Raw genomic sequence first — 288,358 nt, forward strand, 5'->3', positions numbered from 1 at the left:
GAGAAAATGTTAAACTAATTGCAAAATTTAACGAAGATGAGGTTAAGCGAATTAAAGCAAAGGCTACAGATAATTTATCCGCCGTAATGCTAGAAAATTTAAATCAAAAAGATAACATTTTAAAACCAGCATATGCCACCATAGGTAATGAAACTTATATAAAATGGATGTATCGCGTGCGTTACAACAAGCCACGAGTCAAGAGTGATGAGTATAATAAATTGATAAGGGATATGAAAGAACTTGTTGATTCTGCATCACGACCGCCACCACCTCCCTATTCACCGCCTGAGGAAGAGTCTTCATCGCCGCAACTAACAAAATCACAACCTCAGTCGGAACCTCAGTCCAAAACCACTGCAGGACTATCATTATTCCATGTAGAAATGTTTACTGAAGATGCTCTTAAAACTTTTAATGACCAGGATGAATTATTCGATATTGCTGTACGTGGTTATAAATCTGGAAAAAAATATCTGACCCCTGAATACTCTGAAACTGCTATATCACCTGCAGGTTGGATTTCTTCATTATATTTTGCCTCTAAAAATTTGCGTGTTAATCTAAAGGATCCGGGGTATTTGATTTTTAGAGACGGGTTGAGGCATTTAAAAAGTCTCTAAAAAAAAACACCCGGCGCTACTGGCAATGGTTTAGGAAGTGGTTTCATTGACTGTCCTAACAATATCATCAATGATGCGCAGCGGCTAGAAGTTCTCATAGGAGGAAAGCGAGCTGGGAATAACTCACCAGAAATAATTAATGAAGCAGCTGATATCTGTCAGCGATTATTTCAAGGTGGTATCATGGATATCGATATATATCGAGAGTTTATTAATGAGCTCGTTGATGACTATCACAGTGACTAGTTGTTAGATAAATAAATAATTATATAAAATGATCATACACGATTCTCATCGTAAGCCAGTTAGGGTCACGGTGGTAAATTCACGATTGCCAGTATACAAAATAACTTAGGGAGATGGATTTGGTGATGTTGTTCAAGGCTTATTTGCGGGAATGGCTCCTAAAGCAATACCGATCGCAAAACAATTATCAGTGAAAGCTATTGACGTTATTCGTGATAAAGCTCCTGGTGTTGTTGGTAACGTTGCCAGTAAAGCATTCTTGGCAATCAAGGATAGACTAGCATGATTAATACGCAGACCAAAACCACCGGTGAAATTACCAAGCACCGAAGTGATGCCTGCAGATGTTAGTAAAGTAATAAATCAAGCTGCAAATCAAAAACTAGCAGCGTTAATAAATCAAGGGGCTGAACAAATAAATACAAGTCTGGTGTCGGGAAGTGGGCTTCGTTTTAGAAGATAACAAATTATAATAAAATGTTTTAACGTCAATCTGACCCAGCGTTCGACATGGATGCACCAGTACTCAAGGACGAATCGGTGCGCGATTTTCAGTATTATTCTTATGACGCACGAGAACCAGATAAACGAGGACGAATTGAATTGCAAGTTCAAGACACAAGTAGATATTTCTTGCCCGCTGAAGCGTTTATCGAAGTAGAAGGTGAAATTATAAAAACAGATGATACAGTATACGGAAATGAGGTTAAAATTGGTTTTGTCAATAACGGAATTATGGCCTTGTTTGAAAGCGCTGCGTATCTCATTGACGGAAAAAAAATGAGTCAATTGAGAACAGTGTTGATGTGGCTACAACAATAATAGGTTTAGCAAGATATTCTGATGATTATACAAAATCAGCTGGCCCATCAATGATCTTTGCCAAGAACACTTCTGATTTTCCTAACAGTGATCAGTACAAAAGTAGACGACCAAGAAACTTTGCCAACAACCCCGACGCTGATGTGTATCCGGTGGTTCACGGTGCTAATACAGAATTTAATTTAGGTTTTCATGCGCGTAGACAAATGTTAAGCGCTGGTCGTAGAAATTTTTCGTGTGCCATTCCACTGTCGCATATATTTGGATTTTGTAGAGATATCAAAAAGGTAATTTTTGGAGCAAAACATACGGTTGCGTTGTTTAGAAAAAATGATGATAATGATGCTTTATGGCGACCCATAGGTGACGCTGGTAAAGTAATGCTGAAAAAACTTTCGTTGTGGATGCCGGTAATAACTCCGGCAATTGCTGAAGAACAGCGACTGCTTTCTTTTATGGATCAAGGTGGTAAATCGTTGTTATCATGGCTTACAGTAACTACAGATAGTGTTCAAAGTACCAATAACGGTTTGTTTACATGGCATGTAGCATCACAGCAGGGGGTTTCAGCACCGCAACATATTTTCATTGCTCTTCAAGATATTACACGAAGAAACTCACAATTACGGAGTCATATGATATTTGATCAACTTGGTGTTACTGACGTTTCTTTAAGAATAAACGGGCATCAAGAACCATCTGAAAATATACAGTTAAATTTTGCTAATTATCATGTTACACGTGTATATCATCGCTTGATGAAATATCTAGCGCGTGATCTAAATATCGATACTGGTTTGCAAATATCACAATTGGATTTTATGACATATTATCCAATCTATTACTTTTCACTAGAGCATTTTGATTTAACTAGACAGTCTGTCGTTGATGTGCATTTCAGAGCTAAAGTGGCAAGAGGGGGTATAGCTGAATACAGAGCAATTGCTGTTATACTCAGCGATAAGACAATGTTACTTGAGGGTGCTGGTGGCCGAATGAGGGTTGTTGATGCACCAATAGAAAACATGTAGTTTTCAAAAACATGTAGACAATTAGATCAATCGCGTTAATTATAAAATGTCATATAGTCACGTTAATGTCACTTTGACTTCCGGTCAGGTAAAGAAGTTACAATCAAAGAACGCGAGTGTATGTGGGGCAACGATAACACTAAAAAACGATCAAATTGTTAATGGTGGTCCAAACAAGTTATCGCTGACTAAAACTCAACTAAAACATTTCAATAAAGCGAAGCAAGCAAAAACCGGAGTTCAACTTGATTTCGCTCCAAAAGCCATCAAGGATATGGTTAAAACCGGTGGTATATTTCCACTTCTCTCAGCAATACCAGCGGTGATAGCTGCTGATGCCCCAGCTGTCGCAAAAGCAGCCGCGTTAGGAGCTGTTGGAACAGCTGCTGTGATGGCATTAAAGAAAGCAACTGGAAAAGGATACAAAAAAGGACGGGGTCTAAGACTTCCAAGAACTCCGCCTTCATGGTACCCAAAACGGTTTTGACACAATACGAAGTATTGCACACACCGATGTCAAATTTTGATTTGCTCAATGCTGCTAAACAATTTAAAATAAAAAATTTCAGAGGCGTCTTTATGCGAGATCAATTACCACAACAACCGAATAATCCAGAAACTGGAATTATTAATCTCGATAACAGTGATGGTCCAGGAACTCACTGGGTTGCTTACGCGATACATCCACGTGGAATTATCTATTTCAATTCGTATGGGTTAGCACCGCCAGTCGAATTCCTCAAATACGCACAAAGTACTCCAATTCCCATTCCAATCTGGTATTCAACGCTACCAACACAAACACTAACCGATCCACCTATATGTGGTCGTGAAGTATTAAATGTGCTTGACGCGATATCAAAATCAGCCAAACCGCCTCACAAAGTCGTGCACGAGTATACCGCGGGTCGATTTAACATTTGAAACAATCCTCAAGAGAATAATGGTAGATATTTACGGAAGATCTCTCATCGAAGCAAAGATAAAAAAACGCGGTGATGTAGATTTATCAAAATATGCGACCAAAGATGAAATTGACAATCTTTTAACGTTATCCGGGATAGACCCAGATGAGGTTGTTATTTTTCAGGACCGATACGGAAAACTAAAAACCAGTAATATCAAATGGAATGACATAGTTCGCAGGGTTCTTGGAGCTACCCCGGATAACAGCCTGTGTTTACTGATAGCGGAAAAATCAGAGACTCATATATATCGTTTACAACCATCAGAGATCAAATCGCAGCAAGTGTGACTAACGCTTAAAAAATACCGGTGACACAATGACAGGTGAACTCAACATGAACGAAAACAAAATACTGGTGTTAGCGGATCCAACATCCGACAAAGATGCTGCAAACAAACTATATGTTGACAACGTAGACAATAAATTATCCACGCTGCGGGCCGAGTATGACGTTCACGTAAACGCGTTTTCAAATCTTCGTAGAAACTTTAGAAAAATTAATGAAACCGCAGAAGAATTGTTTGGTGATCGGCTCACCGTTGACATAAAACTTGCTGTTATCAAAACCAACACTGACACGATCAAACAAACACAGCAACATATCGTAAGTGGGATTCCTGAAATTGTTAACAAAACCAGTTTGATTAAAATCTCACCTGGAGTTACTCCTGGGCATTTTATCAACATAGTATACACGGTATCATCTGGATTTGCAACATGGTCTAAACAAAATAAAACTATCAAATATACCGCAACAGTTACTGGTGTGTATAGACTGTCTGTGTTCAGTGCTGCAAAATTTGAGATTTTCACAACATATCCGGGGTTGTTACTATCATATTAAACAAGGGAACCGAAGAGGAATTTATACTGGAAGCAGCCGATAAGACATTAAACGCAACATCTTACTGGTGGTGTTTGGAATTCGTAGCTGAAACACCTCAATTGGATACTGCGTAAGATAACACTGGTCAACAGTGAAATCATTACTGACTTGAAAAGGCCCTAATCTGTAGTATTTTAGTGTGCCGAACACGAATATAACCGTGAAAAATTTGTATTGGCTCTCGTTTTGAAGATATTCATATACCTCATTTTCTATGTTTCACTGTGTAAATTTCTCCAGTAGGACTGCAGCAACATCCGGAATAATGATGTAACATTGCATAATACCATCATGCTCACATCATCCACAGTTGATTGCATCATTTTCTGATGCAATGCAATACTAATGCCATGCGGCTGCTGAAGTAAGTTGACGTCAGCAGTGTACTATACATGTGTAGGCCTATTATACTAATGCCAGGCGGCTGCTGAAGCTGACGTAAGCAGTGTACTATATAAAGCCCAATCAGATAGGTTCAGCATTTAAAATATTTTAGACGTTGTGCGAGACAGTTCAAGCTACTGTTACATAAAGCTTATTATTTTATCCATTTACGTACAATAAAGAACAGTAATGCCTCGAAAGTGTGTTAATACTGCGGACAATTTTTGCTATATTTGTGGGGAAGTGACATTTGCCAACCAGAAGAAAAGTATCAATTCTCAAGTGAAGAAGGCATATCATCTTTACTTCGGATGCAAGGTTGGTGACCAAGACAAGCCTTGGGCTCCGCATATATGCTGTGCTACATGTACAACACAGCTTTCACAGTGGTTGAATTGCAAAAGGTCATCAATGCCGTTTGCAGTCCCAATGGTGTGGAGAGAGCCAAGCAACCACCTAAATGACTGTTATTTCTGCTTGGTTCCTCCTCTTTCCGGCGGAATAACGAAGCGAAAGAAGTCGAGAATAGTCTACCCAAACATTCCGTCTGCATTGAGACCAGTTCCACATGGTGAGGGACTTCCTATTCCAGAACCTCCAGCAGAATATTCTCTTGATTCATCTGACGAAGACAAAGGTGAGTCGACCTGTTCTTCTCCTGGTCCATCAGCATGCAGTGATCCAGATTTTCACTGTGGTGCATCATCAACCCCACACAGAATAACACAGGAAGAACTAAATGACCTGATTCGTGATTTGGACTTATCAAAGAACAAGGCAGAATTGCTAGGATCAAGACTCCAACAATGGAATCTTCTAGAAGAAGATGTCACAATTACTGCATATCGAAAGCGCCACCAGCAATTGGAGCCTTTCTTCAGAAAGGAAAGTAATCTGATATTCTGTTCCGATATTGAGGGCCTCATGAATGCTTTAAAAATCACTCATGACACACAAGAATGGAGACTATTTGTGGACTCTTCGAAACTGAGTCTCAAGGCTGTGCTTTTGCACAATGGAAACATTCTTCCATCTATTACAGTAGCGTATGCTGTCCACATGAAAGAGACATACGATAACTTAAGGCAGCTACTGAATTCCATTGAGTATAACAAGTACAGCTGGCACCTCTGTGGTGATTTGAAGGTAGTTGCCCTTTTAATGGGACTGCAGCAAGGATATACAAAATACATGTGTTTCTTATGCGAGTGGGATAGCCGAGCAAGGGAAATGCACTACATGAGGAAGGAATGGACTCACAGGCAGAATGTAGCCATTGGAGAGAAGAATATCCAACACCCAGCTCTGGTTGAGGCTCAGAAAATCTTGCTACCACCCCTTCACATCAAACTAGGTTTGATGAAGAACTTCGTGAAAGCCATTGACCGGACTTTGCCAGCATTCCGATACCTGCATGAAAAATTCCCTCGACTCAGCGAAGCAAAGATTAAAGAGGGAGTTTTTGTGGGTCCTCAGATTCGAGAGCTTTTCAAAGATGACCGGTTCAACAACTTGCTGGAAGGTGACGCGAAACAAGCATGGAATGCTTTTCGCCTAGTTTCTACAAACTTCCTCGGAAATGTTAGGGCAGAAAACTATAAGGAACTAGTAGAAGACATGTTGATGAAGTATAAGAAACTTGGCTGCAATATGTCTCTAAAGATTCACTTCCTTCATTCCCATTTGGATTTCTTTCCTAGCAACTGTGGTATTGTTAGTGATGAACACGGCGAACGTTTTCATCAAGATATCGCAACAATGGAACAAAGATACCAGGGAAAATGGTCCACTACAATGCTGGCTGACTACTGCTGGACACTCCTCAGAGATGCTCCCGAACAGCTGTACAAGAGACAGGCGAAGAAATCTAAGATGTAGTCAATGACTTGATTTTTTATAGGTAGGCTATTACAGTTGATCTTTTACTATTGGAATGCATTTCGTTATGTAAACATTAATTTCTTGCAGATTACAAAAAAACTAGAGCCAATTTTGCAATTTGACTGTCATATTCGTGTTCAGCACATAAAAATTGATAAGAATTGACTAATTTTATTTCAGTAACATGACTTTTGTAAAAATTTGTTGTCCAGTGTAATAAATGACTCCCCTGACGAAGTCAACAACAACAGCATCAACGACAACATTAGATGCGCAACAATACAGATATGATCAAGTACGCAAATGGCAATCAGAGTTAAAAACCCTCATCGACAAATACAACCTAAAGGTAAAAAAATATAAACGACGAGCAGTCATCCTGGATACGTTAGTATACTCATTATCCGCGTTAGTTGCATCCACCGGAGTAGTATTATCAGCGCTAACACCAGTAACAATCGCAGTAACGATATGCGTTTCTTCGTCAACTGCAATCGCAGGGGTTTTTAATATAATCGCTAAAAAAATATCCTCGTGCACGAGCACAAAATTGCACGATTATGTCATACAACTAAACACAGCAACAGCCGCATACTCAAAATTATCGTCATTGATATCATCAAGCATCGACGATACAACAATATCAGTTCCGAATTCGTGTTAATGGTTAAGATATATGAAGACTGCACCCGCCATTTAAAAACAACAAAGATAGATAATGACAGAATTACTTCAACAGATAGTCGAAAATACAAGCCCCAAGAGAATTTCAATGATAACGGTAAGTTCGACTAACCCTGAATTTAGTATTAATTTTCCAACTGCAATTCCCGTGAAAGAAATCGCACTAGCACAATTACGAGTATATCACAGTTGGCCCAATATCAGATCAAAATCATTTGGTGGATTACCAGCGAATAATTCGTTTGTGTTTGCAAATAAAAACCGACCCGATGGTACACCCGACTGGAACGTCATTGGGATACCAACCGGGTCTTATCAAATCGAAGAAGTCGATGAGGAATTACAACGTCGAATAAAAAATATCACAGGAAAAGAATCCAAGATAAAAATACCTGTTCATGAACCAACCCTGTCTTCTGCAATCGAAATAACCACCCCCGACTAAGCCGTAGATATATATCAGAGTTCGATCAGAACAGTGTTAGGATGGCCTGAAATTCCACCTGAAGCACCACCAATACCACCAGAACCGAAAAAGTCTGATTTTACCTCTGACGACAGATCGTATCATAGTTATATTCCAAAATATGAAAATAATTCGTTATGGAAAGGTGTAAATATTAAACCGGATAATAGCAGATTTCATATTACTTCGGGTGGTACTCAAGGTTGGGGGTGGTATTATGGATCGCCGCAGCGACCGTATCTCGAGCAAGATATCAAAATTACTCTCGAGGATATTAGCCGCGAGTATGAGACGCAACAAAAAAAATTACGTCAATTATTTACCGAGTATCTCCTTGACACGTCGTCGACAAAAAATGAAATTATTAAGCAAATTGAAATATTAAATCAGCTTGTATTCGACATGGAAACCGTTCATTAAGCTATTATACAAACAGCAGTGGGATGGAATAAACAACAGTTTTTAACTATATATAAAATAACAGAAGCAGATCTGCCGAATTTTAAATTTCCTGGGTATAACGCAGACGAACTAAAAAAATCAGTCAATGATCTTATTGATGAGTTCTTTCCTGACATACTCGCACAGTACAAAAAAAAAAAAAAAACATTACCGCCGGCAACTATTCTCCGGCACACAATGACCAAGAAGGGACAGGCCGACATGTGTCCCCGGAAATTGTAAATATAACTAATGTGGTCGCGGTCAATCTTGTGTGTGATGTAATCGATGGCAGCTACAGCACAGACACAACAGTATCAAATCAAGCCCAGCAAGGATTTGTTCTTTATTCGTTCACCCCGAAAGACCCACCTGGATATCTGATTGTGCAATAGCCGATCAATCAGGTTTATTTGCAGTGTTATAATCCACTGTTATCAAAAATAAATTTCAAACTAACAGACCAATCTGGCCACCTTCTGGATTTAAGAAATGAAACGTTACATATTAATCTACTTGTAAAATCCTAAGGATTTCTATATTAAAAATCTCATTTAAAAAAAAATTCTCCTGACAGTCAGCGTGGATATTTATTTTTACTGTCGCTCAGAATTATAAGAAATTTATTTTTTTACTGAAAAACTGTCAAATTTCTCAATTCGGAAGGGTAATATGCCTGACAAAATCATGAAAATCGACCGATTTGCTAATTCTGAAGGGTACTTAGCTAGTCAAAATCATAAAAATCGATTGAAATTCACAAGCAAGTATAATAATTTTATTTTTTGTGCACGAGCAACAGTAAAAATATTTTATTTATATATATTTTGTACACATCGTCCGATTTGTTAATTCTGAAGGGTAATATGCCTGTCAAAATCATGAAAATCGTCCGATTTGCTAATTCTGAAGGGTAATATGCCTGACAAAATCATGAAAATCGACCGATTTGCTAATTCTGAATGGTACTTAGCTAGTCAAAATCATAAAAATCGACTGAAATTCACAAGCAAGTATAATAATTTTATTTTTTGTGCACGAGCAACAGTAAAAATATTTTATTTATATATATTTTGTACACATCGTCCGATTTGTTAATTCTGAAGGGTAATATGCCTGCCAAAATCATGAAAATCGTCCGATTTGCTAATTCTGAAAGGTAATATGCCTGTCAAAATCATGAAAATCGTCCGATTTGCTAATTCTGACGGGTAATATGTCTGACAGAATCATGAAAATCGACGGATTTTGCTAATTCTGATGGGGTTTACTAGTCAAAATCATGCGAATTCAGTATAAAAAAATATATATATCTGCAAAGAATTTTATTTTTTCCTGACAGACCCTGATTTCCAATTAATCAAACGAGTATTATATATGTACCAGCACGTGAAAGTTTTTATACACGACAAACAAGCACGTGAAAACTACATCAAGGAGGTGTTTATGCAGTCCCCGGTCAGCACAGTTGATTTAGTTATTGATGTATTCGGTAATGAAGACTTTTTATTAACGCAGGGACAGTTAGATGAACTGCGGCAAAAACGTATTTGTGTGATCACATGTGACAGAGACCAGACTTTAAATTACGCGCATTCCTGCATTAAATTTGATCGGCTTAAAGAAATATTATTTAACTCTGCAGGTCAGATTGATACAAGTGAAAATAACTCATCAGATGCAGATCATATTGATACAAGTGAAAATAACTCATCAGATTGATGCAGGTCAGATTGATGTAGGTCAGATTGATGTAGGTAAAAGTAAAATCAGATTGATGAAGGTAAAAAAAAAAATATTTTTTTTACTGTCAGTGCAACGAGACTGACACTCTACTTTCAATTTCATTTCCACGTACCTGACTTCATTTCCCAGTAATCACCTTGATTTCATCAAGGGGGTTTAACTCACGATCTGATATAATTTTTCTCAACTGTCTTGCACGAGTATGAATTACCTTCCTGGCTTCGTATTCTTCAGATAATGCTGATCTAATTTTTTCGATCGCACGGCAGAGAGGGACAAATTCATCCAGTTGCTGTTCTTCTATTGTAGCTAGTGATTTATATAACTCTGTCTGGATTTTCTTTATAAATTTATACTGAGCAGGCAAAATATACCTCCCTTCCAATTTAGCCTCATATAGTGTTTCAAAATCAGACATGATTTTTTTAGGATTTAATTCATCAGATATATTAATTCCGTTCTCTTCTAATTTTTTAATAGCAGAAATTACTTCAAGGAAAAGAAAAAAATAAAAAGTAACCTTGATGAGCGGTTATCAATCATGGGTCTTGCACTGGCCTATGTGTACTCCACGAGGTCCTTTCAGACCTTTTGTCCCAAGATTTTATCTCGGAGACTTTTGTCTTTTCTTGTAGATTCTAGGCAATCCTCGTGACCGTTTCTTTTTGGCCGCATTCTTTCTGAATTTTGTGGGACCCATGTGATGTAGAGCTTTATGCATCCAAGGTTACTGTTTATTTTGGGGAGCACATTCACAAATATACCTCCAGCGAATTCTCTAAGCGAAATGTTAGAGTATTCAGAAGGCTGTCTGTGTACTTTTCATGTACATACCCCCCCCCCCCACATATTAAATCCCAGGGGTGAAAAGCGTCATCCCCACGATTTGACGTGGGAGAGATATGTAAATGAACGGCTTCGGCTGCCGCTCCTCAATTATAAAAGCCATATTTATTGGCACCGTGGACAGTATGTCCGTTACGAGATTCGATCCGTTGGCATTGACAAAGTCGGGGACGAGAGTCAGCCGATCTAAGCACTGCACCACGGTCTTATCTGATGATATAGGATTTAAAAATTATCATATAGGTAACTATTGACAGTCTGCAGCTCTGAACTAGATTCTAAACTGCTGAATTTAAGTTCTGAACTAGATTCTAAACTGCTGAATTTAAGTTCTGAACTAGATTTTAAATATTACTGTGAAAATAACATTTACCTGTACTGACAATTGTTGATTTGATCAAACGCGGAAGTGTTAATGCGAAAATAGACTGCGGTGCAGTGTGTATACAATAAGACGGTTACAATTGGTTGTAAAATAACACTGTATACAGTTCTGGCCGCCGCTGGATAATATATTACCGTTACAGGTAATGACCTTGACGAGTCAAGGGGGGATAATTGCATCTTTGACTTTTGCACAGCCGCTGCAGAGTTATCTCCGTTATCTGTATCTACATAACGAAATAAAATCCAGCTATTAAATTTGTATGAAAACGATGATTTGGATATTTTATCTGCAACAAATTGGACTAATCTCGGGTGAATACCGAAATACTTGCCAGCCGCGTACATTGACTTAAATATTTTCTCTTCACGGGTACTTATGTTGAAAGATCTGACAACTTTCCTTGTAACGTTCTTAAATTTACCAGCACCACCTCATGAGAATTTTCGCTCTGTGTGATGGCTTGTAAATTTTGAGGAGAGTTATTAAGTTTATTTTCGTCAACGTGATCGATCACAAGACCGTCTTCGATCTCTCCATAAAAAACCTCGAATACAAATCGATGATTATAATAGGTTTTATTCCCAGCTCTGAACTTTAGATAACCAGTATTATTAACAACACCAACTGATTTTTTCAATCTGCAATGCCTAATTGTGCCATCACGTGACGCTTCGTAATTATTGATGATAGGGTGTCGGACAAATTCCTGATTCATTTTATATAATAATGTTATTTGTCTAATTTATATTTGTCTGAGAACTTAGTTATATAATCGTGCTCACAATTTGGCGCATCATTATTATTTTTTTTTTGTTATAATATCTTTTAAGTTCACGATATCTTTTCCCCCCGCCACTTGCGCATAACTGTTTTACCCCTGACTCCAATACCACATTGCAGACACGGTATTGGTCCTAAACCTCCTTTCCGAATGCTTTGCAAATGTTCTCCACAGAATTCTTTTCTGCAGGATTTGTTACAAAAAGTTACAGATCCCAATTTAAGCTACTTGCACTGATTGGTTTGAGGCGTCATATGTATATTTCTTATTTAAATGTTTGTCTTAAATATAATATGGAAGAGTTTGAGAGATTATCCAAAATCAAGCCCCGGAAAGCTTCCAGATTTGATCTTGACAGACTAAACCCTGATTCGCGGAGGCAAGCCCTGACTGGTCTGTTTGATATTATCAGAGATGCCAAAGAAGAATTTCGTAATGATGGAGCATCTCACTTGTGGTCTACATTCAAAATTATACACCACGACGATGTCAAGGACGCTACAGTGAGTGATGCACGAGCGAAAACAATTATCGATTACCTCAATCAAAAACATTTTTTCAGAGTAAAGTTTATTATGCGCTCGGATGATGACAGGTGGATTATCCGTGACAAACGTGACCCTGTCCTTGCTAATGGAAAAACTGCTATGTTAAGTAAAGATTCCAAACCAGGAGCGCTGACTGGGATTGATAAACCATATTGCGCTCGAGCGTATCCTGTAACCGCGGTCATTTACGGAATTTATCCGACAAAAAAAACCAGCATTAATGATCTTGCCCCAATGAAATTTTCAAAGATGAATTGTGTAGCTGAACGAGTAACAGAACATTTTACAAATGCGGTGCGCGGAAACGGTCTAACGGCGTTAGGATGTGAAAAAATAAACAAATGGGCTGAATCGGTTAAGGATACAGGAGCTACAATAAAGGATGTTGACAAGTTAGAAAAAGCATTAAGATTCCCCATAACCGTAGCAACGATAACAGGGGAAGTATTATACAAATCAAAATATAATCGGAACGGAGCTCCAATAAATATCATTGATCATAACGCTCACGCTTGGACCAATGCAGTCACAATATTTCCACGAAATCGAACTGTGAGATTTTACCCGTCTTCGGAAAATTCCGAAGGAAGGAACACTGAGAGAGTCATGTTTGATTTTATTAAACAGATAAGTGAAAACGATCCTGTGTCAGTGTGGTTATTTTCGAGTTCAGATAATGAAATATATGATCAGTTTGTACGCGTTAACGGTGAAATATACCGTAAAGAATTTCTACATGAAGCAATGAGAAAACTTGCTCAGAGATATTCAAAAGATACTGACCGATTAATAACTAATTGTTTCACTGTTCCATCAGTTGTAGCCCATGCTGCCAGAGAAAAAAAATCCTGGAAGCCAACCCGAAGTGAGCTTATTGAAGATGTACAATTAAGTTGTTGTGAATACGGACACGGCGGATTGTGGAATACCAAGTATAATTACAAGGAAATGATATCAGCTGATATGGTTGCGTGTTATCCAGGAAGCTTTCTTGGGATGGGAGAATGTTCTGGATACTTTAAAAGATTTGGACACCCCACAAACCCGATGACGCGGGTGGCCATTAATGGACCATTACCCGATTTTGACCTAACAGGATTCTCTCGTGTAGTGTCATTCGAAATGGCATTGGGTTTTCATGTTATTTGTTGTGTTTGGTTTGGTCGGCATTTTATTGAAAAGCGCTGGGCACCAATAGTGTTGTTACGATATATGCTTCACTGTAAAATACTGATATCGCTGACGATCAGTGAGGCAATTATATCATATCAGGCACAAACTGAAGTTTGGTTACCAACACCTGAACTGGTTGATTGCGAAAGTGATGATTACGATACATTAATCGCCAACCTCGAAGAGAAAAGAAACGCGAAAGATCTCGGTAGAAGAATAATTGGTAAATTTACTCAGGGTGGTGCATATGATCATAAACGACATTATGCAAGACTGATTATGGATGCCGCCGAGTATAAATTTGTGGTCGTTGATGAAACTGCGAGAGGTGTATTTGTAAGTCGAGAAAAAGCTTATTTATCTGATGAAACTCGGCTGGGTACGATTGTAAGTTATACTGATGGCGAGTCACCTCAGTATACTCATTTAAGATCTTCGATGCTAGCTTATGTTTCTATAAATTTGCTATCGATGATAAATAGATTCCCTGACACTGCAGTTAGAGTTGCAACGGTATATGAGTATTGTGAGTCCGCAGATGTTGAGATTAAAGATAGTTATTATAAATCAGAATTATCAGAAATGTCGAGTGCACCATCTGTGTACGATCCCGTGTCCAGACACAAGACTGTTTATCTCAATGGGCCCTTTGGTCTGGTAAGACGACTCGAGCGATTGAATTATTTCGGAATTCAGATATGATCGTGTTAACACCTACACACAGACTCGCGCGAGAGATGAAACAACGAGGGGTTAACTCATGCACTTATCAAAGCTTTTTCAGATACAAGGGCGACACATGGACCCCTGATCGAATGGGAGAGAAATATATTCCGAGGATTATAATTTGGGATGAAATATGTACGGTACCGTTAGAAACATTAAAAATATTTCTCGATTGGTTATTAACAAAAAATACAGCTGTGATAATGTGCGGCGATCACGGTCAGCCACCACCTTTTGTTGGACCATCTCCACATTTGTGGTTAAAAGATTTTGTTGATTATTACGAGGAGATAACTGATGATTATAGAGCGCTTGATGCAGAATTAAACGAGTTTAAGAAATTAATCAGACTACAACGGAATAAAATTCAATGTGAAATAATGCGCAAGGTGATTTCAGAAACTTCAATGAGCGACTTTTGGAAAACGTGGAGACCAAACGATTTGATAGTGGCAAGTAGAAAGATAGTCAGAGACACACTTCAACAGCAGTTATTTCAATTACACAAGAAAAAAATTTCCAACACTGTCAGTGCCATTGTGTTATAGACCAGCTGACACGCGGTTCAGAATATCGACGTTGATATACCAGGACAGTCAGGGAAACAAAATCTCGTATTAAATGATGTTGTTGCAGTTGATGTCAATGTTGTTAAAGATGCACTGCGCGCTGATAAATTCCCGTGGACGCTAGGATACGCAATGACGATACATTCATCTCAAGGACTGACTATCTCTGATACAGTTGTTTGGATTATTGATCGTATCGAGTGGTCAAACTTGGTTTACTTGGCTGTGTCCAGAGTCAGAAGAATATCTCAACTGCGAAGGATTGTCTTGGATGAGTCAATGGCTGATGAAATTAATAATGAAAACAACAGTGATATAATAAGAAGAAAAAAATTAACTGGTTACAAACAGAGTGACAAAAAAAATAATCGAGAATTTGATCTTGATGTTGAATTTATCATGACACTGAAGCAACAGCGGAATAATCACTGTGCAAGCTGTAATTGTGTAATGTTGTGGCAGTATTCGAGTAATAATCCAAGATAATTCACCGTAGATAGAAAAAATAACAACCGTGGTCATACACGCGAGAATGTGATGCTGACCTGTCTCGAGTGTAATCGACGTCGAGGTACTAGTTAAGTGATCTGGGCGGTAATTGTGTGTCCTCGGGAATTACTTGTAGTTGTTCACGTGTAAACCCACGTTGAGGAGCAGTTGAATCCAGTCTGTAGATTGCTGGTCTACCAGTAGTTCTAGTTATGTTAGATATCTTATGTGTAGTGATGCTCCAGATAGGATCAGTCGCTCTTTTTTTTACCCTTTTCAAGTTCACCTGGTTCATATAAATATCTCACAGTGACATCACCCAGTATTGGTTGTGCTGAAAAATCACGTCGTTGTGGTATATGTTTTTTGGATATTGCGTTAATAGGTTTCATGTTGGTTGTTCGAGTAATCTCGTTATTTAATGCAGCTATCACATTTGGTAATCTTGCAACCCATTCGCGTGATCTCTTGTCCTGAATGAATTCCTTCGCGTATTGATATCCAAATAACCGCTCAGCAAATGTTCGATTAAATCGCTCAACAATTGCCTGATCACGGTGAATTTCAGTATGTCCTCGTCTGATGGTGACATTATGTTGCTTCATCAGCGATGATACTGCACCCTGAAATTCTTTGCCAGGATCAACTTGTAAGAGATGTGGCCATCGTAGACCACCTCGTTGATAAATTCGTTCAAAAGCAGAAGCAACCTCAGATGCTGTTTTAGTCGTTAACGGTTCCGCATCTTTGTATCTACTTGCAACATCAACTACAGTTAACGCGTATTTATATGTTATTTGACGTCTTCGGATTTTAATAGTATCATGTGGCAGAAATAATATATCAGCTTGGTGAACTTCATTAGGAACACTAACCTCAAGATGTGCAAAGTGAATTTGTTTAGGCGGTGGTTGGTAAATTTGCCATATTGCCTGTTTGGATAACCAATTTTTAGCAGTAACGCGCGTAACTTTTGCTGCTTCAGCGAGTTTACTAATTGCTGTGCTACCCCTCCAGTATCCTTTTGGGGAATAATAAATCGACTCCATTTATAATTAATTACCAGCACCTAACGCTAATTTACCTTTCGTTGCGGATTTTATTAACCAACTAGCTAATTTTTCCTTGAGAGATTTATCAGTGATGGAATTTAACGCGTGAATTAATTTCACATCTGCGAGATGTCTATCTTGTAGATTTTTACTTTTATAAGCTACATCATGAGCATGACACGCCTTATCAATAGCGTTTATCGGATACTCACCTGGTTTTGGTTGATCTTGGTCATCAAGTCTGATATCAAGTCTGGTTCCAGGGCCGCAGTAATTATATCCTGGAAGATGTTTTTCTCCTGGGTATTTAGCCCACGGAGTCCCAGGTAGTTTTGTTAATTTTGCTGCGATGTCACCCCCGTGATGCTCTTTTTTTTTTTACTTGACTTTGGCTTTGGCTTTGATTTTGGTTTTGATTTTGGTTTTGATTTTGGCTTTGACTTTGGCTTTGGTTTTGGTTTTGGTTTTTCACCTGACTTGTCAGTGGAAATAAATTTAAATTTCTTTGTACCGCATCGCTCACACTTGCCCGTAACCGCAGATCTATTATTTTTTGTTGTAATAGTTGTTAGATCACTTGTTGGTGTGCGCGCCCTGCATTTCACACAATATAAATCCATATTTCTTTTATATTATTCTAATGGAGATCACTGATTTTTCTGCTACAAAACGACGAGAACCAGTTAAGCATCACGCAGCGCTACCAAATTCTGTTCGTATGATTATTATAGGTCCATCTGGAAGTGGTAAGACGCAGTTGTTACTTAATTTAATAATGAAGTGGATGAAGTGGGATAAATTATATTTGGTAGCTCCATCTGTAGACGATCAACGATGCTACGAAGTGTTAAAAGATTTTAATGAAAGTGCAAAATCGTTAAGCGGAGACGATGTTGTTGAATTTATAACTGACATCAATCAAGCGCCAAGTATTGATGATATTGATGGGTCAATTAACAATTTAGTTGTTTACGATGATGTGATGTTGGATAAACAATCAAATCCTGCCAGGATATTTTCCAGAGGTAGACACAAAAACACAGATGTAATTTATGTAACCCAGCGGTATACACAAATTCCTAAAGTGATCAGGGATAACTGTAATATTCTTACTGTCTTTAACGGAGTTGATACTCACACGTTACGAAATATTCATCAGACCTGGTGTAGCGGCGATATGGCAATAAATAAATTTAAAAATTTCTTTAGTCATGCTAAAATAACCCCACATGGGTTTATAACAATAAACTTACACGATTCTAGAACACGGTATCGAATTGGTCTTGATAACATTTTTTAATTCATAGCAGCAGGGAGGGCGACGACAACGAATTGGTTCGTTTGGTAAATCGAAGCGCCATTAATGGGTTTTTCAACCAGAAACCATATTTGGACTAACTCAGGAGCACCTCCCAAGGAGGTTTCTCCCTCCGAGAATTCCTCTTGAAACGTAGTCGACGTTATTTCCGGTTGAAACCTTTTTTTTTTTTTTGGAGGGTTTATTTTGACATTTGGAACCTTATAAATTTTGTAGGATTCGCCCTCCCTGCTGCTCGTTTTCCCCTATTTTGGAGGAAGACGGCGTCTGGGGAACCCTCCCAGCGAAAGCTATTCCGCAAAATACGAACAGTTGCTCCTTAAAAACCATGAAATTATACATCTAAATTATCAGGCCATGTTAGTGTAAATGTTCGCACATAACAAGCAACGCTCGAGGCGACAGAAAAGTCTCTACGTATGAAGAGAAGCATGTTGGAAAGGAAAATATAGTGCGACTCTTTATATAGGACATAGCTTAATCACCCTCGAATACCTACGCGGAAAAATGAAAAACGCTCTACAGATGTATTCACACACATAAAACAGGATTTTGATTTATTTTTGCAGTGTTTTTGTCGTTTCTCATCAAAAGAACCCCATAGGTAGAAATCCAAAAGAAAGAAATTTATAAAAGAAAAACCAATTAATAACTTTTTCTTTATTTTTAAATAATAATATTTTATAGATAGTGGAGTGTTTGACTTTAACCCATAGTCTTTACAATGCTTACATCGATATCTATAGCAAACGCACAATATACTATAGCATACACATATAGCATACACAGGACTTAGGACATTGGTCTCAAATTCAAACCACCCTGAGGCCGCTCCACCTTTGTTATCTCTCATGACACCTTGTGACGCCAATCATTTTGCAAGCCACAGGATACGGCTTGGCGGGCCGCATGCAGCCCGCAGGCTGCGTGTTTCAGATCCTGACTTAGGAGATCCCTGGCAAGGATCACAAAATTTGGAAGGAAGTAACTCCGACGTAGGCAAAGGTCTATGTTCAGATAAGCAACCTTCGTAGGAGGAACCAGTCTGGGTTCCTTCGCATTAGGAATTTCCCCGGACAAAAAGGAGTTATTTCTTTCTAAATAAATTTTTGTTTCTCGAAATTATGATAACATATATAGCACAATACCGCAGACCTTAAGGGGTTACGAAACACGTGAAAACCTTTTATTTTTTTCGGCAAATCGGGGCGGGGTTCGGGTCTGTCTGCTGCCCCCACTCCCGCAAAAAAAAGATGACCATAGGCAATTTTTAATTTTGCAAAGCGTGTGTTTTACTTAGTTCAGAAAGACTTACAAAAATGGTACTAACAGCTGTCTCGCTAGGCGCTCAGCATTAAGAAGTTAGCGTTAGGACCGGTCGGCCTGGTGTCAGGATAATGTGGCTGGGTGGGACATCATGCTACATGTCTGCGGCATGATGCCCCAATGCTAGACATCTCTTTAAGCTGCCACACTGCATACATCGTAGCAATGTTATTGAAAAATTGTTAAAGCTACGTTAAAAATCTTATTCACACACACACACACACTTAGTTCAGATTCAAGGGCGGCCCGTCCACAAAGGCGTACTAGGCGGTTGCCTGTGGCGCCAAGCTGCGCCAAATTTGAGGAGAAAGTAGCCCGGAACTCTGTATTAACGCGGTGTTTAATGTTCTTATCGGTACATATTAAAACTATTTTGCTATTGCTGCTTAGGGGCCCCGAGTGGTCTAAAGCTCTCTCCGTTACTGATCACTGCCGTCTCACTTCTGTCTGCGTGGGTTCGAGTCTTGGATTTGGCCAATGATGGTATGTGAGAAAGCTTGCCAGTAGCTTCTCGTGGGTCGGTGGTTCTTTCTGGGGTTTTGCCGGGTTCTTCCTCCACCATTAATACTGGCCGCAACGTAAAGCCTATCGTGTGCTGAAAAATGGCGTTAAATCCCACAAAAACAATAAGAACATCAAGAACAACAACTATTGATGCTTACTTATAATTTGTAAAATTTCAATGACTTAACCTCTTTCTATTCCTATTAAAAAAATCTTTGTCAATCGAAGCTCCTAAATGTAAAAAAAACGCATATTGTGGCTGACCAGATGGGGTAACAATTCTATAGTATGGTGGTATTTGCCTACTTAACGTACGGTATAGCACGTAGGTATTATAATAAACATAAAATAAAACTTACCTATGAGAAGAAATGTCCACGCTTGTATTGGCATTATATTTCCAAAATAAACGAAAGGACCCAATGATAAAATCGAACATAAAAACGCAATTCAAGTGCAAATTAAAAGCAATTATTATTTAACTTTATATGAAAAGTTTAAATGCAATGTGGGCACAGAAATATAATTATTTAACAACTATTATTAATATTATTATTGAATATTACTGATTTCAAGAAAGTTTAGCTGTTATTATATTCTTATTTACGTACGTGAAGTATGATGATAAACAACATTTTGTAAATTTTGATCCGTATTGGCTACCATGAAATAAAACTGCAACCATAACATTGTAAGGACATGTATGTCACCATCAGTATATGACCTATGATCATCAAACATCAGGTGATACACTGAATCTATTTCGTAATCAAAGCCAACGCAGGTATACCACGTTTCTATTTCATTGTAAACTTATAAAAAATGCCGACATGTGTTTGGACGGGTGGGTCTATTGTCAGGATAATGTGACTGGGTGGGACATGGTGTTACATGTATGCGGCACAATGCCCCAGTGCTAAATATCACTATATATAAACTGACTCACTGCTGACGTGAAAGATGTCGTGGCGATGACTAAAAAAATTTTTTAAGCTCCGTTAAAAATCCAAATATCACATACATCTCTCTCTCTCTCTCTCTCTCTCTCTCATGACCGGTCGCCGTGCGGATTATCTTTTCTATTGTGATCACCAAAAGTTAGTACATAGCGGCATTGCGAATAAACACTTCCTAAATGTTTATTGACGTCAGATGTCTAAAAGATCATGTTATTAAAACAACTGGAGTTGCTAAGGAGCCAGTCGCAATTTGATTGCGTCCATTTCGTAGGTTGCAAGATTTAGCGATCATATGACCAAGAAATCCTGCATCGGAAAGTACAGTTGGTTCAAAAATACTAAATAATCGGCTATATTGGCATATTACAGTTACAAATAATGTTTTTATAATTATTTCTGGGAAGTCTTTAGTCCGATAAATCAATCCACTCCACCCAAATCTTTGTGGATACTGATGTACGATTTGTAGATCTGATGTCTCCTGTTATAAAATGTGCAATTTACCTGCATGCAAATCTTTTCGGAACACACATGCGCACACTTTAGACACTGACACGTGTTTGGTAACAGCCATATCTAGCGCCAAATTCCAAATGGCCTCATGACAGAAGGTTATGCTATTCCATGTGGATTTACAAGTCGCCAGACGTCGGATTTGCTCCCGAAATATAATGTATATGACAAATAATTAACATTTTTATATGAACATAAATTTTGACTCTTCTGATTGCGATTACTCCATTTATTAATAAATAATAAATGAAAAGTTGTTTGTTTAAATATTAAGTAAACAATATTCGCATCAATAACCGATGGGCGAATCCAAACGCATGAAAAATCATATCTGTCTGATAAGGTTTTAATATTACAACCCTTATTTGTAATAAAAAGGGTATCTTCCTAATTCCCACGTATATTACCATATTGTCAGTGGATGACTTCAAATTATATATATATATATATATATATTGCCTTCAAAATATTAGGTGCTTTAAGATCTTTACCAGCTAATTAATGCTTCTGTTTCATCGAAAAATTACCAAGTACAGGCATATCATCAGTAAATAGCATGAATAAAAATGTAATAGTATCTATCGTTATGCCAGAATTAATGTTGTCTCGCAGAAAACTTTCTAGGTCATTAGGTCATCCAGGAAGAGAACAAAAAGGACCGAAGATAAAACCTTCCCTTGCTTTAAACCAGTCGCATAATCCCCGCCACCACCACAAAAAAAAAAATCACAGTAGGAGTAACGTCCCTTTGCCCATAACACTCTAATGACACAAAACGTCTTGCTAGTCATACCAAGTGTGCACAGCTTATATCAAAGGTTTAGGACCATTACTGTAAATGCTATCAAAACTTCTTTTCAGATCAATAAATGCACAATAAAAACGTCCATCGTTACCAACATATTTTTGAGCTATCTAATTTAATACGAAGATAGCAACTAATACCAAACGATCTTTCCTAAAACCTAATTGAGCATCTCTTAATCAGACATTATAATCAATCCATGAATTCGTTCGTTTAAGACACAACTAAATATTTCTGATAGTTATTGGCATCTCGGGCTCGGCCAACATGGGTAATGCCAGAAGCACCCCGTGAGCTGGTGGTTCTTCTCGGTGTTTTCCAGGGTTCTTCCTCCGCCAAATAAAATGGACACCATATACAGCCTATCATGTGCTGAAAAATGGCATTAAGTTCACAACAACAACAACAACTTGGACACACATCTTGACAATAGATGCTTCCCGATGAGGTCACTGGCAGACTTTTTTCTGCCCATTTTACCTGGACGATGGGCAAACAGGAGGTTTCTTCTATATGCGATCATCAAAACTGGCTATTTTAAACAAAGCACAATGAGACAGTCAGCTTATAAATCACAAATATAGATACTAACAGAAAGCCTGATTTGCGTTCTGTTTATGTGTGTATATTTTATAACTGCTTCTTCTGATTCAAAATTTTTTATTTCAACTTCCAAACACCATATCAAATCAATAGTAATTCTACCAGCATGCCACAAATATGTTAATGAACTTACATCATTTTTTAAAGTATAAATATACTCATTCATCCTTATTTCAGTGCCGATGAATGTACCATTTTATTTTATTAGGAATATATGGAGTTATGCTTTTAAAAAATGCTAAATACTATTAACATCAGGGTTTCTTCTCAGAAATTGGTCTGACAGAATCATTATAAAAAGGGGTCAACTAATCAGGTAGAAAACTTTGGAGGCATCACTCTGGTGTTATAGGTACCGAATATACTAGCTTATACGTCGAAACAAACTACAAACCAACAAAGATCCTGGTTTGCCGTAACATAATGTTTCTGCAGATCAGGTCTATGTTTTTTGTTCTACTGATTACTCCTAACAAATTGCACAGACCCAGATCTGTGGGCGCATTAGTTGCCGGCAGATCTGTGCAGTTAGCAGTTGGTCTCATCTTATAATCGAGTACAGACGATAAACGTTTCACACGTATTTGTGGAGTGGACTGATAAATATCAGGTTTCTACTGAATTTGATGATAGTTTCAGAGAAAAATATGACAACAATAGATAACATTTTTATATTGCATGGCTTAATCATCTACTGTCTAAATTTAGGCAGAAAACTGTATTATACAAAAGCCTTTCTTTATGTTGTAAGACATACTACGGTACAAACTACTGAAATGAGAGAGCAGAAGAATAATATTTAACATTATACATTCTCTTTATGAAAATGTTAAAAATAATGTTAGATACATTAATAATTGTATGAAAAAATGATGTGTGTAACTGGAATAGTAAATAGTAAATGTTAATTGCCGTTTTAATCCGCTATGTTTATTTATGATTTCGAAAAGGAATTTCACAAACGTAGGTTGCAGGCAGAGGTTTAATTACGTTGAAATTGTTTTTGGATTGTTTATGCAGATGATACAGTAATGTTTTCCGAGATAAAAAAGGATATCCAAGAGGGTTTTGATACTCTTGGCAACTACTTTAATAAATGGCATTTAAAAGTAAATGTACCCCCCCCCCCCAGGTTATAATGTATTTCGCAATTTCGAAGAGGTAGAAGAATTCCAGAAATTCTTTGATAAGGGTTTGGAATTAGTCAATGCCAATATTTTTCTTCTTCTTGGCATTGCGTTTACTGCAAGGAGTGCGTTAAACTAAACACAACAAACACTTGTTCGACAGAACTGTAAAGCTACTTGTTCTATTCACAGATTCTTGTATAAACTTGGTGACATATTTCTCAAAGTGGTATGTAAATTTTGTATATTCTAGTTTTCTCAATTTTATGGTGCCAAAGTGCAGGGATTTATCCCTGCAAATACTGTCGTGATCGAGAGAGAGAGAGAGAGGGGAGGAGGAGGAAGAGAAGGGAGGGTTTGTACACTTAACAAAAAATATTTAAATTTAGGAAATGTAGCAAAATGATTTCATTCATGGTGAATTGGACAAAATGTTCATACGGAAAGATAGATGCTTGCAGTATTTTCAAGTACTGTACCAAAGTTACTTGTGTTAATACTCTGAAATATATTTATACTGTATACAGTTCAATGTCAAATGATCTGGAAAATTATCCAGTGAAGACAAGTCATGCAGGTTTGTTAATTTAAACAAGGAAATGGTCTAGGCCTAGGGCTTAGTGAATATTGGAGAAAAACAATCAGTGGGAAATACCCATGTACTTGTATTAGTTGGCGAACAACGCGTTGCTGACCAGTTTGTTCAAAATTGGTATTCAAGGATAGAGAAATTAGTATGTAGATTGGTCTCTGGACTGTGTCCTTCTTGTGTGCGAAGATGAGTATCACTTTTGTTCTTGATTGTGAAGGTCATTCTCTGCATCGAATTAATACGTAGATCGTCAATTTTTTATTGGTCCAGGTGTGTAAAATGTCTTTGAATTATTAAATTGTCAGAATAATTATGTTTCAGAAATCTAAGTAATTTTATATACAGAGCATTTATCTTATGGACTGATTTAATGAACATTAGGCATTATGGCTGCTTCTATGTTGTTACTTTATATTGGATTTTTAACTATATACATTGTATATAAAACTAATGTGGGTGAGGGGCGAGTGGTCTAAAGCGCTCACCGTTACGGATCATTGCCTTCTCCTCTCTGCGTGGGTTTGGCTCTCACGCTCGGCTAACGTGGTTACGTGAGAAAGCTTGACGGTAGCTTCTCGTGGGTCGGTGGTTCTTCCAGGGGTTTTCCAGGGTTCTTCCTCCACCAGTTATGCTGGCTGCCATATATATCCTATCTTGCGCTGAAAAATGGCGTTAAACCCTACAAAAACAACAACAATAAAAATAATCGTTTGGCTAAATGCATATTGCAGCTAAGGTCTTCACTCTACTGAATAATACAGATGTAGATTTATAACAATACTGATGTGTCTTGTATCTATGTATTTCTACATTTCCAGATATGTGTATCAACCTCGAAATTTATACATATTGTAAAATTCACTATGGCATGGCTAATCCGCGTTATGTTAACAACTTCACATATCATAATCTGTTTTATATCTCGCTCTCCTCCTTCCTGTCTCCTAATCACATGTATTCTTACTTTCAAAAGATCATTTCGTTAATCTTTCTTGCATTGTTATTATAATTTGATGCCATTATATTCCATTGTGTTTCCCTCTGATTTCCGTTATAATGTTTGATGTTGGCCTCGTAATCGCCACATTTGTATCATTTATAGAAGAAAATAATTACTTTGTAATTAGTAAATTCTCTGTGGGCTTGGTATTAGTCTGTGTGAGCGATTAATCCGGATAATCGACGATTTCGGAATAATGGACGTTATACCCAATGCCAACTGGTTCATTCTCTCTCTCTCTCTCTCTCTCTCTCTCTCTCTCTCTCTCTCTCTCTCTCTCACGACTACATAGATTAACAAGGGTCACGAGAAGTATACAGTGTACTTTCACGTGACACGGTTAAATACGATAGAATAGCGCTGTAGTTATGTTTTTTAATTAAACATATTTCTTATAATAAAATACATAATTGAAACTTTTAAAATTATTTGCCTGGACAATAGTTTTGATATATATATCGTGATTGACCATATAAAACATTTATCATCAATTATGTACGTGTAAGTCTTATTAGGCATGTGACAGCCACCGTAATATATATATATATATATATATATATATATATATATATATATATATATATATATATATATATATATATATATATATATATATATATATATATATATATATATATATATGAACCATCGAGTGGTATGTTTTCATTTGCTGATATTTAGGTGTTGATGAAATCTATCGAATGACTCCATTCTAGCTCTTTTTGTAAAGAAACGTATTTTACAATCTCGCTCATGTACTAGCCAATCTCCATCTCACTGCCTTCATATGCGTTTGTAACGTCCATTATCCTCAGCATTTTGCTTCATTAGTTCCTTTGAGTTTTGTTTTGTTTTATTTTCTATTTATCCGATACCTTTTCACCTATGACGAGTTGTCTTAGTCCCTCAAATTATCCGCGCTCCCCCCCCCCCCGCGAATCTGTATTGATACTGATGGAAGATATGTTGGTATGATGTCACCTGTTTATTAAAATGTTTAATTTTGCTCCATGCAGAATCTTTCTGGAACACACCTGCATACAGTTTAGACACTTACTAGTATTTGATAAGATCCATATCTTGCTCGACATTCAAAATGGCCACAGGACAGAGGTCTGTATTATTCCATGTGGATTTACAAGCGGTCAAACATAGGATTTGATCCGGAATTAGTATGTACATATCGCTAAAAATAAACTTCAGCTGACCGTAACTCAACAGCCACGAGAAGTAGCGGTAAGTGTATAAAATATACACCAATGTGTGCAGAAAATGATAGTAGCATATTTTCGAAGGTTTTAATGATTATGCGATATCAGCCCCTAAATCGCGAGTCAATATTATTTTAGGTTTGGGGATAATTTATTGGCCTGGATCTGTCTCTCCAGGGCAACATTAGTCATCTTATTTCTATAAGGGTACCTAAATGGAGATAGTATTCCAGTACTCTTGGTACATGTGCTATGTTTAATAGGTGTCCGACGTTTCTTTCGATTCTTGTCTATTTCTACGAAGATGTTCAAAATGTGTGATAGTTTATAATTTTCCTTGATATTTCTCATATTTATGACTGAAGACACCAGTTCCATATAAATGATTGACATAAATAATATTTATTTCTGGGACATTTAAAACTAAATGTATTGATTTACAATTTGAATTGACTGTTTTAATGCATCATATTAAACGTAAAAAAGTGTTGTTTTTTTCTCGACCAAAAATCCTTTTTAACCTTTAAGAAATATCATAGCTTTCTTGTCCATTGTTGTTTTGTATATATCGCGATGATATGACCTGATCAGATTCATTTCCTTGTAATATTCCTCTTGATTATATTAAAACAAATCCTCGTACATACCGAAATTTCCAAGTTCAATTATGTCTGATCACGCATATTTGTTTTGTTTTTTTACTTCAAATGCGTTCCTTATTTCTTTCGTGCTCAGTCCTAAGTAAATATAGTTCTAACATTAAATCGCAAAACTCTTTAATCGGTATGTCGGTTAGATCATTATTAGAAACTCCTGTTTTTTTTTTTTTTGTTTTTTTTTTTCTTTTCTTTGTTGTGATGGTGGTGGTTGGGGTTTATTGAACAGGTCGGCATTAGAGTAATCAGAGGTGAAATTAAGTTTATTTTTACGTTCATGCTGATATCAAAATTCTGTTTAAACTTACATACACAGGTAATCTGTATCAGTCATAAGTAGTTCCACATTTCCGTCTTACGGCATTTTTTCAAAATTGTTGCGGTAGAATTTGTACATCAGAAATCTGGATACTTCACAATTTTGAAGGGAAAGTAAATAGGTTTCGTTAGTCTTATCATTTTGTTTGTTATGGTTGCAAAACCAACTTGTCATCAGTAATTGTTCTCCAGGAAAAGAAAACTTTTTGCCATTTTGAAAATGTATTTTCGTTCGAACTTATTTTAACATTTTTCGTTCCTGCAGGTTTACGTTTGGTATCCGATTTTAAAGTAATTATTGGGTTCTTTTTGTCTCAAAGTTGTCTTGAGTTCGCAGTACAATTCTAACCACGGTTGTTGTTAGATAGGACAACTCTTAAATTTTTTTTTCAGTTTTGATCCCAAAGGCGTGTGCAACTTAAGATTCGGAAGTTAATGACATATTTCTTTATAACTTTTTTTCATCGGTGAAAAACCAACTATTTTTTCATTATCATCCGCGCAATGCTCATAGTGAACTTCGGCATGTCCATCTGCTATCATAGATACTAATTTCTCCTGTTTTTCTACCATGCATCAGTTAACAGTTACAATTCAACATTGGCGCACTTCAAAGTAGTGTCATGAGCTAGACCAGCAACTCAGAGTTAGACTGTTTTGTTTCGTACAAACTTTTCTAAACTCAAGAAGCATATCGCATAACATTGCCTTACCCTTCATTTCATAGTAATGGTGATGAACACTCAATGGCTTTATTTTCAAAAGTGACCAGCAGAACTTTTCTATCCGTGGTAAAACGGTTTCGTTCGAATCTGTCAAAGATATACATATATTGGTAAGAGTAAATGTCTTTCTCGAATATTTAAGTTGCATATGTTGATAATATGGATTCTGTAAACTGTTGGCTCAGATTCTTGGCCAACTGCTCATACGATAACACCCCCACCCCCACCCCCCGAATCGGAACCTACCAACAAACCCGATCGTCCTGTTAACATTTATCCGCCTTCATTCACAAATCTCTTGACCCTGAATTTCTTGATTAATGAAATATCATGTTTACCTCTTTATCAGAATATTGTATAACTAACTTATTGATAAACAAATGACTGTCACAATATGACAAACCACCAGGGCCGGATCAGGTCAAATGTTGGGGGAAGGGGTTTCCCAACATTTCAAAAGGGTTCTGACTTTCTTCGAAAGGGCACCTGATGCAAAGTCTGTGTGTCTTTTTACTCAAACTGTGCACAATACCTAATAAACGTGCGCAAGAATAAAAGGATGTTCAGATTTCATTTGACAAGTGAATGTAGGTTTGTGTTTGTTGTTTGGGGGTGGGGGTGGCCGGGGTGGGTGGGTCCTTTCTGGCCCTAAACCACGAATAAATAGTGGAATTAATTTTGAATATTTGAAATTTAAATTACATGATTTATGAACAGGGCGTCTGTTTTTACACATTCGCTGATATAAAAATTAATCTCCAAATGTGTCTACATCCTCAATTTTCACAGTACGTATACAATAAAAGACTTTATCTGTCTAAATTGTATTGTTCTGGCCTTTGCATATCATTATCAACTATATTTAAAATTGATTCAATAACATAATAAATGCATTTGTTGTTATTATTTTCAACATTATCTATAGTCTTTGTGTGATTTTAACCTAAAAAAAGTTTTCTTTTCCTAACAGGATAAAATGATATAAGAGATTTCTTTGAGAGCTTCTTTTTTTATAGGTGTCCATAATTAGGTGTTTGAACCTGTCTTATATAGATTTTATGTTATCTTTAATCTTTTGATCAAACGATGCTTGACTTTCATGTAATATATAATTTTATACCGAATCATCTCGAATTAGTTCATGATAAACTTGAAGTTTGCTGAATATAAAAATGTATTTCTTCTAGTCAAATACCCGTATTTTCGTATTTTGCTAAGAACTGTTGTCTCAATCTGAACAAGACGAACGTGTACGGATTATTTTTTTTTTTTTTTAATTTCCTGAAAATAACTGTCTTCAAGTTTGGTTCAGCGTGGTTAAAGAACATAAAGAGGGCTGGGTCATTGTTAAGGGAAATTTATATTTATTATTTCTGTTCCAAAATGATAAGTCACTTAAAGTCGTAATAGGAATTCCTCCAAATGTTTCTTGTTTACTTTTCTGCGTCTGAACTTGTCTGCACAGAATCAACACTTATATAAACAAGATCTGAAGTCATCGGTGCGTCAGAAGAAATTGATTTATAAAGTAAACGAAATATTTAAATATTTGTGCTTTTGAATTCTTTCATTTATATATACTAACATTTGTTTAAATATAGGTGCATTTGAAGTCGTACAATTAATTATTCAACTGGGAAAACTCCACTGATTTATCTGGCTCAAATGTCGTCAGTATCCGTCATTTTGAAATCGACAAACATTCCACAGTATTATCCATATCTTTAAAATTCCTTTATTTAAATAGCATAAATTTCTTCAATATCGGCGCATTATAAAACGTCATAATTTCGCTGCTATTGTCCATTTGTGTTAAATCCATTGATTAATAAAGCGATATTTTTTTCCCCCTCAATATTTCAACGAAATAATTCATGAGCAAGTCAGATATGAAGTCCAAGTGTTTCCAGCATGAGATATATGTTTTAATTTAAGTCTTTGGCTTTCTTTGACATTAATTTAATTGTGTATCTTTGATATCAAGTGAATTCTCGTCTATGAATTATTACTATTCTTTCACATTTGCATAGAATATTTATTCTTTTTGAAAGTCGTATGTCCCTTTTATTTCATTTAGCCTTCATTTTGCTTGTATGTTTTCTACATTTCAGTCGTCCATCTTGCCTTTTCTCGAATTCATGTGGACGTTTATGTTCATTGCACTTTCTCCACGTGCACAGTGTAAATGCTAAGATTGTTCTATATACATTAAATTTCAAGCTGTTTTTATGTACCTTTTATCTATGTGGTCTTTTCTGATAATAATTTCTACGTTTTATGCTTCGCAAAAAATATACAATGTATTTCATTTCGTGTTTGCACTATTCCGGTGTATGAATTTCATTCTCTCGGTTTGGGGAATAGATAAAGTTGCTTTAATGCCACTTGAAATAAATGTAAATTTGTCCAAATTTATGTAGATTACATAAATTGTCTCATGAAAGCTAAATTTGATTGTAATTTATTATATTTTTTTAGGTACAATTATATACGTATTTTCATGCACTTTGAAATTATTTTATTACATTATTGTTCTTGCTATTTTTAATAAATAGTTCGAAGTTTGAGATAACTCTGTTGGAAAATGTCGAAGATGAATTAGAATTAAGCATGCAACAGGTTGAAAGGATTAATTAATTCTATCAGACATTGTTGAAAATGAAACGAATCATTTAACAATAATACAGACAAAGGAGCCAACTGACAATAAAAACATCCAATGCTGATTGGTTACATGATAGAATACAAGAACAATCACAGATAAGTATTAAATAGATTACAGTTTTATTTATGCTTAATATTCTACCTTTCAGTCTACACATTTGTAAAGAACGTGTATATCGTATCTTTTAACTGAGCCATTTATGTACTGTCGATTCCTTGTAGTATAAACCGTGCGAATTTCTGGTACGCTGGAGCTTTTATCTTTAAAACGTGCTAAAATTAATTTTAAAGGTGGAAACGACTGATATGTAAATATCTTGGAAATAAATTTTAAAAAAATGGAGAAGAAAAAGAAAACAACGAGAAGAAAAAAAAAACCCAAAAACATCCACCCCTCCAAAGTGTGACTCGTCATGGTGGATGCACAGTTACTATTAAACTTGACAAGTATGTCCAAATCATTGCCAACATAATATTAATTCATTTTTTTTAAACATCAATATAAATGTGTATTGCTGTAATTATCATACAATCTCTAAGTTGTCCAGCAAGTTTTCCGCAGTCATTGTTTTTCCTTTGTTTTAATTTCACTCCTGCATTAGAAATATATCTTTTTAACATATAGCAATATTATTTAGATAAAGACAGATTGGACGAGTTCAAAGACCCTTCTCTACCAGCTTAGCATTTTCATCAGCAAATAAAAACAAAACTATCAAGATCGTATTTAGCAGGAAACAAAAACAAATAGAAAAGTCCGCCTAATTGTACTACATATATATATATATATATATATATATATATATATATATATATATATATATATATATATATATATATATATATATATATATATATTTCAATCGCAATGATTTTGCAGATGTGATTAAATTAATTAATCAATCAGTCCACCACTCAGCGCTCTGTGTAAGCTTACTTGTCATTAGACTTTAATGGGGGAGAGGTACAAGGTGTTCTTCAAATTTTTTCATCCTATCTTGCGTGTTTGTTTGTTGTTTTTTTTTTTACGATTTTTCCCCAACCTATGCAGTCCAAAGGTTAGGCCATGTGCGTGCATTGTTTGCCTAAAAATAAATTCATCTCGGAAATTTAATTTGGATTAAAGACAAAAATAGATTTGAATTAATATTTCATTACCTGGTGATGACTCATTTAATTTCTCGACTGATTTCGGAGGATTTCGTTTCCAACATGAGCGATGTTACATATGTATATAAAGGAATGCAAGGAATCTAGCGAGTCTTGTCCGCTTGTCCAATCAAATACCGACGTAAGGCCATGTGACTGTCAAGACCCACCTTCTCCGGAAATAGAAGTGTCAGAATTTGGCAGACTTGAAAACTAGTTCCAAAGTTTCGAAAGTTTCAATATCTTCATAGAATTTTGCTGTAAGTATATTCAGTGACGTATTTTCATTCTTTCATGGCCATCTCTGATGCGGTGGGTTATTTCAAACTTGTTGTCGCTGCATGATCTAACATTTGTAGAGCAGACTTGATCCTGCAGTAGCACAAAGATGCCTGCAGTGGGGCTCTTATGGGGTTATTGGAAGCTGTGCTGCATACAATGGCACACAGGCTATATCTTTCAGCGGTGGGTTACATCTTTAAATCTCAATTAAAGGCATTATCTTATTATTTTGTACGTCTATTATTTTTTAAAATTTGAATTATGTTTCATCCGCGAGACTTACGATAGACCGTTATCTTTCACGAGCGTTTGTAATAGAATGGTCAAGACATTTTGGCGCGTACAGAATAAACATTGATTAGAGGTGTGTGCATGTCTGCTGAATAATCTGTTGCATACAGCTAAAAACTATCGTTGAGCCCACGATTGTGGGAAGTGAGACTTAAGAAGCTTGAAGTTAGAAAGTGTTTACTGTTTTTCCTGGATCGTACCTTCTAAGGAAAAAGTAATAGCCAACGTCAAACTTAGACGAGAGAGGGTATATAAAGTCGGGTTTGTATTTAGATAATAACAAACATTAGCTCCTAGGAGCTGTTTTACCGACTACAACTATCGTCAAAAGAAATAAACACTATCAAACGATGAAATCCAGCGGTTGTGACCTAGGAGTCTTTTTGTTTTATGTTGGCTGTATCGACATGCTCGTTTGCTTCTTTGACCTTGAGGTTGGGGTCACAATCGTCAAAACCCCAAAACATAAAAAAAAGAAACAAATTTCATGGTGATATAGGTTAAAGCTTCTTTGTTTATATTTTCAAAACACAATGATTAGTTTTCAGCATGCTTTGAATGAAACTTTAGGACCCTAAGACTGTTCTTTTGGTTTCATGCACTCTTGCCCCTTAGGCATTGTGATCAAGGTCAAAGTCACATAGAATTTGTGTTAATGTGGACATAGAAAAGTTGCATTATGATTTAACTTAAATATTTTTGGTTTGCAGTTTCCCTGAACCCTTGATAGACTGTATTATACTTTACATAAATCATTATGAAGCTAGGACAATTCATTCTGTAACATGCACTTGTGCCCATTTGATCTATAGGTCAAGGTCATACTTTCATTTGCTTATATTTCCAAAAACTTTTGATTAGTTTTGTTTATAAATTGGATGAATCATCATGACCTTAAGATAATTATGGAAAATGCGTGCTCAAATGTTTTGACTTTGGGATCAAGATCACATGTTTTGTAGTATTGCTTTGATCATAGGATCAACAAGCATGTGTTGATATTGTTTTTTAAACCTAATGACATTCACCTGGCTACAGACAGGGATAGAAACTATGGCATTGTATTCGTCAATATTTTCACAGTATAAAAGTAGCTGAGAAAAATTCTTAGGCACCCTAACAACTTTTGTGGTTCTTGGGGTCACTAGAATCCACATATAAGTAAGTGTATTTTTAATGTTGGATATATGACAATTCCAACAGCTGAGTCCTTGGTGCTCAAGCTTTTTTGTGTGAACTTTTTTTTTTTAAATCTGTTTTTTTACAGCGCACTCGTGATGTGTCTGGTTTATCAAATGGAAATTGGATTGTGAAGAGGCATATGCCAGGTCTCAGTAGATAAAGAAAGTAAGAGACCAGTTAATTGATTGTTGGTGCCTTAACACTTTGGTCTTAAGCAGGGCTCTCAAACACGTGGGCTGCATGTGGCCTGCCAAGCCGTATCCTGTTGCCTGCAATGTGATTGGCATCACAAGGTGTCATGAGATATAATATAGGTGGTATGGCCCTTGGGCCATCAAAAATGCCCAAATGTTGCCCTCGGGGTGGTTTGAGTTTGAGACCCCTGGTCTTAAGACTAATTACAAGTACACATGCATTGACTTGTCACTTTAATATTAGCTTCATTCAATACACCTTAAGCCATTGAATTTTAAATCCGTTCAGGGTGTTTCAAACACTTCAATTATATTTTATACCATATTTAGAAAAATAGTATCAAGAGCTTTGGATTTCTTTGAGAATTCTTCCCGTGAATGAAAATGATTCATTTTGTTTTTAAGAGAAATAAGAATTCCCATTTTATTAGTCATAAAATCATGTGCACATAGACTTTTGGTGTTTAGCAATTATCAGATGTATGCTTTTCTTATTGGAACTTCACATTTTTTTCTTTGGTGCCAAGTGAAAGACTGCAGATGAGCCAGATACATGCCAGACTGGCTGACAGAAAGTAGATAATATATCAAATTCTGATAAACAAAACAAAACACTTATGTGACAGATTCATAGAATAAATAATTAACTGCTGTAGTTCAAAGCTAAAAAATGGAGGATGACTTCGTCCAGTTCATGGTAGCCTGAAAATCTCTTGTAGGGATGAGTCTGCATGATACATTCTTGAAAGTATGCAACAGGTATTCAGACTTTGCTGTTTGCTGCAGTGTTGCTGGCTTCACAGATAACATTAGTGGCTTGTGAGTAAGTATTTTCATCACAATCATGTCATGACAAAAGACCATGGATATTTAAGACAAGAAATGGGGATGAAATTAATGATGGATGGTCATGAACATGAGGATTTTAATCCTTAACTTTCAGTGTGGAAGTTAAAGTTTGAGAAAAAGTAATAGCAGTATTCTTTGTTGGTTAAAGTTGAAGAAAAAAAAGGAATATAACATTGTCAGTTGTTTCTTCGAAAGCATCTTGGTAAATTTATTTATTTGAAATTAAATTAAGCTAATTAAATAAACGAATATAGAGAAGAAATGTATTTTAATCGCAGCAGTAAGTTGTCCATCACTATTGTGTAGCTTTACATTATTGTCCAGAAAAACCACAATCCATTTGATGTGAATACATGCATATCCTCCTACAGAGTGGAGAATTGTCAGTAGGATGCGATCCACTTGTGCATCTCTTATGGTCTATGTGCAGAACAGCCATCTGTTTCAAACATGCGATGCTGTATGGAAATTATGCCTGTATCTTCACCAGATAAAATTCCTTTTAGCAAGTGTTTACAACATTTGCAGTCTCCTTTCAACAGTTAATTCAAATCTCAGTGTTACACTATCCATTTTGTAACTTAATTTCTATCTCACTAGACTTCGTATCTTTAGGGGACCTATTACCTTGAGTATTCCACCCTTTAGAGGTTTGGTACACTTGCCTACTTTTCAGTATACAACCACAGTATGGGTAAGACCTTGTCTTAAAGGAATAGCAATAGAACCTGACTAACATAGAGGCCAGTGTATTTCTCTATCTGAAGACTAGATTGACATTACTACAATAAAGATCGGTGAATTTTTGTTGTTTCTTTCAATATATTGTATACAAATCACTTTCAGAACTCGTGCCTTGCATTGTTATTGCATGTGTGTCTGTGTCTTTCCTCAATAAAAGGTTCCAGGTGAGAAAAAAAGACAGGTAAATTTTATCCTTTTGTTCGTTTATTCTCACTTGGAATACTTTAGGGAAATAAATCCAAAAAGCAGTCCCAAGTGTCTTAATGCTTGAATGAATGATACCACGGTATAAACTGTTCAGTATCAATTATCACCAATTCCACATTCTTCAGCAAGTAGGGATCAACACCTCTGTTGAAATTGGAGTCCAGGCATTTTTAACTTCATTCATTTGTTTACCTCATGCATACTCAGAGGTGTACTTAGTACACACTGCATGTAACCAGATGAGTTCATGCATGACACTAAAATATGACATCATTATTTTCTTATGCTGCTTAGATATCTTATATGGCTGCCATGTTGTCCATTTTGAAAATCTTGTTATCACTATTCTGCCTGCCTGAATGGTCATATCAACATGTGGTTTTCACTAAAAGACTTCCTGTGATGCTAGTTGGTCTGAAATTAAAATTGGTCTGATTTGATACTCACAGTATGCACATCACAGCAGCCATCTTTAAAATGGGGTTTTCAGCAGAAGGCTTATGATGTCTGGTTGGTCCTAAATGAAAATGGTGCCAGTTTGTTATCAAACATGTTAACAGTGGCCATCTTGAAAATCTTTTTATTGGTACTCCTCCAGAATAAATGATCATATTTCATGGGGTTTTCACTAAAAGACTTCTTATGATGCCTGGTTGGTCCTAAATCAAAATAGTGCCAAACAGACAACCAATATGGCTGCCATATCAGCCATCTTGGAATTTTTTTAATCAATACTCTTCCTGAAGAAAAAGTTACATTGGCATGGGGTTTTACCAAGAATGTCTTATTATGTCTAGTTAGTAATCTAGAAAATGTATTTATTGCCACTTATCCAGAACAGAAAGTCATTGACTTGGGATTTTCACTGAAATACTTATAATGTCCAGTTGATCCTAAATGAAAATGGTAATGATCAAACATTAAATGTGGTTGCCAAGTGAACCATCTTTGAAATTTGTTAATTTTGCTACTCCTTATTGGAAAGTCATATTGACATGGGGTGTTTACTGGTTGCCTAGGAGGTTAGAGTGGCTACCTTGGATGTGGGAGGTCACACATTCGAACCCCTGCCAAGTTTTACCAAGGATTTGCAGCCTCGCTTGGTGCTCAGCATTAAGAGATTAGTTTTGGGATTGGTCAGCTTGATGTCAGGATATTGTGACTGGGTGGGACATGATGCTACATGTCTGCAGCATATTGTTCCCAGTGCTAGACATCACTATAAACTGCCACACTGCAGACATCATAGCGATATGACTGAAAAATTGTTAAAGTTCCATTAAAACTTCAAATCACACACACATATTAGATGTTTAGTTGGTCCTGAATGAAAATGGTTCTTCTCAAACATCCAGTATGGCTGCCACTAAGATCAGTTTTTTAAAAATCTTATCACTGCCTCTCCCCATTGCATGGATGGTCACATCAGAATCAGTTTTCACTAACAGATTTATCATATCTGCTTGGCCTAAATATCAACATGTTCCTGGTCCTGAATAAAAACGGAGTTGATCTGATGTCCAGTATGGCTGCCACAGTGACCATGTTGAAAATCTTGTTATTGATGCTCCTCCTGAATGGATGGCCATATCAGCATAAATTTGTAACAAAAATACTTCTTATGATGCCTATTTGGTCCTAAATGCCACAGTGACCATCTGATTATCACTACCCTTTTTGAACAGACAGTCATATTATTATTCGGTTTTCGCTAGAAGGCTTCTTATGGTGTCTGCTTGTTTCTTAAGGCCAAAAAAGAAATTATGTATGTTTCCTACTGCACTGGTTTTAAAATTAGGGTAGGTAGGTATTTTTTAAACAAAACATTTTATAATGATTAGTATGTATAATGTACTAAGTGCTTGAAGTTCTAGGCAAAATCAGCTCAATTAGATGCACAAATCAATTGCAGGAATTGATTTTAATTTTTTTATAAAATCCTGGTGGAAAAGTGTTCGAGTGAGTAACGAAAAACGGATGGTCGGCCAACTGGAAGTGCACATTTTTTTTAACCTATTGAAAATGGTACCAAGCTGATATCCAGTATGGCATCCACCTTGACCATCTTGAAAATCTTGTTATTTTTACTTCTTAGTTGATCATCGGATCAACATGGGTTTTCACTGAAAGACTTGTTATGATTTCTAGTTAATTTAAATAAAAATGGTGCTATTCTGATATCCAATATGGCCACTGCATTTGCCATCTTGAAAACCATGATATTGCTAATCCTTTTAAATGAAAAGTAATATTGAACCAAGATATTTTATTTTGTTTTAACTCTAGCAATTTTTTTTGTAAATAATGTCATTGATATAATGAGGTGTTATTTTGTTCTAAATTAGGCAAGATTTTTTGCAGCTGTTGGTGAGTCAGAATTGAGAACAAAAGAATTGTAGGCCCCTAGGCACAGAAAATTAAATTGTTGGTACCTTATTTGATAGTATGTTCAGAAATACAACAGTATATAGGTGGTACAAATTTGTTTGTGGTACCCAGTTCTAACATTGATGTAAGAATTGCTTTCAGATATAATTTCATTTTCATTCTTCCAAGTTTCATTTATTGCATCGGGTAACTACTGTGGTACAGTCATTGTCAGTACTACAATATGGTTAGTAGCAGAAGTTATTATACTACTGTTGACTGTTATCATACATTTGGCATTATCAGTTCCACTAAAACTGGTATTTGTGTTGTTAAAAAAAATGCCTTACAGATTAAAAATGAAATGATTACCAGGAGCAATACAAAGATGTGCATGGATAAGATTCTTTTATAAGATCATAAGTCATATCTGCTAAATTTTTATGTTAAATTCTGAATTAAATTCCAAGTTTGATCGGAGAAGCATATTGACAGTTGTATATTTGGCTGAAATTTTGGCAAACATGATGTGCTGGTGTGCTGTTTTTAAGAGAATAAATCAACAAATTGCTCTGTTCCCGTTCCGTATGTTTACAAAGGTATGATTGGTGTTGACTGTATTATATGGACATAACTAAATGATAATCTGTAGATGTATGGTGCAGGGTTATGTTCAGAGTGTCCCTTACAGATATGGTTCAAGCTGTATTTACTTTCAGCCTGAATTTAGGGTTTTGGAAAAGATGTACTGGTAGATTGAAGATCAGTTGGGAAGGTCATTTTTTTAAATCAGTGGATTACTGTTTAAGTGGTGTTGAACTAGGGAGTTTTATTCAACTGGGATTGTCATGAGATTCAGCCCTACCCCCCATGTGCTCATTTGATCCATATGGTTTGTGGGGACCCCTCTTACCAGGAAGTGAGTTTTTCCACCTGTCATGACATGATGGCTAGACTTCAAAGGGTAGGACGGATGTGTTAGGGCAAGAGGAATAGCCTAGTGGGCAGCTTGTCCAGGCAGGACCATGTGCTCCTTGTGGAATGGTCTCTGCACTTACCATAGTCACATTTCCAACTATGGGGGAGATCTTTAGTGGACTAGTTCATTATGAGACTAGCCATCAAGTTCCATCATTATCTCTCTCCAGTAGCAGATCAGACAGCCTGGATGCTTTTAATCTGAATCCTGATCATGTGTATGTGTATACCTTCCCACCTTTAAAAATAATTCTGCGGGTGCTCCATCAAGTCAGAATCTTCACTTCTCTGTTCATCTTCATAGCCCATTTATGGCCACAATAGTCATAGTTTGACCTGTTGTCACTGTTGCGCACTAAATATTACCATTGGGGAGGGATCTTCTGTTGCAGAACAGGTGGTCTCTCCTTAAGAGCCTACAAATTCTCCACTTTTATGCTTGGCTTATCTCAAGCAGTTGATATACCAGGACCAGTTTTCAAGCAGAATTGCCAGCTGCATTATCCAGGCTAGTAGGCAATCTACTTTCAAGGTTTATGATGCACAGTGGAGAATCTTCTGTAATTGGTGTTGTAGCAAACACTTTGTTCTGTGTCCACTATTAAAGGCTATAGGGCAGCCCTTTCTGACACTCACAAATTCTCTATGGGTTGTGCCATAGGGTCATACCTGATCTGTTTGATCTAATAAGGTACTTTGAACTTCAGAGACCAGTATCTCACTCACTAATATCTAGATAGAATCATTAATGTGTTCATTGGTGGAACTGTCAAAATGTCCTTATTACTCTTTCAGTGAAGCTTCCATCAAGAACATCTGAAGGCTGTGTTTTTGTTCTCATTAATGCCAGCAAGAAGAAGGAGTGAGATTCATGCCTTGTCAGCTTGTCAGTGCAAAAAAAAAGAGGTTGTTTATAGTTCAGCAGTAACTATAATTCAGTTTCTCTGTTTGCCAACCTGTATTTCTGGCTAAGAATCAACTACCATCAGTAGCTCCACTTCCTTTTGAGATCCCCAGTCTCAGTTACATCTGTGCTACTGGGATAATTAGGATGGGCTCCTGTGACCAATTGTGGCTTTAGGGTTATATTTGGCTTCTTTTAAAGGGAGAAGGAATGGTTGGAATTTCTTCCTCTGAGGGGTTCTTCTGATATTAGTGGCCACTATTTCCAGGTGGATTGTCCTCATCAAAAAAGCTTATCAGTATCTGACTGAGAAGGACCTTTTTATAAGAAATAAATCCCATGAAGTCAGGGCTAATGCTTCATCTTGTGCTTACTTGAATGTCTCTTTTGATGATGTTATGAGAGCTGCTGCCTTGCAGTCTCACACTACCCTCTCTTCCTTTTACCTTCCATCTTGGGTGCATCAGTTTTTGTTGGGTCCTACAGTGACAGGTCAGCAAGTGGTCCAGCCTTCTACCAGCCTACAGTTGTCACAACTTCTGCTGTGGGTTAAGTGCAGTTGTTTTCTATACCAGTTTTATCAAGGCTTTAAGCCACCCTCCTAACTGGTAAATTCAGCAGTGCTGTAGTAGAGGTGATGTATCACTGGTACAATATCAGAATGTTTTGTGGAGGGTGTGGAATAGTTTTAATCATGTAATACTTATCTGGTTAACATTTCTGAAATTTAAAAAAAAATGTTATTACATGTATGTACATTTAATATATTAAAATGCCAAGTATGCCATTTGCTGAAACTTATATTTTGCATTTTTAACTTTTAAGTAAAAAAGAAACCAAAATGAAACTAATATGCATGAAAGGACACATGCATATTGTTGTTTTTTACCAAATATATAATGTGGCAACTTAGTACTGTAAATGTTTCTTTCCATTCTAGGTTCAAAACTTGTATGAATTTGCTTTCAGAAGCCAACATATGTCTTTTGCATTTGGGAGTCATATCAGGCCCCATGGGCTTCTTGCTGATAAATTAGAAAAGATTTTTTTTTTTAAATTGTAAATGGCTATGGGCAACCCAGAACAAATTTAAGAAATGTCATCAGTACCATTTGGTTAACTTTTCCCCCATCCTCATATGGGGATCCTATAGTCCTATAGTCCTTTCCTCATGCCATGATTTTTTTTTATGAACTATACCCCATCCCCACTCCTCTCACAGTTTTTAAGTTGTTCCTTTTCTGGCTCAAAATGTTGACATTGATAGAAAACTTGGATTTTAAAGGTAACCTGAGAGAATAAATATTTCATGCAAAACAAAAGTGGCATTGTCACTATCACCCTATGGTCATAGTTTTAAAACTTTTGCAAAGACTTGGCCCCATATTCACTTGACTTACCTGGGTGCAGTTTTATATTTACTAGGAAGGTAATTCTTAAGGTGTGTTACACTGGTCCACTATTGAATTTCAGGAACAACAAGGTTAGGGACTTGGCCTGTGAAATACATATATTTAAGGACATTATTGAGGGTTTATTGGTATATGCCAGCCTTCTAGATTAAAATCACATTTTTTTTATATCTGTAATAAGTTGGTGCTATACGTGTCATATTGTTATTATATTTGTGACATATATTAGATTTTCATATTGCTAGAGTTAAAAGATGTTAATAGATCAGTAATTTGACAATATTACATACAAGTTGGTGTAAGAATTAATCACATTGTATATCTTAGATGAAATAAGGGTCCTAATTTTTCAATCATATTATCATTGCACTGTTGGTTTTTCTCAGGTGACAACATCTGTTCATGCCATCATGTAAATTTGAGTGAAACTAAATGGCAATGTTCTTTTGTCATTTTATACACCCACTGCATACAGCAGGGGCATCTTCATGTAGGCATGTGACGTAGGGTATATCATGGGAATCTTGTTGGCAAGGTTTTACAAAACCAGTTGACTCACAGAATCTCTAGATGATTTGCAGTGTAATTTGATTTTCAGGCCATTGTGGCAATTTTTCATTTTTTTCTTCTTGCATATTTGTGGACTTTTTATGGCTTGGACTGTTTTGACAACAAATTTGTTAGCACCACTAAACAAGAACAAGGTAGACAAATAAAATTTGGTAATCATAAGTGTGTTGCTATGTCACTGACCTGGTTAGGTCTACAGGCCATTGTAGCAAAAAAAAATTATAGACATTTTATATATTTTTGGACTTGTTCATTTTATGATAAAACCCTATTAGGACAATTAACTGAAAACACTTGAGATAGATGAATTATATTTGGTAGGTATGATTGTATGATATTTAGAAGACTTGATTAGATTTTCATGCCATTCTACAAACAAAAATCTAGGTTATTTGGAGTTCTTTATTATACTTGATCTAGCTATTTCAGGATGAATCTGTCTTTCCAGATATACATGGCAAAAGATGTTGATATTGTCAGGAAGCATACAAATTCAAATTCAGGCACAATTTCAGTTTAAGGTTGTCAACTTTAGAGGTTTCAGCTTTCAGAGATTTACTAGTCACATTTTGCATAAGCAATAACCTGTTGTGATGAAAATTTTCAGATGGCAATTCAGGTAGATAGATAAAAGCATGTTTGATTGAAAAATATGGGGCATATGCTGTTGTGTATAGATTTTCACCTTAAAGTAACTGACAGCAGCTACTGTAACATATTTTCTACGTTGTATAAATGATGCAAGGGACAGAATAAATAAATCAGGCTTGTATTAGTTGAAAAGAAAAATTAAGGAGTCAGTGGAATGATGAAAGACAATAGTAATTAATAATAGACGATGACTAATGCTAAACGAGTCAGATCAGGAACAAAAACTTGGATAGTTCTCAGATAGTTTTACACATCAGTACCTTGCTCTCCAGTGCCTATATGGAATCTTTCTTGTGTCTTGTGGTCACTAAAAAAAAAATCTACGTTATAAAATTTTGGGTCAGGCTTCCTTTGAGAATGTTACCCATAAGTCAGTTTCCTTGCTCACCATAGCATCTGCGAAGTGAGACAAAGGAGTAAGCTTCATGCCCTATCCATAGAGCAGGACAGTATCAGGTTCTGGGGGAAATTATGGGTTAGTTTTTTTCCCTTTGCTTTTAATTTACAATTGTGTGATTTTTGCACATTGATTTTTCTGTTTGAGTTTTAATTTTTTTTTTTGTAAATTCAAGAATCACATGTCCTATAAAAAATCCTATATAAACATCCCAAGAATAATTCAATTACAGCAAAAAGGGGAAAAAGTTGTATGTTAAATATATTAGATGTAGCAAAAGCTTGAAAGGGCAGCAAAAACTTTCAAGTAAATTTTGTGATACAATTTCAGAATGATAAAATGTTTTTGGATTTTAGCAGTTAAACTTTACAATTTTTTAAATTCTAATAACTAGTTGAATGCAAGATCACCTGCATTTAGCCAGTCATAATCTCAGCACATTTTGTTATGCGTGGGTGACAATTACTTTATTTATGGAAATTTAATGATGCTAACATATTTTGATTTTACAGTACTAGCTTAATGGATGGTGCTGGTGTCTGGCAAATGTGCCTTTGCAGAGAAAGTTTTAGTTTTGGATGTACAGTTATGATGAACTTTGGCAGAAAAGAGAGGAATAGCAGATATACTGGCATCCTTTTCACTCATTAGAATGATACTGCAGCAGTAATGTCACTTTGCATTAACCGAATTTGTGGTTACTGCTTCAGGAAATTTTTTTATACTGTTTTTTATCTCATCATGAGAAACAGCTGAAAAATACCATCCAACTTTATGCATCAGGTGGAAATCTGAAAATGCCAGCTACCTTTATGCATTAGGTTGAAATCTATCTGAGCGCAGTAAAGTCTGACATCAGACTAGAGGCTATATTGCTGTTCCTGTTTCCATGCATGAAGTAATGAAGTTTGACACATCGATAAGGGGGGTGGGTGGACATTACTTGAGCCCCAAGGTCTAGAATATAGAAAGAACAAACCTTAAATTAACAGCTTATCATGAATAAAATGACTTAAGATTTACAAAAATATAGTTTTTAAGAACTTATATTTCATTTGTTGTGACTACTTTTTATTGCAGAATATATGAAATTTAGCTGAGCTGGTCATAGACGAGAAGAACTTACTGGTATGTGGTGGTCATTCATCTATTTTCCATCAGTTGTCCAAATTACCAAAAGTTTGTTATAGTTACTCATAAAGTATGGTGAGGATAGTCACAACTTTAAACTCACATTGGGGGCCACATGTGTTTGAGTGGTCTAAATTGCGAGCCTTTACTGATCACTGCCATCTCACCTCAGTCTGCTTGGGCTCGAGTCTCAGGCTTGGCCAATGTGGGTCAATGGTTCTTACCAGTTTTCCTGGGTTCTTCATCTGCCAGTTATACTGGTCAGCATGTATATTCTATATTGCAGTGAGCAATAACATTAAACCCCCAAAATATTAACAAACAAGCATGCAGATTCATCCCAAGGTCAAGTGGGTGCAAAAAAATTAAAATGTTGCCTCTCAGACATCCAGTATGGCAATATGGCAGCCATTTTGACTGCTTATGATATCTAGTTCTAAATGAAAATAATAATGATCTGACATACAGCTATTGACCATTTTAGTGCATGGAGGGTGTGATAGATCTGTTATGGTACTTTGGTTTTTGTTATCTAGGAGATGATTGACCACAGTGTTATTGCCCCAGTCATAAAAGATTTGATATAATTGCTTGCAAACCATTAACTTCAGAACTCATTGAAAATTGATGCATGAATTTAAAAGGAATAAATTCAACAACTAATAACAAACTTGCATCAGTGAACATATTGTATACGATTGAGACAATACCTTGTGATTTTCTGGGACTCTCTCCTTTTGCTGTGAAGCTAGTTCTCTCTAATGTTCCAAGTCTCTCAAATTCTTCCAGACCCCAGTCCCTTGGATGATTTATTTAACAAGAAAAATTATGTACTGACTTCCTCATTGTCCTTCAGACTTCCCTTTTGGCAAATAAACTGGGACTGTTGAAATTTTCAATGGAGATTACTTGAAACCTTGGATTTCATCTGGGAACATGCAGTTTGCTCATTTAGCTTAGCCACTCAGGATTAACTATCTCAAACCAGCAAAAGTTTAACACTCCCTTCAAGTCAGAATAATTCTATCTATATAGTACGCTTTTATGAAATAACTATTCTGGAAAATATCATTTTTTTTACACTTATTTCAAGCGGCCCAAGATTTTCCAAAATTTGTTGATGGCTTATCTCTACTTTGTCATTTCTTCCACTTGACCCTACGTTAACATATCTGTTGGACCTTGCGGGTTCTAATTAAAGTTCAATCATTCCTCCAAACAAGAAACTTCACTTTTGCTTTGTCATCTACAAGAAGCTGCAGTAGGATTAATGGATTTTCTGTTGATACTGTTTACAGTTTAATGGAATTACGACTCCCTTTCAGCCAGGATTTTTAGATAAAAATTAGTTACCATCCATAGCTCCACTGCCTATAGAGATTCCCAGTCTCAGTCAGATCTGTGCTGGAGTTGATTAAGATGGACTTTTATGCCCAGTTATGGAACTGCGTTTCTAACTTAATGTCTGGAATATGAAAATGAAGGGTAGGATAAGTTGATTTGTTTTCCTTCCTTAGAGCTCCATTGGTTTCAGCTTCCACTATACCTTGATGGATTGTCACCACAATCAAAAGAGTTTATGAGTTCCTTATTGATACAACCTTTCTTGTATGAAGCTAAAAGCTCATGATGTTTGAGCCATCACTGCCTTATGGGCCTGTATAGATCATTCTTTGAAGGAATTCTTGAAGGCAACCTTTGGTGATCCCATAGTACAATCTCCTTCTACCTGCCTTTTGTTTGCACAACAAAACAAAGGCATTTTTTCACTGGGACCCATTGTTGTTGCACAAAATGTGGCCCAGAGGGACACCAACAATTGTTAAGTGGATCGCTCCCTATAATGGTGACTATATTCCTTTTTTTGTGTGTTTTTGATTAGTTTAACACATCAGCCTACCTACCTAATAGACAAATTCATCAATGCAAAAGTGACAGCTAGGTTATTGTTGTTAATAAAAATGCAGCCCTTGTAATTACAAAGGCTTCAGCAGTACAGTGATGATATCATTGATGTATAATGTTGCTTTGCTCATCAATTTTCCACACCTGCTTTAACATACTTTTGGCATGCCCTGTTAATCAAGCTGGCCGCTTGGCTGATGCATCACTTGTCCATTTATAACCAGTGTTCCATTTACAATCACAGTTCAACCTGGCTACTACTTTCATGGCCAGCCCATACAACTTGTCCCAAGTTAGATACATATAGTTTATATGCAACCAGTGGACTTGGTATGTCTGTCCCTTATTTTATAATTATTAGTAATGAACTGGCCAGTGTTTTTGAACATTTTAAAGTAGAAGTACCACATGTTTACAAAACTGACAAATTTAATTTTTATGACAGTAAACTGTATAAAATGTCATAAGGTAGTTTTTACACAAGTTAAACATGACTGTTTCAACAGGTTACTGGAATACATCATGGTGTCAGGAAAGGTCTGTCCATTGTTTAAAACTAAGATTACTGAAAATTGTGTTTATTGGTTTAGGAGTAAAAGATGGTGTTTTATGTACAACATGTCATATTGTGGCAATTATGTGTTGTGTCAGCCAGGTGATTGATCTTTATTTCTGTCAAGTACTTTTGTCACAGAATGATATTGTCATGTTGGTCATTGTCTATATTATGATGCACAATTGCAGGATTGATGCTGATTTGTTTTTTAAATCTCTACTGGTCTTGGTGTGCTATCCATCTGTCCATTAGTACAAATATATTATTGCCCACTTGTAAACTATTTGGAGGATTGCCATGAAATTTTACACAAACATTCATCCTTTTTTTCAAGTTGGCCTTAATGAAAATTGTGCCACTTGAAGATACAATGTGGTTGCCACAGTTGCCATCTTTAAAATATTGTTATGCTACTTCTTCTGAATGGATGGTGTATGTGTGGGTGTGTGATTTGGATTTTTAACATAGCTTTAACAATGTTTCAGTCATATCGCTACGATGTCTGCATTGTGACAGTTTATAATGGTGTCTAGCACTGGGACATCATGCCGCAGTCATGTAGCATCATGTCCCACCCAGTCGCATTATGTTGACACAAGGCCGACCAGTCCTAACACTAACCTCTTAATGCTGAGCACCAAGCGAGGCAGCAGTTAGTACCATTTTTGTAAGTCTTTGGTATGGCTTGGCTGGGGATTGAACCCATGACCTTCCGCATCCGAGGTGGACACTTTAACCACTAGGCCACCGGAGCGGTCCCTGAATGGATGGTCATATCAGCACTGGGTTTTGACTGCAAGATAAAATAAGATGACTAGCTGGTTGTAAATATCAGTGGGGCCCATCTGATGTCCAATATAGCTGCAACAGTGGTTATTTTGAAAATCTTGTTATTGCAACTGCTCCTGAATGGTTGGTCGTATGAATAATTGGTTTTTACTGAAAGATTTCTTATGATGTCTAGTTGGTCGAAATTAAAATGATGCTAATCATATGTCCAGTATGGCCACCACAGTTGCCATCTTGAGAACCTCTTTATACCTATTCCCTCTGAAAAGAAAGGCACATTGCCATACAATTTTCACTATAAAACTAATAAGTTTGTACAGTTGGTCCTAAATGGAAATCTTGTTATTGTTACTCCTAAATATTTGCAGGATTGCCATGCAACTTTACACACATTCATCCCTTGGTCTAGTTGGTTCTAAATCAAATTAATACTGTTTGGACATCCAATATGGCTGGTGATGGCTATCTTGAAGATCTTCATATTGCTACTCCTGAAGGGATGGTCAAATCAACATTTTCACTAAAAAACTTCTTATGATGTCTAGTTGGTCCTAAATAAAAATGGTGCTGATCTGATGTCCAAAATAGCCATGCTGAAAATCATTATAGCCTCTCCTCCAGAACAAAAATTAATATTGCCATGGGGTTTTCATCAAATGACTTATGATGTCTAATTGTTCCTAAATGAAAATTGTGCTGATTAGATGTCCATTATGGCTTCCAAAGTGGCCTTAATGAAAATCATGATATTGCTATTCCTTCTGAATGAATAGTAATATTGCCTTGGGATTTTCACAGGAATGATGTTTAATAGTTGGTCGAAAATGAAAATAGAGTATATGTCACATATCCAATATGGCTACCACAGCAGTCATCTTGAAAATCTTGTTATGGCTACTCGTCCTAAATGGATGGTCATATCAACATGGAGTTTTCACTTGAAGGATTCTTATGATGTCTACTTGGTCCTAAACGAAACTGGTGCTGATTGATTTCCAATATAACCACCAGAGTCGCCAATTTGAAATATTGCTATTGCTACTCGTACATGGATGGCCATATGAACACAGGATTTTCTTATGTCTCATTGGTCCAAAAAAAAAATGGTTAAATATGGCCACCATGACAGCCATCTTGAAATATTCTTATTGCAACTCCTGAACAAAAAGTTAAATTGACATGGGTCTTTACCAAAATGATGTCTGCTTGGTCATAAATCTTGTTATGGCAACTTCTGCATGGATGGCCATATCAGCATGGGGTATTCACTAAAAGACTTCTCATGATATCTGCTTGGTCATAAATAAAAATGGTGTTGATCTGACATGTAATATTATTGCCATGGCAGCCATCTAGAAAATCTTTTCATCACTACTCTGAACAGAATGTCATTTTTACATTGGGTTTTAACCTGAAGACTTCTTACGATGTCTACTTGGTCAAAAATGAAAATGGTGCTGATCAAAGGTCTAATATGGCGGCCACAGTGACCAGCTTGAAATTTTTGCTGTCACAACTTCCCCTCAATGAATCGTCATATCATGTGGTTATTCTAAAAGACATCTTATAAGGTGAGGTTGATCATCAGTTAAATTGGTGTTGATCTTACGTTCAAAAATGGACATCTTGAAAATCTTGTTTTCGCTACTCTTAAATGAAAAATGGTGTTGGCATACATTCATTATGGCTGTCACAACCATTGTCGTAAAAAAATTTGTTGTTTATACTTCCCCTCAATAGATGATCATTAACAATAAAAATAATTAATAAAATATAACTGATTTAAATTAGTACTTTTATGTTCAGAATTGAGAGAGACAGAAGGAAAGAATCTATATCACAAAGCCAGAGTTGCTGATTGTCTTTACGAAGTAGTAATTGGTTTACTATTCATAATATGCAAAAGTTACAACTGAGCAAGTTAATTTCTTTTAAAAATGTATAAGCAGAATCCAAAAATAATTATGGGCCTAAACACCCCAATTACCTTGAACCCCCTTAATCCAGGCTATGAGTAGCTGAGTGGTCTAAGGTACTAGCTCTTACAGGTCACATATATCTCACCTCTGTCTGCATGGGTTTGAGTCTTGGACTGGGCCAATATGGGTATATATGAGAAAGTTTGCCAGTAGTCCAACCCATGGTTTTCGTAGGTTCTTCCTCCTCCAGATATACTGGCCTATCATGTACTGAAAAATGGCATGACACCAACAACAATCACCCAAACTGAAATAAAGTTTGATGTATTGTTGGGTTTTAGAAGATAATTGGCCTGTGCACACATGCATGCACACACACACACACACACACACACACACACACACACACACACACATATACACATATACACATACATACATGCATATATGGTACCCTACATAGCATTGGTGTGCTCCCTACATAGCATTGGTGTGCTTCCAAGTGAAGCAGCCTTGGCATTATATGGCATTATGTATCTCCTCTCACTACATATGTGACACTCCCCAGATGGGGCCAACATTGCATGTATTACCACCAAGAAGCAGAAACTCTGCCAACAGATCAAATGTTTGACCTTTGATATGGAAAATCAACTGGGTGTCTAACCTTTGATTCATGTTTTGTTTGTAATTGACACCTCTTGATTCACAGGTGGTGTCATTCGTCATTCTAGATGGAGAGGTATACAGCAGGGTTACCTGAGGTTTCATTCACAATTGTACACTGATGTAGTACTGCTTTTCCAAGTCTAGTTCAACTTGGGATAATTGTAAGGTAAGGTAGGTTACTTTAGTGCTTTAATGACAGTTGTTATGGAAGTGTGGAATTAAAATGGTGAAAGGTACTTTTACTAGGAGGGCTTGCAAGGGATTACATAAATAATTAGATTTTTTTATATCATATTTCAGCAGTCTTCAATTTTGTAAGATATATTTTTCAAAATACATTCTTTAAACAGTAAAGCATCTGTTTATATCCATCAAACCATTCTCATGTCTGCCTATCTACATGCGTCAAACTTACTGATCTCATTGCATTTAGATGAACTGTTTGTTTTTGTACTTGTTATCAACATCCATACTTGCATATACAGTTATGTTTAAGGGACATAATTTGTTAAATTTATCCAATTGTTTTCTATAAAGAAAAGACTGATGGAAGTTATTATATAAGTTTCCAGCGAGCTAGTACTTTGTATGTTTTTAAAAAAAATAATTAATGTAGCTTTAACCATCTGAGTCATACTGCTGCAGTTAAAACTAGTCACTTAATGCTGAGCGCCAAGCGAAGCAGCTGCTTGTACCATTTTTATAAGTCTTTGGTATGACTTGACTAAGGTGCGAACCCGTGACCTCCTGTGTCGGAAGCAGATGCTTTAACCACTTAGACCACCAGAGCAGACACGAGCTAGTATTTTGCATTCAGTCTTGAGTTAAACATTAGCTGTTCATGTTACAAAAAAGAGTATAAAATCGTGAATGATACTCCATTCAGGATTTTTTGAAGCAACAGTATAACTGAAATCTTTTTGTATATGTGAGTGCATATTTCTCAGAGAAGCAAATATGATTTATAAAAGATCTAACAAGAATTAGCACCTGTGTATTTGAATTATCTTTTTAATAGACCAGAGCTGGGCAATACTTGAGCTCCTAATTTGAAATCGGCAGTGTCAAAAATATACAAACTGCCAAACAAAACAAACAAGCACCACCCCACCACCCTTTTCAGGCGTACTTCTGTGGTATACTAAAGAAAATTAAACATGGTCAACCTGCACAGACCGTTCAAGAAAGAATGATTGCTTGGATGAAAGATAACAGTTAAATATTCAATACCCACCACTTCCAAGTTGAGCATTTCCGAGTTAATTTGAACATACACCATCACATGCTTTCTTTATACATGTACATGTATATTGTTTTATTATCAAGTCAGGTTCATAAACACCGGTGCATATGTGTGTTGTGCATGTGTTTTATTGTGAATGTGCAGTGTTTAGGTGTAAACATTGCATTTATATACATATATTTTAAGAGGTAAATATCATACATAATTAGGAGCTTTGAAGTAGATTAGTTCTTTGGAAGTAATTGAGACATTCTTAAATAATGATATTATTGAATGGAATTGAAAAAAATCATGGGTTTATTGGAACATGTTAAGTGTATAATCTACATTATTGCTATGTAATTACATGTATATATATTTTATGTAGCGTACATTCCATTAGGTAGAATAAGTGATTTACGTGCTTGAGTGAAGCTTTTATGTGTCATATATCCATTTGGAAGCAATTAAATGACACATGATACAAGCATGGGAGATCAGTTTGGATATTTAGAAAGATTAATTTATCATAATTTTGTTACATTTTGCACAGTTTGCTTGAAAAAGGACACAAGACAGGGCAAGTCCAATTGTACATGTATTACTTGCTACCTCACTATTGAAAAACCAAAGTGACATTTTCATATTTTGTTTGTGATCCGTCAGTATAGCATAAACTGGTCAGAGTTTCCTATGACATTTTCAACCCCATGTTAGGTATTTAGACTACCTGATATGTTGGGATGGGAGTGCATAGCACATGCTGTATTGAACTGTTTGAGTTTCCCAAAACTGCATATCATAGTTGCTTTATGCACTTTTATAATTAAGCAACCTTTCTTCAAAACCTAGATACCTGAAATCAGTATATATTATACATGTATTTAAACCCCAATTTGCTGGCTCATATATTAAATGGCAGATCTGTGTCTACACCACTTACATTAGAATGTACACTACACAAACAAATAAGGTTGATGGTGATCCTATTTCATTACTAGCTGACTGAACTTGAGCCATACACATAACAATGGCACCCACATTTCTTGTTGTTTTTCAAGCAAGCTTGATTGTAAATAAAGATTTTTGCCTTGCTATTCAGATACTGTAAATTCAGTAACCCAAGTCTTGCTAGGTGTGTTTATCTGATCAGACTTGAAAGTGAACTATTTATTCATCAAAAATGTATGCCACTTGGATCTGTCCGATGCCTTCATTAGACTAGTTGAACTTATAAGAAAACAGTGTTGCTTGTTTGAAGTCTTATTTAAAGTTATGTGTGTCAGGTGTCAGCTTTTGTCATTTTTTATTTAAAGCAGAAAATTATATTGTAAAATGCCAAAATGGATAACGGACAAATAGAAGTGTAAAAAGAAATAACGAATGCTATAACAGCTTGTACTGTGGCACCTGCATTGAATAAAATCATTGCATGGTATATTCCATGAGCAAAACCTTGTGCTCTGTTGCTCTGAGATCTCCTTTGCAATTATGGGGGCCATGATTTAACAGATAAACCTTTTGTATCTTTATGTTATTTACTATTTAGTCCACACACACAAAAAAAAGTGAAATTGGGACCCAATTAATGAATGACCAAGCTATGTCTCTCTACCATGATCCATCATTGTTTTTTTTCTTCAAATTTGAAATTCCAGTAGATTACTTATTACCGATCTTAAGAGCCAGGACTTGTATAAATCATTATGCAATGATACGTATAGTGTTAAGTTTGTCACACTCTGAACCCTGAGACCATAGAGAAAGAAAGAAAGAACAAAAGAAAGAAAGAAATATATAGGTATACAGATTGCATTGATTGGTGTGGGTATTTCATGGTACAGTAACACATTAAGGTTATATTGTGTCGAGGAATGCAGAGTAAAGTGCTTTGCCCAAGGACAAACCATAATAGCTGATCAGTGCTGATTCCAATGGTGAGAATTGAACCCAAACACTTCTGATCACAAGTCCAGTGCTTTAAGTACAGATCCACAATGGTTCCTTCATGTTGGTTTGTGAATGTTTAGAAATCAGTAAGCAACAACAGCCCCCTCAAGTAGGTCTACAGATGTTTAACAAATGAAAAGATAAGTTATTGCTTTGATATCATGTTTTATGAACACTTGAAAGTTATATTGTGTCAAGGGAAGCAGAGTAAAGTGCTTTGCCCAAGGACAAATCATGACAATCCATAGCTGACCTGCTAGTGGGAATCAAACCTTCACCCTTCTTTTCTACGAGTCCAACACCTTAACCAATGGGACCGCTTCAGTGACCTAAGTCGCTAGAGTGTCTGCCTCAAATGTGGGAGGTTGCAGGTTTGAACCCCAGCGAAATCATACCAAATACTTATATTAAAAAAATGGTACTAGTAGCTGCCTCACTTGGTGCTCAGCATTAAGTGGTTAGTGTTAGGACTGGTTGGCCTGTTGTCAGGATAGGATAACTGGGTGGGACAAGATTCCCCAGTAATAAACGTCACCATAAACTAACATACTGCAGACATCATAGTCCTACGACTCAAATTGTCAGAACTACATTAAAAATTCAAAAACACAAATGATATCTTAACCAATGAGTCACTGCATCTCCTGCAAATGAGCCTGTGGATGTTTAGTAATTCCCAGACATTTCGGTATTTTTTTACTGTTCCTTAATGTCCATGGACAGAAGGTGCAGAAAATCAAACAAGGAATATATGCTTATATTATCAAAATCTCAGAGAAGTTCTGTAATAAGCGAGATCTATGCATATTAATGAGTTATCTTCCATCTGATTTGCTGAGCTTGTTACCTGATGCACAAGTTCATAATTCTTATATGATTTTGATCAAACTTGGAACAGACACTTGAAGATCTCAGACAAGGCTGATACTGAGTGACTTAAATGCATATTAATGATCTCATGTTGCATCGGTTTGGTTGATCTTGTTACTGTCATGGAAGCCATATTCCTAAATTGATTTTAATCAGATTTGAAATCTAAGGACTTTTATGATAAGACACTTGGATAGTTTGATCATAAGTGAGATCCACAAATATCAATCATGTGATCTTACATCTGATTGGCTCAGCTTGTACTAGAGACTGTTTCTTTGATTGATAATGAGTAAATTTGGTAAACATAATTAAGTGAGATGTCAAATTAGTTTATTATGAAAGAGTTCTGTGCACATTAAAGAAAATTCAGTGCAGATAGAAATAGGTCTTTTGTCTTAAGCATTGTAATCAGATTTTAGCATACCTGGCTTTTTATCACTATGGAACCCCATAATTTTGGCTGGATTTCAATCAAACTTGGAATATAGGCTTATATCATTAAAACTTTGGACCAGTTTGACAATGAGTGAGATCCACACATAATCATGCGGTGATCTTGTATCTGATTGGCTGAGCTTGTTATTACGCAAGATGCCATACTTCTGATTAGATTTTCATCAAACTTGGAATATTTGCTTTTGTCATTAGGAACTTGAACAGTTTTTATAATGTGTGAGATCCAGGTATACTAATTAGGTGATGTTGCATGATGGTCTCCTGACAAGACAGCGGTGGTGTATATCAAGAGACAAGGAGGCACAAATGCATTTTCTCTTTGCATGGATATTGGAAGCATCTTTGCTGGATATTGAGTTTGCCACATTCCAAGGAGAAAGAGGTCCTCTTGGCAAAGAGTCTGTCAAGGAAAGGGAAGATAGTCCCCATGGAATGACCACTTTCCAATAAGTATCCTACTCCTTGTTTCAACTTTGGGAAACCCCCTTGGTGGATTTGTTTACCACCAAAATGAACAAGTTCCCATTTTTCATTTCCACAGTCCCTAGCCAGAGGGTCTGGGCAGTAGATGCTTTCAGCCTAAAGTGAGATTGTCTACTTGCTTATGCCTTCCCACATTTCAGGATGATTCCATGTGTCCAACACAATGTCAGGCACTTCACAGTTAACACATTAACCCCTGGAGGTTTTTGTCATTTTCGCCTGAAAATCAAGTAGGAAACACATTTTGAAAGCTATTTCTGAATAGATCCGAAAGCACCAGATCCCAGGTGATCTTTCAATAACACACTGCCTAGTTGTGTTAGAAACATCGTTTTTCATTGGTTATTTGGCTGCGCATGAGCAGAAGGGTAAAAGTTGGAGTTCTTTTTTTTTCTTTTTCTTTTTGGTGCTAAATGAGCCATTATTTTTGTACTGAGACCACTCTTTATTCCAAATGCCCATCTTGTCCTACTTTTTGCAAAGGTTCATCTGTCTGTTTGCAGTTCATACCGGTTTGCCTTAGATCTGAGACCAAAAAGTCTCAATCACAGACACAAAATTGGATTCTGACCACAGGCGAATTTTAGGTAGAAAAAATCAGGTCCCAAAAATGATTTTTTAAAATCTGTGTTTTGTAGTGCCATTAGATATTCCAGATTATTTGGTATCATTGTAGAGCTACATCTGTCTACCTTTCTATAATACCACTCACTTTAGTGTATCATGCATCACCATGACGCTACAGAGCTCGGCAGTAGGCTACTACCTCCTGCCATGTTAACTTGTCACTAGGGGTTATTGTGTTAAGCTCATCATTGCCCCTCTGTGGCCAAAGTGATTGTGGTTCTTCTTCTTGATCTACTGGTGGACCATCCCAGGACCTTACCCCAGTGTAAGGATCTCCTTTCATAGCACAGGGGCTGTCTCTTGCACAACAGCCCACAGATTCCCCACCCTCATGTGTGGCTCAACTCATATGATCTCTCAGCAAAGAAAAGTTTTTGATCAAAGTTGCCATGTGCATCGTTCAGTCCAGGAGAAGATGGAATCTAAGGTGTATGCTGCCAAATGGAGAATCTTTTGTAATTGGTGTAGTTGAAAACATATCAATCTTAGCTGTTCCTCTGTGAGCACAGTTGCCAATTTTCTTTTCATCCTTTTCAAAGAGAAACAATGCTCAGTTGCTACTATTAAGGGCTATCAAGCAGCCTTTTCCAATACTCTCAATGTTTCAAAAGGCCCTGCCATTGGGACAACTCTTCTTTTTGCAGACCTGATCATGTATTTCGAATTGCAAACAACAGTGTATTGCTCTCTGATGCCTAAAGCTGTCATTGCATAACCCAGGTACTAGGGAACCTGCCCGTTGATAATAACAAGGTAATAAAATGGCCAACCAGGTACCAGTAAAAATATTTTTTTAAAAACAGATCTTCATGTTCTGATCAAACACATCAGGAGAAAGCGAGACAATAATGACTACAGTTAGAGGCTCGTGTCATGTGACTATTGGCAGCTGTTCATTTATCCATCATTAGACCTCATATAATTTCCTTATTTTCTATTTATAGTAACTGTACGTGAAACAGTTACAAGAAAACAGATGGGTTTCTTGAATTTGAAATGTGTCACAGATTCATTATATTTTGATACATTAAAAAAAAAGATGATGTCAGATATATGTATTAAAGAAATGGGCTTTATTGATGTGACTCATAGATGTTGTATGACTGAAAAATGTTAGAGGAGATGGCTTTTGTTAAACTTAAAACTATTGCATCAGGAAAAGGACAATCAATAGCACTTTAAAAAATTTGAAAGAAGAATTTGACATTGATGTAATACAGTGTTTATTATTGTGGACTTCATGACCATTCAGCGAAAGTTAGACATGTGGACTAGTTAAAGTGAGTGTCATGCATAAATAATTTGTCAGTTTGTTTTATGTCTTTACTCTCATACTAACTTAACTAATCCACATGGATTTAGTAGAATTTGACAAGAATTTTAACCTCAGATCCAGGTAAATAGCAAAAGTAAATATTCATTTTCATATAGTTTTATGTAATTATGGCATGTAATATATAGATTGCTCTTTTTATGCTTATATTACACTTTTTGCCACTAACATTAGTAATAATTATGCTTACAACTGTTTGGGGAGTTGGCATGTATGAACATAGAACAAAGCAGTTCAGGTTCACAATTAATACAATTTCCCTTTGATTGGGTAACTGATTGTTAGGATTGACAGGTACCCAATAGAAGTTTTCTAAAATTTTGACAGCTTTACTGATGCCTTAATTCAGTATCACTTGTACCTTGCCTCTAAATAAACCTACTGTGAACATTCAGGTGAAGTTGCAGTGAGTGTTTTACTCTTAAGACTTGGGGTGAAATGAGACACCTGTGTTGCATATCTATATGATTCATGATAAACAACCTGCAGTATGATACATATCAATACACATATGAACTTGATGGTTTTTCCATCTTTGGAAGGTGGGTGCTGCCCTTTTTTGTGTGTTGACATACTGGTTGTATTTCTAGTATGTAGATTACCGATAGACATAGTTGTCATATAATTCAATTCTCATCAATGGCATAATAACAAAAATACCTTCAAACAAGATTCCTGGTGGTTATCAGTGAGTTTTATTCAACATTTTAGGCCATTTAATGGTGGCTCCATTTAAATTAGTTTGGCCACCAGGCCCTTTATTTTGCATGGCATGAATGCTTTGAAAACATCTTACTACCAATTTCATGTCTCACTTAAACTTGGAAGACATTACGATGTTATCTTCAAAACAGAAGAAATAATGTAATTTCCTTGTGCAAAGAAAATCTCATCTTTGTTGTTGTTGTTGTTGTTGAGTTTAGTTATAGTGGCGTGCGCACAATTGTGCATGTGCCACTTTTTCTGACTGCACCGCAGCCTGCAAGTTGTTCCTGGGGAAGGGAATGGTGCCACCTCCCCCACGCTTTTATGGGTTCAGTGAACCCTGATAGTTTGGCCTCAATCTGTAGGTCCATAAAGGTCCCTTACAGTTGAATGGTTGGCTGTCATTATTTGGAAGGAGAGCTTGGGAACGGTCCTGGTTGCTTCACATCGCTGGTTTCTTGTTGCATTTGCCTGGTGTTTCTTGTTTTTGTTTGTTTGTTTTTTGTTTTTTTTCTTCAATATGTTCTAAAAAGGGGGGGGAGATGTGTTCTATGCTGTTTATAGAGGTTGTTAGTAGAAATCATGTATGAAGAGAGTTTTCAAGGTTATTATGATATTACTAGTCGAGGTGTTTTAAGGGTGTGCATCCTATGTTATGTTATTTGTAAGTTTTTAGATATTGCCTCTTTAAGTTATTTATTTATTAATGTTTTTAGAGATTGAATGTTTTTTATACTTTATTTAGCAAGAGACCGGAGTCCTAGCTGATTACACGGTTCGTTAAGGACATCTAGGACCAGAGTCCTAGCTGATTACTTGGTTCATTAAGGACATCTAGGACATCCGATTTTGCAGTTTCCTTAGTTTTTGCTGGGTGCTTCATAAGTGAATTATTTATTAATAATTTTATAAAATTGAATGATTCGTTATGGGTTTTTATGTGGGGGGTTCTGTATTTTTTGTTTAGCTAGTTACTGGGTCTTTTGGTTTTGTGGGGATAGTAATTATATTTTGTTCCTAAGTCCTGCTGAGTCGATGAATTTATTTATATTTTTATATGCTGATTGTTTATTTTTATTAGAGTCCATAAGTAACTCTGGGTATGTGTGTGGTGATCCAATCTCTCTTTGGTTTTTGATAAATATTTTCTTGCGGGTTGATATTTTGGGCATATATTGAATACGTGGTGTAGAGCTTTGGTGGTGTAGCAGTTAAAGCAGTTAATGGTTGCTGGTTTGGGTCCTATAAACCTTCGAAAACTGCTTGCTAGTTTAGTTTTTCCAGTTATTATGCTGTTTATGGTTTTCTGTTCAAAATAGGTACCCTTAGGTAGCTGTATGTTCCTATCTAAGGTTTTTTGGGTTTCATGGTGCTTTTTATCTTTTGTGGAGGAGTTCCAAAAATCTTGGCATTTTTGGTGTATATATGTTTGTGCAAAGCTTAGCGATTCTGTAGAGGTATAGTTAAGCTTGATAGATCTCCTAGTTTGGTTTGTGCAATTTTGTCTGCTGTTTCATTGCCAGAGATTCCAATGTGCGATGGTATCCACATGAGCTTGACTAATTGATGTGCTGTGGTGATATTGTTGATTAATTGGCATGCTCTGTTGAGGAATTGTTCCCTAGAGTGTGTATTGCGATTTTGGATTGATTTGAAAACACTTAGGGAATCGCTTATAATGACTGCTTTAGGTATTTGGTTGTCTTTGATCCATTGTAGTGATTATAGCCCAGAATTCAGTGGTGTAAATGGAGCAATAGTCAGGTAATCTGGATCCCCATTTGTATATTGAATTCAGGGATGACTATAAATCTCATCTAGAACAAATCCTGGCATGGGAATAAGGATGAATACCAACAAAATTTATCACATTTTACTTCTTGCAGATGCAAAAGACTACTGTGACAACAGGTACATGAATTGGTTAGTGTGTTTTGTGTGTGATTTGGATTTTTAACGTAGCTTTAACAATTTTTCAGTCATATCGCTACGATGTCTGTAGTGCGACAGTTTATAGTTATGTCTAGCACTGGGGCATCATGCCGCAGGTATTTAGCATGATGTCCCATCCAGTAGATATTTAGCATGATGTCCCACCCAGTCACATTATCCTGATACCAGGCCGACCAGTCCTAACACTAACCTCGTAATGCTGAGCGCCAAGCGAGGCAGCCGTTAGTGCCATTTTTTGTAAGTCTTTGGTATGACTTGGCCTGGGATCGAACCCATAACCACCCGCATCTGTGGCAGGTGCTCTAACCACTTGGCCACAGGAGCAGTCATTTGTTAGTGAAGAAGGAAAACTACTGAAAACAATGAGTCTTATTCAATAATTTTTTTTTTTAAAAGGTTTGAGATCTGCCTGCTCACAGATTCTGTGCTAATTTTATTATTCCATTGGCACCTTCATTCACTGGTTAAATATCTCTGCATAAAAAGAGAAATTCCAAATTTGATCCCAATATAGAATTTAAAAAGAGATGTTGCCAGGATTTGATCTTAAGGGGGACCTCACCCACTGTCACCGAAATAAGGGGGGAGGAGGAAACAGCCATAGTTCAGTATTTACATAACACTTCAATATCTGTCTCTCTTTCTTCCTGCTCCTCTTTCTTAGAGCTCTGTTGAAATCAAAATCTTGGAAAGATGTCACCTCTAATTGTAGAAGCATTAATCTGTTAATTATTTCTGATCATACTCTGTTCCTTCTCTATGTATGAATATTGTTATGTGCTTCATACTGAATATACATGGCTAGCTTTGTCAGCTTGAAGATGTTGAGAAACTGATCTTCATGGCTGTTATGTACAGTTTTCCAGAGCTGACAGATATTATCTTTTAGATACATATGCTCCAAATTAGGATTTTTCACTAACATAAACTTAATTTCTTGAATCAATTGTTTACTGACTTCAGTGCCAGATTTCTTATCTGTTCCATAATCTTGTATTAGGATTTTTAGTCCATCAGTGCCATAAGTCTGCTTGTGCAGACAGAGGTATTAAAATAAATATCTTTATTTCTTAATTTCCTTTTTTTGCATCTATTTATTCAATTTATCTTAATCCTGATATGGATATATGGTTTTGTAGTATATGATATGCAGGGCTAAATTGATTGATCAAAAAAATGAAACTTGCACTCTGCTGTTAAATTGTCTGTATTTTAATTTCTAAAGCTCAGTGTTCTGCCTTTCTACATTTAATTACAAAATACTGCTGATAGGGAGATTGACCCTCATGCCATCTAGTTTTATCCATCCAGTACATACACCTGACTCATATTTAACATCGTTATCAGGCTCAAAATCACTCACTGGTATCTCCATTAACACTTTCCCAGCACCAATAATAGGACATACTTCATAACTTTGAAAAATTATTGTCATCATCACTATCATCAGCTAGTATTTGCCAAACAAAATGTAATGAACCATGCCAAGAATCAGACATTTTGGTTTTTCTAGATAGCCAGTATTTAAACAAGTATTTGTAAAACTTCCTTGATGGAATGTTCAAATTACACCATAATGCTTATTCCAGGGCACACTGTGCCAATCAGGTTTAGTTTAACAACCATTCATGTCATGCTTGAAGAACTCAGATGTGTAAACAGTTGCCTATCAGAAAAACAGATGTCGTGACAAGAACAGTTAAATAGAAAATTCAATACTTACCAGGCAGTTGAGCACATTTTCTTTGCGGGACGTTCAACTAATTTGCAGGAGTTTTTATGCATTGTTCTTAAAGTGTGCGAATTTGCACCAATTTTACATGATTCACAATCGCACAACCTAACAGTATCTCTGTTTAAGTACTTTACATATCAATTATGCACACTTTCACTGTTGCTTTGCCGATACTTCCTGTTTGTCGTGTAGTGAATAAGCTACATTAATTTCTGGTTGGTGGTTATTGTTTAACTTGGACTGGAACAAGCAGAAACTGTCAGTGAGAGTTCAGAGTTCAGTGCAACATTTTACCATGTGACAGACTGGTAGTGTAGCTTTCAAGTTAACCAAAGTAGACAAGATAAAATTCAGTGTAGAAACTTCACCTAGAAGAGGTTATTAAATGATGAGTAAAATACTTCATTATACATGTGCAACACTTTTGCAATGTATCCTATATGCAGAACATGCTGCTGGGTTAAGATTATGAGCATGGACATGGGGGGGGGGCAGGTTATGAATCATAGCACTTTGTGTTAATTTGTAGATTGTGAGCTTGTATTCTCAATAGTTTCTTTCATTTTCACTAATAAAAATGAGTGCCTTTGACTGCACATGCTTTTTCAGATGAATTCTTAATTTAAAGAATAACAAGGCAAACTAATAATAATTATTTGTGACTGCTTATGACTGCCTTTGACTGCACATGCTTTTTCAGATGAATTCTTAATTTAAAGAATAACAAGGCAAACTAATAATAATTATTTGTGACTGCTTATGACTAAAATAACTCACATGAGGTAAGTATTGTTTTGTATCGATTCTCCATCTCTTGCATTGCTGTGTATAGCATTACAGCAAAATTATCAATCATAGATATATCAATGAATTGTTTCATCCATACTTAAGACAGTTGTCTTACTGTGACTTTAGAGTCTGCAAAACAACCCGGCTGTACATTTTCCGAGGTTTCCTAGGAAACCTTGGACAAATGTTCCTAGGAAAAACCTCGGAGTATTGGTTACTGTCCGAGGTAAAAGTCCACTGACAAAAACTGTTTGATACCTGAGGTCCAAGGATTTTATACTTGGATGTCCGAGCTTGTCCTAGGAATAGTGTCCGAGGTGACCTTGGACGTACTGTCCGAGGTGTCCTTGGACGTACTGTCCGAGGTGTCCTCGGGCATAGTCCGAGGTTTCCTAGGACACCCACTAGCATAAAGAACCAGCAGGTCAACAATTCATATCATGAAGCAAATGATTACATTAATATATTTTAAATTTTGTTCATCACAAATGAAATGTTCAAAAATATCCAGAATGCCCATTATGTTTTTAAAATGCTAAATTTTACATTTTAGTTTTTGAAATATTCATCCATTTCCATACTTACTAACCCCCAAGAGGTATAATTACTTATTGCTATTATAAATGGCAAAAAAAGTATAAGCAATATATTAAATGCCAGAATTACAGCTCAGAGTGCTGTATATCATAACTCTCATATTCTATTTAAGTTTGTAATGCAGTGTTGATTTGTCTTTTCTCCTGATTAGACATGTTTTTAAGTTGGAAAAGATCCATTTGCTGTAATATAACATCCACAACTCAAACCATAAAGTGTTTCTCTCTCTTTTCTTTAAAAATATAGACTGGTTTTCAAATTGACTAGCTCATGAATAAAATGAATCAGTGCTTAAGGCAAAGTTCACTTAGGAAATAAGCCATGTTTTCTTGGAAATGGGTTGTAGACAGTTGCTAATAGCTAATAAGGAAGGTACTCTTGTGCTATTATTATGCAGCAGTCACCTTTTGAAGAATATTCTCAATTTTTAAAATGGAATTTAAGAGATGATAATAAAAATGACCAAATTTTTTTATTGCTTTATGTTAAGTTTATTTTTTAATTTAGCAAAAAAAGCGTAATCCATAAGAGTCTAGCAGTAAACATAATTTGCTGGAAAAAAGCATAATGGTTGGCATCTATGTATTTCAATACCGGTTTCTTGAAGGCTTCAGTACTTCGCTGATTTTATTGTTAATCATTGCATCCTTTACACATGGCCATTTCTTTTGGATCAATTCTGTAAATAAAAAAATAAATATATATAATGTCAATTGATAAAACAATTAGTACACATATAGCATTATTGTAACTGTTGTAGCCTTTAATTTATAAATCATGTTAGGAATCTTTTAGTTTTGAATTTAATTTTTTTAAAAAGAAAATAAGGTATTAACCCTTAAAACACTTTTGTTAAAAAGTCTACTTTTGGCATTTGGGAAAATCATTTGAAATTGTTAATACAAAATATACTCAAGGTTATATTCTGTACCTGACTAAATGCCTTACAAGTTCATCTCAAAATTACAAATACTTACCATAAATAACCTGGAGTTTTGTTTGATCCTCTGACCTAGCAAGTGATGTTCTGTTTGCTGTAGATCCTGTCAAACTCCTTCCTTTGATTTCCTCCACAGTATACAATTTTCGGAAAAGGAGTTTGGCTACTTTCCCAAAGTCATCTGCAGCCTCAACATAGCTCCAGAGTTGATCCTAAAAAAGTAGCTTAACTTAACAGAAATGGAAATTTTTCAACAAAAAAATACTTCATCAGTTACAAATATCTACATATTTTTTAAGTCTTGGGGATATTCATACTTCATGAAATTTAAATGTACCTTTGTAACACTGTGGTTATGCAGGATGTTACAATATGGTATCTAAACCAACAATTATTTTTTGCATGTGAGTGAAAATACAGGTCTAACCTACTAAAACTGATCTCAAATCAGGTAACTGACGACATCAATCAGGTGGCTAGTACAGGCCTAATCTACCATAGCTTACCACTTATTAAGTGACATACAGAAGTGACATATAGAACTTAAGGAAAGTAACTGGTGCAGGTCACATTTAAATTTCATATGAAGGGAAATTTTGAAAACTTACTAATACTTGGATGACCACTAACACAGGCTAGTGTTCAGACAAAAGCACATCAGCGCGCGCACGCATAAATAAAACCTTGTTATACTTTCTACAAGCATCACTTGTAATTACCATGCTAGAACAAATACTGGAATGACTGCATACTTGACTATTTGAAAACTGGGATCGGTGGGCCTAAGTACAAAATAGGGGGATAATTATGTTCAAATCAAGAAATTGCGAAGCATGTGCAATTGTCATGATGTCTAATGATGGGGAAAACTTGTGTAAAGTATCCTTCATTTACGTACCAATTACCAAAAAAATTTCTCATGCTGCATTCCAAATATCATCTCATTACTTTTTTCTTTAAATATTGAAACAGTTAATTACTCAAAACCTGTTAACAAAAATCTTACTAAAATGCATACTTTCGATCGTTTTTAATGATTGCAAAATAGATCTAGATCAAAATAATAGCTCTATAATTTAAAAAAAAAATTGCGTATTAAAATGCACTTTCTTTTTCACGCACGTTAGGATGGTAGACAATATATGAAAGCCAATAAAAGTACATGTCTTTTTCTAATTTAATGTAATACAATAAAACGGAAATGAACTTACCCCCAATCTTTCCAATGATCCCTTCCGTTATTCCAAAACTCGGCAACTTCGCAGACACCAAATCCCCGACTTTGTATTCTTCTATTGCTTTTCTCGGCTCAACAATACTTTGAAGGCTGAGTACATTTCCGGTAATCGGATTGTCATTTTTCCATATGAATAACCCAAACAACTTCATGGTAAATCTACTTTTCAACGCAAATTATAACTCATATGCTTTAAATGAATTGCTTTCAAATTTATATGAAGGCGCGAATGAGATTTATGATTCGGTGAATCGGCTGCTGCGATTGGATAGTTCCAGCCCCTGCAACCAATCGAAGACTGTGAAAGAAATATTTCCAGGAACTTTCCACAACTTCGGTAAGATTTCCTATTAATATTTTAAAAATTTAAAACCAGTAAGTAGATAAGAACCTGCTGTGAGTATTAAGTGGGGTCCTCATAATAATCTCAATATTAATAATTTAAAATTATCTCGCAGCTTCCGATCGTTGCAGACCGGAAGTGCCATATCAAGAGCACGTAAACAAAGGAGACCTTTAACTGAGTACAGACATTTTACGTGTTTTAAAATATATTTACCACAATGCAGTGTTTTGGCGAACGCTACTAACTTAACTACAAATAAGGAAATAAATTAGGAAATCATGTAAGTAAATAAGTAAAGCTGATAAATATGAACTTTACTCCAAACTAAGGGATTGGAATGAAACTTGATTAGTTAAACTTGAAGTATGTTATTGCTTTTGAACTTCATCCAAGAAACCCGATATTGATAGTGACACAAATTAGTTTTCTCAAACCATCCATTTCTGGGAGCATTCATCATTTCTACTGTCATATTCTAGCTTTCAGACTCAAAAAATGTCATTTACAGCACATTATTTGTCTACATTTGATGAATACCTAAGTTTTATTAGAATTTAATGAATTAATTGTAAATAAAAAATCTTATACAGGTTTAAACTCTAAGTGAAAACAGTCGTTGTTCAAATTTATGTTGTCAATAACATTGAAGGTCATTTTTCATTTTATTTAAGCATCAAAAAAGCAGTAACATCATTGAAATGTTTACTATTCTTAAACTCCCAAATGTATTTTATGTTTTTCAGAGATGGAATCAGTGTTGTACCAGCAGAGTACTTAAAAGAACCCCTTTTTGTTGTCAGAAAACAGGATCAGGTGTTTGGTGCATTCTTCCCAAATCATTTTGAAAGGGATTAAATTTCACTGTAACTGTGCATATTATCAGCTGTCATATGAGAAATGACTATTAAAAATGGTGTCATGCCAATTCCATGCAATTTTATGTATTTTTCATTATTTTTCTGAAAACTAATGTGTCAGATAAACAGTGACATACCCTAATTTATTATCTATTTCCACTAGTATTTTCAATTATCCCTGATGTAACTAACATACAAATTCAAATTGTCAGATAAATGACATATGTACTTTTAAGCACTGAAGACTTTACTTTAGATTCAGTTGCTAGAAAATATATTTTTACAATCGTCCAGTGTGGTTACAGGGCATTGGAATTGGAACCACTGTGTTATACTAACATAACTGTTAGTGAAGTGATTAAGTCTATGAATGGGTTGAATTTATCTAACTTTGGGATTCCAGCATGTGTGTACGATTTGGTTCTGTATCTGATATTGTTATCTCAATGTAAATTGTAAATAAGATGTGAAAGCAAAATCTGTATTCCTGTTTGGCGCCATATTGCCTGATCTGAGATGGTGAACTCTTATTTCTAAAATAAATCGATTGTCAATAATTCATATTGATTTTATAATTCAAATTGTAGACTCATTAGTTTTTGGGATGACAAACATCATTCATTTTAATAAACTGTAAACAAAATTCTGAATTAATATTCAGAAATCTCTAAGTACACAGTTAAAACACACCAAGTCCATGTCCGAGCTGAAAAATTTCTAAGTCCACACTTCTGAGCTATGTCTGAGATAAAAAATGACTAAGTTCTTATTTCCTAGGTTTTTCCAAGCTAAAAATATACTATGTTCTCATGTCCAAGGTTTTGTCCAAGGTATTTCCTAGGTGTATTTATAATGTACGAGATCATGTCCAAGGTTGTTTATAAAACCTTGGACAAAATATCAGCAAAACCTTGGACGTCCGAGGTTTTTCCAAGGTCTTCCTAGGAAAACCTTGGAAAAACCTTGGACGTCCGAGGTTTTTTTGGTTACATTTTCAAGTAAACCTCGGAAAATGTACAGCCGGGAATGGAGCAAATTTTAGCGCAATCCATTGAGAAGGCCATATCCAGTTCAGTTGGAATTAACAGTTGGTTTCTCTGCTTTGCCATCAAGTTTTGTTGTAAGCAAAAAACCAGCCTCACCCCTGATTGAAATCCCCAGTCTGAGTCCAATCTGTGCTGGGGATGACCAAGATAGACTTTTATGTCCAGTTTGGGCTCTTGGCCTCTATATTTTACTTGGCATCAGCTAAAGAGGACAGGAAAGGTTACTAGGAGCATCTTTTCCTCCCTACTAAAGTTTCAGCTGATATTTCATTTTCCACCATTTCTAGGTGGATTGCATGAACTAATTAAGAGAGCTTACAGGTGTGATATAAACCTGTCTTTTATGAAAATTAAAGTCAATGAAGTTCGAGCCATTGCTCATGGACATATCTAACTCATTCATCTTAAGAGGATGTGATGAAAGCTGCCTTTTGGCATTGTCACACTACTTTCACCTTTTACCTTTTGCTTGTTAGCCCATCAAAGCAAAGGCATTTTATCACTGGGCCACTTAGAAAGTGGACTGTTTGGATTAGTGCATTAGTCTCCTACTCTTCTGTGAAGCTGAGGATTCCTTTTGTTTATTTTTTATTTACCATTTGTGGAATCATCAGCCTCCTAACTAAAAGACCAATTCAGCTTATGCAATGGCAAAATGATTGTATTACTAATATTAAAATATATTTTTTTGGAGGGGATTAAAACTAATTATATTGATGTATTACATTCTTTTGCTTTTGCCAGATTTCTTCCTTCTACCCTTTACTGGTGTCAGGCAAAGTTAGGCTGCTTCCTCAAAATAATGAAGAGTGCTAGCATGCATGCTCAATATGTGTGGGGTTTTCCTGCAGGGGTGATCCTGTGTGCTGGAAGCTTCTGTTTCACCCAAAAGAGAGGTCAAAATTATCATCATTCAGTCATGTTATTGTCATGACAAAGAAATAAATAGCTATGCAGTAGTAACAGGCAAGTATCACACCAATCAGATTTGTTTTTAACCCTCCCCCCACCTCCATTTTATGTTTTCTATTTCCTTCAGTTCAGAGACCTTCTAAAGTCCGTACAGAGGGTGACAGTTTCAATATTGACTTGATAGGCCATTGTGAGGATACTTTGAAGGCGTTGCAACATTATATTTTTTTATTTGTTTTTTTTTCTGTTTCAAAATTGGCACAAGCATATGAAAATTAATTAGCCCAATAGTTATTCTTGGTTGGCTGGTTGGAGATATTCCTCTGGCCAAAATATGAGCCTTGAGCATTATGTTAAATAAAAGTTATTAGAATGTGGCATTTAATTTTAATGAATATAACAAGGTTCTTGGTTTTTTTAAAAATCAGAACAGTATTAGCCCATGTATTTGATGACACTGGGGTTCAAACATGAAACCTGAAAGAATAACACTCATTGAGAATAACAGTATATTTATGCTCAAGAAAATAAATATTTATATTTTATCACCTTTTTTCATTAATTTTTTGCAAAGACTAAATATAAAGACTCGAGGAGAAAATCTTGTATAGTGTATTTTAAAACTCGTATACAGATGCACGGTGATATACAAATATGGACAAGGATTTTAGTTTTTGTTATTGTTTCTCATAAGTATAGATTTCATGAAATATTTGAAATAAAAGAAGCTGAATTTCACTTCATGTATCAGTCATTCTGTGTCCTGTCTCTTTCATTTAAATACTATATGCAGTTATAGTATTGTCTCTATGCCTCTGCATAATATATATATATATATATATATATATATATATATATATATATATATATATATATATATATATATGTAGTATCTCATTTCTCTCTGTCATTCATTGGATTATTTAATGTCGTGCTTTTCTGCATGTGCATAATAAATTAAAACTACCACTTCCATCATCTATTTACATGTACACCAGTTGTTGGTGTGTGTGTGTGTGTGTGTGCATTTGTACAGTATGTATGGTTTGTATTAATTTCTCTAGCATACACTAATCTCTCTTTTTCATTTAAATGGAATTTTCAATTTGTATTAGTTTGTGTCATCTATATACAGATGTTTTGTATGTGGGTTTTAGCTTTACTTTCATAGACCAGAAGGGCTTACGGAATCGTCTTTTGTCTGTTGTCCATCATTTTGCACCAGTTTATTATCACTACTCTTCCTAAACTATTTGGAAGATTGCCATGAAGCATTAGATGCACATTCATCTCATGTTCTAGTTTGTTGTAAATGAAAATGTATTTCTTGGACATCCAAGATGGCTACTGGCTTGAAAATCTTGTAATCACTACTCCACCTGAATGGATGATAATGTCAGCATGGGGTTTCACTGAAAGACATTTTATGATGTCTAGATGGTCTTGAATGAAAATGGTGCCAGTCTGATGTCCAATATGACCTTGAAGACAGCCATCTTAAAAATCTTGATACTGCCATCTTAAAATCCTCCTTTATGAATGGTGAGATAAAAATGGGTTTTCACTAAAAGACTTCCTGTGAAGTCTAGTTGGTCCTAAATAAAAATGGGGCTGATGTGACATTCAATATGAGCACGCCATAGTAGCCATCTTTAAACTTTTATGGCTACTCCTGAATGGATGGTCAAATCAACATCAGTATTTGACTCAAACACTTCTTATTACATGTAGTTGGTCCTAAATGAAAATGGTGTTGATCTGACAGCTGGTATGGCCACCACATTGCCCATCTTAAATATCTTATTTTTATCTAAACTTGACCTAAATGGATGGTCTTAACAACATAAGGTTTTCACAAAAAGTATTTTTTTATGGTATCCAAATGGTCCTTTGTGAAAATGGTGCTGATCTGACATCCAGCCTTCGTGAAAATGGTGCTGGTGTGGCAGCCAGTACTTCTGCCACAGCTGCCATCTTGAAAAAACTTGTTAGCACTATACTTCCTGAATGGAATGTAATGATGTCTGGTTGAAATTGATGATGATTTGATGTTCAGTATGGCTGCAAAAGTTGCCAGCTTCAAAATCTTGTCACTATTTCTCCTGAATGAATGTTGTAAATGAAAATGGTGCCAGTCATACATTATATATGGCTGTCACACTGGCTGTCGTGAAAATATTGTCACTACTCCCCCTGAATGAATGGATGATCATGATGACATGAGGTTTTACCAAGTGATGTCTAATGTGGTCTCAGTGAAAATGGTACCAATCTGTCCTCCAGTATGTCTACCACAGCAGCTACATGTAATTAGAAAATCTTGTTGTCCATGAAAAATAGATGGTTTCAGCACTCGTCATTTAAAAGTTAGAAATGGTCTTAAACTGATTTCCTGGAAATTGTCTTCACCCAGTAGAGCATCAGTTTCTTAAAGTACTTTTGTTATTTGTTTATTAGGTCATTAAGTCCATTGAGATTATGGTATAACCATGTGTCTGTTGTTCATCATACATCAACCCTTCAACAATGTTTGTTACAACTCTGGTGTCCATATTTCTGATCCAGGATATAGGTTTGTATGATAAAAATCTTGAATGGAGTTTGATAATGTGTGAGATTCTTGCATAATAGTGAGTTTCTGATTAGTTAATTTTGTTACAAAAGTTCTGATCTGATAGTGATCAAACTCAAATACATGCTTTTATTGTTAAGGTCTCTGATGAGTTCATTCATAAGTGAGCTTCATGCTTTTATTGGGGTGATGATGTATCTATGGCTGAGCATGTCACTACTCTGGAGGCCACATAGCTAGTCAATTTTGATAAAACTTGATATATATGTTGATGTCATTAAGATCTCAGATGAGTTTGACAATGAGTGATGTCCATGCATGATAAGTAAGTGATCTTGAATTTGATTGGCTGAGCTTGCTGTGCCTCAGGAAGCCATATTTTGGTTCTGACTTGATTTTAATTAAACTTGAAATATGGGTTTTACATCATTAAGATCTTGAATGAATTCAGTAATGAGCTAGATCCATGACGTATGAATTGATATTACAGTTAGTTGATTGGCTGAGCTTCTTATGAATCAGGAGACCACATTTCTGATCTGATTTTTGATCAATCTTGGATTATGTTTATATCATGAAAATCTCGTAAAAGTTTGACAAGTTGATGAGTTGATCTTGCATCTGATTGAGTTTGATGCCTCTCTGGAAGAAATATTTCTGTTCACAGTTTGATCAAACTTGAAATTTGGGGTTGTATCATCAAGATCTTGGATAGAATTGGTAAAGAGCATTATCCACACATATTAATGATGTAATCTTGGATTTGATTAACTGCACTTGTTAATACTATGAAAATAACTTTTATGAAATGACTTGGAGAAAACACCATCTTGGAATGTATGCTCATATACACTAATCAGTATCTTAGACTGTCAATAATTTGTTACATCCATGGTTGTGCATGTGATTGGCTTAACCAAATTTAATCAGAATTGGAATATAGGCTTATATGATCAAGATCATCGGCAATTTTTAAAATAAGCAGGATCCATGCATATTAATGAGGTGATATAGCATCTGCTTGACTGACTTTGTTACCACAATATTAAAGCCATGTTTGTGTTCAGTGGGTTTATTACCAGCAGCATATGTATGATTTTAATTATCAGCAATTATTTAATTATGTGCATATTCATTAGGACAATCTTTAGAAATATATCTTATCAGGATATAGTAAAATAGGTAAAATCAACATGATAGCAGGTTTTTAGGGCCAGTGTTTTGGTGATAGTTTACATACATGTAGGATGTGCTCTTACAATACCACATAAGCTTACTCACTGAAATGCTTATCTGTTAAGTTATGAAAGCCAGGTATGCATTAGCAGACACTTAGACCTCTTGTTGATATTTTTTCTTTAGCATGAGCAACTGTGTCTCACTCTTTGGTATTCACTAACGAACACACATTTTGCTTAATTGTTTAAATACATATGCTTTTTCAAATGATAGCACAATTTGACTCTGTTTTTGTTCCTGATTTATTGTTACTTCATGAAAATGAAAATATTATGAAGTGTGATCAATCTATGTTGAATCTCTGATGATCTTATTATTTGCATGTCATTTCAACAGTACATTATTGGGTTATTCCAACAATTCATCACCATGATGACTGAAAATATGTTGATCTCCTTAAATCTCATTTGGACTGCTCTAGTGGCCTTAGTGGTTATAGCATTCAGTTCGGATGTGATAGGCAGCAGGTTTGAACCCCAGCTGAGTCATATCAGAGACTTATAAAAATGTTTAGCAGTTGCCTTGCTTGGCGCTCAACATTAAGTGGTTAGTGTTAGGACTGGTTTGCCTGGTGTCAGGATAGTGGGACATGATGTTACATGTCTGTGGCATGATGCCTCAGTGGTAGAGATCACTATCAGCAGCAACACTTCAGACATTATAGCAATATAACTATAATTGTTAAAGCTATGTAAAAAATTAAAACACACACACACACCACATGAATCTTACTAATTTCCTCTGAAAGTATATGACTTTTTGTCAGTACACTGAATTGACACTGGTATACAAACATAGAACCAATATTAAACTTCTTCCTTTCCATGTTAGACATGGTTATTTTGACTTTAAGAAATAGATTTTCCAAGGGAGATAATTTTCCCTGCCAAGATCCATATGACACTGGCTACTGTGTCCCGTCATATATCCATGGTGACCATGCTGTTGTAAGGTTGTGCGAAAACCATTTATCAGTACAGCATCAGACCATGTAGTTGATGACATTGGGTATAAACCATGGAACATTAGTTGCGTGTGTATGTTTGTGTGTGATTTGAATTTTTAACTTAGCTTTAACAATTTTTCAGTCATATCACTCCGATGCTGTAGTTTGGCAGTTTTATAGTGATGTCTAGCACTGGGGCATCATGCTGCAGACATGTAGCATGATGTCCCACCCAGTCACATTATCCTGACACCAGGCCAACCAGTCCTAACACTAACCTCTTAATGCTGAGCGCCAAGTGAGGCAGATGTTAGTACCATTTTTTGTAAGTCTTTGGTATGACTCGACCGGGGATCGAACCCATGACCTCCTGCATCCAAGATGGACGCTCTAATCACTAGGCCACTGGAGCAGTCGGAACATTAGTTGCAGAGTAATTTATGCACAGTTATGATAAAAAGAAGACAACATAATTTTCCATGACGTGGAAAACAGTACATGTATTTGAACAGTTGCAAGCCAAAGTGACCATATCAGTGAACTTGCATTATAATATACCATTTAAAATATTTGCTGTATTTATGATTTTTATAATCATTTTAGACTGTTCCTTTAAGTGCTTTTATTATTATTTTTCTGCACAAAGACATTTATTCAGAATTTTTATGATTACACTATGTTTTATATTATCATCTGTTTTCGTACTTCTTGAGTCCTGCAGTTAGACTGTTGGCTTCTGGATGGTTCATGGATGTATAACAGTATGGTCAGGTCTTGCTCTGTTGATCATGATTGAATCACATGGGTCACATGGGTCTTGACCTGTTACCTCATCTGCATGAATCACTTAAACATCAAGTACTTGTATATCAACTAATTTACTTTAATAAATCAGATATCACTGACATTAAGGACATTTTTTCTCAGCAGGGACCATTATGATCCAGTTTATAGTACACTCAAGGTAAATAATATTTTTGTTTCCTTTAGTTTGGTGTTTTACATCACAGCAACACAGATAGATTATCTAGTGCCAAGACAATTAAGATGCCTTGCCCAAGGGCACATTTTGGCAGCTCAACTGGGCTGCTCTGATAGTATGATTTTAACCTACACCCTTGTTTTTGGCATGCTAAACACTGATCCACCATGGCTCTTAGGGACATTTGTTGCATAAGGTTATTTCCCCATAGATGCTTCAGAAATTAAATGTTTGTAACTTTTAAGCTGATCTACCAAACCCCCCCCCCTTTTGTGTAGGAATGCAGGAAACTCCACTAAAACCAATGAAACCTGGATAATCTATTATGAATACTGTTTTAAATGTTGCTTTAGAAAGGAAGAGTAAAACCTGCTCAAAATGATGCTTGGCTCATGCCTGTAATTAGTGAAGTCAAATAGAAAAATTCTTTTTTCAGAAGTTAAAAATTGGCAAAACTACAATCTCTGGTGCAACAGACCTACATAAGCATTTATTCGGTATGCAGAAAATATATTTTTTTAAACAAGTTGAAAATGCAAAATGAACGAAATTTGGAAAATTTTGAAATACATGTGCATGTTAATCAAAATAGAAAAGAAAGATCCCATATCAGATCATCATTTTATCTGACAACATAATCTCTTTTTGACCCAATCAGTCAAACAATTACTAAGAGAATATTGCCATCTCAACTGAAAGTAGCCAGTGGTCTGGTAATTAAAACAGATTAATATCAATGCCAGGCAGTTCATGTCCATTTACAAACCTTGGTGATAAATGTGCACAGTAGACTTATAATACCTGCTTATTCCTAAATGAAAATGTTGCCATTTGTGCATCTGATGTGGCTGCCACAATGTTTTTAAAGTTGTTGTCACTACTCCCCCAGAATGACTGATCATCATGTTGAAGGGTGTTCACTAAAAGGCTTCTAAGGATGTCAGCTTTGTTCGAAAGTGTCAACTTGACATCCAATATATGTACCACAGCAGCAAATTTTAAAATCTTCTTGTCACAGAAGAATTTCATTAAAAGGAAGAAATGGTCTTGAAATCATGGCAGTTTTCACTTAGTAGTACCTTTGTAGGGACTTTTGTTGAAATTATCTAACCTCTGACAATTTGGAAACTAAGCCAGATTTTGTTTTAGACCAGTTCAGGAATTTAAACATGAAATGCATTTTTAAAAAAATGCTACTATAGGTCTGAAGACCGAACCAACTGCATCCAAAATGAGGTTATCAAGGGAAAATCTGTCATTGAAATAAACTGAGATGGCAAGAACTTGTGTATTGGAGAAGTTGACCGTGTTGTTCAGGGAATTAATGGTCATGAGTTGTGGAGTGTGCCAGCTGTTACTATTGATGCCCACCATTGTCTCCTTTAGTCACCGTCAATCCAAGCAAAAAGTAAGGCAATCAGACTAGTTTCATGGTTGATTATCATCAATTCACTCATTTGTTTTGAATGTTGGGTCAAACATTCCTTAGTTCATGTTCTAACTTGAAATTTTCTTCCTTTTTTTGGACTGAAAATAATGTACTTACTATTATTACTTCAAGTTGCCTATTCAAAAGCACACAAGGATTTTTATGCCTATGCAAAGTTTGTACTGTTAACATATTAACCCCTGGAACTTTTTGTCATTTTCGCCTGAAAATCGAGTAGGAAACACATTTTGAAAGCTATTTCTGAATAGACTCGAAAACGCCCAATCCTCGGTGATCTTTCAATAACATACTGCCTAAGTTGTGTTAGAAACGTCATTTTTCATTGGCTATTTGACTTGTGCATGAGCAGAAGGGTAAAAGTTGGATTTTATTTTTGCTAAACGGAGCCATTATTTTTGTATGGAGACCACTCTTTATTCCAAATGCACATCTTATCCTACTTTTTGCAAAGGCTCATCTGTCTGTTTGCAGTTATACCAGTTTACCTTAGATCTGAGACCAAAAAGACTAAAATCAGGACACAAAATCTGATTCCAACCACGGGCGAATTTTGGGTTAAAAACAGTCGGGTCCAAAAAATGAGTTTTTGTAATCTGTAATTTGTAGTGCAACTAGATATTCCAGATTATTTGGTATCATTGTAGAGCTACATCTGTCTACCTTTCTATAATACCACCCACTTTAGTGTATCTTGCATGACCGTGACGCTACAGAGCTCAGCAGTAGGCTACTACCTCTTGCCCCGTTAAGTCGTCGCTAGGGGTTAATGTGTTAAATTAGGACTAATGACAGTGTTGTGATAAAAACTTTGATAACTGAATTTAATAATGTCCAGTGATTTGTGATCTTAACTTGTTAGATGTATTCTTTTTTCTTTTTCATGCAAAGTTTAGGAAGTTTGATTAATATGATTATTTATCTATTTCACCATCCAGCCATCCATACAGTGAGGTATTACAGACAGACAGACAGCTGGGTTTTATAAAAGTAAACATGTTCTTAGAGTCTGTAGGGGTAATTTTCCTTGAACAATAGCATCTATGACAAACATCAAATTAATTGTATGCAATTAGTTATCTAATAATGCAGTTCACTTAATTCTGACCCAGATAGTATCTGTACTGGGTATGGAGGCCTGCTTTATTATGATCAAAGCAAAATACAATGGCTGCATAGATTGTACTTGCCCAGCAGTACTGGAATTTTGGCATATTGAGTTCATTAATAGGGGAGTCATAGAAATACAATTCCAGATGTGACTGATGTGCCTTCTTCTGTAGAATTCCATACTGAATCCTTTAGCTGACCTGTCTCTCACTTTGTACCTTTTCCTCATGTAGAATATGTATTAAAACACAATACTCAGCCAACGAACAGTTAACTATTCAAGACAGGTGGACTAACAAACAAAACGATATGTGCATTTAGTATGTTGTATTAATTGACGGGTAATCTTACAGAAAAGATTTAAAGAGAGTTTCTCTTTGCTAAAATGAAGACCTTCCACCCAGTTATTCTATTTTTGCTATGTGGGCAAGCTCAAAATTCAGCGAATTTGCTCCCCCTTCTTATTGACAGCCATTTCTATTTTGTGACCAGGGGAGATTATCAGATGGCCTTTTGTCTGTTGTCCATTGTCAATTCCTCCATTAGCACAGTTTGTTACCAGTAGTCCCCAAAAATTGTTCTAGGGTTGATGCCATTTTTCAGCACAATATAGGCTATACATGGCGGCCAGTATAACTGGTGGAGGAAGAACCCTGGAAAACCCAGGGAAGAACCACCGACCCACGAGAAGTTACTGGCAGGCTTTCCCACGTACCCACTCTAGCCGAGCCTTGGACTCGAACTCGCGCAGACAGAGGTGAGATGGCAGTGATCCGGAACGGTGAGCGCTTTAGACCACTCGGCCACTCGTGGCCCTCCCCAAAAGTCTTGTTAGGTATATTTCGTTTATATTGTGTAGTTTTGACCTGCCAGAACTTTGTCATTTTTGTAAGTTATAAATAAGTTATTTACTGATATTGGACCACTCCAGTGGTCTAGTGGCCAGAGCGTCCACCTTGGATGCAGGAGGTTGTGGGTTCAATCCCCGGCCGAGTCATACCAGAGACTTACAAAAATGGTACTAACAGCTGCCTCACATGGCGCTCAGCATTAAGAGGTTAGTGTTAGGACTGGTTGGCCTGGTATCAGGATAATGTGACTGGGTGGGACATCATGCTACATGTCTGCGGCATGATGCTCCAGTGCTAGACATCACTATGAAACTGCCACACTGCAGACATCGTAGCGATATGACTGAAAAATTGTTGAAGCTACATTAAAAAAATCCAAATCACACGCACACATAATGATATCGGAGTTCAAATTCTAACTTATTTTCAAACTAAGAATTTTCTGGAAGTGATCTTGTGACCCACATCCTGGTCATTTTGTTGTGTCTTAGGTTTTTATATAAGCCTTTGGTAAACAGAATTACTCATTCCCATATTAAGTTCAGTCTGGAATCAATTTCTGCTGTGTTCAGATATAATTTTAGAGGAATCATTTATTTTAATTATTTATGGAAACTTCACACTGTTCATAGGCTTTTTAGACTAAAAACTCTTCTTTGGGATTATTTTGAATTCCTTTAACACATTAACCCCTGGAGGTATTTGTTGTTTTTGTTTGAAATTTGAGTAGGAAACACATTTTGAAAGCTATTTCTGAATACATCCTAAAACATCAATTTCCAGGTGATCTTCCAGTAACATAATGCCTAGTTGTGTTACAAACATACTTTCCATTGGCTATTTGGCTCGTACATGAACAGAAGGGTAAAAGTTGGAGTTCTTTTTTTTTTTCATGCTTAACGGACCCATTATTTTCATATCGAGACCACTCTTTATTCCAAATGCCCATCTTATCGTACTCTTTGCAAAGGTTCATCTGTCTGTTTGCAGTTCATACCGGTCTGCCTTAGATCTGAGGCCAAAAAGTCTAAAATCCGAACACAAAATCAGATTCCAACCATGGGCGAAATTTGGGTAGAAAAAATTCGAGTCCAAAAGGTTAGGTGTTTCCCTCTGTATTTTGTAGTGCAACTAGAAATTCAAGATTATTTGGTATCATTGTAGAGCTTCATCTGTCTACCTTTCTATAATATCACCCACTTTAGTGTATCTTACATGACCTTGACGCTACAGTGCTTGGCAGTAGGCTACTACCTCCTGCCACGTAAACTTGTCACCAGGGGTTAATGTGTTAACAAGGATTTTTGAAGTTTTTACAAATCATCAAGGAATTGCTAAATTTGTAATTTATGTGTAGTGTCAATGTACAAGTGATTAAATACGCAAGGAATATTCAAATTTGGTGACATCATCAAAATGCACCCATTAACACATTAACCCCTGGAGGTTTTTGTCATTTTTGTCTGAAATTTGAGTAGGAAACACATTTTGAAAGCTATTTCTGAATACATCCTAAAACATCAACTTCCAGGTGATCCTCCAATAACATAATGCCTAGTTGTGTTAAAACATCGTTTTCCATTGGCTATTTGGCTCGCATTTGAGAAGAATGGTAAAAGTTGGAGCCCTTTTCTTTTTTTTCATTCTTAACGGACCCATTATTTTCATATCGAGACCACACTTTATTCCAAATGACCATCTTATCCTACCTTTTGCAAAGGTTCATCTGTATGTTTGCAGTTCATACCGGTCTGCCTTAGATCTGAGACAAAAAGTCTAAAATCCATACACAAAATCGGATTCCGACCACAGGCAAATTTTGGGTAGACAAAAATCGGGTCCAAAAAATGAGTTTTTTCCCTCTGTATTTTGTAGTGCAGCTAGAAATTCCAGATTATTTGGTATCATTGTAGAGCTTCATCTGTCTACCTTTCTATAATACCACCCACTTTAGTGTATCTTATATGACCTTGACGCTACGGAGCTCGGCAGTAGGCTACTACCTCCTGCCATGTAAAATCGTCACCAGTGGTTGATGTGTTAAAGACTTTATGGATTTTTTCATTGTTATACATAAAGTCTATTACTCATCAGCTCATTCAGGACTATTGATACATCAGCACATTAAAGATTATTGGAATTCATTTGGACAAGTCTTTACTTTTGGACTGTGATTGAACATTTAGGATTATTTGGGTTTCAATACAATTAGTACTATAACTTTATTTTAAATTTTCACTTTGAATGTTAAAGAAACAAATTTATTTGTTGATTTCACTAAACTTGTTGGTTTCACTTCTTTCTTTTACATAGTTTTAGACCATATGGAGGACTGACATGAAAGTTTAGACACAATTTCATCCCATTATCGCCCCATTGGTGCTAAATAAAAATGGTGCTGGTCAGATTTTAATATTGAAACCACAGCAGCCACCCTGAAAATCTCACTTTCACTACACCTTCTGAATGGATGATCACATCAATGTTGTTGTGGTGTTGCCTTTAAAAGACTGCTTTATGATGATGTATGGTTGGTTCTAAATGAAATTGGTTCTAATGTGACATCCAATCTGGCCATCACAAAAGCATACATGTGAACCTCCCACATGTGAGGGTTTTTCTCCCAAGTTGAGAGGTGCCTTTGACCCCTCCAGTCACTCACTGAAATCTCCTGCATACACAAAATTGTATTTGAAATATTTATTTTATTTTCATATTCTCTTTTCAGTGTAGTATATTTACAGTAATAATACCAGTGATCATGTGATTCAGCTTGCTTAAGACTTAAGTTAAGTAGGGCAAGACAATGTATCTGCTAATTTTACCCTTTGATCCTCAGCTGGCTTCCTTGTTTAAAGTTTGTTCAGGTGGATTGTACTATGTATGAGCAGCATTAATTCTGAAAGGATTAAATAAGTTAATTGATTATAGTTGGGTTACTCAAAGAGTCCAGTAAGCTTGAAACAACAAACATTACTTTGAATCTGTCCACAAGGTATATTCTGCTTCAGTGCTTAAAGTTGTCAAGATGGATTAGAGCAGGGTGGGCAACTTGTTCCAGTTTCAGACTGAATGAGTGATTTTGATAGTAACATCCAATGATTTAAATTAAACAATTTAACTAGACTATTTTTCCCACCCCTGGATTAGAGTCTATACTATGTATGATCCAAAGTTATTTGGACAGGATTAAAGATGTTAATTGATTATGTTTGGATTACACAAGAGCTCAAGTGTCTTAAAATGTGCCAATTTGACTGTTTAAAATTTGTCAAGATGGTTGGTTGATGTTGTTGTAGGGTTTAATGCCATTTTTCAGCACAAGATAAGTAATACATGGTGGCCAGTATAAATGACTGAGGAAGAACACATGGAAAATCCCAGAAAGAACCACCAAGAAGCTACTGGCAAGCTCTCTCATGTACCCACATTGGCAGAATCTGAGTCCAAGACTCGAACCCATTCAGACAGAGGTGAGATGGCAGTGATCCATAACAGTGAGCGTTTTAAACCACTCAGCCCACCCCCACCCCCATCGAGATGGTTGGAAACTGGAATTTGATTGTTTGCAATCAAATTCAAAGGGACATGAATAAGCATTATGCAATTCCTGTAAGCTGATTTTAATATCAGTGTAACAATAGCAAGAATGACATCACGCTTCATGCAGAATCCCAGCCTTATAAAAGTTTGTAACCATGACAACAAATATGCCATCACTGAAGTGCATATTTATGAAATTTGCATTAAATATGGATGAAGTTTGATGTTCTGAGACACTTTTTGCCTGCTTTATAGCCAAACATAATCTCTCTCGAGGTGCCATATGTAGATCACGACCAGTGATCATGATTTTTAAGCAAAATATGCATTGACACTACTATGAATTACCACATCACAGAAACATATAAACACTACTGACTTAGACTGAATCCTTGTAAACATGAATGTAAACCAGACTAAAGTACATGGCACTAACTGCCCTTGTAATCCCTAATGCCTTGGCTGAATGGGGTATTTGTCTCAGTTTATAATGCTAGGAAATGATAATAGTTTTCAGGATTTGATTGTCAGTATCAAATAGTGGTGATAGGGATGACAACGATTACAACATAAGTGACTGCAAATTAGGCTTAAAATCACAAAGGGTGTGATGGCATAATGTATGTTTGTGCTTCATGTGAAGAATCTTACTGACATTAAAACAATATTAGGATTAGACCCAGATGGTGCCAGTCTTGAGCAGTTTTGGCAGATAGTAATCAATCTGAATTTGCCCACAGGCTGGAAATGATTTAAACTTCTTGGTGGAATCAGTTGAGTTATACTGACATGGCCACATTCCAATGCAGATAGTAAAGGACACTTTCCTTTATGAGGAAGATTCAGGTTGACTCTGGCTGAAACCTGGATCCAATAACAGTATTTCTTTTCCTAAATGTTAAGATCAACATTTTAATATTTGAAAAGTGTATATTTATTCAGTAGTTTTTATTTGTGTCCATTTGCATGCTATTATTCGGTTGATAAAAATCCTTCCTCTTTTGAGGTCAAAACTCATGACCAAATTTTTTAAATCTCTTGATCTATTCATGCTTAACCTGTCACATGTATGCAGCAGCCATCAGTTTATTGTTACTCATCCTGACTGGATGGTGATATTAACATATAGACTTAGATATTTAGTTGGTCCTTATTGAAAATGGTGCTGCTTGCACAGCTAATATGGCTGCCACAGTGCCATCTTGCAAATTCATGGTCATATCAACATGGTGTTTTGACTACAAGACATATTAATGATGTCTAATTAGTCCTAAATGAAAATGGCACTGCTCTGATCTCCAATTTTACCACCATTGCAGCCATCTTGAAAATCTTGTTATTGCAACTACTTCTGAATGTCAAGTCATATTGACGTGGGCTTTTCACCAGAAGACTTCTTATGTTTAGTTGGTCCTAAATGAAAGTAGTGTTGCATGGACATTGAATGTGGCCACCATAGTGGCAGCTTGATAATCTTTTTACTGCTTCTCTGCATGAATAAAGACCTTTTAGGATGTTAAGTGGGTCCTAAATGAAAATGGCGCTAATCTGATAGCCATTATGGCTAACACAGCAGCCATTTTCAAAATCATATCACTGCTTCTGGAACAGGAATGACATTTCAGCATTGGTTTTCACTGGGAGGCTTTTTATGGTGTCTAAATGATCTTAAATAAAAACTGCTGATCTGATACCCAGTATGGCTGCCACAATGACCATCTTGTAAATCATATTGTACTCCTTCATTGATTTATAAATGGTACTGAATGTTAATGTTGCTGATTGGACATTCATTATGACCACCATGGAAGCAATCTTAAAAATCTTGTTTCTACTCCTTCTAAATAGAAAATTATATTGACATAGGGGTTTCCAACAGAATAATTCTGAGATCTAGTTTGTTAGAATGAAAACTGTGCTGTGTATTTGACCTGGGTAAGCTTATGAATTCTATAGAGTGTTCATTTTAGCTCCACTAGTCATAGACCAGGGGAGCTTATGGGATGGTTTGTTGTCCATCCGTTAACAAATGTTTGTTATTGTTACTGCCCCTAAACTACATGGAGGATTGTCATAAAACATTACACACACATTCATTCGATGCTTTAGTTGGTTCTAAATTAAAATATTGCTCAGACATCCCCAGGTGTGGCCACCATAGTGGCCATCATGAAAATCTTGTTATTGCTACTTATGAATGGCCATATGAACACGGAGTTTTCACTCACAGACTACTGAACAGCCTAAATGAAAATGGTGCCAATCTAACGTCCAAATGGCTGCCACATCATCCATCTTGATATGGGTTTTTCACTAGAAGACTTCTTTTAATATCTAGTTTTTTAGAAATAAAAAAGGTTCCACTCATTCACAGCTAATATGGCCACAACGGTGGCAGTGTTGAAAATCTAGCATTAATACTCCTAATTGGATTGTTATGTCAGCATGAAGTATTTGTTGAAAGACTGTTTATTATGTCCAGTTGGTCGTAAATGATAATGGTTCTGATCTAATGTTCAGTATGGCCACCACAGTAGCCATCTTGAAAATCTTGTTATTGCACTCATCCTGAATGTAAAGTCATTGACATCTAGTTTTAACCAGAATATCTTGGGGGCCCCGAGTGGCCGAGTGGTCTAAAGCGCTCTCCATTATGGATCACTGCCATCTCACCTCTAACTGCGTAGGTTCGAGTCTCGGATTCGGCCAATGTGGGTATGTGAGAAAGCTTGCCAGTAGCTTCTCGTGTGTTGGTGGTTCTTTCCAGGATTTTCCCTAGTTCTTCCTCCACCATTAATACTGGCCGCCATGTATAGCCTATCGTGTGCTGAAAAATGGCGTTAATCCCTACAACAACAACAACAGCCAGAAGATCTTGTGATGTCTAGTTGGTTCTCAAATGAAAAACCTGCTTCTCACACACAACCAATATTGCCACCTCAGTGGCTGTCTTGAAAATCTATCACTACTTCTCCTATATGATACTCATATCAAGATAATGTTTTTCCAGAAAGACTTCTTATTATGTCAGGTTGGTCCTAAATGATAATGATGCTGATCATATGTCCAATATGGCCAACACATCAGCCGTAACAGCTTTCAATGGAATCACCAGAGTCTGTCACATACTAGGCAAGAAAAATATTTTAGCTGATAGCCTGTCCAGGCAAGGACATGCTGTCTTCACAAAATGATCTCTTGACCAATCAGTAATGGATAGTCTCCATTGAATAGGGGAATTCTAGTGGTAGATTAGTTTGCAGTAAGGCTTACAACAAACAATCTCTTTATGTTACTCGATTGCCAGACCAGAATGCAGAAAATCTTGATTTCAACATCATGCCATATTTTGATAGCCCCAATTTACCCACTGTGGCATCAATATCAACCATGTTATAATGAAGAGCCTTATACTGAGGGAGTGCTGTATCACCAGTGTCTACTAGATAGCTATAAATTATCTTCACATGGGTGTCTTCCAGTCCAAGGCACCTGCCTTATTACTCCATTTGCCTTTTAGGCCAATGTATGGCAGGTGATCGATTTCCTGCCCACATGGGCATCTTATTTGCTGTGAATCACTTGAAAAGTAAGGAGAGCAATATGTGTGATTCAGTGATATGCAAAGAATTGATGCCACAGGAAGTGTCGCAAAAAACATTGTAGTATTAAAACTGTACTATACAAGTTACTGTGTCAGCCTATCAGTTGCTAACATCAGGTGTTTCTAAGTTGTGCTGATGTCAAAAATAGAAACATTTATTTAAAAAAAAACCATATAAATGTTTTTGCCCCCATGGGGTAACTGGTAGACTTGGCATTAAGTTCAGTATGTTTAATTCAGTGCTTGAAGAAGCAGCTAGAGCCCTATAATAATCATTTCTGACTACTGTCCATTTGCCCATCCATGCATGTTGGTTTGTGATATCTTTACTTTGTATTTTGTTTTTAACTAAAATTTGGAATGTACCTTTTTATTGATGAGAACTTGACAGAGTTAAATTTCCAGCCATTGCTTCACAATTTAGGTGTTATGGCCCCTGATTACATATTACCCATAACTTAGTTTCTACAGCTTAACTCTATCAGCAGTTGTTCGATTTAAACCAAATTTGACATGCAGCTCTGTGCTGATTAGACTTTGAATGAATTTGATTTGCAGCCTTCCACATCATAATTTTCATGTATTATGCTCTCTCCACCCTACCCCCATTGCCTGTCTTCCTGATTTTTGTTTCCACAACATAGTAGTAAGTAATTTGAATTAAAGACGCTTGCACCCACGAAGGACATGCGCGTCTGGTTAATACCCAAATACAGGCTATTTAATTAATTAATCGCGGTGGACGGAATGGTGCCACGTCCCTCATGCATTACTATGTTCTAAGGAGCACTATTTAATTAAGCCAGCAGGTCTGGGATACCCTAGCAACCTGTATGAAGGGCTAAGTGCACGAGTGGGACTAGAACCCAACACACACTCATGCATTAAAATATTTAAATCTGCACTGCAGGAAGGTAAAGCAGGTGTAAATCAATGCAGAATGTAACGCCAGTTGCGATTGGTCGGCAACTAGGATGTCACATCGGGACACCTGTGTTTAGGCAGGTGGAAATTGTTCCACATCTCCGCCACTGTATGTTGTCTGAACGAGGCAGGTAGGAAAGGGACTCAGTAGACCAGCCATGGATGTTGTGCATGCCCAAAAAACGCCAGCCTGTACGTGATCAAATTCAATCCAGTTTTACTGATGGGCATTTTTTTATAAAAACAACCAATATTGTGTTAGCCACCTATGCAATTGACCCAATGTTATAAGTCATATAATTTTCCTAATATAATTAGTAATAGTTGGAATTTTGTGTACAATGTGTACATACAGTAGTCTAAAATTTACCAATCAGTAAAGTCAAAATGACTTATTTGATATAGATAATCTTTGACGGTGGGTTCAAAACAGGTCAGATTAGGATTTCAAGATAGAGATATTATCAAAAGAGGTTCCCTAGCCAGATGAGAACCAAAAGACACCTCTTAATAAGAGATTATGTTAGAAGCCCTTAAAAAGGGGCTTTGGCAGAAGTTCGCCATTTTCTTCTGCCATTTGTAAATTTTGAAAAGATATTCTGTGCTGTTTTTCTTGAGGTAGGTGACCGCTTAGTGGTTATCTAGTAAGAGTGTTTAATTTATGTCATGTGTATGAGTCAGATTGTTTGAGTTTGCCACCTTGTGTAGCCAGTCCTGATGGTCCTGGTATTTAAGACAACCTTATATATTATAAGATTTGGGGTCAGAGTTAAAGTTCTAGATATTTAGTTGCCGCCTTGCATTGTGCAGCCGGGCCTGATGGTCTTGGGCTTTTAGATCACCTTACAATTAGATTGAGTTTGGGGTCATATCAGATTCCTTAGTTATTTAGGTGCTGCGCTGTGTGGCCTGGCCTGATGGTCTTGGGTTTTTAGACCACCTCATAATAGTTTTGGGCCATATTTAATGTAATGACTTGATTATGTGTTGCTTAGTGTGACTGTGTGTTGAATGACGTGTAGCTGTTTAACTATTGATAATCTGCGATCACTGTTGTGATAAGATAATAGATGTTAGTATCCAAAATATCTTTTATTAATCTAAGTGTGATGTTCTTAGGTTGATGTCTGGTGGTTACTGTATGTTTTTATATACAAGTTAGAAGGAGAACAAAAAGATTTTTTTAATATATTTTTCAAAATAAAAATAATTATTTGAAGAAAAAAACAACTAGATTTAAAAGGGTATTTGGGGGTAGTTTAGATCTAATGGTGTGTTGTTTTAATTTAGCCCTATGAGATTTGAATAATTGTTTAAGATTGAGAGGACGGGTTTCTCTGCTGATTATTCAGGTCTCTTACGATGAGTCAGAGGCGCCCGTTAGAATTGAAAGGGTATTGAGGGGGCGGGTTTAGATCTAGTGGTGTGTTGTTTAATTTAGCCCTATGAGGTTTAGATTATTGTTTAGGATTGAGAGGACGGGTTTCTCTGCTGCAGCATAGTATTACATGTACCAAGTTTTATTGGATTTAACCAGATTTGGATTGCAGAGACCTTGCCTGTGTTCGGCTTTAAGGATTTTATATTTACAAGAGTTATGCCTCCATATTGCCTGTCTTCTTAATTTTGTTTCCCGCATCATAACTTTACCAAGGCATGTTGTATTTGAACCAAGTTTTGGATGGGGCTTTATATAGATAAGGCCTTGAATGAGTTCTGTTTTCAGTATTGTACAATATCATTTGCATCACCTTCCTCTCTTGACCGTATATCAACGTCTCCTAGTTCACCTTCCTAGGCTCTATGCTTTGCCCCTTCATGGACTTCCTGGTCCTTATATTCTGATCTCATCCTTCCTTTCTTTGGACTCTATCTTAAGACTGTCCTGTCTTTCTCCCAGAAAGCTGTTCCTTAAAGGACAAAATTGCCCTAAATTTGTGTATACCCCACTCTCTGGACAATACATATTATTCCCTCAACGTTACTCAGTGCATGTTGGCTATCCACACACTGCGTAAATTCTGACTTGGTACAGTAGGACATTGACCTTGCTTCCAGCGACAGGTCTTAAATTATTACGTGAGTGTCTATTGAATATTACTGTATTCTTTTACATACATGTTTGATTACTATTGCATGAAATTTCATAAATTGTAACTCACAGCAATCCTTAACCTACAAAATTATTCAAACATTGCAAAATCAGATATAATTAGGTAAGTATTGTTAACTCACAATAATCTGTATCGTCCTAACAAACAAAAGAAGTTATTTCATATAACCTTATGAAATTATACACATATGATCGTTTGGATCTTATGCAATCAATTCTACCAAAGAACTAATAACTGAAAAATTGAAAGGTAAATTGCATAACAATTCTAGCATCAACACTTTCCATGAAATGGAATAAAAATAAATTGCATAACAACTCTAGCATCAACACATTTCCATGAAATTGAATAAAAGATGCATAATATGGAAACCTAGTCATAGCGAACACATTTGCATAAAACAAACAGTCACATAATAGAATATTATGTGAAACTAAAATTGCATGCCTTATTGCTGTTCTCTTTCAGAACTTGTGCTTCCTAGCACTAAAACCTGTCTTTCTTTTTACAAGACAGCCACCAGGTCCCTTTCTTGTTTAACGAGGAAAGCACTATTCTCTTTAGGCTTCCCATGGAGTCAAGGCTCTCTTCCTCTTTCAGGAGATTTTCTGACTAAAGTATTTCGACTAAGGTCGTCACTTTAAGGTCTGATTGCTTCTAAAGTGTACACCTTAATTTATTCTGCCCAATTGTAGGCAGTGGTCTCTAATTTTCCCCAAAGAAATAATTCCTTTCATCAGGTTTAGACACCTTGGAATCGGTGAACAACTTGCGTAACAACTTCCCTTTGAAAAAATGATAATTTGACATGTGTTCCTACCAAGCGGTTAGGGTTGGTCGCTCAAATGTTTACTTTCAGTGGACTGTGTTAAGATACCCTGGTCAATTTCACTGAGTTGAAATGCTGCCCTTTTGAAGTTTACACTGACATGGGGAGAAATGAACGAAGTAAGGTCGAATCGACACTTCACAAAGACTTTTCTGGCTTAAATGCGATAAAATTGTAATGCTCAATGCATTCAACTTTAAAGTTCACTGCAATTCAAAATTTGACACTTCACATCACCTTGACCAAACAAACACTGCCTTATATATTATTATATAAGCGGCATCATTCAAGTATATAACATTAATCATGAAGTGAGTATTCAGTCATTTTAATCCCAACCCTTCACATTCACATTACACTGTTAAACTCTGGTCTGCAATCACTTTCTTAACATGTCATTGGTACTTTGGTAACTCTTTTCCTCACTATACTGAAGTCTGTTTTTGGACCATATTGTGCATGAGTTATTGAGGGAGAGGTATATTCCTTGTTTGCATATATGTACTAGGCATGAAAAGTCAAATTCAATTATGCCAGTCATATTGTTGCTTTGGTCTGTCGTACATACTTCAGATAAACCCAGCCCCATGCCCCATAGGGATTTACTTAAGGCATTAACTTCGAAACTGTCAAGATCCTCATCTTATGTTATACAGTTGTATGTATATATTTGCTAAATGTGAAAAGAAAAAAAATGCAGCTTACATTAGCCCCAGAGTCCATCCTTTTTTGAGGGGTACTTAAACAAGGGATAATGGTCAAATGGCCAAGTGATGGGACATTGGTTTTTCAACACAAGTGTATTAGAGAGATAAGTATTATAGATACATGTACATGTACTCAGATTTAAAAAAAAACAACTTAATACAGAAAGGGTTCAAATGCACAAGTTTTATTTTTTTCTGATTTAATTTCTTTGGATTGTTTCCAGCTTTATTTTGGATGAAATCTCAGTTGTGATTTTTCAAAGTAATTTTTTTAACATGTTTACCTGTTTGTTTATTATGGTATTGGAAGCCTGTGATGTGCAGTGCAATCTGCATCTACTGTCTCAATGGAAACCCAGCAATTGATATAAACAGAATTTCCACAAATTCCATTCTAATTTGCCCTTCTTTGCACCTCCTTAAAATAGTATTCTGACTACTGGCAGATTTCATGCACCATCTATATGTGTATGTGTGGTTACCATATGTACATGTATGACACTATCCAATATTACAGAATGCATAGACCACATTTCTGTCTTTTTCAGTAGATGAAATGATGAGAATAGCCAATATGGTTGATTTTATTGCATGTGAGGCACAGAATGTCCAAATAATCAAGATCCATACTGATGCAGAAATCTGCCTTATTAAGTTCTCTTGCCAGGCACATGTGGTTGGCCCTCCTCATACTCCCTGCTGTGTGTAACTGTGCCTAGTAGCCAGGCTGCAGAAGGGATGGGAGCTCCTGTAATCATATAGAATTCTAGATCAGATTCAGTATACATTAACACCAGTCTCAGTCTCTCTGTAATCTCTCCCTCTCTAGTTAGTGGCTGCCATTAGAAAAGGTTTCACCAGTATACCTTGTCTTTGAACTGCTAAACAGCTTGTTTATCTGTCTGTGTCTTTGGATAAAGGTATCTTGAAGTTGGATTGGCTGGAGAAAAGAAAGTTAGGTCAATCATTGTAGAACTTTGGTTTGGATTTCAGATCCAAATAGAGTAGTGGAGCCAGCTTGTGAAGACCAAGGTGATTTTGAACATTTCTGGAATCTGTACTCCAGGAACCTAACCAGGTAGGTTTTGATGCAATAGCTGTGAGTGATTTCTTCATTTGTACATGCAACAAAATAGTAATGAAAGTATTTTTTTTGTCTTAAGTTATTTTCCTCATTTTTTTAAGCAATTTGAACACATGGTATTTCTTTATGGTACAGCAAGATAGGAGGGCATTGCACCAATTGGTTTGCATTGAGTAACATAATGGGAACTTGTGCTTTTAAAACTGGCATAACAACAACATAATGAGGTGTCATATAAAACAATCTTTAAAGCTCCAAAGCCTGAGAGATGATGAATCCTTATTATGCGTGATTGTTCCAAACTATAATTTCAAGAAATTTGTTTTAGTTTTCAGTCCTTTCTTATGGTTTGCAACAACATACTTTACAAATAGTTTTGGTACTTGACAAAACCATTGGCATTGGAAATGAATCACAGTTATTGATAAGAATATTAATACCCCAGAGTGGAAACAATAGCGTAACATTTATGTAGTCTTTGCCAGATCTTTTTTTATTCTTAGTTGATAGACTATTACTACAATTTGACATAATGATTGGGAATACTTTACTGAAAGGTGTTCTAAGTCAGAATGATTTATCAGATGTTTTTTTTACTGCGTTCGTGTCAAATGACAAAATTAGAATGCATTTATCTCCAGGCTGATACAGATCTATGAATTGTATTGTTTTAACAAAATCTTAAAGTTAAAACCAGCTTTGGTTATATTTTAAAAACAGATTCATTCTCCCTTTTTCATGACATATGTGTGTGTGTGTGTGTGTAACCAACTGCAGTAGTTTTCATAAAACTTTTTCTTCATTGTTAAACATAATGTTTTGTTTGAGAAGGGAGTGGTTTAAAACTTTACACCTTGTTTTCAGCAACTTAAGTCTTAGTATAAGTCAGTACCCAAATTATACAGAATATTTCATTCACAGAAGGATATACAACTGTGTTGAAGCAGCCTGAGGAATCTACTACTATGAGTCACTAATTTTTATTGTTGGGAGATGGTAATGACCTAATCTTTGGTTTGTCAATTATGTGAAATATCATCTTGCTCCCATCAGCATAGGAACACTTTGGATAACAACTGTAAGATCATTAATGCAGAACTGAATGATAATGCAGATGAAATAGTATAGTAGGTGCTTCTGATCCTGGTGAACTTAAGTTCTATTATGGATGCTACACTTTTTTGTACAGAAAGCAAAGATTGAATGTCACCTTGTACAAGTCTTAAACTGGTAAACAACAAAGTCATTGGAGAAGAACTTATTCACATTAAACATACAAAATGCAAATATTTAAATGGTACAATTATCCTGAAACCCAAAACTGTCCAAAGGTAAATATGTAAATGTAAAGTGTATATTTCACACATGCTAATCAGTTGAATGTATGTAAATCGTTTTGCATGCTTGGTACTTGATATAGATTTTACATATGTGAGGCTGCGTGTTTAACATTCGATCTCACATTGTATATTCTGATAGACATCTGTCTTTTGTGTTCAGGACTAATGATTAAACAGTATTCACTCGCCGATATGATGACCCTTATTCAGAAGGGTTCATGTGAGATCTGAATACTTATGAAGGTCTACATTTAAGAATGACACACAAATGCCATTTGTTTGCGATATTTGAATTTTGAACTTTATTTTTGTTTTTCAATTCATTTTACAAAACAATTTTTGTCTCTCTAATTCTCAAACAACATTACTCCTTATATTTGACATATGTTGAGTTTAATATATATTGAACACATGACTTAAAGTATGTTAGACATGTGCCCTTCCATCGGTTAATCATTATGTATATTAAACATAAGAAATGCAAACATTTGAACTGTACCATTATCCTGAAATCCAAACATTTTTAAAGGTAAATATGTAAATGTAAAGCGTATGTTTCACAAATGTTAAACAGTTTACCCTATGTAACTTCTCTGTTTTGCATACATGGTACCTGATAATGGTTTCACATATCAGTGTATCCCCTAGGGGTGCAAGACTGAGTCAAAAATCTTCTTGGTGTCAGAACTAGGGTCAGACTAAGTAAAAAACAAACTTTGGTATCAAAACTGGGGCTCAAATTAAAAATTTGGGGGTCTCTGAAATGCAAATGAGGGTAAAGGGAAACACTGCATATGTAAAGTCTGTGTTTTGCATACATGGTATTTGATAATGGTTTCACATATGTAACTTCTGTGTTTTGCATGTATAGTACTTGATAATGGTTTCACATATAAAATTATTTGCAAAAATAATATATATGACTTACAAGTTATAAATATTGATCACTTAAAACAGGCTTATAAGTTGGCCATAAGAGACTATTCACTTATAGGTTGCTTTTAAGTGACATATTGGTGAATGATTAAAATTTGACATGCAAATTTAGGCATTTCATTATAAAAAAGTATTCCTCACTTGTATTATTTGTAAATTTGTTAACTTGTCAATCTTATAAGTGATATAAGTGCAATACAAGTCATTTACTTACTACTTGATGCATGCTACAACTGAATTCTCAATAAATTTAATGAATTTGGGTTTTACAAAAGCCTCTGCCCCTCCAAGCCATTTAAATGATGGTGAAATGATTCCTAGGCTGTTGCTTCAAATCCTGACATTGGATATGGCATGCTTAATACAATTTTTTGCTGAGATAAATCATACAACAAAAGAACAAGTAATGATCTTAATATAATTTATTCCCTTAGTAATGAACAGTTTTTCATTCAAACATATGTACTGAGATGAATCCATCATCACCAAGTACAATGAATTTGAAAGTTTTTGACTTGCCCATCAGTGTGTGACCTTGGCGTGTAAATGAATGGTGTGTCAAAAAATTAGTATGGATGTATACATTCTTTGATATTTGTGTATATAGCATGATTCTTGACAATAAACAAAGAACAAAACACAACCACAGGGAACAAGTCAGCATACTCCAGTTACATCTGCAAAATGCAGTGGCTCAAATTCCAGAAATAGGAGAGTAGTGTGACTAAGCTTAAATATGAGTGTTTGCCATGGAAATCTTCACTTCTGAATTTGGCCATTGGAATGTTTTCAGTTTTGGATAATTTTTTGCATCCAGCGATAAATTATTTTCTATGATTTCAAACAGTTGAACCACTATCAACCTGACCTTCATAGTCAATAATCTGGTGAAATCATGTGTGATGCAAAATTTGACAACTGCACAATAACTGTGAAATCACATATATGGGTCTTCTGCGGTCTGTAGGTGGAAAAATTCATGTTAGTGATAGTTTTCATAGTGAAAATGAGTGACTATTGTTTCGTGAAACCGTGGTATCCATGTGCATATCTGCAGAAGACAGTGTAATTCAGTTTATCATTTAAGATGAAGTTCATATGTTTTGTATTTCAGTTATAGATTATAACAAAAATATCATTGTCATGTTAATTTGGTATTCAGATTTTCAGATGCTGACAACTCAGTGTGATTTAGTACTCAAAATCACATTACACGCAGTATCACAGTATCATGATTTTGATTACTAGGTCATGCTGAGTTGTTGCATGAAAAAATTTGGATCAGTACTAAATGCAAAGCGTGGAGTCATGATCTGGATTTTTTTATGCTGACAAAACATGATCCAGCATTCAAAATTGCATTACTGTGATAATGATATTTTGTTTTATACCTTTCAGTTTTGAGATAATGTTATATTTACAATTTCAAATTCATTACGAGGGAAACTCACCAACATTATCAATTAAGAACTTCCTTAACACATTAACCCCTGGTGACAAGTTTTAGTGGCAGCAGGTAGTAGCCTACTGCCGAGCTCAGTAGCGTCAAGGTCATGTATGATACACTAAAATGGATGGTATTATAGAAAGGTAGACAGATGTAGCTCTACAATGATACCAAAAGATCTGGAATTTCTAGTTGGACTACAAAATACAGAGGGAAAAACTTCATTTTTTGGACCCGATTTGTTTCTACCAGTATTGGTGGCCAAAATGGTCAATATGTGCAAAACTGGTATACCATATTATTTTTATCATAATTTCTGTCATGGGAAAATTTGTTTGCAGATGACTGCCAGTAATCAAATTAAGCACCTGCCTGCATTTCCTGGGTTGTGTCAGCAAAAAATGAAAATAACTGGTCCTTGTGACAAGCTGTTGCAAGCTTATGTAAAGCAAATCTGGCAGATCAAGAACTTTCTTAAAGTTGCTGCTTCTTCAGGCCAGAGAGAGGAAACACTGATGACTGCTTTATCAATGTTTAGCTCACCTTGTAGTAAGACCAAGTGATCTTTTGGTGTCACCCTTTGTCAGTCATGCGTCATCTGCCCCATGTCTGTCAGCTGTTGCTACTTTCAACTTCATCTCAAACTGACTGACCAATTTCAACTAAATTTGACAGAGCATATTGGCCTAATAGCCTTTAAATTTGTACAAATGATTTCCACTCCACTGTTAAATATGGTTACCATTTTAGTACTTTAAATGACTTACAGAATCTGCTAAATGGAATTTTATCAGACCTCATAGAATGCATCACTTTATTAAAACCTGTCACATTTATACAAATGATGCTGGTCTGCCACTTTTACTACAGATATGAAAATCTTGATACAAGTACCACTGAACATAATTTGAGCTAAATTGACAAAATATATCCTGGCATAGGACCTTTAACATTTGTACGAATAATGCCACTCTGTCATCAAATATAGAAACAGCTTTATACTACTTCACAGAAACTGCTCAGTAAAATGTTACCAAATTTGACAGTAGTCTGGTATGAAGAGCTTTCACTTTAGTCATAAATTATGTTGATTCACAATCAGATAATGGTAATTCTTACTAAAAATACAGACCCCCAAATTTAAAAAAAAATGAACTCTTCTAAACGATTCAACAGAATTTGACCAAATTTTGCAGAAACATTCTGGTTTGAAGGGCTTTTAATTTTGTACCGTAAATGCCAATCTGCCATGAAATATGGCTTTTGTTTAAAACAATTTTTAAAACAACTTCTTATAAAGAACTGCCAGAATTTGACTAAATTTGACAGTTTTTTCTCACTTGAAGAACTTTATGATTCTTACCAATGATGCCATTCCACCATTAGATATGGCTCATGTTAATCAGTAGTCGGAAAACCAGGTCCTTCCATTAGATATAAAGTTGGAGGGTGAATTGCCAAGGTAGGCAGGGTGTTTGGGGGACCTCCAACAACATGGATGCAAGTTTATTTTCTTTTTTGAAGTAGCTGGGTGTAGCTGGGTGTAAAATAAAAGTAACCAGGTAAATCACCCAGCTACCAGCTGATAAGGAAAGTCCTGAAAAAACTGACACAACAATAAACAAAAACAACCACAAAAAAATCTGAACAGATTTTGACCAACTTGATACAAAGTGTCCTGGCATAGATCTACTTTCAATATTGCTAATGTATGATTAAATATGGCTAAGATGCAAATGCTAGAGGAACCTTGAATAACATGTGGAATCAATAGTTTCAACAAACAGCATCATACTGACCCAGATTTCTTTGCCAGTTGCTCATGCATTTGTTTGTTAAGCAGATGTCAGCCAGGTGAGCCATCTCACACACACACTTAGGCCTCTTGTTACAGGATAACACTCTGGTATGTATTTCAGTCAGCATATTATGCATTGTTGTGCAAATTTTCATCAGATTTTTGTACTGTCTGGCTGCAGTGCACATTCTTTTGATACTCGGTCATGCCATTGAAGATTTTCGTTTTTTTTCAGATTTGAAGTCCAGTTAGTAGTATTAGATGAAACTGATTGCAATAGACCTGGGAATCAGCCATTATTTTATCACCATTATTTTTACAATGAAGCTGATGGTGTAACAGATACTATTAAAAGTAGCTAGAGTCTTTCACCTCCAGTAATGTTCACAAAGGCACTTGTCAGCATAGATTAAAATAATTATGCACATTAAACATGTGAAATGAAGATTCTTTTGGCATCTAGGTTGGGAAACATAAGGTAGATTATAGCTCAGAGAAAGACATTTTTTTTGTAAATTACTTTCAACGTTAACACAGATGACTTAAGTACATACATGTATATTGTAATAGGATTAATAATTTGATACTAGAAACTAGTGTTGCAATGATATACCAGTACAACGGTATATTGTGGTTTGCTGTTCTGGCAATATATACCTCAAAATGATTTATTTGTACGATAATTTTTTCCACAGTTTTGCTTTTATCTCATACAGCGGTGTATTCCTAACAGTTTATCCAATTTAATTCAAGAATCATATTTTGTTTTTCTCCTGGATACATGCTTTCCACTTGATTGCAAGAGAATGTAAAACATGAAACACAGTACACCATTATTTGGTTTTCAAGCAATGTTTAATTGAGGGAGGGAGGTGGCATGTCGAGATCAGGGGATATTTTTCCAGTTAAAAATAATAATTTGTAAACTTCACTTTGCCTCATATGTTTATGCCCTGTTCGTAATGAACAGTACTCAGTGGCGCTCGTACTGACTTCTACTTTTTGCTAAAAAATAGACCATGACGTCACTGTGCCCAGCTGTCGCCATATTGTTTTTGGACAAAGCAGAGAGAGACACTTAGTAATTTGTAGTAACTCACGATATATAGGCAAAAAGAAAGTTATTTTTATTTGCACTTCCCTCACTATGTAATGTTTTGATATATTCTACTATAACACATGAGTATGTACAGTAATAATTTTGTACATTTTATTTCTTTGTCATCCTTTTGTATTGTTTTCAAATCTACATTGAGTAAAGCGCTTGCATGTACACATTTAAGGTATATATATATGTGTGTGTATCCCCAATGAATGTGTTGAAACCAATAGTATTTATATCTACTTTGTTTCCTTTTCAGTTAGTTTTTGTGTGTAAAATGTGTGTCATTTTAAGGGTGGCTGTCGTCATCAGGGACAGCAGTTTTTGTATTGCTATTTCCATCAGTACACCATACATGCATAGAATTATACTTCCCAACAAAATATAATAATATATATCTTTTAATTAAGGAAATGTAATATCCATGTAGTATGAATATAATCAACCAGTGCTGCTCTTTACAACACCATAACTCTAATGTACATAATGCAATCTTATATATTCTAAACTGTCATTCAAAATTATGATTTGTTTGTAAAACATTGAAATATAATACATAAAAATGTTCTCTCCTCTTAGCTTAACTTTGTTACTGATTAACACATCAGAATCAGAAAAGATTAATAAAATCACTAATGAATAATACAGAAAAGACATTGTAACTGTACGGAGGGCTGCTTTTAGTTCAAACATTATCAGTATTAATTTTTGCTCAAAAAAATTTTGCAGTGACTTATTCAGCATCTTGCTAAAAAATTTAAAAGGATAGTTCAGATGTGCTGAGACATTCAAAACAATGCTCCTGTGAAGTTTTGATTTAATACACCGACAGACTAGAAATGGCAGTGCATTATTTATTTGCTGATTATTTTACTGCTTCAGGTGTTTGTACCCTTGTTTCATTTTCATGTTAATTTTGTATGTGTTCCATTGACTACAATTTAAAGTCTTAAATAGCACATGTTTTAGTGATTAGTTGATTGTTTTTATTAAGTGTAACTGTATTGCAATATATGTTACAATATGAGTTTGTTAATATCACAATATATTGTAATGTAGTTTTGGGTGTAATCATTGCACCCCTTCTAGAAATGGTTTGAATTATCTTCTGAGCCTGTTGCATATGTCAAAAATAAGTATAAATGTTGATAATTGTATTAGCAGTTTTCATAAGCATATATAACTTTTGCTTTTGCTAACTTTTCAGACAGATTATTGTATTATTGAGAGGGGGACCCCGAGTGGCCGAGTGGTCTAAAGCGCTCTCCTTTACGAATCACTGCCATCTCACCTCTGTCTGCGTGGGTTTGAGTCTCAGATTTGGCCAATGTGGGTATGTGAGAAAGCTTGTCAGTAGCTTTTCGAGGGCCGGTGGTCTTTCCGGGGTTTTCCCAGGTTCTTCCTCCACCATTAATACTGGCCGCCATGTATAGCCTATCGTGTGCTGAAAAATGGCGTTAAACCCTACAACAAGAACAACATTATTGAGACGTCTGTGCCAGGGAGTAAACCAATTGTCTGGTGAAAATCACTGACCCTTTTCCATTTTACCTTGACAAATTGAGCTCGAAACCTCAGAGACAAAGGAAGTTGTTTACCAATGTGCAATGGATGTCCAAAGTTTTGTATGTCTATGTAGCATTGCATTGGCAAGTTTGGTGTAGGTATTATCACCATGTACAGCTAACAAATGGAATCATGCAGATAATGAAAGTTGTCAAATTATTTGAAGAAACGGGGATATTTTGCTACCACAAATGATATTTCCTGTGCAACCCGAATTGTAGAGTGCTTCCAAAAACTGTTTTGTTCAAATTAGGCTGTAGCTTCATGCCCTTAATGCGAGCTTGTTCTCGATTTAGTATACAATGGTAAATAAATGCTGGTTAATGATCCTTCTGCACTGAGTGCTGGAGACTTATTTCAGCATGGTTTCTGCAAGACATGTTTGATGAATTTTATTCAGAGCCAGCACGGCATCACACTGGAAATTATTTATGAATCATTAGCATTCTTGCTGTTTTTTGTTGGGATGTTTTTGTCATGGCTGGAACGCATAATGGGTCTTAGCATTTATCTAGTGATCAGGGTGATGTATTCTTGGATTATTCTTAGATTAGATGGGTTTTGCATGTAGACACTTATGACTCTACCGCATAAGAAAACTAAATAGGACATAAAATCTGTGTTTTTGAGTCATACCATTTTGCCAACATTGTTTCAAACATCTGCAAATGAATACAAGGAACTTCAAAAGAGTTGTAACAACCCCAAAACGGTGGTTTGAAGTTTAAATTATTTTTACTTTTTGGCTTGGAAATATTTATCCCTCTTGAGCCTAAGGCATGCTGCCTACTGTCTTTTACTAAGAAAACACTATCTATTTTTATTTTATTTTTCATATTTATCATTATTGACCCTTGACCTGGAGAAGCACATGAAGAAGAAAAGGGATGTTACTCAAAGTTAAATCCTAAAAGGAATTTATTAGATTCATAGTTATTACCTCCCTTGATATAATTTGACAGGTTCTTTGTAGGACACATAGTACTAATTATATGGAAAAATAGGAACCAGCCTAGAAATGGGTGAACATAAAATAGAGTATATATGGGTTTGGCTGATCAGGATTGGTTAATAATGTAAGTTATGTTTTAGGAAAAAGAATCTTTTGAGAGCTTGTCCTGGTTTTAAGTGAAAAAAATAGAGATATTGTTTTATTGATGGAATTTCAGTCCTTTAACAGTCTAGAGTTCGGAACACTCATTAGTAAAATTAGCACCTTACTCTCTGGTGTGGAATTCAAAGCAGTGTTTCAAACACATGCAGGTCCAGAAAATGCCGTGGCTCATATCCTTTCCTCTGCACAGAAGCTGACATCCAGGTTTAATCTATACTGATAAATATAGGTTTGATCATTAGCACTCAAAATTTTTTAAATTATTGAATTTTTAATATCATGGTGTTTGCAAAAACAATTTAATCATTTAGATATTTTACTCCCTAATTAGAAACTGTAGTCAGCATTTTTTTAAATTAGATAAGACACTTTGTCAACTCTGCAAAACACAATTGTTATTATGGAACTATGTCTTAAATCAAGATGTAAGTCATGCCTTTTTAATGCATGAAATGGCTTAATGGCCAAGAATAGTTTCCTGTGCATTTGGTAATATGGCACCATTTGAGCGAGGGTTCTCACATAGATCAAGTACTATAATTCCAGTTCCACAAGGAACATTTGGAATTTTAATCTTTGGCTCATGTTGAATCATGGACAATATGTCAAAATATGGACTAAATAACTAATATTAAATGGCTTGTCTAATTTTGTGTACATTTCAACAGTTATGCAGTTTTAGTAGAATTGTTCGAATAAAATTTGCTGTAGGGCACTGAAAACATCTAAAATTCATATCAGATGTGTAGAGAACGATACTGGTATTGGTTGTGTTCATATAAATCAAGATGCTCATTAGTATATTTGACAGTTTATGTTCATCCTTTTGATACTATTTAATGTGCTGTTTTGTGTTGACCATGCATCAGTATTCTCAGTACTTTGATTTGAGGTTGCTTGCATTAAAAGGGTCCAAGCTGGGATTTGGAATAAAGTCATTGAAGTGAATGAGAGTATTTAAGTGATTACTTTTTTAGTTTTTCTGTATTTGACAAAAATAAGAGATATTTAACAATTTAGTGACAGTAAAGGATTGTTTTCCCTGCCATTTATTTTCAAACTAATGTAGGACCTTTGAATGGTTTATTCATGTTTGTGACAAAGTGGTAACTTTGCCCACTTTTCACAGTGAAGGACTTAATGGTTTCTTCTGATCTTAATGTAGGTGGGATTTGTCTGTGACTAAGAAAGAGATCTCACATCAGAACTTGATGAATATTCATGAAGCTCATATGGTCATATATTTATAGTATACGGATACATGGCTCATGACTCACAAGTTCTTCCACTTCCTTGCAAGAATTTTGAGCTTAGACTTTCTCACTGCACTTTATGATAAAGCTTGTCATAATAAATTGAATATAATCCAAATACAATCTCTCCAGACTTGACCTAGACTGCGCATCTGTCATTCAGATTTTCTGCTAGTCCCAACAAGTGAGACAATGAGACTGGTATTTGGCTATGGTTCAGAGATGTGGAGGAATCAAGATAATCATTTGTAAAGAAAATATTGGGAACATTTTTATTATTTGTTGACTTTGCTGGGTTCAGTGGGTTGGGCTTGCATTTCTCTGATATTGTTCACGTATCATTTGCAGCTGTAAAATTATGTGTTCTAACAAGGTGGTGGATACATATTAAACAAAATTTTTATATTCCTGTCAAAAGCAGATCATATAGCGTTTACTGTTCTGACATACATAAATCCATTTATTTATCCTGCAATCTGTTGCCTTTATTTCTACCATTACCAATCTTTGTGGATGGTTTGTACTTTAGTTAAGGAAGAAGCAGATAGATTTGGGGGTTACACTGTTTGAGGTCAAGGTCATTGTAATATAAAGAAGAAATACGGTTGTCTATACAGTAGCCTTAATGGTACACCACAGATCTAGATCTGACTTTGTGGATAGCTTTATTCTGGGGTAAAGAAGTCTTTTTTGGCAGGTTATAAGGTCAAAGGTAAGGGTCACTAGTTGAAAGAATAAACCAGTTTCCATAGAATAACTTTACTTCTAACTACCTGATGGGGATGTGGATGGCTTGCATTTGGGACAAGACAGACACCTATTGATTTTGGCATTAATAGGTAAAATATCAAGGTTACCATGGTCAAAAAATTAAAAAATGGTTTCAGCAAAAAATGTATCAACAACAAACCACTGTGACTGAAAGATGAAAAAATATTTTTTGAATAATAACTTTAGTTGTAGACCACATGCCCAGTCAAATTTGTGAAGGGATTATACAAAATATAAGGAAGAGGCTCATTGTTTGGGGTCAAGGTCATTGCAATTTTAAACAAAGAAAAATGGGTTTTACAGAATAACTTTTGTTCTTTAGTAAATTCCTCGATAAATGTTCTTTGATCTATGTACAGTTTAGTTAAATTATGTTTCACATTGGAGGACTCAGTGCCTTTTTTTGAGTATGAAGTAGGATTGATACACAAAAGTTTTAATCAGAGATACTATTTTCATTCTTTTTTGAGGATCTGAAGACATCATTACAATTTATTGCAGATGTATCTATAGAGTTAGATGAGTTGTCTTTATTTTTGTTACTGTTTTTTACTGTTGATTTAGTTTAATTTTCAGAAAACATTGAGAGTTTACTAAAAGCACATGAATAATTTCCACAACTACTGTAAGAAATGAAATCTAAATATTAAACTTGATGGTCCATTAAGGCAAAGTATGGAATATAGGCAGAATTAATATTTATGTGGTTAAAAATTGAAATTACCTTGGTCGTGCTTTCATGAGTACTGGAAAATTCAATAAAGCTCAACAAACTTTGACCTTTAAACAATTAAGGCAATGAATATACTTATTTGTGATTTGAAAAAATCTGAACTTAAATTACAATGAATGTTTGAAACTTTTAGATATTTATTTTGTCCCAGTTTTGAATTATGCATGAAAGCTATGGGGTTTTCACCAGGCTGATGACAATGAACATGTACATAGTTTCTAAAATATTTGTTAAATGCAAAATATCTACATTTGCTGTTGATGTATACAGTGATTTTTAAGACTCCTCCTCAGATACCTTAGACTGGTTAAGTCACTGAAATAATATTTTAGAATTAAAATTATGATACTAAGTACTGCATGTAGGCAGTTATTTATTGAAAGTGCATCAAATAATAGTATTAACTGAGTTACACTGCTCAAAGATACTTAAAACAGATTTGGGTAAAGTAAAGTGTGGATATTTCCAAAATTCTATAAATTGATTCAAGTTTATTCCAATTTCTGAACAAAGGGTTACAGATGGTTTCCTATTAGACTGGAATAATAAATTAAAAAATTCATACCATCTCTCTCAATTTTAAGTTATCAGGACTGATTTCGGACTTGAATATTATTTCAGATGTGACCAGTTTTGTCAAAACTCAAGAGTGATTTCAATTTTTTAGAATTAAAATTGATAGATATAGAAGTAACATAATCAGTGGAAGTGAACAGGGGTATTCTGTGACAACCATGATATTTAAGATAAATAATTTTTTCTTTTAATGTGTCTAGTATATACTAATTTGTGTGTAAACTTAATTAAAAATATTTCAGGAATAAACCATTCATTGCATAAATACCAGTATGTTCAATTGCTAACTTGTCATAATAAGAAAACAGCATGTTGACTGGATACATTTATTTATGAAGCATATAAAATAAGAGATATACTATAATTTTTATGGTAATTTGTTATTAATCTTAATATTTGTCCATTCTCTCCTTTCCAGCTATTGATTACTTTTGTTTAAATTTCTGCTTAAAGTTTTGTGTATATTGTTTTATGTATGCATCATTTCTAATATGTACGCTATGAACACATTCATGATTTTGAGAATAAACTATTGAATTAATCAACTTTATAGTTGGCTTGCACATAATATAAGAAAGAAGCCTAATGATTTGGGGTTATCAAGATCGTGTTAAATCTCATAAGAAAATTATGGTTTCTGCACAGTAAGTTTAGTTGAAGCCTGCATACCTGGACCAGAAATCCCAGTGACTGAGACCCATTGGTTGATAATCTCTAGTCAACCATATGTCTTACTAATGCCTATATAGAAGACTATTAGACACAGGCTGTCATGTAAAAAAACATTCATGGCACTTTGGTCCAGATTTTGCTTCATCTCCCTCATCTCCTCTTCTTCTATATCTCTTGTCTCTGTGAAATAGTCAGTTAGCTACCCCAATTACAACTATCTGGTTCAAGCCCCGCTGATACCCTTAACATTGAAGAACCAAAAATATTGTACATTTGTTTGCCATTACAGCAAGTACACATTGTTAGGATTATTTCATTGTTAGACCCTAATCTCACCTGCAAAATCTTTTTGAAAGTTTAACTTGCATAGGGATAAGTGAATTTTGTAGTTTTTGCCCTTTTAAATTTTCACTTCCCATCCTTAGCACATCACAGCTAGTACAGTGAAACTTCCTTGTTAACCAGGCACTGTTTGGACCATAAATTGTGTCCGTCTGGAAGATAATGGGCAGTTTTAGAGGTTTACTTTTATATACAAGGTTAAAATATGGATCTACAGTGAAACTTGTTTATAAAAGCATCAATATACAATTAGATTTCATCTTCTGTTATGAAGGGAGAATTTTGTTGAGTTAATATTACTGGGATATTTCCTTGCTTCATGTGAAAATTAACAAATACCCCAGAATATAGAAATTGACATTTTGCAGGCCTGATGTGCATAAGCCGAGTCACTAATGGATCATGAAAATTCAATAATTATATATAAAGCTGTTTACTATTAATATTTTGAAAGAATAAGGATCCACAGTTGTATATTTTCTTGGTCCAACAGTTGTTTTGCCCTTAGCTCAAGAGATACCAGAATGTTGCATCTGGGCAGCCATATACTGAAGTCTGTTAGTTCATTGAGATCCTATTATGATATAAATTTTTCCTGTATTTAAATACTTTACAAAGGATGCTAATTATTAATGACATATAAGAACATAGAATGATAGTTTTGAAACTGTGTTTCATACTAGGTGCCTCTGACTTCTTTGGGCAACTAAATTTTAACAGGGCTACCAGGTTCTTCTCATGATAGCCTGCTGTGCTTCCAACTAATTTTGAAATTTGTCCAGCACTGACTTTGCTTCAGATTATTGCTCAAATCAAGGCAAATATTGTTTAAATTTTTCACCTGTATCAAATTCATTTCAAAGTCTAGATAATGAAAGAAATACAGTAATTAAAGTAGATCTCCAAAGATTTTATTCCCTACAAAAGTACTGTAATATTCTTAAAGACTTGAGTACAGCATATGGTACACAACAAAAATGAACTTGTGTAGCAACCACTAAGCGAAGTGTTCAAGAATTTGTGTGTACTTTTGAAAAATATTACCAACTGATAGTTTTGCTACAATTACCACACATTCAGCATGCTATATAGATTTTAAACTCAGTTTGTTAGAGGAGAGAAATTTAAAGATATTTTACCTTGAATCCTGCAAAATATGGCAGTCTTTCTGCATGTAAGCATCCATTTTGGATTACAATCATTCATTACATCCCCCTGATGATGTACATGTAGCCATAAAAAAAAGATGCCTTGGCTTGATGTGTTAAAATTCTTGCCAGGGAGTAAACATTGGCTATAAATAATGTAAGAAATGGGAAACTGGGGGAGTCATAATATGAGCAAGGGAACAAGTATGTAGTTATGAGATGTTGTAATTTTCATAATATTGTACCACACATTCATACCTGGTACTGACAATGCACTGAAAGTTTCATGTGAATAATGCAAGTCTGGCTCATCATGCATCAGGACGTTGATAAGTGACACACACACACACACACACACAGGGAATTAATTTTTGCAGTCAGCACCAGATCATGTGGACCGCTCCAGTGGCCTAGTGGTTAGAGCATCCGCCTCAGATGCAGGAGTTTGTGGGTTCGATCCCCGGTCGAGTCATACCAAAGACTTAGAAAAATGGTACTAACAGCTGCCTCACTTGGCAGTCAGCATTAAGAGGTTAGTGTTAGGACTGGTCAGCCTGGTGTCAGGATAATGTGACTGGGTGGGACATCATGCTACATGTCTGTGGCATGATGCCCACTGCTAGACATCACTATAAACTGTCACACTGCAGACGTCATAGTGATATAACTGAAACATTGTTAAAGCTATGTTAAAAATCCAAATCACACACACACACACAAACACAAACACACACATATAGACACACACACACACCAGATCATGGGTTTGACAATATCCTCACCCTACCCATCCAAGGGGCTCTGCACTTTGGGCCATAACTTTGAAATAGGTTAAATTCACACCCTATAAGTTTAATTAAATACTTTCTCTCTAAGCATGATAAGGCCAAGTCATTTATACTGCTAGCATTGTTGTCAATTTCTCTCCCTGCTCATTGGGGGCTGGACTCTGGCTGGAAACTTGGAAAGTATTGATAGTTCCAGTTTTGCTAACCAAGATTCCAATGTGTTAACCCTGTCTACACTTTGGTGGATTGTGCATATATCTCTGAGCTTTCTCCTGGTGAAATCTATTGGATTTCTTGAGTTGTCTCTTAGTATACCAACTAACCAATAGCATGTAACAGCGATGCACTGTATGTCTGCTGAAAATGGTGGAGGCAGTTGACTTCCAAAGGATACTTTGTATTTTTAACATCGAAAGTATGACTATATACCATAGAGAAGACATTACATGTGTATTTGAAGGAAAGGATTTATTGATACAACAAATTCCAGCAGTGTGTGCCACCTGTCATGATCTAGTTGGAACAGTGTTCAAATTTGAACAGCTTGATTTTGATTAGATGTGGCAGTTTTTCCACCTCATCGAATGAAATTCACAGACCTGAAGTACAGAAATATCTGAACGATCAGCCAAGGTGTAGACAGGGTTAACACATCAGAACCATGGTTATTGCAAATGTGATAGTTCTACCTTAAAGGTATATAATGGTTTTGCACATTTGGTAGAGCGTTTATTAGTAATCCAAGGGTCAGAGGTTTGATACCCACTCATTGTATTACTAATAACAGTAATAAACTTCATGATTCAATTAGAACTACAAAATATATTACCACAGGCCATTCAGATCAGTTTTATGTCAAAGGAAGCAACTGAAATTTAGGTTCATGTTTAGACCTGGTAGTAATTATCTCCCTTGGAATTACGTAAAATATTAGAAAATGCTTTAGAAAGGAAATCAGTTATGTTTTGAGAGGTTAATATAAATTCTCTTTTGTCATAAGAATTGTTTTTGGAAAATATCAAGATTATTTAGGGCATTATCTAGACAGTAGCAAAAAGACCATGACTAGCAATTACTCTGGAGTTATGTTCTTCCATCTGATCTTCATCTGATCACTGCCATCTCACCTCTGTCTGCGTGGGTTCGAGTCCAAGGCTCGGCTAGCGTGGATACGTGGGAAAGCCTGCCAGTAGCTTCTCATGGGTCAGTGGTTCTTCCCTGAGTTGTCCAGGGTTCTTCCTCCACCAGTTATACTGGCCGCCATGTATAGCCTATCTTGTGCTGAAAAATGGCGTTAGACCCTAGAACAACAACAACAACCATCTGATCTTATGTAAAATTATTATTGAAGACATTTTGTTTATGTTGTTGTATTTGAATGGATAGAAAACTTGTCATGATGTTAACTACTTGAGATTATTTGTCTGCTATTTTTCTTTTGGAAGAAATCAGCATTTTTGTCCAGTAGATATAACCAGCATCTTTAAAGCAGATCTTCATCACGTCACTTCTGTTTTTATACAAAGGAAACAATTTACAATGAGTTGAGACAAGCTGACAACAATTTAAAGTTTGTGTCATTGATTATTAGAGTCCATAATTTAATTACTTGTACAATTCTTATTGTGAACAGTTTGTGTTCTCTCGCTTAAGTGTCATATCATGCAGTTAAGTGTATGTATATATATGTATGCAGACAGCATATTATTACATGCAACCATTATATGTCCAGTACTATAGTAAAGACTCTTTTGTCTGTTGTCCTTTTGTTATTGCAACTCCTCCTAATCTACGTAGAGGATTGCCTTAAAACTTTACATAAGCATTCATGCCATGGTCAGGTTCTGGCATGTGCAACCAATAGCTCATGACCTGGTTAAATTACTTGCTTATTTACATCACATGGTGTGACTTTAAAAATAGCTTATGTGGCCCTTGCCCTGAAAGAAGTTGCACATACCTGGTCTAGTTGACCCTAGATGAAAATGGTGCTTGTTGGATGACCAATATGGCTGCCATCTTGAAAATCTTGTTATTGCTATTCTTCCTGAATGGATGGTCATACCAACATGGGATTCTCGCTACAAGACTTATGTCCTTTTGGACCTAAATAAAAATGGTGCCTATCTGATATCCATTATGGCCACCTAGACAACCATCTTGAATTTTTTTTATTGCTACTCCAGAATGGATGGTAGTATCAACATGGTTTTCTTTAAAAACGTCTTAGGACATCTAGCTGGTCCTAAATAAAATGCTGCCGATCTGAAATCCAATATGGCCACCATGGCAGTCATCTTAAATATCTTATAAATCTGATCAGAAGGTTTTACTGACATGGGTTTTCATCAAAAGACTTGTTATGATCTCCAATTGGTCTTAAAATGAAAATGGTGACAATGCGACAACCAATGGCTATGTAAATACATGTACATCTCATCAAAAAGTAATTTAGCCCTATCAAAACAAACAAAATCAGTGACATAACCTTCACATTTGCATGACTTAAGTATTTTTGGCCATTCATCTGTTTCATCCTCAGTATATTAGATCCTCTTTTAAAATGCAACCTGCACCAAAAATTCAGGACCCACAAAATGGCCATGTTATCTGTATTTGTGCCATAACAAAGTGTGTTATGGTTAGATTCCCATGTAAAGTGTATATGTAGAATATAATGAATTTTCAATCTTTTTATGCTGTACATTTGAGCTTTGATGATTCATACATCAATCACTTCAGTACTCGGCATCACATGAAGGACTAAGATTTTGTTTCTTTGTTAAGCCTTTTATTGCCTGCTGCTGTAATATTGTACAACAGTAGAAAGCAGGAACAAAAAATTTCTGCCTAAAGTTTTTGAGTTTTCTTTGTTTTCACTCATATTAATTTCTTGAGTCATAACAATCTCTGAACAAAACAACTGTCTGGCTCAAACCTGAAATGTTTTGTGCCTAGATGGGTATTGAACCTGCAACCATGGATCACGAGTCCAGTTTTCAGCAGAGTTACCATAGCTCCCCTATATTCACTATGGAAACCTTGATATTTGTATCACTTTCTTAATATAATCAATCTTGCTTATGCTACAAAGTATAAAGCAAGGATTTATGTGTAATCTCATTGTAGGAGATCTGCTCATGTTAGTGGAAATTACTCCACCATATATAGGTGCCTAACTATTACATAGAACCTCAACTGACATGACAGTCGACTTGGGTTTGTTTTCAGTTGCACACTCAATATGTTACTATTAATAGGATATAGTAGCGGCAATGCTGTTAAATCACATACATGAATGTTGTTTACTTCAGCTTGCATGTTGGCTTCAAAATATTTAGTCACAATGTTTTCCGTACTTAGTTGTGGGCTTCACTTGTACGCCGTAGGGGATAGAGTGTACTGCTTTTGAGAAGTAGTCTTAATGCACAAATGAAATGGCATTTGTTTATTTAAACATTTGCTGCATCATGCCAAAAGGGAGATAACTCAATTCTGTTTGATTCATCTCAGTATCTACTCCAAAAACTTCAAAATGTTCAAAACACAGCTGCTCGGATCATACTTAGAGTACCACGATCAGAGCACACCTCCCCGCTGCTCTGTACCCTACACTGGCTATCCATTCAATCCAGAATCAAACACAAAATTTGTTCTCTGTGCTACGTTTCACTGTCGGACTCTAGTCCAACATACCTATCTGATCTCACCCATGTGTACACACCAGCAAGATACTTACACTCCTCTTCTGACAATCGTGTAATCATTATTCCCACTATGAAAACAAAGTCATATGGACAGCGTTCTTTTGCATACCAGGGCCCAGCAACATGGAATGAATTGCCCACTGAAAATAGACACAAAGAGACAGTGATCACATTCAAGAGTGCTCTCAAAACTCACTTATTTCGACTGCAAGAACAAACTTAAAGACCTAATAATGTTTCCTACCTGAAATATTCTCAGCATTTTTTTTTTATATTTTTTAATATTTTTCTAATTTCATGGTGTTTGTTTTTGTAATAATATTATTATATGTTTTTTATCATATAGGTGTTGTCTAATGTTGTAAAGTGCTTCGAGCTTCTAAAGATTAGGCGCTATACAAAGTCCTCATCATTATTATTATTATTTTAAACTTGCGCCAGTGTGACAATATTTGTGTGATAGGCCTGGTATAGCTGGTACAGATGCCTAGCATATTGACTTTGTGCCGATGGTGAGTTTGGGTGCCTATTGCCTTTTAGAGAATACAGTAGTGGACCATCTTAGGATACAGTATGGGTGAATGATCCACCTGTGGCACATATAAATACATATTACAATACAAAACCTATGACATGATGCACTATCAATACTCGTATCAGCTTGAAGGTCTTGCCATTTTTAGAAGGAATATCAGTGGTGGGGTGGTGCTATTTTATGATGCAGTAGATTGGTCATGTTTCCAGTATTCAGGTTACAGACAGACCTATACTTGCCATTCTTGTAATGTACAGTAGAACAAAAAAATCTTCTGAACTGACTGTTGGCTAGTCGTCAGTGGTTCTAATTCAACATTTTTACCCATTTTTAGGTAAGTATTGTTTTGTATTTATTCTTCATCTCTTGTATTGATATGTGTATCAATGTAGCAAAATAATTTATTTTGATTCCTCAGTATAATGAAGAACCCTTAGAATATAGTAATGGTTGATTAGAAGTGAAAATTGATGCCCAGCTTGAATGAAATGATAATACAAGTCTTTAAGCTGGTGAAAACTGTAAATTATACTGATATTTTTTAGTTACTTTTGTAATGAGATCAGTGGTGTGATTTATGTCCATAATTAGCCATAATGAAGGGCACTGAAATAAAGGAGAGCTGTATGCACTTAAAAGTGTGAAAGAGTTGCAGGAATAATTTGTCTTCACTGTACTCACCAAGAATAGATGCATTCCATTTTTTATTCCTGTAACTTGTAATTTCATTATTTCTGAATTATAACTTTTGTTAATCGCAAAAGTAGTGAAAAAATTATCTATGAATTATTACATTTTTGAGTAGTTGTAGCTTAGTATTGAAGAAATAATATACAGTATTGGCCTTCAGAGGTTTCATTATGAAATCAACTGCAGTTCTGTATCTTTTAGGATATATCTGGTAGTCAGAGTGTGCCTCCTGGCAAGCACAATGATATAGGAAGGCTGTTATTCTATCACCACAGCTGCTGCTGTTGGTGATAGTGTTGAGGATAGTACCTGACTGGCCTTATATAGTAAACAGGCAAGCTTTGTGTATGCTTCCAATTTTCTACTCTAATAAAATGTATTGTGCCATTTGTTTCTAATCACTAGCCAAAGAAGAGGGTCATGATGGTTATTGGATGGTGTAGTGTAATGCCATTGCCTGTTTTTTTAACACATGTCTGCTCATGTACAAAGTGTTAATATTGTCTTCAGATCTTGCATATTACACTGGTGCAAAACTGTAGTTCATTACTTATGCTAATTAAAGAGATTGTGTAAAGCTTCATCAATACACATGCATAACATACAGTAATGTACATATTGTTTGAAGGTGCTAAAGCAACATGAAGGATATATTTCAAGCTTGAGTACACAAAGGGTAGTTCATCCACGTTATAAAAACAAAATCTCATCATAGGTAAAATATTGAATAAGTTAATACCTCATCCACATGACACAGAACTTAATCTTGAAAAGGTCTGGTTTGATTTATCAGCTATGTATGGTAACAATTAACTGTTTCAGGTTAATAAATGAATCGGGTCCAAAGTTAGTTCAGGCTACTAGAAAGTTTACCTCATCCATATAAATTACAGAATGGATAAATTCTTTTATTACAAAGCATGGTGAGGTATGCAAAGGGAAGATGTCTGCATTTGGCAATAAACTTAATGGATAAAATAGTCACATACTACATCAGTTAAGGATATATATTTGAAACTGGACAATAGAAGGAAATTACTGATATATGGAGATTTTGTTTATCTTGTTTACAGCTTCTCTCACAATTACTTAATGAATCTGTTTATTAAAAATTGTTACAGAACAAGTTCACAGTTGTATTAGGGCAAAAGCTCAGTGTATCACACTGCAGTGAAGTTGCATTATGGTGGCTGTGGTCTCAAATCAGATTGTTGTTACTTTTTATGGGTATATTCCAGTGATGTTAATGCCAATTTTTATAAATTGTCATGATCATCTTTACAGGTTTTATTTGAAAAATCAGTTTTCTAACATTTACATGATTGGTCCAAAGATAGAAACAAAGTTTCTGGCTATGCTTTTTTTTTTTTTTTTTTTTTTAAAGCCTATAGTTTTAGATTTGAAAAAAAAAATCACATAGGCCAAGAAACATCATTATGGTTTTCTGTTTTAACAAGGAATGTATAGGCTTCATTTTGACACTCACTGCGAACTCAGTTTTGGAGCCATTACATGGCAATAATTTTAAGTTGGAAATGATGGTTTATTTGTTCTTATGTTGGTTGTTTTAAGTGCATATATTCCTATTTTTAATTGCATATGACTTCTTAATTATTGCATATATCAAATTCTGATTGATAGCACATTCTGGGAATTTTTCTTGGGTGATTCGCAATAGGGCATGTGTCCATCATTTTGGACTTCTGCATGGCTTTGAAATGTTTTACATTAAGACATGTACAGTTACTTTAGGATTTTGGTCCATTTTCAACACTGAAGGATGTTTTGGAAAAACCCAACAGAACAACAACCTATATTTGACCAATGTAAAAATTTCAGATAATTTCATCCCAAGATTTCCTATTAAAAGTAGAATCAAAACAGTACCAGTACAAATTGCATTGTTAATGACTTTAAGACTAATCATGAAGGCACAATTTTGATATATAGAATTAAGCATCAAATCAGATACACGACTTTGTCCCTGTTAAACATGATATAAAGGATGGATGTACATGTATTAGGGTATTGCTTATGTCATGCAGTTGGACATGAACTTTTGAAATATGGGTTTAATTTAATTTTTGTTTGAGAGGTTACATATTTCACATGCAATTTTTTGTTCAATATGAGTTGGCTTTGGATAAATCCACTATTCTTCTGTACGCCTAGTCTAATTTATTTTCTCAAAAATATGCAGTGGAGATTCTGCAGAGCTTAATTTTGATTCTAAAGAATTTAATCCCACACCACTTTAGAAGTGAGTTTATATCGGATTTCTTATGTCCATTTATACTTTCATCCTTAACACAAGCTTGTGAATCTAATTAGATCAGCAGCATTTAATGAATTGCCATGAAACTTATTAAATATCATGGCCAGTTGTTTTTTTTTATAAGAAGTTATTGCTACTTTTGACTTGATATTTGATGATATTTGATGTTGTATTCAACAGAATCTTGTATATACAAAAACTCTTGCATATTTTTAGCAGATTTGCTTTCAAAACTTAGTACATGTACATATTATGATGATGATCATCATCATCATCATCTGTGCATATTGACGAGTCATTGAACTTGCACAGATTTTGGAGGAGTTACTGCATTTATTTGTTGTTGAAGTACGAGCTAGATGCATGCAGTATGGGACTGAATCTTTCGAACTTTGCTAGTCTTGCAGTTTATGATGGTTTTCAGTGAATTTTGCAGTATATCATGGTCATTACATAAAGATGTACATATTGATGAATCATTGTACTATCGACTTACTGCCCTTTCTTACTTGCAGCAGGAGGCAACTAGTCTCACAGATGAAGTCTAGACTGATCTCGATAATGGGGTTTAAAAGTGGGATGCTGATGAGGCAGGAGTAATTTTTCATGAGTAAATTGTTCAACATACATCTAGTTACACCTTAGCAACCAGATTTACAAGTGATTATTACACAGCACTGCCTAGACTAAATGTACAGATTACATATGTTAATAATAATAATAATAATAATAATAATAATAATAATAATAATAATAAAGACTTTATTTGGAGAAGGTAACTCAATTAGTTACAGAACTAATCTACCTTGATGCCTTCTATCTGTTATGTACAATATATACGGTATATACAACATGATGTGAAGAATCTGGCTTGACACTTGATAATTATGTGATTTTAAAAATCAAAGTAGAATCTGTGAACACATAAACATATATAAAATATAAAATATCAACCTGCATTGAAAAAGTCTTGTTATATGATGGCTTCCAAGATCTTTTTCCTATAAAGTAATAAACCCAAAACTTTATCAGTATGGAACACACACCCTCCCCAGTTTCTTAGATTTTGTATGTTTTACTTACTATATTTACTACTAGGAAGTTTTTTGAAAAGCTTTACAGCAAATGTAGTATTTTTAGCTCTGCTGGCCATAGACCAGAAAAGCCTTATGGTATGGTCTCTTGCCAGTAGTCCATCATCTGTTTGTCCATTAGCACAAGTTTGTTGTTACTAAGGAAAGTTCAGTCTTCTATTGGCTTAAAGCCATAATGGTATTTATTGCTTAGTGAAGTTACTGATAAGACAGCCTGCTGTGTATATAATTGGTTCAGTGATCTAGTTTTGCATACTTGTTGTGACTATTAAAAGCAAGGCTTAATATAAATCTCCCTCCCCAATGTACCATGGAAATCTTCAGGACTATAGATGTACAAGTAAATTATTAATTGATAAGTTGTATTAGGCTTCTTTGAAAAATCTTGTTAATATGCAAAAAATCTTTGGTTGTTATGATGAGGGACATTAGAACCCCTATGAACCTTAAAGTTCACCTAGTACAAAATGCAGCACAACAAATATCACTGAAGTCATCTGTGAATAGTTGTGCTAGAATTTATTTTAGAAATTAATGAGTGTTAGGAATATTTAATGAGCATCCAATTTATTTTTGGACTGTGACCACCATTTTCAAATTATTGTTAAATTATTTTGTAAGAACTGTTCCCCAGCTTCATTTGTACATCAAAGACTCCAAAATTTTAATCGGATTCCCAAATTCTGACATCAAGGGAATTTTTTTTTACTCTTATACTTGCACCTCCAGGGGAAATGCTGGTTTTGAAATTGTCATATGAAGGAGCAAGCAGAAACGTACCACATTTGGTTTCAGTCCATTAAGTGAAAACTGATTTCATGACATGACCTGGTGAATAAACATGGTTAACACTGTATGCTCCAATCCAGAAATATTTTACATTAAGAAGATGCAGGTCAGGTTTGATATAGGGTTATGTCACTTCTTTCATGTTGATCTTTACAATTCCATTTCTGCTCAGGAACTTTGAAGGACTTGGGGATTGAACCAAAATTTGGTCGAGGCTTTACATTAAGAATTCCTAGGTCAGGTTTGATCTTCCATTTCTGATAGAATTTTAAATAGTTATGACCACTGTTTGAATCTGACCTTTGTCCTTCAGTGGCCTCGTCTTAGTGGGGGCATATGTGTTGCATGGACACATTTCTAGTTTTTACTTTAGTTGAAGCTGGATGCTGTTCATGTCAGAATTGTGTTACTCAACTATTCTTGAAGCGATTGATGGTGTTCTGCGATAATTGGTAAATATATCATGGTCATATGAAATTTGCATGCTGACCATTCATTTCATGCTTTGGATCCATTGCTTAGGTTGTGGGACAAGATAAAAAGACTAAGAGATCATAATGGAAAAGAAAATAGAGGGAAAATTTGCACTAATATTAGATAGCATTAATTAAGACAAGTTTTAATTTTTTGCAGTTGGTAGCTATCTTAGTGACGAAAAGAAAATGATGGGAAATAACTCATTTAATCATAGCAGCCTTTCTGAAGTTAAAACACCGATTTGTTGCCATTTATGAGGCAGACATTTTTCAGGGTTTAAAAATTGATGAAGGCATGTAATAATTGCTTTTAGTTTCTGGATGTAGATCTTATTTCCAGAAGTATAGTTCCTCAGAAGTCTTCTTAGAAAACCTACTGGTATGTTTACTTATATATATTGTACAGGTAATGAGGGGAAAAAGTCAAACAGAATGGAAAAACCAAACATTATGCGATGTTACAAGGGTTGCACACCATTGTACCTGCTGAGACATGCATTTGTTAAGCTTGACAAAAAAGTACATTGATATGGACCATTAGGCAACAAACTGCTTTTTCATCAGAATGATGAAATGTCATTACTGTCTTGAAAGTTCTGCAGTTTAGGTTATGGGTTTACATACATGTATGAGTTTCTTAGCTTCATACAGTGTTTACAAATTAGTATACACTGTATCACTTTTGTTGTCAGTTGGTCTAGTACTTGAAAACCATTAACAGCTACATTACTGTGTTGGCTGTGGAACTAAGAATTGAACTAGAAACACTATTCCATGACCTCTGCATGATGCTTCAGCAACATAAAGTCGGTCAGAGATAGTAGTAGCTGTTTGACTGACAGTTTTCATAAATATTAAACCATATAAAGAATTGATAATGTATGTTAATACAGGTTATATTTCAACTTCTCAATTATATTTTAATCATAATATTTTTATGTATCTGGGATTCACCAATTTTTGGGTTGTAACCTACTTGGTGACTCTCAACAATGGGCTTGTCAAATATAAGTCACGAGGTTCCTTTGAGAGGTATTTTACCTGGATTATTTTGTTCAAAGCATGATCAATGTACCAAAAATGTAGTGCCTACAAACAGTGTTTATGATCTTGGTTTATATGATAAATTATTGGACACTGATACTTACTAATTGGCAAAGAATTAAATAGTGGAAAAAAGTGTTTTCAATATCTAAAGTTGGCTTGTTAAATATTTTGAAGCACGTTGCCAATTTCAAGGTGACTAGATGCTAATAGTTAAGTAAATGGATAAAATAAAACAAATTCAGTTGTGAGTATGGGATATTATATTTGGAGCAAGCTCAGATTTCCCAATGGCAGTGAACTTCACAGTCAGTTTGCCTTGGACAAGCTAACTTTTATACAGTTTGTAAATTCCTGGTTTATCAATGAATATATTGTTTATGCATGACTGATACATACTACATGCTTTCAGTTTCCTGCTGTGTAATCTAAGTTCTTCCAGTCTTTGTTCAAAGTTGCACACATAAGTATGACCATCTTTGCTAGCCATGGTTTTGATATGCTAACTCTGTCTACACCCTGGTTGATCGATAAAATATTTCTGTGCTTTGGGTCTCTGAATTTCATTGGATGCAGTGCTAAGCCACCAAATTCAATCAAAATCAAGTTGTTCAGATTTGAACACTGTCACTACATGATTGAGACAAGGGGAGCACAGAACTAGAATGGACTCATAAATAAGTAGTTTTCCACTGTCAGTCCGTGTTTGCACAAAAAATACATCATTTCCCTCAAATACACCTGTTATGGTTTCTCTCTGGTAAATAGTCATACGTTCGATGTTAAACTTACAAAGTATCCATTTGCAGTCAATTGCCTCCACCATATTTGTCCTATTTACAATTCATTAATGTTACATGCTAAAGGAGGCAAATCATGAAATGTATCAGATGTCACTAGGACAAAGCATTTGAAATAGCTAATCGATCTGCCTAGGTTTACATAGGGCTAACATATCGGAACCTTAGCTAGCAAAGATGGAGCATGACAGATGACAATCTTTGTTCCCTTTAACATAAGTAATAATAAATAAACTCCTCAAAGAATTTTTTTTTTCTCAAGCCTTTATCTTCACTTAGGAGCTATCCATTGATGAACCCATTATATCAAAAGTGCATGGAGACCCAGAAGTGGAAATCTCTTCCAAACTGAGCATATCAAACTCAAACCCCATCCCCTCCCACACCAAAATGACCACATAACAGTTGATGATGACCTTTTGAATTTTTATGACAATGAAGCGAACAAAACAAAAATCCCAACCCAATAAAGAAAGCACACTCTTCCAAAGTCCTCCAGGAATTTAATTGAAGAAAAACAGGTGAATCTTTCAGAAATTAAAATCAGACTAACTGTTACAAGGCATGTAAAATTTATGAGGTTTTACAGTTTATCTTTTTGTTGAGCCCCACACCCTCACCCCATTCTTTATAACTCCTCCTCCTCCCAGTCTCAGATTTGCATGAAAGATAGATATGAATTTGAGGCAAGCTTTCATGATTGGGAATTTAGGAAGGGAGTGGATGGCCAAAATAAAATCATTATTTCCAAGAATCAAGTTTTATAGACTTCAGAACTTACCCTCCAACTGTCTGATTTACTATGACAGTAACCAATTTATTGTTTAGCTCACTAATCATTTCTCATGTAACCCTACCTGTGTCAATATGATGATAGCCATGGCAGCCATTGTCAGTGAAGTATTTATATATTATATAACTGAAGTCAGAGCTCCAGCATGGTGTTGCTTTGACTTCATTTGCTGCTACTGAGCAATTGATACCATTTGTTTGATTGGTTGATTATGGTGTGATATTAAGTGCAGTCTTCAGTGGCACTGGTAAAAAAAAACAAAAGTACTCAAAAAAGTGAAGCCATGCTTGCTCACTTTCACGATACTAATGAATCTAGCGAGAATGGAAAGGTTTGTTCATATGCATTATACAAGTTAGTGTACATACAGATGGTCAGAGCTAAGGGATAAGTAAACATCTATTTCTGAAGCAGTACAAGAAAATTACCATTTACTTTAACTAATAATGCCTTATTGTATTTTAACCTTTTCTGTTCCAAATTACTTGAAAAAAATTCAGGGGCCATGTATATACAGAAATATATTGGATATCGCATTTCAGAGAACAATCCAAAGTGTATAAGGTACACACAGTACCTCTCAATGATGCTGTTGGACTTGTTCACTGCCTGTAGTTTTCATCATTCAACATTCTTTCCAATCTCCTTTCAAAACATTTTGGTTATGCAATCAGAGTGCAGAAGATTGTGGGAAGCCATTTGGCAATAGGCCAGGTGTATTCCATAGATCATTGTCTGACTCCAGGGATGGAGAATGTCAAAAAGATTGGAATACAGGGCTAAAACAGAAAGAGAGGGCCAATATAGGAAACAAGTCGTAAATTTTCAAATCTGAGGCCAAGATCAGACCTAAAACTTGAAATGTAATTATTTTATAAGGACATTAAGAGTGCTATATGAAATTTTCATTTGGACCAGAATATGTTGTGCTGCACCAATTCAAATGATTTCAGAACAACTTACACAAACACAGCAAATTTAGCGGGTGGTTGGGCATAAGTCTTAACTTGACCACTTTATGTAGGTTGTAGGTTAGTACTTATATGTCCACCAAATGCATAATGTATTATATTATCATGTATGTTCATCCATCTGCCTGTTTGCAACCATCTGATGTTACTAATGTTTGTGGATGACTTGCTCTTTGGGTAAGGAAAATACCTATTGATTTTGGGTTCAAAAGGTCACAGTATGAAAGAAGCATGGTTTCCAGACAATAATATTAGTTCTAAATCATCTGCCCAGACCACATTTAATGGATGGCTTACATATGTGGGAAAGGAAAAATCATATTGATTTTGTGGTTAAATGTCAAGGTCACTGACTGGAAGAAGAAAAGAAAAAAACCACCTGCAAATGGCATTTCTTTTGTAAAATGTCTGAAATAGTTGTTGTTTTAATGTTATCACAATCTAATGACTTATTTTATGGTATTTCATATATTCATTGTTTTAGTCACAACATTATTTTACATTTATATTTGGCATTTTTGGCCATTAATAATAAAAGAAAGAGAAAATAATATGAAATATGTTTTGATTATGAACAGCTTCCACGTTTTATTGCCTTTATTAATCCAAGTATGCAGACTGATTTCTGTTCATTAAACATAATTTAAAAGAAGCAAAAAGCAATCCTGACAAATTCTAGATTTTCTGAATGCCAGGTAGCATTTAATTTCATTCATAGGTAACAGTATTAGAAATTACACTCATTACAGTGTTAGAAATTACACTCATTAAGATGTTTACTGTTTCATTCACTACATGTTTATATAGCTTCTACTGTACATAAACTAGAAAGATGATTGAATAATATCTACCTTTGTTTTCTGTTTGCTAATTGTGGTCAGTTCAGATATAAGGCAAATTATATTTAAAAGATGCAAATTATTTCATTAGTTATTCAGAGAATGTACATGTCAGTATCATTAAATACTGTTGAGCAATACTAACAAGATCTTTTCTCAAAAAACCAGAAACACATATTTTATAAGACACTGGCAGCTTCACTACCTGTGTGAATTTGCTTCCACCTGTTTACATTTGTCATTTACCAAGGTAAAGCATCTATCAGGTCCACTTGGACCTCATGTTGTTTCACATGTTTAAAAGATCATTTCACCTAAATGATCGCTGTTTTGCAGTGTCAGCCATCGACAAAGTAGCACTATCCCTATAGAGTAATCTGTTTAATCATTTTGGGTAGTCAGTATAATTATGGCAATTTCATCAAAATGTTCTCCATTATGAATTTGTGATTGATTTGGATTTTTAATGTACCAGTAGTTTTAACAATTTTTCAGTCTTATCACTACAATGCCCGCAGTGTGGTAGTTTTAGTAATGTTTAGCATGGGGGCATCATGCCGCAGACACGCAGCATCATGTCCCACCCAGTCAAATTATCCTGACACCAGGCCGACCAGTCCTAACACTTACCTCTTAGTGCTGAACACCAAGCTAGGCAGCTGCTAGTACCATTTTTATAAGTCTTTGGTATGACTCAGCTGGTGTTTTAAACTGTGACCTCCCACATTCGATTGAGGCAGATGCTCTAAACACTTAGGCCACTGGAGTGGTTCTCCATTATGATAGTGTGTTTTTTAACTATAACTGCATGAAAAACATGGGCTTACTCTTTGCATAATTCTAGCTGTTCTGCGATTCCAACTCTTCTATAAACTTCTGTATAGTTACCATTGCTCAGAATATTTAGGTTCCAAGTTCTTAATCTTGCATACTGGTATATGTGTTGCACAATCTGAATTATATGAGGTATTTTCACAATGTTAGGAAAATACCAAGGATTCAGAACAGTAAGTCTTGATCACGATCACCTATGAACTGCGCCTTGATGTATCATCTCAAAAATGAAATTTGCAATGGATAAAAATAAATGGTTTGGTTTGGTGCTTTATGGCACAACAACACTGGTATGTTATCATGCTGAAGCAAGTGGAGTAAAGTGCCTTGCTGAAGGACACACCTCATTAGCCTACCTGGGCAGTTCTGATGGTAAGATTCAACCTGAACCATTGAGGTCTTTAGTCCAGCATGTTAAATACTGTGTCACTGAATTAATGGTGGGAATGTCTAGAATCTTAACATTGTCACCAATGCCGTTACCAACTTGTGAGATCAGGGTGTCAATCTCATGTGAATGAAACCTGCATTGTATGTACATGAATTCTGGTACAAATATAAAGAAAATTACATGGGAGAAATCAGTGGGGAGAGGTAGACAGTCACAGAGACAGACAGACATGATTCAGGATACAGAACAACATAAATCAAGATAATATAGACAAGGGATGGATAGTTGTTTTGATGGGTAAGAATAAGTTAAGCCATCATATCCAGTTTACATTTCACTGACCAGACGTTTGGTACAGGAAGTCATGTATAATTAGCTATGTTTATCTGAAAGTAAAAAAGTTTCTTAGAGTGAGTGATTTTACATTTTTTGTGTCTGGTAAATATCAGTAAGATGAAATAATTCAAAGGTTTCTTTAAAAAAAAATTCCCAAGCTTTATTGTTTTCATTAAAGAATCAATAATCATTTTTTATTACTTGCTTCAGATTCTCCAATTTTCGTGTACGGGTAAAAGGACCAACTTCACACATTCACAATGAGCACACTTGAAGAAAGACGAGAGGCCCGCCGTAGGAGGCGACAACAAGAAGAGTAAGTGTGGGATAATTAGATTATTAGACTCCATATGCCCATTAACACATCCTCTTCACTCACCAACGTTTTTCTTACAGCCATCATTAGTTCTTTTATATTAGATTGATATGATTGTAATAATTGTGAGTTCCATGGATGACCAGATGGCTTAAGTAATCACATTTACAGATCACTAATATCCCAACTCTGGGTTCCAGTCTTGTCTTTGCCAGCATGGTTATACAAGACAGCTTGCAAGTAGTGTCCCTTGGGATGGTGGTTCCTTCCAGGGTCTTCATCCACCAGATATTCTGCCTGCCATGTACTATAAAAAAATGGCATTAAACCCATAAAACCAAACCATAAATAATAGTGTGACCTTTTGTTTCCTAGGGTTGATCCATTTGTAGTCATTTTTTTAAACAAATCCTGCACAAAGACATTTAATTGCATTCTAACGGTGATGTTCGAGTGACTTACTTTGGACAGTGGATACTGAGTCTGTGTTATCAGTTTAGAAGCTTATATATGGAGCAAAATAATAAGGGAATACTCACTGTATGGGAACATGCTAATCAACAGATCATTTTGTATTTTGTGGGCAAATTGTTTTTTTTTAGAGGGACAAGAGACTGAAATGTAAACCACAGAATTGTCAGTTTTTTTTTTGTACCTATTTACAGCAGTATCTTATAAAATTTACATAAAAGTGGGCAGAACAGACATTACATCAGTAATATTTATGGTCTTTTGAAATATGATATGTGAATAAGTAATGGTGACAATAAAACTTTTGTAAGTTTCAGTTTTACATCTACTGAAAAATTAAATAATATGCATGAAAACATATGAATGAAAAAATAACAGGCATCAGAATGTAAAAGGTAATATGTAGTGCTTGCTTATCAAAATTTTCAAGCTATGGTGTTTGTTTAATCTATTTTGGCAGAAGCTTGACATCATAAACAATCATTTTTGCATGCATGGCCATAATACTTAGATTAAAGTCAGGTTAAAGTTGTTTATGTTACTCTCAGTGTTAATGTTTTTAACTTTTTAGCTAGATTAAAAAAGGATTATGATTAAATAGCTCTAAAAAATAAATGCACAGAAGTCACACGTTTTCAAGCCCCACCTTTATTTCTTTGCTAAATATCTCCTGTATTTAGAAAAATCCCCAATTTTTAGCTCTGCTGGTCATAGACCATTACTGCTTATGGGATGATGTTGTCTGTCAGTCCGTTAGCACAAGTTTGTTATCAGCAAGCAGAGCATCAGTCCCTTCAAGCGATTCTTGTTTCAGTTTTCAGTTATAGAATAGGACCCGACATCACACACACAATGAAATAAAGACAGTCTATAAGTATGAACAGTTATGTAAGGTATGGCACAGGTGGCTTCTTCAGAAATTATAAAATAGCAACAAAACATCTATGAATGACACCAAAGACATCCTTGGAGCTTACTTTCACTGCAGAGTGTTTGATTGACTGATATTTAAGTGATAGTTTTGAATCCTAAATCCATATTTAGTAAATGCCCCAAAGAAGTTGCATTTCTCACTGTTTATCTTTTTGTAAATATTTCCCTTGGTCTGCAAATATGCTCAATGAAATCTGGGTAATTTGCAATAATTTATTAAAGCATTCAACTCACTTAGTACCCCTGTGGGCTATAAAAGGACAGGATTTTTAAAAGATTCAAACATATGTATTACATACATACATACATACATACATACATACCGTGAGACCTTAAAATCGGAGTAGCTGTAACCTGGAATGCACATATTAATATCATCCCTTTTTTTCTCCCAGTTAATCGAAACCCATCTACTCTGAAAACCGAAACAAATATTGAACCAAACATATTAATTTTACATTAAGGAGAAACCCAATAAAACTGAAAATGCTTAAAACATGGAAATGTAATTTAGCCACTAAATTCCTGATGCACATTCTAGCAGATTTTTTATGGTCAGCAAATATTGAAGTAGGCTTGCTCATGAGAAAATGTCCCAAGGGCACATGAGGTGAAGTTAAAACAATACTTGACATGCACACCGACAGATTAGGGGTGACATTAGGCTTATCCAAATTATTTGCAGATAAATTAAGAAAGAGCCAGCTTTAAGGTAAATTTTTTAAAATAAAAAATTAAATACCTGGTTTTTTCTAATAATGGCCAAAGCTGGATTTGCTCAATGGACTTTTAAAGGAGACAAATCATTACATTCACATATTTAAGTAGCCATCACTGACATTTGTTTTAATGTGCATGTCAAGGTGTCAGAATGATCAGCAATGTGTCATAGGATTGAACTGTCCTCAGAGGATAAAATTAGATCAGAGAGTGATCTGGTACCAAAACTTGTTCGGTCATAATTACATTCTCTTTTAGGTTGCATAAGTATTTATTAAAAAGACATTTTTTTTCATCTGATCTGCCAAACCGTAAATAAACTTAAAGCCTAACAAAAATAAGTTAAATTTGGTTTCAAGTAGTTTAGGTTTTTCGGGGTTTCACAGCATGTATATAAACTTGAATTTCCATTGTTTTTGACATATGTATTAATCTTCCCTTCAAAAGTCCTTGGAGAAAGTGTGACATAAAGATCACTTTGGTATCCATGTGCATGTCTTTCTACACCCAGGATCAATCTCAGTGTTCAAGCATTTTTCTTAGTTACATGAAATGGTAGGCTGACAGATAGGAGTCTTTTCTTGACTTACATTTAATTCTTTTGCCATATTTGATGGAGTGGACATTATCCATGTCCATCTGTCCTGTCCTGTCCCATCAAGTCTTTAAGGTCATCACAAATTAAGGTTTTATTTTGATCTTTTGTTGACAGAATATGACTAAGTTTGACATTGAACTTCGCCTTTGCAGAGATGAATTGAAATATCTTCAGTTCTGCTGTATTTATTTTAGGGGAAGGGATAGGACAAAGTTGTGGAAACCTCAAGACAGATTTTTAATATGCCACACAATGTATAATGCTATGATGTCCATTTTTCACTCCATTTTGGCTTCAGAACAGTGATATTTGTTACAAATCATTGACCTTGACCAAAGTTTGTGGATGGCTTGAGTCTATTGATTTTAGGGTCAGGTGGTAAAAGTCATCAAACAACCAAGCTTGAAGGCTTCTGAATTCACAGTTTGAATAGGAAAGAAAGAAATATTTGTAAAAAAATTAAGTGGCAGGTAGTAGGACAAGTACATGTAGATAGGTAATGTATACAGGGCAGGAAAATTGTAATTGTTGAGCAGAGGTTGGATTCTGATCAGATTTAGTAATACTTTTTTTTGCTGCCAAGAGGATGAGAGAGTGACATATTTTTCACAGTTTAGTGACCATAGGTACATGGTCAGACTTGGTTGCCTACCCATGCTAAACAGGTTAGTAGTATTGCAAGTTACCTCCCTTACATATCTATTGAACATGTACTGGTATATCTGATTGAAGTAAATTCTACATGCCTAATGACTTGTAATTAAAGTTGTTGCCAAAATTCCCTGTGAATTTAATTGCACAAACAATCATGTTCTATAAAACTTTTTTAAATAATTGTTTATTGCAACATAAATTTGCATTTAAAATTTCTTATTGCAACATAGATAGTCATCACATGGACTAATACATATGTATGGAAGTATAGAAGCCTTACTGGTGTGTAAAGAAATTTAGGTGTAAAATTTTTATTTTCATCTGGCCTGCAATTTACAGCCTTTGGAACCAAATGAAATTGCTGTAACACAAACCCAGCATTCCCCACTGACTTTGATATGAAACAGCGATTTACTGTTGCACCTGTTTGTCACTTTGCATATTTGGACAATCACGTTTTCTTGTATGGATTTCAGGTACATTTGACTGAAATATTTTCTGAAATAATGTACTCCATGCCTTGACAGGGAGCATGAAGAACACTTTGCTTTCCACACATTGGGCTAAGCTCTAGACCACATGCATTGACCAAACTTTGTGGACATGGCCATCCATAAGATTGTTTTCATGGGGAGGGGGGTATCTTGCACTTGAGGTAAAAATACAAATATTCATTTTGGGATTAAACATCTATGTTGCTGTAGAGTCAGTTTTATCTAACAAGTGCTTCAAACAGAACTGTTAAATTAAGGCATATAAAGTGCCATTTATGGTACTCTTGAAATCCTCAATTTGATGATTAAAGATGTGAAGGAATGATGGTAAATTGTTCTTAGAGGGACTTTGAGGACATTAAAAAAGATTTTCTATCAGAATTGTTATAATACTATGTGGGGATTAGTTGTTCCTTTTGTAGGTTTAGGGATAACATTTCTCCAATTACTGTAAGGGGGAAAAAAAATCAGCAAAACTACCTGTTATCTCAGAGCAGATCAAATAATTTTTTTCCCCAATTTCAAATAGAAAGTCGATATAGAAGTATGTTAAACTTCATTATGTAGTGAAGATTAAGAGCAGATATGAACAGTATAGCCAATTGTAGTAGCGGCATGTGAAATAGATGTTATAGGAGACAGTAGGACCAGTTCCATTTCAGAGTCATATTCCATGAATATTCTGCATGATTGTAAAATTCACACTAATTTCTACAAACTTATTTTTTTTTTACCCATGCATTATTTCTTCCATATATCCCTCTAATATTTAGAAACTGTATTACAGATAGGTTTAATGTACACTTAAGTTTTCAGCTAAAGAACAGGGCTGGCAAAGTATTTAGGAAAATTACATTTTTCTGCAAAACCACAAAAATTGTGATGTCTATAAAAATAAATGACTTTGTACTGTACCTGAATTAAATGGGAAGAAAACTTGTGCAGGATGAGTAAAACTTCGAAGTTGTTTTTTTGTGGGAGAAGTTTGTTTTGCATGAAATTGATAATGATGACATTATTGCATGTAATTTTTTGTAGATCCTTTTTTATTTTTTTGTACACAATTCATCATAGGTAAAAATGGTATTTACAGTGTTATAAAGTATAAAGTTTGCAAAATTGTAATAAGGTTAACAGAATTTGTTATACAGAAAATTGAAGGATGAAGTAAATTTAATGGTGTATTCAAATATTGGAGACCACCAGGGAGAAGACCTACAAATTGCTTGAAACAAAATTCTCTTTCTCTGATTTGTGGAAACAACAATAGTTCTATTCATCATAATAGTTGAAGAGAAAAAGTTTTCATGGTTGGAAAGAAAATCCCATCCCATCCCCCCCCCTTCTCCCCATGATGTGTTCAGTACATTACATGTTGAGGCTGTGAAAAATTACAAACACTGGACATGCAGCTTGGAGTTCCAATCTCCATTAATGGATATGGGCTCAGGTTGCACCTGGCATACCCAGGTGCAGTTTTCATATAATGCCTTTACTTTGAGTAGAAACCCAGGTCAAAATTTGCATTTAGATTTTTTTTGTAGACATTAATTGGCAAATTGCATTAGACCTACATTTTGAGACAAGATGGTTTTTTAGGGCATAATATATCCTGAGTTTTAAATTTGACTGGATAATTTTTGTTTAGTAGGTATTCAGGTTGATAAGTTCTATGAAAGCAGGGCCAGGTCATGCAGGCCAAAAAAGTATATGAGCTAGTAAATCTGGCATGATTAAGTGTAAACAAGTGAAGCAAAGTGTAAACATTTCAAGTTCAGCAATATACCCAAGTACAACTTGTAGGGCAGCTGCTATGTTAGTGAGTGGGTGTCTGAACTGATTCACATTGCATAGGGTTTTCTTTGACTTTGTACAGTAATTCTAAGATATTAAGAATACTACACCACAGAATTTTAGCATAATGATCATGACATATGTAGCTGTTCAAAGATTTAGGGTTGGTGGCCTCCAAGATACATCCAATCAGAACAGATATGACATCTGCCTCATGGCTATGTCTAATAGATATGCTGTTTACATTTGCTTTTACACAAGGGTGCTACCTGTAATAGGCAAGAGAGAGATGCTGTGGCTAAGGATTAGGTTTCCATAGTGTAGTACATGTGTAACTCTGCCATCAAGTTGAGAGGGATGAGGTGCCATATGGGGTAGAGAGAAGATAATAAATATTCTCAGAAAAACAAGCAAACAAACCAACAAACTAGAATTAAGTTTGAAATAAAATTGAAGAACAGTTTCCATTTCCACACACTGCTACTTCTGCTTCATTCTGTGTAGCTGGACATTGGTATACAGTTAAATGAGCAAATCCTGATTATAGACAAGTATGAGCGATCGAACTTGAACTGTGAAATTCAAGCACTGTTACCAGAGGTAATGGGAATAAGTTTTAGGAGAAGATTTAATGATAAATTTTATCTTAAATATCATGTAACTGATTTGAGACCAGGGGTGACAGTGGATGAGTGGAGGAAGATAATAGACTGGCCCCTCAGTTTCTGGCACAACAAATAAATGTGCGTATGTCATGTTCCAAAGAATCCTTATACTGTTAAAAATACATGCAAAAATTATCCTTTGATGAACCCTTGGCAACTGCACCAGGAAATATGCCTGTCATTATAGCTTTTATATTATGTGGCACTGGAAACTGTCCAGTGCTCCAATGCATAGTCAGAACTTCCTCTGGTAAGGAGGTGTCCTCTCCATTTTTTTCGGATTTTATATTAGCAGTTGAGGTAAGTTTTAGATGGCATATAATTGATTCAGAATTTTACTTTATTTACAAAATTCAGAGGTGAAGATTCTGTTTTTATTTTGCTCAAGCAATTATTTTTTTTAAAAATCTGAAATGTAAAACTAATGACAAGTTTTTAATGAACTAATTAAGATGCTTAGATTCTTTGATTGATATTTCTCCATAAATAACTCAGATTAATCAGTTTTATATCCTAAAGCAATCAAGGTCCAAATATTCTAATTCTCAGTACATAAAGTTATTTGTTTCACATCTTAGGTTCTAAAACATGAGTGAAAATTTCCATTACCCTTCAAGAGACATTGATCATTACTTGCAGTTATTACGGAATTTAATTGGGTCTGTTAACAGCTTGTTATATTAGCCTAATAAATGGGCATTTAGAGGTATACACAATTTGCGCAGTACATAATGCAGTGTTTAAAGCTCCTGTTGCACATTTGCTGTTGCACTATATGAACAGATTAGAAACAGATGTTACTGATGCAAACAGTAGATTATAAAGTATGCATCCACCTTCCTTTCTTTTATTAATGATACAAAGATAAATAGTTTTGGCATGGTATTGTAAAGATATGTTGAGAAACTGAACAGCGAAATGGCACTTTTTTCTTGCTGGTTTGCAGTTTTATTATAGTTTTTATGATTGCCTATTACACCTATCACTGTTTTAGTACATTTTTTAAATGTGGTTTTGTGATAGGTTTACATTTGTTTGTGATCTGTTAACAGTGAAAGCGATAGAGTTTGTTTAGAATAAGCACAACTTCTCAGAAGGAGCATCTTAATACAGCATATACTTACATCACTAATAAATACTGGCTGCCATGCATAGCCTATCGTGTGCTGAAAAATGGCGTTAAACCCCACAACAACAACAACAACAATCACTAATTAGATTCTTAAAAATTTGGAACATGGTATAAAGTTTGTGAGCTAGTTCACCATGTGTATTTACAAACAACAGAAGCCTGCTATGTGAAATAATCAAATGTTAGGGTATGTAAACCAGGTAAGCAATGTCATACCCACTTGAACCCCATGTTTAACAAAATAATCAGAATTAAAATTTCCTAAGTTAAACTTCTATTTAGATGGGACCTGATGGAGAAATTAGCATGTTTTGGATGTGAGAAAGAAATTAAATAAATAATGCCTATATACGAGTACCAAATGTCATTGGGCAGAATGTTGGCTTAATAAAACTTCTTTAAAATTTTTTCTTTAAAATTTCTCTTTAGAGAACACCCTATCCTGGCAACAAAATATGGTCTTTCATTAAAGGTAGTTACTCGCAAGGTTGTTACATTATACATTAAAAATATATGATCTTTCATGACAGGTGGTCTTCCAAAATAGTTGTCTTTCAAGTTCAGTTTTAATAGTTAGTATTTAAAGAATGATAACCTAAAGGTTGCTCAAAATTTTTCAAGAGCAGCGTTTAAGGGGTGACTCTTTCAGTACTGTCTGTTGTTTTACATTTACATAACTCCAGGCATATTAGGTTGATTTAATTCTGCTCTTGGAAATTAAATCTACTGATGGTTAGAATCCATGTGATAGACATCATGAAAAAATAGTTGTAAAACATTATCATTAATGTTCACAATACATACATACTATGCTTGATAAAAGCAAATTCCTCTTTCTCAGATATACATTCCAGAATGTTAAATACATCCTGAATTATTATAAAATAAAACGAAATCCGGCCCATAATACAATGTTTTATTTATGATATGCACATTTGGAATGCCTTTTTCTTTAATACAAATGAAATAAAAATTCTTCATTTACTTCTACACTTATTTCTAAACTTATTCCAAATAGTAATATTTTCACATGATTTTATTTAGATCAAGATAAAAGAGCCTCTCTCCTAGCAAATGATCTGTATGTGTGATAAATTATACAGCATCATTACATCACTGCTAGCCATAAGCAAGAAATTTTTCAATGCTTGGTTCTACATAATATACAAATTAAATACATGTAACATATGGCACAGTAATACTCATAAGATTATATTATGCCCAGCCAAATGAAGAGCCTTGCCCAAGGACACAATGAAGCAGCTGATCAGGATGATCCAAAGGTGGCGATCAAATTCACACTCGTCTAGTCATGAGTATTGTGCAATGACCACTGAGCCACCATGGCTCATCTATGACAGGACCTATATAATTTTTAGCTGAACTGATTATAGTCCACAAGAGTGATTGATATGGTTTGTTGTTGTGTATCCGTTTGCACGAGATTGTTATTGCTATTCTAACTAAGGATTGCCAAACATTCATCCAATGGTCTAGTTGGTTCCAAATGTAAATGGTGCCTCAGATGGCTAATTTGGTTGCTATCGTGAAGAGCTTTTTAAATATTGTTGTTGCTACTCCATCCGAAAGTCATATTGACATAGGGTATTCACTACAAGACTCTCTTTGATATCTATCTGGTCCTACACAAGAATGGTACCATTATAGACATTTGAGCTACTGGTAGCCATCTCAGTGGTCATCTTTAAAAATGTTTGTTATTGCAACTTGTGATGATGTCTAGTTGATATTACTTGAAAATGGTACCATTTGGAAAACCATTATGGCAGCCAGAGTGGTCATCTTGACTTTGGATATCCTATTTGGCTACCAGAGTGGTCATCTTGACTTTCGGTATCCAGCATTGCTGAAAGTGTGGTCATTTTGACAGTTTTGTTAATGGCATTTTTCCAAGATGGATGGTCATATCAGCATAGGGTTTTCATTAAAAGAGTTTTTTTGATGTCTTGTTGGTCCTAAATGAAAATGGTGCTGATATGACCTTAAAAATGGCAACAGTGCTGGCCATCTTGAAAGTCTTGTTATCACAATTCCTTCTAAGTCGCTGTTCATAGTGACATTGGGTTTTCATCAAAAGATTTCTAAAGACGTCTGGTTAGTACTAAATGAAATTGCTGACCATTTGTCATTCAAGAATACCATCTTAGCAGCAGTCTTTTTAGATATTGCTACTCCTTCTAAATGGAAACACATTCACGTGGTGTCTTCACCAGAAGACTTTTTTTTATTATGTCTGATTGGTCATAAACTAAATTGTTCTGGATCTAACATACAATATGGCCACCATGGTAGCCATTTTGAAAACATTGCTGCTTTCTGAATGGACGACTATCTCAGCATAACTTTTGACCATAATACTTCTTATGATGTCAGGTTGGTCTTAATTGAAAATTGTGCTAATCTTGCATCCAGTGTGACTGCCTTGATGGCCATCTTTGAATCTCATTATCGCTACTCCTTCTGGTGTTCAGCAAAAAACTTTTAATGATGTTTGATTTTTTTATAAATGAACATTGTTTTGATCATTATCCAATTTCAGAATCTTGTTATAACTGAAGAATATCATAGATAATTTCAGTAATTAGAGCTGTAGCATTTAAAAGGAAGAAACTGTCCCATCTTGGATTACTGGAGATTCTTTTCACCCATTAGAGCATGAGTCCCTTTGAGGATTTCATGTCTAATTTTTAATTCCTTCATCCAGCTTGCAATAGTTTCAAATGCCAGAGACATTAAAAAAATTAATGATTAAGCAGTAGATTCAGAAATTAAAAAGAAACATTCAGTGTATGAAAGCAATTGTTTAATCCATGCTTGTGAAAATATCTGCAGTTGTGCAATAACCATTTATATGTCTACAACTGTTGCCCAAAACATTTTACAATGCAGAAAAATCCAAAAATGTCTGAAATTTCTGGTTTGTTTGAGCTAAATTTAAAATTCCCTGAAGGTTTATATTTTGCGTTAGCGGAATGTGTTTGTGCTTTTTAGTCATCCTAGGAATTTAGATCAGTGAGTATCTAGTTTATGCAACTTGATTCCTCACCATGTCATTACTGTTTTGTTTCCTTTATAGGCAGTTATAATGACAGCCCATTATCCAGGGCCAATTTTAATCTTATATTGCCTTGTCTTCCCCTGAGAGCAACTTGTTCAAAGGGCATGATGGATAAAAAAACCTTTCTAGGCTAAATAGACTTTTACACTGGACAGTTGATTCTTCTGAGCTGTTTATGCACTTGGTCTTTGTGTGGGTAAATTTCTTGAGCACTGTTTGAATACAAGTTACATGCAAGTACTTTAATCTCCCAATCCAGGTTGAAAAAAAGAACGGAAAATAAATCACAAATCTATTTGAAAAGCTGTGAAAAGTAAGTACAAGATTTGTCCACTGTTTGGTTCAGGTCAGAAATGTTTTCCTACTCCTTTCAAAACTGTCATACAAACATTCTGCTGAACTACACAAATGCCTGGTTCAGGGATGTATAGAAGGCCAGATGCACCTTTATGTATAAGAGATGACTAGTGGTAGTAGCCAGGTTGCTGTGAGTTGCATCCTGTGGTGGTGTTCCAACTGGTCCTTTTAAAAGGTTGCAGTATATATAAAAGTGAACTTTTATGTGAAGGATTCTGCCCTTTTTTGCCTTTGCTTGTTTGGATGCCTATTTACAGGGATTTGCAACATCTTTAGTTTGTATCTTTTATCTCATGGTGGAAATTTACTTTGATTGGAGAGGTTTGTGTTCTTTGTGTTATTTTTGGCATGGGGCTTCAACTTAACAATTTTGCTTACTTGTTTTTCTCAGCACTATATAGCCAGGATGGGTATGATGTGCCATTTTATACATACATATATATGTCCATCCATTCATCCACACATACATACATGCATGCATATAGACAAACAGACAGATCTTCTCCACATGGAACATAAAATTCTTGTGGGCATCCAAGAATAACCAAAGCTCCTGTCCTTACCTCTGTAGGCAAATTCTGAACCTCAAGGTGAATCTGCAGGACTGTATTTATGGACCATCTCCTGCATGAGGCCTTATGCACTTATACTTGGTGAATCTTAGGATACAGGTATCTGAAGTTTTCTCCAAAGTTTTCTTATGCATGGAATAAAACCTTTGAATGAAACAAGTGACTAGCTCTGAGCAGTCCGGGGGGGGGGGGGGGGGGGGGGGGGGGAGGAGGAGAGAAATTCAGAACTTATACAAGAAAAAGATAAAAAAAAATGTTTTAATGAGCTTTAAAACTCCCAGAACTTGAATTTTGAAAGATTTATTTTGAGGTTATTCACATGTAAGACCCTTGTCCAAGTTGTTTTCTGGTCCTTCACACCCTATTTTGCATATTTTGACATTTATGTTGGGGTGCGGGGTCTGAGCCAATTACCTATTGAACAGTTGGAATTTGCCACCACTGTTTAAGCTTGCTAGGCCCGCTAGTAAGTGGCTATCCTATGCCAGCACTGCATGGTGGCAGCAAATTCCATCTTTTCTCCAGGCAATTGGTCCAACCCCACACCCTAGCACAAATGTCAAAATATCTAAAATTGGCATGGGAAGGGTCAGAGTACCAGTAATCTCAGACTAGTAGCAACCATAAGTATAGCCCAAGAACTCTCAGTTATAAATCTGATAAACTATGTACAAGTGTACCAGTCTATCTTGTATAAATTCTTCTTTCATATGTAAAAATATATTTTAAAAAATTAAATTATAGTGATTTGATCAGACTTGGACTATGGCCTTATATTATCAAGATCTCAGATAATTTTAACAGTGAGCAAGATTCATGCTAATGATGAGGTGATTTGCACCTGATTAGCTCAGCTTGGTATCTTTGGATGCCTTAATTTTGATGTCCTTTTGAATGGACTTGGAATATAGCCTTTTACAGGGTTGGATTTAGACATGGTGAGGCCCAAAGCTATGGGAAGCTGTAGAGGCCCTATTTGGTAAGTGTTAACAGAGAATAAAGCTGTGTAACAACTGAACTTGGGCAATTTTGTGCCAATTTACAATGTAAATTTTGTAATTTATATAAAATATATTGGATAGATAATATTAGTGAACATATGCATAGTTTGTTTAGCTTACGCCTAAATCCAGCTCTGGCCTTTTATCACTGTGATCTAAGCTCATGGATGAATGCAGTTGGGATTGGGATCTGTTAGTATGCATATGAATAATATGAGCTTGTATATGATTGACTGTGATTGTCAACTTTTTTGCAGTTCTATTTCTTTTCAGATTGTTTTCAGATTTTGTGAATAGGCATCTGTTATCAAGATACTGAATGAAGTTTATGATGAACAAGAGCCAAGTATCTGATTAGATGAAATTCTTAACTACTCAAGAATGGGTATTCACTACTCGATTTTAATGAAGACTTGGTAACTAGGCTGTTATCAAGGTGTTGGATGAATTGAGCATTATTTATTACATCATTTTTATCAGTAGTAAACCTTGATTATCTTCGCTGTTGACTTTTGAGTTCCATATAAATATCATGGATACTTTGATCTTTTTTCTTGAGTCATCATGGAAAAGAGTCTAGAATACAGTATGGTACCAAAATTTTTAGATTCCTCTTGTATTTATAATTTATGACATGAAAGGCTTAATAAGGACTCCAGCTGTCATAAGTGATTTGGTTCAGTGGTTTTTGAGTTACAGATTTTGGCTTTCAGTTTAGGAAATTTAAAACTCTTAAAATCATTGTCGTCAGAATCTACTTTTATGTTCAATGATGTAGGTCAGTTGGCCACTTTAAACAGGTAGCTACATGATAATGCATTTCTGTAATGAGTAGGTTTAGACCAGTTAAAAATAATTTTATAATTGGTGGGATGCACAGTGCACATTGTCTAACTCTCATGCTGATAAAATTTGGGTGCTTACTGAATACTCAAGCTTGTTTCCTGTGATTAGTTTAAAGACATGAAAAAACCACTTTCACAAAGCATAAGTACATGTTTTTATTGAGATAATATTGTTCCTAAGATGGAGATCAAGCAGTCAGTCATTATTTTTGTTTCAATTAATTTACATAATAATTAATTATATGAGTGAAGGTCAATTATGATGACAGTTATATCTTGCCATTGGAACTACTATTTCTCAAAATGGGCCCAAAAAAATCCAGTTCCCATAAGGATGGATAATTCTTAAATTTCTGGGTTTCTTGGATGTACCAGAAGAAGTTTGTTGGTAAAAAGGCAGTTTTTCTGACAGTGCGTGAATTGTTTTTAGAGGAAATACATCCATATTAGTACATGCAAAAGCCATTGCTTCATGCATTTAGTTAGCTCCTCATTTTTCAAGTTCCACCAAACTTGAAATATTATACCCCATTTTTATTCACAGGAGTACAAGAATTTTTGGAAAATATATGGCCAGAAATAGAAAATTAACTCTTTAGCGTTATGTCATTCCAGAAAAAATACGATGAACTCTTATTTTTGAGGCTATCAGTTTTTGTGGTTTTGGAATCAAATTACATCAGTACTTTAATTTGTTTTGCTGAGCCTTTAAATGCATGGTTCGCAGCAACTAAATGAAGAAAATTCATAACCTATGAATAATGGTAAATTCATGGGTTTCTTTCATATTACTAATTTGCATGTCACAGTTACCTGTTTGAGATAATTGTGATTTATAATGGCCATTTCACAATAATAAATGTTTGCATGAATTTCCATCTTTGTTAAGTATGATTTCTTTCTTGTGTGTGATCTAAATGATATGAGCTTAAATTGTTATTCACAACACAATATTTGCATGAATGTTAATATTTGTCACTAGAATAGATTTACATTGAATCTTTTGTTTTTGTTTTTGTTTTTTTGCATGGCCTGTTTGCATGTGCAGAAATGACATGAATGGTTTGAAATCCCCAACAAATTATGGTGAGGACTTCGAGGATATGCCTGTAAAAAGACGACTGGAAAGGGAACAGAAGTTCAGTGAAATGTAGGCTCACTCTTTATTCTTTATTTCCCTTATTGAACAAATATTGAATTTTATTTGTGATTATTTTAAGTGTTTTTTTTTAAAACTGTTCTGCTAATTGATCCCAGGGTCAAGACAGTGACAGACTATCTTAAATGACAATTGTACTGATCAGGTAATCTTGACAATCTTTTTTTTGCTATTTCATCAGAAGAGATGGCTGTATCAACATGGGTTTTAACTAAAAGACTCCTTATGATATTTTCATGGTATTAGTGAAAATGGTGCTGATCAGGCCCTGTTTTCAAAAAATTCATTGACTTCATTGCTGACACAAACTCGATATTACCTTTGTCATAGTTGTTCTGTTTGAAGAATTTTTAAAATAAATTATGCATATTTAATGAAGAATTTTTAAAATAAATTATGCATATTTAATGAACATCTGTATCTTAAATGTATTGCTACTTTGTCTCATGTATTTTAGTTCGTTTATTTATTGTAAGTTATCAGAATTTCAGTTTGTGTATGATCTCAAGTTTCGGACTTTAGTGAATACAGGGCCAGATTACCAAATGGCTGTCATGTTGGCCATCTTGGAAATTTAGTCATTGCTGATTTGACCATCAACATAGCTGCCATGATGACTGTCTTAAAAATCTTCTTGTTCCTTCTCTTTCTGAACAAATGGTTGTATCGACATGGGATTTTCACCAAAAGACTTGTGATGGTTGGTCCTAAATCATATTGGGTCAGATCTGTTATTGATATTCTTAAAGAATGAATGGTTATGTCATTTATAACTTTCATGAAGACTTCTTATGAGTTTGGCTTTTTGAAAGAGTTTTAAAGTTAGTCTTCATTGACTGTGGCATCAAGTCAAAGGTCATTGCTTGCCTTTTGTACTTCATTGTGTTTATGAAAAACATTGACTTTTACATGTGCAAATGAATTTTGACCAGGTGTTATATTTGGTTTCATTTCAGTAAACAGGTTGATAGTCAGTACTATGACATTGAATGTAAGGTCAAAGGTCTTGACTTGGGTTTTTTAGCTGTATCATTTGGTTGGTTGGTTTTTAATAACACATTCAAAATATTGGTTATATCATGCTGAGGAAATGGAAGCAAAATTTTTTCCCAAGAACACACTGAGACATCTGACCCTGGCTGGTTAGGGCGGTTATTGAACCTGCAACCAATGGATTATGAGTCAGACACTCTTCCTGTTGACTTAAACCCTCTCTCGGCAACTGTAGTGTATTGTCAGCATGATAGCATAAACAATTATGAGTGGACTTTTATCAAACCCAATTTGTCCATATATCTGAAGAATAGCTTGTATGATGCCAAATCAATAACTTTATTTGTTTTATTTTTAAAAAAAAAGTAATTATGTGCCTAACCAAATGTAGCATGTGGGTATATCTTCACCTTGTCTGAGAGAACTTCATTGACCATATCTCGTTCAGGTTCAAAGACCATAACAAAGAAAAATTTACTGCATTTACAGGTAACTTGTAAAGATGTTACTTCATACAGAGGGGCCCCGAGTGGCCGAGTGGTCTAAAGTGCTCTCCATTACGGATCACTGCCATCTCACCTCTGTCTGCGTGGGTTCGAGTCTCGGATTCGGCCAGTGTGAGTATGTGAGAAAGTTTGCCAGTAGCTTCTCGATGGTTGATGGTTCTTTCTGGGGTTTTCCCGGATTCTTCCTTCACCATTAATACTGACCGCCATGTATAGCCTATCGTGTGCTGAAAAATGGCGTTAAACCCCACAACAACAACATCCTCATACAGAAAAGCAAACTTGTTTACAAAATTAGTATTTTGGAGTTTCTAAAGAATATCTTAGATGGTTTCACTGCACAGCAATTAAAAGAATAAAAGGACAAAATAAACAGATTTTTCATAGATTCCTGGAAATTTTTGTTTAGGACTGTGGAGTGTCAGTAGGGAGTCTTTGTTTAGTCAGAGACTGTTGGAAGTACAAGAAGCTATCTGACTTGTATTTGCAACTTTTTGCCATTTATATAATTTCCTAAATGTATTCTAGTATGTATGAACATTTTTGACTCTTATTATCCATGCTTTGCCTAAATTTTGTTATAATGAAGAAATAGCAACAGAAGATAAGTTAACTATTGAAGTGCATTCATAAAGCATGAAGTTAATTCATCTCTTAGAGGATTGAGAGTGTGCTTATAGTTTGTAAATGGTTGTGAGCTTTAAATGTTATACATGTTTGCTATCAAATTGTTCTTGGATAATTAACAATTCTCAATATTCTTTTCTTTTGTTTGCATTTTGGACATGTTTGCAAGTTTCTTATGCAACCATGTGGTCTAAACTAGTTGCATATTTTTGAGAATAATCAGCATGGAAGAATGCAACTAATAAACAGATCTGACAGAAATATTTACTGCTCAACAGCAATGCAAGTTGAACTGGCACTGAAAGTTAGTAAATAAAATCAATATGATGACAAGCTGACATAGTTATGGGCCCTGGCCAGACTGCCTTGGAAACTGTTCAAAACTGTTATGGTACTACAAAAGCCAAGATGTTGGAAATGAAAGGGGATTGAGAGAAACAACACGACTTTAAACAGCTCACAGAAATGCAGGGACCTAAAAATAGAACAGCTATGTCAGAAATAGAGATATGCTGAAGGGAAATTAAATCTTCTTTTAGATCAAAGTAAAGTGGCTTTTAGAGTGATCTTCATTTCAGAAACATCCTGTCAGGATTTGAATTGATAGATTCAGCTTGTGCTACCCAGCTTAAAATACATGATAGTGAGGGTGTTATCAGGGATATACTGATGTTAATGGACTTTCATTGATGCAACAACCTATATATGTATCTATTGTTCCACACAATTGCCACACTGTGAAAAGAATATCCCAGAAGTCTTGAGGCTATTGTAGCATGATTGCTAAAGAACTTGGGGTGCAAAATAATGCTTATTCTTGTAAAGATAATAAAAAAGTTCTCACTAGTGTGAGAAACCTTTTAAATATCATTAGTAAATAAGCAGAGGGAAAAAAGGTATTAATTCTTTCACACACAAATTTACATGGTCATGTGACTCATCATTCCGATCTGAACTTGTGTGGCAGGATTACATAGAGTTTGTTTAAACTGATCAAAATAAAAAGTAATTTCAGATTCTCCAGACGACTGGCATAATGCAAAAATATTCCTATTTGACAACATGATAAAAAGAAATATGAAAATTTGCTTAGTTTTGGAATTAATGAGTTTAATTCATGACAGCCATTCATAGTTCCCATATGCAAAGCTACAGACTGCATGCATATCAGTGTATTTTATGGATATATACAGGTTATACCAAAACTTGCCAAGCACGCATTTCTTTTCAGTATGTAAAGACTGGTTGTATTTTTTCATATTATTTGATCATCAGTGCAGGAGGTGATAGTTCACAGTAGATTTAATTATATATTGCACAGGATCATCATTAAGACACTTGCGCAAACATTTTTGTCTGACAATTTTTTTTAATCACAAAGCTGATGACTCTACTTTGCATGTATTCATAATAATTCTTTTGACTGGATTCTTATAAGCCGGTAAGAATATCATTTTTCAAAGTGATAGTTCTTAGTTGTTTTCTAGATTGAGAATTCCACATCTAAATAATATAAATCTTTCTGAATACTCTTCCCTTGGCTCCTTAAACAAACAGAATAATCAGACATATTTTTGACGACAGCCTGAATTGAAATTTATTCAGTAAATTGTATCAAGTACTTAGCTGGAAATACCATTTTTCTGTGTCAGCTTTGTTGTGAAGATAGATTTGACAGGCAAGTACTGCTGAGTCCAAACATATCAAATGATCTCTTATCTTAGAATAGTATAGTTTTCTTGACAGTAGGGACATAAAGATACAATAGAGTTGCAAGATGATACGTAACACAATATATGTGTTCTGATATGATTCATTGCATATTTTTTTCTGTACTTCAGAGAACTGTGAGAAGAAAATAAACACGATTAACATTGACAATTTTTTTCCCAAAGAACTTGAATGATCGATGACTTTTAGTTAGAAGTTTGTTTGACACATGCATTTGTTGAATGTCATGAAGCCCTAATCCCTAATAATGTATTATCTCCAATATGCCATAGTTATATTGCTATTTTGATGAATAAATATATTGAAAAATAATATAGTTTTCAGATGATTGTTAAGAGCATATTTTTCACATTTGAAATAAAAATAGTGTTCTTGGTACAGAATATTAAAAGACAAAAATTCTTGGATTATTAGAGATTGATGTAGGAAAAATTAAGTGCAAACTTAGACAATATAAAGCTTGAGTACAAGTCAGATTCTTGTAAAATGTGTTCAATGCATGGATATCATTAAATGACTCGCTTTAGTTCTGTCATTGCTAATTATTTCTTTTACTTTATTTCATTTTTCAGCTGATGAGAAAAATATGGTTTCACTTCATGATATACCTTTTTGTGTCTTTATTTAAATCATACCCCATTTTCCTGTCCTTTCCATCTTGTAAGTTTCCAGCCATTTGAAATCAATGGATGAAAGTATATTTGTGCGTCATTGTTAGAATATCTATAACAAACCACATTGGGGGTTATCTTTTCATGGTCAGGATCACTGGTTAATATTTGAAATGTTCCATTTCACTTTCCTTTATCCACTCAGATGTTCTAGCTTACAAGATGTTTTGTTTACACCATTGGAGTTATATTTTCATTGTCAAGGTCACAGCTTAATGTTTCTATGTTTTGGTCTATAACTTAAAAGCAGTTCGAGATTTAGGGATAAAACTTTCAGGATCAAGGTCGCTGGTCATTATTTTAGGTTTACATTCATTCATATTAGCTGTAAACTTTGAGAGCCCTTTCAGGTTCGGGGATAAAATTTGGTATACTTATTTCATTGAAATTAGAAAGTATCTCACTTATCTTTAACTTTTCTGCTGTTTGAGAGAAATGACTGAGGTTTGTTTCACTTGTATTATTTATTATCACTAGAAGATTTGCATTCCGCAGTTGGGTCCTGTAACTTTCATGATCATGATCATGATCATGGGTATATATAGATTGAATGGTTGCTTTTGTTTTGGCTTGATATCATAGCAGCTGTTTGATCTTCAATGGTAAACCATGGTACAGTTACATTACTAATTTTGATGGCATATCAAATGTCACATTCAAAGTTTTATTGTTGAAGTCACTGATCAATTTCTTCCACTTTTATGCACTTTTGCTCTAATATCCTTTGAGACAGAGACATGAAATTTGGTTACATTCTTGGACCACCTTGTATCTTGACAGTGGCGACAAGGTTCGCAAGAAGATTATGTCATTGTATACATTGATTATATCACCATGGTTGATTTGGGACAGAATTCACTGAATTTGCTTTGTGCATTGGTATTGTGGTCTTGCAATATGACATCAGTAAAACTACAGAAACGTGTGCTGTATGTGGGATTGTAAAAATATTGGTACTGAAAATATTGGTATTTATTTTTGATCTCAATGCATGTAATATGGAGGTGAATAGGGTCATACATCTCTTTCTTTGTCTCTCTGTTTGTTGGCCATCTGTAAAATGGTCATTTGCTGGATTACAATTCACAGTCTGTTCAAAATATTTCAATGAAACTTGGTACACTTGCAAAACAAGTTGTTCAGAGGTGTATTTTGATACTTAGAATTTTCTTTGGTTGAACATTTTTATCTCACCTGACCTAATGTAAGCTTATATAATGGCCATGAATCCGTTATCCAGCATTTCCATTTTTCAACTTCTTCTCAAAGACTGCTGGGTCAGTTTTGCATCATGTTTGGCAAAACATTTCCCAAGGACATGCTTTACTAAAATTATGTTCAGGGTGCTTATTGTTTATGTTACCATAGAAACTAAGCATGGCATAAGTAACATAAAAAATGAGGGCAATCAGCCATAGAGTACTGTCAAACATTTTCATTTCAGAGTATGACTCACAAACTGAACAGGGTATTTCAGCCAAACTAGATGCACATGACATACAAGTTGGGTAGAAGTGCCTTTTGAAACATGAAATTTTTTGCATTCACTATTTTTTGTTTTACATTATTTTACATTTGAAATAAAGACAGTAGTTTTCTCATGCAGATCAAAATCTAGGCCAATTTAAATGTACATGAAGAATGTAAACAGCAGCTATACATCCTTGTGCTATTGGTAACATTGAATATCATAGTAAATTATTTAGTAATGTGTTTACTGACAATGGAATATAGATCAAAGGGGGACTACCATTTTGTATTCGTTGTTTGTGTTTTCTAACATGATGTGACTGATACATGAATTTTCTAACATTTGACCTATACTCAGATTGATGGATTTTTCATATACATGTATGGTACTTAATGCATTATACATCACTCTACACAAATGTAAGTAGTCATCTGTCAGTTTACAAGTGTATATCAAATTGTCTTTATTAAATCAAAATTTCCCATAGTGTTAGAAAACATACTTTTTTTGTTTAAAGGCAGCACATCATCATATGAGCTAACAGTAATCTTGTTATGGCTGGGATAGGGGTGGCAAATTTATCTTCTCATGTTTGTTTTCAGACACCAAATTAAGGAATTTAAAATGTTTTTGGACAAAAAAAAGTATTATTTTTGCCACCCAGAGTATTTACATAAGCAGAGGACCTGAGATGTATATCATCTCTAAGTGATTTCTTTTTAGCTTGTTATCATGGCAAAGAATGGCCTAAATTGTCTGTTCACCTACACATGACCAAAGAAGTGTATGAAAAATGATGTGAATGGTGGTTTATTAATTGTTCAAAGTTGATGAAACTTTGGATTTCTAGCAGTGATAAAGAAAATTATGCAAAACTTGTAGATAAATGAGACATTATATAATGCATGTGTAATTATGGATAATTAAATTACCTTTAACATTGATTCAGCAGGGAACCATATATCATATGGCATATTGTGGAATAATTGGTGGCATTACCCTTAATAGCCATTGCATGGATTCCCCAACTTCTTTAGAGCTTTAGTTCCATACCATGAAAACAAAAGTACTAAATTTCGCATGATGATCCTTTATGATTTAAAAAAATTCTGTGATGCTTTCCAAGTGTGTGCTTCTAACTTGTGTGACTTTTGTTGATATTATCGCAGAGCGGCAGGGTTATCACAGTTTAATGGGGAAGATGAGCTGGAACGTCGTCGACGGGAGAGACGGGAAGCCAGGATAAGGCAAGAGGAACAATATATTCAAGCAGAGGCTGCTGTTTTTGTACATGTTACATACAAGTCTTTGGGGAAATTGTTTTCTCCTTCACTGATCTCATAGCTTGTAAGAATAAGTGATCTTGTAGAAGCAACTCAAAATATAGTAATACAATTGTGCATCTTTATATAAAAAGTGGGCAAGAAAAAAAATAAAGAAAGAAACCTGTGTCATAAAGCATAACAAGATGAAGATGGAACACTGATGCAAGATAATGTTAAAGGGCCTGTTTACATATTTTTAATGAATTTGAATTCCAAGTTCAATGAAAACTATGTTACACTTGCTTAGGTCTGATCATTTATGTATTTTTCTGGTTATTGCACATTTCTAAAGTGTATAATAAGAAAGATCTGGTATTGAGAAGATTTGAAAAATGTGCTTATTAACACATTAACCTCTGGAGGTTTTTGTCGTTTTCGTCTGAAATTCGAGTAGGAAACACATTTTGAAAGCTATTTCTGAATACATCCAAATACATCAACTTCCACGTGATCTTCCAGTAACATAATGCCTAGTTTTGTTAGAAACATCACTTTTCATTGGCTATTTGGCTTGCGTATGAGCAGTAGGGTAAAAGTTGGAGTTCTATTTTTTTAATATTTTTTTGTGCTTATTGGACCCATTATTTTCATATGGAGACCACTCTTTATTCCAAATGCCCATCTTATCCTACTTTTTGCAAAGGTTCATCTGTCTGTTTGTAGTTCATACTGGTCTGCCTTAGATCTGAGACCAAAAAGTCTAAAATACAGACACAGAATTGGATTCCGACCACAGGCGAATTTTGGGTAGGAAAAAATCAGGTCCAAAAAATGAGGTTTTTCCCTTTGTGTTTTTTAGTGCAACTAGAAATTCCAGATTATTTGATATCATTGTAGAGCTACATCTGTCTACCTTTCTATAATACCACCCACTTTAGTTTATCATACATGACCTTGATGCTACAGAGCTCAGCAGTAGGCTATTAACTCCTGCCACATAAACTCATCACCAGGGGTTAATGTGTTAAGACTGAAAAAGTAACCTACATTTGTCTTTGTTGTTTGGTGAATGTAAATATTGATCTGTGCATATTAGCATCTGGGCCACTGGTAAAGTCATGATTTGGACTGAAATATGTCATGTATAGCCTTAAGAACAGTTGGTTTGAGCATTTACCTGTAGAATACATGTGATCTGTATATTTTCTTCACTATCAGGAAAGCAAATGTACATGATTTTTTTCTGTACGCCCATAATTTTGTTTCCATTTAAATTCCATCTCTTCCTGATAAACCGTTCATATGGTTCTTAAGGTAAACACTAATATTGTTTGTTCCTTTACAGTTGCACCCATTGGGTTAAATTTGTCATATCCTCATGAAACTAAAACATAGCTACAACTAATTTAACAATTGTAATTAGCAAAAAGCACCTAACTGTTTATGATTATTGAAGGTAGGTGGTTTTGTATACATTTTTCTATGTCCAAATTCAATACAAATATGTCAACAGCCCCTTCGAGTCACAGTGTGGCATCAAACCATTGGATGACACAGAGATTTTTATGGTTTTAATTGTTGAATAGTTTGAACTATGCCATCAACTGAAATTCTTACAGTACATTTTCCTGATAGAAGTTTCGTTTTAGAGACCCAACAAAAAGACAGTTCTGTATTTTTTTGTTTTTAAAAAAAATACTACTTTCATTTTGCATTTGATCAAAAGGTCCTAATGGCTGCAGTTTAAAAGTATTGCAGGACACAATTTGTTGTTCCTCTTGGTAGATAAATTGCAGGAGCACTTATTCAGACAAACTGCTTTCACAAGGTAATGTAATGGTCTTCATATCTTCATTTCTGTCACTTTCAACCTCTAATCATACAATTTTATCATTTACTTATGATGTCTTTCTTTCATTTTCATATTTTCTGTTAAATTCCTTGGCATTACTTAATTTCTTTTGGCCATGCATACCATAAATTTAGAGTGATGCTTGAATCTCTATTATTTTATAACTATTCAAATGTCATATTTGCATGGGTTTTCAACCCAGTTTAATTCTAATAAATAGGTTTAACCTTGATAACATTCCTTTTTGAACTTATTTTTTATTAGACATGTTGGAATGAATAAAAGTGTTAATTGATAAACAAAGTTATCAGTTTGCATGTCTAATTGAAATTGAAGTCAACAATAATTCAGTAAGCAGCTTCATACAGATCCAGTAACATTCTTCAGACCTATGTGTGTCCAAATTTAAAGCTGTTGATTGTTATATTAAATCAGAATATAATATTCAAAATAAAAAGCATTGCATGAAGTGAAGACAGAAAGAAATGGGTGTGTTTTCTTTTGATTCCATTTGCTTCTGGCCATTAATATAGAGAAATGCATGGAATCTGCAGTGAAATTTAATCATCATATCCAGTGTGAAAATAACCAGTTTCATTTGTCTCCTTCCCTTTCATTTTCATGCCATCTAGGGGTATGGGTAGAAAATAATAAAAGATTTGAGCAGGTGTGAATTTTTTGGAGTCATTTAGTGTTGATAAGGCAATGAGAATATGAACTTGTGTAAGAATAGCAACTAATGCCATGACCTTTTTTGATTACAGATCTGGTGAGGTAGAATCTGCTCCAGCGGAGGAGGAAAGTTCTTTCACTAGTCGTCGCAGTCGTCGACAACAGCAAGAGGAAGATTCTTACGAGGTAGAGTGTCATTTGAAATAAAGTATAGTATTGAATTGTATGATGAAAAGGGTTTCTTTCTGAAGACCTATAATGAAAAACTTGATTTTGTGAATTTTCGTTGTCGTTAAATAGATAATGCAGTAATTAAATGCATTAATAGATACAGAATTTAATGGAATTATTTTCACCTTTGACTCCTGCATTAAAGTGTTTCTGAGAGAGTTCCTCAGTTCTTTTACATGTTGATACTGGTGGTTAAATATGATTTATTTTCCAAATGAAAATGGTTTGCTACTAATACACTTTTGACATATCACTTGACCTTAATGATCATTATGACTTGCTTTCACTAATAACCATCTTGTTATTGCTACACCTCCAGAATGGATAGCTATATCATCATGGAGTTTGCACTTTATTTTGCTGTCTAGTTGGTCCTAAATGAGTGGTGCTAATTTGACATCCATTATGGCCACCATCTTGAATATCATGTTTCTGGAACAACTAAATTTGACATAGGGCTTTCACTAAAAGACTTTTTATGGTGTCCATTTGGTCCTGAATGAAAATACTGCTGTTACAACATCCAATATGGCCACTGTGGCAGCCATCTCAAAAATATTATCACAACTCTTCCTGAACAGAAAGTCATATCAGTGTGCATTTTTCACACTGAAGACTTCTTCAGATGTACAGTTGGTCCTACAAGAAAATAGTGCTGATTTGAAATCCAATATGGACACCACACAGCAGCCGCCTTGAAAATCCTGTTATCACTACTCTTCCTGAATGGTTGGTTATATCAACATGAAGTTTTACTAAAAGACTTATTATGTCCATTTGATCCTAAATGAAAATGGTGCTGATCTGAGATCCAGTATGGCCACCAAAATGGCTATCTTGAAAATCTTGTTTTCACCACTCCTCAAAAATGGAAAGTCATTTTGATATGGTGTCTAGTTGGTCCTAAATAACTTACACTCAACATGGCCAGTGTGGTGACTCTATGGAAAATATTGTTATATCTTTTTCAAAATGGATGGGTATATCAACATGGGGTTTTCACCAGGAGTCTTAATATGATGCCTAGTTGGTCCTAAATGAAAATCATGCCAGTTGTACATACAAAATGGTTGGTTTGAAAATCTAGTCGCTACTCCCCCTGAATGGATGATTAATAAAATGGAGTTTTCACCAAATAACTTCTAATGATGTTTTTTGTTGTTGTCTTAAATGAATATTATGTCAATCTGACACATAATATGCTTACGACAGCAGCTAATTTGACAATCTTGTTATCACTAAAAAATATCAGAAATGAGTTCAGCACTCATCAGTCAAAAAGAAATGGTCTTTTCTCGAATTCCTGGAATTCTTTTCACCCAGTAAAGCAACAATCACTTCATGGGACTATTGTTTAACACTTTCAGTAGTAGTTAGGATCAGTTCTTGAAAACTTAATGCATTTCAGAAAGAAATTACATTGGGCATATAGCACTCATGTGGGCAGCCTGTGAAACAGGTGAAATACTGATATCACTTTCCTGGCAGTGGTGTTGGTGTCAGTATCAGCAATTTCAAGATTTTGTGTGAACACTGAGCATTAACATTTTCACATTAACCTCCATTATCTCAAATGCCGATGCATTGACATTCATGAAACTGCATGGATGTATTCAACTTCAAAATTACCCTTTACAGAGATGAATGACTATTCAAAGTGAAATAAATTCAAGTTCTAGAGACTACCTTGAGGCAAGTCATCAACAGGGTAGGCAAGGCACAGTGCTCCACTTAATTTTGACATATTATAATGGTATATCAGATAACAAAGTCCCTTTTAATAAGGCAGGTAAATAATAGTAATACTGTTTATAATTAACTTTGTATAAGGCGACCTTGCCTATTTCAAGGTAAACTTTTATGGCTCTTTTGAGCAGTGTTATAGTAACACACCACTATGTCATTTGTATATTGATGTAATACAAGTACAGTTGGATCATTCACAAGCTTAGTGTAGGGTTAGACAGGTTTGTTATCAGATTGATTTTGTTTGGAGCACATCAATATAAGTGGGTTATTTAGTGCAGGGGTAGTAAGAGTTAAGTGCCTTGCCCAAGGACACACAGTGTAAGCTAATCCATGCTGATTTGAACCCATACCTTTATTGCAAGTTCAGTTTGCTAACTACCATGCCACAGCAGCTCCTATCTCCATTAGTTGCCTCTTACAGTGTATAGGATGGCACACCAGGCTAATTTACGAATCCCAAGTTTGCAGGGGGATTGTTATCAAAAGATAAAATTTGATGTTTAAATCTGTTCTGGAAAATGCATCTGTTAGGAGTTTGTCTATGATAACTGCTTAACTACAAATGTGCTGCTGTATGGATTTAATGTTGAATTTAATTAAAGAATGTTGTTTTAAAGAATACTAAAATGATTAACAGTAGTTTTTATTAAGCAAGCAAACATCACCTTTATATCTAGAATGTCAGTAACTAATATAATACGAATGACCACTATGCATAAAAAATAATAAACAGTAATGCAGTATGTTTAATTTTTTGATGATTTAAATACATGTATGATGTGTGCTTATATTTGAAGCCCTTACATACATGTTATTGCATGATGAAGGTAGTTTAACGGCTAGTTCATGAAGTAACAGGTTTTGGCATTTGGAATGTGTTGTGAAGGTTGTGTTTTTCACGTGCTCTGGTTACATGGTTACAGGACACTTCCTCATCTCGACCACGAAGGCGGAGAGGCTATGACGAGGAGGTAACATCAAAAATATAAATGCTCCATATATATGTTAGCCATGCATCTAACCCACCTGTCATCAGTGCTTTGATGCTGCATATGCATTCCATATATGTATATATCTATGTATTACCTATATTTCAACATATGTATCTATCATTCCAAACCATTTTAGAAAGCATTTTAACATTGAACATATGAAAATAACAATTAAAGGACCTTGAAAGGATTTTAATAGTCTATACAAAACTACTTGGAATACATAATCATACTCTTTATGCAGAGATTGGGTCCTTTAAAATTTTTATTTTTGGCCTGTATTCCTTTCAGTGTTAATTGCTGACTCAAACTCAACCTAGATCCAGTCTGCTGATAACGTACAAGGAGTGCATCTTTGTTATTGACAAAAGTTTTAGACAGTACTTTAAGTTTAATGGTTCTAATGTTCTTCTGAACAAAATTAGAGAAATGTCAAACTGTTTTAGTTAAAAAAGTTTTGTAAATGTAGGATTCTTTTCTGAAACATAACAAGATTTTTTTATTCAGAAATATTGTTTTTGTACAGTATACAAAAGGTTTTCATTGTTGTAAATAGCATTGAAGTAAAATAGTTGCATGTTTAAAATATACAGGCTACCATTAGCTACCAAACCAAACTTTCTGTTGGTCCAGTTTATGAACTAATTTCAGGATTTGATATATATATATATATATATATATATATATATATATATATATATATATATATATATATATATATATATATATATATGATACCAGTCTTACATTAGAATTGAACTCTTTTCTAACTTTTCCCTTCTGGTGATAGAATAAATAATGTGATGCTTTTCAGCAGTGACTGATTTTGATCTTTTGAAAGATCTTATGCCATAGGATTTGAAATAATCATAGGAAGGTTTAAAGAGAAGAGATTAAAAGTTTTAGGCCTACAGTACAGAGTCTAAAGTTAGCTACTGCAATAAAACCATAACAGAAAGTTTGGATGTTTCCTTAGTTTATGTAGCTACAGTTCATTAAAAAGTCACAGTATCATTATCGCACCACACATGTATCAGTATTTTGTTATAGCACATATAGTGTTCATATTTAGTCTGTACAGCCTTACACTCCAATTCTTTTCATTTGCCTGCCATCATACCTGATCCCAAACTGTCCTTGTTTGAACAAGTTCTCTTTCTTTCTGCACTAGTTACTGTTCTTATCTCCTATGCACCATTGCTTTGTCTATCATTTTAACTCACTTAAGTCATAAAGTCAAGTATCGAGTGAGTTTATTGTATGGCACTGTGTCAGACATGCCTGTCTGTTGTGCTTCATCTCTCATCTGTTGTCCTCAACATTTGCTATTTTTAACTTTTTTACAAATACAAAATTAAATTTTTTTAAAATAATGGAGCATGTTTTAGCCAAATTTGTACATAATGTATCCTGGCATTTAGGGTTTTCAGGTTTGTACAAATAATGCTGACCCACAAACAAAATATGATCATTGTTACAAAAGAAAGAAGAAAACAAAGTTAAATGATGACTTCTCAAAATCACTGAACAGAATTTGACCAAATCTGACAGCACCATGGCAAAAAGAGCTTTTGGCTTCATATAGATGATGCCAGTCTACCATCAGTTATGGCCTGTATAAGTAAAAGCAGGAAAAACCTTGTAACAACTTCATAAAGGATTGCAGACAGAATTTGACCAAAAGTTTCCTCGCATGAAATTCTATTTGATTTGTGCAATTGACAATCTGTGGTTACCATTGCTAAAAATAGAAAGACCTTTACTTCCCAAAAAGCCATGAAACCGAATTTAATCAAATTTGTCAGACGGCATCTGACATAAAGGGCTTACAGATTTATAGAAATGCTAATTTGCCAGCAAATTTGTTTGCAAATTACTATGAATAAACTATTCTTTCAGTGGCATCTTATCACAAGCCACTTGTCAGAATATCACCAAATTTGATAGAAATCATTCTGGCTTGAAAGGTTTTTAGATTTGTGCAGATCATTCCAATACACCATCAGATATGACAGCCACTACAAGACGTAACAAATCTTTAGCAGCTTTTGTAAAACTTCTAAGCAAAATTTGACCAAATTTGACAAAATGTTTTTGAGCTTAAAGGCCTTTGAAATTTATACAAATAGTGAGGATCTGTTCTGTGATTTTAAATAACATCACCACAAAAAATACTTAAAACACTTAACAGAAGTTTACCAACTTTGACTGAAACATAATGCATTCTGGCATTGGTCAGTATATTGGACAGGGAGGATGATGCTAAAATACAGAAACCTTGATAAAGTTGTTTATATCATATGCAACCAACAGCATTTGAAGAACATTATATTTTCATAGTAGATTCATTGTGCCAGTTCAGGTTCATTAGCAGACCGTATCCTTGTTTCCATGTGAACATTCCAGATTTCATGCACCAATCAGAGTGTCGAGTTCTCTGTCCTGAACCTTGCTTTAAGAAACAGTATTTACCAATCTTTAATTTCCTTATGTCTTTGAAACCAGTATTTGTACCAATAACCAGCATTTTGCATGACAACTCTTAGTGCACAACCACATAAAGCAGATTTGATGAAAACATTTGATCATTTTGACATAATTTATCCAAGTACCCTAGTGACTGATTTACATTATCGAGAAAAAATTGACACTTTCCTAACTTTCCTTTTTGGCTCTGGTCATTGGAGACCCCCCCCCCTTTTAATTTCTCTATAATTCTCAATTGCACAATTTTGTGATGATGATTTTAATGTCCATAATCCAGAAATTGTATTTGTTAATTAAATATTGCCATACGTGTTGATTTACTATTTCAGAAGTGAGCACATACAATAGCAGGTATCTTAAAATATGTCGAGTGGATGGTTGTAAGGGCACAATCATCCGTTTGCATAAGGTATTTTCACTTAAGTGAAATATTTTACATAGCAGAAGTTGTAGATTACAACACAGGTCATAACAGTTTTCAATAATTGTCATATCATGTTACCACCATCTTTTATTTCTTCAATACTTCCACTTCCCAATGTCTCAGTATCAGAATTTTATATGGATAGGTGTTAAACACAGAGACGGTGCATTTTCATTTATTGTACTTTTTTATTTGATAGAAGTATCAGCTATTACTTATAAACTGTATATTTGTTTATTTCAAATAAGGGGATGGTGTGCACATATATATTGAAACTTGTCTTAGTGGACATGTCCAGATAAATGAGACTTCCTCATAAAGGGCAACATTTACAAATTACCTTTCTCTTAATTTATGATAAACTTCCACTTTTATTTAAAGGACTTATGTTCACAAAGGACAATCTTTTTTTATCACTTGTTATCCTCTTCAGACAGGATTTATCATACTTCAGTGCAGTTTTTAGTTTAATGTATTCATATGTGTATGCAATTTTCATATCACATGTTTTGTAAAGCATGAAATGAAACCCAGTGGCTAATGCTGTTAATCTTATCAATTGCTGCCATATTAGGCCTAAGTGTTTGGCCTTTCTCTTGTCAAGTATTTTGACAATGCAGCTGCCATGCTTCAGTCACTGTTGCTGTTTGATAGCTCAACATCTTGCGGAAGACTTAATGCTTTACATTTTCATTTTCTTGTTATGTAATTATTTTCTGAAGCATTTATCTTGTTTTGTTTTTTTTCTGTATGAAAATATTCAACCTTATACCTGATCCAGTATTGTCCATTAGTTTGACTGGCAAGATACAAATTTCATATGTTCTCAAACGACATTCATCAAAATTAAATTGTAGCATTATTGTTGATGTTTTCATTACATGGTTGCAAAATAACAGTTTCCATTCCTTCAAAAATAATTTCAGAGGCTATAGTAAGGGTCAGCAACCTATTTTACATAGCATGCCACTTTTTCCAGATTAAGTACAAGGTGAACGAGCGCGTGCCACCTGAGTAAGAGAATAACACTGTTAACACATTAACCCCTGAGCCAAACAGCTAGGCAGTCCCCTGAAGCATACTTGCAGAGATCACCTAGAGCAGTGTTAGCCTTTCCAGTGCCTGTATCCCTGTGACTAGCTGACAGCAATTGGCTTGCAGATTTTTATTGAGGGGGTTACTTGCAATAAAATTGTTATTATTTTATTTGTATTCATTTAATTCAGCTGATTTTTGGCTGCCCTTTGCATGCCACATAGAACCTCTTGATGTGCCACAGGATGTGACATGTCTTCTGTAGGATACCAACCTCTGGGCTATAAGCTATTTAACATGTGTATGATATTTACTGAAAAATAAAAACATTGAAGGTCAAAATAAACAAAAACACAGTTGTCAATGATCTGTATTTTTGGTTAAAGATATGAATCTTGAGGATTTTCCTACATTTACTATCACCTAATTGAAATTCATCACTAAATTTGCAAGAAATGGAATAAATTGATTTTATTACATGATTCCTTTGAGAGATTATTACTGATTTGTTAGCATGTCTTGTGATTTATAATCATTATGCTCAGCTTGTGGTACATGTATGTCATTGAATTTACATGACATCAGAATGAATTCAATTGTATCATTGAGCCGAAATGGAGTGTTCACTATTCCAAAATCCAGTGATAAATCATATTATAAGACAATTCTAGACGTTTATTTTGTGAATATGTATTTTATTAACCAGTAAACCTATCACATGGACCTCTATTTCAGTTAGTTTGAACTTTACTAGTTCATAAAATTTCATCTCATCAAATCAGAGGTACATAATTGTATAGTGTACTATTGAGCAAATTCTTTGTCCAAGATACTGTATTTGAAGAAATTTCCACATGGTTTGCACTTTGGCAGACCAGTAGAAACTGAAAATCATGTCTTGCAGAAAGTTAGGAGTTAAACATTTAGTTGTTGGTTGAAAGTAGAAAGAATTCTGGCAGATAGGTTTTTCAGCATGATGATATTATATTGTTCCATTGAATTTGGACGAAGGTACAGAAGATGGTGAAACCTTGAAACAGTTGTTTTCTTAACATATCAATCAACAACATTGGAAGAAATTTTATCATCAAGTATCTGATTGACTCAGATTTCTTTCCTAACAGCTGTTGCATTTGACAGTCAGCCAGATGAGTAATTGAAGGCACACTTACATCTAATTGTTTATAAATACTAGATATATGGATGGGCAAATTGATGGATTGCTAGAATATGTTGATAGATGGAGATGGATGGATGAATGGCTTGATAGGTAAGAAAGAAACATGGATAGAAAGATGAATACTGGTAAGTAGAAAAAAGATTGAGATGGTAAGATTTGCATAGAAAAAGTTAGATAAATTTAAACCATTTACCCTAATACAATTAAAGCTGAAATATCTAGAGCCTGACTGACCCGTTGGCACAATAACCTGGCTGGTTATTTTGCAGAAGAAAACTCGGCATTGTTCCCAAGAAGCTCATGCATTTCACGGTACATCCCCACCTAATGAGACCCAAATCACATAGTCTGTACAGATGATTTTGTTCACCAAAATAATCTGCATTATGGATTTTATTATATGTCTCCTTAAGTTGTATTTTTTTGTGAAAAAACAAAACACTTTCAGATTTTATGAAAGTTTGTGTGAGAAGAATAAATATTCATTGAGAGTTGTAACTTTGAAGGACATTATGGATTGTGATAAAATTAACATGAGGTTTTACATTAAATGGATCTATGTCAAGTATAATTTTCACCTTTTCCCCAGCAAAATTATATGGGGTTATTATCCCAGTTTCATGTAGACTTTCATACTTGTTTCATTTTCACTCAGTACCCATTCAAAGATCTTATCCATTGTAAACAAATTTGGTATTAACATTTACTTTAAGAAAACCAAAGTGAAATTCAATTTTCAGTATTTTCTGGCAGAAGTTTAGAAGGTAATGGCCCCAGTTTGTCTTAAAATTTTGTCTGTTAATTTTGTTTCTGCTTATTAATTATAGTGAGGATTTCTTAAATTGTAATAAACAAAAATGTTTTTCATAATTGTAAAAAAAACCCAAGTCTATTAATTTTGGGGTCAGATAGTTAAAGGGTTTGTTTTATTTCAGTAGTTCTGATTTTCAGTGAACACAAATATTTAGCCTCAGCCACTATTTATAATGAATATGTCAGTGAAATTATCCACCTGGAATGATGTCATTTGTAGTTTACTTATTAATTGAAAAATGACACAAAGCATCAGAAGAGCTTTTTCTGTGTTTCTTTAAAGGTTAAAATAGTTAAGCAGTCAAGTTTGTTTTATTTCAGGATTCCACTCCAGTATCTGCACCTGCACCTGTACCAGCACCAGTAGAACAGGTTTGTTCATTTCTTTTCTAAGCAGTCTAATGTTCATCTGGACAAGTCTGTTGCATAAAATTTCTTTGGGTTGATCTGACTATTAACCCTTTACCTCATGCAAGCATCTTTGGACGCTTCTACTCCATTCGCATGGAAGTGCCTTTTGACGCCTCTACTCCATTCGCATGGAAGCGCCTTTTGACGCTGGCTGTAAACATCAGCCATTTTGAGCTGGTTTTCGTAGCACCACCTTCGGGGAAAACCCCCATAAAAGATACTACATTCATTTCTGCAAATGACAATTACATCAGATCACATGGTTGCTGTTTATGCACTGGTCGATATCGGCTCTTTAAAGTAAATGGGTCATAATCTCCACTCTCCAAAATGGTGTTCGCAGATTTCGTTCAGTACGTACGAAGTTTTCACGATTAGAATCACAACCATGAAAGATTCAATAACTTAGGTAAAGGCTCTGATATTGATGTAGGCAGCAATTAGTTTTTATAAATTATCAAATTCAGATGACTTAGTGATGTAGACGCAGACAAAAAACTTGTAAATTTCGAGTATGAGAAATGGCAGCTACGGTTGGTCACTGACATGATGGTGAGTGAGTTCTCTCTTGATTTTAAAGCACATAAAAAATTCTTCCGTGAAAAATAATTAAACAGCTTTAACATTCGGACTTTACTCTTAAATTTTTCCACATATAATAGATGTGTACCAGAAATGTAAAATGGTTAAAATTGCTGTTAAACGTAACATACACTACATTGCTTAACAGTTCACAGGCACGCCTATGCGTATGGGGTCGTATAGTGTAACAGGTGTTCTATTTATAGCGCACTGCACTTTGTAACTATGCTCTATGAGGTTAAGGGTTAAATAAACCAAAGTAACTTTAGATTTTAAAATGTATATTCATCAGAGAAATGTGCAATTGCCTTGCAATTGCCTATGATTATTAAAGTATTTGGACCTGTTCATCACTCTAATGATTTCTTGGGGTACATACCTGTCTATTGTTTTTCATTATAGCAAGACATAACACAGGGGTAGAAATACCTTGAGAATTTATGGTTGTACGTGGGCAACCAGCTTTGAAAATATGGTTGCCTGGCTCTTACTACTGCTTCTACATGGATGGTCACATCAACATGGGGTTTTCACTAAGATCAGTGAAAATGGTGCTGATCTGATATCCAATATGGCTTTCATGGCAGTCATCATGAAAATCTTCTTATCAATATTCCTCTTGAATAGAAGGTTGTATCAACATGAGGTTTTCACTCAAGGGCTTCTTATTCTGTCTAGATGGTCCAAAATAAAATGGTACTGATCTATGTCCAGTATGCACACCATGGCAGCCATCTTAAAAATCTTATCACAACTCAGCTTGAAAAAAAAAGTCATATTTACAGTTTTCACCAGCAAACTTATAATGATGTCCAGTTTGCTCGAGTGAATGGTACCAAACTGACATACAGTATGGCCACCACAACAGTCATCTTGACAAATGTGTTATTACTTCTTCTGAATGGAAAGTCATATTTTGAAAATTTTATTATTTCTATGTTACATATATATTCGAGTTAATTTATATTTGATTTAATTTGTGTTTGATTTGATTTGATTGTTTGTGGGTTTTGGAGTCTTTTTATTTTCTTTACATGTCGATGTAATGTAATTTTGTTTACTAAGAATTTGATATTTTCCTGAAAATTCAGTTTGTCCTGATATTTTCCTTAGATACCTAATAATAGAAACACTTGTTTCTATTTTTGACTTAGTTCCTGGCCTTGATTGAGGGTCAAGTAAACAACTTTTAACTTTTTCTCGGAGTAAAGTGATTGGTTTTTATCAAGGACATACAAGAGCTATGTGACTTTTACATTAAACATGATCACGTGATCCTCTATTTCACAATTAGGCATTTCCGAAATTGCAAAATACTTGGTATTAATAGTGATGTTTAGAGATAGAGATCTCAGAGTCTGGGCTTTTAAACACTTGATATCAAGTTGTTTTCTTCTGTTGTGACCAGTATTGAAGATTAATGACCTCTTTCTTGAATAAAACCCACCAAACTCGTCAAATTTAGACCCTTTTGAGGGGAATGTTTCTGCTCCTAGTACTTTGGATTACCATGAGAATGTTATTGTCTACAACATAAAACCAACATGTAATCACTCCACCAAATGTTAGAATATGCTTACGTATAGTTAGTCTTTAATTCTAAAACGTCATTTATAAATATCAACTTTATCACAGCTTGGGAATTCATGTAAAAATTATATTGTCATATGGATAAACACTAATACATATATATATTTATTATAAATGCATTCTCAGTACTATGCAAACTGTGATCCCATTGCTTGACAAAATGCATTTTTTTAATTATTACGACTCGGCGGTCTCAAGCTAAGTAACAGAAAAGAGTGAAAACCAACAAGTTTTGTAAAATTCAACAAATAGTTTATATCATTAAAATACAAAGTGAAAATTTAAAAAGAAATTACAGTATTGTGAATTAAATCCCAAACAGTCCTAAATGTTTTTGAGTTATATGTTAATTTTTCTTAAGATTATTTGGACACTGAAAGATTAATTCATTTCTCTGGAAATATTATTGTATTCATATGTAACTATTGAACAAGGACATTTCTTGAAAATTTTATATGGCTTTCCAGGACCGGAGGAATAATTATTGTGTTACTACAAGGAACTGTAGACTTCAACACAGTATAGGCTACAGCATATGTCATTGCCTTCCATCTTGGATTCTTTGTCATGACTCGAACTTGGAATCATTAAAATATTTTAATATTAGGACTTTAAAAAAATTTATCTGTGGATTATTCTTGGATTATTTTTGGATTTGATATTGGAAACTGTATGTTCATATATTTTCATTCAACAGAATTTTTCCAAGGAAATAAATTATTTGTTATATTTTTCAAATCTTGTTGTTTTCACTCTTTCTTGTTACTGTTTATTTGAGCCTAAAAACGTAACATAAGATCTACTCTTCTCCAAATGGATGGCTATACCAACACAAGGTTTTCACCAAAAGACTTCTTATTATACTGAGTAGTTGGTCCTGAATTAAAATGGTGCCAGACATACATCCAATAGAGCAGCCACACTGACTGAATTAAAAATCTTTTCACTCGAGCCCTTACATTGATGATCATTATAATTGGGATTTTGCCCAAGTCCTTGCTTAAAATGGTGCCAGTTGTACAGCCAAAAATGGCCAGCAAGATGACTGGAATGGATGATCATTACGACATGGGTTTATCACCAAAAGACTTCTAATGTCTGCTATGTCCTAAATAAAATTGTGCCAAGCTGACATCCAATATGTGTACCACAGCAAATAATTTGACAATATTGCTATTGCTGAAGAATATCAGAGATGGTTTCAACACAAACAGTTAAAAGGATAAAATTGTCTTATCATGAATTCCTCAAAATTCTATTTTCAGTAGAGCATCAGTCCCTTCATGAGACTTGTATTTTGGTTGCTAGGTAAATTACTGCTGATGCCACCTTGATTTGCTGTATGCATGTATGCGTGAGAGAGAGAGAGAGAGAGAGAGAGAGAGAGAGAGAGAGATATGGTAAAATATATGATTTATTGCAAGACCATCTCATCCTTCAAGAATAAATCTTCCATGTTTTATACAATGAGCAACAATGACAATCTCCTTTTGTGGAAACCTATTGACGTTGAGGTCAAAAGGTCAAAGTCATTGATGTAAAGAAGGAAATGGTTTCTGCATAGTAACAGTAGTTCTGCATTACATATCTAGAAGAAACAAATGGCATACAATTAGAGTAAGGAAGAATATGAATTTTGGCTTCAAAATATCACAGGTCAACAGTCAGAGCCACTAAGACCAAAAGAAGAGAAATGATTTATGCAAGAAAAACAGCTTGCTTGTAATGTATGGAAGAAGCCTATTGATTTTAGGGGATCAAAAGGTCAATGGTCAGAGTTATTGTGGCTGAACATAAAAAATGGGTTTTTGCAGGATAATTTTGTTCAAGAGTAAGTTTGTTGACTAAACTTTGTGGATGGCTTGCACCTTAGTAATAAAGAGACTAAAGATTCTGCGGTCTAAGGGTCAGGTCATTATCATGGTAAGTCTAGTCCAAAAATAATGATTTCTGCACAAAAGGGTTAGTTCAAGACTTCTTACCTTGACCCAAGATCCAGGTCAATGAGACCTGTTAGCCAATAATCTCCAGTGTCATCCATGCCATGCTAGCACAGATACTGAGGACTGTTAAACATGGGGTGGGTGTATTATGTGCTATTCACAGTACTCTTGACTGTATTTGCATTCCCAGTATGCATGTGTGTCTGTTCACCTGTTTGTGTATCTTTCTACATGTGTATGTATGACTATACAAGCCTTTGACAGAAGAGAAAACCTAAAGTAGAAAAATGCATTAAAAGTCTATGCAACAATTGATTTGTGAGCATCTTAATTGTGTACAATGCAGGTGCTGATTTAATCACAGGCTCTCAGGTCCACTGTCAGTTAAATTTTCCAGTTTTGATTAAATTAATTCTTTTAATTTGACATTTTTTTATGCATTGCATTCTCCATTGATTTGTTAAAATTGTTTTCAGAATACTGTAGTTGAACACATATATGAAATTATTTTTATTTGATTAGGAGGGTGGGTCGATTTTTCCAGTTGATTTCCATGTGAGCAGGCCTTACTGGCCAAAGAAAAAAAAGTCAACCCCTGCAGAGCTTTCAACACAGCATCAGTCATGCTAATGAAAGTGTTACACAAGTCTTCAAACTTGTTTAATCTATTTGAGATCAGCAAATTAAAGATAATCAGTTTCTTTTTTTTATGGTATCTTTTTATCTGTCAGCTTTCCAGAAGTTGGACCATACCTACTGGAAATTAGACAACATTTTATGTTTATCTGAGTTGATGTTATTATTAAATCTAATACTGTTTATCCTATATATAAACTGTTAGACTACTGTAAACTTTCAATATGAGAGTCTTGTTTATACAGTAGCCTTTACTCCACAAGCTAATATAGCATAAAATAACAATAATGATGGATTTGTTTCTCTTTAAACTTGCCATATTACTTTAGTTATAGTCAGCCAGCAAAGACAACTATCACATTCTCTACAGTGATATGCCATTTCTTCAACAGACCAATGTGAAAGTGTAATTCTAGATCATATACATTTAGTATTTCAGGCCAAAGATGAAAGAACCGCCATTTTTCAGAATGTTGACAAAAGGCATATATGACATGTTTTCTTTTGGGATTCACCCAGGGATGTTGGTAGTATTAACTGCAATTATTTAATCAGATGATGAATAACCAGTACCTGTGGATTAGTGTGGTCTCCTACCATTACCAATAACCAACAAATTAGACCCTGTACTGAGATAATTCAGCAGAATGCTGTAGGAAATCAGAGGGTACATTTAATGACCATATGTTTGTTAATGGAAAAATTTCATTATAATGTTTTACATTTGTTTTTCTTTGTCAGTTGCCCAACCATTCTTTCTCATTGGGAAAAATGATGGCTGAGCACTGATATTTTGTTGGCTCAAAGTTAACTATGTATTTACTATATTTTAGTTTAGTCACTGCTATGGGAACATTTCCCATGTATCCTTCATTATGTAACCTGATGCATTTACTCACACCAGGCGTAAACTGATAGTCCTCCCATAGCTATGGGTAATTAGATAAATCGGTGCTAAGCATGGTTGATTCACATGTTGCTAAGGTCTATTGCTCATGTGCATTGGTTGTATTGTAATAAAACCTGACAAGCTTCTTTAAAAAAATTTTGCTTTTTAAATGATGCATCAATCAAATCTTGTATAATCCTAGCCCCCTCCCTGTTTTTTTCAAAGAAAAAATGATATGTCCCATTGTTTTGTCCTTTGAAATATTTCACTTGTTGAATGCATAATTTTAAAGATTCTTTGACTTTGTTCAGTTGTTTTAGAATGTGTTGCACTCTTTGACCATAACATTTGGATTGACTGAGGAATGCAGATGTAAAAAACATTCATGCTACCTGCTGCTATTTCCTAGATGGAATTTTGCTTCTTTTGTCAAAATATGGCAACTGTCACATCTAATTGTAGGAAGATACTTCTGCTGAGGACACAAGAAGACAAAAAGAGGAAGAAGAAAGGAAACGCTTGGAAAAGGAAAGGAGGCGCCAGGAGGAAGAAGAGGAGGCCCAACGTCAGGCTGAGGCAGAGGAAGAACGTCGCAAGCAGGAGGAGGAAGCAAGACGTCGACGCCAGGAAGAAGAACGCAAGAGAACAGAAGAAGAGAGACGTAGACGAGTAAGATTTTCACCTTAATTTGTGTGATCCCTTTTTCTAATCTAACTCTTATGACAATATGAGTTGTACGTACATGTATATGTATAGGATTTAATAGCACATCACCACAGTTCCTGCTGTATAGTGCTCACGATGTTTAGGTATCCCTGAAAAAGACATTCAAAGGATAAAATCCTTAAAATACAAAGTCAAATATTTTTTATATAAACTATGGCCTTTTTACAATATAATATGTGTAATTTTACCAAATTGCATTTTGTTTGCATTTCATTAGTGTCTCATTTACACTTGGAATTCATTTCATATGTCATCTCTCAACATTCATGTGCATCACATCCATTCATGTTTGCATTTCATCATCTCATCATTTTTCATGTGTGCCTCTACCAGGAACAATATCACAGGTTGTAAGGGGTGAAAGAATCTGATATTGTTCTATCATTTGAAAGGCATTTCAAATGTGGAAATTTAATGGCAGCTTGAAAATTTATTTTCATTTTATGAAATGCATTCATATTTTGTTCCTTTTCATTATCATTTTACAATATGCATTTTTTATATTCGCACCTTCTATTTTCATCAGAATGCATTGACATTTTGTATGTGTTCATTCTGCATTCCATTTCATTTATGATGATTCCTCATTCTTTTGTTTCACTGGTAAAATTATCCATATTAGTGTCTGAAAAGTCCAAGACCTTTTCATCTTTAGCATTATCATTGGAATCACAAGTTTTGTCATTGATTTTCTTGTCTTTTCACAAAAATGAATGCCTGCATGATATTTTGCTTCTAAATTATCAGAAGTTCTCACCCAATAAATACAATTTTGTTTGCTTTTTTCTGTGCTTTGTACCTGTTTGAATTAATGATTAGCTCTCGCTGCTTTTTTTCTTTTCCCTCCCAGTTTGTAATTCATTGGGTGGGAAGATAGGTATAACTATGTCTGTCCAGTCTGTCTGTCTGTTTGTCAGTTTTTGTATGAATCATTGTCAGATCATTACTCTCAAACCATTCCAAGTATTTCAGCAACACTTGGTACATATAGCAGATTCATAATTTTCTGCATTCATTTGTTAGTACACCTAGTTGTAAAGCTCACAAGCGAGCTTAGGTTATAGCCTTGTGTCCATTATGCATCATCCATTGGTCAACAGTTTCTCTGGATCAAATATTTCTTAGCCAGTTTCATTTGAACTTGGAATATGGGTTTATGTCATCAGAATCTAGGGTGAGTTTAGTAGTGAATGAGATGTATGCATATTAATGAGATGATGTTGAATCTTATCGGCCAGCTTGTTACCATGTTTCAGCCATAAATCTTATAAAACTTATATGTACAGTGTGACCCCACTATAACACAGTAAATGGGAGTCATAGAACCCGACCATGTTATAGGCTGAACCGTGTTACAAGCAGCCAGGTCATTTAGCTGAAGAAAAGGATGCATGTACCCCAAAAAATGTGCGTGGGGGTGGGGTGGGGGGTGTGGGTGATAAATGTGGGCGGTGAAATATGTGCTTCATCGGCACAGTTACCATATTAAATTGATGCATATTAAATGAGAAATACACCTGTAGTTAAAACAGAGAAGGCATATATAACAGTTTAGTTTATTTAGAGAATCACAAATTGGTGCATATACATGAATACTGTTTATATATGCACATCTAATGTATAGCATGAATAGAGTATCAATACCATGTACTCACCCATGAATACATATACATTGAATCCACAATACAAGTGATTCCATAAAAAATATGCACACACAGAGATTTAAAATATTCAATAATTTTGTCACAGGTCATATTGGTCTGAATTCTGTGGAAAAACATAGCACAATCACGCAACGAATGACGAAGCACGTTTACTTTTCAGTACGTCCCAAGTCGGTAAAAGTTAGAGTTTTAGCCGCTGTTGGTAGCGTTTTTAAACAGAAACTTTTTCCCTGCAAAAAGGAAACTTTCATCGCATAGTTAACATGTTCCAGTCACATTGGAAAATGCAAAAATCCATCAGATTCCAATACTTTTATTTAAGTTTGGTACCGACTTCCTTTGAAGAAAAGTTCCTTGTTTTTATTGAAGATTGTAGTTGGCTTTCTTTGATGAAAGTTGCATGCATTATTGAAGTCACCACTAAAGGACAGCTTTGGAGAACCAAACAAATGCCCATTTCTTATTGTGGCAGCAACATCAAATAATTGTATTGCTGATTGAGACTGATTTTTTTCTCCATTTGCTGAGTATGTTTACATAACAATCGGTGCTTCAAAGGTAATCTGTTTCCTTTGGAATTTCAACAAACTATTTTGTCTGGGTACATTTTTAAAAAGGAATTGGCCGTTTTTGGTCTATTCTAGTTACTCTTCCTCACTGCCAATTGGATAAACCAATAAGTAAGATGTGTTTTTTTTTATATTTTACATTTATGGTAGCATCATGATGCTGCCTTCTTCGCATGCATCAGAAATTTTACAAAGGGTCAACGGATGATAGAGACACAGGTGTTCTGGTCTGATGACAGGGATTATTACAGAAAATGTTAGTGTTCTGAAGGATTTAATTCTGAGTGAATAGAAGAGGAATTTTACTTACCATCCACATACAAATGTCAGTCTATGTAAATATATTAATTACTAGCGAGCAGCTGAAAATCCGATGAAAGATAGATTACAAGATAATGCCTCGTCCGGTTGATCTTCATTACCGGAAATGTCAACAACAAAATTAAGTGCTTATCTCACAACTTACAGTACTCATGCTAGATGTCAAGATAAGCAGACTATGAAATAACAATGCACTGTTTAGATGGTTTGTCAATATGGACAAAAAATTTGTTTATGTAACAATAGATACATTTCAGTGCATTTTATATCCAGTTTGCAGCTTCCTTTCATGGGGCCTCAGAATTTCTCCACTCCAAAACTAATGGTTGTATATACAAGTTTAAACAGTCAACAATGTCGCCAATAAAAAAAAATCACCAGATGGTATATTTTCCAGCCAATAAGGAAAAAAATTCAAGTTTGCGACATTGGCGAAGCCCTATGCGATCCCAGAATAATCTTTTTACATGTTATTTTTCATACTTTTAAGAAGAAAAAACTACTTTTTGGTGTACGAGAAAAATACATATAAAATTTCAGGAGCCATGCCATGATCATCTTGTATTATTTGTATGCGATCTCTTCCCCAAAATGATAATAAAATTTTTACGTTTTTTTTCATACTTTACGAAAGACTTTGGTTTCTTGTACGAGAAAAATACATGTATATGAAATTTCAGGAGCCACACCACGACTGTGTTAATCTGAATTCATGTTATAATGGGGCCTGCAATAGCAGGGTCACACTGTACTTATATCATCAAAATCTCAGATGAGCTCAAGAACAAGTTAGGCTAACATACATTAATGAGTTGATTTTGCATCCAATTGACTGACCTTATTGCCACTGAGTCTTTATTTCTGCCCCCCATTGATCAAACTTGGAACATACGCTTCAATCATCAAGATCTCAGACAAGTTTGATAATGAGCAAGATACACACAAATTAATGATGTGATCCTGAGTCTGATTTGTTGAGTTTGTTACACTTTGGAAGCCATATTTCATTTCTGATTTAGATCAAATTTATAATATTAGCTTATATCATCAGGATCTTGAGTGAGTTTTATTATGCACATGGTATTAATGTGGTGATCATGAATCTGATTGTATGTGCCTGTTACCATTCATAAAGCCATTATCATACTTGGAATATGTACTATTATCAAGGTCTCAAGTGATTTTGATAATGATTGAGATCCACATGTTACCTTTCTGAGGTCTTAATTCTGATCCAACATTGATCCAACTTGGAATGTATAATTATGATCATAAATGATGTGATCAGGCATTTTATTGGCTGTGTTTATTACCACTCTGGAGGCCAGATTTCTGATCTGATTTAATTTGGAATATAGGCTTATATGATCAAGATCTGATCATATTCATAAGTTCATCTAGAATTTGATTGGCCAAGTTTGCTACCACTCTAGAAAGTGTATTTCTGATTTGATTTAGAGTAAACTTTGATGAGCCACAGCAGTTCACTGGCCATTGTATCTGACTCATGACCAGACAGGTGCATATTCAAATCCTACCATCGGATCAGCCCAGGTTGACAATATTGGTGGTTCCATGGGCTAGGCACTATACTTGGTTACCTCTTCACTTAATGGCCTACCTGTGTTGATGTGCAGTAAAACTCCAAACCAAATTAGAATAGACTTAGTCATCAGAATTAAATAATGATGATCTTCGGTACAGTTTTGAGCAAGATCAACCCATATTAAAGAGGAGATCTTGCATCTTATTGGCTGAGCTTGTGAACACTTGTCACTAATTAGCAACCATAGTTTGTTCTCTTTTAGAACTTTTTTTTAATGCACAGCAAGGGAACTTACCTATGATACTGACTATTGAGAATTGCATGTTTAGTGTTACACAGTGCTCTCCCCATGCAGAAATATGAAATCAGATTGAAAATAATTAGTGTAGAATATAAGATGCAGTTAAAAAAATAATGCACCATTGAGATTAAAATAAATACTTTGCAATTTAAAATAATTGGTTGTACAATTAGTTTGCAATGTAATTAAAATAAATGGCAGTTGCAATGAATCATTGCAATTTTAAGACACTGCTAATGATGTATTATGAGTGGTAAATGAAGAGAACTTGGGAAACATTTGGTTAGATACATTGATGTCAGACACAATGTACAATTACAGATGTACATAAATTATGCACAATGTTGTAATAAAGGTTTGGAAATTATTTATACAATATATATATACATTTTTAAGTAATTGCATTTATTTTTTAAAATTTATTTTGCTCCAATATGAGTGTCAAAGTTTATAAATTTATTTGCAGATTATTATTTCAGAAGAACTTTACCATATTTGAAATTATTAATTGTTTTGAAGCAGGTAGAGTTTGACAATTGCTATTATTGCCACGGTTAAGTACCTGAAACTTTTGTCATTGTTATCACATGTATTATGCATTATTTTTGGGCACTTTCTCAGTGCTATCACATGCAAATTATTTGAAATTTGTATTTTGTCTTAAGAAAAGAAAATGCTCCAATATACTTTTCTCCTGAAACACTTTTAGATTCAATTACTGAAAACTGACAAAGACATATGTCCTAAAAAAACAAACAACTGCCAATTTTAATTTCAGTTCATATGAAAGGCCATGTGACAATGTAGGCCAAACATTAAATCAATGTCTGTAAACTTTTAAAGCTCTAGGATGATTTCAGTTATGAGTAGGAGACAATGCATATTAATTAATGCTTTATCTTCAAAAATAATATTTATCTTACTATTGCATAGTGAAATGGGTAATGATTAAGTTATTGAAGCCAGGTGTGTGGTATCAGGTCAACTTGGGTCTTTGTTTTTTTGTTACCTGGGAAACCTAATGTAGAATAAGTAGTATAGTACTCTATCATTATAACATGGTCGATGGGAGCCATAAAGTATGCTGCCATATACACTGTTCATGTTACTTTACTACCATGTACTGAAGTGGGACTATGCTTGCCTTGTAGCTATGTTATAATGAAGTACCTTGTTGTGAGTAAGCACTGTATACAAAATTGACAGTGCTGGACTATAGGGTAGTTTTAGTAGTTGTCTTTGCATTGGCTTTGGAATATGTTATCTCTAGATGACTCATGTTCTGAGTTTAAAAATTACAAGCAAATGGTCTAAATGTTTGTTCCTTGATTTCTTTTTAAGATATTTCATCTATCTTTGTAGTGACATTGGCATGCATTACACAGTAGACAGTGTGCTTGAATTTACCGTTATGATTGCCCTTGTTGATGTGATTTCTCAAATACCATATGATGACTGAATTTAGATCCAGAACTGTTGTGTGTGTGTATGTGTGCTGTTCATTTTGATCACAATGCATGGTAGTGCATGTTCTTGTTTTTATTCTCTTGCATGCAGAGCGATACACCACAATTTGAAAATGTAGGAAAATTGTCTAATGGAGATTCAACATGTGATAGAATAAGTCCAGGTCCAGAGGTGCACAGATTATCACCAGAAAAATTCAAAATTTGGAGTGAAGGGAATGATGGAAAAGGAGAAGGAGGAAAACAAATATATGTGGAACGAGGGCAAGAAACACAAGTAAAGGTTAAGGAGAAGTTGGACAAATTTGAACAAATTAAAAATGAACCAGTTGAGGTTATGCGAACTGTTGACCAGCCTGTCCTGCAGGGTCAGCTGAGAGACAGACTTAAGAAGTTTGAGCGAGATGTAGAACATTGGATTGGTGAGATGGAGGAATCCTCACAAAAGAATTATTTCAGAAGAGTGAGTATAAATATATTTTTTTAGCAGCTCTACTGGTAATACTGGAAGAGCTTATGGGATGGTGTGTTGTCCATATTTGGTCTATGTATTTGCACAAGTTTTTTTATCGCTACTCCTCTTAAAGTACTGCCATGTAACTTTGCATACACATTCATCTCATGGCCTACTTTATATCAAATGAAAATTTTGCTGCTTGTACATCCAGTATGGTTGCAATGGGAGCCATATTGAATATCTCATTATTGGAGTGCTGGTTATTGTTAAAGCTCAAGGTTTATCCATACATTCAATTTCATTTCATGAAGACAGGTTCAGCTATGTTAACAGGGTCCAGTACAGTTTAAATGGTAGCAAGTACATAAATATATGGTACTGCAGATTTACTTCTGACCCATTTGGCAATTCCTCCAAAGTCACATTGCATTAGTAACAGTTGTAATGAAATTCAAATCAGACCTTAGAATTGTAGTCAGTTTTTGCTAAGTATCTAGTACCAACACAATGTTTTACATAATTGTTGAAAACTTATAATAAATATTGTCTTGAAAATTCTTTTATTCTTGTTGCAGTTATTATAACATGCTGCTTACAAACAAATTATCTAATTTGTTACAGTCATCTACTTCAGCAACTGAAAATACACCCACCCCTGGCAGAACAAAATTACAAAGCAGACTTCAGCAGTTTGAAAATCAGAGTAAGACTTGGGCTACACCACAACAGGTAAAAAAACATTCCAAACTTTCCCTTTTCTTCACAAATCTGCTTGCTAAACCTATAAAATAATAACTGTAATTATTTCCTACAGTATTTGCCTTTCCAACAGTTTGTACTACTCACTTCCTACTGATTGTAAAAATGAAAGGCATCAAGGATTTTTTTTTAATGCACAAAACTAAGTCATTTCATGCATTCCTTGATCATTTTTAACCTGTTTGTTGCCAGGGGGTCCCCTAACACTGTCATATTTTTTAGTGTTTTAAGTCAAACAGAAGTTTTTATTGTGAGCAACCAACCTGCTCACTGGCCTTTTGTGGTTCTTGAAAAAGTCTTTTTTCATTGAAGGGGTCAGATTCCTTGGATTACTTGTATATAGAATGTAAAAACTCATCTGCATCCAATATTTGCAAAATCTAGTTTTAATAATTTTCCAAAAAATGAATGAAAAAAGGGGGCAAGTGGTGTAACTTTTATGTACCAGTACATGGTTTTTAGGTACAGTGATGCAACTCCCAAAGTTACCCAAATTAACAGAATGATTTAAAGCTTTTTGAAGATGGTGAACTACATCACTCCTGTTGTCTGAAAATATAGACTTGCCCAAGCAAACATCACATCAATGTTACAGGGTTCTTACAGTCTTTGAAGGTCTTTGACAGTTTGCGAAAAATGAGGTAGCATTTTCAAGGCCTTGAAAGTTTGGGAAAATTCAGCAGATTACCCTGAGGTCTTTAAAAGTCTTTGAAAATTGAAATAAACCCAAACATTTTTTAAAACAGCAACTATAATAATGCATTTAAAGCAGTGCTGATGTCTGTTAAGAGCACACTTTATTTTGTATTAAATCTGATGCATTAGTTACATATTTCTGAAATAACAATGAATGTTAACCTATCTTCCAGATCATTATAAAGCAATTTTAGGAAATTAATTATAGTTTGAATTTCATCATTAAACGGTATTGTAATATTTTGCATTCGTTGTTTTCTCATATAACCTGTATCAAAATGTTAGCGAAAATAGGTCTTGGAATTCAATGCATGTGGTCTTTGAAAGTTTGGGAAAAGTCTTTGAATTTATCATTCAGAATTCTGTATGAACCCTGTAACAGTTAGGAAGGAAAAGCTCATTTGGTTTGAAACAAGAACAAGATGACAGTGTTAAAAACCCTCTGGTGACAATCAGATTAGAAATCATAAATTGATGAGTAAAATGACAAAGTTTTGTGCATTTTTTATATCTGTGATGCTTTTTGTTTCTAAACTAACTAGCAGATTACAAACTGCTGAGAGTATAAGTAAATGCTATAGTTGGTATCTAAATAGGCAAAATACATGGAATTATCTGGTTGGAAAAGACTCAATAGCTGTTTAACTTTTTTCTCAACAAAATGCTATGAAATCCCATTATCAGTATGTCTAATAATTTAGATAATTGCATTGGAAGACTCAAGTACAGTCTAATGGAATTATGTTCAGTAAGTATTGTTAAAGTAATATGTACCATGTTTTTAATGATTTTCTAATGTAATATAAAAACTGTCCATACACAGTGTTCTGTCTATCACAAAATTCTCTCTGATCTGAATAGCCAGTAACTTTAAAGAGTTCCTGGTCCTCCAGACTTTCTTTTTCATAAGCTTGTAACATTGTGAGCTAGTCACATGTAGCAGCTGCATCAGACTTTGCTTACCTAACTACAATGCTATTGGTGGCAGGCAGGCTCTTATTTAGAAAGCTGTGCATATATACATATTTTTGGTCACATTGAAAAAGTATTGAACTTGTACTATTTTGTCCCAAACCTCTTTGAAAAAATGTAGGGGACATAGTATCCATGTTTCTTTTTCAGATACATTGGAACATGGCCACTACCTCAAAAATCCAGTCCCCTCAATTCAATATGTTTTTGGTAACTACAATACTGAAAGTCACCTTGTGGGGGGTGGGGGTCAGACCAAAGTGATCTTCTCTTGGATGAAGGGATTGGCATCAAATTCCATATATACCCCAGTCTATAGTTCCAGTTGTGCTTGGAAGCATGCTTATGTTCAAGACTTTGAAAAAAACATTTTCCACTTGTGCCTTTTAACATTTGGCACAATTCTGAGGAGTTTTCTCACACGTGGAACTAAACTACGTCATCAGTTCTGTCTAATTCTTACTTTTATCCAGTATGAAGAATTCACCCTTTATTGGTCTCTCTTCATCTGACTATATAGTATCATTCCATAATTGTTATCTGCCCTTGGTATAGAGTATGTCAGTTTGTATCCTAGTATTTGATCTGATATATGAATTCTATCAATAATTGTATAGTACCGTATTAACCGTATGTTTTCGGACTGCAACAAATAATTACTTTTTTTGTCGTCCGAATACATATCAAATTCTTTAATTAGGTGTCCGAAAACATACATTTGAAGATAAAACAAGTATTTTGTCAAGCACCACGGAAAGGATAATGAATGAAAAACAGGCATTACTTGTCTATTTTGTCTATGTGATACATGTCCATCCACCAGAAAACACAGCCATACATGTATTAGAACCACAATTGTGTGCGTATTTTCCAAAAGAACCGCCATATTACTATATAATCTTGCAATCCACAGTTTAACCCTCTGCTAATCGGTGATCATTAAAATCTACATTACCAACGCGCGCAAGCTTAATTTCTGTGTAATTATTATATTAATGCAAACTAAATAAAAAGATTTTGGAATTATAATTTTTAAGATATTTATGACAGAAACATTAGTATCGAGAGTAGAAATACCGGTACATGTATGATGGCTAATCTTAGAGCACCAAAGGTGAGAGGCTCCATATGGGGTGAGTGTTGTATGCACGCATCGGAAGGGTAAAAATAACAAGCAAGTTACAATATGCAAGTCGGCATGTTTAATATGTTCGTATTTTTAAAAAAAATAAAGGTGGTCAATATGTTGTGGTTCTCTCTTATTTTTCTCCCCACCTAGCCGAGGGTAGCTTCAAAATGAGTAGAGCTTGCTGACTCGAAACAATCAACTGCTCAAAGATTGTTTGATGCACCGGTATGTTGGAGATTTCAAGGTGTCTAGGTGATAATTGTTAATAATAAAACTTGTGGGATTTCGTTGACTTTTGTGTTCGGAAATAAAATGCAGCCATCTGGATTTCATTAAAAGAGCACACGATGTACCGAACATTTAGCACCCACAATCAATATTTATCGTCTACAAAGAGGTTTACTACCAATAGAATAATAACTATGTTTAAACCTTGGTATATAATGCCTCAAGGATAAGGGGTTTGTTTTGTTGCACCATGCCAATGAATTTTACTAATCCATACCGACTCTCCGATGTATTGTTTAATGATATAAAGCAGGGGTCATGGTTTCTAATCAAAGCCATAACTGTCACACCTGTTTGATGTGGTTTCATGTGTAGCAACGTCTACACCCACAACCAATTATATTCTTTTAGCCGAATCAAGCTATTAAAATATAAAGTATAAATAAAATACCCACCACTATCAAAAGTTTATATACTGGATAGCTGTCGTTGTGAAACATAATATTGTTAGTACTGTAATAATTTTGATGGATAAGTTTATCATACGTTATGCAACAAGCGAGGAGGCACTGCCTAGTTCATGGAGGGACTCTCCCTTGCCAAAATCATCTCCAAAGAGGCCAGTAGGCCGTCCACAGAAGCAACTTCGAATTAATGATTCTGAGGATGCATCACAAAAAGAACCGCCTACGAAGAAAGCTGCTCTAGATGACGAGTCTGATTATCTTGAACCCGAGAGTGCTCCACCCGGTTCTGCACGTGGTCACTATAAACATTATACATTAAGGCAAAAGCAGGATATCGTTAACAATGCAAAATGTCTGGGAATTAGACCTACAGCAGACAAATTCAAGATTCCGAAATCCACGGTGAGTACCTGGATGAAAATTGACTTTTCTGCCAATCTGAACTTGAACGGACATTTGCCTAAGTGTGGACGACCCATTTCTTATGGACAAGCTATGGATGATAAGATAGCTCAATGGGTGCTCGCTCAATGTGACTTACAAATTCCAGTCAGTGTTGAGGGAATATGTATATATGCCAAGGAGCTTGTCTCAACAGAATTTCCGGAGAGCAAATTCCATGCCAGTCGTTCATGGGGAGAGAGTTTCATGAAAAGACATGACTTTGTGCTCAGAAGCAGGACCTCTCTTGCCCAACATTTACCAAAGGATTTGGAAGAAAAGATTGCTTCGTTCCACAAGTTTGTGATGGATAGACGTGAGGAGGACGAGTTTGACAATAAGTTTATTATTAACATGGACGAGACACCGATGTACTTTGATCTTGTGCCAGGGAAAACGGGGGACAAAGAAGGAACGAAAAGCGTTCTGATTCGTACAACTGGCGCGGAGAAGAGACACATTACTGTTGTTCTAGCCATTGCAGGTTCTGGCAACGTATTACCTCCAATGATTATTTTCAAGGGAAAGAGACAGCTAGATCTGAAGGCTCCAAAAGGGTGGATTATCGCAGTTCAAGAGAAAGCATGGATGGAAGAAATGCTAATGCTGCGATGGATTGAAGAAATTTATTTGCCATTCACCAGAAGAGAGCGATCACTATTAGTGTTGGACTTGTTCCGTGCTCACATCACTGATGACGTGAAGAAACAGTTGTGGCGCGGAAACGTTGTGCCAGCAATAATACCTGGAGGCTGTACATCCAGATTGCAACCTCTTGATGTGAGCATCAATAAACCTGTTAAGAGCTACCTCCGCCGCAGCTGGACGGAATACATCAGGGATGCTACTAATGCATTAATATCTTATAATGAAAGCAGCAATGGATGGATCAAGACAGCCAGCAAACAGACTGTATTGGACTGGGTTGTAAATGCCATGGACACATTGAAGGAAAAGCGCACAATGACAATTAAATCTTTCAAGGTGTGCGACATCAGTGTCAGTCTGAGCAGAAGTGAAAACGCGCTGATCAGAAATGACAAACAATTAAACAATATGGATGATGATAGTTATACAGAATTTGAGGGCTTTTTGCCCGAGGACCTGCAAAAGGCTATGGACAAGCTACTTGATATTGAATAATATATTTAAATATATTACAGCATTAAATCATATTTCTTTTCATTCTTTGATATTGCTACTTATTGTGAATGGCTTAATATAACAATGTTTATCTATCTATCTGCATACATACATACGTAAATATATACATACGATTAAAAATTTTAAATTAGTTCATGGAAGTTCATGATCACAATAAATAATTATCTACCAAATGTAGCGAATTTTGTATCAGTTCAGTTAACGGTAAACACGCTGTGAATTTTACAACAAAACGAGGCAGCAGATCTTCCTAGATTATGTCGGAAAACATAAATTGTAGAAAAAATTATAGCAGAGCAATGTCCGAAAACTTACAAGGCATTTAAATATTATATTTTCAACAAAAAAAAAACGGTGTCCGAAAACAAACGGTGTCCGAAAACATACGGTAAATACGGTATTACATACCATAAGGTCATTGATGTAATGTTTGTTTAATATTTGTGTTTGTCATCATCCCAGGATTATAGGGCCACCACCAGCATTGAAAAGCAATTGGCCTCTTTCCAGTGTTGGCCTCCCAGTGCCTTGATGGACCCTTTTCAGCTAGGTGCCTACACAGACCTGTATTGTCCCACATGTCAGCTCTGGCACCATCATGATCCATTACAGCGTGCCAGTTTGGTACCAGCTGTGTTGATTGTATAGTCCTCAATGCCCAATACCATCCTGGACCATTGATCTTGAGACAGTACAGATTCTGTCTGGTACCTGGCTGAGAAGGGTCCATTATCCTGCATTGCTAGTTTGACCCAGTATCTTAATGCACTATTGCCAGAGTAAATATCGAGTTTCATTGATGCATCATGCATCTATGATATCTTACAAGCTTTAACTCCCACTTGGGTCAACCAGTCATAGATTTATTTGCAACAGGGTGAAATACAAAGCTACTAACTATCCAGTTTCAGATCAACAGGCTTGGGCATTTGGTGCTCTTTCCAGGAACTGGAACTGTTTGGATGCAATACACACTCCCTTCAACCCTGCAGATCCCAGAAGTCTTGCAAAAAAGTAAAGAAATCAGTGCTGTCGGGTCCTGTTTGCTTTTCCACAAATATGAACATTCTGGATAATCAAATATTGAACTTAGTAGTGAAAACTAACAGGAAAATCTTTGTCTAACCTCACCTGCTCAAGCAGCTGAAAATGCAGGACCATCTGAACCTGGAAATTATTTAGCCAGTTCAGGTTCACATAAAGCAAGCTCCTTGGGAGCAAACAGTTCTCAAAATATACTTTGTCTGCAATGGGATCTGCCATGGCTGAATAAATAACTGAAATCAATGTTATAGAGTCTCAATGACTCATCCTTCATATAAACTGCTTGATTGTCATTCTAGATACAGTAGGCAGAATCAGATGGATACATGGCTTCATTTTCATGGTGACGGTTTCATTTGAGTTATGGACACTTCTGCTTTTATTGTTAAAGCAGGCATTCGCTCATGGAGAAGAAGTCCTGAATTGTGAAACCTCTTTCCTTGGTGGATCTTTTTTTGCCTTAAAGGCATGTGCAGGACACTTATTGGGTTTGAAATAGAACATATGCGAAGCAAGGTAATGTGAAGAGGGAGATCTCATTTATCTGTACCATAGCAGAAAAAAAAGACAGTATCTCAGTTCAGGCTCTGTCAACCTGGATACAATGGGATTTGATCTGTGTATAGGGACTAACCCAAGACCAGTTAGTTTCTTGCACAAATTATCTCACGAGATTAGGGCTATACCACTAGCATAGCAATCGAGCATAGGTTCTCATTAATTGATAGCATTAGAACAACAGACTCCTTTGTCTATTTGTTCAGCAGCCTTTACAATGACAAGGCCACTTGACTTCACTGGATAAGGGTCAGGTTGGGGGAGAGTATTTTTTCCCTAAAAGCTGCATTTAGTTGTATTGAGATCCAAATTCTAGCCTGTATCTTGCACAGGATTTTAAGCTGTTTGATGTCCATTTAGGGATTGGAGATTGGACCTTCTCATGGATACAGGGAGGTAACTCCTTACACCTCTTGCTAATTCTTGTAATGAATTATAATTAGATAGTGTATTTGAAGAAAAATTAAAGTTTTGATATAAAATATGTTTGTTTGATACTACTTGGCTGATCATAATATGGGTGCACCCTCACAGACTGCACATTTATGTTTCTAACCTGACTTCTGGCATATCCACTGTAGTAGTAACTAACTGGAATATGGACAAGATCTAGCTCAGTTCATCTGACCAAGGGAAAATCACTTTTTTCTAATTGCCATCTAAGTGGGCAGATATCTTTTAGCAATTTTGTTGCTACAAACATGCATGCAATGGATGAATTAATGTGGTAGTGGTCATACTCCATAGGTATTTCGAATGTGTAGCTTATATTAAACTCGATATTCATTTCAATCCATCCTTCACACTTTTGTTTTCATGACATTTGATATTACAGGAGGAAATGTGGCTTACTCATGCATCATAATACCTCAGAAGTCCTGTATTCAGAGCAGAATATTATACATTTTCTGTCATGATTTCCTTTCCAATCAAACTTTCAAGCCATTTGAGATTAAGGAATAAAACTTAGTATACTTGTAAATTACAATTAGCAGCTAAGTGACATACCATATGGAGCATCCTATATTCAAGGACAAGGATCAATATTTGAAGTTCATGCATTCTTTTCCATTCTATAACAGAGGTTTTTTAATGTACCACATTAGGGGGTCCAGTCTTCAAGGTCAAGGTTACAAAGCAATAATTTAGGTTTCGGTATCAGTTTTTCTTCTGCTGTGTAACTGCAATTAAAAAAACCTAGGTCAAGGTCATTTTTCACCATTTTCCAGCAAAATCTTTCTAGATTTATGGCCCCTGTTTGACTTCCACTGTCAAAGAACTTAGTGGATTGAAGAGACTTTATAATAAGATAATCTAGAATCACATTTATTTTTCACCATTTGCTAGCAAAGTTTTATGGTGTTATGGTCCCTGTTTGTCCTTCAGTTTCATTTTCACTCGATGACTTTTGAAGAATATCTTGAGTTAAAATCAGATTTTTCAGTTCAAGGTTTTTCATTAAACAGATGTTATGTTAAGTTCACGTTTTCCCCATTTTCTGGCAGAACTTTATGGAGTTGGAGCTCTGACTTTGATTTCTGCCCTTCTGTTTTGTTCCTGTTCAGTAACTTTTGGAGGACTAAATGAATTGGAATCAATTTGATCTGAAGCTTCACATAAAAATGACCTAGATCAAGTTTGATTTTCACCTTTTCAGCAAAATATAACAGTTTTGTCCCCAGTTAACTTTGAACTTTGCTCTTTCATTTTTGCTTAACAAATTTTGAAGGGCTTCACTGGCTTGTGGGCTTTATATCAAGAAGACCTACATCAGTTTGATTTTTACTGGGGTTTTTTTTCTTTCTTTCTTCAAATATGCAAAATATGGCCCATGTTTCACTTCAAACTTTGCTCTTTAATTGAGTCATATTAATGGGGACATGTATGTAGTATTGACACATTTCTGTATGGGACAGATATGGGAATATTCTAAATTTGCCCCCCCCCCATTTTTCATTGAAAAGAAGAGCAATAATTAAGATAATAGTTCAAGCACTTTTTGTTTCATGTTTATTTCATATGTTGCATTTACACTTTTTAGTATTAAGATGGTGCATATGATGTTTTTATTATTATTATTATTATTATTATTATCATTATTATTATTATCAGAGGTTTTAACTAGCTTTGGTCAAGTGCCATTTGCTTTCACAGTTTAATTCCTGCATGTTATCCTCTCCCAAAAACAATACCTGTATGCATGCCCACAGAACTTCACTTGCTTCTATCCTGTTTTGAAATACTGTCTATACTCGATCATGAGTCATACTGCAAACAACAAAGATCCTGATCTGCTGTATCATAATGCACCTGCAGATCAGGGTCTATATTGTTTGTTCTACTGATTACTCCTAACAAATTGCACATACCTAGATCTGCTGACACAATATGTGATGGCAGATCTGAGTCTGTACAATTTGCAGTTGGACTCAAATTATAAGTGAGTATATATTGTAGTCTAGACTCTTATTTTACAATTACACTTTCAGTGTTTTCTCCAGGACACACAGTGGTGCAAATCACCCCCACTTTCATCTTACTGTGACCATAATGAAACATATAACTATCATTAATATTTACAATGTTCAGTCAGAATATGTAAACACTTCTGTCAGTTGTCATAATCAAGCTCCTACTTGATGAATTTGCAATTGAGCACTGACATGTTTCCATTGAATATCAAGGTGTGAAGATCATTGTACTAAATCACTTGGTAAGGTTGCACATTTGTAAACATGCAGTTTTTTGGGATTTGTTGGTAATGTCTCTGCTGTTACATGGATAGAACACATGGTGCCATAGTAAGAAAAACACATGATCACAGATACTGTGAAGATAAACAACCAAGTTTTGTCTTTATTCAGTAAAAGTTATTTACTCCATAGAAATTTATCGAAATATAGTACAAGGGGTTTATTAATGAATACATGTACTGTTATCGTAGAAAAATAGTTTCCCTTAAAAATTGACCCCATTCCCACCCTACCCTGAAAATGCCAGATGGAGGGTCCTGGAGAAATCACTGCACATTTTGTCTGCTTGATCTTTTCCATTATATTAACAGAGCATTTTATATGAGTGTCCAGCCAGTATAAAATTTAGGAAATGTTTTGAATAATGATATATACCATGATGTGTGTGCTATTAGTGGCATATTATACTACTCAGAGCTTTATAAATTAAAGTAATGTAAATTTTTGAATTTGCAATCACATAACTGCACAGATTTGCCATAGCCTGATGGCATTAGTATGGTATATAATTAAAACAAACATATATATATGTATATCACCAATCCTGAAATCACTGTATTTTCTGGGCATGTTTGGCAGATCAGAGGTTTTAACTGGCATATTCTTTGAGCAAACAGACATCAGTTATACGATATGTAATTAAAGCAGCAGCAAATCTGGAATATAAAATGACAATTTCTGGTACATAAAATAATTAGATACATTGAAATCTTCTTTTTTATCACAACTTGTTATATCTCATTCAAATATTTTCATATTACATTTCACAGATATGACTGCAACATTAAATTTGGGGAAAAAACGTTTTTCAGTAAACTGAAAAACGTTTTTCAGTAAACTGACAACAAAGAGTTGAAAACCATGTTTTAACTACCTTGCACTTTTGTTTCATGGAGTCTTTGTCAAAGGCAAACACAAAACAAAGACAAGGCAATTAGTAAGCACAAAAAGTGTTAAAATTTCAAATGTTTACAGTGCTGTGTCTAATAGAAATAAATTTTGAAAATGTTTGTTGTTTCATCTGGTTGGCATCAAGTTGACTGCTGATATTGTAAGCTAGTTTGTATTGACCTTCAGATGGAGGAGCATTAGCCCAATTAGTTTTTATTGTGAGGTTGTTTAACTGCAAATTCATTCTTTCTGTAATGGAAGTAATGACCATAGCAATAATAGCACCAAGACAAATTACAAAAGATAGTAGTAAGTTTAGGTGGGTGAGTGAGTAATGAGCAAAATGAATGAGTTATTTAATTGAAAATGTGGCTGTAAACACAAGATTTTATTTGATTGTGGTTGTCCTTTTTCTTGACTTCATGGTTTAAGCTGCTTGGTTTCAGTGTTCAGAGATAGTGTATCCAAGAACTCATTAACCCCTGGCACCACTTTTATGTGGCAGGAGGTAGTAGCTTACTGCTGAGCTCTGTAACATCAAGGTCATGTACGATACACTAAAGTGGGTGGTATTATAGAAAAGTAGACAGATGTAGCTCTACAATGATACCAAATAATCTGGAAGTACTAGTTGCACTACAAAATACAGAAGGAAAAACCTCATTTTTGGACCCGATTTTTTTCCACCCAAAATTCACCCATGGTTGGAATCTGATTTTGTGTTCGGATTTGAGACTTTTTGGTCTCAGATCTAAGGCAGACTGGTCTGAACTGCACACAGACAGATGAACCTTTGCAAAAAGTAGCATAAGATGGGCATTTGGAATAAAGAGTGGTCTCGATACAAAAATGATGGGTCTGTTAATTAAAAAAAAATATAAAAAATAGCTCCAACTTTTACCCTTCTGCTCATGTGCAAGCGAATCAGCCAATGAAAACCAATGTTTCGTACACAACTAGGAATTAGGTTAATGGAAAATTACTTGGAAGTTGATGTATTAGGATGTATTCAGAATAGCCCACAAAATGTGTTTTCTACTCGCATTTCAGGCGAAAACGACAAAAACCTCCAGGAGTTAATGAGTTCAGATTACTTTTCTTTCCTGATAATTTCTGAACAAATCAGCATTTTTTTGGTTGGCTCCTAGTCTTTACAGCCTGGATATGATTTCAAATATGAGAAACAAAAACATGAAACTATTTACATTTCTTGAGAAAGTGCGAGAAAGAAGTAATCTTTGTTGATTTTTATTTGGTTTTGTGGGTTTTCACAGCACTTTCAACATATTATTGGCTATACCAGGCAGAGGGAATGTGAGCTAAGTGCATTTCGCAAGGACACACTGAGGTAATTGACTTGGACTAGCCTGAGCAGGTATTGAACCATGACTGTTGGATTAGGAGTCCAGTACTCAACCCACTGAGCTGCCATGGCTCCCAGTCATAATTGCTATCATTTGAGGAAAGCAAGGTTGATCACAGTGTCAAACTGGTTGGAAAGAAACTAATGCACAGTTGGTTAATATGAACTATATATCTTGAAAAGTAAAATGATACAAATTGATTAAAATATCTCTGATGATAAGTCTCATATGCAGTGGGGGCGGGGGTCAGTTTTCATCTTCTTTGAGGAGTAATATAATTTAAATGCAGGAAGTATACATTTCATCGAGATTCCCGAAAGAGAGATTTTACAATGGTTTATATAAATGTAAAAGAGTATGGACTTTTTAAAAGTTTAATACATTTGGCATATTGCAAATTGCAGCCTGTTAGTCTTCGTCAGAGAATACCAGAGGCCAAAAGCTTGATGCCTGGATGGAAAATAAAACACATACAACAGAAAGTAAGAATAGTTTCTTGTGTATGTATGATTTTTTTTATTGTTTTATGTAGAGTGGATATGGTAAGTAATTTGCTTTCAGAACATTAATAAAAGGAGAGATATTTTGTACTTTGCATATTAAATGTTCTTAAATATTAAAGTATCTGCATGCATGCAATATTGCTTACTTCATCAAAGCCTTGCTGAAAATTACTTTTTAACCAGCTATCTATACCAGATATTAATCCAGTCTTTATGCTTTGAAATCTTTCCTTCCTCTTTCTTCATGCACCCTTCTCCCCCTCTCCATACCGTCTTGCGTATGTTAGTACCTAGCAAAGTATAGGTTCCACTTTCCACTAGCAGTGGTAGAAGATGAACGTTATATCAATTATTGCCCTAGTTTTGAGTTTATATACCAAATAATCCGCCCATATGTTATTCAAGAGCTCCATTGTTGTATCTTGAGTGTTTTGGTGTAATTATTGCATTTGTGACAGCCAAATACAAAATCTTATATCCTATGGGCCATTTGTGGCATAAAATATCTGTAGTTGGCTCATGCATTAATTGCTAATGTGTCATTTATCTTCCATATAATTGATAACTAATGTACTTGAAAAGACTTATCTTTTTGGAAATTCCTGAGCTCGAAATAGCATTTTGCAGAAGTCATGGTCATAGTCTGCTAAGAGGCAAACCTAGATGCAATGCTGGAGCTCTGCCTCAGGGTAACATGACATATTTTAGGCAGACAGTTCATCATGTTTTTTTTAAAAAAGTGGGCAATAATTGTTTTTTTATACAGAAGAAAAATGAGCAAAAATGGCAAAATCTCTGAGGTACGAAACATTTTCTTGAACTGCTAGTAGTTTATCATTTGCATGGTACATGTAATAAGATTATAATATATGGTAAGGGTAATAGAACATAACATGTAGGGACAATATAAATTAACCTTGAGGGTAATATAAAGACATCTGAAGAAGCAAAACTTTGGATGGATAAAACATTAAATGTAATGTGTTTGAAATTCAGCTAGTGACCAGTAGAATTATAAAACCGATGAGTAATAAAAATATTTTGCAGTTACATACAGAGAGAAATATATAAATATCTTGGCCTAATTCACAGGTGAGACATTGCTTTTAATCTTGTGTAAGGTTCCCCACTGCATTATAAAGGTTTCAAGTCAATTTTCTTGCATTTAAGTGTTGTTCATACCAAAATAAAATGCAAAACCACTTTTATTAAAGTTGTCGATTACATCAGATACTACCTATTATATCAGATCCCCCAGCTGACATTTATTCCAATCACTAATGAGTAAATTTCTTCTCTCCAGTTCAGTGGGCCATCATTCAATGAAGGAAAGAGTCATGAGCAACGCAAGAACAAGTTAGGACAATGGAGCGTCAGTGAAACCCGTATCAATGTAAGTTTGTAGGCACTTGATTTTTTTGTCGAGCCTGTATATAAGTTATATTTAATATTGCCAGGCTTTTCAAACTTGACAGTAAATAAGGAGCTTGTATCCCATTTGAAACATGGTATATATATTTTCTTGCTGTTATCAAAAGTTAATGGTCTATGAAGTTAGTGTTCTAGAAGAATTTGCAAGGGTTTCCCTTCAGAACAGTTTATTTTTAAAGGAATCAAATACACTGCGAAATGAACTTTTATTTATTAAAAAAAAAAAAACGAAATTGTTGCCAGTAATAGATATTCATTTCACCACAAGCATCCATTCTCTTGCATGTACATGTTAATTTTTTAGCTCATCAGTCCATTAGGCCAGTGAACTTGTGGTATGACCATGTGCCCATCTTCTGTGTATCTGTCAATAACTTAACAATTCCAGTGTACTAGTTTCAACCATGTTTAGCAAAAAGCATTTCAATTATACTGATCAACCTTTAAATATGGCTGCCATTCCAGAAAGCAAAAACATTTAAACTGCTTCTAAATAAGTGTTGAACAAAATTTTACCATATTTAACAAAAGACCTTTAATATATATATATATATATATATATATATATATATATATATATATATATATATATATATATATAAATGATGCAGAGCTGCCATGAGATATATATAGCCTCTGTTAATATTTTTTGGTAGAAAAGACATTCAAACAACTTTATTTCAAACAGAATGTAACTGAATTTGTCAGAACGCCTCATGGCATGAAGAACTTTCAGTTTGCTAGTGTTGTTCACCATCAAATGTGTCATTACTAAAATATGAAAAATATTACATTATTTAGTCTCAAAAACTGCTGAACAGAATTTATATCAAATTGGACAGAGAACATCTTGGCATGAAGGCCTTTAAAAGTATTTCAGATGATGACAGTTCACCATCAAATATGTTTGCAGTTAGTATATGTAGAAAAATCTTTAAACTGCAATATAGAGTAGAACTGGTGAACATTTTAGAAAACAGCCTTGCATCAAGGCCTTTCAAATTCATACAGATGATGCTAAACTATCATTAAATATGTCTGATATTACTAAAAAAAAGGAAAACCTCTGTGCATGATTAAATCAAATTAGACTCAGTGCATCCTGTTATTTATTTCATTTAAAATTTTGTACAAATGATGCTTTTCTGCATTAAATTAGGCAACTGCTGCTAAAGATACAAAACCGTCAGATAATTTAAAAAATATAAAAACAGTAACAACTTTGCTTTAATATCTCCTCTATAAAATTTGACCAAATTTGCCAGAAAACATTTAGTCATGAAGGCCTTTCACATTTGTATGAACGATTGGTTATCAAATATTGCTGTCATTACAGTACTAAAATTAGGAAAATCTCAAAATAACTTTAGCTGAAACACCACTAAACAGAACCAAATTTGCCAGAATGCATTCAGTCTTGAAGGCCTTTCAAATTTGTATGAATGATTGGTACTCAGATATAGCTGTCATTACTGAATATAGGAAAATCTCTAAATATCTTCATCTTAAACACTGCTCAACCGAATTATACTAGATTACCATTACCATTATTAACAGCCACTGTTGCTAAAAATAGAAAGAAACTTTAAATGACTTCTGATTAATGGGACTCCAAGTGGCCAATTGGTCTAAAGTGCTCTCCGTTATGGATCATTGCCATCTGACCTCAGTCTGCGTGGGTTCGAGTCTAGGATTCGGCCAATGTGGGAATGTAAGAAAGCTTGCCAGCAGCTTCTCGTGGATCGGTGGTTCTTCCCGGGTTCTTCCTCCACCGTTAATACTGGCCGCCATGCATAGCCTATCGTGTGCTGAAAAATGGCGTTAAACCCCACAACAACAACTTCTGATTCAAGACCACTCAACAGAATTTTACTACATTTTACATGTTTAGGCTCGAATAAACAGTAACACAGAAAGAGTGAAAACAACAAGCTTTTTAATATTTAACAAATAATTTATTTTCCTGGAAAAATGCTTAAAAATGAAAAAAGGAGAAGAACTTAAGGTTTCAAGAATCAAATCCAAAAATAATCTAAGAATAATCCACAAATTATTTTGCAAAAGTCCTAGTAACAAATGTTATAATCATTTCAAGTTCGAATCCTAATGGAAAATCCAAGATGGATGACAATGATGTATGCTGTAGTCAGTACTGTGCTTATCTACAGTTCGTTGTAGAAATACAAAAATAATGGTACTCCAGTGTTAGAAATCCAAATTAAACATGTAAGCAATGTCTTTCCAGAATTTCTGTGTGAGCACTTCTCAAAATATTTCCAGAGAAAAAGGAATGAATCCTTTTGAAATCCAACTGATCTGAAGAAAATTAGAACTATGAATCTGGCTACAACAAAATAACTTGACATCAGTATAAAAAGCCCAAAACTGAGAAATCTCTCTCAAAGCATCTCTATTAAAACTAACAAATGCGTGTAATGGAAAAACCAGAATTGTGAAATTGAAAAGGGGGGATCACATGATCATGTTTACACTGAAAATGACCTTGACGACAACCAATCATTTTACTCCAAGAAATAAAAAATAAACAAAATTGTTTATATCTTGGAAACAACCAATCATTTTAAAATAAAGTAGAACTTCTTTACGAAGGTAGCTACAAGTTCTGAAACAAGGTCAGAATTTAGATCAACACCTGATGTTTATAAACTAACAGTCAAGGTCAAACAATTTTCTGAAAAAGTATCATCTCTAGTGAATAAATTTACATTATAATAGCGTATAATAGAATAAAAAATTTAAACCTGACAAACAATTAAATCAAAATACATATGAATTTAATCAGATATATGTAACACACATTTAACAGATGGAATATAGAGGTGAAGGTCTTTTATGTTTATACAACTGATAATAATCAGATTTGATTGCTGTTACTAGAAAAGAGAAGAAAAAAAACTTCACAGAAACCACTCAACAGCATTTTCCTGTATTGTATTTGGCAAAATGCATCTTAGTTTCAAGGCCTTAGCTTTATACAAAGATGCCATTCTCATTAGATATAGTGATCATTACAAAAAGTAGGAAGACATTTAAAAAACTGTTGTAACTTTTAAAGAACTTTCATAACTTAAAATGTCACAAAGAAGAAAATTTGACCAATTTGAACAGAAAGTATACTGACAGAAAGGACCTTAAGTACTGGATATATGATGATGACATGCCATCAAATATGGATAAGATTTTTATTACTAAAAAGAAACCATAAAGCTAATTGTTTTCTTAATATGGCAATCAAAAGTGTTGGAGGTAAATTCTGCACGAAGCTTCCAATTGACCCAGATCTTTTGGCCAACTACTCTTGCGTTTGGCTCTGTGGCATACATGAGCCAGGTGAGCACATTAGGCCTAATGTTTGGAAAGACTGATTGTTATTATTGCCATGCTTTTCAGAGAAAAGGACAGATTATACAGTCCTACCCATCTGTGTGTGCATGTGTTTGTAGTGTTTCACAAATCCTCCATCATGGTTCAAGAGAGAGACTTCAAACTATGAGATAGAATTGCCAGTTATCATTGAAAGTGCACAACAATTACAAAATTTTAATACACCCCATGGACATGTCACAAGTTAGCGTTTTTGTATATATTTAAAATAACTCCCAACTTATGAGACCAACATGTCTGTAAATTGGTGTGTGTGTGTGTGTGTGTTAAATGAGGCCCCCAGGTTGTGACACAGCAGGCATCAGGTTGTGTTTGTTGGGTCGTAACTTATTGGCTGTTGAGATCTACATTCTGTAAACAGATAGATAGAGATATATATATATATATATATATATATATATATATATATATATATATATATATATATATATATATATATATATATATATATATATATATATATTAATTGAGCATAAAAAGACATTTATGCATGCAGCTGATGTTGGCTTAGGGTCCATCCCAACCAATGAAGACTTCAGCCATTGAAATTCACACCATGCAAATGAGGAGACTGATTGACAGATGTAACTAAAAGTGGCATCCTCACATGCTTTTACCCCAAGGGACTTACTCTAGGGGCCAAGATTTATAAAGGTTTTTGGTATGGTGAGGAGGTATGCAGGAATATAGGGTTTACAAACACTTTGCCTATATTTAAGATTCTTACAATTATTATTTTTTTCTTGTTAACTTTATAATTACTCCCCTACTTTATACATTTTTTTCTTTCCCACCTAAATTCTGCTTTAATAAATTTTGCAGGTTACTGGTCAAACAAGAGGGGTGTCTAAAAACAGTGTCCTAGATAGATGGAAAATTGCTGTTAATTCACAAAAGGTATATCATTTTCATATTGAGTGAGCAACCATTTCCACTTTATATTATGTCAGTGGGATGGGGAATTTCCATATTTTTAATTTGGTCTCACTAAAGTCAACTGAACCAAAACCAAGAATCCAGGTATAAATTGGTAGATATATTGGGTCAGCAGTATCACATTTAGTATGATGTATATTTTAACTTTATGTCAATAAAACACCCCACTTTGATCTATACAGATCTGTGCTTTAAAGGGAAAAATCCAGCCTTCAGTTTGTTATCACTCTATTAATCCATATTAAATTCTAATCTATGGCACCAACTCTTGGGATGCACAATAAAGTTACAAAACTCACTAGGCAAAGAAAGTGGCTTTACATTCGAGCAGAACTCATGCAAAACCCACAATGCTGGTTATTGTATCATCAAAAAAGAAATAAAGTTGTTAGTGAAATATGTGAATCTAAATACTTCCACAATCAGTGGTTCGCTGACAAAATTAAAATAATTTCAGGTAATTCTAAGGAGTGGTGGAAACTTGTTAAAGACATTTAGAGAAAGTCCAAGGAACAATTATCTTGACTAATTGATTATTAATGGGGCTGATTTAACAATTAATGGAGAGAAAGTTAAAATATTTAACAATTTTGTTTGTGAACAGTCTAGAATACAGACTGATCATATGACACAATGTCGGCTTGCTGAGCTTGATGTACATCAATTGCTGTACCCTGCTATATCTTGCATCAACATTAGTGAAGATGACATATACAGCGTTTTTATTGGCTTAAATCAATCCAAGGCATGTGGTCAAGATTTATTGCATCCCAAGTTACTTTAAAGAATTGCATGTTCAATTATATATGAACTGTATCAAATCTTTAACTCAAGATTTCCAGATTCTTGGAAATAATTAAATGTGATCCCAGCATATAACAAATGTTGCAGAACAAATATTTCAAACTATTAACCGATTTGGCCCTGATCCCGTCTGTAGGCGTGATGAGGCTGTACCCTACTTCCAAGCTCTGCAGGATCATGGTCATTTAAGATACACCAACGTGGATGGTATTAAAATAAAGCAGACAGATATAGCTCTAAAATGATATCAAATAATCTGGAAGTTCTAGTTGCACTACAAAATACAGAGAGAAAAACCTCATTTTTTGGACCCCGTTTTTTTTCACCCACAATTCGCTCGAGATCGGGATGCGATTTTGTGTCTGGATTTTAGACCTTTTGGCCTCAGATCTAAGGCATACCGGTCTTAACTGCACACAGACAGGTGAACCTTTGCAAAAACTAGGATAAGGTGGGCATTTGGAATAAATTGCGGTCTCCATATGAAAATGATGGGTCTATTAAGCAAAAAAAAAAAACTCCAACTTTTACCCTTCTGCTCATGCGCAAGCAAAATAACCAATGGAAAATGATGTTTCTAATACAACTAAGCATTAGTTTCATGGAAAATCTGTTGAAAACTGATGTATTACGATGTATTCAGAAATAGCCCCCCAAATGTCTTTCCTACGCACATTTCAGGCAAAAACGACAAAAACCTCTGGGGCCAAATGAGTTAACCATTATCATTCCTTAGTATTTGGTCCAAGGTGTTTGAAAAATGTGTCAACAAATATTTGCATAATCATATTGTTCAGCATAATTTGATGGTACATAATCAATCAGGTTTTACACCTGGTGAAGAAGTTAGAACTATTTACTGTGCCATAAATTTAGTGTTTGATTGTGTTGGGCATTCCAAATTACTTATTAGACTTAAGAAGATTGGTGTTTGAGGTCGTTTACTGTTATGGTTAGAACATTGTCATTAAGAAAACAGAGGCATCCTGAATTCCTGACCTTTGGATTTTCAGTCTATAAATGCAGGAGTCCCTAAATGGTTTAATCCTAGGACCATTATTATTTTTAGTATATATAAATGATATTGTAAATGATATACAACCATCACTAAGATTATTCGATGATGATACTACACTATATATAATCATAGAAAATCTAAATGAGGCTGGCCAAATGCTAAATTAGGACATTCAGAACCTTCAGGACTGGTCCTGTCTTTTGCTAGTGACATTTAACCCAGACAAAACAGTCAGTGCTCATACACAAAAGCAAAATCATATAACCATCCTAAACTGCAGATGTCTAGTAAAGATATTCAAGAAGTATTCCAACATAAGCACTTAGGTATTATATTCATTTGTGATGCCTCATGGCAAGCTTATGACAAGCATTTGTCTTAAAAGACTTGGGGGAACGTTAATGTTTTGAAAAATTTGCAATATGGATTGGATCTCTTGTCCTTGGAAAGAATGTCTTTTATACCTCCCATGTTTGACTATGCTGATTGTATCTGGGATAATTGTAAAATGTAAGAAAAAAAATCACTGGAAAAAAAACTAAATTTGGAGTCTATGAGAATAGTAAGAGGTGCTACCAAGAGTGCAGCTCAGGCATTATTATATGAGGAAACTTAGTGGGATAGCCAGAATCATTGAGCTATAAGCCTAAATTAATTCAGTTGTTTAAAATGCACCATGGGTTTGCGCCAGATGAATTGAAAGATATAATTCAACCTCTTGTTAACAATGATACCCTCACTAATAGACCTCCTTTGTGCTGAACAATGCTTCATCAAAAATCATTTCTGCCTTCCACAATTAAAGTGTAAAACATGTTACCAATTGAAAAATTTGGTAACCCATCTATTCAGAATTTTTAAACTTAAAATGGAACAAATATAAAATTCCTCCATATTACTGTTTTGGTGTTCGGGGGAATCAAGTTCAGCATACACAATTGAGAACCAAATGGATTGGCATAAATAATGATTTATTCCTTAATCATGTTTCTAACAATAGGTACTGCTGATGTGGATAAGTAGAAAAAGCTGAACAGTTTATTAGAATGTCAAAAATATACAGTTCTGAGACATTCAAAAACTGTTGTTTTATTAAAAATTTTAAAGTTATTTTGAATGTATCAATGCAAATTTTGAAGAGTAATTCACAAAGTTAGCCAGAGCAAATCTTATGTAAGGTGTGTAATTTCAACAACAAATATATGTTACTGTAATGTCTGCAATTTCAATGTATTTTAATTGGATGAGACAGTCCATTTAATTATCATGTGTCATCATACTAAAGTACAGTTAACAGTTGTCAAAATAAATCCAGCTAAGCTGCTGAGCAATAACTCAGTTAGGTTCTCATGGAAGCACTCATTTGTATTGCCATGACAGTTGATGGACTCTTTTTCACTAAAAGTGGTAATTTCTCATTTGTGATGCTTACATTAAAATTGAATTAAAATGTTACAAATTTCCATGACATGATATTATTAATTGATGGGGATTTTCATGTGTGATGTCACCAGTAGGCATTTCCCAACATTTTACATGACCCATATTTTATTATCTATTGTTTTATTTATTGAGAAAATATATTTGTAAAGAAAATATATTTGTAAAGAAAGTTCTACAGGAGGTATTGTTTCTTATTTGAATTTGTGAATTTCAGTATCTTGATTCCAAAATTATAATTTTTTAAAATACCACAAGTTTTTCAGTGATATTTTGAGTTTTTATTGACAAATTTAATATTTTGTATAATGTTAGGAAGTAGGAGAAGAATTTTTTTTGTTTTCATTTAAAATAAACGGGATGCACAACAGCTTCTATGGTATAAGTGGGTTTACATGTTATCAGACTTCACTAAAATGATGAAAGGCATATACAAGTTTGTTTATAAATGAAAAATGTGCAGGAGGAATTCCATTATTACAATGAAGCCAAATATCTTTCTTGAATTTTGATTTGAAGTTATTTTCAGGTAATCACTACTAGTTTGTAATACTTTCATCATAACCAGGTTTGTAATGTAATGAAATGCTTAACAAGGGAGAGCTGAAGATTGTTACACAATTCCACATTTAGTAAATATTGAAGTGGGCTCAAAAATGTTCTAATGATGACAGTTTTGACACAGATATTGTCTTCTGTGTGTTTTAAACAACATTCCATGCCTTGCTCAATAATAATAATTAACAATATTAATAATAATATCCTAAGTTTATCCAGGATGACATAATTAGCTAACAGCTGGTTTACATTATGGTCCTTCAATTATAACAAGTAAAGACATATTTAATTAGTAAAACATCTACAAGGTTAACATTTATGGTGGCATAAACTAATACAAAGTATACATGGTAAACATAATGTTCACATAGGTATATCACAGCTACCACACACAAATGTTACTTGGTCAAAAGATAGGATTGCTTATTAAACTAGTTTAGAGGTATAATTTTTGAAAAGCTGGAACATCAGGTGCTTGTCTAATAACATGCTTCAAAGTACACCTCTTCCTTGATAAACTCGTACATAGCAGTATCTAAAATCACAGACTGTTGTAAAAGCAAGAGTGCAAGTTGCCGAGGGACCTCCGACAAATTAAGAATAGGATGCCATACTGGCTGGACATTGACAATGAAAAGACTGGGGGGGGGAGGTAGAGAACTGTTTAACAATTTCATGCTTGTTTAAGGATCTCTTTGGGAATATTTGTCAATAAAATGCTTTTTCTAATGCAGTTATATATAAATTACCAAGATAAACAACATCTGAAACATTAAAAACATTACTCCAAGAGATGTCAACATGAGTACTAGTGAAAATGTTGCATGTGAATGTGGATGTATTCAAGTGTTATCAATTCATAACAAATCAAGATTACTTTTTTCAGAAACTTGAGACCATTAAAGTCAAAACTTGATTTTAAAAGAATTATTCTAATAATAAAATTTTCATGCAACTGTTTCATTGCAAGTAATAGTGAAATTTCTGTTCATCCTTAAACAAACCTCAGAGTGATTATATTAGATACTTTAATTACATTACCTACATAATAACATATATAACAGCATATAAATGGTCAATTGAAAATGAGTTCACCTGACACACTGCCATGCTGCTAGTTCTTGTACAGCTTGGATTTGTATGCCTTTTAACTGTTTTAAAATTCCATCTGCTTTGTTTGATTTTATGAAAAAGATCTTTTTACATGATAATTCAAAATGGGTCTACTTTTAACTGATCGTAACAATGCAGAAAAAGCTTCCACAAATCAAAGATCAAAACACAGCATTTGAGAGGATTTAACAGAAATGCTTGTGGACATGGCTGTGCCAGTAGATTGACACTTAAACATTGGAATACATAAACTGCAGTATTTATTGATTAAGGTGTTGCCACCATTAGGCATTACTGATATTTTCATGGATCGAATTTCATCATATATTGTTAGCTTTACTGGTCTATTGTCCATGCATTAGCACAAGTTTGTTATCACTGCTCCTCCTAAATTTCTTGGAGGGTTACCTGGAAACTTTGCACACACATTCACCATATGGTCAACTTGGTTCTAAAAACAATGTTGTGCTAATTTCACTTCCAGTATGGCCAGCATGGCAGCCATCTTGAAAATTTTTTTATTGTTACTTTTGCTGAATGGTCATATCAACATATGGTTTTCACCAAAAGACTAATTATGATGTCTGGTTGGTCCTAAATGAAAATGGTGATGATCTGATATCCAAAATTGCCACCATGGCCATTATTTCCAAAAGACTTATAATGATGTCTTCTTTGTCCTAAATGAAAATGCTTCCAAGCTGACAGCTAATTTGAAAATCTTATTATCACTGAAAAATATCAAAGTGACTCAACATTATTGGCAGGTTTGTGAGTTGACCGAGCATGAGCTATTGTGGGAGAGGTACTCAGTCCTTTTGGTATACATAAATCATTGTTTCCAATGCATACCTTGTACTAATGTTCCTTACAAACTTAAAAACAAGATAGTCTGAAGCAAACTTATTTAAGATCTTGAAGGTAAGAACAGCTTTGTAAAAAATAATAAATTCCCTAATTGCTATCCATCTAAAAGTGATTTTATGTTGATGTGAAAATATCGTTGACAATAAATATCACCATGGCTGCACTGTTCTTTAAGCTGTTTATTCTCTGCATGTTAGAAACATTATGGAGTTCTCTCTAAATAGTTGAGCAGTAGATAAAACAAGGAAAAACAGCTATTGTACACTTTTCAAAACAACTGATCTGACATAAAACCTCTTACCCTTTTAATAATTCTTATTTTCTTGGCTACTTTTATATATCAGTTGTAATTTTATGCTTACTTTGTTCTGGGGCACATACAACATGTGTTAAGTTTTTGTCATTTTTAGTTCTACTGGTCATAGGCCAGAACAGCTTATAAGTTGGCCTATCGTCCTTTGTCCAGTGTCCATATTCTGTCTGTCCATTAGCACAGGTTTTTATTACTAATCCTCCTGAACTACTGGGTAGACTGCCATGAAATTTTACACATACATTCATCCCAAAGTCTTGGTTGTCCTAAATGAAAATGGTGCAGGGACATTCAGTATGGCCACATTGGCCATCATGAAATTCTTATTGCTACTGCTCCTCTGAATTGACTGTCATATCAACGTTTTGTTTTAACCAGAAGACTTGTTATGATGTCTGGTTGGTTCTAAATAAAACTGGTATGGATCTGACATCTTCTAGGGTTTTCACCAGAAGACTAGTTATGATATTTAGTTGGTCCTAAATGAAATGGTACCGATCTGACCTCAGATATGGCCATCTTGAAAATATCCTTGTGGCTACTTCTTATAAGTGCAAAGTCATATTGACAAGGGGTTTTCATAAAAAGACTTTTATTGTATCTAGTTGGTCCTAATTGAAAATATGCCCTTCAGATATCTAATATGGCTGCCACAATAAACATATTGAAAATATTGTAAATATTTCTCTTGAATAGATTGCTATATTGGCATGCGGTTTTCACAAAATGTCTTCTATTGGTGTCTAGTTTGACATTTAAAAAAATAGTTTCAATCTTGCATCCATTATCGTCACCAGAGCAGTTAATTTGAATTTTGTTTTATTGTTTAAGAGTTTCAACACTCCGTAAATTAAAAAGAAGAAATAGTCTTGTGTTCCTGGAAATTGTTTTTAAAAGTGAAAAGTCAGCCCCTTCAAGGGTACTCTGCTTTCCAAAATCATTGTCTTGTTTAATTTTCATTTTTGCAGCAAAGTAATTCTAATTCACCTGGCAGACTGGTACCAGATGAAACACTTGGCTTGGCTAGACTTAGTGGGAACACAGAATTCAGAGCTTCCAAGTTGTTAGAAAAAGTGAGACGAACATCATCAGAAATTTCCCCACAACCTGAAACGCCAACCAATGGTATCAATAATTTTTTTTACGGTGAAAGACCAAGATCTTCACAGTCCTCTGATGCAACATCAGATTATTCTGAAGTGGGATCAGCTAGTTATTCAAGCCAAGATTTGTCGAAGATGAGCAATAGAAGATGGTCACAACAATCACCAAGCCAGCAAAAAGAACCAGCCTTGTGGCAAAAGTTTTCACCAGCAGCCTCACATAGTCAGACCTCGAGTTATGATAATGTGAGAACATTACATTAAACCTAAACTATTTAATAATATCTATTTCACTGTCTGAATTACAAAAAAAATCTAGAAATATAAATTTTTATTTACCACCACAAAAGTGATAGGTACATATAGTGTTATGTTTTTCTGGCCATACATCCACTGTGCTTTGCATTGATGTTGATTCAGGTAGCCTGGTCAGGCATCATTGTTCTGTGAACACATTTCATGTTTTTTTATATAATTAATATCCATTTTTACAGATTATTCAGTGGAAGATTTGTATAGAAAGTCATATTACTATAATTCTTTTCAGTCAAAGACATGACTGTTTTCTTTTTTTTTTATTAAAAAAAAATGAATAAAAACCCCAGTAGTATGTAAATTTGCAGTATTCTTTCATTAAACTTATTTAAGATAATATAAACATGAATTTTGGAGTTTTTATGCTTCAGTACGGTTAGTTTAATTAAGACATTCTTGAACACTCAAAAATCCATAAAAGTACTCACAATGATAAGTTACAGATGTTTAGTGACTGGAGCTGGCACAGTCAGTTATAAAATTTGGTGATCAATATTGATGCCAGACATTAGATGATACTGGTGAATTGTTGTGTTTATTATGTCAGAATCGGAATATTTATAATTAAGGATCACAGCAATCTCAAAACCACAGTAAATGTAGAGTTTGATGTGTAGTTTCTTACCCTACACCTAGTTTCATTGTATGTCAATATATTATGGTGAATACAGTAGAAAAATAGAGGAAACAGTGCCCGGACTCAAATTGTAAATAAAATAGTAGCTGGTTCTGAAATTTAAACATTTATTAATGTCCAAGTTCAAGAGGAAGGTTTACAGCAGTTTATAAATCCTTATGACTTCTACTTATAAATCATTTTCTTTCAAAGCAGTTTTTGATGCTATTAAACTGTATAAACATGTTTATTTGTTATGCCATAAGAGACAGAAGTTGCAAATCACATCACCTTGTGCCCAGTTTCTTCCAAAGTTCATTGACCTATTACACAGAGGTAGCAAATAATGTCTTATCAATGACTTAATGATGTAATGATCACATCATTTCAAGCTGTGCAAGAAATGTTGAATTTGCAAGAGTTAATCCTAAATGACTTGAAATCATGCACAGCACATTTAGTCCAATGCTGTGTGATAGAGAATTGTACCAGTTTCCAATGAAATAATGCCTATTTATTTCTTAGTTTTTATATGTGCCATTCTATACAAAATACGTATGCACATCTGATCTTTTTCTCTTGTTAGTTATGAGAGATATATGCAAATTGTTGAAACAGTCATTGGTTTAGGTTGGAATGTACACCAATTCAGATGTTCAATTTGTGGCTTTTACCTTGTTTTACAATATTTTAGACAAGTTTTTACAAGAAATTCATTTGCATATAAAAACACTGTACATATACTTTTTTCTCATTTTCAGGTTGTTGTAGATTGGTAAAAACAATAATTTCAGAATTGTTACAATTAAACACCTCGTGTCAGCATGCAATAGCATTTTTAGATGAATGCATGAATTTGAATAATATCAGAAGAATTTAGTGTGAGAAATGGTAATTGAACTGTAATATCACTGATTATGAAAGACTGACATACAGGCAGGCAGACTAAACACTAAATTAAAAACATCTGCACCATCAAATGTAATATGTTTTATGTGCATCATTTGATTAAAAGCTTGCACATTTGCCTAGTCGGTTGTTTTGTTGAATAACACTATATGATTTGGAAATGCATGGATGTTTAACTAGCACATTGCATGCAGTTTATTAGGATGCATAAGTTCATCAAAGCTATCACCTTCATCATGAATACAAGTCTGGTATCATTTGATAGATAGGTTTCTTAATATGTTAAATGCTTTCTTATTTACTTAGAATAACTGACCACCATCTTTTGAGTCATCTTTAAATAAGATGTTTATGTAAGAAAGAGATCCTGTGAAAATCAAAAATATCATTTTATAAGTGTAAAACTAGTTATGTGCATGTGTATTTCCAGGTCTGTTCTAGAACTGAAAGTTTAGGGATGAATGCATCTCTTCATCTGAAAAACAGGAGAGGGTTGGGGGAGGTTTATATTAATTTCATGCCATTCTGGAGAAGTTCAACATATTGTTGGTCATGATAAGCTTCATTCAAATTCATGCAGGCTGGGATTTTAGATGAGTCTGTTTTACAAAAGGAATAAGCTACACAATTTGTTCATTGGTCACACAAGATTATTTTGATATAGTGTTAAACTGTGCACTGCTGCTGTACAATTTTATTAATTCATCCAAAAATAGAAGTATGCAAATATTTCACTCTGATCAACAAACATCTAAAGTCACTGGGATTTAGATGACGCCTAATTGACATGACAAAAGTCTATCACTTTAGGTCAGAAATAATACAGTGGTCATGGCACTGTATATGTAATGTTAGTTTGAAAATGTAAAATATTTAAAAGAATTTGAATTTTTATAAACCAGTTTTTACCAGCATTGTAATTTGATTTAGTCAGATCTGCATTCAAATAATAATTGATGGCCCATGTTAATTTCTCATATGAATCACTAATTGCATAACAAATTATTATACAGACTGTCAGTAATGATACTAAAAACAGTTAACAGAAGAGACTGGATGCTGATGTCCATGGGAGGTAAACTAGACTGGAATTGATTTGTATCTGTTAAACATCTGTACCTATCACAATCACAAGTCTGATTTGAGACCTATATTAGAACATTGTTTCAGTATACATGAAACAGTTCAAAATATTGCTGAATCACAAGTTGATATTTAAATTAGTAGTTGTACTATATTTTATCAATGTTCTTATTTTCAGTTTCCATCAGACTAAAATTATAATTCCTGTATAGTGTGCAGAAGATGCTTAATAACAATACAATACAATATATATATATATATATATATATATATATATATATATATATATATATATATATATATATATATATATATATATATATTTTTATACCAGTATTTTAATGGTTTTTAAAATTATATTGTATACAAGTAAGATGCACACATGCACCTTTGCCCTTGACATTAATAGATGTCATGTAAAGTGAATGAAAATTGCAATTCTTGATAATAGTATGACTTGCAGCTATTGTTGTCTTTGCAGGAGGAAGAGGAGAGATTAGAGAAAGAGAGACAGGAAAGGGAACACCAAGAAGCAGAAGAGGTTAGTTTTATTTACAATATGCATTGTAAACTGTCTCAGGCAAGCACCCTGTGAAGTAGGAAGTAAAAATAAATTGCTCTGTTGAAACAGATGACCATGCATTAAGAGTTTTTAGACCCTTTATATATATATATATCAGCATTATGGTATCCTTTTTTCAGCCTATCCTTCCATCTGTTAACTTTGTAAATATTTTGGTCATCATCTGGAGATACACCTATTGACCAATCACTTTTTGCACTCACAATATCTTGTGAAAATAACAGGTTCTACAGTTTTAAGTGGCTCACTTGAAACTTGGTCATCATAATGTTTTAGTCGTCATCCAAAGATGTGCATATGGACAAATCACTTTGATTTCGCAAGTTATATAAGAGTTATTGCCATTCTTGTCGTGCAACAGAATGCAGTGTATGACAGAATATTGTAAATAGTGCTAGACTCAGTTTTTTATGATGGATTGAAACATGGGCATCATTTAAAGATGAACATGTAAAAAAAACACTGTGCTCTTGTAATTTTTGAAAGAGTTATTGCCCTTTTGACTTGCAGCTTGATTCTCTGGTCTTAAACTAAGTAGTAGAAAGAAGCAAAACAACAAGTTAGCAAAATTAACAAATAATTTAAGTTACAAAGTGTAACTTTAAAGAGGAACTTACAATACTGTGAATTAAATTCCAAATAATCCTAAATGTTCAGGCACAAGTCCAGAAGTATAGAGCATTCCAAATAAATTCCAGTTTTCAGCGTGTATCCATAATCTTAAATAGGTTGATGACCCAACAGTCTTGATGTATCGCAGTTATGTAATCCAGAATATTTTTTTAATGCATTCACACTGATCTCAAAATAGTGTTTTAGTCCAAATAGTCAATGAGCACTTTGTAATTCCAATGAATAATTTATGTAAATGATTCCTTTCAAGTTATATCTGAACACAACAGTAAATGATTTTCACACTGAACTTAAAATGGGAATGAAAAATAATTATAGGTTACTGCATTTGTATGGGAAAATATGAACGAGTTTTGGGATGGAATACTGCACGAACTTGTGAGTGCAGTATATCCTTCTGACAAAACGAGTTCATATTTTCCCATACAAATGCAGTAACCTTTTTATTATATGCTCATTTTTTTATTCTACCTAAGGTTTAATTATATAAATAAAATACACTACAAGAAACAACATAAATGAATGAATGCCATATTCCAAACTAAATACACAAGCGCAGATTTGTCATTACACAATGACATCATTATTAATGCGCACATAACTCTGCCCAGATAAATTTGAACTTAGTCGCGTGCTCGACATAACTTTCGAAAGAAAATGGCTTGTCTAGTTAAAATTGAAATTTGCAGTCATATTGTGAATGAATGCGCATTGCAACAACTTTTCCATTTCATCTGGAATGAATATATTTTGGTATTTTGTTTTGATTTGACGAAAGTTTGTGATTTTGTACTGGATTCATCTGTGCAAATTATACATGAAATATGTCCGATTGAAGTGCCGCAGGAGATGCGTGTTTACGTCTGCAAATGTGTTTCTGTTTCTGTCATTGAATGTTTGAAATCATAACGTGGGAAAAATATGAAGTCTTTCAATTGCAGTTATCAAAAAGACGATATGGAACTTAATGCTTATTTCATTTTGAGTGCAGTAAGGAGGATGCAATTGCACTTATCATTGAAATTACAGCACAATTTCGAAATGTGTAATCCAGATTGAAAACCTATGACATGGCTCATGTAATTTGGATTGCAGAATTAAGAAAAAACATTTTGAGGAAATTCAGGATGTAAAACTGTTAAGTATATTTTATTTTGCCATTCTTATCACCAGATAACAAAGACAGTATATGCCTTGTCACTTGTATATTATTTGTAAGGACCTAATCTTCCGTCTTTTATATAATGTAGCTAGCCTAAATCTGTAACATTGTATCAATGAGGAATGTGCCAAAACAGCTGAGGTTTTTTGCAGTCCACGAAACATCTTTAAGTTCATTCAGAAACAAATTTAAACAACCACAACGTAAAGAGTCTCTTATGTAGTGTATATGATTTGTTTACAAATCAAAAGTGCTGGTGTCTTCGTCATTGTTTGTTTACAATAGAAAGTAGTTCCTTTATTCACGTGAATGCTATATGTGTGCATGCGTTCAGTATTGGGGAATATTTAACGATTCTGACAATGTAAAGTTAACGGGGAAAAAAATGAGCATATAATAATTTTGTTTACTGCAACCTTATATAAAAACATAAGATACAATAAAATGACCAGGATGTGGGTCACAAGTTTGCTTCCAGAACATTTTAAGTTTATAACTAAGGCTGCACCTTGAACTCAGATATCAGTAAACAACTTATTTACAACTTACAAACATGAAAAAAAAATCAGGTACACACAAAACCTATCCTCAGTCATGGACAAATATCAAGCACAGATTATAAATTAAACTTACATAACAGGTTTATGACAGAATCTTTCAACACAGCTAGTCTCACAGATTCAGTAGATCACTATGAAATTTAGGAAGTGTTATCATCATTTGCAAAATGTTCCTAACAATATATCACTATGCTTTTGCAATTTTTGCTTGAGTTATTGCTCTGTTTGACATTGACCTGTATACAGTGTATGACAGTGCTGTCCAACCTGCGTTTTAAATGGCCTGCCAGAGCTCTAGCAATTTGTTTGCATTCATTTAAAAAATAGTCAGTGGCCTACTTTCATAGTATATCTTCTTAACCAGGTAAACAATTGTGAACAGTTTTTATAGTCATTGCTTTTAAGTTTTCTGCTGCAGCCCTCGGCTTCAAGAAAAATTTGTCAGTGGCCTATGGTTTCAAAAAGGTTGGACAGTACTGGTGGATGACAGCAGTTTCAGTTTTCAAAATGTTGCGTCAAATCCTTGTACTTCTGCAATTATTGTAGAGTTAATGCCCATTTTGTCCTGCTGCTGAATGCATTGTAATACAGAATCTTAAGAACATAACTTGGAGTTTTTGGTGGATTACAGTGAAACTTGGTAATATTATTATGTTAAGATGCATTTATAAACAAATCCTTTTGTTCCTGCCCATTTTGTAAGCATTGTTGCCCTTTTTCACTTGGTTAGATCAGCTGTTTGACAGAATTTTGTGAATGCAACTATTTCAGTTGATTGCTATGAAACTTGGTAAATATTCTGGTCATCATCAGAAAATATGCATGTTGAAAAATCATTTTGCTCACATTACTATCAGGAGTGTTATTGTACATTTCATTTTTTACTTTAAACTCAGTTTTATCATGGAGATAAAGTTGGGATGCAGGAGAAGCTGGGGTATATGTACTTGAGCTAATTGCTTATCATGCCTATTCATTACTGCAGTAATATGGTTTAGAAAATCTTGTAAATGGTTGCTTCAATCTGGTGATTGTTTCATAGAGGTTGTTTCATAGATGTCTCCTTTTAGGCAGGTTTGACTGTACTTTTGTAAATTTACTATTTTTATAGAGTACTAAATTTGATTTGCTTTGTGATTGTGAAACAAAAAAACATTGAAAGATTCAATGGAGAGCCATCTGTGGAAACTACAAGACTCCCTCCCTAATCCACAGATACACTTTCCAATAAAAATGAAATGTTGCAAAATCATGATAATTGATATCCAAAAAGTAAATTTGCTGTATTTCATGCTACCCAAGTTGGATACTTTATAATGGACTTGCTCAGAATCATAATTCATATTTTTATGGCATGAAATATATGGTAGTGAAAAAGTTAACACAACAATATGAATGAAAACTATTTTAAAAAATTACAAGCAGTACAGATTATTATAAATTTAATCCTTAGGGTCAATCCAGCTTATATATCGATGATTGTCCATCATCTATGATGCAGTTTAGCATCAGTGTCATCAGTACCTGACTTGTCACTTGTAGAATGGTAATGTATTTTGACATGTACAGTATTGCAACTCTGAAGTCTTAAATAAAGTAATAGAAAAGAGGAAGACAAACACTTTTTGTAAAATTCATCAAATAATTTATTTACTTATAAGAGGCCCTGATTGGGCAAATGGTCTAAAGCGCTCTCCGTTACGGATCACTGCCATCTCACCTCTGTCTGCGTGGGTTCGAGTCTCGGATTCAGCCAATGTGGGTATGTGAGAAAGCTTGCCAGTAGCTTCTTGTCGGTCGGTGGTTCTTTCCGGGGTTTTCCAGATTTCTTCCTCCACCATTAATACTGGCCGCCATGTATAGCCTATCGTGTGCTGAAAAATGGCATTAAACCCTACAACAACAACAACAACAATTTACTTATAATACAAAGTGAAAAATTAAAAAAGAACTTAAAAGTATTGTATTGAGAATTAAATCTCAGATAGTCCAAAAAGTTATATCACTAGTCTTGATGAATAAAGATCTAATTAAATTCCAGAGGGTGCTTGAATACAGATCCAGCACAGAAAGCATCCATGTGCTGGAATTTTTTAATGTACTTATTAATGTACCAGTGCCTTGAAGTGTGTTGTTGTGATAACAGTGTTCCAATTAATCACAGTAATATAATCTAAGATGTCCTTGTGTGAATTCACTATAATTCCAAATTAATTTTTCTGTTCAAGAATAGTATTTAAGAGCACTGTATATCCAGTGAATATATTGCAGGAATGAGTAATTTCGCAAGTTAACAAGATAACATAAGAAAACTAAGACACAAAAGATGATCCAGGATGTAGGACAAAAGTTGATTTCTTGGACAGTCTAAGTTATAATTAGACAAAGGTCAGTTGCAAAAAATATAATAATGAAGATGGTAAACATAATGACCTTCACTCAGATTTAGATAATGATCCTAATTAAACCCACACTCATAGGGAAATAGTAACTGTGTATTATTATATCCTGATTTTTTCTCCATTAACTTGACATTGTCAGAATTGTGCAGTATTACCCGATACTGAACTCACGCACAAATACGCATATTGCTTTCATGTGCATAAAGGAACTACTTTCTATTGTAAACAAACAATGGACGCAGATGCCAGCACTTTTGATTTGTAAACAAATCATGTACACTTGCATAGTAGGCGTTTTACATTGTGGTTGTTTAAATTTGTTTGTGAATGAAGTAATGTGGATGTTTCGTGGACTGCCACATACCAGCTGTTTTGGCACATTCCACGTTAACTTTTTTGATACAATGTTTCGGATTTAGGCTAGCTATACAACAGACACAAGAAAGGGTCCTTACAAATAACATACTAGTGACAGGGCATAAACTGTCTTCTTTAGCTGGTGATAAGAATGGCAAATAAATATACTTACAGTGTTACATCCTGAATTTCCTCAAAATGTACTTTCTTAGTTCTGCAAATCCAAATTACATGAGCCATGTCATAGGTTCTCACTCTTGATTACACATTTCAAAATTGTACTGTAATTTCGAATATAAGTGCAGTTACATCCTCCTTACTGAACTCAAAATGAAATAAGCATTAAATTCCATTGCGTCTTTTTGATAATTGCAATTGAAAGACTTCATATTTTTTCCACATTATGATTTCAAACATTCAATGACAGAAACAGAAACACATTTGCAGATGTCAACACGCTTCTCCCTCATTTCTTCAATCCGATGTATTTCATGTGGAATTGTCACATATTAATCCAGCCCATAATCACAAAATTTTGTAGAATTGAGAATAAAAATCAAAATTTATTAATTCCAGATCAAATGGAAAAGTTGTTGCAATGTGCATTCATTCACAATATGACTCCAAATTTCAATTTTAACTAGACATGCCATTTTCTTTTGAAAGTAATGTCAAGCCCGCAACTAAGTTCAAATTTATCTGGGCACAGTAATAATGTTGTGTAATGATGAATCTGCACTTGTGTATTTAGTTTGGAATACGGCATACATTCATTTACATTGTTTCTTGTAGTGTATTTTGTTTATATAATTAAGCCTTAGGTAGAATAAGAAAATGAGCATATAATAAAAAGGTTACTGCATTTGTAGGGGAAAATATGAACTGGTTTTGTTGGATGGATATACTGCACTCCCAAGGTCATGCAGTGTTCCATCCAAAAAACTTGTTCATATTTTCCTATACAGATGCAGTAACCTATAATTATTTGTTTACCAAAATAAAAACAGCATCATTGTCTCAAGTCAGGAAAAATATAAGCTTGATTTTGGACAAGGTCAAGTCCAAAATACAATTATACATAGCATATAATGATTTTTTTTTTTAAAGCACTAGCAAACAATACAAATATAATATAAGTAACAACAGATTCACACAAGATCTGTTTGTGCCTTTATGAAAATCGTGACCAGCTGGTAGACAGTATGACTAACCCTGTAAGTGTCTTAGAAATTTTGTTATGCAAAGTACCAGTGTTCCATCTGAAAAGTGAAGGGCACAAGTCACCCAGAAAAGGATCACAAAACACAAACGAAATGCATATAAAGGGCACTTAATTTTGAATCATTGTGATGGATACAATACATCCACCAACAAAAACTTAATCATTTGGAAATATATCATTCACCTGCTTTTAGTTGACTTTAAAAAACTTGACACTAAAATAATAATTTTATAAACTTTCAATTGATGTCACTGGATTTAAATGAATTTGACTATTTCAAAAATTGTAACATGAGTAAGCAACATATTTGATCCCTTTTAGACCTTGAATAATCCCAATAACATGTGCAATTCTCTGATAGGAGTGTTTTTAAGACATTCAGGCTGCATTAAAATCTTGTCCAGATTTGACCTTAATTTTAACATTTAAAACAAAAAAGATTTTTGAAGATTGAGTTTCTTGACATATTTCCCATTGACATGAAACCATCTGATTGCCCATCTTGTCTGCTGCAATCAACACACCATAATCATACACATTAAAAGTTGATCTGGCTGGAGAGGGCACTGTACCAGATAAAAAGATGAAGTGTTGGTCTCAGGGTCCATGCAATGGGGCAGTTCGGCTGAAATAGTCACTCTCAAGTCTGTCATTTAGTCTTCAAATGCCTATAAATGAAATTCACATTACCTTGTCTGATGTCACTCCAACTTCCCTCTCCCACTTTTATGTTTTAGTGCATATAAAAGTCAAAGTAAAATGTCAACTTTTGTGTTGGTTTTCCTTTTAGATAGGAAGGCGGAAAGTTAGAACAAAAAGTTTTATGCCCTGTGCTTGGTTTCGGTACTTATTGTATATTCATAAATGTGAAAAATTGCATTGCCATAAACAGATCTTTGCAAAAAAGAACAGGAAAATGGCTTTCTTTTTGTGTTTTTGCTAGTAATTTGTGTGTTAATCTTATTTCATTTTGACTTGTTGAAAGTTGTAATATTTGGCAAAGTTATACAGTACCAGCTATCAGCTTGCACACCACACTGGTAAATTTATTACCACTGAGGCTTAAAATTGCCTTCTAGTGACCTTAGAGGAAAGGCTGTGTTTGATATAACATGGTCATTTCTTCTTAGTTTAAAATAAATATAACTGTCTTTGAAAAGCATGCAGATCCCAACCATTTCAAATTCCTTTAACTCAACAGTACTGCTAATCACGGAGGCCTTGAATGATTACGGCAATTACCTATTTTGGTTTACACAGGAAATGTTTCATCATGCAAGTTAATTTAGGCTGCTTTTTTATAGGCAGCAAGAATGGCAGCAGAGGCAGAAAAGAAAAAGAAGAAGGGAAAGAGGAAGGGATTGGGTGGTCTTTCCCCAGAAAAGAAGAAGATCCTTAAGGTAACATGGTAGTTGGTTAAATCTATCCCATAACTTTAAAATCAGGATGATATAATAGTACACAAAAATACGTGTCCAGAAAATTGATACACACCATCTGGTATTTTAATTGCAAAAATAAGTTCATATATGTGTTTAAAAGAGGGATAAAACCAGTCTTGAACAAAATATTTGCTCTTCTCTTAGTTGTTCTGTTTCTCATTATTTGATTAGTGGAAATATTTTCTGTCTACTTATGATTTAGCCTTTGAACTTTTGCCCTTTTCTTAATTAATCGTCTTTACATAAGGTTCTGATAAGTACGATTAATATAAATTTGGGGTAATCATTATGCTTTTTTCCACTAAATTATGCCTTAAGCGTAAACATATTCGGATTATGCGTTTTTGGTATACCCCTCTAAAAAAATAATTAATAATTTGTTTTCTCATATTTATTAACATCCCATTAATTCCACAGACTGTATTCTAGACAAGATGGCTTCTATGTAACTATGACATAAGAGTACACTTGTCTGTAGACTTGCATACACTTTCCTAACAGTATTATGTTCTATTTATAGCAGCTGCCCTATTTCCAAGAAACATGCTGGTTTCTACTTTCAAACTTTTGACCTCGGTTTCCATTTATAGCAGCTATATGGCTTAGTTAGGATAGAACAGACTGGTATTCTAATTTTTAATCTTTGCTCGCAGATTTTTTGTTCTAATTCATATCTGGTACAGAACCAGTCTGTAGGTTTTTGGCACTAAAAGTCAAGTCCAATTTATTCTAATTGATGCGTGTGATAGAGCAAAAATGTTTTGCAAATAATTTCACAGAAGGATTAGAAAAAGATGAAAAACTGATTCAAAGATGAACACATGAATTGCATAATACAGCATTCCATTCTAGGGCAGCTATGCGCCCATTGCAGGCATAGTGGAAAGGATTTTAATATTAGTCATGGTGGTAAAACAAATAAACCTTGAATTAGCTCATTTTACTAATTGCAGTACTAAGGTAACTTCTTTTTTTACAGCAGAACTCAACTGTAGACATTAATTTTATAAATCCAGATGCGTTCTTAATAGAACATGGACTACCCCTAGCAGTAGAAGATTACGTTGGTCCTTTGTTCAAAAGGCTGTTTCTGGATACCAAAATTGGAGAAAATATGCATGTGCAAGAACAAAATCATCTAATATTGCTGGTGTTTAGCAGAAAATACTTCACTTAAAAATTGCAGAAGTCATGAAAATTGGTTTGTTTATTATTGTAACAGACAGGAGTAGTGATTATGACAAAAATGTGTATGTTAGAGACTACGACAACAAAAAGAGCAAAGTCATAGTGCTCTTTTTTCATTACCAGAATAAACAGTAGATTCCACTAGAGAAAACAATTTTTGATTTGCTTGATAATGCTTTGAATAAACATAAGTTGGCAGAACTGTATGGGGTTTTCAGCTGATAATGCATCAGTGATGACTGGAATTCATAAAGGAGTTGCATTCTGTATTTTGGAAAATGTCTCCATCAGTGTAGATCTCAGGTTGTCCCTGTCATTTGATGCACCTTGCTGCAGGAAAGGCTTCTGCTAAATTAGAACAACTCCTGAAGTATCAAGTTGGCATTCTGCCAGACAATATACTTCATGCAGACAGAGTTCATGTGCAATGGCACCTTATTTCCCATTTAAAAGACCCAATAACTGGAAGATATAAATTCCTGTTCTTTGTCAGGTTATGAAAGGAATATTGATTCTTTACCATTCTAATGCTGTGAGAATTTTCACTATTGTTAACAAACAAAACTGAATTCAGATCCAGGCTCAGTAACCCGGCACTAAGCGCTCTACTGGTATGCAAAACATTTATAGTCTTAGCTGGTACAAAGTGTTTTGAAATGCAGTATGAGAGTCTGTTGCTTTTTAAAGCTAAAAGTGCTAGATATGAAAACTTGAAGCAGTAATTGATGTTAAAAGACCAGAGGGGTAAATAAATCATTTGGTACATATGCTTCTTGAATTTTATCATGTTATATGAGGATTACTCTTTTTCTGCTTGGATTACTTTTTTTGTCCACTTGGATCACAGTTTTTCCTTGTCAGGGGTCGGCATGTATGCACTGGATATCATAAAGAGTCTTCTGGTAATAACCCCATGTTGGTTCAGCTTTATGACTTTCCATTTAGGAGGAGAAAATAACAAGATTTTCAAAATGGCTGCCATACTATATTGTTATATCAGCACCATTTTCATTTAGTACCAGTTAGACATCATAAGAATTCTTATGTTGAAAACACAATGCTGATATGACTACCAGTTTAGGAGGAGTAACATTGTGGCCATATTGGATATTGGATGTCTGAATGAAACCATTTTCACTGAAGTCCCACTAGACATCACAAGAAGTCTTCTGGAGAAACCCCCATGTCAGTAAGACTTTCCATTTGGAAAAGTGATTAAAATATTTTCAAGAGCAGTACCATTTTCATTTAAGACCAACTATATCTTGGAATGAGTGTGAGTGTCAAGTTTCATGGTAAACTTCAAAGTAGTTTAGGAGGAGTAGCAGTAAGAAACATGTGCTAACTGATGGATGTTGACTGATGGATGACAGATGGGCCATTCCTTAAGCTCTTCTGACCTATGTCCAGTACAACTTATAATGCCACTCTGACATCCAATATAGCCAGCATGGTGGCCATGTTAAAAGTCTTGTTTTCACAGTTTCCTACAGAATTGATGATCATATTGACAGGGTTTTCACCAAAAGACTTCTTTTGATATCCTGTTGCTTCTAAATGAAAATGGTACCAATCTTACATCCATTATGATTGTCACAGTGGCTTATTTGAAAATGTTATTGTTCAAGGCTATCAGATATGGGTAAGCACTCGGCAGTTAAAAAAAAAAGTCTTGTCTTGAATTCCTTGAAATTCTTTTTTGACAGTAAATCATCAGGGACTCTTGTTATTATTAAAGTTAAAGTCAGTTTATAGGAACTCTGGGAGCTTTGTAACTTTACTTTTATTTTATGTACAATATCCATGTATATTCTATCATCTTAGCAACATGAAAAAGAAAATGTACTTTAAGGACACACGGTACTAATTGTATGGAAAAATGGGAACCAGCCTGGAAATGGGTGAATATAAAATAGAGTATATATGGGATTTGCTGACCAGGATTGGTTATGTAAGTTATGTTTTAGGAGCTTATCCTAGTTATAAGTGAAAAAAAAATTAGAGACATTGTTTTATTGAAGGAATTTCAGGCCTTTAACAGTCTTGAGTTTGGAACACTCATTACTAAAATTAGCACCCAATTCTTTGGTGCGGAATTGAAAGCACATGTTTCAAACACATGCAGGTCCAGAAAATGCTGCGGTTCATATCCTTTCCTCTATACAGAAGCTGACATCCAGGTTTCATCTATACTGATAAATATAGGATTGATCATGAGCACTCAGAAATTTTAAGTTATTGAATTTTTAATATCATGGTGTTTGCATAGGTTTACCATGGGAACTGAATTAGTACCGTGAGTCCTTAAATTGATGAAAACTGCTATATCATTCTTAAGCATTAAGGAAAGTTACATTTCTATCTAAAATAAAAATCCTTCAAAAGCTGAAGAGATTCATTATTTTATTATGATCCAGATCATTACATTATTGAATGTTATAGTAATGAAGTTATCAGTTAAAAATGCAATAAATGTTCATATTGTCTTTTTGTCTCAGAGAATGTCACATTTTTCAGTGATAAAGAAAATTATTCGACAATGTTTAAACTGTTCTTTTTTTGCAGAGATAAAACCACATAGAGATTTTCCCATGCATGATATTGTTTGAGAAATAGGCTGTACTTGCTACTTTTCAAAACTTATGGGATACCAGTCTGTTATCTAAACAGTTGTTGTGTGCATTAATTCATTTGCATCATCACCTTGTTGGTGTACCTGCTTCATTTTATATTAACAGCATGTCTTGACCTTTGACCTTTAACTTGCATGTATATGTAGGATAGTGAAAGCTCCGATGAAGATGTTTTTGATGACGCTTATGAATTCTCTGAGAAGGAACTTGCAGAGAAAGAACGAATCCTTTCCAGACGAATTCAGCCATTGCCTGAAGACTTTGATCGCATGACTTCAGGTATTATACGATATTTATATGTATATAGGGTATTCACAACTCTGGGCAGCATAGAAGCAGACCTGCCATTGAACAATGAACTAGACTGTCAGGGTCTTTGCTTTTAACTTGAAATCTCATCTGTTACCAAGATTGTGGACCCTGACCTGTTGGTGCACAATTTGCATGTTTTCCTTAGTCGAGTTTGAGTTTATGATGTTAAGTAAATGAAATCATATTAACATATGATAATCCTGAAGGTTTTTAACAATTTTAACTTCAGTTTGAACATACTTTAAATGTGTTTCACTATTCAGCCATTGTAATCAGATCAGGTTTTTCTAGCCATGAGCTCTGTAGAAGTTACATACATGATCAATTGGTATTCAAATTTGTTACATAATAAAATTGTATCAGTTTGTAGCCCTAGTTTGACACTGTATCCATATAAGTGCATTCAGCTCACTACTGTTTTAGTAAGCAGTAGATTATGAACATTTTCATTTTTGTGGTATTATAAATTTGATAACAGACTGCACCATCATGCTTATTTGATCAATTGTTTTCTAAAAATTAATCGGCACATTATCATATACTTTCAAGGTCATTAGTTGCTTAGTTAAGATCATTAGTACAAAAATACTTTTATGTTCTCGTAGGTGATGACCCGATTTAGTCACAAAGAAAATTCATGCAACTTAATCATCATAATTTTATTAAATATTGAAGCCAATCATGCAAAATTCAAGGCACAATTTCCATCTCATTTGAAACTTAAAGGACATTTTCTGTTCAAACTCCTAGAAGATACCTGTTTCCACACACCTTCACCACTCAGTTCACAATGCAGTGAAATAAACAATAGTCATTTATTATTTTATGTAAAATCTGAATTTTTTTTAACAATGTTGCAGAGGTTTAAAAGCACGTACTAACTTAACAGTTCTGATTGGCTAATTTAAATAGAAGCAATGGAATTCCTATGATGTAAATGTGGTGTGGTTGAGAGTAACCATGCATCTAGAAAACCCTAACCACATAATTTTGTTTGGCTGGATATGACAAACTTAGGATGAAGCCAGTTAGAAAAGAAGTAAATCAGAACCATTGGGCATCAAGTCACTCACTGATCAATACTGATTTTGTGAGATCATAAAGTTTCAACTTGGCAGGTTTAGTAACTCCTTGATTTTGCTAAACCAGTGTTTATCTGTGACATTTAACATCTCATAGGTATGATTTAGTTATTAACTTTTCTAATTTTTATTAGTCCAGTGGAACATGAATATAGATTGACAACAGTATTACGTATTGTACTGTGAACAAGAATTATTCTGAATTAATATTGAGTCCTGAGTAATTTTATGCTTGTAATGCCTACATTTTTCTCAAGAAGTTTAAAAACAAAAGAATAATTAACATTTAATGTTAATGCAGGTATACCAGACCTGTTTACAGCTACATTCTGGCCATAGTTTGTATGAAAAATAGGAATAAAATACAAACTGTTCATCAGGACTGCAATTCGAATCCCCCCCCCAAAAAAAAAATAAAAAATAAACATGGCTTGTTTACATGTTGATGACAGATTTAATTCCATGTTCCAGTGTGCAGGTTTAACTAATGTTAAGCCATACAGAAGATAATTGAATATCCATTTGTGTATTTTCTGTATGGAACTGATGGTGAAGTATATGAAGAGTTGAATGCAAGTCTAAGCCTGTGAAGTCAAGCTACAGTCCAGCAAAGAAATCTTGGTTGATACTTAAAACTTTATATCTGATGACTTGGAAATGCCTTGATCCTTCAAAAAATGGGGAAACCTTTGTGCAACTCAGATTTATGTGCACACATATAAGGTACTTAAGCTGTAAACGCCACATCTAATATTAATAACAAATTGAATTTCAAACCACAGCAGTTCAGTCATTATTACAAATTTCTTTGGAGATGTTTAGTTGGTTGATAAAAGATTTTCCTCATTACTGATAGTTATTTGAAATATCCGATTTCTTACATAAGTAAATCTGTTTAAAATGTTCTTAGGTTGTTGTTTCAGTTGACATTGTGTTTTTAATACAATTTTGTTCTTGCAGTTTGCTTCTCAGGGATGCAAAACCTACTTTGAGCCAAGAAATTTTCCTAGAAATAATTTATACATTTTTATAGAAACAGGTCTGGTAAACTGATTTGTTTGCATTTATTTTGTATGTCATACCTTTCTAACAACTGTGTGCATTCTTCACCTTTTAATTTGATTACAAATTAGACCAATAATGTTTTGACTGAAGAAGCTCTGATAGCTTAAAATATATATGCATGTTTCAGACAAAAATCATGGCCATGTTATTGAATATGAAAAACGTGTGAAAACTGCATGATTTTCAGTTTCAAAGTATGTTTCACTAGTACTTGTCTCTAGTGGTTACTGCATGGTTCTCAATCTCAAAGTAAGCTAGACTGGTATCCTATCCCTTGTTTAGAGCAGTTTCTCAGTTTTTTGTGGTTCTTGTAGAAATTGATCATGCAAAAAGCTGCTGAGGACCTTAAAAGTGAAGCACTAGCCAAGGCATTGGAGAAGGAGCAGTACATCAATGAGCGTGTTGAGCCCTTGACACTTGATGGGCTTGATGGCGGTAAAATTTATTTTACCAAATGCATCTCCAATGGTTTTCACCTGCATTGTGCTTGTCTTGCCCAGTGACCTTTTTGATTGATGTAGTCGATGTATCAATTGTCATTTTTAGCTTTTATTTAATTATTCAGATACAGTAAATTCTGTTCTAAACATTTTTGTGTTTTTGCACACATTTTGCTTTTAATACCCACTTTTTACAGGCCTTGTTTTGCTATTTTATTTTGGAAAATAAACTTGCAAGCAACTCCTGCAATTGTACCTGCATTTTTTCCTTTACATCTGCACTTTCCCCTTTTGTTTAAATATATTGCTTCAGAAGTATAGTGGTTGATGCAGTTATCTTGTATATCATTTTTCCTTTGTCTCTGTTTTGTCATTTTTCAGTTATTTAGTTTTTAACCTTTGCCAATAAATCCTTCATATAATCTGTTCTTTGATTCTTGGCTTCTAGTTCAAATTTTGCGAATGCTTTTTCAGAACTTTTCTTCCCACCCCAATATGTCTTTGTTCTTATGTATTAGGTCTGTTCCTGTCAGATCTACAATAAATTATTTGGTATCATTATTTTTGACATTTATGCAAATAACAACAAACATAATGTGGAGCTGCTGCAGTATTGTGTGAAATGAGTGAATAAATACTGTGAGAAATTATAGTTTATCACATAGCTACTATGGTATTTATGTTAACAAATAATTTTTTATTTTAATGTATTACGATTTTCTGTATATAACATTTTAAAACATATACTAACATCTCATGACATTATAAATGATGTTATGATGTCATTTAATGTAAAGTGGTAATGGCAGGTATCCTAATATCATTGAAATTCATTTAAACACATTATTCTTTGTTTGCATGAAATAAACCAAAAATTTTTGTCGTGTGATAAATAGAATCTTATATTTGTACTTATTTCAAAGTGAAAGGACAACGTAGGATAGAACCCAGTTTTGTCCCCTTATCTGATTGAAATAAAATTTGTGTAAATAAAAGAGGCCCCACTCTCTTCCCAAAATTTGTATTTAATTGTTATTCAGGACAGCTTTCACTAAAGGAAAATATCCATTAAAAAAAGCCAAGATTTGAACAGCCATTATAAAACCAGTGCTTTTCTCCTCTGTTCTGGCACCCTTTTCTCAGTGATTATAGATATGGTGGCTAACAAGCTCTTCTGAGTTTATTACCATAAAAAGGTACATATTAATTTGAGCATTTTAAGACAACATGAATTATAGTAAATAATACAACTTGTATAACTTGATTTTTGTTTTACGAACATTGTTTACATTTTCATCAACTTAAGTTGATTACCTCTGACACCTATTTTGGTTTTCATTCAAAATGTTTTATTTATGTATAGCACTGACCAGCGATCACACTCTTGCCATAAAGGACAGTGCATGTATTTCTAATAATTTTCTTCATAAAATTGCTGTGTACATTCATAATAGCCAAATGTTGCTACAGGGTCTTGTGAAAAATGAAAAATGCTTAGAAAGTTAGTGAACAAAGCAGTTTTGTGTATGTTTTGGCAGGGGAAAAAGCTTGCTTTGTTTTACTAATAATTTGATAAAATTATTCCTTATGATTGATCCTGAAATTTTAGTATTTTATAAAGTATTTGAAGAGAGAGGGAGAGAGTACAGTATCTGTAAAGTTTATGGCATGTGAGACACTTGTGCAGTATGTATTGCATGGTTTTATTCCTTTACTAATTGAGCCTATCAGTTTTTATATCTTCAAGACAATGAATGGACTGGTACCAATTTTCTTAATTTATAAGACAATGAATGGACTAGCACCAATTTTCTTAATTTATATCAAATGGATCTCCAGACTATAGAAATGAAGAAAAAAAATAAAAGCAACAGCAAGACAGATTAATATGAATGTATATGTTCCAGGCATGCAGCCCCCTCAGCCCCTACCTAATTTTGTCAGTTACATCCTCATTCTGACATAACCAGTTAGAAATCGACATTATCTCATTAAATTTTGTATTTTACGAGAAAAAGGTATTTATCCCTTGAGCATGTATTTGGGGAAAAATTTTGTGCCATATTTCTACATTTACTTCCCATGATTTTTTAACTTTATACTATAAGACTTGGAAATCAAGGATAGTGCTTCAAAAATTTCCAGATGTTCAGCAAGTTTTCTCTTCGTAGCCCTTAGTTTATGCTCCCATACCCATGTACTTCAAATAAGCAAGGTCGAAGTCATATAGATAGCATGTGGCCTTGTGTAGTTCCTTGGGTACCATATATACACGCATATAAGCTGAATAAATTAGAAAAGAATAAAGGCCTGGAAGAAGAGGGGTCAGCTTATCAATGGGCCAGTGTGTAAACTTGACAGTTTTTAGGTCTTTTTGTTGACTACTACTGTAATAGCTGTAAATCTTGAGACACAAAAATACAGGCCTTCTATTCCTAAAACAAAATTACGTTGGTCAACAACACTTCAGGCTTTTAAGTTTTCTTTCTGCTTGGAAGATTCTTGTATGCAAGTCAAAGCTTGAGGCTATAGCCCAGTTTGATAACATGATTTACCTCCCTTAAAGAATAACGACAGAGTTATCATTCTTGCAATGAGCGTACATTAGTTACTTCAGGGGAGCATTGTAACAATACATTTAAACCAAGGAAAAGACGATCCATCAAATTTAAACATTACAAGTACATAACATAAACGTTCTGAAAAATACCATTCCTTAATTGAATCGTAAAATGTTGACTGATTTAAAACCTCTGGTGCTTTTGAAATTGTCTTTCAGCAGGAAATAAATTGTAAAATGTTTCATTTGCTCGTACTTTAAGATTTATAAGTGAGTCAATTGCAATGAAACAATAATTTATTACTATCAAACTGGATCACGTTCAAACAATTTGGACTTCACACTAAATAACATGAGTCTTTGAACTAGATTTAAAGTGTATTTTAGTAGAATTATATGTGTAGTTTGTTTGCTTACATAAATGTTTACCCTAGTTTTGTTTCAAATGATGGGAAGTTTGCATAAACTTGAGGGGCCGTAAATTTTAAATATGCGGGAGAAATAGAGAAACAAATGTCATTTATAAATTTGCCAAAGCACTTATCCTTTCATTTTTGGTAATGAAAAACTAAATCTTGAAAATACAAATTACCCATAACAACAACAACAATAACATTGCAAGCTTGTGAAGAAATATGGGGTTAGAATTTATGTGAGTGCATCGAAGAAAACTAATATATATTAAGATTGAAATAAAATATATATGAACCTGTTGGGGAAGCACCAAACTTCGACTGGTTTTTGCCATATTGGCAACAACTATATAGATGAAATTGCACACAGTCAATAAGATACAGGCAAATGAGATAATGACTTTAATATTTGCACTTTGAGAAGTTATGCAACTTAGAAGGACGTTCAGTAGAACATATTATTTTTACAGTGAATTTTGGGAAAGTATAGTCACCATGTTGAATGAGTTTTACCTCCATGCAGTCGTCCCTGAAATTTTTACTAGACATATTAAACGTGGGAAAGACTTAAAACCATTATACCTCAAACACCCCAGTGCTGTTCTTGTTGAAGTCACTATAAAAATAAAAAAAAACACTTATATGTTTATTTTATGTGTAACCAGCCCAGATCTGGTACTAGGTCACAATATTTGCCATCATCTTTCCATCATTTAATGATCATTAGGATATCTTAGGATATTTCAACATGAGTAACAAAACGTGGGAATTAATTTAATGTTTCAAGATGCAAAACCTCATCTTTTATATACCACACAAAAATGTTGCATGATGTTTAGCCATATCTGTCTGTGCATTATGTAGGAAAAAATATTGTGCACATGCATTCATTGTTTTGTACAAATAATTTACCCTTTTTTTTTAAATCGTAAGAATACACAGAGTGCATGGATTCTGAATTTCTTAAGTTGGCCTAAATCTTGTTTAAGTTGCAAGCTTTTGTCTTGCCTGGCACTAAAGTTAAGTGAGCTTATGATATTTTTAGTGCACTTATACATCTTGTATCTGTCAAAATTATTATTTCCAGTTCTTACTAAAATGCTGTACCAATTTCAGCTAAACTTGACAGCATTTTGGCATGAAGGTTTTCCAGATTTATATAAATGGTACAATTCTGCTATCCAATATGGTTGTTGTAACTAAAAACCAAATAAACATATCAATGGCACCATCTCAAAACCATTGAATAAAATTTACCAAATTTGGCAGGGAAGCTTCCTCGCAAGAAGGCCATTCAATTTTATACAGACGATGCTCATCTACCATCAAATATTGCCACCATTACTAAAAACAGAAAAACAATCAAATGACTCCTTACAAAACACTTAACATCATTTGAGAAATTTGACAGAAAATTGAATGAAAGTCTTGTGAATAGAAACAAATGATGCTAAAATGTAACAAATATTTCCACCATTACAAAAAGTAGAAAATCCTTTAAAAAACTTTTTCACAAAGGTCACTGAACAGAATTTGACTAAATTTAATCAAAGCTTCCTTGAATGAGGGCCTGTAAAGTGGCCACCATTACTAAAAATTAAACAAGTACTCAAAAACTGCCAAAAAGAATTTCACCAGAAAGATAGAAAAGTGTTCTAGCTCAGAGGACTTTAACATTTATCCAAGTGATGCTAAACCAAACTTCAGATATTACCATCATTACTAAAAATATAATAATCTTAACAGGTTCTCAAAACTACTGATCTTCCACAAATGTCTGAAAGTATCCTAGTTTAAAGTCCTTTCAGATTTGTACAGATGATGCTGATCTGCCACCAGATTTGGCAACCAAAATTTAAAATTAAACCTGGTAATGAACTTTCTGAAACTAAACTGGTGAACAGATATTGACCAACATTGCAGTAAAAAATTCAGATATAACACCTTTCAGTATAGGAAAATAATGCTGATGTACTGTCAAATATTAGTGAAGATACAAAAAGAAATATGAGATGCCTTGTAACAATTGCTTTGATTACCAATGCACTGAAATTATCCTTACCAATATTTTTTGGAAAACTAATTTAGCATTTGTCTGTTAGGCAGATGTCTGACGAGGAGTGATCTTAGACCCACTTTGGTCTCTTGTTTTCACTTTTATTTTATAGAAGAGTTTTCTTGTGTTTCAGTAGATATGATTATAAAGATGAACAATATATTTTGTGCCACAAGCTGCTTACAGTGCAACACTTACTCCATGATGTTGCTCTATAATTTGTCATGGTGTTTTGATTTAATAACTTATAAAGCATGTCAATGTCATTTATATCAATCTAAGAAAGTTCTTAATTACAAGAATATCAGCAAAGAACCTTTTCTTAATTATTGCCATTGTTACTGCCATTTATTGTATTTTGAAATGTTTTTTTTGGTGCTATTCTAATAAGAGTTTGAATGGTACTGACTTAAAGATTAATCTTTTGCTCTTGATGTTTTAGCTGGTTGATATTTGTATTTACATGCTCATGTATATTTTGCACAGTTTTTGTTTTCAAGGATTTCTGAAATTCATGAAATAATTAAATGTTCTATGTCTAAGTCTTGTATCATGTAATACGATGACATATATTTATTCATAATGAAGTTGTACAGGAATTCAGAAAAGGCTTGTACATGTAATATCTTCTTGCAGATGGTCTTAAAAAATTATGCAAAGCTCTGCATGCCAAAGTTGCTCAACTGGAGGAGGAAGTTTATGATTGGGAATTTAAAATCCGCAGACAAGAGACAGAGGTCAGTTTAATTAAAATATCTTGTTCCCTTTGAATGATCTGTTTTTAGCTCAGTTTCAACCAAACTCTGCAGAGAGCATTCTGGCATGAAGGCATTTCAAGTTTGTATCAATGAAACCAATCTGCCATTCAATATAGTCATGTTACAGAAATTGGAACAACCTTGAAATGGTATCTTACCAAAACTACTGAACAAAATTTGACAGAAAGCATTCTGGCATAAGGCCTTTAAAATTGTACAATTGATGCTCATCCATCATCAAATATGGCCGGAAAATCAAAACTATTAAAACTCTTAATTGACTTTTTCTATTTAAAAAAAAGACAATAGAGTATAACCATATTTAATGTAAAGCATCCAGACAAGAAGGCCTTCAATATTGTTTACAGATGATGCTGGTCTGCAGTCGGATATGGCTGCCATTATAAAAAAAATAGAAAAACCTTTAAATTCATTTTTAAAGAAAATAATTTTACCAGCTTTGGCAGAAAGTATACTGGCATGAAGACCTTTTTGTTTTGTACCAATGATTCCGATCTGCCATCAGATATGGTCATCACTACTAAGAAAATTTAATGGCTTGTCCTAAATTATCCAAGAGTAGCATTTGTGTATGGAGGCCTTTAATATTTTTTACAAAGGATGCTGATTCACCATCAGAGCTTTTGACATTTCTAAAAGTACAAAAAAGCTTCAAATGACTTTTTAGAATTTACCAGACAGAATTTGACCAAGATTTAGAGAAAGCATCTTTGCAATAAAAGTTTTCATTAGTGTACAAAATCTTGCTGTCAGATATAGGTGCTGTTACAACTGATAAGTAACATACAAATTAATTTTGTTCATTTATTCAAAGTTGATTTTGGGCACATGGGTTTTGCCTACACAAAATGCTATATGAAAAAAGGGAAAAGTCTGTAGTATGCATAGAATATTCTGTTACATTCAGTTGAGGAATCTGTTATGTCAGAATTCAGCTAAATGCATGAGCTTTAGAAATTTTACCATTATTGCTGGGAGACAATTTTTGAGAAGCCAAAAGTTTAAAATTGCTAAATTACCTTTGTGTATATCAGGGCTGTTCCATTTAAACATACATGGTACCCAGAGAAGGCAGTTTTTTAAAAATATACACCAGGGTACTTTGATTCACATAGTTCATACTAAAATGAAAAGAAAATTCTAAATTGGATCTATGGGTGAGTACTCCATATTGAAAGTGCCTTCCCTGGGTCCCAGGTATGTTTTACTGGAACAGCCCTCGTGTATTAGTTGCCAATAATGTATATAATGAAGATTTTGGCACAGAGGATGCTGTTTTTTAGTGTCTGCATTCTAGGGTATATGCACAAATAAGTTAGTGAAATTTCTAATCTTGAAATGCCTTTTTCTTTTCTTTACAGATAAATGAATTAACATTGAAAGTAAATGACTCTAGGGGAAAATTGTAAGTATCCTTTGTACTGTACGATCATGATGCTGTTAGTTTGGTAAAATATCAATAAGAACTTTACACAGAAATGATTTGTATGCTCCACCTATGACAGATGCAGTCTATAATGTTTACAATCACCGTGGAGGAGCGTGGTTGCAGTTTTGGTTTCTGGTGGTAGACAGATTTCATTGCAACTTGTTATATCTGCTTCCCTGAATCCCAGGAAGAATCCTATCATTAGGACATAATTAGTTCCAAATTCATTGTCACTGTTGTTAAAATAAAATTGGTGCTGATGTAAAATATAAATTTTGCTTATGCAGTCATTTCTAGACGATAGCTTAAATTCTAGTAAACATTTAAATGTGCAACGTGGATATATATTTCTCTTAGCACAAGAAAGAATCCTATTTGTTTTGCTGCCACTGTTACTAAAAATAAATATTGCCAATGCTTTTCATTTCTGGATATAATCTTAAGTTGTAGTGAATGGATTTAAGTGCATCTTTGTCCATGTATTTTCCTTAGCCCAAGGGCACTGTTTCGTAAAATAGGTTTACCTATGTATTTCATTTCTGAATGATAACTTAAGTTTTAGAAAACAGAATTCCACAAAATATTGAATCCATTTGTTATCCTTAGGCAAAAGAAGAACCTTATTTGTTAGGGTATCAGTAGCTCCAAGGTAAAATGTACTGGCACTAAAATAGATTTGGGCATTGCATACATTCAGTACCATTGATATGTTTATAATCAGTTTACCTAAGAAAGACTGTTTCAGTAATTTGAAGTTCAAGGTCATTGTTATTAAAAATAGATTTTACACTTGCATTTCATATCTAGACAGTAAGTTAACTTCTTTATAACAAATTGCAAGGAAACAGGTTCATATATATTTTATTTCAATCTTAATATATATTAGTTTTCTTCGATGTACTCACATAAATTACAACCCCATATTTCTTCATAAGCTTGCTATGTTGTTGTTGTTGTTATGGGTAATTTGTATTTTCAAGATTTAGTTATTCATTACCAGAAAGGAAGGATAAGTGCTTTGGCAAATTTATAAATGACATTTGTTTCTCTTTCTCGCACATATTTAAAATTTACGGATCCTCAAGTTTAGGCAAACTTTCCATCATTTGAAACAAAACTAGGGTAAACATTTATGTAAGCAAACAAACTACACATACAATTCTACTAAAATACACTTTAAATCTAGTTCAAAGATTCATGTTATTAAGCATGAAGTCCAAATTGTTTGAACGTGATCCAGTTTGATAGTAATAAATTATTATGTTTCATTGCAATTGACTCACTTATAAATCTTAAAGTAAGAGCAAATGAAACATTTTACAATTTATTTCCTGCTGAAAGACAATTTCAAAAGCACCAGAGGTTTTAAATCAGTCGATGTTTTGTGATTAAAGTAAAGAATGGTATTTTTCAGAGCGTTTATGTTACATACATGTAACATTTAAATTTGATGGATAGCCTTTTCCTTTGTTTAAATGTATTGTTACAATGCTCCCTCGAAGTAATTAATGTACGCTGATTGCAAGAATGATAACTCTTGCAGTTATTCTTTAAGGAAGGTAAATCATGTTATCGAACTGGGTTATAGCCTCAAGCTTTGACTTGCATACAAGAATCTTTCAAGCACAAAGAAAACTTAAAAGCTCAAAGTGTTGTTGACCAACGTAATTTTGTTTTAGAAATAGAAGGCCTGTATTTTTGTTTAACTTCATGTTTAAAGATATAGAAGTGTTACTCATAAATTGCTCTAACAACAAATTGTTCTTTCTTTTCAGTGTTAAACCTGTTCTTAGAAAAGTTAATAAAACAGAAAGCAAGTAAGTGGAATGCACAAATGCATGTTTCATAATAATTATCTCAAAGTAAGAAATAAAGACATGACTAATTACCGCTTTTAAAGGCCCTCTGTAAAGACACAAGTCTGACCATACTTCCATAACTTGATCTACTCATATGATGAGGCCATGCTATTAAAGGTTGTTGTTGTTGTTGTAGGGTTTAACGCCATTTTTCAGCACACGATAGGCTATACATGGTGGCCAGTATTAATGGTGGAGGAAGAACCCGGGAAATCCCTGGAAAGAACCACCGACCCACAAGAAGGTACTGGCAAACTTTCTCACATACCCACATTGCCTGAATCCGAGACTCGAACCCACGCAGACAGAGGTGAGATGGCAGTGATCCGTAACGGAGAGCGTTTTAAACCACTCGGCCACTCGGGGCCCTGTTATTAAAGGTGAATTAAGGCATCTTGTCCCATTCTTACTTAATCTTCTGTTGTGTAACACTGCTCTTCACTATCCATTTTGTTGTTTTAGTTCAGTTGTTATTTCAGTAACTGTTGATAGAGAGGTATAACGTGAGAAATATCAATATGATTCACATGGTGCTTGCAGTATGATTGGTGAGCAGAACACACAGTCATAGATAAGCTGTAGTTTAGAATAGTTGATATATCATAGCATACAGTGCCCAAACATAACATGATTAACTTACAATAAGCTTTTCATAACTCATTTCCCTAGCATGATCACATAATACCTATCTAGCTAGTCAGGCTACAGCAAAAAAAGAGGTTCTTCCACCCACATTTTGGGTACTTGTCAGGTGTGAATAATGGCTTTTAGCTGGTCTACCTTAAGATTATATAAATGAAAGCAAAATTGAAAGAATCACTCTATTTTGTGACCTTGTTTATAAAAATGTTTACCGCATCTGAATATTTAGATATATTCTTCTAAGCAAGATGGTGAAAAGATGCTGGTAAGAAAAGACAAAAATTGTCAGACATTCTATTTTAACCCTTGTGGTATTTCTTATTTGATACCTGAATAAAGGTACAACAGAATGAATCATCCCATAGGCAGAAAGTGATAACAGCTATCTTTTATATATCCAGATAACTTTTATAGCCAGGAATGCTTTGACATCCTTGGCAAATCAACAAAGCTGCCATATCTGAGTTGGTCAGAAAATGGCATAAGTGAAAATAAAGCGACAGAATATTTGTCGCCATTAAAAACAATATGACAGTTATCTTCAGTGATGAAGAGGCCCCAGGTGAAGACCACAGTCAAGGCAACATTATTGTCTGTGACAGGATGATGCTTGACCCAGATACCAATGGTAGTTTGCAACAATGCATATATGGTGGTCCTGTTCCTCAGGACAGATGTCTATGGCCTGCAGAACATGCAAACTACATGCTGTGCCACCAACATGGACTGGCATGAGTTTTATTGTTACTTTTATGAGGTAGTATTATACTTCATGGTTTAGCCACCATCAACTTGACAAGCACAGGTCCAGTAAAGTTTGGGGCTGGCCTTGATAAGGTGGTGTGGGTAGTGTCATTGTTGTTGTTGTTGTTGTAGGGTTTAACGCCATTTTTCAGCACATGATAGGCCATACATGGCGGCCAGTATTAATGGCGGAGGAAGAACCCGGGAAAACCCCGGAAAGAACCACCAACCCACGAGAAGCTACTGGCAAGCTTTCTCACATATCCACATTGGCTGAATCCGAGACTCGAACCCACGCAGACAGAGGTGAGATGGCAGTGATCCGTAATGGAGAGCGCTTTAGACCACTCGGCCACTCAGGGCCCCCTGGGTAGTGTCAAATTGAAATCTTGCAAATACATTTAAAGGTGTTCAAAAGCTTTCAAAGATTATGTCATTTACCAAAATGTCAAGCACAAAAGACCAGATATAAATACTGGAGGAGTATGTGGCCAACCATAGCAAGACATGACATGCTAAATACCCATTATCTCAAAACATGCTGATGAGTTTGAAAAGAGATTTTCACCTTGTGTAAAACCAGTCAAGGCCACTGCTGAGACCACAACCCATGGTGCATTGGACACCAAGGAGACCTGTGAAGAGGTGGGAGGTGTAAAGCAGGTCATAAATGACACAAGGGTTAAAACCACCTCATCATTGAAAAGGCTGCACATTGCATTAAACAACTCCCATCCAAGTACAAGTCAAAAATGATCATAGAGCCCCATGTCATTCAAGAGCATATCACACCCAGGACAATACAGATGGTGTCTGTGATCTCAAGAAAGCTCTGAGTAGATGTTGACTTTCCAACATCATTTGAGGCCCCCAAGGGGCATGAGCATGAAATTGCATTGGCATTTCTCCAAGTCTGCTATAGATGGCAGAAAACATCAGCCCTTGGCATTCTACTATAGCTGGCAAAACATCAGCCCTTGGCCTTTTGCCATCATACTTTGTGTTTTCCTCTGTCAGTAGCACCACTAGGAAGACCATAAAACTGCCAAAGGGTGCCTATGAAATGGATACCAGTGCTTATGAAATAGAGTCCATTAAAAAGATTACTGCCCTGAAGGATGATGGGACCAAATTTAGAATTTTTGCCTATGAACCAACCCTTCCTGCAGCAGTAGATGTCAGTTCCACTGCCTACCATGTCAACATCACAAACTCAAGCCTGCATCAGCTGATGGGATCACTTGCCATAGTAAACCGATCTTCGCTACCCAAGGTTCCAGTATGAATACACTGTCTACACCTTGGCATATTGAGCAGATATTTCTGTGCTTTGTCCTAGTGACATCTATTGGATTTCATGAGTTGCCTCCCTTGTTATAAAATGATACTTTGTAAGTTTAACATCGAACGTATAAGTACCAGAGGGATGCCTTTACAGGTATATTTGAATGAAAGGTATTTGTACAAACATGGACCAGCAGTAAAAATTTTATTATTTATCAGGCCATTCAAGTTGTTTGCTCCACTTGTCTCAGTCATGTAGAACAATTTACAAATTTGAACAATTTTGATTGGATGTGTTGGCTTATTGCCGCATCCAATGAAATTCACAGACCTGAAGCACAGAAATATCTGCTTGGTACACCAAGGTATACATAGAGTTATCATATAAGAACCTAGGGTAGCAAAGATGCAGTAAACTCCACAAAAGCCATTTTCAGTTAGTTTACAACGTGCAGATGACCACCATGATCTATGTATATCTTGCATGCAGTGCTGTGGGCAGCTTCTACGTGGACTTGAGCACCAGCGATAAAGCTGACTAGTCCTGGCTATGTGCTCTAAAGCTTTACTTCAGACTAGAGTCCTTGCTAGCTCCCAGCATCTGCACCACCTCTGCCAGTATATTTGCCTTGCAAAAGTCCACGCATCAGTATTACCTTTTCAGCTTGTAATAGAGTCCACAGTACATTGTACAATTAGGACTTGTCAACATATGCTGACTGATTTTTCAAGTACACTATGGTAATGGACGGAGTGATCTCATCTAAGCCATTGTAAGGGCAGCTACCAGGGCACTGGTTAGAGAAGTCACCAGGGGCATTGCTTCGTGTGCCCTCATTGCTATTGAAATGGCTGTTGTAGGTGCAAAGAAAGCACTATCATTAACCCTTGGTGCCATCAGCAGCAAAAGGCCATGGAAATGTTAAACGATCACCTCAGCATGATGGCCAGGACTACCCTGCCTGAAACACCACAGTCCCATGATATCGAATTAAACCAGCATTGCATTACCTCTGGAATAAGTATTGTATTTTTGCAAAGCAATGGAACATAACCCCCCATTCACTACTACTAACCTACTCCAAAACTACCAATTAAAAAAGACCAGTGAGCCAGTTTGAGGCCACCTGTTCATCACAGAGTACAAGATGCTTGAGTGCATCACATAGCTTTACACAACACTATCTCTTGATCAACGTTATCTGGAGATAAACTCTTTGTTTTGGTATTGTGTAAATTCATCATCCTGACAAACAGTGTTGGTGGATATAGTTGGACTCCTGAAGTATTTCAAGTACGGGCATCTCACATGGTATTACCATTTCATCAGAAACAATAAGCATACTTGACCTCACCAATTACTTGTCCAAGACTGACCTTGCAGCTTTTAGCAAATGAGCTATTAATGCAGACCCAAATAACCTGGTTATGTTCTGTGATGTTGCCAGAAACCTTAAAAGCATGTGGTGGACATCTCTACTCTCCTTACCCAACCAGCCAATTTAGCAGAATAAAAAAAACTTGAGTTTGATTTCCCACTGCTTGCTCTGGCCAAAGCCAGCTCTTTTGTCCTTGGCACTTTGTCTTTAAGATGGGCAGGCCAGTTGTTATTGGAAACAAACTACAGTTACAGAAAAGCAATACAACCATGCATGTAAAAAGACATTTACACATGCTCAGCTATTTAAGATATCATAGTCATGTACTTAACAACCAATGTTGCCATTTCAGTCAGGGGAACTACTGCATCAAATGCATCTGTTTACTAACGCTGGGATTCCTTTGATGTTTTGTACAATAGCTTTACAGCTAGCTTTGAATCGATGTTTGCTATTGGAGACACTATCCAGTGTGCGGGCTTGAATATCTATGCACAAACATTAGGATTTCACAGCCACTCTAACCATCTTTGGCTTCCACAATTAAAACTTGCATTATATAAAATCATGGGGGAGCAATCAGAGATAAACAAGGAACAAGAATCAATCATACATATAGCCTGCCAATCCTGAGGTAACTAGAAATGCAGTGATTTGGTACCACTCACAATGCGTGCAGCAAACAGCTGATGCAGGAGTATTACGCTTCTTTGGGGTTAATATGTATGGTTCAGATTGGGATGGAATAAGGAATCAAAGCAGACAGACATCAAGCACTGGTGCCACCCAGAGCACACTGAGCCATCCAGCAAGCAGCAAGGGTTAGTAGCTCTTTTGCAGTCAGAACAACAGCAGAAAGCACTGCCCTCATGTCATCTCAGGCACATTTGTTACTAGAATGACAACATGGTATTTAGTAAAACATCCCTGGCTATAACCATTCCTTCAGCATATGCAGGGAAGCCCTCCATTACTTGTGTCACCAAGAGAAAAAAAAGGTTATGTTTAAAAAAACAGGGCATGGTATTTTTCACTTCTGAAGAGCTTATTGAAGATTGTTTTTTCCTTATCTAATGATATCTGACATCACTGACATCTTACCAGTACACCACAGTGATAGGTTTGAGGTGCATGTTTGCAGGGGTGTTAAGGCACACCCTTCTCCCAATCAATTAAATTTTCATCTCACATTGCTTATATCACTATACCCCAAAAAATATCCTAACAGGAAGAGGTTGAACAGTTGTCAAATCTATACATAAAGTATAAACTTGCATTAAATGCTGTGGACAATACACTGAAGGCTGTTATATCTGAGCACCAATTTGGCAGGGATTAGAATATTATCGGCAATCATTGCTACATTCACTGCAATTGCCCTGGAGATCACAGTTTTGAGCTGTGGTCTGATTTCTGTTGCTGAAAGTTTTATTCCCTGGCAAGCCAGCGGCACATGTGTTTTTTGTGTGTGTGTTATGAAAAATGTGTTTTGATAAGCACTGAGAGCTCCCACTAACTTTTCCAAATCTTGCTTTATGAGGACACTAAACTAAAGCATCGAGCTCTTGAATAGTCATACCATGGCCTCCCATAAGGAAGAATTAGATCAGTCAGTCTCAATTACTGGCTTGCTGAAATCAAGCAGCATAAAAACAAACAGTAGAGGATGACTACAGAAGCTGAACTTGCCAAGCAAAGTATCATGCTACAAGCAGTTCTAACCAGGCGATAGTTTCTCAAAACTTACTCCATGGTCAATACCAAGTGTGCTGGTCATATAGTACACACTGGTCATATAGTACTGACATGGTCATCAACAGTAACCAAGTAGACTGGAGCAAAGTAAATAAGGAGTTGCTGGTGCAGAACCATGTGGGCCACCTCAAATGAATTTGTCTATGAGTTTGATGATACAGACAACAGCACTGAGGTGCTGTGTGTCGAGGACATACTAGCAGCTGATGACTCTGTAGCCAAGCAAAACGCATACAATGATAAACTTCTATTCTAAGGTATGGGAGTTTGGAAAAGGTACTTACAGATGCTCAAAAAGACAGTACTTGAGCATTACAGCGTCTGGGAAAATTAGAGGCTGATGGTATAAAGATTCTAATCCATCTAATCCCAGCAAATTCATCGTTACAAATAAATGTGTTTGGACTATAGTAAATAGGTAAAATTGACTTGATATAAAGGTTGGTAGTTAGTTTACTTCTTTAGGGGCGTGTTCTGACAATAAGCCTGCTTAGTAAAATGGTCAACTGTTAATTTACATGAGCCACTTGTTTTATTTTAGGTTTGATAAATTGAAGAAGGAAAAAGAGAAGTCTGATTTCAGGAGCACTTTGAAATCTCATAAAGATGAAGAAGACGAGGCTAGAGAGGTAAAATGGGAGTAGAAGAATGATTGTTCATGAAGTATCCAACATTTTGTCATGACGAAATTGGCTTTATATAGTAAAAAGTCGAAATTACAAACAGGACACATTAAGTTCTAAGATGCTATATATCTTATTTTGCGAATGAACTCTGCCTCATAAAATGTAAGTTATGTAGTACTCCATGAAAGGTGAAGCATGTGACACTGTAACACACCTCAAAAATTAAGTGTGAAATTAGTATTGAGAAATTAACCAGATTTATATGTTGTGGAGAAGAAAGAAAAAAATGAAATACCCAAAACTATTATCAGGTGATAAAACAGTGCAGGTTGCAAAGTGAAATTTTCCTTAATGTCATTATGAGAAAGATTATGTTAAAATGATTGGTATGGTTCACTAGAACAAATTTATGGCAAGACATCAGCTGTTGAAAATTGTACTCGAGTTCATATATGCTTCATTCATTGGCCATTTTTTTCAACAGTTGAAACATTGTAGCAGTTAATCTGGAATATAACTGATTAAAACCTTCTTTCAAAAGACATTTTGCTGCATTTATATCATAGCAATACATTACCAGAGAAATAATAGGATAATCATACTACCTTCATCTGCTTTTTCAATGTAAATTTGACTTTAATGTGTTTATGTGTCAGTAGATTCTATCTGTAATCAGTGGGATGGATACCATCTTCATTTCTGGTCACTTCTTTTGTCCATCCATATGGTCAGTATGATTTCATTATGGTTTTCTTCAAAGGAACTGGACAAAACAATGTCAAATTCTTTTGCTGCAAGTAAGTAATACATGTAAATAAGTCTCGTTTTTGCACCTAACTTGGAAAATAATATTATGTCCACATCTCTTTCCAATGGTGGAATTATCTTGTTACTACACTGGTTTACTTTCATTTCTTTGCATTTATGTCATGGTTGACCTTAACAATTGAAATATTCATTTTATTACCCTTATATATAGATGCTCAGAGATTTTTGCACTACTTACACACATTTTTGGAATTCTTTGTTTTTCAACTTAGATCTTTGCTTTTTATACCCCACCTACAGAAGTTGCTGGAAATCATTTTTTGGTGTCTGGCCACTGTTGCTAAAAATATATTTTGCTGCAGTTTTTCATTCCAAGATGATCACCTAAGTTCCAGGTAATAGAAATAAACAAAAAATTTAGTGCATTTCTTCACCTTGTTCTTAGAAAGAACACCATTGATTGGGGTAGGGGGCAGTAGCTAAAAGGTCAAGGCTGTTGTCTCTAAAATAAGATTTTGCTAGTGCATTTAATTGCCAGTCACTCAAGTACCAAACAAGAAATTTGTACACAACTTTTAATGGTGTCAGCCTCATCCCATGAAAGATTGATGTTGGGGGGTATCTGCAAGGTCAAGGTTGCTGTTGCTAAAAATATATATGGCCTGTGCATTTCAGTGCCAAACAATCACTCAAGTACTACACAATAGATTTGTACATAACTTATGAGGGTATCTGCCTCCGCCCAAGAAAGCCTGTAATGGGTTGCTGTTACTAAAAATATATTTGGCTTGTGCATTACATGCTAGACAATTGCTTAAGTACTACATTACCAATTTGTACATAAATTTTAATGGTCTCTGCCTTAGCCCAAGAAAGATTGATGTGAGTGGGGATTATCTGCAAGGTCAAGGTTTCTGTTACTAAAATTCGATTTGGCATCTGCATTTCATTTGAGACCAGAAATGTAATTTCTCTTCAAGTAATATCAACAATGTACAGGTACTATAATCATTTTCCTAAGAAAGAATTGGGTGAGTCTTTTTTGATTTGGGAAGCAGTTGATTGTAGTTTAAATTCTATGTAGTTGGAAATTTACATGAGAGTACTGATGGAACAATGTCTGTACACGTATTCTCATTTGTACTCCAACACTACAGAAAATACATTCAGACATCTACCCTTTTGTTGGTGGGGTATTATGCAGTATTATTCTTTATCAATGATGGTGCAACATATGGGGACTTCTGTTGTACCATCAAAAATCTTAGGGTCGGCACTGGTTGCAGCATAATGCTGACTGTTTCTCAGCTACATGTATATGCAATATTAGGTTGGTAGCACTGATCAAGTGTTCCTTACATTTGTGAGTGTTTATGTTCTCTGCTACAAACAAAACTAATATACAGAGTAAAAAATAAGTGAATTGGTGCAGCAACTGAACTGTGGTGCATGCCTTCTAACTTTGCAGATCTTTTCTGTACTTTGGATATGGGAGATTTCATGTGAAGGGTTTTGGTCAATTTTGTAACTTCAAGAAAAATTTGATTTTGTTTTTTACTGCATGCATTCATTTACATGATTTAAGAGGTTTACTTATTTTTTATTCATGGTCAGTTAAATAGCAACTGTAAATTGGCCTTTTTATGTGCATGAGGATGAGTTGGTGGAACTTATTGTTTCTTGTTAAATTCAATAAATAATTTTAAACTTAAAGATACCTTTAATTCAGGTTTGATCATGATGTCCTAATTACTGTGCTTTACAACAAGTGTTTTATTTTGAATACAATGAATGTAAACTGTTTAGTTTTTTATTGTAAAAGAAGTTGTGGCCAGTAGCTTGAAGATTTTGGAAATTAAGCAAACCATGAGTATTATGAAATATGCATCTGTAATGAATTGACATACTAATTCTTGTTTGAGTTGGCAATGTTGGTCAATGGAATGGGTTAACCATCACCCAGAGTGGTTTGCTTCATACCATTACCTAGCTGTATTCTTACTCTAACATGCAGGCACATGATATTAACTTGTACAAGAAAAAAGGTACCAAGCAAGTTAGTCGGGCACTGCAGTTTTATCTTTGTACTATACAATTTAATTATGGTGATGAGTATTTGATACAGAAATTTTGTATCTAGTATGCTTGTAAGTTGATTTCACCATGGTTAATCAGCAAGGAAGCAGTTTTAATGTGGAGTAGTCTCACATAGATAATGTTTAGAATTTTGTGTAATATTCATATGAACTCTTCAAGTTATCAGAGTACCTTAGCATATATTGTTAAAAAAAGTGCCTTCCATGGCAACCATTGTATGTTTATATGCAACATCCTGACTTGTAGTGCTAATTTACACAAGATCAGATGAATGAATTTAACTCCAAAGATAATTTATGGATTCTTTTACTATTGTAAAGAGACAGTTCTAAATAATCTTTATAATATTCAGAATTTTCTTTTTTATATGTTACTAGTGAATTTATTTTAATATTTGAAAATTCATTTGAGGAATTATTGCAATGATCTCGCGTTCAAAGCATTTTTTACTACTGTGTTCAAGCATCAGTTATACAGGGAGGTAATTATTTTAGCATCTAATTATTTACCTAAACTAGAGTTGCAACATTTGACATAAAACTGACCTGAAAGGCTGTTAGATATTTACTTTGTTTATAATTTCACTAAGATCGAACAGTTTGTTACTTTATTGGGGGGATAGAAGTGAGTGAACCCTATGCTACAGATATGGAGGATGGAAATCCCATCCAAGCCAGTGGTAAAAAGAATTAATATCTGGCATTATCGTACACCAGGGTTTCAGAGTCTGATAAAAAAGTGCATATTGTCTTTTTCAGGCCGCAGCAGAATAGGAAGAATGATTCAGAATCTTTTCGTTTTGGAAAAAATGTAAGTTAATGAATAGCACACACACACATACACACACACTTTACAGTTATTTTTATTAATGTTTGGTTCTTTTTCCAAGGGAAAATGAAATGAATATTCAAGAAATATTTTGAAGATTTCTTGAATCATACATAGCACAATCCAGATAAATCAAAGAAAGTTTTGTTTTTTAATTAATGGAAAGAAAAATGTTGTGCCCCAAAAGCTTGAAAAATATGATGACCAGATGCCTGTTGTCCCTCTAAGTCTACATCAGTCCCCATGTATATTCTGAGTTGCCTGTTGGGCTTGTTAGAAATGTTCTGATATGCTTGAAGGAAACCTTAAGCATGCTGACAAAATGCAGCATTTTCGTTTTGATGTTCTTGAAAGACTGGTAAATTATTAGTATTTACCCTTTTGTTGGGGCTCCACTTTATGATGATTGTCTTCCTAATCATATAGCAAGCTATAAACTCTGTTTAATATGAAGCATGTGACCAATGAATAGGGAATAGTACTATTTCTGTTCCATGTATTTCATTGGTTTTCTGTAATTAACACTCACTTGTCCTGTGTGCAGTCCCTTGCACTTGGTGACTTAGTAATGCATTACTGGTTATATAGTTTGGTACCTAAGTGATTTGACAATTAAGCTTAGCTAGGGGAATAGTAACTTAAATTTTTTTCCAATACAGTTTTTTTTCACCCTAAAGAAACTGTGATAATTACATTTTATTGTAATCCGTTTAGTTCAAAGAGTTGGTAGATGCTAATTCTATGGATATACGAAGTGAGTGTTTTCTGGAATTGTGACACTCTTCACAGAACTATGATATGAAATATACACAAAATGAGCTGCAACTGTTTTTCTGATTGTTAAAAAACGAAAAGACCAAATTCCTCTCCAACTTCATTTCTGTTTTCATCCATGATCAGCAAACATGCCAATTTCTGCAGCACTCAGAAGATGAAGCAAGTAAGTGCTGGATTATATAAGGGCCTGGACAAACCATTGTTTTTAATGAAGTCAAATCAAATCAAGTCAGTGTTTTAGTAGAGTAGGTCACACACATTTTCTTTTCAAAAGTACACTGTTATGACAAATGCACACAGAAAATTACACATTTAAAGCATTTATATATTTTTAAAAAAAGTAAAGCAGTTTTAAAATAATATCAATAACAGTTAAAAAAATATGGCCCTGTTGAACAAGTAGGTTTGATTTGGAGCAAGTGATTTTTGTTTTTTAAAGCCACTTGTGTGAGAAATCAAGAAAATGCCAAAAGATAGAATAGGTTTGTTCCAATCCAGGAAACGCCCATTAATTTTGCAAATATTGATCAGATTTAAGAAAAATGGAGGAATTTTAGGCTGCTATTTATTGACCACAAAGATATGTTAAATTTATTGAATTCTTAAGGGGATTATTGGAGGTTGTGGAACCCAAGTCATTTTGGATACAGTTGCTGTATGGCTCATTTGGGTGCTTACCTTAACACATTTGTGTAGCAAATCCAAGTGCTCAGGCAATTAAATAGACCAATTACCCCTTAGTCCAGGCCAGATCAGTATCTCTTCTGTTACAGAAGATGATAAGACCAGTCTAGCATCACACTGTACCTACTTGTTTGCACAGAGTGAACTCAACAAATAATAGAGAATTTTAATAAAGCTTTTCTTCTCTATTTCATTTTTCGTATGTGAATTTAATAAAAATATTTTTTGATCAATCTTTGCTTAACTTTTGGTGCTTCACACTGGCATACATGTGATTCTACCAGCAGTAGGACAAAAATACAATTTTTTAGTTGAAATATGCTGCTTTATAAATAAACTGATTTTTTTTTAAATTAAAAAAATAAGAAACCAACAGGAACCAGTTTGATGTGGATGCGAAATGTTATAGCACAATGACCAGTGTGGTGATGTGTGGCTGAGTAATTGGATTAACATGTGTATAGAATAAGCAGTTCATTTATTACCTTATTTTTGTAATCTGGAGAGATTAAAGTCAAATGTGGGATGTTTTATGAGGTGTTATAAGTACTAGAGGAATCAAAGGGATCCATGATGGCTTTTGAGTCTTTGAATAAAAATTAGTCAACTTTTGGTGGTATTGAGATATTAAAGAATGATTGTCCCAAAAATTCTAATAATGAGTAAGTAATTAGATTTTTTTTTTGCATAGTTCAACTGTTGTTGCGTTGTTGAAGATGTTTTTAGAGGAATATTTATGGGCAGTTCACATTTTTTGGTTCATTTCATGTAAAACTGCAGAAACATGTGCTTTCTCCCAGTGCTAACAAACCACCAGCTAAGAAATATGACGCTTAGGGATACATCTCAAATTCAATTGAGTAACTTCCTCCACGAGGTGAATTTGACTTGGAATAGTATTGGAGAGCAGTCAGCAGGCGTAAAAACCCAGCCACATGAAAACTGAAGTTCAGACTTCTTTGCAGATTGTAATTGCCACATTCTAATAATGCTGATACAGAGAGGACATTTTCCATTCTTCACAAAATACAAGGTGATTTTGTAGAAATATGGAGCAGGAAACTATTGAGAACCTGTAAAGTGTGAAACTTAAAAATTACAATCAGTGCCATCAGTGGTCGCCATTCAGTGATATTGTGAAGGAAACTAATAATGCTTGTGGATTTTATAACAAAATTTATGAACTGTGAGATATACATCCCTTCCTTTTTCATTTAATGGACAGTAGAATGACTCATATTTAATTATTATCTTAGTATTTTCTGCCAAGATCTGATTCATGTTACAAACTATATATGTTTGAGGCAGTTCCATATATAGATATCGGATCCAGTTAGTATTGTGCTGATAAAGGAGTTTGGGGTACTAATATTAGCACTATATATAGTTAAATTACATTTGAAAGTAGATGTTATAGTCCTGACCAAACATATGCCAGAAAACCACACACCAATTTGACCTGTGTAAAAATTAGCTGTGCCGAGTAAAACTTTTCTCCTTATTCCCTAGGCCAAGTAGATGCAGATTCGCACCGTGAGAATATCTCTCTGCATTTTCTGCCCATAACAATTTCTTAACTGCAGAGTTGGTCAACATCTAGTGCACATCGGTGATTGATTACTTTTGTCTATTTGTCAGTCAAAAACATGTCATAAAGGAAAACAACTTTTTATACAAACACCCAATGCGAAATTGATACTAAAATGGGTTCAGATCATGAGAATGTTACACTCTTAGCACAGTCAGCCATTTGAAAACCTTTTAGTATTAAGCTTCCTTCAGTACTAGCATTGTTTTTCTTAACTGAGAGCATAAATTGTGTAGTGAATAGTGTCCTTTGTTGAATTTAGTGTAGTGATACATGTCCTTTGTTGAATTTAGTGTAGTAATAAGTGTCCTATGTTGAATTTAGTGTAGTGATAAGTGTCCTCTGTTGAATGTAGTGTAGTGATAAGTGTCCTATTTTGAATTTAGTGTAGTGATAAGTGTCCTATGTTGAATTTAGTGTAGTGATAAGTGTCCTATGTTGAATTTGATGTAGTGATAATGTCCTTTGTTGAATTTGGGGAAGTGATATATGTCCTTTGTTGAATTTAGTGATATGTGTCCTTTGTTGAATTTAGTGTAATGATGTGTCCTATGTTGAATTTAGTGTAGTGATAAGTGTCCTGTGTTGAATTTAGTGTAGTGATAAGTGTCCTGTGTTGAATTCAGTGTAGTGATACGTGTCCTATGTTGAATTTAGAGTAGTGATAAGTGTCCCATGTTGAATTTAGTGTAGTGATAATTGTCCCATGTTGAATTTAGTGTAGTGGTATGTGTCTTTTGTTGAATTTAGTGATATGTCTCTTTTGTTGAATTTAGTGTAGTCATATGTGTCCCTTGTTGAATTTAGTTAAGTGATAAGTGCCCCATGTTGAATTTGGTGGTAAGTGTCCTATGTTGAATTTAGTGTAGTGATGTGTCCTGTGTTGAGTAAAGTAATGACAGGGATGAATATCTATTGCAACTCACAAGGACAAGTGCTTGGAAAAAATATTTTTCCAAGACCTAAATAAATTGATTTTTATTTTTTCAAAAGTACTTTCTTTTTATACAAAGGTTTTTTTTTTTTTTAAGGGGTTCTTGTCAAAATTTAAAACAACCCTTTTTGAAAAGCCTTTCTTCATACCAACATGTGCATTAAGCATACTAAAGTTAACATGTTTATTCTGTAAATTAAAATGTGTTACATGAACATTTGTATAAATTTAGTAGTTATGGTTTCCTGGTCATGCATCCTGTGGTTTAGTACATAGTCATATTTCTAATTCGGAACTCAAAATAGGAACAGCTTTCAATTTTAAAAATGCACATTTTGTATGCTAAAATGTTTTTGTTTTTTTTAATTCCGTTCAGTAAATGATCTTAAGTGAATGTTAAAAAAAAATCAATTTCAAGACTTTTAAGAGACTAATTATTGGAAGCTTTTATTGTCAGTTCATGTCAAAATGCATGACATTTTTGCCAATGCAAAATAAAACAAACACTGGCTTAGAAGTATTGCAATTAGTTCAACAATGGAAATCAGAGTTTAAGCGGGTGCAAGTGAATAGCAAAGTTCCTGAGTTTATATTGTGTGTCTTATGCAAATCAGATTTTAAGATAGGATATGGTGGTAGTGGTGGGAGACATTATTGCATCAGGCATATGCCAATGCCATCACATTGAATCAGTTATTCTTTTGTAACAAACATACCCATTTTCAAGTCATTATTTGAGACTGGATCAGTAATAATGTCATGGTCATATTCCTGTGCTGATAAGGAGAAGATACTCTGTTGTTCTTCAAAAAAATTGCTTAGTGATTCAAGAGAAAATTTATTAAGTGTGAAACCTAAGTGATCACAGTGAATGTCATCAGTGGTCACAAGGCAGTGAAATTGTAAAGGAAACTAAAAATACTTGTGAAGTTTATTTAAAAAGTTTTTGCAGTGAACTGTGATATACAGCTTGCTTTCTTTTAATTTACAATAATATCCCAACTCATAATATTATTGTAAAATTGGAATTCGAGTCTATTTCATGTTCAAAATTTAAAAACTTCTTGTTAAATTATAATACAAGTAGAACACGTGTTATATAAAAAAAGCACTTTTTTTAGTCCCCTTAAAATAAAATTTGTCAATAAAATTCCAACTGATTTAAAAGTCAATCCATTGCTCCGAATTTTGAAATCTACTGATTTTTGTGCACAGAATAGACACAGACCACTGTGCATAATGTACTATAGAGTGGTCTGTATTGCTCACTTGTAACTATTGTTAGAACAGACAGCATAGACCTTATCTTCTGTTGCATTATTCAGTGGCAGGTTATAGTCAGGACTGTTTGCAGTTGGTACAAGCAATACAGTTGTTTACCTGTATGCTCTGACATTCTTTCTCCTGTATTTTTTCAGTTCAGAGACTGCTGATAATGAAACTTGAGTGGCACAGAAGGAGAGGAGAAAATGACTGATGCCTTGTTTAAATATATGTCATTGGCTAATTCCCATATATCCCATGATCCAGTTGACACCACAGATTTTGTACAACCTTTCGTTGGCCTGAGACAGCCATGGGGCTATTGAATATTCAAAACTTGCTCGCTATTGGTGAGATTGTGACAACAGTTTTTGCTTTTGATTCTATGTACAGAGTCAATCATGAGTTTTTATGTTGGTTTGAAGAATAATAAATCTGCAACATTTTTTCTTCTGTGTGTGTCCTTTAAACAGTATGTATATGGAGTTTTCAATGTAATTTATTATAATCACTTGTTTAGATTTTATCAAGTACAAAGGTTTGAAATGTACATTCAGTACATTTTCAGATCTCCTATAATTGAAAAATATTAATAGTTGGCCAAATAATCTACCATAATGATCAGTGCAAAATGCAGATATTTTAGTTCCAAACATTATCAAAATACTTTTGTATGCCATATTTCTTGTCATATGCTACATTCATATTGAAGAAAAAGAGTCGTGAATAATTATGCCACTAGTCTTCATTGGTAACCCCATGCTTATTCTCTGCTTACAGAAAAGTTTTTGCAGAATTCAGTGGTTGGAGGATTTATTTAAAAAACACTATCCTCACTTAAAATGAATTTTTTGATAGCCCCAGTGGACTTATCATATTGGAAATACTGTACCTATAATTTGTAAACTTGTTTTATTTTTATAATAAAAAGCTATGATGTATATATCAAATCTTTTGGGAATGCATGCAAGTACAATCTGCCATTTGGTATTAACAAAGAATTCTATCATATGCTTGTTTATCCTATGATTAGTTTATGCTTGATAATGAATCCCAGCGTTTTGACATAGTTGTAGTAAATGTTTACCAACAGTATCATTGCCCACTATCTTATCATTGAAGAAACACTGTATTTGCATTGGAGTTGAACAGCAGAGTACATGTAATTGAATTTGGATTTAATAGGAATTTTGAAATTTAGATTTATCAGTGAAAATGTCTAAAATAAGAGGTTGATTTTTAAGCTTATACAAGATAATTTTGTCCATATTGCATGTGCAAGGTAAACAGCAGTTTTGTCTTAAAATATCTTAGATAAAAACAAAGTATTATTCCATAAAAAACATAGTATTATTCCATAATTTTCATCAACCACCATTGATTTTACATGTTTTTCAAATGGTAATGACAGGAAATGCAGGATAAGTGAATGAAGTGATTTTAGGATAGGTTATTCTACTCAGTTTTCTTGTGTTCATGCCTTTTGTAAGATAGAGTGGGGGTTTCTTTTCCATTCATTATCTGTAATCATATTTTTCGGTTTCTGTTATGTCTGACCAATACAAGTTTACAAAAGCTTGTATTGCCATCTTGGTCTCTTTCCTAAAGATTTGTCAAGAATTATCATACACAGGCATGGATCATATTTGTCCTGTGATTCCTGTAAAATTATAGGATCATATAAAAAAAAGTTCTATATTTTTCAAGATTGTCATGTAATTCCAACACTTTTGATAGTTCAACCTATTTTGCCAACTTTGTGATCATTTCTGTGTAACCTGACAGTTATTCATCAACTAAGTAAGCAGAAAATTTCAACTGTAATGCAAAAGAATAAATGTTGTAATTGTATGCCTTGCTTGTAATAAAAAAAGTGGCAAATGCAAGGGGAGGAGTCTCGTGTTGGTTCTGTGGTGTTTTTTTTTTTTTTTTGCACTAGAAATATATTCAGTTTGTGCTGTATAATTTTCCTAAACTTGAACTAAGAAATCTCTATTTTCCTATCATTTTGGTTGCAAAAGTATGATCCATGTATTCAGGTTTTACTTTTTATCGGTAGTGTAGTAATTGCCCAAGCAACCCCTGCAGCTGGGGAGTTGGATGCAAATTCCCAGCAAACTGCTTTTTTAATCAATATTTCTTATGATTGCTCTGCTCATATACTCAGACTACATGCTTTTAGTAAAATTTTGTTTGCTTATATTTTTTGTGTAGTCACTTTCAGCAAGACTCTTGCATGGCCTTGTTTGATCTCTGCAATACAAGGATCTAGTAAAAACAAACCAAAATATCCTTGTAATGCCAGAACAAAGTTATCCAGAAATTTATAGTTATTCAGAACATTGTTCATTGTGAAAACTCCAGTAAATTTTTCACATCGCTTTAATCAAAGAATTTGGTTTCACTTCTTTATATTGCTGTACTGAACAAATTTTGCTTCAGGATTTCATATTGATTTTAATAGAATGTTAATTAATTTTTAATCGACCTGTCAAGTACACTCACAGTAAATTGTTTAGTACATATTTAGAATATGAAAGTGATATGCAGACATATATAACTAGTGAAAAAGATGAAATTTAGACATATATTTAGTATATGATAGAAATTAAACAACTAATATATATATATATATTTATATATACTTACCCTGTTTGCTGGTCACTTAAGTATAATTGAGTGGCTGTAATAAACTGTACCCATGATTAAATTACACTGGAACAATCAGATTTTGTATATTTTCACTAGTCATTTATATTGTCACTATACATGTACACACAATAAAGGTACAATTAAACTTGCCATTTGATATATACTTGTAGTAAAAATATTTGTTATAAAATTGGGAAGGATATACTGTGCTATACTTTAGGTTAGTATATGCAGACAGTATTATGAAATATACTTTATATATATATATATATATATATATATATATATATATATATATATATATATATATATATATATATATATATAAGTACTGTAGTATTTTGTATATGCAAACACTTGACAGAATAGTTGCATAACTTTTCCAAAGTTAATTTTTAAACTGAGATACTGTTAAATTGTCTGAAGTCTAAATGATGCCAACAATGTTTATGTAAATCTCTGTTTACAAAACTTTCAAAACATCTATCATTGTGGAATTTGCATTAGACTTGCAGTTTTAAGGTTTGAATGGTAGTAAGTGTACCTGGGTCATCAAATTTTTGTTATTTTGCTGCCGCCTTTACTTCCTAATAAAAAATGTTTGGATCCTTTTTAAGTTTTTGTCTTTTTTTCTCTTCTTCAATGCAAAACTGAGTACAGTCTTCAAATACTTTAAATCATATACAATCATCCTAAAGTTCTGAGAGCACCATCAGTTCAGCTTGTTCATGATGTAAATATTTAACAAATATCCTCTTTTCAGTTTTGTGTCATTACCCGTTTTATGAATAACATTTTCACAAATTTGGCTTCCTCATTTTATTTTGCCAACATTTTAGGTTCACCCATATTTTTGTGACTGACATGGCCCTTGCCCATGTAGTAAGTTGGAGAAGTCACAATCTGTCCATTCATGTAAGAACTTGTCTTTCCATCACAATATTCTTTGACATAATGGGGGTTCTTGTTCAGTTACTGTCCCAGGTTCTGATATGTTGCATCATCAGAAATCCAGTCCCACAAAGAAGCAAAAGAGACTATGGGGCCATCCATTTAGTACATGCGCATAAATCTGGCAAAGCTACACCCCCACCCCCACCCCATACATATGCATACTTTTTTACACACGCCACCTGCATACGTACGCCTGATGCAAACCCCCCCCCCAATTCTATAGAATGGCCTATATTTAATCCATGCAGAAACATTCAAGGATTAATATTATTAACATGTTTCTGCTTCAGTGGCCTAGTGGTTAGAGTGTCCATCTCGAATGCGGGAGGTTATGGGTTCAATCCTCGGCCGAGTCATACCAAAGACTTACAAAAATGATACTAACAGCTGCCTCGCTTGGCACTTAACATTAAGAAGTTAGTGTTAGGACTGGTCGGCGTGGTGTCAGGATAATGTGACTGGGTGGGACATCATGCTACATGTCTGCGGCATGATGCCCCAGTGCTAGACATCACTATAAAATGCCACACTGCAGACATCGTAACGATATGACTGAAAAATTGTTAAAGCTATGTTAAAAATCCAAATCACACACACACACACTTAACATATTAAATAAAACACCAACATTGAATGTCTGGCTGCATCAAGGAAATAAGCTGCATAACTGTGGCTTATTTAAGGCTGATGTAGACAAATTATCGCAGTACCAGCAACCCCCCCCCCCATTCCTATGCATACATACATTATCAGTAGACCCCCCCATACACAAGCGTATGCATTTGGGTTAAGACCCACCTCCATGCATACATACTAAATGGATGGCCCCTATCCTGTCATAGCTTAAGTTGTGCTTTCATTGATAAGTAACAACTACAACACGAGGATGTACAATTTAAAACAAACATTAACAAATTTATTCTTGAACATTTCGTAACAAAATCTCATAATAACTTGCCTCTCCAGACAGACTCTTGCCTATTTTTCTGACTCTGTTCAAGGTATAACTAATAACTTGTTATTCATTAATTCATCCATTTGTTTCTTTTATGTGATACTATTTCACCAAGTAGGGAAACTTTTTTATCTTGTATCAAATGCTCATTCTTTTGTCATTACTTTAATTTCAGATACCCCAAAATGCAAATACCCAATAATAATAATAGTAGCAGTTGTAGTGAAATAAAGAAAAGAAATTGACAGAGATAGATAATATGCTGATTGTCATTATTTTCATTGCCAAAAAGTGTCAATCCTTTTACTTTTCTTTGTAATTAACACATATTACAAAGTTTGTGCCATGAGGTCATGGTGCCAGGCAAGATTATTGCTATCCTAATATTTTACCAAAACGAGTCCCTGTTTTAGTCATCATGGTCAATTTGTCATGAGATTTTATCAAATTCCCTGCAGTCTTTTCAGAAGTTAGTAACGGGATGGGGCTATTTATTTATTCAATCAGTAAAGATGGCCAGCATTTTAAACAAATGCTTGGAAACAATGCCAAACAAATAATTGAATAATTGGTATTTAAACTATTTTTAAACATGCATTCATAAGTTGAATATTCATTAATATAAGCTAGAAAGTTACCATTTAAAAATGAAAAGAAAAATACTAATCTTTGAGAATTTAAAAATCACATAAATGGATTATGATGACAGTTAAAATTATAAAATAATTTAAAATTTTGTTATCTTTTCTACTTGACATTAATCTATTTTTAAATAATTTTTCTTTAAGTTTAAAGAGAAAGGTTAAATATAAAAATTTTTCTCCAGGTTAAACATTTTTAACATCAACATTTGACTAGGGTTAGGACACAAATTCTGTCAACTAAATAACTGGACTTTCTCATAAATTAGCCAAGGTGATGTGAAGATCCCGATGTAGCAAAAGCCTTCCAGGCAATGATTGGTGGGAAATTTGCACCGCTCACCATCCTCAATGCTGACAATACCGACACGGACACATTGATCACCACCTTCAATACAGCAATGACCGAAACAGCCAGTGATGTCCTCGGTAGACATTGCCCAGTCAAGAAACCCTGGGTCATAGCTGAGGTTCTGAACTTGTGTGACAAGAGGAGGGAACTGAAGAAGAAAAAGAATGATAAAAAAAGGGGCAAAGCAGTCAACCAGGAAGTCCAGAAAAGCTTGAAAAAAGCAAACGAGAACTGGATAGAAGAAATGTCCAAAGACGTTGAGGGAAACTTGAAAAGGAACAACAGCTGGAAAGCATACCAACTGGTCCATGTTCTAATAAGCACAAAACAATGGCGGGTTACCTCCTTACAGGACAAAGCTGGAAACTGCAGTGAGATCACTGAAAAAGTGTAAGTCAGCAGGAGTGGACAACATCCCAGCAGAACTGATCTAAGCTGGGGGAGAAGCAATGATTAGCACCCTCACAAACATCTGCAACAAGATCTGGCAAACAGGTTTATGGTCATCACCATGGACCCAATCACTGATCATCACCCTCCCCAAGAAAGGCATCTTGCAACAGTGTCAAAACCACCGTACAATCAGTCTTATAAGCCATCCAAGCAATGTCATGTTAAGGATACTGCTGAACAGACTAAAGCCACAGGCTGAAAAGATCATTGCCGAGGAGCAGGCGGGGTTCAGAGCAGGGCACAGCACAACAGAGCAGATCTTCAACCTTGGGATATTGTGTGATAAGTACCTCCAACACCAGCCAGATCTGTACCACATTTTCGTGGATTTCAAGAAGGCATTTGACAGGGTAGGGCATGCAGCCTTGTGGGCGACCATGAGACTGTACAACATCAGTGCCACCTCATCACAGTAACAGAGCACCTCTATGACAAGGCCACCAGTGCTGTATACTTCAATGGCAGCATAGGGGACAGGTTTGACACTAAGCAACTCACTGAGAAAGACAGAAAATTGAGAGGAATGGAGGAAGCTGGTTGTTAGGTCTTGTGCGATGCCCCAACAGTCTTCCAGACTATGGGACTGATGATGATGATGTGAAGATACTTGCACACTGTTAATTTAATACCAATTTCTATTTGAAACAATAGATAATCAATATGATACGGATATTTTTTTCCTCGCTTAAACCATCTAATTGAAGATAACCACTGAAGACGATTTAGAACCACTAATATGCCTTTACATAAATGATTTTTCAGAAATCTACATTTAAAGATGACATAGTACAGTATTGTCCTGACTGTGAAATTAAATACAGGTATTTTTTTAAATGCTAGTTTTGAGACCAATGTATTGTGGCATTGTCCATCTATCCATATCTTATCAGTTTTACTCGTCCCTGCAATAAACTTTTAACAGCCCAGGTATAGTCAAAGACTAATTTGTGTGTCGTGTACCATCAACATCCCCCATGCCTCAAGGTCACATCAAGGAAAATGGAACCAGATCACAATTTTTTTTATTATATAGTCCCTACATTATTTTTTCCACTGTACTTTCAGCTTTGTTCAAATTCTAATAAATCTTTGTTGGCTTAAAATATCTTCAAAGATGAAATCACAGTGAAGTTCTTGACATGGATATCCAATACTGTTCTAAAAGGCTGTGGACTGTAAACAAAAAATATGCAATGGGTCACAGATTTACATCTGGGTCAGCATCAGTGCCTCATTATTCACTGTGTACTATCGCCAAAGTACAGACAACCACTCCATATTGCTCATATTCTAAAGAATAAACAATTTTCTCTAAATCCATACCAAGAGGTCATAAATCAAAGCCAACTATCACCCCAAAACAAGAGAGAAAAACAAGCCTTAAAAACAGACTGGGACTACATTCATGGTTACTGACCCAGATGTAATAATTGTGACCTAAGTCATATAGACCAAATTATTTGTGGCCAATTTTAGTGAACATAATTGCATGCCAGACCAATTACAGCTATATTCATGAAATCTTGTTGAGTTTCATTGCAAGGAGTGTAAGAGCTATCAGATAGTGTAGTTTTGGTGTTAGCAAGGTGCAGTTATTTGATCAAATGCTTTTTGAGACCACAAAACAGAATTTGCTATATTTTCCTTAATTGTAGGAATTTTCCAATAAAGTCAAAACATATAATACAATTTCTAACTGAAAATATGTTTCAAATTGAAAATTTAATAAACACTTTTAGAATAGAAAATTTAAATTAAAAATATGTCAATTTAAAATTAAATTTTTGTACAAATTTAAAACATGGAATTGACAAATTTTAGACAGTAAAGGTGACAAATTAATGACATTTAAGACCAGCAGTAACTTGGGTCTGTGCAACATTTTATGTTTTGTCTAGGGATAGTCCAGTACAATAGCTCATACAACTAGTGATATTTTAGGTGCACTGCAATGTTCCTGTTCAAATGTATATAGGTGTACATACTAAATAAACAATGTTATGTGCCATGTTTCAGATTTATTGTGTTAGGTACTCTGCTTCATGTCAGTATAGATAATAACATGCTAAAATTTCCCATAGTGATGCAATCAATACCATATTTTATGGCAAACATTCAAAGTGTTTTAATGTCAGTAACCATAAAAAGTGAACCTGTAACAGAAAAATACAACCTCTGAGAATCTCCACTTTATAGTAGTGCTGATCTCTCACAAAAAACGAAGTCATGTCCTAAAGGTTCTGTATGCCATTGTGGTAGTATGAACAAAATCCTAGTGACTATTGCTAGGTACATTGGACATGTCCCAATGATGCCCTGGTGTCAGCATGGGACTGGTGGAAAGCATCCAAATAATCCAGCTCTTCCGATCTGTTCCAAATACCAGGCTAGACCTGAAAAGAGACAATTTATGTTTTCCTAATGTCCTAGATCAGTAAGATGTCAATAAATATAGTGAATAGGAGGTGCTAGACATGAAGGTGTCAAAATGACATTAAGTTTGCAAGTCCTAGATCAGTAAGATGTCAATAAATATGGTGAATAGGAGGTGCTAGACATGAAGGTGTCAAAATGACATTAAGTTTGCAAGTCCTAGATCAGTAAGATGTCAATAAATATGGTGAATAGGAGGTGCTAGACATGGAGGTGTCAAAATGACATTAAGTTTGCAAGCACAGGAAAAGACATCAAACTCCACATAATGACCCTCAGAAATCTGAAGCAAAGGACATGAACAAAAGTGACTACTCATCCCCAGAATATGAGATTTCCAGAAGTATGTTTATCAGAGTATGTTCAGATATTTAAGGGCTCAATAACTAATAAGGTACACTATCATAAGGTTTATGGCAATGTGGTGACAGTGTAGTTTGCACAATAATTAGTACAAAACAGTATAAAGGGAGGTTGAGTGGCAAAGTACTAAATTAAAAAATAGAAGAATGGTTATTAATGATGGACATAACATTTTGGGATATTTAAAGTACATACCATCAGTTATTTGAATGATTAATCAATTAGAAGTACACTTAGATCCTGTGTCGTATGTAAATATTAAATATTTATCCCAATATTTCTAAACAAGGATGGACATTTGCTGATGTGGGACATCAAGCCATATGATATACTTATTAAGCTAAATTAGCTAATTCACATGATCTGTTTGAACATTTCTTATGTAATTTTAAGGGTGTCAGTTAACAATTTTTAAGCAAAATGGTTCATTAGAATATGATGTCAGCTTACACTACACATTGTCAAAGTACTAAATAAATATTACTATAAGTAAGCTAATTGATGATGGAAATAAAACTTTTTTATGTCAGGTGAAAACAGCCAATTATGTGCATGATAGATCAAGCATATGTACACTTACGGGGTCCTATATCATCAACTAAATCGGAAATTCTGTTCTCAAAATTTCTGAACAAGGATGGACATTAGCACATTTTGGGCATGTAATCATGTACGTATTTGGATAACTTGCACAAAGTTAATTTAGATGACACTGTTTGAAAATTTTTGGCATATTTTAAAATGTTTCAGTAGAATGATACCAGCTCATGCTACAATAATACTCTTTGATAATCAATCTCTCAAGACCAGGGGAAGTGTATTTTGGCCCTTGACCAATTTTTCATTTTACACGTTTAATTTTTGTGACATTTTAATGTGGCTTTGTAGAGAGGCTATATTGTAACAATTTAAAATAGAAGACAGGCAATTTTGTGACAGTCTAAAATGGTGTATTAGACAGCTATTTTGTGACAGTCTAAAATGGCTTGGTAGACAGACTATTTTGAAACAGCTTAAAATGGCTTAGTAGACAGGTTATTTTGTGACAGTTTAAAATGGCTTATTACACAGGCTATTTTGTGACAGTCTAAAATGGCATAGTACACAGACTATTTTGTAACAGTTTAAGCTGGCTTAGTAGACAGGCTGTATTGTAACAGTTTAAAATAGCTTAGTAGACAGGCTTTTTGTGACAGTTTAAAATGGCTTATTAGACAGGTTATATTTTAACAGTTTAAAATGGCTAAATAGACAAGCTATTTTATGACATTTCAAAATGGCTTAGTAGACAGGCTATTTTGTGATAGTTCAAAATAGCTTAGTAGACAGGCTATTTTGTGACAGTTTAAAATGGCTTAGCAGACAGGTTATTTTGTGACAGTTTAGAATGGCTTAGTAGACAGGCCATTTTTGACAGTTTAAAATGGGTTTGTAGATGGGCTTTTCTATGGCAGTTTAAAACGGCTTGGTACACAGGCTTTTTGTGACAGTTTAAAATGGCTTACTAGACCGGTAATGTTTTAACAGTTTAAAATGGCTAAAGAGACAGGCTATTTTATGACAGTTTAAAATAGCTTAGTACACAGACAATTTTGTGACAGTTTACAATGGTTTTGTAGATGGGCTAATTTATGACAGTTTAAAATGGTTTTGCAGATGAACTATTTATGACAGCTTAAAGTAGCTTAGTAGACAGACTATTTTGTGACAGTTTAAAATAGCTTATTAGGCAGATTACTTTTTAACAGTGTAAAATGGCTAAATAGACAGGCTATTTTATGACGGTTTAAAAAGCTTAGTTGACAGACTATTTTGTGACAGTTTAAAATGGATTAGTAGACAGGCTATTTTGTGACAGTTTAAAATGGTTTTGTAGATGGACTATTTTAAGACAGTTTAAAATGGCTTATTAGACAGGTTATTTTCTGACAGTTTAAAATGGTTTTGTAGATGGGCTATTTTATGACAGTTTAAAATAGCTTAGTAGACAGACTAGTTTGTGACAGTTTAAAATGGCTTAGCAGACAGTATTTTTTTAACAGTTTAAAATGGCTAAATAGACAGGCTATTTTATGAGTTTAAAATGGCTTATTATACAGACTATTTTGTGACAGTCTAAAATGACTCAGTAGACAGGCTATTTTGTGACAATTTAAAATGGCTTATTAGACAGGTTATTTTCTAACAATTTAAAATGGCTAAATAGATGGGCAATTTTATGACAGTTTAAAATAGCTTAGTAGACAGCCTTTTTGTGACAGTTTAAAATGGCTTATTAGACAGGGTATTTTTTAACAGTTTAAAATGGCTAAATAGGGTATTTTATGGCAGTTTAAAATGGCTTAGCAGACAAGCTATTTTGAGACAGTTTAACATGGCTTTGTAGATGGGATATTTTATGACAGTTTAAAATGGCTAAATAGACAGGCTATTTTGTGACAGTTTAAAATGGTTTTGTAGATGGGCTATTTTATGACAGTTTAAAATGGCTTAGTAGACAGGCTCTTTTGTGACACTTTAAAACGGCTTATTAGACAGGTAATTTTTTAACAGTTTAAAATGGCTAAATAGACAGGCAATTTTATGACAGTTTAAAATAGCTTTGTAGACAGGCTTTTTGTGACAGTTTAAAATGGCTTATTAGGTTATTTTTTAACAGTTTAAAATGGCTAAATAGACAGGGTATTTTATCACAGTTTAAAATGGCTTAGTAGACAGGCTATTTTGTGACAGTTTAAAATGGTTTTGTAGATGGGCTATTTTATGACAGTTTAAAATGGCTAAGTACACACGCTATTTTGTGATAGATTAAAATGGCTTTGCAGATGGGCTATATTAAGACAGTTTAAAAAGCTTAGCAGACAGACTATTTTGTGACAGTTTAAAATGGATTAGTAGACAGGCTATTTTGTGACAGTATAAAATGGTTTTGTAGATGGACTATTTTAAGACAGTTTAAAAAGGCTTATTAGACAGGTTGTTTTCTGACAGTTTAAAATGGTTTTGTAGATGGGCTATTTTATGACAGTTTAAAATAGCTTAGTAGAGAGACTATTTAGTGACAGTTTAAAATGGCTTAGCAGACAGTATTTTTTTAACAGTTGAAAATGGCTAAATAGACAGGCTATTTTATGAGTTTAAAATGGCTTATTATACAGACTATTTTGTGACAGTTTAAAATGGCTTATTAGGCAGATTACTTTTTAACGGTGTAAAATGGCTAAATAGACAGGCCATTTTATGACAGTTTAAAAAGCTTAGTAGACAGACTATTTTGTGACAGTTTAAAACGGATTAGTAGACAGGCTATTTTGTGACAGTTTAAAATGGTTTTGTAGATGGACTATTTTAAGACAGTTTAAAAAGGCTTATTAGACAGGTTATTTTCTGACAGTTTAAAATGGTTTTGTAGATGGGCTATTTTATGACAGTTTAAAATAGCTTAGTAGACAGACTAGTTTGTGACAGTTTAAAATGGCTTAGCAGGCAGTATTTTTTTAAACAGTTTAAAATGGCTAAATAGACAGGCTATTTTATGAGTTTAAAATGGCTTACTATACAGACTATTTTGTGACAGTCTAAAATGACTCAGTAGACAGGCTATTTTGTGACAATTTAAAATGGCTTATGAGACAGGTTATTTTCTAACAATTTAAAATGGCTAAATAGATGGGCAATTTTATGACAGTTTAAAATAGCTTAGTAGACAGCCTTTTTGTGACAGTTTAAAATGGCTTATTAGACGGGTTATTTTTTAACAGTTTAAAATGGCTAAATAGGGTATTTTATGGCAGTTTAAAATGGCTTAGCAGACAAGCTATTTTGAGACAGTTTAACATGGCTTTGTAGATGGGATATTTTATGACAGTTTAAAATGGCTAAATAGACAGGCTATTTTGTGACAGTTTAAAATGGTTTTGTAGATGGGCTATTTTATGACAGTTTAAAATGGCTTAGTAGACAGACTTTTTTGTGACACTTTAAAACGGCTTATTAGACAGGTAATTTTTTAACAGTTTAAAATGGCTAAATAGACAGGCAACTTTATGACAGTTTAAAATAGCTTTGTAGACAGGCTCTTTGTGACAGTTTAAAATGGCTTATTAGGTTATTTTTAACAGTTTAAAATGGCTAAATAGACAGGGTATTTTATCATAGTCTAAAATGGCTTAGTAGACAGGCTATTTTGTGACAGTTTAAAATGGTTTTGTAGATGGGCTATTTTTTGACAGTTTAAAATGGCTAAGTAGACACGCTATTTTGTGATAGTTTAAAATGGCTTTGCAGATAGGCTATTTTAAGAAAGTTTAAAATCCTTAGTAGACAGACTATTTTGTGACAGTTTAAAATGGATTAGTAGACAGGCTATTTTGTGACAGTTTAAAATGGTTTTGTAGATGGACTATTTTAAGACAGTTTAAAAAGGCTTATTAGACAGGTTATTTTCTGACAGTTTAAAATGGTTTTGTAGATGGGTTATTTTATGACAGTTTAAAATGGCTCAGTAGACAGGCTTGTTTGTGACACTTTAAAACGGATTATTAGACAGGTAATTTTTTAACAGATTACAATGGCTAAATAGACAGGCAATTTTATGACAGTTTAAAATAGCTTTGTAGACATGCCATTTGTGAGAGTTTAAAATGGCTTATTAGGTTATTTTTTAACAGTTTAAAATGGCTAAATAGGGTATTTTATCACAGTTTAAAATGGCTTACCAGACAGGCTATTTTGTGACAGTTTAAAATGGTTTTGTAGATGGGCTATTTTATGACAGTTTAAAATGGCTTAGTAGACAGGATATTGTGTGACAGTTTAAAATGGCTTATTAGACAGGTTATTTTTTAACAGTTTAAAATGGCTAAATAGACAGGCAATTTTATGACAGTTTAAAATAGCTTAGTAGACAGGCTGTTTGTGACAGTTTAAAATGGCTTATTCGGTTATTTTTTAACAGTTTAAAATGGCTAAATAGGGTATTTTATCACAGTTTAAAATGGCTTACCAGACAGGCTATTTTGTGACAGTTTAAAATGGTTTTGTAGATGGACTATTTTATGACAGTTTAAAATGGCTTAGTAGACAGGATATTGTGTGACAGTTTAAAATGGCTTATTAGACAGGTTATTTTTTAACAGTTTAAAATGGCTAAATAGACAGGCAATTTTATGACAGTTTAAAATAGCTTAGTAGACAGGCTCTTTGTGACAGTTTAAAATGGTTTTTTAGATGGGCTATTTTATGACAATTTAAAATGGCTAAATAGACAGGCTATTTTATGACAGTTTAAAATGGCTTAGTAGACAGGCTATTTTGTGACAGTTTAAAATGGCTTATTAGACAGATTATTTTGTAACAGTTTAAAATATCTTTGTAAACAGGCTATTTTGTAACAGTTTAAAATGGCTTATTAAACACACTATTTTGTAACAGATTAACATGGCTTATTAGACAGGCTATTTTTTAACAGTTTAAAATGGCATAGTACACAGACTATTTTGTAACAGTTTAAACTGGATTAGTAGACAGGCTATATTGTAACAGGTTAAAATGGCTTAGTAGACAGGCTTTTTCTGACCGTTTAGAATGGCTTAGTAGACAGCCTATTTTGTGACAGTTCAAAATGGTCTTGTAGATGGGCTATTTTATGACAGTTTAAAATGGCTTATTAGACAGACTATTTTTTGACAGTTTAAAATGGTTTTGTAGATGGGCTATTTTACGACAGTTTAAGATGGCTTAGGAGACAGGCTTTTTGTGACAGTTTCAAATAGGTTATTAGACAAGTAATTTTTAAACAGTTTAACATGGCTAAATAGACAGGCTATTTAATGACAGTTTAAAATGCTTAGTAGACAGGCAATTTTGTGGCAGTTTAAAATAGCTTAGTAGACAGGCTATTTTGTGACAGTTTAAAATGGCTTATTAGACAGACTATTTTGTAACAGTTTAAAATGTCTTAGTAGACAGGCTATTTTGTGACAGTTTAAAATGGCTTAGTAGACATACTATTTTGTGACAGATTAAAATGGCTTAATAGACTGGCTATTTTGTGTCAGTTTAAAATGGTTTATTAAACAGACTATTTTGTGACAGTTGAAAAAGGCTTAGCATACAGGCTATTTTGTGACAGTTTAAAATGGTTTTGTAGATGGACTATTTTAAGACACTTCAAAATGGCTTATTAGACAGGTTATTTTCTGACAGTTTAAAATGATTTTGTTGAAGGGCTATTTTATGACAGTTGAAATAGCTTAGTAGACAGACTATTTGTGACAGTTTAAAATAGCTTATTAGAAAGACTATTTTGTAACAGTTTCCAACGGCTAAATAGGGTATTTTATGACAGTTTCAAATGGCTTAGTAGACAGGCTATTTCGTGACAGTTTAAAATGGTTTTGTAGATGGGCTATTTTATGACAGTTTAAAATGGCTAAATATACAGCCTATTTTATGAAAGTTTAAAATAGTTTAGTAGACAGGCTATTTTGTGATAGTTTAAAATGGCTTTGTAGATGGGCTATTTTATGACAGTTTAAGATGGCTTAGTAGACAGGCTTTTTGTGACAGTTTAGAATGGCTTACTAGATAGGCCATTTTTGACAGTTTAAAATGGTTTTGTAGATGGGCTTTTTATGGCATTTTAAAACGGCTCAATACATAGGCTTTTTGTGACATTTTGAAATGGCTTAGTAGACAGGCTATTTTGTGACAGTTTAAAATGGCATAGTAGAGAGTCTATTTTGTGACAGTTTAAAATGGCTTAATAAACAGACTATTTTGTAACAGATTAAAATGGCTTATTAGACAGGTTATTTTTGACAGTCTAAAATGGCATAGTACACAGACTATTTTGTAACAGTTTGAACTGGATTAGTAGACAGGTTATATTGTAACAGTTTAAAATGGCTAAGTAGACAGGCTTTTTGTGACAGTTTAGAATGGCTTAGTAGCCAGGCTATTTTGTGATAATTTAAAATAGTTTTGTAGATGGGATATTTTATGACAGTTTAAAATGGCTTATTAGACAGACCATTTTGCGACAGTTTAAAATGGTTTTGTAGATGGGCTATTTAATGACAGTTTGAAATGGCTTATTAGACAGGCTATTTTGTGACAGTTTAAAATGGCTTATTAGACATGTTATTTTTTAACAGTTTAAAATGGCTAAATAGACAGGCTATTTTATGACAGGTTAAAATAGCTTAGTAGACAGGTTTTTTGTGACAGTTTCAAATGGATTATTATACAGACTATTTTGTAACACTTTAAAATGGCTAAATAGACAGGCTATTTTGTGACAGTTTAAAATGGCTTAGTAGACATACTATTTTGTGACAGTTTAAAATGGCTTAGTAGACAGTCTATTTTGTGACAGTCTCAAATGGCATAGCACACAGACTATTTAGTAACTGTTTAAACTGGATTAGTAGACAGGCTATATTGTAACAGTTTAAAATGGCTAAGTAGACAGGCTTTTTGTGACAGTTTAGAATGGCTTACTAGATAGGCCATTTTTGACATCTTAAAATGGTTTTGTAGATGGGCAATTTTATGACAGTTTTAAATGGTTTTGTAAATGGGCTATTTATGACAGTTTAAAATAACTTAACAGACAGACTATTTTATGACAGTTTAAAATGGCTTATTGGACAGGTTATTTTTTAACAGTTTAAAATGGCTATATAGACTGGCTATTTTATGACAGTTTAAAATGGCTTAGTAGACAGACTAGTTTGTAACAGTGAAAAATGGCTTAGTAGAGAGGCTATTTTGAGACAGTTTAAAATGGTTTTGTAGATGGGCTATTGTATGACAGTTGAAAATAGCTTAGTGCACAGACTTTTTTGTGACAGTTTAAAATGGTTTTGTAGATGGGCTATTTTATGACAGTTTAAAATAGCTTAGTAGACAGGCTTTTTGTGACAGTTTAAAATGGCTTAGCAGACAGGCTATTTTATGACAGTTTAAAATGGCTTAGTAGACAGGCTTTTTGTGACAATTTAAAATCTCTTACTAGACCGGTAATCTTTTAACAGTTTTAAATGGCTAAAGAGACAGGCTATTTTATGACAGTTTAAAATAGCTTAGTACACAGACTATTTTGTGACAGTTTACAATGCTTTTGTAGATGGGCCTTTTTATGACAGTTTAAAATGGTTCTTAAAATGGACTATTTATGACAGTTTAAAATAGCTTAGTAGACAGTCTATTTTGTGACAGTTTAAAATGGCTTATTAGACAGATTATTTTTTAACAGTTTAAAATGGCTAAATAGACCGGCTATTTTATGACAGTTTAAAAAGCTTAGTAGACAGACTATTTTGTGACAGTTTCAAATGGATTAGTAGACAGGCTATTTTGTGACAGTTTAAAATGGCTTTGTAGATGGGCTATTTTATGACAGTTTAAAATAGCTTAGTAGAGAGTCTATTTTGTGACAGTTTAAAATGGCTTAGTAGATAGTATTTTTTTAACAGTTTAAAATGGCTAAATAAACAGGCTATTTTATGAGTTTAAAATGGCTTATTATACAGACTATTTTGTGACAGTTTAAAATGGCTCAGTAGACAGGCTATTTTGTGACAATTTAAAATGGTTTATTACACAGGTTATTTTTTTAACAGTTTAAAATGAATAAATAGACAGGCAATATTATGACAGTTTAATATACCTTAGTAGACAGCCTTTTTGTCACAGTTCAAAATGGCTTATTAGACAGGTTATTTTGTAACAGTTTCAAATGGCGAAATAGGTAGGGTATTTTATGACAGTTTAAAATGGCTTAGTAGACAGGCTATTTTGTGACATTTTAAAATGGTTTTGTAGATGGGCTATTTTATGACAGTTTAAAATGACTAAATAGACAGGCTTATTTATGACAGTTTAAAATGGCTTAGTAGACAGGCTTTTTGTGACAGTTTAGAATGGCTTACTAGATAGGCCATTTTTGACAGTTTAAAATTGTTTTGTAGATGGTCTTTTTTATGGCATTTTAAAACGGCTTAATACATAGGCTTTTTGTGACATTTTGAAATGGGTTACTAGACCGGTTACTTTTTAATATTTTAAAATGGCTAAATAGACAGGCTATTTTGTGACAGTTTAAAATAGCTTAGTACACAGACTATTTTGTGACAGATTAAAATGGTTTTGTAGATGGGCTATTTTCTTGCAGTTTAAAATGGCTTAGTACACAGGCTATTTTGTGACAGTTTAAAATTTCTTATTAGACAGACTATTTTGCAACAGTTTAAAATGGCTTATTAGACAGTTTATTTTTTGACAGTTTAAAATGGCTTAGTAGACAGACTATTTTGTAACAGTTTAACTTGATTAGTCGACAGGCTAAATTGTAACAGTTTAAAATGGCTTAGTATATAGGCTTTTTGTGACAGTTTAGAATGGCTTATTAAACATGCCATTTTGGACAGTTTAAAATGGGTTTGTAGATGGGCTTTTTTATGGCAGTTTAAAACTGCTTAGTACAGAGGCTTTTTATGACAGTTTAAAATGGCTAAGTAGACAGGCTATTTTGTGACAATTTAAAATGGCTTATTAGACAGACTATTTTGTAACAGCTTAAAATGGCTTAGTAGACAGGCTATTTTGTGACAGTTTAAAATGGCTTTTTAAACAGACTCTTTTGTACAGATTAAAATGGCTCACTAGACAGGTTATTTTTGACAGCCTAAATTGGCATAGTACACAGACTATTTTGTAACAGTTTAAACTGGATTAGTAGACAGGTTATACTGTAACAGTTTAAAATGGCTTAGAAGACAGGCTTTTTGTGACAGTTTAGAATGGCTTAGTAGACAGTCTATGTTGTGACAGTTTAAAATGGTTTTGTAGATGGGCTATTTTATGACAGTTTAAAATGGCTTATTAGACATGTTATTTTTTAACAGTTTAAAATAGCTTAGTACACAGACTATTTTGTGACCGTTTGAAATGGTTTTGTAGATGGGATATTTTATGACAGTTTAAAATGGCTTAGTAGACAGGGTTTTTGTGACAGTTTAAAATCTCTTACTGGACCGGTAATTTTTTAAGTTTTAAATGGCTAAAAAGACAGGCTATTTTATGACAGTTTAAAATACCTTAGTACACAGACTGGGCTATTTTATGGAAGTTTAAAATGGTTTTTTAGATGGACTATTTATGACAGTTTAAAATAGCTTAGTAGACAGACTATTTTGTGACAGTTTAAAATGGCTTATTAGACAGATTATTTTTTAACAGTTGAAATGGCTAAATAGACAGGCTATTTTATGACAGTTTCAAAAGCTTAGCAGAAAGACTATTTTGTGACAGTTTCAAATGGATTAGTAGACAGGCTATTTTGTGAAAGTTTAAAATGGTTTTTTAGATGGACTATTTTAAGACAGTTTAAAATGGCTTATCAGACAGGTTATTTTCTGACAGTTTAAAATAGCTTAGCAGAGAGACTATCTTGTGACAGTTTAAAATGGCTTAGTAGAGAGTATTTTGTGACAGTTTAAAATGGCTAAATAGACAGGCTATTTTGTGACAATTTAAAATGGCTTATTAGACAGGTTATTTTTTAATAGTTTAAAATGGCTAAATAGACAGGCTATTTTATGACAGTTTCAAAAGCTTAGCAGAAAGACTATTTTGTGACAGTTTCAAATGGATTAGTAGACAGGCTATTTTGTGAAAGTTTAAAATGGTTTTTTTGATGGACTATTTTAAGACAGTTTAAAATGGCTTATCGGACAGGTTATTTTATGCCAGTTTAAAATGGCTTAGTAGAGAGTATTTTGTGACAGTTTAAAATGGCTAAATAGACAGGCTATTTTGTGACAATTTAAAATGGCTTACTAGACAGGTTATTTTTTAATAGTTTAAAATGGCTACATAGACTGGCTATTTTATGACAGTTTAAAATGGCTTATTAGACAGACTATTTTGTAACTGTTTAAAATGGCTCAGTAGACAGACTATTTTGTAACAGTTAAAATGGCTTAGTAGAGAGGCTATTTTGAGACAGTTTAAAATGGTTTTGTAGATGGGCTATTGTATGATAGTTTACAATGGCTTATTAGACAGATTATTTTGTGACAGTTTAAAATGGTTTTGCAGATGGGCTATTTTATGACAGTTTAAAATAGCTTAGTAGACAGACTATTTTGTGACAGTTTAAAATGGCTTAGTAGACCGGGTATTTTGTGACTGTTTTAAATGGCTTAGTAGACAGGCTATATTGTAATGGTTTAAAATGGCTTAGTGACAGTTTAAAATGGTTTATTAGACAGGCTATTTTGTGACAGTTTAAAATGGTTTTGTAGATGGGCTATTTTATAACAGTTTAAAATGGCTTAGTAGACAGGGTTTTGTGACGGTTTAAAATGGCTTATAAGACAGGTTATTTTTTTAACAGTTTAAAATAACTAAATAGACAAGCTATTTCATGACAGTTTGAAATAGCTTAGTAGACATACTATTTTGTAATAGTTTAAAATGACTTAGTAGACAGGTCATTTTTTAACATTTTAAAATAGCTAAACAGAAAGGCTTTTTGTGACAGTTTAGAATGGCTTATTAGACAGGCTATTTTGTGACAGTTTAAAATAGTTTTGTAGATGGGCTTTTTTATGACAGTTTAAAATGGCTTAGTAGACAGGCTTTTTGTGACAGTTTAAAATGGCTTATTAGACAGGCTATTTTTTAACAGTTTAAAATGGCTAAATAGACAGGCTATTTTATGAGTTTAAAAGAGCTTAGTAGACTGGCTATTTTGTGACAGTTTAAAATGGCTTAGTAGATGGGCTATTGTTTGAGAGTTTAAAATGGCTTATTAGACAGGCTATTTTGTGACAGTTTAAAATGGTTTTGTAGATGGGCTTTTTTATGACAGTTTAAAATGGCTTAGTAGACAGGCTTTTTGTGACAGTTTAAAATGACTTATTAGACAGGCTGTTTTTTAACAGTTTAAAATGGCTAAATAGACGGCTATTTTATGAGTTTAAAATGGCTTAGCAGAAAGGAAATTTTATGACAGTTCAAAATGGCTTAGTAGACAGACTGAGTAGACAATGCTTCAAGTCTTCATATCCATCCTCTCATTAAGTAACATAACTGTTTATAAACAATTATGTGAGTAACATATATCTGCCTAGATGGCCTACTATATCATACCATCAGAAGTGTATAAATTAGCTGCTTGGACCCATAATAAATGAGGTAAATGAAATGCATGCGCAATATAAACTAGAAAGATATCATCATAAAGGCATCATTCTGACAAAAACATTTTCTTAGGCAGAATTTGATAAATATCTGCCATTCAAATTTGTATGGTGTAGTAATACATTCATGCTGATTATCATGAGTATCAACCTCCACAGAGATTATCAATGTGCATTTTTATGAAAAATTAATTTTTTTATTATTTATAAACGTTTCTAAATTTAATTTTGTTTAATTTTTTTAATTTGACAGCTCTATATTTAAATCTGTATAAATAAAATGCAGAATTTCATGTGTCTTAATAAGAAACTTCGGAATCTAATTATTTTACCTAATTAGTCCCTACATTTGTATACATGCCAGGATAGAACAGTCTATTTTGTCCAAATCCAAACAAATCAAATGTTAATCTAAAGTATATTCAAAGATGAACTCATGGTGAACTTCTTGTCATATCTTATCTGAAATTGTTTTGCGAGACTTTACTTTAAGCAAAACAACATACAGTCATATATTTCATTTCTGGGCGAACATCACTGCCTGTGAACTCACTGTGCCCTTTTGCCAAAATATACACAGATAACTACACCATAATACTCATAGTCTTAAAATTAACAATTCCCTATAAATCGTTAGCTAGAATGCCTAAATCTAAGCCAAGTTTCACCACCAAAATGAGAGGGAAAAACTAAACTGGGACTACATTCATGGGTACTGATGTGGAAATAATTGTAAGAAGATATCTGGATGAAACTTTGCCTAAGTATATATCATGACAAGTTTAAGAACCCTTCAACCGACGGTAGCAACACAGAAATAAAGGTTAGTGTATAAAATGTCCACCGATGTGTGCAGACAAGATTTTTTGCAGGTTTCAATGAATAGGCGGGATCGTCCCCTAAAATGCCAGTCAATATCATCACGGGTGTGGGCTGATTTATTGGCCCCTTGCCAACACAAGTGCACTTCTCATAAACTGAACATAATTTTAGTCTCCTGAAGTTCTATCCTAATAAACCTATCAAACATTTCTTTGAATAGCGATGTCTCTTCAGGTTCGCATTTTCTGAGAGTAAGTACTCATCGTACTCTTGAACAATGTCGTCTTCGTTTTCATCAAAATCGACTAGCATATTTTTTTTAGATCGTGTTATATACAGTATTATGCCAGATATAATTGTCTACACCACAGACGTCTACTTGGAGGAACCTAAAACTGACGCAATCGTGACTTTGTTCCAGAATCCTCGTGCGAATTTTCAGCAAGCGAATTCTAACTGTGCACAAGCCCAAATCAATTACAAAACACTTTTTGTTGACTGAAGAGCAGCGGAAATTATTAAATAAGCTTGGTGAAATTAATATTTGCGACAACAATGACCTGCTGATGCGTCACTGCGTGTCCTGCCTAAAAAGAAAACCATGGAATCAAACAAGTAAACCTTTAAATTTCTTGTATATTATGGACGCAATTCTGAGATTAATGCAAAACAAACAAATAATTTGAGAGGTGAGCTGAGTCTACTTAGCAGCATAAGTGTTCTGTTGGTATTAGCAGCTGTTTGCAAAAATATCTGGCTTCGAAACTGAAGCACGTTTTATTAGCATGCCAATCCGTGCATTTGGCAACAATATAGACATAAAAAATGCTTCTGAATCATTGGGAAACGACACTAGTAATTTTTCGTGAAAGATCTGGTTAGACTATGCTATGTTTCATGATGTGTTATTAGCACTGCAAAGAACAATCCCCTTCACGGCGAGTCATTTTTGGAGCTGCCAGCTGGTATCAAAAACGGCCAACGTTGCGTCAACGTAACAAAAAACAATCAAAGTGTTATGTGAGCGGTGTTGTCTGCATTGTATCCTGGAGTCAATTATCACATTCGAGTACCAATATCATCTGGATTATATGGGGACATATTTTCCTTGCTCAAATACATGACGTGCCAAAGTTTTAAAAACTGCATATGATCTACACTGTTATGGGCGTGGACGATGGCAAAATCTATACTCCGTGATTGTCAGTCATTGATGAAGAAAGATGTGACGAACTGATTTTTATTTATAATGGAACCCCTGAAGGTCACTATCGCTGGATAAAAATTTAATTAAAAACATGATGGCGGGCTTATAAAAATGCAATGCATCAAACATACAGGCAAGATGTTTTAATGCAAAGGTGTCTTCATGGCTTCTTTCGAGAGGATCAACTACTTAAGCATGGCAAACATGCTATTAATGTCGTAAAACCTGAAAAAAGTAGCATCCTATCTTATGTAAACATGCGCTATAAAACAAGAGTACATTATATTATTTACGTCGCCTTTAAAGAGCAAACGGTTCCAATTATTGGACCCAACAATAATCTAGATTCTTCTTTCACCAGAGAGCACCAAGAGCATGTCGCTTGCGTCTACTCATACGAACTAGTCTGCGTCAATGATGCTCTAGGCAAGTCAATACAATTGTATCGCGGCGCTACCTGCGAAGAAATTTCATAAAATGTTTGCTTGACGAAGTAAATTATGTTATCTTTATTGTCACGCAAGGAAGGATGTTATTCACAGCAGACGACTGAAATTATTTCAATAATGAGGGATCTGTGAGAAGCCACTTGCTTACAATAGATCCGCGATCGTCATTATGTTACTGGAAAATATCGTAGTACAGCTCATGATAAATATAATATTCATCTGAAAACTTTAGATTTGTATCTGGTGGTTCTGTATACCTTTGCGTGGATACGACTCACAGCTGATTGTCAAGCATTTTAAAACCTTTGACGAAGAAATCATTTTCGTGCCAAGCAACATGGAATGGTAAACACCATTCTGACCTGGCCAACTACGTTTCATAGTCAGCATCCAGTTTTTGAACGCATCGTTAGAAGAATTAGTCTAGAACCAAAAAGAATCTTTAAGCATAGTGCAGAATATTCTGGAGACAACACTGACTTGGTCAGAAGCAAAGGAACCGACAAAAGTGATTGCATGTCATCGTTAGAAAGGCTTGATAAGACCAGTCTAACAAGTCATTATTTTATAGCTATCTTAATGACGCAGATGTTTCTCATGCTAACTAGAACCATGCCAAATCTGGAACAAATTTGGCATCACGTTTATTGGTGAGTATCAAGACACATTCTAGACATCTGCATGCCATATTACAAGTTGGACCCGGCCTGGTATTACTCAGGTCGCGGTTTGTCACTTGATGCTGCGCTTAAAACACTGTAAGGTTTGAACTGACGATTGAAATTGACATAATTAACTCTGCCGAGAAGGATATCCGAGACAGAATCGCCAACAATAAGGATCTGCCAGATTATGACCCAACGCAGGAATCAAGGTATGTAATTGACATTTATAACAAAAATAGTTACGCTTGGGCGATGTCACAAGAGTTTGCTCTTAGTAATTCTCCTAGATGTAACCAAAAACAATTTACAGAAGATATTCTGCAGAGAAATGATGACACTGGCTGCATTTTAAAACTTGACCTCGAGCATCCTACTGGAATTGATGGTGTGCTTAATGATTATCCGCTTGTACCAGAAAACATGGCAATTCATGATGCCATATTAAGTCCTCATACTCAGACTTGATCTTGGCAATTTCGATTTTCAACAGCTGATTCTAAATCTGCAGGACAAAACTGGTATATGATTCATTAAACAAAAAACAAAAAACAAACTCGAATAGAGATTGAATCTACGTCTGTGTGTGTGTGTGTAGAAAACTACCTCTTGGTCCTAAAGTTGTCAATGTGCACGAGTTCTGATTTGATGCTATCCAGTCACACTCATAGTCCAAATTTATATTACTGCTTGCTTCGTTGCATGGATGTATGAATAAGGTTTAATCGCACATCAGTACAATACTGGCTAGACAGTGCCAATACAGTTTACAAATTTTAAAGATAAAGAGCTGGAAATAAATTGTGATAGATATACCGTTAAAATAAATGTAAATATGTATTATTGCAAGAAAAATATAGTTAATTACATTATAATTCTTTAGCAGATATATACAGTAAAAGACAAAGATTATAGACTAAACAATCTATAAAAAATACGGTAACAAGTTTTATTTTTTTAAATACTACATTCGTCACACAGTGCAATTTTTCCTTGATACATTACATATCGTCATTAAGTTTCTAATTGAGCTCACATAAAAATGTTTCTGTCTCACACAGGCGGAAATCGATACACTTGACAATAATCTGTTCCACTGTCACGGGATGCAACCGTAGCTGATGTTCACCCTTCTGGAGGAATAAAACGTGAATGGCACTATACCACCCCGGAGTAAGTCTGGAACAGTGCGATAGCATCAAGGTTTACATACGCCTTAAGAAGCAAATGACAATATCCAGTGTGGTAGTAATCGCCTCGTTTTTTTATTCTTAAGTCTGTCTGTCTGTCTATCTATCTATCTATCTATCTTAATTAATTAATTAATTAAATTCCTATTGGCCTCGTTGAACAAGAAGCTAAATACAACCATTCCCACTAGTCTACTGAATGTAAAATACGACGGTATTTGACTAAATTTGATTAGAACATAAAATCCTCTTAGCAAATCTGAAGACAACTATTTTGCGAGAACCATTCCAAAATCACTAACTTTTAAAGTGTCGACAGTCATCTAGTGATATTAATGCAGGCAGAAGTTCAAAAATCATTGAAACTTAGTTCACTGGAGTTTCATTTGATGTGACTTTGATTATTTGATTATACTTTTAGACAATGTTTCTTTACAAAAAAGTATATAATCATTTCATTTAATAACCTAACCGAGTTCTGACGAATCTAGAGAAAGCAACTGTTCAAGCGCAGTTAAATAAACATTGTGCCATTGGATGAAGACTTACTGAAATGTAACTCTCTCTCTCTCTCTCTCTCTCTCTCTCTCTCTCTCTCTCTGTGTGTGGATCACATTCTAATTCAAAGTTATTTTGCTTCTTTTTCTGAAAAAATGGGTCAAGTTCAAAATCTATTAATTACTAGTAGAGCTAATGTCATTTTAAAGTTTTTCTAGTCCTAGAAACGGTCACCATATTTGAAACCAGCATATTATGTACAAATTTGAAAAGCATTTGTACCAATGTACTTTTTGTCACATTCTGTTCAAGAGTTTTAAGAAGTCATTTATAAGCTTATATTTTTAGAACACGCAGCCACTGTTGGCAGAGATTCAGCATCATTTGTAAGATTCTGAAAGGCCTCTATACCAGGGTCCTTTCTGTCACATTCGGTCAAAAACTGTCAACATATCTGACAGCAGATCAGGATGATGTCTGCCAAATTTTGGCCATATTCTGAGTTTCTTTTTAGACAAGTGGTTCAAAGGATTGTCTAAATTTAATAATGGCGGTCGAAAGCAATATCGAGTACGAATCAACGCCATCTGTACTAATGTTAGTGATCTTGATGTCAGTATGCTTGGTGTGAAATTGGATCAAATTTTGTCGAATGTGTTTTTAAGGAAGAAACTAAAAATAGCACATTTCTGATGGCTTGCCGATGCTCGATGGATGCTGGGGCACACCATAAACACAGCTGACCTTACGGTCTGGTGAATTAAAACCTAAGAATCAGGCTTATGTTAGAATAACCGAATTCATAAAAACAATCGGAAAGACAGAAAGGAATAAGCAAATTCGCTGTCTCTATAAAGCCGATTTTTGCCAAGGCTTGAAATAATAAAATCATCAGAATACTTATGATACAAGCCTATGTGCCAAGTTTGATCCTATTAAAAATATGACTTCTAGAATGGCAACAAGCTCAGCCAAAGTGATGTATGATTTCACAAGTCTCGCTTGTAATAAAACCCATGAAACATCTTGAAAATATTAGCAAGTTTTTAAAAAATATAATTTAGTCAAAATATGGTAAAAAAATACCTTCTATCATGAGGTCAGAATCTCGGTCAATCGGTCCATATACTTATCCCTATCTCTCTACAGCGACAAGGAAGCAATTATTAGCTATATCATTTCCAGGAAATAGCTAATGCCTTTTCCAAGAACACACCGAGGCAGCTGACTCCGGATGGCTAGGCGGGTATTTAGCTTGCGACTCTTGTATTACGAGTACGACGGCCTACCATCTGAGTTATCGCGGCTCCCTCATAAGCAAGCATCTAAAGGTGACGAAAGTTATGGCTGGGATTCAAATTAATCTCTTTCTCATCCGCTATATTAAAAAATTAAAGTCAATTATTCGCACAAAAATGGACATCTGGGATCAATAGTTTACTTTAACACGACAAACGATATGTGTTACTTTGTTAGTGATATCAATATTACCATAGTTCTCTCTCTCTCTCTCCTTTTGAACAAAATTGTACATTTATTAGAAAATTGGTATCATTGTTTTCTTTTAAAAACCAATTTATCAATTCATATCTGAATTTGTAGCAATTAATTACATGTTGAAAATTGTAGCTAGATTTCAAGGTGAACCAGTTACATTGCTTCCCGATTAAAAAAAAATTATATTAAGTCTGGTGTAAGTTCCCATTATATCATTTATTTAACTTTGACAACTGAATAAACAGCTATTAGACTTAGGCTGTCACACACACACACACACACCCCCCCCCCGGGGCCGGAATATTTTTGTTTCGTAATTACTTGATCAAAGTGGTTTTACATTTAAAAACTATCAAAACTGTTAATTTCTAAGCAATAAGATATTTCTATGGCTTTTAATCATTTACATTCAACCTCAATCACATCGACAATTTTTTTGTATCTTGTAAGCTGTACATTTTTTTTCCTCACGTCCCCCGCCTCGCAATGCCAATGCATAAAAGGCTTATTTTAAAAATTATTTACTGAAGAATGGCAATGATGTATGCATACAATCGCTGATCACTCGGGTTTGGGTAATTTACAGTTTGTATGGGTTGATAGGACAAACTTGTATGTATGACATCACTCAAAGAAAACCATTCTAAAACAGTAATACAAGGAGAAACACATACAATACCTATTCTATACCGATAATATTTGATGGATTTACTTTAAAGTACGTACACAGTAACTCCAAAAGTAACCATTCTAATTAGTCCTAATTAATTTGCTGTATGTAGGTTACTTGGTCCTTCAAGCGTATCCACATATAAGGCCTGATGTAAATGGATATATACACGCGCAAAACGTTTACTAGATAAAAAAAGGAGAAAAACACCAAAAGCGAAACCCCCAACAGAATCTTATTCCACAAGAAGCGTTTGTGGAATTGCTTACTCTTTGCATCAGTAAGTAATTAACTAAAGCCCTGTAACTTTTTTTTTTAACCAAACATTTGCATGATATCGTTGTTGTTTTGCGTTTAACGCCATTTGTTCAGCACATGATAGGTTATGCATGGCAACCAGTATATATCGCGGAGGAAGAATCCCGAAATATTCCGAGAAGAGCCACCTACCCACAAGAAGATACTAGCAAGCTAGGCCAATAAAGCAGTGCATGTAAAATTGTTGTTGTTGTTGTGGTGGTGGTGGTGTTTAACGCCATTTTTCAGCACACGATAGGCTATACATGGCGGCCAGTATTAATGGTGAAGGAAGAACCCGGAAAACCCCGGAAAGAACCACCGACCCACGAGAAGCTACTGGCAAGCTTTCTCACACGCCCACATTGGCTGAATCTTAGACTCGAACCGCCGCAGACAGAGGTGAGATGGCAGTGATCCGTAACGATGAGCGCTTTAGACCACTCGGCCACTCGGGGCCCCTTGCATGTAAAATACACAAACTGCAGATAAAAGTAACGCAAAATAACGCTTCATGATTAAAGAGTCTTTATTTTATATTTCAAAATTATGGATACGCTATAAACTATTAATTTACATAGCTTGGCCTACCTGTCACAATTCGGTCATATGCCACGTGACTTTTTGTCAGTGGTACGATCCATGCATTCACTTCCGGAAATAGGTAAACGTACGCACCACCGACAAAAAGGTAAATCTGAAATAACTCAGAGGATGCTAAACACTTTTCAACGATGAATAAATTAAGCAGATATGGTTGAACACTTTCTTTTGATTTGAATAGTTCCTCATATTATGATGCAAGCTGTAAAATTCAGGTTAAAGGCCCTAACCACGGCAGGTCAAGGATAGTTCTTAGTGGAATTTACCAGGACAGTGCTGAACACATATTTTATGAATTCCACATGCTGTAAGAATGCTGGCTTAGCTATGTCTAAATTTTCAAGGTATTTTCGACCTTCTCAAAATCTTCACTTTTGTGCTCTTCGAGTCCAATATCGTCCAGGAATTTTAAAATCGTTTCCACATAGTCTTCGGGATGCTTATAGAATATACTAACGTGCTGAGAGTCCTCAAAGTGCTTTGTTACACTATGAATATTACGCATGCGCCACTGCTTACCCAGGCTCTCAATAGCTTCCGGGTCACACACCGGGTCGCTGTGCGAGTATACCATTAGAGACGGGAGTTGCAGATCGTTGCTTTTAAACGCGTTTGATGACCGTATGTAATGAGAGGATATCGACTGCTGAAAGAAGCTGAGATATCCCTCGAGAAGGTTTCTCATAACACCCCGAATCATGCGATTTGTTGAAAACGCTGATGAAAATCCTTTTGGAATACCATCAAAATCAATGGGGCTGTCAAATATTTGACCTCGAAGACCCTTCTGTATTGCATCATAGCGATCCGGATCGTTCTTCAGCTTAACCAGCATCTCCCCGTACACGTAACCCCCAACTGAAAATCCATGAACCATTACCGATCGGCGAGGAGTTTTTGGGTCCTGTTCCAAAAGGTCCAGGACATTCTGGATCACTTTCTGAATTTGTGTCGGGATCAGGATTTGATAAGGATTGACCTGCAATTAAAGACGGTCTTTAATAATATGAAATGAAGACAATAAAAGTGCTGTCAGTTTTGCGAACACACACAATGAGATTTAGATAGAATATGTAGAAAATTACGAAGTCAATAAGTGAAAGTAAGATATACAACTAAAACAGTATCATCTCAATTTGTCTCAAATACCTTAACACTGCCAAAATGACTTGTAGCACACTCGACGTTTGGCTTTCATCGTTATTCTTCTGTCCTTCATACATTATATTCTCTTCTTCTCGTTTTATTCTTTCCTCTTCTTGCTGCTGTTGAATCACAAATGCTTGTTCTGTTAGTTCTTGTTGTAAAAATCGTCTACCAAAGGTAACGAGGAAGAAAGGGTACTGGTGACGGTAAAAATTCTTGCGAAAGAAAATCCGCTAATTCCATATTAAAATCACCCTCTTCTAAAAGATCATTTTTACTTTCGTATCCGTCTAAAAGATAACTGTCAACTGTTCATTCCCGTCTGACCCTAAATTGCCTCCTATAACTACACATACTAGATTTCAGATCAGCACCGCTAAAATGTCAGCTAAAAATTATAAGAATTCTTTCGTGAAAACGCCATGCAAAGATGATCATTAATACAGCAGAAGTAGTTTAACAAGCTTTTCAAGATGGTTGCCTTGACGACCAGACTGGACGTCAGATCGGCGTCAATTTCCATCAGGACCAACTAGACTTCTTAAGAAGTATTTTAGTGAAAACCTCATGTTGATATGACTGTCCTTTCTGAAGGAGTAGCGATATCAAGACTTCGAAGAACCAACATCCATACAAGTAAACTCACAATTATAAAAACCTTCTGTTTAAAGGTGTTACGCTTTGAAATCTGTCGGACGTGTCCGCTTTGTGATGTTTCTACATACCCTACCCTTCAACAATGTCCACCGAATCAATCCACACAAGAAATGTGTTAACGAAAATAAAAATCTCTTCATTTTCGTTTGTAAAGAGCTATTAATTGGACAAATACACAATATGTAAATTTATTTGTACAAGCTATATTTGTAAAAGTTCGCTGTCCTAAACTTTTTGTAAATCTCAACCTTTTTATCGACGTAGTAATATAGCTATTGATCACACTGGCGAACAAAATCTATCCACACCGACAGTATTTGCTTCAAAAAATATACAAGAAAAAGAAAAGCTACGGAAGTGGAAACATTTCAAATTGTCATTCTTGGCTTCTCCCACTCGCGACAATACACTATTTCCCACTTAACTAGTGAAATATTTCCTTATATCTAATCACAAAAAACTAAAATAAAAAAAAAATGTTTTTGAGATAAAACAGTTTTCCCCGTATGAGAGGAAATACCCGTTCCCCTAAATCAGCGAAATGGTCTGTCCCAAACCGCACTGAACATCAACCTCGAAATGTAGTAACTATTCACAAACACGGAGGAATAATCATACCATCTGCTTCCATTCCGTCTCTAGTGAAATAAAGAATACATACATTAATATCTACATATTTTGTTTAGTCTCAAGCATTTCGTTTTAACAATACAGTACTTGGATTTGAGCTTTTTCACTCGTTTCCCACAGTTCCGCTAAGCTGTATTAAAAACATTTCGCCCATGCTAAGAAACTCACATCTTGATCTATAAAAAAAAAAATCACAACTCCACCCACCTGGATGGTTATTACGTCAAATCCCTTGCTGATGTACATGTTGCCATATTTGTTTAGATGTTTTCTTTTTGCCAGCATCCATCCAAAAAGAAGCATCAACGGTCGTTCTTTCGTGGCCCATCTTTTGTCGACTGCACTGTCCTTCTGCAGTAACTGAATGTTACTATTTATATGTTTGACTTTGACTCCGGAAGCAAACGACATCCATCGAATTAAACTGCTGAAACTGCTGACCCTCCAACCCTGAAATGACATATTTAAAGCTTCGTAATAATGTAACAGTCTGATTGAGATTTCTAAAGTTTAGGACGTACTTATAGCTCTTAAATCTTAAACGATTTATGTGACTAGTTTTTAGTATGCATGCAAGATGTATCGACAACCCCATAATTTTCTAGGTATACAACAGAAAACAGTACACTGTACTAGAAAGAAGGGGACCTTTGACCAATGAACTAACGGAGAGACAACGATAGATCAGTGCAGTCTCTACAAGACCAGAACAAAACAGAACAGAACAAAACTTAATGTTTCTATTTAAATTTCAGGCGACAAGAATGTACCATACGAAAAAAACAAATAACTAATAAACGATGACAATCAGTGTTTTCAATAAGCTGACAGAGTAGTTAATGGGGATACCTTAGCGTCAGTGGATATCCTAGTCAAAAAGGTCGTGGAAACGTTTAGCATCAAGACTTTTCAGACCACCCTGGGAACGTTTAGCGTCAAACGGAATTGAACATGAGGAATATTTGGCCTGTATAGCAACAAGGGAAAGTGGGGTTGCTGTAAAGGGACAGCAGGAATGAAACAAGTGAGGTGAATTCACGAAACTGGACATTGGTAACAATGCGGCATGGTTTGAACTGAATACGCGCTACTCTATGGAGAGACAAATACAGTAGCGATATAGACATAGACATATACAACACACAGACATAGATTGATGAACATCAGTCTATCCCAACTAAATTATAAAATCGAATTTTTTTAGCAAAGAGAATATATATTTTTTCGAGACGTATGGGTGGCCCTGAAAAGGGCCTTTAGGTTTCTTTTTCTTCTTCATGTTCTTCTTTTCCTCCAACATCTTCTTAGTTTTGTTATTGGTGTTGCCTTCTGTTTTAATTTTTTCTCTCCTGTTGTTCCTTCTCTTCCTCTTTCTTCATCTTCTCATTCTCCTCTTCCTTTTTATCTTTTCATTCCATTCCCTCATTCTTATTCTATCCTCCTCACCCTCCTTCTCGTCATTTTCTTCTTTAATCATTTCCTTTAACATGCCCTTTGATTTTCTTACATTACTGATTGTCATCTTGACTCTATGGGGAATGTAAGCATACAAATCGTCATCCAGTTTAACTAACATTTCTTCAACCATTCCAAAACTATCGAGAACTTCTTACAGCTTCTTCATTTTATCAAGGTGGTTATTTACCATCTTGGTTTATTCAATGTTGAATGGGGCGAATGACAAGCGCGCGACTTTCAATGTGTCAAGCACGGCCGTGAAAGAAAACATTCATTACACTCACTTCATATATTATCAACCATCCACACAAACGTACGCGAACGCATAAAATCACAATCTCTACTATGCAAACAAACGTACGCGAACGCATACAAACACACTTTACTATCCATACAGAAGGAAGGGAAAACATCTCCCAAATATACTATAAACACACAGGAAGGAGAAAAAACAAACCCAAAATCTATTATCCACACAGGGAAAGAGGAAGAAACAAACCCCAAATCTACTATCCACACACGAGAAGGAGTAAAAAACAAACCCAAAATCTACTATCCACACAGGGGTGAGGGAAAAAACCTAAACCCCAAATCTACTATCTACACAGAAGGGATGGAAAACAAACCCAAAATATACTGTCCACACACGGGAAGGAGAAAAAAACAAACTCCAAATATACTATCAACACAGAAATGAGGGAAAACAAACATAAAATCTACGATCCACATAGAGGGAAGAAAAAAAACTATCCACACACGGGAAGGAGAAAAATAATTCAATATACACTATAAACACAAGAGGGAAGAAGCAAACAATAAAAAACCATAATATACTAACCACACAGAGGGAAGAAAACCAGTATATACTATCAACACAAAGTGAAGAAATAACCCATTATATATACTATCATCACAGAGTGAAGAAAATGACCCTTATATACTATCAACACAGACTGAAGAAGAGAAAGTGTTTTTAAAAGCACCTAAGCCCTCATCTACAATGACCAACTCTACCAAACACCCACACCCACATTCCAACACTTATTTAACCCGTTCGTCTATGGCGTCAGTGTGTAGTTTTAGAAAAATTTAAGACAAAAAATGATGGAAGAACAAACTATTTTTTACCCACTTGCATTCCTAAAGTGCGTGCATGAAGGAAAATATATCTTCCACTTCAATTCTAACTTACAAAAATGACCCAGAAGGATAGAGCTGAAAAAGCACACATTCATGCAGTGTCAATAAAACAAAACACAACATTCTTATTATAAAAAGTCAAGACCAAGAGACACTTAATGTTCTTTTCTGGTCTATTCTCTATTAGAAGTTCGTATGAAATTTCACATCGAGGCCAACACATTGTCTCAAATTGTCAATTTTTCCATTTCAATCTCTTCACTGGCACAAGTTTTCTCATCATTTTATTCTTCTTCTTAAACCCTTTCCACTTTCTCCTCTTGTTCTGTTTCTTCTCTTTTCTCTTAAGGAACTCTTTAGTCCAGTGTCCTTTCTCCTGACAACGATAACATGTATCTTTAATTTTGTCTCTTTCTTTGACGAAGCATGTATTCTGGAGATAAATAGTCATTAATCCTGCAGATATAGCAAACTTCATCAGCTCAGCACTTACACATTTTCTTATGACTCTCATCAAATCAATGGACAGATGGGTACGTTTAGTTGCCACTTTTGCCTGTAAATGACTCTTTGCAAATCTTTGACCAGCAGGTCGATCTGTGCTGACTCTTCCATCTTTATGATCTTTTGAGAGTTGAATGAATACCCTGACTCTAAGACACTCTCCCTATATACAGGGACATGCTACGCGTGAGACCTAATCAAATGAAATTTTGCAGTAAGATGAAACGATTACATTGACAAAGTAAGAGGCAACGACATGCCGTGTCGTCTCACACAAGAGCTGAAGTGTTAGCTCAAATCCGTGTCAGAGATTTCGAAGACGACATAAATTAGCTTGAAACAACGCTCTCCACTTATGCCACAAAACCAAGAGTCCTGATTTATGCCAAACAATTTAGAATGACGGCTTACACTTACAACGTGAGTATCAACGTGGGCCTCAACAGTGTCAATGAAAAATCCTGTCAAAACGGTCAGGGGCCACTTTGGCGTCAAGGGGAATTGAACATAGCGACAAGCGATTGGGCCACTTTAGCGTCAATGGGACCTTAACGTTAAAAATGGGTATATGAAAACTGAGGACAATGGGAATTAAACATGGGAATGTCACCTGGAGGTCGATAGGAATTGAACATTTGTGACATTATGGGGTTTAAAGGGTCAAAACTATTTATAGGGTGAAATGTAATTGTAGGGACAAAGGGTTGATTGGGACAAACATAGACATACAGAAACAAACACACATCTAAACACACAGAAAAGAGGACAGAGATGTTCCAAAGAAAGATTCACAGACAGAATAGAGACTCCAATAAGAAAAGTCTATTTTATGGGTAGAAAACATTTATTTATTTATATACATGGGCTTTCTGGCCTGTGCTATGGTATAAACACTATCCATTTAATCCATTACAAATTGGACATTGAACAAACCTATTCACATGTTATCTATTTCTTGGTTCAAGAAATAATATTTTTAAAAATTAAATTTCATGCCTTCAAAATAAAAACCACTTTATATACAACGTATTAGGATTTCATAAAAGAATGACACTTTTCATGCTACAATATCCATTTTTAAGAAGAAGAAGAAAAATAAAATAAAACAAAACAATTACCAAACAATCTAATAGGATAAAGTTCATGTTTCTCTCTATATCCATCCCACACGTTGTTTAAAATCTGGTCAGCTACCACTTGTGTCCCAGCGTAGATGTTTCCCATCACGTACTCCCTTTCATTCGCAAATCTGCTGGTATGTCCATAGTGCTAGGTAAACTTATCGATAAGCAAAGCAATGCCGGTTAATGTCTTCTTCCCATGGAGGTACAACGTACGCCTATGAAAGGTCACTTTTTCATCGGTGATGTCAAATTTTTCTCTTTTTATCTGCATGTCTTCAATAGCCCTCAATAGTTTGGAAGAAGTTAATTCTGCAGGTGTTCTAACCAGAGACAAACGAGAGAGAGAGAGAGAGAGAGAGAGAGAGAGAGAGAGAGAGAGAGAGAAAGAAAGAGAGAGAGAGTTCAAACTGTCGTGATACAAAGATAGGCTCAAACGACCTCGATCTTTGACTTGACACTAACAATAAGTCTTAATGAAACCTGCAGCTTCCTTGGTTGGAACGTCAGACGAAAAGTCTTTAAATTTCACCGTGTAGGTGTAATGTATCGTCCTAAATATTCTAGAAGTCGCCGTCTGAGTCATTTGGATGCTAAAACACTCCATTAGGTCTACTGAATCCTTTTCATTCTTGCTGTGACGGTATGGTGGTGAAAGAGGTCAATGATGTTTGTTCCTTCTCTTTTTTCATCTGCGCAGAGCGATCCATCTTTCTCGGCGTTTGTCCTCGCAATGAGGTTTCGTTCTTGGAAGTCGTTCATTTATCCCGGATGATCTTATAGTCTGGAAGTCCCGCTGGTTGCACATAGATTTCCATGTCGTTAGTATGTAAACAACTAAGATGTGGTACTGCACTGGTGATATGATCGTGAGGCTGTGTGAAAGGATTAATCTTTCTCGCTTGTCAATGGTAGTCACAATGAACTATCGGTCTTGGACGTTGTCCCTTTTTTATGCTGACCAATATCGACGTGTCCGTACGGTAAAGTGAAGTGGTTGGGAAGCCGAACTCGCTTCTGGTACACGATTTGATACACTTTTTCTAAAGGCCGACTGACAATTTGGTTTATGGCTAAACGTACAATCTTGTGCGGCTTGTAGGTGGTCACTCTAAAATTTCGATCCTTTCCAGACTGCAAGGATTCTTTCAATACCCCAAAGTTCACCACTCGACTGGTGCGATAATTGAGAGTCAATCCTTTCCCTTTACACTCGGTGTGCGCTTCTCCTTGTGGGTCTCGGTATTCGTAGCTGTACTTTTTAGGACCGCCACTAGCAAAACTTAGAATCTTGTTATCGGGGTGATCGTACGTCCAGGCTCCTAAACGGTCTCCTTCGATGTCAGGGTGACAGTGACCCAGGCGATCGATGTAGATGCAACTGTCCGTGTCAAAATACAGTACACGATTTCCTAACTGGTTTAACGCTTCGTACAATTGTAAGCGAGCATGGGTTGTCATGTAAGCCGCAATTATTACATTTCCAAATTCGTCAGCTTCCACAAAGTCCAGTCCTTCTTCGTAATTGACTAAGATCAAGTCCTCACGAATGACATCCACGTGATTCATGTATCTAGTTTTGTCGTGAATCATCTGGAATTAGCGGGAAGGTTCTGTAAAATATTCTATCTTGAGTAAACACGGTAAATGTGACATTTTGCCCCAAAGCAATTTAACATCACTTTCGCAAACGATCGCCTTCCTTCGTTTTTCTCGATGTGGTCTAAAGTGATGCCTTCCTCATCCCAGTATTTCTCTATGAATTTCTTTTGGTCGTCTGAAGTGTGGCACCAGGAAAGATAGCCACTGGCTTCTTGTTTCAGTTTCAAAAAGGCATCCACGTAGTCTGTGAAAATGCCTTTCTGAGTCTCGTTGCCCTTGTGGTATTTTCTGTCTTGGGAAAGTGGTAAATTTCGTACACTTCTAACAGTTGGTATCCCAGGTCCAGAGCTTTAAACAATGCCATGTAGACACACGTTCCTGTCAAGGTGCGTTGTTCCTGGGTGTGCTGACAAGGTCGGTGTTGGTTGCACGTTTTGGCACAAGGGAAACATCAGTTTTCCTTGGCAATGGTGAAGTAAAACGGGATGGTACAAGTCCGTGGGAGGCAAGACTTTGCACTTAATCAAGCCTTCGTATTGTCAAATATTGTCCAGGTCGATGTATTCCGTCAACAATCGCGGATGCCCTGCAGGAAACTGACACTACTTGCACACGTAAGGATACAGCACAAACATGTCCAAATATTTGATTTCTTCTACTTTCTTCTAGTCGGCTTGCTACATCAAACAGGTAGCATTCGTGCGTCCCCCGTACAGACTATCCCGTGTGTTCTGTGGGTCCACCAACGTTTAAATTTCCACGATGCGTTTAAACTAGGTATCGGTTTTCAAACGGTGATCGTACTCGTGTTCCCACATTTCCACCACTTGGTATCCTTCCTGTTCTAATTTCAAGCGCCGCTGACAAGTGGTCTGTTACAAGTCTTCAACAGTCCGTTGTAAAAGCCGTTTTAAACAAATGTACATTTCACCCTATAAATAGTTTTGACCCTTTAAACCCCATGATGTCACCAAAGTTCAATTCCCACTGACCTACAGGTGACATTCCCATGTTAAATTCCCACTGACGTCAGTTTTCATATACCCATTTTTAACGTTAAGGTCCCATTGACGCTAAAGTGGCCCAATCCCTTGTCACTATGTTCAATTCCACATACACCCTATGTTATATTTCCCCATGTTAAATTCCCCTTGAGGCCAATGTGGCTCCCGACCTTATTGCCTGGGATTTCCATCGACGCTAAAGTGGCCTCCTTACTACTGAAGTTGTAGGTGTAAGCCATCGTTCTAAATTTTTTGGAAGTTCGTTTTTTCGTTTCTCAAATGTGGTAATATTTTTTATGGACCGAACGAATTTCTTTTCGCGTAAATCAGGTAAGTGGAGAGCGTTGATTCAAGCTCACTTATTTTGTCTTCGAAGTCACTGGCATGGATTTGAGCTAACTCTTCAGTTCTTGTGTGAGGCGACATGGCATGTCGTTGCCTCTTACATTCTCAATGAAATCGTTTCACCTTATTGCAGAATTTCATTTGATTAGGTCTCACACGCAGCATGTTCCTGTATATAGGGAAAGTGTCTTCGAGTCAGAGTATTCATTCAACTCTCAAACGATCAAGAAGATGGCAGTCAGCACAGATCGACCTGCTGGTCAAAGATTTGCTAAGATTCATACGAAAGCACAATTCACAGGCAAAAGTGGCAACAAAATGTACCCTTCTGGTCGTTGATTTGATGAGAGTCATACGAAAATGCACAAGTGCTGATGAAGTTTGCTATATGTGCAAGGTATATGGGCATTTTTCTCCAGAATACCTGCTTCGTCGAAGAAAGAGAGACATAATTGAAGATACCTGTTATGGAAGGCGATGACGTATGCTGTGGTCAGCGTCGGATTGATGTGTCAACAGTTCTTTGTTGAATCACAGAAAATAATATTCCAGTGTTTGAATTCTGTGGAAATTAGATAACTGGCCTTGTCCAAGATTTAATTTAGATCACAAGTATTTCCAGGGAGAAAAAATCTCATAAAATCTAAATAATTTGTAGAAAAATTAAAAATTCAACTCAAACAGGTCACAACAAAACACATTTAAGTGTCAATGGTTTAAAGCCCATGGTTTAAAGCCCGACTGACCAAATTTTCTACAGAAAACAGTTATATGCTAATTTAAGACGAAAAAGAGATTCCAGGTTGAAGGCCACATGATCCTGTTTCTAGAACAACATAGAAGCTTCTCACGTGCCTAACATCACGTATTCTCAGTATGGCATTGATTAAAAGCAATGATTTTTACTCTGGGAAAGAATTTTAAAAAGTTGTTTACTTCAACTCTTACTGGTTCTGAATCAAGGTCAGAAACTAAGTCAGCATCAAATACAAAGTTTCTATTATTAGGTGTTTACGAAAAAGAATCAGGTCAAACTGAATTTCTGGAAAATGTCAAATCCAGTAAATATAGCTACATTACAATCGCATGTAATGGAATAAAAAAAAATAAAACAAAGAAACAAATAAATTAAATCAAATATACATAACAATACCATCACACAAGAGTAGGAAATGTTGATAGACACACTACTATACCCTCTCACGCATACATACATAAGAGAAATGGAGTAAAGGTGTCACTGGATTTTACCACTCATCTCCCTCGGCATAGCCTTGTCCCCCCCCCCCACCAGTAGTTTCCATTTTTTCTTCATGATGTCTTGGTGGAGACCACGAGACTGAAACCAGACTCGTAGGCCTCATTTCCCTATTCTTCCTTCTTCTGAGGAAACAAGTCTAGATGGCCCAATTTTTTGGAATTGGCCCTCCTGCTCCTTCAACCGCTTCCGCCTTCCCACCACCATTGATCTTCGTCTCTTCATGTACGACCTCTCTGACGAACTGTTTGGCTAATCTCAATGAGGTGATTACCTTCTTCAAGTGCCTCGTGTGGGGATAGCACACCACCTCCTCCACCTGACCCAAGAGGTGTTGTGCTCGTCCCATCTACACGAGGATCTTCATCAGCTTGCCCACTTTATGGTGCTGGTTTTCCATTCTTCTTTCTTGTCTGGTCGACGAAGCTGAACGTGTCGCTCTATATACTTGAAACACGGACGTGAAGAAAAACTTACCTCACACAGAACACAACGCTCACACAGAATAAGAAAAATGTAACAAACATCGCGCGGACCTAAAATGAATCATTTTTCTGATTATTTCTTACATATGTTTGCTCAGGGTAAGCGAGTTTTTGAGTGTTTGAAGACACACTCAATATCACCACAAACATACTATACCCAAGAAAAGCACATTTTATAACGGAAGGGGTTGTAAGTTTTAGTTCTAATGGTTAAAGGCAATGACATACACAACATATAACAATCAAAAGAATTGGCAAATGACAAATATCTATCTTTTGTAGAGATATGGGTAACCACGAACAGGTGCGTATTGTTTTGGCGAGCGGTCCTGGATTTTACCATCTAGCAGAACGACCACGTATCGGCAATGGCTTCACCGCTTCTTCGTGAAGGAGAAAGAAAAGGCATCGGTCTCCATTTTCGATTCTATCTCTTCTCCCTCATAATGTTGTTGTTGTTGTTACTGTTGATATGTAAGATATTCTTGGTATCTTAGATCTTCCTCTCTGTCTTTCTTCTTCTCCTCCCATTCGTCTCGTTCCACAATGACCTCCTCTACGACGAAGTCTTCTAAGAGGTGTTCAATGTTCATGTTCAATTTCATTTTGCTTATATAATTTATTAAATTGTTATATTCTGCATACGGGGGTTTGTGTTGTTCTATTACATAGGTCTGCTCAGGTCTCAACTCGTATAACCTAATTGGTAATATTCAAAAGTTGAAAATAAATTTATTTGTATGTTGCCTAGATGTAAAAATAAACTGCAAGACTTTTATGTCACTAATCCGTTAACGATCCTCTTTAAACGGACTCAAAATGGACAGGTGGCTTGGGGCCGACCATTTCAATTTTGGGAGGTTAATGGATGGGATGGCTTGTGGGAAAGGGGTGCTGGAATATTTATTTTGAAGAAAATAAATTTCCGTTCCTCAAGGAGCTTGAAAAAAGTGTTCTTGCTCTGGTTAATAGAAACAATGGAAACGCACATCCTTTATATTATCTGATAAAACTAACTTATCTTGCTTTAAAAGAAATAGTTTATATATATATATATATATATATATATATATATATATATATATATATATATATATATATATATATATATATATATATATATATATATATATATATATATTTCCAGCTCCACTCCATTTCATAAATGGTCGGTCCTTAATAGTTAATTAAGTGTTGGCTGATCAATTAGCTTCTGCGAGACAAAGGAGATACATACAGGCAATAAAGAATTTTCCTTAAAATACTATAGGCATGGCGCAAGTCTCAATAGACTTTTCTTTAATACACGTGTCGGTTATTCTTAAGTGTTCACACACGTGTGTGCGTGCGTGTGTGTGTGTGTGTGTGTGAGAGAGAGAGAGAGAGAGAGAGAGAGAGAGAGAGAAGAGCATGTAGATTAACATCGTTTACTAAATTACTGTCACAAAATCATATATTTGCAGTGCGTAATAATGCACGTTTCCTTGGTTATATTTTACAAAAAAGACGATCAAAGTACGAAGAGAATAATTTTTAATGCTTTAAAACCATAACAAAACATACCTGACCGAGATGCAAAGCAACGCCCTTACAACCATACTGTATACACACCGGATGCGTACACCATTTTAAGTAGTGTATTATCGATGCAAACTCTCAGGCTGTAATACATTCTGAATTTACATCCGGAGGCAATGAATCGAGTTATATTCAGAACACGTATACAATACAATACACTTATCAAATTTCAGTAACTGCTCTTACCTTGAGAAAGAGGGTAGTAGATGTATTCACATACAGCAGCATCTTTCCACCGATTTACTATGAACTTTCTATTCTTGGCGGAGTGCGGGTTTTATTAATAGATTTGTGCACTGCCGTGTACTATTCACACGGCGGCCTTGAACCGTTGACAGTTTGGCTCTTCTTATAAGCTAGTATATACGGTATTTTTCTGCACCATTAATTTTAAAATGCGAAAACATTTTGCTCATCATATTGTATGTGTGCGACTGTTGTAAATATATTCGAGTAATTTCTACAAATCTCTGCGTGCGAATAGCCTCTCCAAGATAGAGTACACGCACTTATCTAAATTATATAAACGGCGGCTGTGCGAATTAGCCTTCAGTCCATCATGACACAGCTGCTGTGTGAATAACCTCTATAGCTACACGGCGGCTGTGCAAATAGTCTTTCTAATGTTGGGGCTTACTGTTGCCGTGGGAATAGCCTCAGCCTTGATCGATTAGACCTTGAGACATTATAACTATTTCACGTGACGACCTCATTCTCGTATACACACATGGCGTGTTCCATGCTTAGGTGGCAAGGCCTAATTTCGTAAATTGGTCCCTGTCAAATTTCTTAACTTAAGGCCATGGTGTGACTTTTTCTGTTATTATTGTTTACTATTTAAAGATATGGATATATTTGTGAACTAGGTGTTTCGGGCTTGTGTTGTTCTTGAAATTGATGTCAGGCATGTACATCTTCTATAGGGGGCAGGGTCCAGTTTTTATGTACAAATTTAATGCCGCAATCAGCGACCTAGTACCAAAAAAATCATAAAAAATCAAATACACAAGTGAGGTCAAAAAGGTCCATATTTTTAGATACCTATATTAAAACAAAGTATAAGAATAGTATTCACTTGACCAGAGAAGTCAATGGCAGTTCATAGCAGAAGAGGTTTATGCACCCCAACCCCTATTTTATACCTGCATTTTTCACATCCAAATGCCATTTTTGACATCATGTAGTGCTCACAGTGCAAACGCAAGCCCTTTCCCTGGATGAAAATTTTGAAAAACATTGTCTACTAAATAGTTTGATGCAATTCACAATAGTTGTCATCCAAGCCGTTTTTGAGATACTCGGCTTGCCTTGAACCCACATGTCTACTGCTATGGGAGGCTAGCTCTTCTTCCTAGCCAACTATTGGTATTTCACTATCAACATACTGCAGAGCAACTATGGAAGGTGTACATGCCTGACATCAATTTCAAGAACAACACAAGCCCAAAACACCTAGTGTACAAATATATCCATATCTATAAATAGTAAATAATAATAGCTGAAAAAGTCACACCATGGCCTGAAGTTAAGAAATTTGCCAGGGGCCAATATACGAAACTAGACTCTGCCACCATAGCTACTCTGCAGTATGTTGATAGTGAAATACCAATAGTTGGCTAGGAAGAAGAGCTAGCCTCCCATAGCAGTAAACGCATGAGTTTGGGCACAGGAGTCACAAACCCTTTGATGTATGTATGTATGTATGTGCAGATTAAGAGCATTTTATTTACAACTTTTGAAAACAGTAGTGATATAATACTGTAAATAACATTTTCATCATGCATTCCTTTATCTGAGCAAATTCAACTAATCTATTGATAATACCGCATTATTAATTTCCCTAGATCCTGCGCCGTGTTCAGTACGATTATTAGAGCCTAATGCGTATTTACTGCAGGGTAGAAGCTGGTAGAAGGGGCTAATTCCGTCTGGTGGATTCTATATGAAAGGGTTTGTGACCGCAATGGTGAAAATTAAGGTTAATTCGCTGGATTGGATTAATGACATGGTCGTCCGATAGTTATGCGTTGGTACGTCACTGTCTTTTGAATGTATATGTGTAGTTTTTCAGTCTCCTTGCAATTCTGAAGCGATACAAGACGCGTGAGAAAAGTCGAATCGAGCGGAGGGTTGTGGCCACCGTTGCACTCCTTGTATTCATCTATATTACCGATAAGGTGATTTCATGTTCATGATGTTGTCAGATATTTCGCCGTACTTTATTGATAAAACGTATATATATATATATATATATATATATATATATATATATATATATATATATATATATATAAAAACCGCTTGGATGACAACTATTTTCAATTACATCAGCCTGTATAGTACACACTGCCTTGCAGAATTGTCATCAAGGAAACGTCTTGTGTTTGCACTCTGAGCATCACATGGTGTCAGAATGACCTTCGGACATGAAAAATTCAGCTATAAATTTGGGGTTGGGGTATACTTCTGCAATGAACTGCCGTTGACTTCTCTGGTCAAGTGGATACAATTCTTATGCTTTGTTTTAATATAGGTATCCAAAAATATGGACCTTTTGACCCCACTTGTGTATATGATTTTTTATACTAGGTCCCTGCATGCGGCATTAAATTTGTACATAAAAACTGGCCCCTGCCCCCTTAATGCATGTTAATGAATGACAGTGTGATAACATAGGTATCACGGTACCAATGTTTTTTCCATAAACCTCAATGCTAATGTTTTGTGAAATAAATATACTTTCCATCCTACCTTCGTATGCATGTCACACACTATCACAGAGAACAATGTTAGATTGTCAATTTGACAAGGACAAACCAGGTACTCCATTGCATTTAAGAGAGATAACTCTGCTGGAACTAGACGGAGTAAGAGTTATCTAGAACACCAGACACATTTTCAGTCATTTGTACCACATTTTTAAAAAATCATAAAAATTACAATCTATCATCTAGATATGAATTAACATAATCTAACATGCAGCCAAGAGGCTCAACTTTTTTAAAGCCTTGCAGAAAGTACAACTCTTATATAATGCACCAACCACAACTAGTTTTATTGTTTATTTCTGAATACAATGTTCCCTACACCTTAAGCTCCGACCACCTGGGGTTGTACAATTGGTACCGTTATACCTATAAGAACGCAGTTTTGCTCAGTGGTTAGTCACAGGTTGCACAGGCACTTGACCATTCTGACCCCAGTACTCAATATAAAGAATAATATTAATATATCCGTAAAGCTAGTACGCCATCATGGGAATTATATTGTAGGCGAACGCATTACTGAAACGCTTAGTATCTCGACAAGTTTCATAAAGCAAAACTGTGGCAAACTCTGACCAAAATATTTCTGCTGAAATAAAATTTAAAAAAAAAATTAAATCCAGAATTGAGAAAGCTAAAATGTCCCACAGTAACTCTATTCATTGATTGTACTGACATTGAGATGATTGACTTATTCCTGAAATAAAACTATCCTCCCCAAACTAGAAATACTTGCACACTAGCCACATGCCTACATGCTGTACCTACGTCTGTCCGCTTAGGCCTACATGCTGTACCTACGTCTGTCCGCTTAGGCCTACCTGCTGTACCTACGTCTCTCCACTTAGGCCTACATGCTGTACCTACGTCTCTCCACTTAGGCCTACATGCTGTACCTACGTCTCTCCGCTTAAGCCTACATGATGTACCTACGTATGTCCGCTTATGCCTACATGATGTACCTACGTATGTCCGCTTATGCATACATGCTGTACCTACTATGTCCGCTTATGCCTAGATGATGTACCTACGTCTGTCCGCTTATGCCTACATGCTGTACCTACGTCTGTCCGCTTATGTCTACATGATGTACCTACGTCTGTCCGCTTATGCATATATGCTGTACCTACGTCTGTCCGCTTATGCCTAGATGATGTACCTACGTCTGTCCGCTTATGCCTACATGCTGTACCTACGTCTGTCCGCTTATGCATATATGCTGTACCTACTATGTCTGCTTATTTTCAGTGGACAGCCTTGTATTGATTTAGCTGCTTGCAGATTAAATTCATCAGCCATGCAGTATCAGAGACTTGTATTCAATTAATCTGGCTCGAAAACCCGTCGATACAGCAATCACTACATAACGTAACAGATTTTAATATCTTATTTAAACAAGAACCCGGGAAATCCCCAGAAAGAACCACCGACCCTCAAGAAGCTACTGGCAAGCTTTCTCACATATCCACATTGGCCGAATCCTCTCTCTCTCTCTCTCTCTCTCTCTCTATACATTTTTAATGTTTCCTGTGCGATTGTAAAGGTGTTACAGATTGCTTAAGTTAAGAGGATTCAATATCCTCAGCGACTTTTTTTTTCCTGAAGACTTATTTTGCTCTAAATTGAAGACAATACAGTGCAAGATATGAATGTCAATACCTACGTTAAGACTGATTTTACTGTAACTGTCGCAGAATAGAAACCGAGTGGGTTTTGGACCAAAATTAATAATACAAACACAATGTGTGAAAGATGGAAATTTATGAAATGAATTAATAAAGAAAAATATATGGTGTATAAATACAATGATTCTCTCACGCTCTCAACATACGATTGACCCAATCACTCTACACATTCACACATTGAAAATAAACAAAAAATATGAATTCAATATGAAATACAGATTCAAGAAACCTCATGGACTGCAGATACGTTTTAAATAATATTATGCACTATGAGAGAGATTCACATAATCTCACGAATGGTACTACGAATCACAGGTGCTCGACGCGAGCTTGATGTTAAGAAAAAAAAAATCATCTAAAGGAAAAAAATCATACAGAGTGACAAAAATGCCTTAGATTACCCCGATGACCCGTTCTGACATAGGACCCTCTGTATCATAATATATAAGAGGGAAGGTACGGAACTTCCAAATACTTCGCTCCACCCATGACCCTCGATTTCCTTCTGCTATTTCCGTCTTTAAAGGCACACGATCATACTGTATGGCTTGTTTTACTTCTGAGATATTTTTCTATCCATCAAGCCATCATTGACTTTTCTGCGTTGTACCAAACTGAAGTTACGGGCTCCAAAACGTGCGATTTTCGCGAAGTTTACCATTGTGGACACTTTCGTGCTCATCTGAAAACCGGTGACAAGAGTGATATGGACAATGTTTTCAACTCTATGGTGCATCCCTTCTTGAATTACAGAACAGCGGTAGATGCAGAAATAAGTTTTTTACTTACCATTAACTCGATTTAACTTTAGGAATCCTGTTCCATGCAAGAATTATACATTGTCTTCTTCACTGCACAACACATCGTATACATGCATCTCTATTTTCAAAATAGGCGGCACTAACGTCAACGCCGAAATATAATTGGCTCAAAAGGTTATACTTATTATCATAAGAGCACGGAAGTGTCCACAATGGTAAACTTCGCGAAAATCGCACGTTTTGGAGCCCGTAACTTCAGTTTGGTACAACGCAGAAAAGTCAATGATGGCTTGAAGGATAGAAAAATATCTCAGAAGTACACTCTGTATGATTTTTTTCCTTTAGATGATTGGGGTTTTTTTTTCTTAACATCAAGCTCGCGTCCAGCACCTGTGCTACGAATAGGATTTAACTAATGTCAAGGTATTCAAATGCGTTTCAAATAATGTTATGCACTATGACAGAGATTCACATAATCTCAAGGAATACAACTAATAAGATCAAATAATCTTATGTAAATAAAAATGTACCCAACTGAAGCAACAATTGGTACACACATATGCTTCTTGACCCTTGTACAGTTGTACGATTTATGAACTGATGAACCGCACAGTTTCACCGAGTCCTTGGGTTGACCCACACTTTTATCGGCCGCTCGCATCCTTCACGGATCCATCACATGTACAGTCATACGTATACACACGTACAGACAGCATACAGCCCCCTTTGAATTAGCTACGTCTACTTCCTTGGCTCCACCACATGTACATACATTCGTACATACATTTCGACAGCACGCAGCCATAAATACTCTGGAAACTCCCGACAGCTCTAAACAGCTTTAGACAGCTTCAGACAGCTCTAGTCAGCTCTAGTCAGCTATAATAAAACCAAACTGGTCGTAATAATGGGTTCTGAAAAATCTCTACATATATGCTAATACATTAAACTCTAATAGCAACTTGTAATTCAAAGTTCACAACGTTTAAAATCTGCGTTGTAATAAATGCATCATTACACGATACGACATTACAAACTGAATAAGCTTCGCATATGAAATGAAATATAAATTTAACACTTACCCCTATGGCTGGAGAACAATGGAGAGCGTACACTCCTTGACGAGATCCAAAACGACCAGTTTGTCGGTTAGAAATTGATCTTCCTTGAATCCGTAGGAGAGTGAGTAATAGTCAGGGTAAAATACCCGTGCATATCATGTTTTTAATGTCCCTCATAGCAAGTAATTTCCGGCGAAGTACATGTTAGTACAGTCGCTTACCTGGAAAAAAACCCACTTATTCACCCTAGATAACGTTGTACGCACTTACAACAAAAAATAGTCAAATAGTTCTAAGGCAAAACCAAGTTATTTTTTTTTTTGCCTAATTCTGTGACAGTAACATTTTGCTGTGTGATGGTTTCTAGAAACGGTTGATCTAATATACTAGACAACATGACATATTGAATATATTTTTCGCCCAGCTAAAGATGGATAGTAAAATTTATCAGTTCCAGCTTTTCAGAACTAGACTATAGATTTCGCAGGATCATTGCAATGTACCATACGAAGAATGACACAAAAGTTATACATTTTGTGGTGTGCAATTGTTTCTGAAAAATCACATAACTAAAGTAACATAACATTCTATTTCGCATAATCGATTATTATCATTATCATTATCAGTCTTCTTCTTCTTATCATTAGAGAGATATTGAGAGAGAAGAAAGAAAATGTGCGTATATGTTGTTGTTGTTGTTGTAGGGTTTAACGCCATTTTTCAGCACAAGATAGGCTACACATGGCGGCCAGTATAAATGGTGGAGGAAGAACCCGGGAAAACCCAGGAGACACCACCGACGCACGAGAAGCATCTGGCAAGCTTTCTCACAAATCCACATTGGCCGAATCCAAGACTCGAACCCAGAGAGAGGTGAGATGACAGTGATCCGTAACGGTGAGCGCTTTAGACCACTCCGCCACTTGTGTGTATGTGTGAATATCTTACTCATTATTTAAAAATCAAATCAAGACAATTTAAAATTAACATTTTTGGCCTGTTTTCACATTCTTTGAGATTATCCTCTAACACGCACTTGTGTATTTATTTTTAGCGACTGATAGTCTACGCATTATGATTCTATGGTCTTAAAATAAATAATGGGAAAGCTTTGTAAAATTCAAAAAATAATTTATTTCCCTACAATACAAAGTCAAAATGTAAAACAAGGAACTTTCAATATTACGAATTAAATCCCAAATAATCCCAGAATTACAGACACGAGTCCTAATAATTAAAGTTCTGAATAAACTTGAGTGGAAATCTAAATTAAATCCAACACTGAAGGTGTTGATGTGCCCGTGATGGCCCTGTAATACTCGTGTACCAACAGTCTTTTGTTAGATCACAATAATGCAATCCATGAATTAAATCCTTATTTGAAATTTCAGTATAAATTCTAGCCTAAATGAATTGCTGGACTAAATATAATACAACTGATTCTGTCAGGATCAGTACGAATTAATAATTTTTAGCAACAAGATTATGTAGTTTTCTACCTGACCTCAGGTCACAATAAACATTTTCTAAAACAAATTACTTAATGGAAAATAATCTTCTAGAGGATTCAAAATGTGTACAACATAAAATCTTAGTTATAATTAGAAATGTGTCTCTAAAATTATAGCATAAACTGTGTAGTAAACAGCAGGTAGAGCCGGCAATTCATAGGGAATTTCCAGAGTTCAAGATTCAGATTGAAATAAACATGTTTACTACAAAACCAAAATCAATCACTTAGGTCACGTAGATAATGAACTTGATTTTGGACAATGTCAAGTCCAGCATGTGTGTGTGTGTGTGTGATTTGCATTTGTAACGTAGCTTGAACAGTTTTTCAGTCATATTGCTACGATGTATGCAGTCTTTGGCTAACACTTGCACTCGAGATTTATATCTTATACATTTAAACAATATCACGTTGTGGGCGTTGAGACTGGTGATACGATGTGCTTTTCTGTATTTAATACATTTTGGGTAATGTAAATAATACCAGGATTACTACAATGTCCTTTTCGTGTAAGCAAACTTTAATTTCTTCTTCATTTTATCCTCATATGAAATCGAAGATGACAAGATGTATTTGATTAAGTCAGACACGATTCCACCTTCTTCAAAATGAAGTCCCTCTGCAAACGATTTTCATTTACCTTCATTAAGTAACGTGTAAACCGTTTGCTGCTCTTTGTAACAAACACGATACGGTGTGGAGGACAATCGAATGATTTTGATTTTTATTCAATAAAACGTTTGATTTTGCCTGAACTACTTGGGCCAGCAACCCAAAAATTAAAGGGAAAGCTAAGATACAGCGCCTTCCAAGTTTGACGATTAAACGTTTTGTCAGTCATTTTGAGAACGGATGGTGCATCCATAACTTTCAAGTTTGTTAGGATTCTAAGATTACTTCAACGACAAAATATATATTATATACATGTTATATATTTAATATGTCATAGTGAAGTACACAAAAAAACATGTTTGCATTATAAAAACAACGTTCACGCTTTCCTTTCTTTGTCTTTCTTTCATCAGCCACATACGATGTCTTTTGCATAATCAGCTACTTTTTGTTTCCAAATATTGAATCCATGACTTGTCCAGTAAAGTACACTCTTCCAGTGATACATCGACTGGGGTATCCAACTTGTTATACACACTTATTGGTAAGCATGAAGATTATATAAGGAGCAGTGATTGTCTCCTTCACTTGGAGACGAAACAATGTCATGCGAATAGTTGGTTTTCAAATGGCTATGGCAAACTCTTCTCTCACTTGTTTAACGTATTGAATTTGTCCAAAGATTTAGAAGACATTATTTCTACACTAACTCGAGCCACGCAGGAGATTTCAAACTGTTGTGAGATACCGATAAACTCAAGCGAGCTTGATATTTAGATTGATACTGTCGTTTCTGTTCCTCGAACGATAAGTCAAATAGGTCCATAACGAAGAAAGATGCCCTCTCTGCTGGAACCTCGGATGTGAAGTTTTTAAATTTAACAGTGTAAGTGTAAGACGTTGTTCTAAATTTTCAGGAAGTCATTTTGTGAGTGACTTGAATATGAATATAATATTTGCGGACTGATGAATGATTTTCTCTCTTGTACGAACTTTTCTCTGACGGTCTTGTGGAGGGAAAGGTAGATTGTGTTGGCAATGTCTTTTTCTGTGCGAATTCATAAGTCATTGTTTGTGTCAAAGTAAAGGACTCCATCTTCTAAGGGTTCAAAAACAAAGTATGATCTTCTAAGGGTTCAAAAACATTGTACACTTTTGAACGAGCATTGGCTGTCACGTAAACAGCGATGATGCTTCAATTGTAAAAATTCGTTGGTGCAACCTGAAGAATCACATCACTGGAGGAGTCATCCTCCTTTTGGTAGTGATGTGTAGTAGGAAAGTCTCAAATTTCGTACGCATTAACAATTGGTATCCTCGATCCAGAGCACAAATATAATTGGGCACTTACCCACATTTCTGACAATGCTCATTTTTTGTTGTTGGCAGCGTGGTTGGTTTTGCGTAAATGCTTCAGCACACGCACAGCATATAGGGATAATCAGTTTCCGTGGCAATTAAGAGGTTAAACGGGATGATACGAGTTTGTCGGTGGAAAGACTTTGCTTCTGATCAAACCTTCGCATTAATGAGTGTGTTCCACGTCGGTGCGTTCTGTCATCATTTCAGGACCGATGTACTTCATTTTTCTCATGAGACTAGTACACTTCGTATAACCAGTGTTTACCACTGGTTTGTCATTCAAGAACCTGTCGCGTGGATTCAAGGGTTAGAAGTCCACAACATCATAATCTTCCACGATAAGTTAAAATTCTTGACCG

At 34.9% G+C, this 288,358-nt stretch overlaps 2 protein-coding genes and 3 long non-coding RNA genes across 22 annotated transcripts; 2 read left to right on the forward strand and 3 right to left on the reverse strand.

Moving 5' to 3' along the window:
• The first annotated feature begins 32,361 nt into the window (after positions 1-32,361).
• Positions 32,362-239,668, forward strand: LOC149785499 (uncharacterized). Of its 17 annotated transcripts, none has more exons than XM_089979288.1 (24): positions 32,372-32,479; positions 50,260-50,387; positions 121,600-121,705; positions 136,069-136,170; positions 143,348-143,425; positions 146,060-146,153; positions 148,871-148,918; positions 155,200-155,250; positions 161,392-161,598; positions 167,614-167,985; positions 168,601-168,708; positions 180,850-180,927; positions 182,252-182,341; positions 186,607-186,681; positions 193,802-194,182; positions 197,341-197,400; positions 205,083-205,178; positions 209,188-209,320; positions 217,606-217,706; positions 219,110-219,153; positions 220,953-220,994; positions 227,382-227,469; positions 231,090-231,141; positions 236,561-239,668. In XM_089979288.1, exons 3-23 carry the CDS (start codon positions 121,650-121,652, stop codon positions 231,102-231,104), a joined length of 2,319 nt encoding a protein of 772 aa, XP_089835414.1. In that variant the 5' UTR covers positions 32,372-32,479; positions 50,260-50,387; positions 121,600-121,649; the 3' UTR covers positions 231,105-231,141; positions 236,561-239,668. The 17 variants fall into 17 exon arrangements, with proteins under 17 accessions (XP_089835413.1, XP_089835420.1, XP_089835426.1 ...); XM_089979286.1 differs by having other exon boundaries at positions 50,260-50,382; XM_089979287.1 differs by lacking the exon at positions 50,260-50,387 and having other exon boundaries at positions 32,362-32,479.
• On the reverse strand, positions 63,492-65,261 carry LOC149785500 (uncharacterized). The gene is made up of 3 exons (XR_016413508.1): positions 65,091-65,261; positions 63,917-64,091; positions 63,492-63,618 (listed from the first exon to the last, which is right to left on the reverse strand). It is a non-coding gene; the product is annotated as an uncharacterized LOC149785500 (long non-coding RNA).
• On the reverse strand, positions 89,315-105,463 carry LOC149785501 (uncharacterized). Its single transcript, XR_016425394.1, has 3 exons — positions 105,019-105,463; positions 103,874-104,031; positions 89,315-89,893 (listed from the first exon to the last, which is right to left on the reverse strand). It is a non-coding gene; the product is annotated as an uncharacterized LOC149785501 (long non-coding RNA).
• Positions 239,669-259,129: 19,461 nt separating the features above from the next.
• LOC149785502 (uncharacterized) lies at positions 259,130-262,288 on the forward strand. The gene is made up of 2 exons (XR_016413509.1): positions 259,130-260,772; positions 261,622-262,288. It is a non-coding gene; the product is annotated as an uncharacterized LOC149785502 (long non-coding RNA).
• Positions 262,289-265,223: 2,935 nt separating this feature from the next.
• Positions 265,224-278,693, reverse strand: LOC149785503 (transmembrane protein 53-A-like). 2 transcript variants are annotated; one of them, XM_089979306.1, is made up of 3 exons: positions 278,430-278,693; positions 267,956-268,198; positions 265,224-266,294 (listed from the first exon to the last, which is right to left on the reverse strand). In XM_089979306.1, exons 1-3 carry the CDS (start codon positions 278,469-278,471, stop codon positions 265,647-265,649), a joined length of 933 nt encoding a protein of 310 aa, XP_089835432.1. In that variant the 5' UTR covers positions 278,472-278,693; the 3' UTR covers positions 265,224-265,646. The 2 variants fall into 2 exon arrangements, with proteins under 2 accessions (XP_089835432.1, XP_089835430.1); XM_089979304.1 differs by lacking the exon at positions 278,430-278,693 and adding an exon at positions 276,455-276,608.
• Positions 278,694-288,358: the final 9,665 nt, after the last annotated feature.

Source organism: Sinohyriopsis cumingii, chromosome 13, assembly GCF_028554795.1.
Source record: "Sinohyriopsis cumingii isolate HCF-2022 chromosome 13, ASM2855479v2, whole genome shotgun sequence".
NCBI classification, from domain to species: domain Eukaryota; kingdom Metazoa; phylum Mollusca; class Bivalvia; order Unionida; family Unionidae; genus Sinohyriopsis; species Sinohyriopsis cumingii.

Excerpts from the sequence above, each read along its gene's own strand:
- LOC149785499 (XM_089979287.1), top strand. The coding sequence starts at position 121,650 with ATGAGCACACTTGAAGAAAGACGAGAGGCCCGCCGTAGGAGGCGACAA. Across the intron at positions 121,706-136,068 it reads AGGAGGCGACAACAAGAAGA|AAATGACATGAATGGTTTGA; the intron begins GTAAGTGTGGGA and ends TTGCATGTGCAG. Across the intron at positions 148,919-155,199 it reads GGAGAGGCTATGACGAGGAG|GATTCCACTCCAGTATCTGC; the intron begins GTAACATCAAAA and ends GTTTTATTTCAG.
- LOC149785503 (XM_089979304.1), bottom strand. The coding sequence starts at position 276,529 with ATGGGACGAGCACAACACCTCTTGGGTCAGGTGGAGGAGGTGGTGTGC. Across the intron at positions 268,199-276,454 it reads ACACGAGGCACTTGAAGAAG|GGTTGGAGGGTCAGCAGTTT; the intron begins GTAATCACCTCA and ends ATGTCATTTCAG. Across the intron at positions 266,295-267,955 it reads TTGACGTAATAACCATCCAG|GTCAATCCTTATCAAATCCT; the intron begins GTGGGTGGAGTT and ends CTTTAATTGCAG.